Source organism: Centropristis striata, chromosome 4 (genome assembly GCF_030273125.1).
Source record: "Centropristis striata isolate RG_2023a ecotype Rhode Island chromosome 4, C.striata_1.0, whole genome shotgun sequence".
Taxonomy (NCBI): domain Eukaryota; kingdom Metazoa; phylum Chordata; class Actinopteri; order Perciformes; family Serranidae; genus Centropristis; species Centropristis striata.
The window spans coordinates 21,970,913-22,259,270 of NC_081520.1; the positions used below are offsets into that span (position 1 = coordinate 21,970,913).

Genomic DNA, 288,358 nt, shown 5'->3' on the forward strand with positions numbered 1-288,358 from the left:
TAAGCCTTGCTTCTAGAATACATTGCCTTGTGCTTTGATTTAGGATCATTTGTTTGTTGACACTTGTTATTTATACCTGTTGTTTGAGGTTGAAGTTGCACTTAACAAATAAACCCACATTTATAGTAAATAACTGTAAACATCTGAGCTGGTATGTGCTTAAACAGAACCTGAGTAATAAAGGTGTACATTGCTGCCCTTCATGTCCTACATTTCAATGTAAGGCTTTTTTCACTTAAAATCCAGCTATTTATTTCAGAGCAAAGTAAAGTTCTTATGATGCCTCCCAATGCTCTGGCCTCTGCAATCCATTTTGCACTGTAGCATGCTCTAAATACTCCTGAATGTCTGGATCACCGCATGGAGAAAGGGTCTGCCTTGACTCAGGAAAAAAACCTGTAGTTCAGTTTCTTCAATGGCAAATCCACAGTCCCTTGAACCAAAACAGATTGACATGTTTTTAATGAAACATCTTTATAGGGGAAATCTCATTAGAACAAATATAGGCTCCAGCCCGGAAGCGTTTAGCCAGATTAGTTTTCAAATGCAATGTGCATACAATTTATACAGCTGTACTTAACTAAATATATGAATGGTAAGTATAATGTAGGCCTAGAGCGAAAGGGTCACTAGAGACAGTTCAACAAGGTGAACAAGAACATGATGTGAACAGGGCTATAAATTAATCTATCAGTGTAATTTTGAGACATTACAGTCCACATACATTCAAAGTAATGTTGAAGACATATTCCAAGGAGTAGTAGCCTATGTAGGCTAATTGTGGAGTTGTATACTATAAATCAGTGGATTGATATGACAGGAAGTTCAACAATAAACAAACAATATCTATCTATCTATTATTATAATAATAATACAGAATATATTTTATATTATTTCATATTTATTTATTATTATTTCATAATTAAACTGTCACATGCATCAAGGAAGGAGGCAGTCCTCTGGTGTTGCTGCTTCTCACACTGCATCCTCTGACAGAGTCACATGGAGCTTCACAAGATGGACCAGATGATTTTCATCTACAAAATAAGATAGCATAAATGAAAAATCCAGTCATCACAAACCTTTTGGGCTGGCTAAATCACATTGAATCATTGTTGAATGAGGCCTGATCATTTCCGTATTATTGCTTCAATATGATCAGTATATTAACTGATAGACAGACTGCACAGGATTTAATACAGCCCCATTCAAAAACATAACATATTCACCATACAATTTATGATTCACCATATCAGATCTTTTTAACAATAGTTTTACTATACTTTTACCATACTTTAGGCTGTTTATTTTGTTATAGCCTAAAGTTCTCCTCACCTTTGTGTCTCACAGCAACCCTGTCTCCTACAAATTATGTTTGTATATTACTGTTTAATAATTAGCCTCAGTTGTGTGGTGATAAGGTAATCACTGCCTGGATTATGTTCAGAAACAACACTTTTTTGAGTGAATGAAACACTGCTTTTTCTCATTATGTTAATAAATGTAATTTATAGGAGACAGTAGACACCTGAGACACACACCTGACACACCCACACCTGGGCTATCGTTACACACACTGAAGTTATCACACAGCATGATTAGCTGCTTTCTTAGCCTGCTCGAGTGATTTTATTAGCCCTTACTAACAGAGAAAAAGAGGATCGTGTAGATAAAGTAAAAGCACTTACCATCAGTCATCTCTTTAACTAGGTCATGTCTTCTCAAGTCTCCTCCGGTAAACAGCAGCTAGCAGGCGCCGTTGTTGTGAAGTTTGCGGCTCCACTTGTACTCCCGAGCTATCTCAGTCTCTGTAGCATTGTCCTCGTTTAGATACCTACAGTCAGAGACATTGTATGCTACCATCGGCACATCCATCAGTGCAATATCTTCCTCGGAGGTCCCGCTGTCTCTCTCTCCTCTCGTCTCCTCACCTACCGGTGCGGTGAAATAGTCCATAATGAGCTCTGTCCAGTTATCAACACATGTAGCACCTCTGACCGGAATTAAATTGAAAAGTTTTGCAATGTACTCCTTACATTAATCCATCTATTTAAGCTAGCGATCTTTAAACCACTGTCTGAAAACCACGCCATCCAGCCTTTGTCTGTAAACAACGTCACGTTAAGAGCTCAAAAACTATACTTATCATATGTCATATATCTTATAATGTTGACATTGTATAAGACTTTATATATTCACAAACACATAAAACCCCAAAACAGCCCCAAATCTTTTTTTCAATGTTTGAACCTGTTTTTACAAGAACAGGGGCTGCGACTTCTGCAACCAATCAGGAGGAGGATCAGTGTCCAATATGTACCTACCCTTTCCGGTTTTGATGAATTGCTGGCGTATTGTGGCGAATTGCTGGCGTGTTGTGGCGAATTGCTGGCGTGTTGTGTGAATTGCTGGCGTGTTGTGGCGAATTGCTGGCGTGTTGTGTGAATTGCTGGCGTGTTGTGGCGAATTGCTGGCGTGTTGTGTGAATTGCTGGCGTGTTGTGTGAATTGCTGGCGTGTTGTGTGAATTGCTGGTGTGGTTTGCTACGGTGGCCTCGAAGTGCAAAACACTTTTACAAAGTGTGAAACACTTTTACAAAGCTTGAGACAAATTTACATTTGAAAAAACACTTTTACAAATGACAAAACACTTTTACAAACACTGAAAACAAATTTACAATGGCAAAACACTTTTACAATTGACAAAACAAATTTACAAGTAACAAAACACTTTTACAAATGACAAAACACTTTTACAAGTGACAAAACACTTTTACAAATGACAAAACACTTTTACAAGTGGTGAAACACTTTTACAAATGACAAAACAAATTTACAAACACTGAAAACAAATTTACAAGTGGCAAAACACTTTTACAATTGACAAAACAAATTTACAAGTAACAAAACACTTTTACAAATGACAAACCAAATTTACATTTCAAAAAACAAATTTACATTTCAAAAAACAAATTTACAAGTCCCGAAACACTTTTACAAATCAATTTTCAACCGGAAAAGGAATGTACCGGCTCCAGGGCTGAACCTGGACGGGCCAATCACCGGGAGCGACAACTCTTAGTCCCGCCCACCGGGGATGCATGGAGAGACGCAAGTGAGGGAAGCGAGGAGAGGGGAAACGATTTTGCTGCATCCCAAAGCCCTTAAGTTTCGCCTCCTCTATCCTCTATCCTCGCTTGAACCGGAAGTTCTTTCGCGGGCGCCATATTTAAGACCGTCCCAAAGCCCTTATTTGTGATCGGAGGATAGAGGATAGAGGATAGAGGAGGCATATCGGAGGAGGCACAAGCGAGGATACACGAGAGAATCCTATGCGGAAGTCTTTTAGCGGTGGCCCCGCCCCCTGACTCGTTGAATAGACGCAGCAGCTGATCGGACTGATGTTATACATCGCAACATCGCTGTAGTTTGATACCGGAGTGAAGACAGATCACAGATTAAACTAAAGTGTGTCACCACAAGTTTTATATTTTATTTATATGATTTACCATGTAATTAAAATCTGTTTTATTGTGACTCTGAACAACAAAAACACCACAAACATATTTCTACATTTATAATAAATTAAGAGAAACATCGCTCTAGAAGTTATTTTCCTTTTTCCTTTTTTTCCTTTTCGTGATCTGTTTTTTCCACCGTACAGATTTATTATGGATATTATTAAAGTAAAAAAAAACAAAAACAGTAGAGAGTCTGAGAGTCTGTCTGTCAGCAAGAAACACTTTTACATTGTTTGTCATTTTCATCAGTACCACGCGAGGCTGATCATTACTGAGTGACATAATTTACATTTTACCTTCATCATCTAACCTAATAAAATATTGGCCGGTGTTCAGCGGACACAATCATGTGCTGGGCCCTTCTCCCCTGGGTCAATATATATATATATATATGCATATATATATATTTTTTTAATACATGGCCCTAATACGCCGTCGTAGTAGACGATCCTGGTGATAAATTAATTATTTGATATCCCAGAACATGACTGTGTCCGCTGAACACGGCCAATATTTTATTAGGCGAGATGATTAAGGTAAAATGTAAATTATGTCACTCAGATCAAAACTACACCCAGCAAGGATCAGCCTCACGTCGGACTGATGGAAATGACAAACAATGTAAAAGTGTTTCTTGCTGACGGACAGACTCTCATACTCTTTACTGTTTTTTTTTTAATTTACTTTAATAATAATAAATCTGTTTGGTGGAAAAAACAGATCACAAAGAGGAAAAACGCTTCTAGAGCGATCTTTCTCTTAATTTATTATAAATGTAACCGAGTAAGGGCGCCTATACTGTATGGATAATAAAACAATAAACGGACACAAATAGCTGTCTTCAACAGGAGAGTCTCACTCTTTATTTCTCTTCACAGTTTACTCTTCCAACCACCGTCAATACTCCCTCGGACCAAACACACATCACTTCCGGTCTCCCTTTCACAATAAAACACTTCATCTGACAAAGCTTGACTAAGAGCTGCCATAACAAAACTAGGTTACATAAATGTAGACATATGTTTGTGGTGTTTTTGTTGTTCAGAGTCACAATAAAACAGATTTTAACTACATGGTGAATCATATAAATAAAATATAAAACTTGTGGTGACACACTTTAGTTTAATCTGTGATCTGTCTTCACTCCGGTATGAAACTATAGCGATGTTGCGATGTATAACATCAGTCCGATCAGCTGCAGCGTCTATTCAATAAGTCAGGGGGCGGGGCCACCGCTAAAAGACTTCCGCATAGGATTCTCTCGTGTATCCTCGCTTGTGCCTCCTCCGATATGCCCTTGAGTTGTCGCTCCCGGTGATTGGCCCGTCCAGGTTCAGCCCTGGAGCCGGTACATTCCTTTTCCGGGTGAAAATGGATTTGTAAAAGTGTTTCGGGACTTGTAAATTTGTTTTTTCAAATGTAAATTTGTTTTGTCATTTGTAAAAGTGTTTTGTCACTTGTAAAAGTGTTTTGTCACTTGTAAAAGTGTTTTGTCATTTGTAAAAGTGTTTTGTTACTTGTAAATTTGTTTTGTCAATTGTAAAAGTGTTTTGCCACTTGTAAATTTGTTTTCAGTGTTTGTAAATTTGTTTTGTCATTTGTAAAAGTGTTTCACCACTTGTAAAAGTGTTTTGTCATTTGTAAAAGTGTTTTGTCACTTGTAAAAGTGTTTTGTCATTTGTAAAAGTGTTTTGTTACTTGTAAATTTGTTTTGTCAATTGTAAAAGTGTTTTGCCACTTGTAAATTTGTTTTCAGTGTTTGTAAAAGTGTTTTGTCATTTGTAAAAGTGTTTTCTCAAATGTAAATTTGTCTCAAGCTTTGTAAAAGTGTTTCACACTTTGTAAAAGTGTTTTGCACTTCCAGTCCACCGTAGTTTGCACTTCAGGGCCACCGTAGTTTGAACATATCTAACACCTTTTATCACCAGAGTGATCCCCTTGTACTTCCACTGTAAGGTATTGTTTAGACCTTTCTGACTGAAATGAAGCATCCCGTCACATCTGTTTGCTGTCATGTCTCTCTCCAGGCCAGCAGGGGGCAGGAGCCAGGCAGGATGGAGTACATGGAGCTGGATTATCATAACCTGGGTGTTCCTGCTGCTGAAGGAGTGCTGGCTGAAGAGGAAAGAGCTCAGGGAGAAGCATAGCTCCTCCAAGCAGCTCATCTCACGCTCACATGGATTTATATTTGAAAGTTCCCTTTAACGATCAGGATTTGTTATATTTCATTATACAGGTGCATCTCAATACATTAGAATATGATGGAAAAGTCCATTTCCAGTAGTTCAAGTCAAATAGCCCCTACCAAGTATTGAGTCATATAGATGGACATACTTTTCAGAGGCCAACATTTACCTATTAAACATACTTTTTGAAATAGTTTTTTTGTAATATTCAAATTTTTTGAGACACTGAATTTTAGGTCTTCATTAAATGTAAGTAATAATCATTATAATTAGAAGAAATTAAATAAATTAAGACATTAAATATTTCATTCTGTGTGTAATGGATCTATATAATGTGTTATTTCCACTTTTTGAATTTAGTTACTGACATAAACTTTTCTATGATATTCTAATTTATTGAGATGCACCTTTGTACTATATTTTTCTTTCTCTTGGCATGAAAGGACCAAATCCACAACATGTTCCCTAAGCCCGTCGGTTCCGACTGGAGACCTAAAAACTCCTCACAGATGTAACAGGTGAAAGCAGGTCTACAGAGTCCAAGCAGCCAAACACACAGCGACCCAGGCTGATCAGGAACAGTTATATATATTAAATTTAAAAAAAAAATGTAAAACACTATCAAATAACATCTTGATTTTGTGTTGCAATATTTAATTGTGGACATCTAGAGTTGAGTACAAGTTGAGTCCTGAGCTTTATACAATCTATGGTCCTGAGGTAACAGGAGGAAGATGTTACAGAGCCCCCTACTGTTGGATCTGTGGATGTGCAGCACAGGGTTGGTGAGAATTTAATTATTTCCTGAGTAGATTTTTTGTGCTTCAGGAATTTAATGGGCAGTCAGTGGCCTAGAGGTTAAAGTGGACTGAAGTGCCCTTGAGCAAGGCAGGCACCTAACTCCCCCCTGTTATCGCACGCTGTGTTCACTGGTTATTAGTGTAGAAGGGATGGGTTAAAAAAAGAAAAAAGTAGAAAACTATAAAAAATAATAATAAATAATATTAAAATAATCTTGAAAGTGTACTGCTTCCGAATGTACCTGTGGTTCTGTAAAAAAGGAATTTCATTATGTCATGAAATGTGCTCGTTTATTTCACAAAATTTTGTTTTATCGTGAATGATTTTGTTTATTTTGTTTTAAAAGAATGTATAGATATTTTCTACTTTTCTACTTCTATATATTATATTATATTATATATATATATATATATATATATATACTGTATATGTATTCTTTAAGAATTTGACTTATTTTTGTTGATGAATGTTTTGGTGTGTCTTTAAATAGTTGTTTTTGTTTGTCATCAAGTTCATCAATGTTTTAATAAAGGTTGTTGTTAGGTTGGTAAAAATGCTTCCGAATGTATTTATTTTTTCGATTATTTGTAGCACACTGACCTCTTTGGGCCATCATCCTTATAGTTTAAATCCTGCATTCAGAACTACCATACTTACACTCTGCAGCATCTGCCAAACCCATCCACACAATTTGGTCTATTAACGCTGCCTTGTGTTCCAGAGTCTTTGTTGCTGCTCCCTGTACCACAGTATTGACGGCAGATTTATTCAGCCCCCACCACCATCCTGATATTCACCTGCAGGCAGTGGTGGAATGTATCTAAATACATTTACTCAAGGACTGTACTAAAGTACAATTTCAAGGTACTTGTACTTTACTTGAGTATTTCTATTTTATGTAGCTTTATACTTCTACTCCACTACATTTTGAGGCAAATATTGTACTTTTTATTCCACTACATTTAGCTGACAGCTTTAGTTACTTTTCAGTTCAAGATTTAACAGAATAACAAGATAAATTTAAAGTGATTAGACTTGTATATTTATTTAAGCACATAACAGTATATTAAGTAGTTAAAATGAGCACTGTCTTGAGAAATTGGAAACACTGCTTATACAAATGCATCAATAATAATTTATTAAGAATATATAAAACAGTCTGAGTGGGGCTGTTCTGCGTTATGAGTACTTTTACTTTTGATACTTAAAGTACATTTTGATGCTGATACTTTTGTACTTAGCAGTAGTTTTGAATGCAGGACTTTACTTTACTTGTAGTGGAGTAATTTCACAAGGTTTACTTCAGTAAGGGATCTGAATACTTATCCACCACTGCCTGCAGGCTACAACTTTAGTTCAGTGGAAAATGTCTACTCATTACTCCCAACTCTCTCTGTATCAAACACAAACAACTGCAATGCTGTTTCAGACTGTGAATGGTGAGTGTGTTAACATTTCACTTTAGGTTGGACTAAATCATTCATTTTACACTAAAAATGTCAAGCTTGCTACAGTGAAAAAGTATAAAATGACTTTCTGCACATGTTCTCACATGTGCCTAAAGCTCCTTCAACCCTCTAATTTGCCCCTTTGGTGAAATACTACACAACAGAGAAAGAGGGTGTAAGTGAGTGAGTAGAACAGTGGAAAGTAAAGGGTGACACATTTCCCAGCGGTAGGTGAATGACCCAACTCTTACTCTTCAGACTAATGAGAGAGAATGAAGGCAAAGCTACAGCGAAGCAGCTACAATGCCTCACATTCTGACACCTCCACTTGAAGCAGTCAAACCGCTGCAGGATCACAGGGGACGCTGGAGGGGCCGGCACACTCACACACATGTCCTGCACAGCCATGGCTCACTCTGACAGACTTGCAACTGTTTGATTTGATGTCATTGTTATAATGCTTATCATCATAAAATACATCAAGAGATCAAAGCCTAAAGCCAATGTGTATAAAAACATACTGATGATTCATATAGAGTCTTAACATGATGAGTTTGTCGTGAGGCTTGCACTGGAGGAAAGGTCATGAGGCTGTCAGATGGTTTCCAGAGTTAAAAGATGGTGTGGATGAACTGTATTACAACAAGATCTCCCATCTAAACAACAGAATAGACCTTTGGTCAGTTGATACCACTTAAGAACCATTAAATAAAATAAACTGTTTGCACTGACCACTCGCACTACCTAAAAGCATGTGTGACTCAAACTGAACCCATGGCACTAACTCTTGTGTTGTCTTGTGTTGTTGTCTTTGCTTGTGTTGTATTAACCCTCAAATGTACGTCGCTTTGGATAAAAGCATCTGCTAAATGACATTGTAAAATTGTAGAATTATACATACACATACATTTTGCGGTTGGAAAAAAGGCTGCAGTTTCTGTGAATTTAGGCTACAATAAGTTTAGGGCAAAAAGAAGTCCTGGTGTTATAAAAGACAGTTTAAATGTATGTAAATGTCGAAAGTGAAGTTGTTATGAGGGTGACGTGAGATACAGAAGTGTCATGTCCAGAAAATGTGTTAAGTTATTTCATTCAGTTCTGTCTCATGCCTATGTTGTCTTGTGATTTCTTGTTTTATTTTGGTTCCACTTCCTGTCTGTGTACATTGTTCCAAGTTTTACTTTTTCCCTTTGTCTGTTTTCCCCTATTTAGGATTTCCTGGCTCCGCCCTGATTGTTTCCACCTGTGCCTTTACCTTGTGTGTATAGTCTGTCTCCCTTTGTCCTCTGCCAGTTCGTCTTGTCTCATGTCAGAGAACCAGTGCATTGTTCGTGTCATTGTCAGGTCTTGTTGCTGATCTGATACTTTGTTCGCAAGAGAGATTTTCTGTTTGTTTATTTGTTTTTCTTAGTCAAGACTTAACATTGTAAGTTTTAGTTTCTGAGATTATTGAAGAGTTTTTTCCTCTGTAAAGAGTTAATTTTATTTTTTTTAATAAAACTTTATTTTGAAACTTTTTGGTCTGAAGAGCTGTGCATTTGGGTTCGGGTTCATAGTTCAGTCGTGACAGGAAGTTACGTTAAAAAGGAAGTTAACCGTTTGTTCAAGCCATCTACCATTTAAATTGCGATGGAAGAAAGTCTAAAATGTTAATGTGAGTTGTATTTTGCTGCCTGTACAAATGCCCTTTATTGTTGTTTTTGAGTCTATGAGGGGCCAATTCATTCTTCCCTCTCATATTCACAAAAAATGTGTGTATGTGAGATGTGAAATTGTGAATGTAAGAGGTATTTTCTGTTATGCGAGAGGGAAGAATGAATTACTCTTTATTACTTTGTACATGTTAGACTGGTAGACTGAGCTGTGCTGAGAGTGAAGAAGATAACTAGCAGCACAGCTCAGTCTACAGGTGCTAGCTGATCACGAATACAGGTGTAGACATTTACCTGTATACCTGTTGTCAAATTAATTTTGGCTACTAAAACAGTGAATTAATTGACATCTGTCACCATAGGAAATACTGTTCACCTGTTCAAAGGGCAGCATTTATGATCAATGATTAAATCCATATGTTATGGTTGTTGAGTTGTCTGGCAATAGGGACAAAAACATGAATGAAACATGAAAAGAGTTTGGCAGCATTAAAACACACTGAGCAGGAGGGAACTGGCTCTCCTCTGCTGTGAAGCACACTTTTTTTTTGTCAACTGAAAGAGGAGGGAAAAGATGAGTAGCTGTTTTTGCTGTTTCACATTTCACTATGGGCAGAATTCTTCTGTCACAGCTTCATAATAAATGCTGGATAACAGAAGATAAGCAATCAGACTTTATTCATCCCGCAGTGCGGAAACATAGTCAACACAGCAGCTCAAAAAACAGACACAGACATAAAGAACAAAATAAAGAATATAAAAAATAAGACATATACATATATTCTATACACATTCTATTACTTATATGGCTGCTCTGTGGCATTTATTATTAATATATTTTTTGTGTTTTGTACTTGCATTTTATAGATATTGCACATGGAGAAAATATATTTTAGTATGTTAAAGTTGTAGGTTAAGTTAAATAGGTTGTTGCATGAATATAAAATGAATATGCAGAGGATATACACAGTATAGTATAAGCTGTATAAGACTTATAATAATATGGAAATATGTAGAAGGCCTAATATACTTTTTGTGGTTGGACATAAACAGATAAGTGACCTGGTGGGACAAACAGCGCTGCATCATGTGGTGCTGCTGTTAAACAGTCTGATTTCAGCTGGTATGAACAACCTGTGGAAGTGTTCTTTCCTACACAGTGGCTGCAGCAGTCTGCTGCTGAAGGAGCTGCTCAGAGCTCCCACAGTGTCGTGTCTCTCACCCGTCTCCTCGATGGAGTCCAGGTTGGCTGTCCAGGACCGAGCCAGCTCCCCTCCAGTATGTTGAGCCTCTTTTTGTCCTTCCCTGTACCTGCACACCCCTAAACCCAGACCACTGACGCCATCAGTGTGCAGCACTGTTCATCCATCAGGTCACTAATCTGTTTTACATGCCATACTGATATTATTTGCCATATTTATAATGTTAATCTGTTCATACCATTATACTATTTATACTTTTTACATATTCCAGAATTGCCACTGTCTTTTCATTGTCTTTTTGCTTGAATATTTGTTTTTACATTTATATTTTATATCTTTTACTTATATCTTATATTTCTTGTTTATTGCTGTTTGCACTTAGCCTGGGTATACCCAGACTGCCTTGCGCGCTCGAATTTGATTTCGAACCTCCAGGCAGTCTGGCAACTAGGCGATTTTGCTAGCCCTGTTTTAGGGATCCAATCACAGAGCGGGGAGGGACGGTGAGACGATGACGCGTACTACCCGGCACTCGGAAGCTTTCCGGATCCAACATGGCTGCTGCAGACGCGAAACTCTCTTTAGCTGTAGATGGTGTTTTAAATAGTTTAGAGCGAAAGTTGAAGGCGAAAGGTCTCTCGGCAGCTCCGCTGTCCCCCGGCTGGTAGCCAGATCACCGGTAGCGGGGCTATTAGCGCCGCACGGGCTGTTTCTGCGGCTCGTTGCGCCGAGCCGGTGAGACCGCCGGTCACCGCCGGTGATCTCGCTCCGAATCGGGGGACAGCGGAGCCCCCAGAGACCCGCAGCAGCTTGTTTGTTGCCCATAAAATCAGTGGATGTGTGTGGCTGAATGACATGAGGGGGAATAAAGCGTGAAAATAAATAATCTTGCAGAAAGCAAGAACTGGAGAAGCAAAGCAGCAGCAACACTCTCTCACAGACACACACACAACAAACATCCATCTCTGTTGCTCTACTACGTCATCTGGTATAACTGATCTGATTGGCTAAGAGCTACCTACAGACGCTTTGATAGACATTCTAAGCGTCCAATAAACGGCTCCGGAGGATCGTAAACCACACCTCCTCTACGGAGAAATGCATTGAAGGTGTCCAGACCTAATCTCCAATGAGATTTGGTCTGGTGTTAGCCAGGCTAGTTTGCACTGGGGATAAGAGGGAAAGCAATTTCAATTCTCTGTATGTCCTGCACATATGGCAGTATTGATAAATAAAGTTGAGTTGACTTGAGTTGACTTGATAAAAAGTCCTGAGCAGAGTCCTGCACACTCCAAAGGACCTCAGATTCCTCAGCAGGCGGAGTCGACATCGGCCCTTCTTGTGCAGAGTTGTGCGACCAGTCCAGTTTATTGTCCAGGTGAACATTCAGGTATCTGTACAGAAATTAATTAATTCAGAATAAATCATGACACAAACACAATCATACTTACAAGTGTTATTATTTCATAACGTATATATTATAATATAATTATTTTCAATATTATATTCAATATGTCACACAACCAAGCATAGTTAAATCCATTGTTCAACGAAATGAAATGATGCACAGAAATATTACCATGAAATCTTTCTGTCAATAAGGGTGTACGTAAATACACACAAGCACAGACACACGCACACACACACACACACACACACACACATGCTCAATAAGTCTCATTCAGACTTTTTTTGGATTACAAAGAATTTGCAAAGATTTGGTGCTAAATTCAACCATTTTCATTTTTTTTAGGAATGTGATCAAATGACTACATCAGGACACCAAGAACTTGTGGAACACCACAGAAAAATCCAAATCCATGCTCTGATTTGGTATCAAAAACAGAATAAGGGGCGTAATTAACATTACAGCAACAAGCAGCTCTTTGAATGAACTGTGACAAGGTGTTGTTCTTTTCCCCCCTCCCTCTGTCTTCTGTCTTCCGGGAACACTAATAGGCTCCATGCAGGGTAATGTGACCAATTGAATCATCCTCGCCCCGGAGCTGGAAGCTGCAGATCGGAGGAGCGGAGAGGACAGTGCTCAGTCTGACTCCCGCACTGATACAGCCTCTCTGGGGTGACATTATCAGTTTCTGCTCGGGATTCCTCTCGGATTTTACATCCTGTCTTCCAAGGAACTAGTGACACTCTTTCCATCTGCCTCGGTCCCTTTGCCCACTTGCTAGACCTGAGACCAGCTGTGAGGTGAAAAGGTCAGAGGGCCCCTGTTTTGCCCTGACTGCAGATTTAGGTGAGTAGAAACTATAGTGTGTGATGCTGGGCAGAGCTGAGGCAAAGAACCAGGAGAACGGGTGAAGGATCAACTGAAATTTGACTAGTCTTGGTGTAGGAGAGTAAGCAATTTAACTTGTTGGACCCGTGGATTTTTAAAATCTGCTAAAACCAGATGGTTAACAGACACAAGAGCATCTAAAAGTCCAGACAGGAAACATTTTATTTCTTCAGAAACACATTTTTGTTATGTGATATGTGTTATGTGCCTTAACAGAGAATAGAAGTGAACAGCTGCAGACTGAATGTTACATAAACCCCTCTGCTCCCTTCTCAGTAAAGATACATTTTTCTCGTAACTTCTACGTTAGCACAGACAGCAAAGAGGAAGGAAAATGGCTGACCAGGCACTGTCACGCGTAGCCATCATTACGAAGAAATGACTACAGTAGGTCTAAGTATTCAAACAGCCTCAGGGACTTCACTGTCCTCGGAGCAGCTGCACAAAGTGTTGTTTGTTTGCATCATAATACAACTGAACAACTCAAAGGGAGGAAAAAGTGAATTACCGTCATAGAATAATGCGTTAAGTTTTAAAGTTTAAGTTATAGAATCTAAGTTTGACTAAGATAAAAGTAAGATTGACTTCACAGCAACTTAAACATATATATATAATGTTGATACTGACTATGTAAACAAATACAACGTAAAAGAAAATTCCCCTTTAGCATCCCATGATAAAAGCTTAGGATGAAGTACAGTGCATTTCTTTATTATCAACTTCAAAGTTCCAAACATGAGTTAAAAACAACTTCCTGACCTGAAGTGAGAAAGACATTATTCATTATACTGCATAATTCACACATTGTTTTTAGATGAACTCTGGATAGACTGTTGTTTGTATGATGCAGCTGTTTTTTTTTATGATTATTTAGTAATGGTGTCTGTTTTTAAATAGTGAATATCATAAACAATATCCTAAAGATTCAGTTTATATTCTGCTTATTTGCAATGCAAATGTGTTTTAAAGGGAACATTTGCGCTCCAAATTAAGGAAGCAAACTTTTTCAAGTCAATTTGGAAACCTTTTTTCAAAGTTGTAAATTATACTATATATGAAATAATCCAGAATCCAGTTTTTGCGGCCTAGATGTGCCCACACATAACACTAAACAAGAGCACCTTTCTCCAGTGCCAAAGTCCTGTACTTTACATTCCCACCTCCCAAACCGGAAGATAACCCTTCCTGTTCTGGAAAAAAATGTTGCCAGTGAACATAATCACAGAAGCAGTTATGTTGCATTCAGCAAATCCATTCAGCTGTGAATAATAGTTTTAGGAGACAATGTTGCACCTGCAGTCATTAGTTAGTGACATCAGAGCAAATGACAGCTGAAATGTTCATATGGAGTGGAAATGTACATGTATGGTTTAAATTACAATAGAACAATTAAGGAACATCAATACAATTTGAAGCCATAGAAATCTGGTGAACCATATAGTAAAAAGACACAAATACCACATACCACATGCCACATACCACCGTTATGTACAATATTTTGGTATGGGTGGCATCTGTATGAGGGGCGATTTGCCTCACATTTACAATTTTACCTCTCACATTCACAATTTTACCTCTCAAATACACAATTTTACCTCTCACATTCACAAAAAGTACCTCTCACATTCACAATTTTACCTCTCAAATACACAATTTTACCTCTCACATTCACAAAAAATACCTCTCACATTCACAATTTTACCTCTCACATTTACAATTTTACCTCTCACATTCACAAAAAATACCTCTCACATTCACAATTTTACCTCTCACATTCATAAAAAACACCTCACATTCACAATTTTACCTCTCACATTTACAATTTTACCTCTCAAATACACAATTTTACCTCTCACATTCACAAAAAATACCTCTCACATTCACAATTTTACCTCTCAAATACACAATTTTACCTCTCACATTCACAAAAAGTACCTCTCACATTCACAATTTTACCTCTCAAATACACAATTTTACCTCTCACATTCACAAAAATACCTCTCACATTCACAATTTTACCTCTCACATTCACAATTTTACCTCTCACATTCACAAAAAATACCTCACATTCACAATTTTACCTCTCACATTCACAATTTTACCTCTCACATTCACAAAAAATACCTCTCACATTCACAATTTTACCTCTCACATTTACAATTTTACCTCTCACATTCACAAAAATACCTCTCACATTCACAATTTTACCTCTCACATTCACAAAAAATACCTCTCACATTCACAATTTTACCTCTCACATTCACAAAAAATACCTCACATTCACAATTTTACCTCTCACATTCACAATTTTACCTCTCAAATACACAATTTTACCTCTCAGATTCACAATTTTACCTCTCACATTCACAATTTTACCTCTCACACACAATTTTTTGAAAATGTGAGAGGTAAAATTGTGAATGTGAGAGGTATTTTTTGTGTATGTGAGAGGGGAGAATGAATTATGGCCCATACGGCCCCTCGTACATCTGACTTGATACTTACTGGTATATGGTACTAGTCATGACAATATATAAATGGTAAATGCTATTATATAGTACTTTTCTAGGCTTCCCGACCACTCAAATCAGTTTTATGCAACAAGCCAGTATTCACATATTCACACACATATTTATACACCTGCACACAGAAACATTCACACACTCACACTCACTCACACACACACACACACACACACACACAAACTGATTTCAAAACAGTTGGGATGCTGAGTTAAATGTAAATAACAACAGAAGACATCGGATTCAGAATCCATAGTGTATTTACAATTATTTAAGTTTGATTTTAAGTTCATCAGTTTGAACTTAAAATATACTGTCTTTTAACATTTTAATTGAATATATGTTTAACAGATTATTGCATTGTTTTATTAACATTTTATTAATGACCCAACTTTTTACCCAACAATCCCACCCATAGTTATATAAGTAAGTATTTAATAAAACACCAGTGTGTTTATTCTACTGTATATCCTAACTTGTTTACATTATATTCCAAAACTTAATTTGATTTTCAGAGATCAGAGAGTTTAGAAAAACTGAATACCTTCCAAGACTTCAAGATTTTCACTGTTGAATTGCATTCCCCTGTAGAAAACTAAAGAGGAAATAATCATTCAGTGGTTTAGGTGGTGTCCAAACTGAATAAATACACCTAACAACATCAGCAAAACTCACTGATTTACAACACATGGTCTATAATTTTTTTGTTTGTTGTTTTGTCATGTGCCAGGTTTGTTACCATCATGCTTGGAGCTCAAAATGCTGTAAAGAAGTGCTGGGCGGATCGATTAAATAAAACAATCCCTTAAGGTTTTTTTATCATGTAACCCCATGTCCTGACTACAGCTCTGTTAATTAACACACAGACAGGGGACTCAAATCTCGCAAACACAGGAAGCATTTCATGACATAAAGAACCTGGTTTAGTGACATGTCTGACACACTGAGGTCCAGTACGAGCCTCAGCCAGCACATGGCTCTCATGTGACGACCTTGCTGACTGTTTCCCCCAGCCTCAGCACAAAGACAAACTTCTTACCAAATTCAGCTACACATTCACTCAACGCACTCCCTATTAGGATTTATTGATTTGTTCAAACTTTAATACTCTCACACTCCCTCTCAAACATAATGCAATGATTTACAAATCCCTTATGACCTACATTCAACTGAAAATGGTTTTAAAACATCTAATCAAACTGGAAAACCTTGTTATTTTGTAAATATATACACTTGTTATAAATTTGATAAGTTATGTGTTTATTTATGTTTTACAGAGCATGCCAACTTGTTTTGGAATCAGAGTATTTGAATGCAGAGTTCACAGCAAATGCATCAAAAAAAGTTGCAAGTACATAATAACTGCATGCAAAAAATGATAGTGAATGTATAGTGTAATTGGGGAACAGGCTGAGTGGAGAGTCATGCAGTGCAGTAAGTTTAAAGTTCCCTGCAGATGAAAGACACATTCCTACTCTGCATGTCGCTGTGTTCCTCAGACAGATTCCCAGCTGGGACCTGCTCTAATCTCCTGGCAACAATATTGACATAGAAATAGAAACTCTGACGAGTACTGGACTCTAGCTGTCTGCCTGTAAGTACTCCCTTCACATACATCTGGTGCTTGGAGTTCCTCTACACACTGTGTAGATTAGATACATGGGGATACTGCTGCTAAAGCTTAATCTTGACATTTAAAGTTAACAGTTCTACATTTTGGGAAATATTATGAGATGCTATTTTACCCAGACTTGAATGTTAATGGTTGTCCGTTTCATCAGGACATGTTTATCCTAGGTCCTGATAAACCTGATCCATCAAAAATGAAAAAAGTCTCAAAGTAGTGAGGCGCAAATTGTAAGGTTAATGGCACTACAGGAAAAGCCAAATTGTCACTTAAATTAAAGGATTTTATCCCTCTGGGATCAAAAATTCAGAGGTGGACTTAAATCACATTACATGAGCTCAGACTCATTAAGTGGTTACTTTTTGTTGCAATAATATAAAAAAAAAACTTTCAAGGACCACAAATGATTTATTGTTGAAACATGATTGGTGTGGAGGCTGGGAAGTTGCATCTTTTTTTTGCTTTGCGTCGTCTGTGTTGTGGGGAAGCTTTGGTAGGGAGTCCACAGTAGCACCCGGGCACAACAGATCTCCTTCAGATCCATGAAGAAGGGGACAGAGAGGAATAGACAGGAGGAGAAAGGCAGGAAGGCGGGAGGGAAGCAGAATGAAAGAACAAAAGAGGAGAAGAGGGCTAGGTGAGTATATGATGGAATGGTGGAAGTGACGCACTTGGGGTGTGGTTCTGCTCCATTATTTCTGCTATGTAGCTTCAATTCACTTTAAATGAATTAATGATGAAAAATGCAACTTTTTCGATTTGCATTAGCTTTGTTGTGGGGAATCTTTAGTAGGGAGTCAGCCATATCACCCAGCCACGACGGAACCCCCAAACCCCCACTTATTTAAGGAACGAAGAAGTGGTTCTGAGACCTTGAAGATTCAAGCAGATGTTTTGGTGATACACTTGGTAGGACCAACAGATTGTATTCAATGTTTGGGGACGCTGTTGAAGGAAGCTGAAGTGATACTTTACCATGGTGTTATCTAGTTTGCTTTGAAAAGAATATCATGGTGTTGTCTGAGAAATACGACACCGTTGGTCAAAGTGAAGAGTTGAAGGAGGGAATTTTGAGAAAGTGACAATTGCAAGAAAGAACGTAACCTCTTAGTGAAAGAGATGTGAGGACTGTTGTAACCAGAGCAGACAATGTGGAAGCTTATAGCAAATATACGATATAACGCATTAAAGAATATGAGCTGCCTCTTGGAATAGAAAACGTCAGAGATTTAAGAGAAGAAGCGAGTGCCACAATGGTAGACTTTGATTGTATGTATGTTTTTATAGCCATCTCGGAATTGGATTAGGCAACAAAATGGGTCATGGAGACATGACAAATGACAGTTAGACAGTCATGCTGTAATGTTTTGATAGCCATCTTGGAATCAGATTTAGTAACAGGTCTTGTGATGGAACCAAATGAAACAATGAGGCTATTATGTTGTGCTGTATGTTTTAATAGACATATAAGAATGGGAAAAAGGCAACAAAACAGGTCATGATGACGAGATCAAACAATGAAGCAGTTTTGTTGTATTAGTTGTTAAGGTAGTGAAACTCTTCCAAGCTGACCAGTACTACAACAAAGTTGAGGGGGAGTGACTATTGACAATGGAGCTCTGGAGTCAACAATCAGAGATGCTAGGGAAAGATATACAGGTTAAATGTCTGTCGAATTTGGAAGACCTGGTGTTAGGTTGGTGTTTGGGAGAGGGACAAAGCTCCTGAACTTAGCCTACATTTAGCTCTAGGTGCTATCCAACTGCAAATCATCTTCTATTATAGAAATCCCCCCCAAAAACAGCAGAATGAGCAACATCTGCGTGAGTCCATTGTCTGTCATAGAAGATGGCGATCGCCTTGTGGTTTGGTGATCAGGTGTGTCTAAGATGAACTTGACACCACTTGAACTGTCAAGAGAGAACGAATTGAAGAGTGATGGGACCGAAAAAGCGATTTGTAGATTGACGTGATACGAGGTGCAAGATTGTAATTACGCTAATCCTTTTGCATTGAAGAACGATTCCAGGTTTTGAAGTTTTGACCAACGTAATTATGTTGATAAGTTTGCATAGAAGAACTTCCCGATCCCGATGCCAGGAGGCTCAGTTAGAGGGAGCTGCTGCGATTGCTGGAAGTGGGCTGCAGCAGGGGGCGCTGGCATCCCAAACCAAGAACCCCAGTAGGGGTAAGTTACTGCAGTTGCAAAAAGTAGGCTGTGGGGGTCTCTGGGACTCAAGACTGATGGGAGGGACAAAGTGGTTGGAAGATTGACATAATAGGGAATGCAAGATCTGTATAGACTGTTAAGAAATGGATAGGAGATGAAAATATTAGTATGATGAATGGGTTGATTCGCTGTAGACAGGGTAAGGTTGCTGGCTGAGCTAGACTGGGTTGAAAGCCAAAGACTTGCTGTGGGTCAGCTGGGTGTTTGCATCTCACTGACAATGACTTCAAATGACAGCAATGGCTCTAGCTAACATAAACTGCAGGGACTGGTGAATTGGACACACACAAAAAACTGGCATCCACAAGCTATGGTGAGCTGTTACAGATACTAAGAGTCAGGAGCCAGGTTCTCCTGCTAAGGCTGGCTGATTTTTCTGCTGGAGGTGATTGCAGTTGACGTTTTTTGTCCGTGATGGGCTGCTGGTGCTTAGTGATGAGAAGACCGGTTCTTCTAAGTAACTCGGTTTATGTCCTTCACTCACAACTGACTAACCATTTCATGGAAGAGTACGTCTGAGTCATGCTGAACATGAGCCGTGTTGAACGAAGGCTGTGCTGAACCAGACTTTCATAGTGAATATGCTGATTGAGTGGAAAAAGAGCTGTTCGTGCTGAAATAGGGTCATTCGTGCTGAACTAGAATTGTTCGGGCTGAACTACAATCATGCTGATCTAGTCCGTGATACTGAACAAGAGTCATGCTAAACATGAGTCCTGCAGAGAGTTATGCTGAATTACAGTTATGCTGGATGAGAGTTGCACTGAACTGGAGTTGCACTGAATGACAGTCATGCTGAGGGACATGCTGAAGCAAGGCCCATTTGTGCTAGTTGAGAATTGTGCGTAACACGAATTGTGTTGAATAACGGCTAAACGAGAGCCATGTTGAATGGAATTTTTTCATGCTGAATGAGAGTCAGGCTTAATAAGACTGGGGCATGTTGAATAAGAGCTGTTAATTCTAAACTAAAGTCGTTCATGCTGAACTAGAGTCGAATTAATCTAGTTGTTGACTCTGAATGAGAGTCGTGCTGACTTAGTCATTTAAGGTGAACAAGAATCGTGCAAGAGTTACGTTGAATGAGAGTCGGGTTGAATGAGAGTTGCGGGGAACTGGAGTTCTAGTGAATGTCATACTGAGAGTTGTGCCGAATTAGTGCCATTTGTGCTGATTTAAAGTTATGGGGAACAAGAATTGTTTTGAATTAATTGTTCATGCTGAACAAGTGTTGGGCTAATCTAGTTGCACTCTGCACAATAAAAACATAAAACCAGATCAATATGGTTCCAGCAGGCAACATTAGAGCTATTTGTTAAGCAGTTGACCTGCAGTTACTTATATTATCTAAAAAGTCCTGTCCTCATTTCCAGGTTTGAGGTTTAAAGCTCCACAACTGTGAACAAACTAACTAACTAGATACAAAATGTCAATCAGACAGCTATGGAATTGTTTGAAATGTCACTTCAGGCATTGTTAGGCAAGTTTTTCCACAGAGAGATGAATGTGATATTGATATTGAATGATTGAGTATTATGAATAATCCCTGGGTGTCTTTTCATTTTAGGATCATTCTGACTCAACCTGCTTGAGATCCTGCTGCAACCATGACAACCAAATCAAACAGCAGCGTTCTGGCTGGCAAGGCTTCCTCCTCTCCTCTCTTGTCTTCTCCACCCCGCCAGCGGCTGGTGACCAAAGACGGACACTGTGCCCTTCGTCCACCTTTGTACTCCTCGGGCTCATGGCGCGGGTCCTTGGGCAGAGCCTGGTTGCTGGCCCTGCAGGACCTGTGGGGACTGTTGGTGGGTCTACGCTGGAGATGGGTCCTGCTGGCCTTCTGCGTCTCCTTCCTGGCCCACTGGCTGCTGTTTGCCTGCCTGTGGTACTTACTGGCTCACCTCAATGGAGACCTGGCTGTGCAGGACCATGACGCCCCCCCACAGGGGCATGTGGTTTGTGTGAAGCACATAACCAGCTTCACTGCTGCCTTTTCCTTCTCTCTGGAAACACAGCTGACCATTGGCTATGGCACCATGTTCCCAAGTGGGGACTGTCCAAGTGCCATAGCACTGCTGGCAGTGCAGATGCTGCTGGGGCTAATGCTGGAAGCATTCATCACAGGTACAACTCTGCTGCTCTTAAAGCCTTCTCCCCAAACTGAATTCTGAGGTCACATTTTTTCACTTTTATGTTTAATGCACACTTTGGGCACAACTTGAGCCAAAACTAAAGCTAATTACTGTACTGAACAAAAAAAAAGTGGAGGTTGTTTTATATTCAAAGAACATACATATATATATTCACAAAAGCGGGTGTTTAAGTGTTGTTTAACCTCAACCAAACCTTAGATTACCTCAATAATTAATCTCAACCAAACTTTCCTGATCTTTATCTCCTAAACACCTTGTCATGATGACCTAAAAGCTTTGGTAAACATTATAGGGGAAACACTTCTGGGAGAGGAAACCAGGAATCCATTTAGGATCATTCTTGTGTAATGGAGTTGGCCAATTCCATTAAGAGAGTGTGGGTTTTGTGTAACCCTAGAATTGTCAAATTTAGTTGGCAATGTATGAAGCACTGAACCACTTTGAAGCTGAAAATACTTTGTTTGAAAGCTTTTGATGCTGACAAAATATGACATCTGCTGGTCAACCCAGGGTATTGGATTTATCAGAAATAATTCAAGACCATCTCTTTGTTGGTATGTTTGACAGTACATACTGAATGACAATATTAAATATTTAATGGAAATTTCAGCAGTTTATGTTTGTATGGGTAGTCGCACAGCGTGTTTCACGCTGAACCCGACACTGGCATTACATGTTGAGAGTAATGACTTCCACTCCTCACTAATTGGTTTGGGATGGTGCTAATGGCGGACCCACCAGGCAAGTGTGTAGGGAGAAGGAGTAGGTGGTAGTCTAAGAAGTTTAAGCCTGACTTGTAGCCCAAATTGACCCCTTAAATGAATCACATTTTTAACCTAGTCACTTCCAAATGACAGCTCAACACCTACCCACCTGGACCTATCCATTCGGGTGGGGTCATGAAGCAAACAGTAAATAAAAATTAAAGATATATCTAAAAAATGTATAAAGAACAATATTATCAATTGCATTGCTTTCTTTCTATTCATTTCAAGCCTATAGAATGTGTTGTTGGAAAACCTGTGCTGCTATTGTCAGAGCCTTAATTATTTTTGCTGCACTGATTTTTTTTGCATGGCAGCATGAAACATCTTCTCATCATATTATATTGTCTTAACCTTCAGGTGCATTTGTAGCCAAGATTGCACGTCCCCAGAAGCGAGCAGGAGCCATTCAGTTGAGCCCCCAGGCGGTGGTTGGCCAACACCAGGGCCAGACGTGCCTCATGCTACGAGCCACCAACCTGCTGCAGCGACCTTTGGTGGATGTAAAAGTGAGTGCTGTGCTGTATGAAGAGCATGAAGGTCAGGCCCTGCACCAGACCTCTTTGGACTTCCACTTGGATCATCTCGGCCAACAGCCCTGTCCCTTCTTCATCTTCCCACTCACCTTTTATCACCCCTTGGACCGCCAAAGCCCCCTCTACCCCGCCCTGTGTGAGGGCACGTCCAACCATTTTGAGTTGGTGGTCTTCCTGTCTGCGTTGCAGGAGGGAACTGGGGACTCTTGCCAGAAGAGGACCTCCTACCTGCGCCAAGAAATCCAGTTTGACCGCTGCTTCGTCCCCGCTTTGGGGCTGGATGCTCGGGGTAGATACATGGTGAGCACGCAGCACTTTGACACGGCTCACTCAATGGTGCCTTTAAATAAGGACTGTGTGGTGCAGATCAATGGTGATGGCAATGACAGGATGGAGTAGGAATGTTGAGGGGGTCTCATAGGGACAGAGGGGCGTTTCTGAGGGATAATTGGGGAGGGTAACAAAGGGGTAGATATATTTGTCAGGAGGTTCTTGATTTAAAGGAACAGTATGTAGGATTTTGTGTCATCTATTAATGATGTTGCAGTTCTACCCCTCCGCTTCCTGTTCAAGCATGTCAGAGAACTGTGGTGGCCTTCAGGTAATGTGAAAATGCAAAAGGCCCTCTCTAGAACATATGTTTAGTTTGTCTGTTCTGGGCTACTGTAGAAACATAACAATGCAACAATGCAGCAGAGATCATATGTAGGTACAACCCAGATGCCAGAAAAGTTGAGATGCTGTGGAAAACAAATAAACAGAATGCATAAATTCTGAATTCAGAGGGTGTACTTACAACAACAAATGTTTATCAGTTTGTATATAAAATATATTGTCTCTGTACAGTTCTTTTTGTTTCTTGGATGTTGTCTAAAACATAGAGATTTATGTTTTAGACAACATCCCAACTTTTTTGGGATCATAAAGGGTTCATTCTAAGCTAACATACACATAATGATTCTTATTTTTAAGAGGTTGTACACGGCTGAAAACCTAATTAGGAATATTATATTCCATTTCTGCCAATAGATCCTCGTAAATCCTACACACTGGTCCTTTAACTTGGTAAATCTGAATGTATGTCTAAGCATTTGAAACTAAAATGTACATCAGACAGACATGGATGCTGCGTCGGACTGCCTCAGCCTCTCCCTCCAATTACTTGGAGTCCCTAGTGCAACAGCCCAATGGTTTCCCACCCATCAATATCCAGTTGTGTTGGTTGGAAAGTGTGGCCAGCAGGGAGCACCACTTCTGGTAAATTAATGTGAACAAATACTGTTAAGTACAAATACTGTTTAGTGCAAGTTGGGTTTTATTGTTGAAGTCTGACAATCAGACAGATTGCAGTTCCATGCAGTTTAGTATCTGAAAAAACCCTTGCTATTTGAACAGCAAACACTCATCTAAGTTTACAGACCTACTTCCTCTGACAGCGTTGAACTGATGCACAACGTACTTTCTGTAGTTGTTTACACAGTTTTTTCTGAACTATGAAAACGTATAGGCCACACCATGGGTGTTTGGCTGATCATCTGAATGCTCACTTTCTTTTGCAATGTCCATGCATTCTGAGGTCCGAACAGATACTATGAAGTGCAATGTTATCAGACCTGACACAACTGATTGCCAGAGCTACAAAAATAAAACCCACAACAGTATTCCTTTAAATGTAATGGCATTTTATTGTTTTTACTTTTCATGTAAGGTTTTGTATGATCAAGCTCTATTTTTGGTGGCACAATTGATTTCAAATTCAGTTCCCGTTTCTGTAATCATTGTTTTATTATTAACACTATGTGTAGTGTGAACGTTTTCCTTCATAGTGATGGACCTTATCACCAACTCTTTTTTAGTGAGTTTTTAGTGACTTTCAGCTCATTATCTGGGTTTAACAGCACATTTGGTGTTTGGTTCAATATCTCTGCTCTCATCAACATGGTTTCCAGCAGCAGCAAACAGCAGATGGACACGATTGGAGACAAGGTGGTGAATAATTGGAGCATTAAAGAGCCAGATATTTCCCTCATGAGTTGGTAGAGACCAAAAAACAGAGTCAATTTTCTCTTTATAGTTTTTGTTCCAAAGGGCTTCACCACCTGTACAGCCCCCCAAAACTCCCATTGACGGGGAGAAAACAAAAGAAACTTAAGGAAGAGCAACAGTGGAGCTGTCCTGGACAAACAGATAAGCGATAAATGTCAATATGTGTACAGTAACAAACATAAAAAGATAACAGTGTAGACAATCAAAATGACAAAATTATACATATAATGTGAACATATATGATTTTTAGCAGCTTCCAGGTGTTGCCAGCTATGTGCCTAAGCTACACAACCTCCTGTCCAACATGAAGCTGGAAAGAGGACAGGTTACATAAGAGAGAGAGGGGGGGAAAGAGAGAGAGAGAGAGAAAGAGAGAGAGAGAGAGAGAGAGAGAGGCACTAAGCTTTGCTTGTAGGATACAAACAACAAAATGAACATTGTTCTCATCTAGGACTAAGAGGACGATGGAAAGTTAAGGCAGAAAGATGAGTTTTGAGTTTGGATTTAAGCTAAAGGAGAGGGAATATTGGATCCATCCGTGATGTTTGTGTCCATCCATCAGGTGGACACAAACATCGCACCACATGAATGATGCTGTCAAGTCAAGTTGAATCAAAATCTTTTCGAGCACATTTAAAAGAACATCAGTTAACCAAAGCGCTTTACAAAACACAAGCAGAATAAAACAGGTTAATAAAACCATGCATATATCCAAGCAGAGATTATGATGAAAAAAACATGTCGTAATCCAAAAATCCAAAAACAAAACCTAAAAGGGCAATTAGTAAGGTGAATTAGATACACACCAATGTCAAAGAAAATAGGTGTGACTCAGTAGAAGGCGCTCCAATGTGGTGCTCTTGCTCTTATTTATTAATAAGATGATGAGTTTGGTTTTTGTACTTTGTTAAGAAATCTATTGATTTGTCAATGACAGAATTCATTTGATTTAAATGAGGCATGAATTGCATGCTCCGCTCAATCATCAATTCATCTGAATTTGTTTAAATTTAGTTTTGTTGATCACAGTTAACCATGTAGCGTGCTCAATTTCCAATTCTGTATTAACATCAAATGCACCAGATTAAAACCTGATATCTACCACAGCATGCCATAACACCATACAGGAATTAAAAAACAGATCAGCATTACGTTTTAACATGAAACGTTTCATATTGGAACAAGATATTTTCACGTTGTACTGTAGAAAAGCATGTCATAACATGAATTATTTCACGTTAAAATGGGATAACCTATTGTTAAAACATAAAACTATTCATGTTATAATGTGAGAAATTATTTTGTTATGTGGTGAAACTTTTTCATGTTATAACATGATAATTTGTATATTGTTATGCTTGCAGAGAACAGATAAATTGATAATTGTCTGAGGCATATTTGTTTTATTCCTAAGAAAACAATCATATGGCTTATTATGAAGGATGCTGTAATCAAATATCCTTCCACTGTTGCAGTTATGGAGTATTTCATGCAGTGGTAATATAACGACAGTAATGAGGCTTAAGAAAAAGCTTTCTGCTGTATCAAACCAATAATAGCTGTTATCACTACTGGAACCATGATAAAAATATAATAATTCAGATATAGCCTGTTGGAACAGCCTTTAGCCTGATCAGTTTCACTGGGAACATGATGGCATCTTGCATAATTAGCCATTTGCTTAGGTTTACTTTAGTGTGTGGAAATGAATTCAATAAAATGAATATGCCTCATAGTACATTTATTTATGGTGCTATTCAACACCATGCCCAATTACAGCAGAATCTCACCATGTTTCAACCCAGATTCAATTAATCAAATTGAGTATATGAGCAATATCCATCCATCCATCCATCCATCCATCCATCCATCCAACGGCTCCATAAAAGACAACACATTCTATGGCTATGGTTGTTTTGTTGTCTGCACAGTGATGCTTTGAGCTTAATGCTGACGTCAGCATGCTAATATGCCCACAATGACGATGGCTGGATCTACATGTCCACCATCTGGACTTACTGATAGAGCTCTCCCAGACTTCTGTCATACATTCTGTCATAAAGTCAAATCTGCATGTGCTAGAAGTTCGGATTGATATTGTAACAGAGACAGAAGAGAGTGGTGCCAGGATTAAAAAACAAAACAAAAAAGAACAGTCGAGCCTGCAATGTGAAACCTTTCCTATAATTGGTTTTTCTGATCAAGTCAATTTATATAATTTGAAGACAGTGCATTCGGAATTAGTCAATGCTAACATGCAGATTGTGTTTACCATTGTTACCATCGGACTGTTTAATTTCAAAATGTTTATTTGATCTCAAACCAAAGAATGGGGCAAAAAGAAATAATGTTCTCAGGATGGAGCTAGAAGAAAAGCAAGCAGGATTACTCCTCTAGGGAACATGAATGTCTGTACAAAATGTCATGGAAATCCACCCAATAGCTGGTGGGATATTTCATTGTGAACCAAATATGGGAATCCACAGACCAACAGACAAAATAAAACCCTTTTCTTTGGAAAATGCCCAGCAGAAATATAAAGTATATGTGACTTGACGTGAATGAGATAAACACTGTGCATTTCTTGGCATTTGATGATTGAATTGGTGTAGTTAAACAATGCATTTCACAGGTTGATTTCAATGTTTTGAACAGAAGAAAATATTTTTCATTTAAGAGAATACTTTTTTTTGCACAAAATGTATTTTTAAATTGACAAATATCAGTGCTAGGCTGGTTAAATTGAACATGTAATTAGTAGGTATGGCAGATATAATGAAAGTGTTGAAGAGCAAGTACCAATAAGCAGCACTCGAGTACCAGCAGTTCTACTTTTTACTTTGGCGTACTGTGACTATATTCTCCCCTCTGTATGAGGATCTCTGGGCGATTCATAAAGGCCCTAAATAAACTGCCATGTTTCACGTTTATAGCAGCATATCACTGTTGCTCCATAATTGTATTAAATGTCATGATATTGCAGGTTTATGACTCTCTGATCTCTCCACTTATGAACAGCTGAAAAATAGACATTAACGCCAGTACAGCATTTTCTCAGGCAGTTAGTGGATGCCAATCAACATAAAGTTACTTTCTTTTGTTAAGAGCATTGTCATATGGCGCTAAGATTGTGTTTTTCCTTAACATAGGCTGAATAATATCCTAATTAATGCAGAACAGGCAAAAACCTGTCATCACTGTAAAGGGGCATTCATATTGGTGATCAGGAGGAGGCGTCCTGATGGGGAACATCACTGCACAAATGATACAGAAATTCAAGGAACTGACACACTTGCATTTCACTGGAATTGTACACAGTACGATTAGATGTGACGAATAAATTGATTGAATTATTGATTGGTTGGTTGATTGATTAGTTGATTGATCAATTATTTCCTCTACTGGTGTTTGTAAAATAGCAACAGAAGGATCAATCTGTAGACTATCAACATGAGCTGACATTTACAACATAACATCAGATGGTTCACTGTTAAGCTCATCAGATGGTTTTGATTCCACTGTCAATGTTATGCTACGATGGTGGTTCATCAGACACCTTTTGGAACAAAGACATCCATGCCTTAACGTGAGCTATCCAACATTAGATTGACCTGCACGAAATTACATATGGCTAAGTAGTGACTGATAAAATGATACTAAATGCTGATTGATTTGTAGATTCATGCCTTAAAAAAAAAAAATCATTGCCTAAATCAGCATGCAAAGTGAAAATTTACATATTGTGTTTATTTTGTACAATAATAAATGTCTGATGTCTATGTACATTTAGCAAAGGAAGTTAGGATGGAAGGAAGCAGCCTCGGCTTTGTAGTAAATGTGTGTTTGTATTTGGAGTATTTTCCTTTAAAGGCTGTTGATATGAAGAGAATCACTATATATATATGGTTTAAAAAGAATCATGTAGCAACTTCAGACATAACAGAGGAAATGTTCCACAAAATATGATTGTGAAGGAGATTTCAATGCATCTCACAAACTTCAGTGCCTTTGTACAGTGTACATTCCATGAAATAAATATTTTCTAAACAAGCTTGGAAGTGACCATTATTTCATTAAGCTTCTGAACTCCGACATCAGACCAACCATGGCCACTTCAGATACTAAACTGCATGGAAGATACGTGCTTCTCCCTGCTGGTGTAAAGCTGGACTACACAATTTTTCTTTGACTGAATTATCTTTAACTTCATTCCAATGAACATAACTTTTCTATGATTTCTAGATCTTTGACCACTGCCATCTGACTCCCCCAAATGCACATTTCATTGTTTATCTTACTGTTAAACATTTAAACTGTTATTCACTCGATTATTTGATTCATTAGACACGATCATGTCTAACTAGAAAATTTCGAAAGAAATTTTGATTGTGTGCTTGCCTCTGGACCGTCATTCTCGTGGCTTAAATCAGCAGTTAAACAGGGACTCTGTCCTGAGTTTACAGACACCTCAAATAAGTATCTAGGACAAACGGTTCATTAGTTAATAAAATATTATAAATAAATAAATTTAATAAATATTAAATATTGTTATGTAGAACTAGTCAGTGATGAACCATCATCATGCATGACAAGTTTGAGGCAGATCGGACAATGTGTGGTCAAGTTATAAGTTCTCATGTTTTATGAAAAAACGGCATGTCTGTTGAGTTAGAGCAGTATGGCGTCATATTTGAGTCAAAAGTCACGCGAGCCATAACACATCTGCATGCGCATTTATTTCGTGTCACGCGCGCAGATTTCAACTGCCGCGCGCACTTGTTCGATCTTCGCCCACATATTCAGCAACTGAGTAAAGCAGATTCTCCCCCGTGCTTGCTCGCGGTGGAGCTCTGCTCGCGCGGATCTAGGACTTTTTACACATTGGGGGCGGGACCAAGGCTGACCCCAGGCCTCTTATGATTGGTCATTTTCCAGCCCTCCACGTGGGTGCCTTTTCAGTTTACTGCTGACAGCTGGTAGCGGTGGCATCATCTAAACAACAACAACGGTTGTTTCATGACGTTCACGACCACAACTCTACGCTTCATCACTGATAATAAAAAGGTTAAAAAATGCTGTTTCTTGTTTCTAAATGATCATACAGTAGTTAAAGTGTTAGATCCATGGGTTTGCCGTGACACCGAGCAGAGACCTGCAGTCCAACGGTGCAGGCTGTCTCTCTGAAGCAGAGGATGGCGGTCGTCTTAATTTATGTCAGTCTTCTCAGACAGCCCACAAACATTGGAAGACTTTCTGATCAGAGACTGGAGCGGTGGTCCGGAGAGAGGAGGATGTGGAGCCGGAGCTCGTCTGGGGGGCGGAGCGGGTCGGCAGCACCTGGTGTCGGTGTGTCCTGAGTCTATCTGCTGTCAGGAGGCTGACCTGGACCATACCATGCGTGGTGAAGAATGTGTAACAAATGTTCGCACATTTGGAGTACTGTGCAGGGAAGGGGACGTGCTGTCCCTTAAGGATGTCCGAGCTGAAGGATGTCCGAGCTGAAGGATGTCCGAGCGGAGACACCAGAGCGTCCTGTCAACAGCAGGTAACTAGGTCAAGCTAACTAACGTCAGTAATCGCTGGTGGTTTAACGTAAAATATAATAAATAAACGATATCATATATATTTACGGTAAATTCACTGAAACTGCTCCAAGCGAGCTGACATGGAGGATAAACACTTTAATGTCATTCTTTATCGCCTTTTTTCAGTATAAACTCTTACCAGCAGAGAGGAGATTAAGTATTAACGTTACATCAACACACCATGTGAAATAATCAAATTGCGTCGTGCCGAAAATGTATTTGTTGTATCCACGTGCGGTTCTTCAGTTTTCAGAATAAAGTGTTACACAACCAGGCCCTAATATCAGATAAATATGGAAATACGATTAATTGCATGATATTCACAGAACTGTTCACTTTATTTTGTAAAACGCCTTTATATATAGACTGTACAGTAAAATATTACATTATATTAAATTAATTAAAATTAAACTGTCTATTTTCAAATTCATAATAAAATGCACTTCAATATTTACTGTACATTTAAAATATTACATTAAGGGGACCGGAAGTGACCTGCGGACGCAATGGTCGGAGGGCACTAGAGCTCTTACTAATTATCCCTCAATTTTGATATTTAGTCAGGTTACGCATTTGATAATCCTGCTTATTGAATCGGCAAAGTTGTAGAAGATGTCGGGAGACAGAAAACCGGGCAGCTCGCCAGCCAAAACCCCTTCAGCAAAACGCAAACAATCTGAGGGTATCGGCGTGGATGCTAACATTGCTAGTAGCGTTAGCACGGCTATCGAGGTGGCGCTAGCCCGACAAAAAAGATCGCCTGGAAGCAGCGGTGACACGGGCTGTCCATGGAATGAAAAACTCCGTTGAAAGTTTGGAGAGGAAAGTGGAGGCCCACATGGAAACGGTGAAGGGGCTGGTTGTGAGAGTGGATCGTGTACAAGGCGAGACGAGAGTCATGAAAAGGGAAGTGAGTAATAACACCTCAGATCTGGAAAAGTTGCAGCTGAAGATTGCTTCGCTGGAGGATCAGGACCGGCGGAATAACGTCAGAATTACGGGGATTGCCACCGGCAGAGAGGGAGGGGACGCAATCGCTTTCCTACAAGAAATGCTGCCAAAGTGGATCCCCTTGCTCGGCGACGCCAAGATTCAAATGGAGCGCGCCCATAGGATCCGTAGTAACAAGAACAACGGTCAAGCTACCATGATATTCAAAGTGCTCAGGTACCAGGACCGCAACGCCATCCTGCAAGGGGCCCGTGAGGCGAGGAAGAAGGCTGAGGGTGATGAAGGAGCTGTACGAGAGAGGCGTCCCGGCTTTCCTAATCTACCCGGCCACCTTGAGGATGACGATCAATGGGGAACAATGCACTTTCACCTCAGCGCGAGAGGCTGCGCAATTCCTGAGGAAGGAGGCTGTTGAGTGACCGCCATCGCACCGCCAGCTTTTCAACATCGGCTTGGGGGATGTGTCACGACCGGGGGAGGACGACATGGAGCAGCCCGACATGGAGCAGCCCGACATTTCGGACCGGCACGGATAACATCGGGGTCGATCAGTCGTTGCATTTGAGCACGGATGTCTACCATGGTTCCCTGAGAAGGAAAGACTAGTTTTAGAGGACCTTACAGCCACAGTAAGGGGCGGCTGCACAAGGTGTGATGTGTTCGTTACAGCCTCGGGCCCGGTTACAAAGTTAAGGTGGGAAAACTATGTTTGCCAGAATGTTTGTAATATTTACTTTAATCACATATATATATATATATACTTTTGATTACTTATAAGACATGTCCCCATCTGACCACATTGTTTTCTTATGTTTAATTGTTTGCAGGCCCTAGTTGTGAAATTGGGAGGGTGGATATCTCGGTCATGACTCTTACAATAGACCTTTTAGTGTCACACCTGGAGCGATAGGTACTAATTTCGATAATGGTTAGGCTATCTATGTTAAGCTATAATGTCCGGGGTCTGAATGCAAGAGTTAAAAGAGTGAAATGCTTAGACTTACTCCGTCGTAAAAATGTGGATATAGCATTTATTCAAGAAACACACCTGAGGACAGAGGATGTATCACGCTTTCAAAATAAGCAATATAAAGTCGTAGCTTCAGACTGTGGGAGATCTAACTCTAGGGGAACTGTCATCTTGACTAAAAGGAGCTTGGCCTTAGAGGTGGAAAAGATCAGTGAGGGGACATCAGGTCGCATTGCATATTTCTGTACATCCATATATGGGAAAAAAGTAGCCTTTGTATCCATATATGCCCCAGCAGTTTTTGACCCTCTTTTTTTCCCTGAACTTACCAAGCAGTTACTGTCCTTATTAGATTATGAGCTGATTGTGGGATGGGATTTGAACGCAGTGTGCAACCTCAATTTAGACAGATCCACCCAGTCGGTTTCCCACACCCAGCGATCGGCATCAGCTGCTCTTAACGCAATGATAGAGAATATTAACCTAGTCGATATGTGGCGCGTTCAGAACCAGGGCATTAGAGACTATACATGCTTTTCGTATATATGGATGGCCACCAAGGGTTTTATTAGGGACTTTACATCTTCTTATGCATCTCACCTCAAAAAAAAGAGAGGAGCCGCAGGATCTGTGAGTTAGAAAGAAAGTGCCATGTACTGGAGAAGCAGTTAAAGGGTAAATACGCTAAATCAGTGGAAAATGAACTGAGGGGAGTCAGGGTGGAGCTTAATGACCTGTTGAGGAGGCGAGCGGAGTTCATCATGCACAGAGTCAGGCAGGGCTATTATTTTAATGGAAGCAAACCGAGTATGCTATTGGCGCTGAAGCTTAAGCAAAGTGAATCCAGAGCATCAATTGATACCATTAAGATGGCTAATAATAAATTTACATCTGACCCAAATTAAATAAATGTTGCGTTCCATTCTTTTTACAAGGAGTTGTATAAATCAACACTTACTTTTGACTCAGAGAAATGTAAACAATTTCTAAGCAGTCTAGATCTGCCCACATTAGGGGAGCAGGATGCAATAGATCTGGGGCGTCCCATATCCTTAAAGGAACTGGAGACTGCGCTTAGGATGACAAATAAAGGGAAATCGCCGGGACCAGACGGCATACCGCCAGAGCTCTTGCTACACTTCTGGGATATTTTGGGGCCAGTTCTGTTGGGGTCCATCCGATCAGCAGTTGACAAAGACTCCTTCCCTGCTCACACTAACGCCGCCTTAATTTCGCTAATCCCCAAAAAAGGGAAAGACAAGACTGATTGCTCCAATTACAGACCGATTTCGTTAATTGACTCAGACAAGAAGCTGTACTCTAAGGTGCTGGCGTTACGTTTGGAGAAATACATGGACAAACTAATTCATAAAGATCAGACTGGCTTCATGAAAGGGCGTCTAGCAGCAGATAATATCCGACGCTTAATACACGTAATTCATGAAACTCAACAATTAAAGGCTCCGTGCGCGATACTGTCACTTGACGCTGAAAAGGCTTTTGACAGGCTGGAGTGCCAGTATCTGTGGGCGGTCCTGGAAAGATTTGGCCTGGGGAGAGGTTTTGTCGACATGATTCGTGTTTTATATGCTGACCCCACTGCCATGGTGTCCACAAATGGCTTACATTCGAGCCCCTTTCCCATCTTTCGTGGGACTCTACAGGGATGCGGCCTCTCGCCAAGTTTATTTATTCTCTCGTTAGAACCGCTAGCTCAACATCTAAGGGAGAATCAGGTCATGGCCCCTATTCGGATTAAGACCTTGTTGTTTGCCATATTGGCCTTCGCTGATGACGTACTTATCTACTTATCAGATATCGAAAAGTCAATTCCCTCTCTGTCTCTGCCTCTGCCACTTTCGAAGAGTTCAGGATGTTGTCTGGTTATAAGATCAACTGGTCGAAGTCAGCTCTGATGCCCCTGAATGCACCTGCAAAAGCAGTAGTTTTGCCTTATGATATTCCCATTAAAACAGAGATCACGTACTTGGGCATCCAAATTCAGCCTTCTCTGCATAATATAGTAAAAACGAATTATGAAAACATCTTTAAAGAGGTGGAACGTGACATAGCTGTATGGACTAAATTGCCAGCCTCACTTCAACAAGGATTGCCTCTGTCAAAATGAATGTGTTTCCAGTCACTAATTCCACTGCAGGTTCATTCTACAGGACTTCAGGTATATTCTCACACATTTACAGGAATGTTCACTGTGGAAATTCGTAATAAAATGCATTTGAATATTTACTGTACAGTAAAATATTACATTGTATTTTTAAAATTCATCAAAATTAAATTATCTGTTTCCAGTCACTAATTTCACTGCAGGTTCATTCTACATGACCTCAGGTATATTCTCACAAATTTACAGGAATTTTCACAATGGAAATTCATAATAAAATGCATTTGAATATTTACTGTACAGTAATATATTACATTAAAAATTAATTTAAATTAAACTGTCTGTTTCCAGTCACTAATTCCACTGCAGGTTCATTCTACATGGCTTCAGGTACATCCTCACACATTTACAGCACTTTTCACTGTGGAAATCCATAATAAAATACACTTGAATATTTACTGTACAGTGAAATATTACATTAAAAATCAATTAAAATTAAACTGCCTGTTTCCAGTCACTAATTACACTGCAGGCTCATTCTACATGACCTCAGGCATATTCTCACAAACTTACAGGCATTTTGGAAACAGACAGTTTCCAGTCACTAATTTTTAATACAATGTAATATATTACTGTACAGTAAATATTCAAATGCATTTTATTATGAATTTCCACAGTGAAAATTCCTGCAAATGTGTGAGGATATACCAGACAGTCTATAATGCATTGTGAGTTGATAATCTAGGCCACAACAGTTTATGATTGCTGTGTTTTGTCTCGTGTCTATCTGGGAAGGTGTCATTATGCTAATAATAATATAATAGTGCTACAAAAATGCTAGCTTATGCTATTTTCCTTGATTAATGTTGTCTAAATGCCATTTTTAATGTAGGGTTTGTGTATGATGTTGGCCTGACTAATTTTTGTTGAACTGTGATATGTAGCTAATTGTATATGGATTTTGATTGTAGCTTCTTGATAATAGTCCTGTTTTTTGTGAGGATGTTCTTACGCAATAAGGTGTAATAATAATACCAATGTCATACTCCTCAATGGCTAAATTTGAACATTTGGTGTATTTGGATAATATTAAACTGAAACTCATGTCACTTGGTAATGAGAGGTTAAAAAGAAAAGATAATCATGGGGATATACATTTAACCATGGAGTCAGGGCTGTAAAAATTTACTTCACCATTTAAAATTTACATTGTGTCACTGTCAATGTTACTTACTTACTTACTACTGTTAGCAGACTATTACCCAAACTATTACCATTTCTTTTTTCCAATTTGTCATGTCAACTGGTACCTGAAGTATGTGTTCCTGTGACTAATAATAATGTACTCTGTGTGTGTGTGTGTGTGTGTGTGTGTGTGTGTGAGAGAGAGATTTATTGGAAGTTGAAAATGTAGGCTTAAACAGCTTTGGATTAATTCATGTGTGTGTGTGTGTGTGTGTGTGTGTGTGTGTGTGTGTGTGTGTGTGTGTGTGTGTAGCCTCAAGTGGTGCTGTGAAGCATTTTTGTTGTTGGCTTTAATCCTGTTTTCTTCTGATATTAATACTGCAGTACTATTTTGATAATATTATGTAATAAGGTGTATTTGTAATACCAGAGTCATAGCCATTAATGGCTTAAATTTAGTATAGGGTGCATTTGGGTACTATTACACTGAACGCTTTTGAAAGTATTCATATGGGGGAAAATAGTCTCATTAACATGTTGTATTTATTTATTTTGTAGGCTAAAACCTGAGAAGCCATCACCATGTTGTTGTTTCACATCAGAGTAAGTATTTCACATGATGCAGATTTTTCAGCATGTGGTCCTCAATATATAGTACAGAAGTCACTGTATTTTCTGACTTTTCCAGGTGTCCTGTGTCCAGCATCTTCAAGACAGACAAAGCAAACTTTTCATATTTTTTGCACATTTATATTTAGGTTAGGTTAGGAGTAGGTAAGATTTATAGTATTTAGTTTGTATAGTTTAGCTTTTTATGCTTTTCTAGGGACAGTTAAGTTAGCAAATCAATTTAGTTCAGATCACTTACAGTTGCATATTATTGTTACAATTATGTTATTTTGTGAGTTATTGTTGTACAGGCTATTGTATATTGCAGGACCAAGTGAGACGAGGAAGACCACTGCTTCCAAGATGCCGCGCTCAGAAAGTGCATTGGACAAGTCTCGACCTTGCAGATCCTACCCCACTTAGCCCAACCACTTCCGACCATGGGGTACCTCAAAGACCTCCGTCAACCAGCCGGCTGTGGATGATGGATAACGCATCCACAACTCCTTCTCCAGTCTACAAGGTATGGGTTTGTTTTTTTCCCCATCACAGTGGACACAGACATGGCCTGATAATACAATCTGCTGTCTTAACTACTTCCTTTGAATAATAAAATATTAAGTCACAATTGAGTATTTATAATGTGTGAATAAATTTGGTATTGTGTGTCATCAGGTTCTGAAAATACCGACACCCCCACAGTCCAAGAACAGCTGGATGACCTCTGGACCCACCTGCCCCCGTTCACCAGTTGAAAAGATAGGCTTTTAAAAAATTCTTCAATTGTTAATTCTGCACAAAGTGATACACAAAACATTGTATGTATTCCATTTCAACAAACACAAACATGAAATGTATATTTAAATACATGACTTAATGCAAATCAATCATACTAAACATCATCTTTTTCTTTTCTTTTTTTAACCAACCATTGCACACACTTCCATCCAAGGAGAGGTTACATCTTGATGGTAACTTTTTAGATTAACAAAACTTTTGTGAGATTTGTAATTGTTGTTTCTGGGGAGGGGGCGGAGAGGGTTAGTCTAAACATTGCATGCAAGAGACCAACACCGGTGTCACAGGGGAAAGCTATCTGTATACACAACTATCAATCTACTTGGTTGCTTCAAAATTTTACGATAGTTTTGCAAATCCTTACCCAGAGAGAAGCACATCAAACAAACAAAAAAAGCAATGGTAGATTTTCAAGGCCTTTCAATGACATTAACATTATTTTCAATAACATTCATTTTGCAATTAACAGTAGTTTTATCTTCTAAAACATAACTATAATGACATTCAAATGTAGATTACCACAAACACAATAATAAACTTCAAGTCTCATTGGATAAAATAAAAATGATTGACAGTCCTGAAATGATGGGTTAAACATCCTTAATAAGCCCACATTAATGATTTAATTAATCATTTCAGGTGAAATATATTTTTTTTTTTACTTTAAATTCTAATCTCATTTAAAGTAATTGATACTACATAGTATTTTTCATATGAAATTATGTAAAAACAAAGAGAAAAGTCTCAGTAGCAGTCGCAGGTTCGCATGGTCTCAGTGGCAGTCGCCGGTTCGCATGGTCTCTGTGGCAGTCGCCGGTTCGTATGGCAGAGTTACTGGTTCGCATGGTCTCAGAGGCAGAGTTACTGGTTCACATGGTCTCAGCGGCAGAGTTACTGGGTTCACATGGTCTCCGCGACAGAGTTACCGGTTCACATGGTCTCTCAGCGACAGAGTCGCCTGTTCGCATGGTCTCTGTGGCAGTCGCCGGTTCGTATGGCAGAGTTACTGGTTCGCATGGTCTCAGAGGCAGAGTTACTGGTTCACATGGTCTCAGCGGCAGAGTTACTGGGTTCACATGGTCTCCGCGACAGAGTCGCCTGTTCGCATGGTCTCGGTGGCAGTCGCCGGTTCGCATGGTCTCAGTGGCAGTCGCCGGTTCGCATGGTCTTAGCAGCAGAGTTACTGGTTCGCATGGTCTTAGCGGCAGAGTTACTGGTTCGCATGGTCTCAGAGGCAGAGTCGCCGGTTCGCATGGTCTCAGTGGCAGTCGCCAGTTCGCATGGTCTCAGCGGCAGAGTTACTGGTTCACATGGTCTCTGCGGCAGAGTTACTGGTTCACATGGTATCAGCGGCAGAGTTACTGGTTCACATGGTCTCAGCTCTGTGCTGCATTGATGCGCCGTGCTCCATTGTCCGTCAAAAATAGATGCTCTGCGCAAATTTTGCCATGGCTTATGGATGGCGGTGCGACGACGGACTCACTACGCAGCGGATCTGGAGTCGGTGGAACCTCACACAGTGATTATAATGAATGCGTATTGGCTCCGCCGACGGATCTGCAGCCATTATGCATGCAGTGGAATTTAGGGGTAACAGGATGTAGTCTGGTAGTCCCCATCAGGTTATAATTTTGTTGGTGAGTGACTTGGACACCCTCTCTTCTGTAAAGGTCAACCGAATGGGTGTAATAGTCCATAAATACAACAGAGTACACATTACCTCTGGAACTCTATGGGAAAGAGCCCATGAAATCCCAGTGTCTTTCTGAAGCTGCGATTTCCCTGCTTTTCTTAATTTGTATTATTAGCAGAGCTGAGCCCAATCAACACCTATATACCAAAGCACTGTTTTATAGGTCTTCGAAGATATCCTGATATTGAATTCTCATTAAACATTCCAGGAAGGAGTTCTCAGAGACATCCTGGTATGTAGACCTGCTAGATGGTTTCATCTGAAGGAGTTCCAAGATGGCACAGCGGATGGCAGCTTCAAAACATGGATCACCTCGTTCCACAACGCTGGACTGCACTATGAGAGGGCACGAATATCAAGCCTTTGTGGGATCACTATGGCAAAAAGCTGGGACAGATCTTTCCGGCAATATAGCGGGACATTTGCAGGACGGCACTATGAAAGAGGCTTCTTTGCCTTCTGTGATATCTGACTTCCAGCGCCGACAAAGTGACCGATATCTGTAAGTAAATACCCCAATCCTCGCGTCTTTGCACTGGCTCCCTGTTGATTTTTGTATTGATCTTAAGATTTTGTTGTTTGTTTTTAAAGCTTTGAATGGACTGACCCCATGGTACATGAATGACCTCATCCAAATCTATACTCCAGCGCTCAAATTGAGGTCCGAGGGCCAGCTCCAGCCCGTGGTGCCTAGAGCAAGACTTAAAACCAGGGGGGACAGGGCTTTCTCTGTGGCGGACCCCAGACTTTGGAATGCCCTCCCCCTCCATGTCCCAACAGCCCCCACGGTGGAGTGCTTTAAGTCTCGTCATTTTTATTCCCTGGCTTTTTAACTTTGCGTGAGTTTTGTTGTCCTCTGTGTCTTTTATTTCTTTTACTACTTCAAACTACGTCTTTTATTAATTTTACTATCTGTTTGATTTTATTGTTTTATTTATAGCATAATTTTAGAGTAATACACTTATTTATTTATTTATTTCTTATTTATTGCTGATTGTTATATGGAAATGTTTGTTTTATTGTTGATTCTATGTACATGTGACACCCACAAATGTATGGTCACAGTTGAGGTGTGATTGTTATATTATTGTGTATATTTTTTTTACGAAAGAGACCAGGTTTGGAGGTATTTACTGGTTATACTTTTGAGAGTGTGGTTGCGCACTTGCGCCACAAGGGGGAGTATCGTGTTGGTGAGCGCTGGTTGTGACAACGGGCTTCCGTCCCTCAGACAGAGGACAGCCTGCTGAACTACAACAACGATTGAATCCTGTCTCTCCTTTACATAACTTATACAGGTTAGTAATGTGTGATGTTACATCAAAATATGTGTACAATTACAATTCGGAACAGGGTCTGACAAAAATTGAAAAGAGAATTAGTGTTTTGTTTTCAATGTGGATTGAGTCGCAGGATGGCGGCCGTATTTCTTTTGTAGCTTCTTGACATTTGTATCATAATAGATAAGTCTGTATTTGTGTGATAATAAGGTATTGTTCATAAAGTTTAATAAGTGTGTGATGCAGGATACAATATAAGCAAATGAATATGCTTAACTAGGGCAGATAAATGCCATGAAAGACATGGAAATGACAATGTTGTTAATAGTACTGTGTGATTTAAGACAGATTAGTAATTCATATAGAATAATATAATTTCAGTGGTTAAAAATATAATTTTGTGTTGAAATGTGAAGGGCAAATTGAAGTAAATTAATTGAGTAGGAAATTGATGTGAAAAGTGAAAAGATGTTAAATTCTGTTAATAAAGACAGAGGACAGCCTGCTGAACTACAACAACGATTGAATCCTGTCTCTCCTTTTACATAACTTATACAGGTTACTCATGTCTGAGGCCTGTAACATACAGCACTTTGGAGACGTTTTTGTTGTTTAAATGTGCTATACAAATAAAGTGGATTGGATTGGATTGAAGTAAAATCATTTAAAGTGGTTGTCTTACTGCAGTAACCTCCTCAAAGACACTGTGTAGCTTAACGCCTGGATTCCACTGGATGCGTAACGCCTGGATTCCACTGGATGCGTAACGACTCCGACAGGGGTCTGTCCGCAACGGCTGCGTATCTACGCAGTCCGTCAACACCCACCGGATCCGTCTGTGTCGGAGCTGTTGCGGACAGCAGAGTCCCGAGGACGCACGAGATCTCGCGAATTCACGCCTAATCAATTGATATAACTGGAAGATAATCAACATATCCTCGTTAATGACTGGAGACAAATCCAGCGACTCCGTCTTAACGAGCGCTAACGAGGTCGGCCGGCTTGTTAACGAGCCGGCCGACCTCGTTAGCGAACCCGAGGTATTTTATTTTGAAAATATACCGGTGTTTTATTTTGTGTCTGTGCAAGACTTCCTGTCCCGAACGATCTGCTCTGTGCTGAATTTATGCGTAGTGCTCCGTCGTCCGACAAAAATAGAAGCTCTGCGCAAGTGTTGCGAGGGCTGTCGGATGGCCCTGCGTTGTCGGACTCATTACGCAGCGGATCTGCAGTCGGTGGAATCTCACACATTGATTACAATGGGTGCGTAACGGCTCCGACGACGGATCTGCAGCCGTTACGCATCCAGTGGAATCCAGGCGTAACGGCTGCAGATCCGTCGTTCGCTAACGAGGTTGGCCGACATCGTTAGCGCTCGTTAAGACGGAGTCGCTGGATTTGTCTCCAGTCATTAACGAGGAGATGTTGATTATCTTCCAGTTATATCAATTGATTAGGCGTGAATTTCGCGAGATCTCGTGCGTCCTCGGGACTCTGCTGTCCGCAACAGCTCTGACACAGACCGATCCGGTGGGTGTTGACGGACTGCGTAGATACGCAGCCGTTGCGGACAGACCCCTGTCGGAGTCGTTACGCATCCAGTGGAATCCCGGCGTAAGACTACAAGAAGTTATTTCTTCCTGCAGCCGGCGGATTATCTCAACCATGGGGGACAGAACCCAATGTATGTCTTTAAGAGTTTTGAGTGATGCTGTTGTAGCCATTTCTTAGTGTCTCTGAGCTGACCTCTAAGGTACTCTGTATTTTGGACCAAAAACTCCTTTGTATTCCGGTATCCATGTTCCTGACTGTCATTAATGTCATGTCTGATTTCCGTCAGAGGTTGATTTAACTATGGTATATGTTCCTTTTCAATTTTCATGTCCCACACCATTACTTCTAGTTTGTGAACTGAATGTCGCAATTCTTCCAAGGGACAGGAGGTTACAACTGAGAAGTTAGAGAGTCACCATCACATAAATAAATATCAATTAGAGCCATTGTGTTTGAGCGAACCTCTCATTCCCGGGGTCTGAAGAATTCAATATGTTCTTGTGGCTACCACCACGGGGAGCCTGTTGTCCAGGGCAGCTATTCTCAAACATGGGGTCCCGACCCCAATTGGGTTCGCGAGATGATTTCTAGGGGTCGTCAAATAATTTTGGAAGTCAGCTCTGTCTCCACTGTGTTAAAGTGTTCGTGTTTTAGTCTTTTTGGTCATTTTGTGTTTTTTTTTGTCATTTTGTGTCTTTTCTTTGGTCATTTTGTGTCTTTTTTTGGGGGTAATTTTGTGTCTTTTTTAGGTAATTTTGTGTCTTTTCTGGTCATTTTACGTCTTTTTGTGGTCATTTTTTGTCATTTTGTAGTCAATTTGAGTCCCTTTTTGCTTAATTTTATGTAATTTTTTGGTCATTTTGTCTTTTTTTTTTATGTCTTTTTTTTATCATTTCGTGAATTCGCGTCAATTTGATTATTTTTTTGGGTAATTTTGTGACAAATCCCAAAGTAGCAAGTTATTACTATCCAAGGAGTCTCTGGCTTGAAGCTGACTGTTGCACACTCAGGAGGTCAGAATGGACCTTTAAACTTATAGCAAAGGACTTAGATTAAAACTAACAATAAAATATAACAAAATATATAAATGCACAGACAGAGAGATGTTTTAGTTGTTCTCTGCTTCATTATTTGTCCAAAATTTGTCGCATCAACTGAGTTTGTATGATCTGAACTGTGAGATTCTGTTCAGTGAGTGGGGGTCACAGACAACATGCATGTTAAATTTGGGGTCGCGACTCAAAAAGGTTGAGAACTACTGGTCCAGGGTATGGTAAATTACATTATTAATTCTTTTTTTGCCGAGTATTTAAAGAAGAAAGTCAATGAATGCCAGATTCCGATTGGCTTAACAAGGGAGAGTTGACTGGGGTGTGGATTTTGAACATTAAAATATAGACTCAAATAAAGCAGACAATTTTTATGGCAGATTGCCACACAACATGGGCTACTGCAAGCAAAAGTGGCCCAAATCTGTTTGGGTTTTTTTGCTTATATGTTGCATCTGTTTTTGTTTTGTTTTGTACAGTATGCAGCACAGATCACATGGAATCTAATTTTTTTTTCAAATCAGAACTGGGTCTAAATCGGATATAGATCTCATGTTTTCCAATGCGACCTCAGGCTGAACAGTCATGTCGCATTTCACAGTGGTCACAATTTAGGACTGTAAGTTCACACGCAGTCTGATATGAACCACATAAAACAATGTGAACACGGCTGTGAACGGCTGGCAGCTCAATCTTAAACAGTACAAGTTAACACTGGCGTGAGACAACAGAAAGTCTAAAGGCCGGTGTTGTGTCCTTACTGGTTTCACACTTACTGGTTTACTGGTTACACTGACTGGTTGCCGTAGGCTATGATCTGCGCATTTTCTGTTACGCATGAGCTGTCCGTGGTACTGAAACCACTTGCTGTTAATGTGAGAATTCTGTCTGATGCAGGACTATGTTATGCTGTGCGTTGACACCTTATCTACCGTTTAATACTGTAAGAAATAAAGCACGAAAATCATAAAAATCTAAGTGCAATCAGCACTTGTAGGAAGGTGTGTGGCACTGCATTTCTGTGTCATGTGCTATAGTTGAGCCGCAAATATAACGACCACCCATGTCCGACTGGTCCCTCCTCCGCCCTACATCATCATAAACAACACAACGCAGAGTTTCAGGGTGTGGAGAGGCTCATCCCACATGGGCTGGGTTACAAATACAATTATACATTTATTTCCTTTCTTACATACATGTTTATATTTTTTTTTAGCAAAATATGTTTTTATCATACTTGGCTGGGTGGGCCAGTGAGTAAAATGGGCGGGCCCTTTGCTGGCTACGTGTCTGGACTACAGATCTCCAGAAAATTATCTCGTTATCTCTGCTAAGCCGTGGCACTAATAATAATAAACATGAGCAATAATAAGAGATGCCTCGCTACTAAGCCGTGGCACTAATAATAATAATAAACATGAGCAATAATAAACGAGCAATAATAAGAGGCACGAAGCACTCCACTGCTAGCAGTGAAGGTGAGTGCCTCGTTGCTAAGCCGTGGCACTAAATAAGCCCGGTGAATAGTAGTTAGTGTGCTTTTGCAAGCAAGCACACAAAATAAGAATAGACCCGGTGAATAGTAGTTAGTGTGCTTTTGCAAGCAAGCACACAAAATAAGAATAGACCCGGTGAATAGTAGTTAGTGTGCTTTTGCAAGCAAGCACACAAAATAAGCCCACGGAATAACAATTAGTGTGCTTTTGCAAGCAAGCACACAAAATTAATCTGAAACAGATAAAGAGTAAGAAAACCATAAAATAAATTGCTACATAAAATAGCAAAAAGACTAACATTCACCTCTCACCACTATATTTGAATGATAATTGGGGGAAAAATGTAAACAACAATGTGGGATTAACATTTCCTTATTCATTAATAGCTCTTTTTCTTTGACAATGTGTCTCGGGCTTTGCCCCAAACGGGATTCAACCCTGCATCCAGATAATCATTCTTAAATATTCAGGAGAAAAACAACAGCTGCAGCAGAGAGTGCTTCAGTACCATGGACAGTGCCAACAATGCTGCAATCTCATTGGTTGTCACAGAATTCCACCCATATGCAACTGGGAACCGTGAGAACCATATGATTAGTCATAACATGCTAACTCCATACAGAAGAGCCCAAGCCTAGTTCAAACCCAGACCCTTCTTTGTTCATCCATAACCTTAACCACTTATCTGAACTTAGTTTGTGGGTGGCTGGAGCTGACCCCAGCTGAAAATTGGTCGAGAGGCGGGGTGCACCCTGACTATCACAGGGCTGACACATAGAGACAGACAACCATCCACACTCTTTTTCACTCCTACAGGCAATTTAGAATCACCAATTAAACCTAAGCTGCATGTTTTTGGTCTTTGGGAGGAAGCTGGAGGACCTGGAGAGAACCCATGCTAAAATGAAAGGATGGCCCTCTCCCCAGGAACGTGCACATAATTATAGAGGGGCAGGGGCTCAAAGTCAGAAAAGGGAAGCATGTATCTTGCAAATCATGCCCCCAATTTTTTTTCCCCGTCCTTTACACAATATGGAAATTAATGTGGCATTGTGCTGCAGGCATAATCAACATGAATCAAGTTTAAATACAGATGGTAATATTTCAAACACAGATAACCTACAGTTTATATCCCCAGAATGCTGAAATTACTATATTATTATTATTATTATTATTATTGGCTCTTATTAGCTATTATTATCTTTATTATTTTGTTAGCCCACACAGTTGTAGCAAAGTCACAATAAACTTCATATTGTTAGAAAAATTGCATGAGGAAACCTTGAAAATTGATAATCTGTCACCAACAGAAAAAACCTAACCATTTTTCTGCGCAGTTCGTTGATGGGGAAATGAAGAGCTGGAGACGTCCAAGTTCTCAGTTTAACAAAAGTTTTATTACAATACGTCAAAAAATGTGCACTTTACAGAGATTCTCCGGGTTCAAAACTCATGTCCCTGAATACAAACAGACATGTTTCAGTTCGTGAAGTCTGAACCACGACTCTCTCCCTGGAACCCATTAAAATAACCTTACAATTGTTTACAAAACATGCTGGTCGATTTCCTCCAGGAAGTCCCGCCCTCTTGATCGCTGATTCGCCAGTTTTAATTAATACAACGGCACGTCAATGCCAGCTGGGCATACGATCTTGCTGCCCCGGACAAGGCCATCCTGACTTCTCCAGAACATTCAACAAAAAACCTACTGCCTTGTTTTGTCTCACAAAGATATTATGTCTACAGAGTCAAAGGTTTTTCACTGTGTCACATAGATTCTAAAAGTCTAAAAAATATGAAACAGACAATGAAATATATGTAGTCAAAGTTTCTAAACCAAAATTAACACACAAACATAATCATTGTATCAAAATCATATTGTCTGACTTAATATAAATGCACAGAGATATTTATTACACTCAAGGTTTTGACCTTTGATAGTGACCTGCGTCACTCACAGGGACAGACACAGGAAGTCAAACAACAGAGAAGCAGAAATCAAGCATAAAACCATTTACAAATATAGAAAATAATCAATTATTTTAACAATATCTAGACTAGAATAACAGGTTTCAGAACTGTGGCATGACAAACAGCCCACACAATAGGGGTTGTAAGAACCACAAAACCAAAAACACCTCATTTTAATCCAGAAGAGTAGTAGGAAAATAGTCTCGCCACCAGACCTTCCTCTACAGAAGAAAGTAGGAAACCTCAGACCTGTAGTGAGGGAAATATGATCCGCCGTAAACACGGTGCATTTTATTTTTAAAATGTATTGAGAAAAAAAAGAAATTTATTTTGTACAAGATTTCCTGCGCCGTGCTCCGACGTCCGGTATAAATAGTGTTGTGATACAGCAGAGCTGCAGCCGATGGAAGCTGACACATTGACTGAAATAGGGCGTTTTTCTGAAATATGACCCATATTTAAGCGAATAAGTGGACGGCGACTAGTTAGACCATAACTCACAGGTTCAAGTTGCTCCAGCTCAGTTATCCAGGGGGCAGCGGCTTCTCTCTCACTTACTCGCCCGCTCTCACTCTGTCTCTCTCTCTCTCTGGCGCAAGTGTTCAATGCAACAGACAGAGAAGCGGCAGACTCAACACACACAACAACCCTGTATTACAAGAAAATGGGTACCGTAAAATACTGTGGAGTTTTTGTTGCGCCATTTTTTTACATACCTATTTATTCATGTTATTTAAAAAACAAAAAACTAAAACACTCAGAGGGCACTTTTTAATACGAGGGAAAAAGAGCAGGGGCTCAAGCACCCCTAGGGCCATATGTGTGCACGTGCCTGGTCCAGACGATATGTGCCAAATTCATGGTGATATGTTCACTTTTTCATAAAAGCATGAAACTTGGTACACTTGTACAGTTTGTTGCCCTGAACATTTTCAGAAATGGAGCCATCGCTAAAACGACTCGTGGCCGCCGTGGCGGCCATTTGACTTTCCTCCATAAACAAATTATGTATTTTGCATCATATCTCCTGAACCAAACATGATAACACAGAAAAGGTGATGTCTACCCCCATGTTTTGATGGTCAAGGTTTACAGGGATACCATATACAACGTCTTAAACTGTCCAGGTGAATAGTTAATGGTGAATTCAGTGATGTTGTGAGAAGGAAATCACAGTATCTGGAAACTTTATAGATAACTAGACCTTATAATATCATGTCTGTTGCATGCATGTTGTGTAGAGTTTTAAAACGTATTCCTTTTGTTCATTAACGAGTGGAAGCATATTCAATATGACCTTATCAACTTAGCTTGAAAAGAGTGTCTTGAACAAAAAGATTTACTTCAAAAAATGTATTTCAGAAACACATTTCTTTGTTTGTTTTGTTGTTGTTTTGTGGAAGGGACAAAACTAAGGACATGTGGTAAAACACTTCAGGGGCAGGGCAAGGAACCTTTGAACAAGTTATAGTTAAATGAAGTGCCTTGCTTTAATCGGGCATGTGTTTTGAATGGCCACCTTCTCCAAACAGGCATGCCCCCTGACAACAGTGAAGCAGTAATACCAGGAGTCAAGCAACCAGCCCATGGGCACATGCTCTTCACGCCACATGGCCACTGCGCTAGTTTAAATAGATTATTTTGATTTCATTCACCTAACGAACAAACAAACAAACTCACTCATGTATGACAACAATGGCAACGTTCCACAGTAACAATTTCTGTGATGTAATCAATCAACTGTGACGGAACTCCCATTTCTAGAACTCCGATTTCACAGTATTGGCCACATCATCGGTGACATCACAAAATGATATCTCAAAAGTTTAAAATTAGAAACCAGTTCCTTCCCTCGGTCTGGCTGTTTAATTGTAAACAGCCGACCAACCTCAACGGTCAGACCCCGGCGGGTCAGACCGGCATGAATCGGTCCGACGTGGGAATTCATCCGACGCGGGACGTGGTGGGGACCTTCGCAAGGAAATTGGCATTCGCAAGGCATCTCCTTGTTATAGTTCAAGGAGATGCCTTGCTTGGCCCCTGAAGTTTTGGGAATTTATGTTTACAAATTCAGTTTTAATTAGTTTTTATTTCTTTGAAAATGCTTAGTTTTAGTTTAGTTTTGACTCACATAGTCGTGTAGACATCCCAGTCTCAATAAACATATTAACCAATGCTTCCTGTAAGAAAAAAGTTGACAAAGACAAAAACACAGCATTTTCACTTAGTGAAAACAGTTAGTTTTGCAACCACACAATACAATTTCAGTTAGTTATCGTTTAAAAATTTTAATTTTAATTTTTTTTTTATTTCAGTTAACAAAAATGTTTTTGTAATTCTAGTTTTGGTTATTTCGATAGTTAACTACAATTAGTTAACTACAATAACCTTGGTACTGTACTGGAGTGCAGTTTTGAGATACATGTACTTTACTGGAGTATTTCCACTTCACTACATTTTGAGACAAATATTATACTTTAACTCTTTCCAGAATGGGGCATGCATACCTGTTCAGGAAAGGGCTCAGATTGTTATTTTCTTAATGAGCCGCAGGTGCTGCCGACAGCCCCTCCCCTGTCCCAAAGCACTCACAGTTACAGTCGCGCAGAAAAAACAAACCTTAAATAAAAACCCTAAGTAACTCTGCCAGAGGGTCTCTTTTAAGTCACTTTGGCCGGTCCCAAGGCCAGATAACGGAGGAGGGTTGAAATTGTTGTTAAAAATAAACAAGAATCGACAGAAGAAAGTTATTTTGTAATTCTAAACACATTTAGAGTGTGTTTGACTAGTTAGTTAGTTAGTTAGTAAAGTGTTATGTAGTTCCATTGGTGGAAAAAGTATTCAGATCCCTTCCTTAAGTAAAAAGTACTATAGTCCAGGCTCTCCCTGTCCACTGCACTGCCTCCAAAATCCATGACAAGTGGTTTTTCAGTTGCATGTTGATTTAAAATCTCTCCTTTGAACTTATTTTTTCCGTCTGGGATCTGGTTCACTTTTCCAATCTAAAACATTAGTGATATAATAACATTAATATTTAATCCATAAATGTAGATAACATCACATACAATATATATTTTAATCTGATGTAAGACACCAAAAAAGTGGGATCTAGATCAAGGATCTGAAGAGCAGGCATATCTCTTGTTTTCTGTGTTGCTGGCCCTTCCTGCAGGATTCTGCCGTGGTCTTGTCAACATGCTTACAAATCTATCACTGTGGGGAGTTTGGTGATCATTTGTGGCTACCTCAGCTTGCTCCTCAACACTGTAATAGTCTTAAATAAAAAGATTATTTTTGTGAAATTAGGTCATATTGCAACATGAAAGTGATGTCCTTACAAATACGATACATTCACTCTGTTGAGCAATACCTCACATATACATTACTATTAGTATGTGACACATTTCTGAGGCGGTCCATCTGGCTCACTACTGCACCCTGGTTGACATGTCTGTGAGGGGATCATAATAAAATTACACAAAAAATTGGTGATGTTACTGCCATTCATAGTTTTCAAGAGCAGACAGAGAGGCATACAGGCTCCAGATTCAGGTTCCTTTGAAGTGGGCGGATGAAAATGGTGGCATGACCAATCTGGGTTTGTGGATCTTTCAGGTGTCTGACATAATAGCCCTCAATGGGACAGGGGATGAGGACCAGTTGGCAACTTTGGGTTGAGCCAGAAATTTTAAGCAGTTCAAATCCCCCTCCCTGTCTGAGTTTCTAATGGAAAAGGTACTTTGTGTTTTAAGATTAATTATTATGTACATCAAAAATTCATCTACACCAAAAAACAACAACAAAAAACATACTCTAAAATGCCTTAAAACAGAGACTACATCGTAATCATGATGCTTCACATACTTTGAAATCTTAGACGTTTGTCCCCTTGCCCTGCAGCAGAGAGCCCTTGTTTTGCAAATCGATTTGGAACTAGCTACACATTTTTATTCTCAAGACAGCAGAAATTAGGAGTGTAAGTATAGAGTTGTGCGGCCACTGAATGAGGCCTCCTCCCACCCTGTGTGTATGGGCCAAACAGCCCGGAAACCTCAGACCAAGTGAAAACAACAGGCAATAATCAATGTGAGAGCATTATTATAACAGCATGATGTTGCGGCTGTCCAGCTCATTTACATTGTTGGGTGTCAAAGAAATGAATGAAAAAATTCAACAAATAAATAAATAAATCAACATAGATGAAAATGTAAAATTAAATGTGGAAATAACTAACTAACTAAATAAATAAATGATGACGTAAAACTAAATAAATACAGAAATAGCAAAACAAATAGTGTATTACATGTAAAAATATGAATTTACGTGTATCTTTTGCATTTATTTATATATTTATTTCTACATTTATTCACTTTTTAATGTATTTATTCCGGGGCCGGGTCGCGGGGGCAGCAGGTTAAGCAGGGCATTCCAGACGTCCCTCTCCCCAGCCACAACGTCCAGCTCCTCCTGGGGGACCCCGAGGCGTTCCCAGGCCAGGAGAGAGATATAATCCCTCCACCGTGTTCTGGGTCTTCCCCGGGGCCTCCTACCAGTTGGACGTGCCCGGAACACCTCTAACGGGAGGCGCCCGGGAGGCATCCTTACCAGATGCCCAAACCACCTCAGCTGAAGTAAATTGAAGATACAAATGTGGGACATTTTTGGAAAATCTCTTAATTGATTCATAATACATTTAAATACTTCATAAGTTGTTCTAAAATATATCACTAATTTGTGAGAAAGTAAGGAGCAAAGCCTTATAATAAATAAAGTAATCTTAATTGATAAAGTGAAAATGGTTGATTTCGTGTCTACATGTTGGCAGAGAAATACACAGATACAATTGTACCATTGTACAAATGTAACATTGTTTGTTTGTGATTCTTCAGGAATTCAACAAAGAAAGACATTTCCCCACAATTCAATTGTATTTCCTTTCAAATGTGAAAGGAAATAGTGAAAGGGATACTGGTAACCTGTTTAATTTTTTGTGTGAATATAATTCAATTCATCCTATTTCCATGTTGTTTTACTGTAGGCTATCACCTTATTATGAAAACCGGATGCAGTCACGTATACCCTTACGCTAACTTTGTGAAGTCCACGTTAGCTCGACGTTTGAATGCAGTTTTCACGAATGACAGAATGTGGTGGCACCTTTATATACTGCTGCAATATTAGTTTCGGCGGATCATCCAACGGGTATGCGAGTGTCGGCTGACTTCACATCAGAAAGCATCCCCCAAGTACAATTGTTGGGATGACCGTCTTATTTTGAAAAAGTGCGACCGGAAGCACTGTTTTCTCCGTTGTCAACGGGTCACAGACGGTTTAATTTGACCGTTGTACTTGGGTATTTTTGAACGGCTAAAAAGGCCGTCATATTCTCCCTGATAGCCTCAGTTGGTACAGCGTGGTACTCTCAACATGGCATCCGAAGAGCTGGCGAGGAAGCTGCAGTCGCGCCTGGCCGCTACGCAGGAGGCTACGCAGGAGGCTGAGCCGGGGCCGGAGCCCGAACGGAGCCCGGTCCGAGCCACACAGAGCCCTGTCCGAGCCACACAGAGCCCGGTCCGACCCAAACAGAGCCCGGTCCGACCCACACAGCAAGAGGCCGAGGCAGCCTGCGGCGACTCGTCCGTCGAATTATCCGCCAAACTGAGCCGCAGACAGGACATCAACGAGGGCAACGCTGCTCCTCGACTGAGCCGCGTCTTCAACCCGTACACGGAGTTCAAGGAGTTCTCCCGCAAGCAGATTAAGGACATGGAGATGATGTTCAAACGGTAAGGGTGAAGCTGAAATGTTCTTTGTCTGTCCACGTAAAGGCGGTCCGACATGTTAATTTATACCCGTTAGTCGTGGGGATTTGGGCTGAATTGACATGTAGGACTGGGAGCTCATGATGAGATTAAGATGCTGACGTGAAGCCTCACGGTAACGTTGACTGTCACTCCACTTCTCGATACAAACCGAGTCGGTCACTGCTCACTACAGGCCCTCGTCACGACGAGCTGAGTTTTTGTGCTTCTCAGTTCATTTTATCCATGTAGCATTGTGTCGTGATTAGAGGAGAGACGTGGGAACTGCTGCAGTAAGTTAGATTGACTCGTCACTCATCACGCTCTCTCATCAACGCATCTCTAACAACACTGAGAGCTCCAGGAGTCTCATTGACAACCACAGCTGGCCAAATCGGGGCAGGGCAGTAAAAATATACTATTGAGTCGAGGGGCGCTGCCAGGGATTTTAGGCTCCGTGGAAAAAAAGAAAAGAAAAAACATCTCTTCACTATTGCAAACTACACAACCCCTAAAAATACAACACTGTGCAAACAAGGATGCAACTTTCTGCGAACAGTTTAATATACAATTTGATGCAATACTGATATCAAATGTGCTGAAGGCCATCTTTTACAGCTTGAAGGTAATTTGATGACATATGAACTAGGGCTGGGCGATATGGACCAAAAGTATATCCTGATATATTTAGGCTGAATATTGATATACAATATATATCCTGATATTTTTATTGCAAAGAGAAAGCAAATGTTCATTCAAAGTCAAAGCCAAATATGGCATATGTCACAAGTTTTATTCAAGTGAACATAAATACTGTATAACAATAGGAGTACCTTTAAAAAAAAATCAAGCTCCTTAAAGTGCACATTTTAATAATACAACATCTGGTAACGCTTTATAATAAGGTCCTTAATAACCATTAATTAACAAGTAATAAGGCATTGTTCTCGCTTTAGATCAGGTAGTTGCAAAAAGCATAGTTAACTTATAATAGATGAGCAATAAAGTATATTTTAATATCAATAAGCAAACAAAATAAGATTAATAAAGGCATGGCAAAGACATAATGGGTGGGTCACGGGTGTTTGTAATGCCATTATTAACACTTATATAAGCTTATAAACACACAATAATGTTAATAAGCATCTTGTAAGGACTTACAAGGGCCTTATTACTTGTTAATTAATGATTATTACAAGGACCTTAATATAAAGCGTTACCCAACATCTTTAATAAAACTAGTCTATGAAATAAAATCTTCAATCTTTTTTTGAAATAAATATATTTTGGTCAATGACGTGACGCCCAAATTTTTTGTCCGACTGTATTTTTTACAGTTAAAAAAAGGTTTAAACTCGTAAAAAGAAACCAAAGGTATGCAGTATATCTCTCACATATAAAACTTTAACCTTTCAAAAACAGTTAGTTGTTGGCAATTTTTGTGCTCTTTAAAGTGTCAAAATATCATGTGGTGCGACTGTCCGGCCTTAATTTTTGTTTCGAAAACGTCTATAAAATTACCCTAAATCTGTTCAAATATATTTTCTTTCCCATTTGGCATGATTTTCAAAGTGTTTTTTCGTCCTGTACAAATTTTCAAGGCATTTGTAGTTATAGTTCGTTTATAACATACAAGCAAACTTTGTCCGAGGATGTCCATTTTATGAAATATCATGTGGTGCGACCATCAAGAAATTACCACTTTGGGACGTTAACTTTGAAATCCAGACCAAGACAGGAAGTTGCATCATCCAACAGTTTGCCAAGAACCCTTGGAGACAGCAAGCAGGTTTGTTAATCTTTCTCAAATTTGATAAAACATATCGCTTTTAACGGTTGGTATGTAGTTGCCATATCTGGATGTCATGTGGTATGACCTCAAAAAAATTATGAATATTAAACTATTTCTACAAATATATATTTTGATTAGAAAGTGTAAACTTGCCTTTTGTGTGAAGCTAGATTGTTTTGTTAAGGATGCTAATTATTTGCCTGTAAATGTTGACTGAACATGTAAATATCATTTGGTGCGACCAGGTATCATGTGGTGCGACCATTGTAGAGTGTTTTTGATAATAGATATATGTCCTAGATAGGCAGTTATTGGGCTTTTATATTTATTTATTATTTATTTATTTTATTTATTAAGACTAACATACAAAAAATACTTTATGTTAACATTTTTTGGAATAGTTTTTTGTACAATTTGAGTATTGTTTTCTCAGTATTTCAGAAATGAAATTTAACATTTAGTTTTTTGTACAATATCATGAGAAAAATGTAAAAAAAGATGGAGCATGCAATTTCACTGTGGCAATTATGTATGCATTAGTAAATTGTCATTTATTTACTGTTTTAATCTATTTTACCAGATGCCACTGTCAAGCAAAACAAAAACTGACCCAGTGGCAAGAGAGGAGTACCTTGCTAGAAGAAAAGAAAGCTATCAGAGAAGAAAACAACAGGGAAAGATTCTATATGTCAAGTCAGATGATCTGCCACAGAGAGAGAAAACTAAACAAAGAGAGAAATGGAGGGCTGCATCTTGTGCTTACAGAGAAAGGAATGAATGCCTGGGGCTAAAAACTGCCTGCAGTTAACAATATATCCCCCACTTTCACATATGCATTAAAATACCCAGAAGTCATGTTATGATTTTCAAGTTTGATGAAATCATTATGCATCATCACAAACTGTTTTAATAGAAGCACACATTTGTGGCTTTGTGAATGATTACATGATTTACTATAATACAAGGTTCTGATGAAAATAGTATGATAAACATAATTGATTAATTATTTTGTCAAGTTACTGCAGTTACTGTATGTTTGATGGATTTATAAAATTTTTTAAATGGTTATGAAGTCTTTGTTTAAAACAAATCCAATTTTTGTGCACTTGTGTTTGAGATTGTTTTACTTTTAAAAATGTTATTAAAAAAACATTTCAGGACACCAAGGCAATGTGGTGCACATTCAGATCTTTATTGTAAAGTATGAAATGTTTGTTCAAAACAAAGTGCGTTTATGTTTGAGATTTTTCATGTTTCTGAAAATGTAATTAAATTGTTTTATTTGTATTGTTATTATTGTAATTTCATTATTATCGGATGTAATTCTGTTTTGTATTAAAAGTATTGTTTATTGACCTGTTTATTGACCTATATTTATTATATAATATCTTCATGTCATTTGGTGCGACCACTCATCATGTGGTGCGACCAATAAAAGCAGTAACTGTGTTGAATTCAAAATATAATATCTAGTTTCTGTAGCTGGAATATTAATCACTGATACAGTATACTTAGGTGACTGGTATATTTTATTTTTTTAAATCAGTATAATGAAATTTAGAAGAACTATAGTTGTGTCAGCACAATGAAGAACGGGACTGTAACATTATGGAACAAAAATATGAAATCATTATTGACAAAATATCAAAAGAAATTTAAATACTTTGTTTCTAAACACTTTAAATAACTGAGAACTTGTAAAAAAAAGTTAAGCACATTATCGAAAATAACTAATTTTAAGATAAATCACGGTCGCACCACATGACGTTTTTTAAGGCCATGGCCGATTCATATAGGTGAAAAAAACACTAAAAACGCTTCATTTCATTTTTTTATTTTAATTTCTGTGTGCACAACATTCAGAATGTTTGAACAATTGCAATAGATATGCTATTTTTTTGTGTTTAAAATTTGGCCTGTTGAAAATCCTTATACGTCATTATATGAGAAAAGAATAACGGACATTACAAAATAACTAAATATGACAAATCCTAGTAAGGGCAGCATTTATATATAAAGCAGCTTGCCTGGAGCAAGGATCACAGTGCAAATTTGAACTATATCAATATATGTGATATGGTCTAATTATATATCACATTTTAAAATAAATCAATATATTTTTTATATTGATATGTCGCCCAGCCCTAATATAAACTATGTCACATATAAAAGAACTGTAGGCTGTTTTTGTTTCATTTTAGGATCATTGTGTGGGAAAATAATTAGAGACCTTGAAATCTTGAAATATCTTGAAAATAATTGTATCGATTTTAATAATAATAAAAACAATTCCGAAAAGTAATTCATTTTATGATAATGGAAACAATTTTTTTTCAAAGGACCCCCTGTAATTAGGGGCTCGGGGCAATCGCACCGAGCACTGGTCCCATACAGCAATAGCTGTATGTGACCACTACTGTTATACTGTGGATTTCTTCTTATTCCTCTTCCGGACGCAATTTCGTCCCGCTACTAGTCCTACAACTTAAAGAGTTGCACGACAAAATATATATCAAAACGTGCGGTTTGATCGGGATCGGTGTGCTATTACTTTTTCTCTACAGAACACGAATTTTTCTCGACGTAAGTCGCGAAAAACTGCCCAAAATTTTGCATTGAAATGAATGGGACGGCCGACAAAAAATGAGCGAAAAAGAACAATAATTGGAGATTTTTAAACGTCTACTTCTCTGGCATAATTTCACCTAGAGACTCAATTTAAACTTTAAACAGTAGACACAAGTCTTGTGTATCAGTGTATTAATCCACATTTCGATAGGTCATATAGTTTTTTATCAATCCCTGTTCAATGACCATGATAATTTTGGGAGAAATTCTGAGATTATAATGGGTGTGTATTGCAGGGAATGTTGGTGTCAGAGTGTGTGATGTCATCGCTCAGAGTGTAGAGGGAGAGGTAAAACTGTCAAAAAATAAATTTGAAAACTGCGCTCCAGGCCGCAAATTCCACTCTACAGAAATAATTTATACATAGAAACGTAGGAAAATTTGTCTTCTCACTCACAATCCTCTGGTAAAGCTGTCAGAGTTATGTTTGGGCGTACGACGCAGAGATGATCCACCAACACCACCAACAGCGTCATTGGCTCCCATATTAAAAACGCAGGGAGATTTGGAAAAAAGGAAGATGGAACTGTTTTTTTAGATTGCTCTAACAAAGCTATTTTTTTCTTTTTCTTTAAAAAAATCATATGTAGACGTTCAGGAAGAACTCGGGATGCTCAAAGTGAAGTCGGATCAATGATAGGTATTATGGTTTTGCCAAAAATGCTTTCTGTTCGAGGCCAGAAATTCGAGTCTGTCCACCTCTGGCTGCTGTCACTCTTTCGGAACATTAACAGCTGCAGTTAATTCTGTTGATTGCTTTGATCTGATTGCCTTTGATCTTTGATGTGATTACAGTTACAGATACACACACACACACACATGCACTAAAGTGCGCACACTCCTCACACATGCATAAACATGCTTCATACACGCACACACAGGTAACTTTATGTGATTTTAATTACACCTACACACACACGCACACACACACACACATTTTGAAGTTAAAGGGCATAGTTTGAAATCTCTGAAGAATCTCATCATAGTGTACACACACCGGCAGTAGCCCCCGTGGCCCTTTCAAAATTTCCCCAGAGGAAATTTTCTAGTTGGACATATTATTTAAGACATTGCTGCTCACCTCTTTCTTCAGCTGTCAGTTGGACTGCTTCAGGGAGACAAGGCTGCTGGGCCTGGTACTGAATCTGTTGGGCCTGGCAACAGGCAGGTGCAGGGAAAAACTTTATACAATTAGATACTAACTTTTGTAGTTAGGGCCTCGGGGCAATCGCACCGAGCACTGGTCCCATACAGCAATAGCTGTAGGGACCAGTGCTCGGGGCGCTTTTCGTCCTGCTACTAGTCCTACAACTTGAAGAGTTGCAGGACAAATTATATACCAAAACGTGCGGTTTGATCGGGATCGGTGTGCTATTACTTTTCTTGACAAAATACGGATTTTTCGCGACGTAAGTTGCGAAAAACTGCCCAAAATTTTGCATTGAAATGAATGGGATGCACGACAAAAAATGAGCGAAAAAGAAACAATAATTGGAGATATTTAAACGTCTACTTCTCAGGCATAATTTCACCTAGGGACTCCATTTAAACTTTAAACAGTAGACACAAGTCTTGTGTATCTGTGTATTAATCCACGTTTCGATAGGTCATATAGTTTTTTATCAATCCCTGTTCAATGACCATGATCATTTTTGGAGAAATTCTGAGATTATAATGGGTGTGTATTGCACGGAATGTTCGCGTCACAGTGTGTGACATCATCGCCAGAGTGTAGAGGGAGAGAAACAATTGTCAAAAAATAAATTTGAAAACTGCACTCCAGGCCGCAAATTCCACTCTACAGAAAAAATGTATACATAGAAACGTAGGAAAATTTGTCTTCTCACTCACAATCCTCTGGTAAAGCTGTCAGAGTTATAGTTTGGGCGTAGGATGCACCAACACCCACCAACAGCCTCATTGGCTCCCATATTAAAAACACAGGAAGATTTCTGAGCTGTCTGACATTTAACAGTTTTTTTAGATCGCTCTAACAAAGCTATTTTTTCATTTTTCGTAAAAAAAACAAACATATGTAGACGTTCAGGAAGAACTCAGGACGCTCAAAGTGAAGTCGGATCAATGATAGGTATTATGGTTTTGCCAAAAATGCTTTCTGTTCGAGGCCAGAAATTTCACTCTGCCCACCTCTGGCTGCTTTCACTGTGCCAGAAGATTCCACAGCTGTTAATTCCGTTGATTGCTCTGCTCTGATTGGTCGACCCCAACGCCTTTGATGCTTTGATGTGATTACAGTTACAGATACACGCACGCACACACACACACACACACACACACACACACACACTGGTCATTTAATGTAATAACAGTTAAAGATACAAGCACGCACACACACACTGGTCATTTAATGTAATAACAGTTAAAGGTACACGCACACACACACACAATGGTCATTTAATGTAATATCAGTTAAAGATACATGCACACACACACACACACACACACTGGTCATTTAATGTAATAACAGTTAAAGATACACGCACGCACACACACACTGGTCATTTAATGTAATAACAGTTAAAGATACACGCACGCACACACACACTGGTCATTTAATGTAATAACAGTTAAAGATACACGCACGCACACACACAATGGTAATTTAATGTAATAACAGTTAAAGATACACGCACGCACACATACACCTGTCATTTAATGTAATAACAGTTAAAGATACACGCACGCACACACACACTGGTCATTTAATGTAATAACAGTTAAAGATACACGCACGCACACACACAATGGTCATTTAATGTAATAACAGTTAAAGATACACGCACGCACACACACAATGGTAATTTAATGTAATAACAGTTAAAGATACACGCACGCACACACACACCGGTCATTTAATGTAATAACAGTTAAAGTTACACGCACGCACACACAATGGTCATTTAATGTAATAACAGTTAAAGATACACGCACGCACACACACAATGGTCATTTAATGTAATAACAGTAAAAGATACACGCACGCGCACACACACACTGGTCATTTAGTGTAATAACAGTTAAAGATACACGCACGCACACACACACTGGTCATTTAATGTAATAACAGTTAAAGATACACGCACGCACACACACACACACACACACGCACACACACACTCCGCCAGATACAAATGTTTCACACACACACACATTTTGAGGTTAAAGGGCATAGGTTGCTGTATAAATAAATACTTGAAGAGGAATGTTTGTTGTAGGTGTGGTCCTTGTATATTATATAGTATCATAACATTACTAGTATTAATTGTTTGAAATCTCTGAAGAATCTCATCATTGTGTACACACACCGGCAGTAGCCCCCGTGGCCCTTTCAGAATTTCCCCAGAGGAAATTTTCTAGTTTAACATTATGAGCCCATGCTGCATGACTTGGAGCTCCCCTTGTGCTTTCACCAGATCTTTACTCCAGAGAATGCACGGCACAGGCACATTGTTGTTCGAACCTTAATGCTTGCCATTGCATTTGTCACTGCCTAGTGTAAATTATAGTGGCAAGAAAAGTATGTAAGCCCTTTGAAATAACCCTGTTTTCTGCAACGTTGTTTGCTACTGTTTGTTTTGTTAGTGTCAAAATGTGGGCAACAATCTAAATATCAGGTTCTCCTTATTTTATATAAATATAGACAAATGTAACCACAGGCAAGCTAGCGAACAGTCTGACTTTTTTATTTGGTTTGTACAAAATTGTACATAACCATGAAAGGTACACAGGATAACAACAACAACAAAGACAGAGGTTCATCAACCTGTAAAAGAACACAGGCCAAGGCCGTGCAGATGACTGTAGTCTTGTATGAACTTTGTGTGGTGATGAGAGTTCCTGTGGGCCAATGTCAGTAAGGCTTGCTGTGCTCATGGTCAGTCTACAGCAGGGAAACACCCTGCTGTAGACTGCCTTTTGCATTCCTGTGTCTACATAAAGATGAGCCAAATTAAACCATGGATGCCTTTGTGTTCCCAGGACTAGAGAAGGCCCTCCCTCTAGCTGTAATCACTCTTTATTGCAAATGAAGAAATGTTTGTAATCACTTTCAACTCAGTTAAAATGTATTACAATAGTTAAAATTATAACTTTATTTTACATTTGCTCCGACATTTTTTCAGGAGTAATTTTGTAGGCATTGTAGCATGCATCCAATCAGTTCCTGGTGCAGTTGTCTCGTTGTTGACACTAATTGGATGGACATTCTTTTGTGTTTGTGTTTGTGTGTGTCTATATGTGTGTGCGCTTGAAGATCGTCAACAAAGACTCCTTTCATAAGTCTCAGGGATGTGATGCTCCTGTGTGTTTCTGTTCTGTGTCTCTATTCTGTTCATTAGAATATGATGGAAAAGTCCATCTCCAGCAGTTCAAGTCAAATAGTCCCAACCAAGTATTGAGTGCATATAGATGGACATACTTTTCAGAGACCAACATTTCCGTATTAAACATACTTAAAAATTTGGTCTTTTGTAATATTCAATTTTTTTTTTATTTTTTTTTTTACACTGAATTTTAGGGTCTTCATTAAATGTAAGCCATAATCATTATAATGAGAAGAATTAAAGAAATTATGACATGAAATGTTTCATTCTTTATGTAATGATCTATATAATGTGATATTTCCACTGTTTGAATTAATTACTGACATTAATAAACTTTTCTATGATATTCTAATTTATTGAGATGCACCTGTACATCCACACATTTCTTTAACGTTTTGTAATATAGTTTAGAACCCAACAGATTTTAGCTGATGACATTGATAGTGATGTTGCTAGGTACGCATTTGTTGCATTTAAATCTGAAAAAGACCCATTAAAGTCACTATCCATACGTCCAAGGAAGTACTTTTACTTTTGTACATTTTGGAACTGGTGCTTTTGTATTTTTACTGAACTAAGTTTTGAATGCAGGTAATATCACAGTGTGGTATTAGTACTTATAGTAATATTAGTACTTATACTGAATACTTTTTCCACTTCCAATACTTTTTTCTAAAAACTTTTCAGATTTGGAATTTCATTTGTTTTGATTCCAGGTTTTGAACATACATGAATATATATGTTAATTATAACCATACCATACCAAAATCAAAGGAGTTAAACGCTACAATTTCTCAAGAAATACAACTTTTATTGGGGACCCACTGAATTTCTCAGGTACCCACTCATATCATACCTGTGGGTCTAGTGGACTCTCTATATTGAAAATGTATCAACATCACTGCATTGATGCACTTTTTTTGCAAGGATCCCTCAAATGTGGTTATCAAACACTCGTCATGAAGATGTAATGAGGCAGGATATGTTACAGTTTAACCAATAACTTTATTATCCAAAATGACATTTAAACAAAGACATTAAACTTTATAAAAAAAAATAAAGGAAAAAATCTAAATGTAGACAATGTTTAAACCAATATAATGAACTTAATGAACATAATGTGTGTGTGTGTGTGTGTGTGTGCGTGTATATATATATATATATATATTATGTATGTGTGTGTGTATATATATATGTATGTGTATATATATATATATATATATATATATATATATATATATATATATATGTATGTATGACTGCTGCAACTAATGACTATTTTGATTATTGATATTGAAAGGATTATTACGCTTCCAGCCTGACCTAACTTTGAGTTCTGTGGTTTGTAGGTATGACACTGGTAGAGACGGCTTCATCGACCTAATGGAGTTAAAGCTGATGATGGAGAAGCTCGGAGCTCCACAGACCCACCTGGGCCTGAAGAACATGATCAAAGAGGTGGACGAAGACTTTGATAGCAAGCTGAGCTTCAGAGAGGTGAGAGTGTGACCTCTTGTGTGTCCAGTAACTGTAGTTTGCTTGTCAATGCAGCTAAATATTAACTTTCATCGTCATCTCTATCAGTATTTGGATATATAAGGACAACCACTCACCTGATACCCCCTAATATGCTCCTTCTTAAGCCAGCATGTGGGAAACATTGACATTTACATTATAAAGATTGTGACTAAAGTGAGGTATTCATTATGTGAGGAAAATGAATACTGCTGAATTCTACAAGAAAAAGAGACACACAGCACTCAGTATCTAAAGACTGTGTGCACTTGACAAAACAGCAGAAATTAACTGGGGATAACACCTGTAGTATAGGTCTTATAATCTGTTCAACCTCAAAACTATCCAAGTTCCAGTCATACTGCAAACCATCTCTTTTACAACAGGAACAAGCCCCTTTCATAGTGCGGCCCCGTAAATGTCCCACTATATTGCCGGAAAGATCTGTGCCTGCTTTTTGCCTTAGGGCGTTCATAGTGATCCCGTGAAGAAGTGAAATGATATTTATGCCCTTTCATAGTGCAGTCCGGTGTTGCAGAACGAGTCAAGCAGACAATGGGAGGAGACGATAGTGACGTGCAGTAGCACAGTGCTAATAGGCTACACAGTTAGCTCTGTAGTAGTAAAAGTATGTGTGTGCTGCAGCAAGATGTGTCCTCAGTTAACCCTAACCATTTACAACAAGCATCGGACACTTTTGCGGACAGTTAGTGATGCTGGTTCGTTTACAATCAGCGGTGCCCAGTAACTGTAACTGTGCCCAGTTACGTGGCCACAGTGAACGATGACTGTCGGACCAAGGGGGAGGTGTGTGTTAGACATCACGCACAACGTCAAATATTCCGTCTTGCCGGGATGGCCCGTTCATAGTGGTCTCCCCCCCATCAGGCGCCCCGACTGACCAGAGGGAGGCTCTATAGCGACCAGGATCAATGCATGTTTTTTGTGAGAGGTCCCTGTAAGGGGATCCTCGGGGGACACGGGGAGAACATGCAAACTCCACACAGAAAGGCCCTTTTGCCGACACTGACTGGCGGGAATCAAACCCAGGACCTTCTAGCTGTGAGGCAAGAGCGCTACCAACTGCGCCACCGTGCCCCCTGCAGACATGTTCATAGTGGAGGCGAGACGTTACAGAGCCGTAAAGAGAGAGGGCGAGAGTTCTTGGAGGTGCACAGCAGCAGGTGAAGTGCCACCATTGGCCAGTTGTGCGGTTGGTGTAGAGTGGACTGCAGGAGAGGAGCATTCCCATCTGGGGCCGACCAAGACTGACGGCAGTGACACCAGCAGGATTGAGTGCCGAACAGCTGGACACCCTCTGAAAAGGAGAGCACAGAAAAGTGCGAGTACTCCGGGAGAATAAAAGCTTGTGACATGTAGTATTGGAACATCAATGTGTAGAGATGAAGAGAGAGAGGGCCCTGTGTATCAAGTCCCCCGACACATTGGGCCTATAGCGGCATAACTAGGAGCTGGTCAAAGGCCTCAGCCAGCCCTCTCTATAGTCCTCGCTTTATCAAAGAGGAAAGTTTTAAGTTTACTCCTGGATAAAGAGAGGGTGTCTGCCTCCCGTACTGAGACTGGGTGGTGATTCCACAGGAGAGGAGCTTGATAACTGAAGGCTCTGGCTTCCAATCTACTTTTAAGGACTAGGAACCACAGGTAACCTATGGAAGAATTATCCTATCTTTATTCAAGAGCGTAGATTTTCAGTTTGAGAGCATAATTTGTCTTTCTCGTGCTCAGATTTGTTCTCCTCATGCTCACATTTTGCGCTCGCACTCGGATTTCTGCTGCTTTCTTTCAAAATGTATGCGTGCACTTAAAAATCACATGCTTGTGCTCACATTTCTTCTGCTTGGACACAAACATTTCGCTCGCACTCAAAAATGTCCTGTGCTCGCTCAAATCTAAAGTCTACGCGCTCAGATCTCAACTCTGCGCGCTCAAAACTTTTGTGCTCGGACTCAGAACACGCACGTCCTCTCAGGTTGAGGTGTCTGCTCAGACTGAACGATGTCCCGCCCTGCGCTTAAACTAGTGTGTTTCACCAGCCAATAGGGAGACAGCTAGATTGTGACCCCGTCTTAGGTGCGTTGCCTCGCCTTTTTGAGCGCTCCGTCGGGGCGGGTATATGGTCTGTTTGTAAAACTGCTTCTCTCTTAAAATACACCAATTGACCATATTAGCCAGCTATTTGAATCGTCACCTATTTAAGACGCAGCATATTTATGTAGAATTAATCTTAAGTAGTCCTAAAAAGAGTTATTTTTTTTAAATTATTATTTATATATATATTTATATATTTATTGTTTTTTATTTTTCACCTGTTCAGTGGTGTCACGATAGTCCAGTGGTGAAGGACGTTACTATCTGTTGCATTTTAAACCATGGGACGCCGGTTCGCATCCCATCCGCTGCACTCTTGCTGCATGTCTTATTATGATTTACATTTTTAATTGATAAATTAATGTAACAGTAATACAATCCGTGTAACCAGCTGCTTCTCTTATTGAAACGTTTAACAAGAGATGATGGGTAAATAGACTTGGCTACGTAATTAAAAAGGTATAATGAAAAATACACTATGATGATGATAATGATTTGAGGATAACATTGGTGCGTGTAATGCAGTGTATCACCGTCCTATTTACGCGGTCAAAGCCAGGGAGCGCGTAATTAAGCTAATGTTGGTAATACTTTCACTTTCACAAGAAGGAGACTTTGAGCAGGATTCGGAGCGCGGCAGCGAATGAATGGGAGACAGATGGATGGCCAAAGACCTCAAGTAAGTTCATTGCTAAATGTTGCTACAACTCAAAACACATCGACCATATACAGTAGTTTCAATAACAGTACCGTAATCATTTTGACACTCGTACTTATCAACATATATAGCGGGCCTTCATTGTAACATGTACAACGAAAGTACAATAATTGGCAACGTATGATCGTACCAGCGGCAGGTCGGCACACATAATGATGCGCGAGCTGAAGGGAATCCCCGCTGACGTCACTTAATTCATAATGAGTTGCTGTCCCTAGTGCCGACAAAGGCCCGCTATATATGTTGATAAGTAAGAGTGTTTTGAGTTGTAGCAACATTTAGCAATGAACTTACTTGAGGTCTTTGGCCATCCATCTGTCTCCCATTCATTCGCTGCCGCGCTCCGAATCCTGCTCAAAGTCTCCTTCTTGTGAAAGTGAAAGTATTACCAACATTAGCTTAATTACGCGCTCCCTGGCTTTGACCGCGTAAATAGGACGGTGATACACTGCATTACACGCACCAATGTTATCCTCAAATCATTATCATCATCATAGTGTATTTTTCATTATACCTTTTTAATCACGTAGCCAAGTCTATTTACCCATCATCTCTTGTTAAACGTTTCAATAAGAGAAGCAGCTGGTTACACGGATTGTATTACTGTTACATTAATTTATCAATTAAAAATGTAAATCATAATAAGACATGCAGCAAGAGTGCAGCGGATGGGATGCGAACCGGCGTCCCATGGTTTAAAATGCAACAGATAGTAACGTCCTTCACCACTGGACTATCGTGACACCACTGAACAGGTGAAAAATAAAAAACAATAAATATATATATAAATAATAATTTAAAATATATATATATATATATAATCTAAACTACGATAACTCTTTTTAGGACAATTTAAGATTAATTCTACATAAATATGCTGCGTCTTAAATAGGTGACGATTCAAATAGCTGGCTAATATGGTCAATTGGTGTATTTTAAGAGAGAAGCAGTTTTACAAACAGACCATATACCCGCCCCGACGGAGCGCTCAAAAAGGCGAGGCAACGCACCTAAGACGGGGTCACAATCTAGCTGTCTCCCTATTGGCTGGTGAAACACACTAGTTTAAGCGCAGGGCGGGACATCGTTCAGTCTGAGCAGACACCTCAACCTGAGAGGACGTGCGTGTTCTGAGTCCGAGCACAAAAGTTTTGAGAGCGCAGAGTTGAGATCTGAGCGCGTAGACTTTAGATTTGAGCGAGCACAGGACATATTTGAGTGCGAGCGAAATGTTTGTGTCCAAGCAGAAGAAATGTGAGCACAAGCATGTGATTTTTAAGTGCACGCATACATTTTGAAAGAAAGCAGCAGAAATCTGAGTGCGAGCGCAAAATGTGAGCATGAGGAGAACAAATCTGAGCATGAGAAAGACACATTATGCTCTCAAACTGAAAATCTACGCTCTTGAATAAAGATAGGATAATTCTTCCATAGTAACCTAGCATTTTGGGAGCGTAGTGCTCTAGTAAGGTAATATGGCACTATGATTTCTTTAAAATGTGATGGTGCCTGACCATTAAGGGCTTTGTAAGTAAGAAGAATGATCATTTTTCTTGGTTCTTGTCAGTAAAAGGGCCGTAGCATTCTGAACCAACCGAAGAGTTTAAAGGGATTTATTGGAGCAGCCTGACAGTAAGGAGTTACTGTTATCTTTTTTTGTGATCAATCTTTTTATTGAAAAATGTACAATATATAAATATTCACATCATATACACTTTCCCCCCCCACATAGCAATGTAAACAAAAACAAAGTATCTTGTACATTCTCAGGAAGACAGGAGTTACTGTTATCTAACCTTGAAGTAACAAAAGCATGAATGAGTTTTTCTGCATCCTTTTGGTTCTGGGTCTGATTTTTGCAATATCACGTAGTTGAGAAATTGCAGTCCTTGAAGTTTGTCATATATCAGAGCTAAAGGACAGATCCTGATCAAAGAAAACTCCAAGATTCCTTATGGTGTTTCTGGAGGCCAGGAATGCCATCAATGGTTATTAATAAATATTTAGATGAATTTTGGAGGTGTTCGTGTCCCAGCACAATTACTTCAGTTTTATCTGAGTTTAACATTAGGTAATTGTGGACCATCGAGGTTCAAGCACAGAACTTTTTGGAACAACATGACTAACATCAGTTTGCACAGAGGATTCATTGTTGACATGAACAAACTGGGATCAGTCTAAGAAGTATGATTTTAAACCAGTTTAGTGCTGTTCCTCTAATGTCAATTACTCAATTACTATTCCAGTCTCTGTAGTAGGATGTGATGGTCAATGTATGGAATGCAGCACTAAGATCTAACAATACAAGTACACAGACAAGTCCTTTGTCCGAAGCAGTTTAAATGTAATTTTTACCAGAGGTTTAGTTAGAGCTACTTTAAAGGACTGTGCCACATAGCCTGTTGAACGACAGGTTGATTGCATCTAAGAAATAAGTGCCAGATAAGGGTCGAACTTCATTAAGCAGCCTTGCTGGGATGGGGTCTAAGAGACAGACGGTTTAGATGAAGAAATCATTGGTTAGTTGTTGGAAATCGATGGGAGAAAAGCAATCTAAATATATATCAGGGTTTGTAGCTGTTTCTAAGGCTCCTGGGTTTAAGGATGTATCAGTTTTCATGTTGTGTTGATAGGTGTTTGTATGGCATTGTATCAGAACCAAGAAAAGAAGATGCTGGCAGGCAGCTGTTGTAGATTAGGAGAAGTGGGAAATCATGTTTTGTAAGTTTGCTAGCAGGAAATGACAATGATGCCAGGAGAAAAGCACACTAAGGTGACTTACACAGTTTGTCACATGAACACAGACTTCTTTGCTGAATGTAATTGAACTTCCTGCAGTTCCTGCTGATCTTCCGGAGAGCAGCAGCTGGAGAGCTGCAGGAGGAGAGTGGTCTTATGGCTCTGGCCCGGCTGTCTGAGATCAACGTCTCTACTGAGGGAGTGATGGGGGCCAAAGACTTCTTTGAAGCCAAGGTACTCTTTGTTTGTGCTCTGTGTTGTCTGTGTCTTAACAAACCTGTATGAGTACCACTGAACCAGTCAGAAACCAAAAGCCATATCTTTCCATAGTACAGAGCCCACCTGGGTCACATAGCAGTAAAAAACTCAGATTCCCTCGGATTGACATCATAAGAGGGTGACCACTGGAGTTGTAGAGTTGAAGCTTGGAGAGATGTGGAAATAAACAGGAACTTTTTATTACAGTTGGACTCAAGATAGTTCCTTAATAACACAGCAATGGGTACTGGTAACTATCTAAATTGCCTAATATTAATGTGCTCGAATAGAAGTTTATTCCAAATTTTTGTGGTGAATTGTGTTGGTCTTCCTTGGAGCTAACATTAGTAGCCTGAAGATACAGAAACAGCCCTTCAGTGGAAATGACTTCACCTTAAAAGTCCCAACGAGAAAAATCTGAATTCGAGGGCACGGTTTACAAATCCGTTAGCATGGATTTACAGAGTTTTTATATTCTACCATGTGACTCAGATTGGTACGGAGCCCCCAAAATGACATGAGAAAAAAAACAAAAAAACTTGTTTTCTTGACTTTAAAACTTGAGATCTCGACTTTGAAACTAAGAGCCAGTTCCCAGCTCCGTGCGTAATTTTACGTGTGCGGACATAAAGCAGGGTACCAGTCAAAGGTGGTACACATTAGGTAGGTTAAGACTGCCTGCCTACACCATGACATCACCCATCCAACCTGCATATCAAGTAGCCATGTGGAACCATCATCAATTTTAAGTAGCCATGTGGAACACGCAATGTCTTCACAATATGATTCCATCAGACCTTATATCTATACTGTTTAACCCAAGTCGGCACCTATGCACAGTCCCATTATGTTTTGCAGACATTTGTAGTTAACTAATAACGTAAAGCATTTTGTTTATGCTGCATTTTGCTGAACTTTCACTTCCCTTTGTATCGTGCGTCAGGCACTTCCCTCTAAACAGCCTAATTAAGCTTAAGTTTAAGATTAAGTTTTTCCGACCAAAATTGAGATTTCAATTTTTTTTTTCTTCTCATTCTTCTCATGCCACTACGTACTGAAGACCTTAAGATAAAGCTGAGCTGAGGCATAGCTCTGGTAAAGAAGCTGAGTGGTGAAACAGTGGCCTCCCTCCATTTCAGGAGGTTCTGCAGCTCACAACAAGGGACCATATGCAGTGTCATATGGTGCCATATGGAGTTAAAGCTATTCACTCAAAATTTTGGATCAGTTAAATGGGCAAAGTGAGGTTGGTCCTATATCTTAAAAAGGCAAAAGAAAGCAGCCATGCAGAAGTACTTTTATTGTTTGTTTTAATGGGAATGAGCGCTGTCATTCTGTGTGTTAACAGATGCAGGCTCTGTCCGTTGGCAGCAAGTTTGAGGCTGAGATTCGAGAGGAAAAAGAAGAACGCAAGCGACAGGAAGAGGATAAAAAACAGAGACAAGCCGCCTTCAAGCAGCTGCAGTCCGCCTTCTGCTCATGACTCTCCACTGAAACAGATCCTGACCTGCACCACCAGTGTCACAGAGATTTTTAAGAATAGCATCTCATTCCACTTAATGTTTAATTAATGGCATTATTCAGAATTAGGGACGTAATAACAAAAATAAAACGATGCATTTAAGTAAGTACTAAAATACTTGAAAATACCTCATAACATGTCACAGGCACGGTTAATTTATTCCAGGCTTTCTGCAGCTCTTCCACAGGAAACAAGGCAAAAACACGACTTCAGATGCGTAAGGAATATTTAGAGAATCATAGATTTATTGTACATTTCTGTGGATTTTTTCTTTGTGTCCCTCTATACAAGAACAGGGAATTGTACTTGTTCAGGCAAAGTTAAGCTGTGTTCAGTATGTCCTGCAAATGTTGTATGTGAAACGTTTTTTTTAATGTCATGTTACAGTTTAGTCACGTGATCTTATGATCCTCACGTTGTTAACACTGTTACAATGGTTGTAATTAAATGGACACCTCCTCTACAACCTGCAATGTAATAGAAATGGTACAGTTAAAGACAATGTGAATAACTATCATAACAATTTAATAATAGCACATTTTAATACGGCGTAGCTTGGAAACATTTGCTGGCCTAAAATGAAGCCTTACGCACTTTTGGCCACTAAATATCTCTCTACCACTCTGGGCTCAGTTGACTGATCCAGCACTAAACAAGCTGTGCTCTCACAGCTTCCATTAAATAGTGGACAGTAAAGTTGTCAGAAAGGTAATGATACTTGGATACCTTTTTTTTATACCACGTGTTTTAAAGGATACATTCTCTGCTAATTAAACATTCAGTAGTATGGAAAGTACCTAAACTTAAAAATAACACATCTGCGGTCAGACTTTCAACTCAAGGCTGCAGGAATAAAACCAACTGGTGCTCAGCTTGTGGCTGTTCCAGCACTTTCTCCATCACCTAACCCAGCATGTGCCTGGAGACAGGTGCACAAGCAGACAGCATTACATGAGACAACTGGATCCTATTTTGGATGCCTGATAATTTTTTCTTTTTGCACTGGTATGAAAGGTATTCTACTAAAGCTTAAAATGCTGGTATCATGACGAGCAATTAAAATTATCTGGAGCAGATTTTGATAATGATTTGATGCACAAAAGGTACACTCCCTGATTCTGATATGGTGCCCAAAATCCCCAGATTACCACTAAAACTCAACTGTGAAAACTCAAAATCAGGGAGGTTACCTTTGAAGGAAAGGTTCAAATTATGAGGAAATTACCATTTTATTTGCTTCCTTTCTGAGATTGAGATGACAGAAGAAGACAGACAATGACAGACACGTCTCATTTCTGTGTGTTAAGTACTCAGCTGTGGTTAGCCTAGATAGCCCAAGACTGGGAGCAAGACATTTTCTTATTTGCACTTACATGCTATAAGTTTATGGTTTCATATCTATAGTTCCATAGCACCTCAAACCACAACTTTTTATTCCACATTTCTGTTTATGTATAGATGAAGTTAACGAGCCATAACATGTTAATCAGTGTGTTTCAGAGGGTTTTTTAGAGCCAGGCTAGCTGTTTTTCCCAATGCACACAGGCTTTATGCTAAACTAGTTCAGAAAGAAAGCAAATAAACATTTTCCCAAAAATGTTAAACAATTGATGTAAATGTGTATTTGATGTCTAAGTCCAACAACAGCAGACTGAATTTAAAATGTATTAGTAAAAGCACATGATGGAGGGACAGCTTCTGTTTAAGCATGCTTACCTGTTGTACCAGGGTTCTGGCTTGTGATTCTGTTTTTAGGATCTGATTTCTCATAACCCCACCATTTGCACAGTTGAGTTATGTGAGTTTGAGTACTATGGTGTAGTTTAATATTGTTTTTAAAGAGCATGCAATACATGCAGTGCAAGTGTTTTAAATGCACATGTAAGTGCACATGTTTAAAATCAATTTAGCTTGTTTTCTATGTAAATTGATATTAGAAATATCCTGCAGCTCTGTATGCATAAGAATGGACTGAAGCAAGATGTGAGCCTTAAGGTTGAGAGTCTTGGGGAGATAGCAGTCAGGCCATAGACAGGTTATCTTAACTGTAAGCATGATAATGATCCTTTGTCTCATTCAACACTAGATGCAATTGTTTTCTATGTGACATAGTTTTGATTGTCTTTGGAGCAAAGCCCTTTGGAATCTCTGTGGAACTACAAAAATAAATGAATGGTCAGCAAAAAAAGACAAGTCAAAACTTCCAAAACACTACATTCCCCATAATGCAATGGCTACAATCTGGACCACACGCTTTGTTTGTTGATTAATGTTGTTTATATGGTTTTACATAATTAAATGAAAAACTGGAAGAAAATGTTTTTAAACTTTATTTACAGAATGCAAATGTGCAAAAGCTTTTGCTTTCTACTGTTAACTTGTAGTCAACAAGCCCAATGACATCATTATGATGTCATCAGGGTCATTGTCTCTCCCCAGACCTTCAGAAGACATACAATTGTTTTCACAGGCAAAAAAATACTAATGTACTGCTGTGTAAAATCAGTGAGGTGCATTTAACATTTGAACATTTGGTCATTCATATGCATACTTTGCTTAATCTGTCCACTGTCCACTTCAGTTTTGTATCTGTGACTCAAACCTTTTTATACTTATGTGAACAGTATCCCATTCCATAGCCCATACACCAGAGTCTGTTAGGATTAACTGTATAGGCTTTCCCTCAGCCCTTCCCCTGAAAAGATGTTCAGCTGTGAGTTGCTATGGTGATGCTCATTCACAGCATGCCAAAATCTCCGACATGTAGCAATTCTCAGACGGTGTTTATAGACTTGGACTGGCCACCTAGAGCACAAGTGGCCCACCAGGAGTTTTCCTGGTGGGCCGCTTGACAAATGGGCCAATGCCATGCAAAATATACATATAAAAAATTGGAAATGACACCTCCAAGTCAGAAAAATAATTACTTCTTCATGATGTGGTCTCAGGAATTTCTAAAATCTATCTACAGCTTTGTACTATAATAAAGCGGGGTGGTGGATGTGTTACCGGCTGATCATTGAACCACCTTGTCACAAAACCTCAGAGCTCAGTTCACTGTATATCAAGTCAAACATGTAAATATGTGTGGTTAGTAACAGAGACACCAAGAGCTCAGAGTGTATAACAAGTGCTCCTTCACTTTGCTATGCAGCTTTGTGATTAGCGTTAGCTGACAAATGGGGTTTGTGATACTGAAAGGTCAAAAGCTCAATATTTTGAGAATGACGCTTATCAGCTTTCTTTCAGAGAGCGAGAGGAGGATATGGAAATGTTTGCATGTTAAGTACAGAGCTGGAGACATGATGTAGTTGGCTTAGTTCAGTTTAAAGACAGGGAAAAGGGGAAACTGCTCGTTCGGCTCTGTTCAAACTGGGAAAAAAAATACAACTACCAACACCTGTAAAGCTCACTGGAACTGGACTGGACTATTTGCATTCCAGACAAACATGCTTCACCGAATTGTTGGGCAGAAGAATCACAGTTCCACCATGCAAGTGCCCTGAAAACTACAAATCTACAAATTGTTGTTTTACAATTCATATTATATACAGATTAAGAAACAAGATATTGGCATGCAAATTAATGAGCTTTGGAGGTGCTGGGAGGTGTATTTTACACACACACACACACACACACACACACACACACACACACACACACACACACACAAACAGTCGTGGGAAAAATTATTAGACCACTTTTTTTCTTCAATTTCTTGTTCATTTTAATGCCTGGTACAACTAAAGGTACATTTGTTTGGACAAATATAATGATAACAACAAAAATAGCTCATAAGAGTTTAATATAAGAGCTGATATCTAGCCATTTTCCATGTTGTTTTGATAATGATTTTGGCTATTATCAAAAAGCATGAAAGATGGCTATATATCAGCTCATATATTAAACTCTTATGAGTTTTTTTTATGTTGTTATCATTATATTTGTCCAAACAAATGTACCTTTAGTTGTACAAGGCATTAAAATGAACAAGAAAGCAAGGAGTAAACAAGGGTGGTCTAATCATTTTTTCCATGACTGTACATTCACATATACGTTGTATGTATGTGTGTGTATATAGAGTCACAGGCCTGAAAACGCTGAAACACTGAACTAAGCAGTGCTTATTTTTGAGTGCCGTTCATGCATCTGGCCCTTTGCTTCCTCTGTGGTTATGTATTTAAGCTGAAGCATGTTCACGTTGTCATATAACAAAACTACTGTACATATCACGTACCTTCTTTGGTATTTGTTGTGAAAATTGACAATGTATTTTTTCATAAATAAAAATAGTATATATTGTATTTGTTTTGAGAGAATTATAAGTTGCCAAAAGGTCAGTAAAATATATTTTTTGGGCACTTGTAAAGATATTGTGTTATTATACTCCCTGTTAGAACGGAAGCTTGACTTGATTGCAATAAAGGATAAATAAAAATAACTGATACTAACAAACAATGACTCCACGTTACTCCATTACTCACGATAAAAGCTTGTTAGCATCATCATACATACTGTACATATCGATATAATCTTTACACAATCCCTGATATCCATTCTTTAAACTGCTTACCCGTATCAAGGTCACAGGGGGCTGAAGCCAATCAGCATGCATTAGCAAGAGTCAGAGTACTCCATGGGTTTAATTATATATAATTTAATTATAGTTGGCACCGAGAGAATGACACCAGCCACATATGACCAGCTGCAAAGGATTTTGAATGCACAATGAAATAGAAAAATGAGAAAAAAATACTAGAAATTGAACTTGCCAAACAGAGACCGACAATTATTTTTTTGCCAACAAATAGCGACAAAAAAATAAGCTCAATCTCAGGCAAAATGGACAATTTATTTAGCCAAGTAATATGCTGTGCCCTCCAACACATCTTGTACAGTCATGGAAAAAAATATTAGACCACCCATTTTTCTTCAATTTTTTGTTCATTTTTAATGCCTGGTACAACTAAAGGTACATTTAAAGGTACAAATATAATGATAACAACAAAAATAGCTCATAATAATTTAATTTAAGTGCTGATATCTAGACATTTTCAATAGTTTTCTTATTTTTGTTGTTATCATTATATTTGTCCAAACAATTGTACCTTTAGTTTTGTACCAGGCATTAAAATGAACAATTAATCATTTTTTCCATGACTGGATAGGACAAGTTAAAAAAATAAATCAACAAGACAAATGACTATCAACAAAAACTAGGATAAGTATCTTCGACAGTTTGCCAGCACAGCTGTCAGGGTTTCCAGCAACCCTTAGTTATATTCAGTTCATTCTGTTTACAACAGCAGCCCAGGATTAAGGTAAAATAAATTACATCTGGAACGTGTTTAAACAAAGTGGTATAAATCTTTTCATATTGCAGCAGCCATATGTTTTGTCCTTATGTCTGTCAGAGGCAGTTTTACCATATGGCATAGCAAGGCTACAGCCTGTGGCCTAATCTGCCAAAGGGCCTTGTGAATATTTAAATGTTGTCTTTAATCCATACATTTTTTTTATTTGTTGTCACTCCAAGCATATTAAAATGTGTAACTTGAAATTTGTATCATGAATATTGGCCCATTCAATTAAATATCCATTTTTGCAATACTGTCACCCACTTTTCACATTGAATGGAGTTTTCCATTGTGACCTTCCTGTAGCTTTGCATATTTGATTGATTGATTGATTGATTGATTTTATTTGACCATTCTTGATATAAAAAATATGAAACAGCAACCTGTATCATACGTAATATAAATAGATAAAAAATAGGGTTAGGGATGACACAATAAAGCCCTAAGGCTTATTTCCATTGTGGTCCCTGCATTTGTGTCTGTTATGTTTCAATTATTGTTAACTGTTACTGGTTTTAATTTTTCTCACAAAATATGATTAAAATAGGATGCAGTACTATCCATCATTATATGCGAATGGTGAAAGCTCCACTTTTAACTGACTTAATGTAAATTAGGTGGTATGAATAGTTTTACTATTAAAAATGTAACTGCACCATTTACAGACGGCTGAGCCGCACCAAAGTGCTTCATATAAAAGTGCATAAAGTGCAATTTAATACAGGATTGACAAAGGTGATATGAAATAAATAAAAAGTTTAAAGACATTGCCTGCAAGAGTTAAAATAAATCAAAAGAAGAAGGGAAAAATTTAAAGGAACTGAGGGATTACAAGGGGACACTATTTCCTAGCACCTGCAGGAGGAAAACGTTAATCGAAAGCAAGAGAAAAGAGGTGGGTCTTCAAGTGTGACTTTGTCTCTCTCTGTGTACTTCTGCAGACACCGTGAAAACTACAATATGTAAAGACAAAGAAGTTTCAAAAACACATGCAACTCCCTCCCACTGTTAAGTCTAAGCACAACAGAAATGGCTGGAATAAATGAACTTCAAAAGCGTTATACATAAACATGAAACATAAATTACTGTGTGTGCCACTTGGACCACATGTAGAATTGTGACTCTGGTGTTGCATGCTCTTCTCTACAGCCATGTTACTCTGACCCATAATGCAACTGAACCATAAAAAACTGACCCGGCCTTACATTAATACCTCACATTTCCAACAATGTCCTCAAATCAGACTGTGACCCTTTTATACTTCACAATAAAAGTCCCACATGAAAGCAATACATTTATTAACCAAACATTTTATCGTTTAGAAATGTTTGTAAACCTTCTTAACATCTTATAAATTGCATTTTAATCACCTTCTAATTCTTACAATCTATTCTTACAGTCTATTTATCACAGTTTTATTTGATTTAATTACAAAATGGGTACATTTTTGGTTTGTTTTATGTTTTGAATTACATGACTCAATTAGATGGAAATTTTACATGTAACTGAAATGAGTAATCCTGACAAAAAAGACCAAAACTTTCTCAGAGTGTAGAATATACAGTATGATTCATTTGAACAGTGTTTTTTGTTTTTGTTTTAACCCTTTCAGATTGTATTATGGCAATGTGGCACTGTAACTGCCATTTCTACCATCATAAAATTACTAATAAAAGTCTCTCAATCAAATACAACAAAACAGTATGTTCCAGTAGGAAGCGGATCCAAAATCAGGGAGAAATGGACACCATTTAATACTGCTATTTCTGTTGACGTGCTGTTTTTAATATCCTTTTGCTTTTAAAATTTTACAATGTAAAGATTGAAGTGTTTAATACGGCATAATCAAAACACCTTGTCCCAGAATAAAAAAAAGACACTTGGATGTTATTCTGTCCATGAGGAATATGATCCCCTTGGAATGTAACAATTATATCACATTTCAGATTTAAATCTTCAGTCTAAGCAGTTAAGGATAATGAATGGATTAAGCAGACGCTGAGACGAACATGCTAACTCCATACAGAAGAGCCCAAGCTTGGTTCAAACACAGACTGTGTTTGAACCAAGCTTGGGCTCTTCTGTATGGATTTGTCTCAGCGTCGGTTCTCCGGGTTCTCCGGGTTCTCCGGGTTCTCACGGTTCCCAGTTGCGTATAGGTGGAATTCTGTGACAACCAATGAGATTGCAGCATTGTTGGCACTGTCCATGGAACTGAAGCACTCTCTGCTGCAGCAGAGTTTTCTCCTGAATATTCAAGAATGATTATCTGGATGCAGGGTTGAATCCCTGTTGGGGCAAAGCCTGAGACGCACTGCCAAAGAAAAAGAGCTTTTAATGAATAAGGAAATGTAAATCCCACATTGTTGTTTATATTTTTTTTCAATTATCATTTAAATATAATGGCAGAGAGGTGAGTGTTAGTCTTTTTGCTATTTTAAGAAACCACTTCTTTTATGGTTTTCTTTCTCAGTCTTACATTTAAATTTAAATTTCAATTACTTTCAAATTATTTTCAATTATAGCCTCGTTACTGGTCACTAAACTACAATTCTTTGATTAAATAGACATGATCATGTCTAATAAATCAAATAATGAAGTGAAGAACAGTTTAAATGTTTAATAGTTTAAATGTTCAACACACAGAGTCCATATTGCAAGGTCACACATACACAACACAAAATAAAATGTAATATAATTACCAAAATATATATAAATGACAAAACACCCGGCAACCCCAGTTCCCTTCTCTGTCATCATCCAATCTTCTTTAACCCTCCTATTATGTTGCGGGTCAAATTGACCCATGTCAAAGTTCAAATTAAAAAAAAAAAAAAAAAGGAAGAAATTTCTTCTGGTTGGTTTCATAAGTGTAATCAACATATAAAATGAAAATGGTTCATTTCACATATTTCACCCCTGCCCATTTTATATTACTTAGGTGTGTCATGTTCATTTATCAATATCACTACATAGAAGAAAAACAAATTGTAAAATAAATTTTAAAAAATCAATGTCATGTAAAACCATTGTATTTTATATGTATTTCTTTCAAATTCGCATTAAAAAAAGTTTTTTAACACACATTTTTTTAAAATAAAAATCTAATTATCCTCATTGAACTATGATCTGTGAGAGGTGAAGAACACCATTGCAAAAATATTGATTGAAATGGTTAGTAATGGAGTTATTAATGAAATATAAAGGTTATTGGGATTTTTTAGTTTCTGACACTTTTGGATAATTAACATGCCCTGGGTCAAATTGACCCATGAACATTATTGCTGTTCCTGAGAAACGAACATAACAGGAGGGTCAAAACATGGTCATTTACACGGTCGCTCATAAAGTTAGAATAAAATATTTTTTACCTCTTTCCATGAGATGATTGTGACAATGTGATTGATTATTGACAGATAAAGTGTATAGCTTCTCAAAACTGTATTAATCAATATCTTCCAAACATGTCACAATGAAAATGAAAACACAATTAACAGAGGACTGTGTCGGAAAACAAAATTATTCCAACTTCATGGGCTTGTACTTCCCCCTTTCCTTTGTACAGGGACAATACTTTATCAGGCAGTTTGCCATGTTTCAGTTCCATTTTACAGGATCAAAACTGAATGTCAGTCCTTCCTCTTTTGCTGTCTTAGCTCAACTGTTTTTTTCCCCTGTTTTTTTTTGTGGTTGCCAGTTCCCATTGAACAAATTCAGACTCTTTAACCCTCCTGTTATGTTCGTTTCTCAGGGACAGTATGAAATTAAATTATCCAAAAGTGTCAGAAACCAAAAAATCCCAATAAACGTTGTTTATATTTCATAATTAACTCCATTACTAACCATTTCAATCAATATTTAGTGCAATGGTGTTCTTTGAGTTCACAGAGTGATGTTAATTAATTAACAAGTCACCTCAGTATCTATGTAATATATACAATATGTGAAATGAACCATTTTCATTTTATATGTTGATTACATTTATCAAGCCAAGGAGAAAAAGTTTAATCCTGAAAAAATACTTAACTATTTTTTTTTTTGATTTTGAAATGGGTCAATTTGACCCTTAACATAACAGAAGGGTTAAAGTCTTTAGAGGTTAAAGGGTGTTGTAGGCTTTAAAAAGTAGAGCAGTAGAAATATCTGACAGGGCCATAATTTCTGTGTCTTTTGTTTCGTCCACTGCTGGTCCTGCTGCTGCTTGCTGAGTAACATGGTGAGAGGTCAACAATGCTCTCTCCAGCTCTTCTTCTTCATCTTCATCACTGTGATGCAAACAGTAGTCAACCAGGAATGTCTTAAAAACATGTCTTCTCTTAGGCCTGCATGAATACAATCGCTAAAATGATGGAAGTTTCTTCCCTTTGGTGTACTAAAATTTCAGGAAGAAAACATTTTTGTCAATCGAATGGTTCCTACCCACATGGTGGTCTAACATCAGCTATCATCCTCTGCAGGTGCATTACTATATATTTTTGTCACCCTCTCACCACATACCCTTGCACATGCATGAGCTACAAACATATAATGGGGACTCACTTATCAAAAAATGCCCCATAGCGCTACTAGTGGTCAAAAGCTCCACAGGGTATCTTTAAGTTAAATTTTTGCACGCTGTCTTACTTTGTTTTCTATCTGTTTTTCACAGACATAAAGAGGCAGCAGAACGGAAGGATGATCTTATTGCACAGCTTTGGTGACACACTGTTATTGATGTCAGTCATGTGCAAACTGGCTTATGTTAAATGATGGATTCAAGATTTGAGATGCAGATGTTAAACAATTATCTTGTGTATCTTCCTGGAGCCAGAGCTCTTTTACAGAATGATAACATATTTGGTGGCAAGAATAAAATTGAATTTGAAAGATTGCAAGTTTAAGGGTTTAAGGGTTGCCACCTGGTTGTTATGAGTCCATAATTTATACAAAAGCATTGTTTTTATAACAGATGTTTATAGTATAGTGCATCTAAATGACACATTCTATAGATCCATTACACACAGAATTAAACATTTCATGTCTTCATTTATTTAATTTCTTCTAATTATAATGATCATGTCTTACATTTATAATGAAGATATTAAATCCAGTGTCTCAAAGAAATTTGAATATTACAAAAGACCAATTTTAAAAAGTATGTTTAATATGGAAATGTTGGCCTCTGAAAAGTATGTCCATTTATATGCACTCAATACTTGGTTGGGGCTATTTGACTTGAACTACTGGAAATGGGCTTATGTTATAAAATGGGCTAATGTTTTGAGATGCACCTGTATGTCAGTCTGAATCCAGAGCTGCATTACTTTACCTGTGACCTTTATAAAAACCCTGCATTAAAACCAGTCTTTTTTCTCTGGTGTGTTGAGAGACCTTAACAGTTTCCTTGGAAAAACTGGACTAATAAAGAGAGCATAACAGAATAGAATTGAATAGGCTATAGAATACAATAGAATAGAATATAGAATAGAATGTAGTTGACGGATAGAACCATAGGGAGGCAGTAATGCAACACCAAGGCTGCCAGCTGCTGTTAAACCCCAAAGAAGAAGAAGAAGAAGAAGAAGAAGATGGTTTCATGTTACAGTGGCGTTTGAGTCATCTGCAGAGAGCTGGCATGAATATTAATATTTACAGTAGATAAGTTAACGTCAACGCGAGGAAACGGTGCCCAATGGGAGACAAGGGCAGGGCGTGAGACAGTGGTATGTAACTCTGGTTTTGTTTTCTATGACATGTCATGCCGTTTTTAATTTTGCAAGAATATGAACTGTTAGCTGCTCTAACCTCTGAAAACAGAGACGGCGGGCAGACAGGAAAAGTGACGGAACGCAATGTAACAAGTAGCCTGACTTAACGGAAGAACCTATCAGTCGATAAATCGATCACAAAACAAACAAGCAATCACATTTCTGCAACATTGCGGTCTGTTTCAGTCAGTACTCCAAACAAATGTCGTGCAACTCTCAAATCAATGTGTCATGTTAAACGGAATTGTATGACTTTGGTCCAATGCGTCACCATTTCTAGTGAATAACACTGGGTGGGAATTTAAGATGCTTTAACTGTTACAAATCCTTATCACGTACACTTAATTTCCGACACGTGTTTGTATATACTTTTTCCAGCAAGAATCGTTGAAGCAAAGTAACCAGGAGTTATTAAGATAATGTCTCTTACTCCATTATTAATGTCAGTTGTATAAAAACAAAGGCGATCAATTAAGTAAACTTATTTAGAACTGATTGATTATCATTCGCTTTATTTTAACTTGAAAGAAATACAATAGCGCAGACAATAGATGATTAATTCATTCATTCATTCATTATCCCTAACCGCTTATCTGTGACCCTATCCCGGCTGACACTGGGCGAGAGGCGGGGTACACCCTGGACAGGTCTCCAGATATTTTAGGGCAGACACATAGGGACAGACAACCATGCACGCTGTCATACACTCCTATAGGCACTTCCTGACAGGGAGGGAGATTTAAGATTATATTGGCAGATACCAGATGATCTGGTTGATCCTAACAACAGCAGGAATAGGCCTAACAGGTGATACACACTGCTGTCAGAACTAGGGTGCACTGATTTGATATTATTGGATATTGGGCGGATACAGACTCAAAAATAGCCTCATTTTGGAGCATGTGTTTCAACCCCTTCCAAACAAAATATTATAACATAGTACGGATGTCTTAGATCTTGTTTCATATGATATCAGTTGTCTGTTTTAAGAAAATTAGTGGGCTGTCAGATCTTAAAAGAGTTGATTTTCTGGTTTGATAAATTTGAACAGGTAGATTCTAAGCCTTGACATGAGGCTGGTATTCCACATGAAAATAAATAAATAATTAAATAATAATAATAATAATAATAATAATAATAATAATAATAATAATAAATCTTGTGTTGGTTGTTAATTATATGTACATATTGAAATTGAAAGCAATGCCCTCCACATTTCTTTTTCTTTTTTTCTCTTTGTTTTCTTTATAACTTAGCCCTACTTTTTATGTTCTCAATGGGTGTGTGTGTGTAGGTGTGTATGTGTGTGCATGTGCGTGTCAGCGTGTCGGTGGGTGTGCGCGCGAGTGTGTGTGTGTGTGTGTGTATGTATAGATATATGAATGTATTTTCTGTTCTACTTAATATCTTTTTCTATTTTTTTATTATTGGTAATAGTATTTCTAATTTGTTATATGTATTGGATTATCCCTGTGTGTGTGTGTGGGGGGGGGGGGGGGGGGGGGTGGTATGGGGAAATAATCGAAAAGGACTTGTAAACTATACAAACAAAAGTCAAAGAAAATGTGTTTGAATGTCCTTTGAAATAAAAAAGATTTAACAAAAAAAAAAAAAAGAGTTGATTTTCATCTTGACCAAGGAGTTGAATGAGCAGACCGGCCTTTCAAAAGCTGACTCCTGTTCTCCATGGATAGCTACTCTAAAATATAGTTAAAACTAAATTACAAGTGCAATGATTTGTTCACAAACTACTTAGTTGTGTTTAGAGGAGATTAAAACGTGTACATTTAGATGATTTTTTTCTGAGAAATTACCTAATGAATGTGACTTTTTTATTTCAATTATTGAAGGCACCCTGTGGAGTTTCCTTGTAAAGTTTCTGTTCTGTTGACATACTTACCAAATGGTTCCTACCCACATGGTGGTCTAACATCAGCTGTCAGCCTCTGCAGGTGCATTACTATATATTTTTGTCACCCATCACCACATACCCTTGCACATGCATGAGATACAAACATAATGCGGACTCACTCATCAAAAAGTGCCCCATAGTGCTACAAGTCGTCAAAAACTCCACAGGGTACATTTTATTTAAATTTTCATGCTGTCTTACTTTGTATTCCATCTTTTTTTCACAGACATAAAGAGGCAGCAGAATAGAAGGATGAGCTTATTGCACAGGTTGGTGACACACTGTTATTGATGTCAGTTATCAGTCAGAGTTTGCATGGAGGTCCATGTATTTTCCAGCCAAGCTTGTTTTTTTTTATAAATCCCAAGGTTTGCTTAGAAAGTGCCATACGTGTGCCGTCTTCTTCTGTGCATTTACATAATGTATAAATGAAGCCCCTGCTCTTCCCTAATCGCATAGAGCTTATCTCTATCTTCAGTCACTGTCTCATTATCCCACCCAGTTACAAAGCACATCGCTTCAGGCATTCATTTGTACCCACTGCCTGACTGACAACAACAAACAGCAGAATGACACAAATATATGGACTAGCTGGTGAACACAGTGGAGCGTTTAGCAGCCACAGAGACGGATCGATACCTCAGCAGTTGGTAGTCCAAGAACAGAGATAAAACAAAGTGAATATTGGAGTTGTGGTGAACACAAATGCCAATCCAACCGAATGATTATATATATTATATCTGTGTCTGCTCGTGTGTATATACAACAATTCATTGCTTAGACATTCAACATAACTTTATTAAGGTGATGATTTGACTGTGTTTTGTTTTCAGCTTGCTGCACAGCCTAAAAGTGACCAAAAATAAATCAAAATGGAAAACGCTGCCTAGAGGTTTTCATAGTTTGTGTACATTTCAATACAATAAATTAAGTGAGCTTCACTTTGTTTTCTAAAGGATTATCTGGTGCCTTCTGGGACATTTATCATTTTGCTTCATATTCTGCCTTCCTTCTTGAGAATGCCAGAGAAAGAAATTCTCCTTACTTATACTTTACATAACATTTGGAGCTTCCTGTGTGTGGGGTTTCTCTGGGCAGCGTTGAACAAGTCTTAGTTGAGTTATGTGCAAGCTGTGCGTGCTATTATTAAATGTCAATGCCTTGGAGGTATGTCAGTAAACCTGCTACAACCTGCACACAGCCTGATGGCAGATTCAGGATCAGTTTTAAGTAAATCCTGTCGAAGCAGATTGTTGAGTGTGGGATTGAACTAACCTTTCTAGCTTTGCATAGTATACTGTGATTATGAATAATGCCAACTGAACCAACCTGTATGATGTTGTGTGTTCCAGAGAGCTGAGTCAGCTGCTCGGGGCATGGAGGTGGAAGAGGAGGGTGGAGACTCTGTGCCTGGCCACGGGCAGGACTTTCTGCTCCACCACTCCAGGACCAGGTGCACAACTCAGTTTGAAGCTTAATTTCTACTCGACAATCAAAATAACATACTGCTTTTTTACGTACAACTATGACAGTCACAGGGTGACTCCAAGCCATGCTCCAGATAAAAGTCCTGCGATTATAATGTTACTTAGGAAAAAAAAGCGTAGTACCAAAAGTAAAAGTACTCTTTATGCAGAAAGGTCCATATCTAAATAAAATATATTATAGTATTGGATTGAAAGGGTCGATGCATTAATGTATTCATCACTTTAGCATTTTAATTTATGTACTGCAGGTATGTTACATCTGGAATGTTGTATCATACTGCTCTTTAAAATAAAAATAATAATTGTATTAATAGTTAAGATCTGCTAAGTGTCATAAGTTATCGTAGTAGTAAAAGTATAAAAGTAGAACAAATAAAATAAAAATACTCAACGTAGAACAAGTACTTAAGGACATTACTGGTGTAACTGTACCACCTCTGATCTATGCTTTCTGATGTTCTTATGTGGAAATGACCCAGAATCTGGATTATTGCCAATCCATTCGCATACAAGGAAACAAATGGCTTACAATAGATAATCACTGTGGAAATGCTTATTCCTTATGTGCTTAATGTGATGCAGCGCCCAGTGCGTTACAGTGGGAATTTCATAAAACACCTTCTGAACAAAAACCATAGCAATGATCAGATAAGTATTGTATTGAGTTCTTGTGCCTGTGAGAAGGTTTCAGTCACTTTACATATTGGAGATAATGTTCAAAGCTGCTGTGAGGCCTGATGTTACATCCAGAGAGAAGGAAAGGCTGTCGGTTTAGAAGTCAGTTTAAAAAGTCAGTAAAATATCAAAACAATTACCATTTTCTAACTGCCCTCTAAGCTAAAAACAAACAAACTGTAATGTGCTAAAAAGGGAGGAAAGATTAACATGGATGTGAATACACAATTTAAATGACTGAAAGTCAGCTGCACATTTTTAGGATGAAATTTATTCAGCATGTTTTCACAATAATTCACACAGTGTGTTTTGGTGAGAACACTGTAGGACCTACAGTCCCTGACAAAAGTCTTGTCGCTTATCCATTTTTTAGAAACAACAGCTTATAACCTGACTTTTAATTAATCCATTGGTTTTAGAAATGGCTCATATGAAAGCTAAAACCCTCCCAAATTATGTTTAATATACTAAAATAAATTTGCTTCACTGAAGAAAGATTGATCATTTAATGAACACAGAAAGGTCAGATTTTGGCAAGACAAAAGTTTTGTCGCCTACAGAGAGTAATGTCAAAGTTGAACAAATAATTTACTTCAAATACAAAAATATGTTGCATAACATCAGTGAATTAAGTAGTGGTGCTGTGAGATCCATGTTTAATATCTTGTATGACTTCCATGAGCTTGAAGGACTGCATCCATGCGGTTCGACAATGATTCATACAATTTATTGATGAAGTCATCAGGAATTGCAAAGAAAGCAGTCTTACATGCCTCCCAGAGTTCATCAAGATTCTTGGGTTTTGTCTTCTATGCTTCCTCTTTCATTCTACCCCAGACATGCTCAATGATGTTCATGTCTGGTGACTGGGCTGACCAGTCCTGGAGCACCTTGATCTTTGAGGAACTTTGATGTAGAGATGGAAGTATGCGATGGAGCACCATCCTGCTGCAAAATTTGACCCCTTTTATGGTTGGGAATGTAAGAGGTAGCTAATACTTCTTGATATTTTAGGCTATTGATATTCAAATCTCTCGCACACCCCCATACTGGATGTAACCCCAGACCATGATTTTTCTGCCACCAAACTTAACTGTTTTCTGGGTGAATCTCGGATCCATGCTGGCTCCAGTAGGTCTCCTGCAATATTTGCTATGGCTGTGATGTAATTCAACCGAAGATTCATGAGACACATTCAAAGTGTCAGCCACCTCAGCAGTGGATCTGGTCTTCAGCCTCTTGATAATCAACGCCTTGGTCTCAGGGTGAATCTTAGGCATGTTGTCAGAGGTCAAGTTGCAGTTGATGTGAAGGTCTGGTGTGCTGGGGTTCTTTTTATACACACCCATTAATTGACTGATTAATTATTGATCACAGTTGAGGCTGTAATCTAGGTTTGGGTGCATCATATGGCTTTACCAAGCTGTGAATGTTAGAATGCTTTTCAGCAGTTTTGTTTGGCACCAAAATATTATTTCAAAAGCTGTTGGGATTAAAATTAGCCATTTCTCGTAAAAAAAAAAAAAATGATTAGAAATATATTTGAGGGGCACTTAAGGTCAACTTGTACCCAAGCGACAAGACTTTTGTCAGGGACTGTATTTTAAATGCATGAATGCAAAAACAACTGCAGGGTAGGTCATGGGTCCAAGGACTGTTTGGGCCTCTATTATGGTTCGTTCTGGGTACATTCTGTAGTTGAAGCTACATTAGCTGTAGTCTAGTCTAGTGATACTAATAGTATTAAAAACAGCAGCAGTAGTTATGGTCTTCGTTTTTATGCTCCACATATCTGGAACAAACTCCCAGAAAACTGCAGGTCTGCTGCAACTCTTTACTCTTTTAAATCAAGACTGAAGACTGTTCTGTCCACTGATTTATTGATTCCTCATTTAGAGATGCCGCTTTTTCCTAAAAGGGCGAATTTTAAAACTTTATATTTAAATGTACTTTTATATTTTTCCTAAGTATTTTATCTGCTTATTTTTAGTCTTAAATTGTTATGTTTGAATGTCATTTTATATATGTCTCTTAAATGCTTTTAATGTTTTATTTAAAGCACTTTGAATTGCCCTGTTGTTGAAAGGTGCTATACAAATAAACTCACCTTGCCTTGCCTTATCATCAGTGATTTTACTGTAGTAGTAGCTGCAGCAGGTGTATGGTCACTTAGAGTAGTGAGAAGCCAAGTCTGTTGTTAGAGTCTCAAGTGTTTCTAGTGATCTGCAGGGCCATCTCCATGTGGTCAGATGCTTTCTCATAGGGCACATACATTGTACTTAGCTGCAAGATTGTCTCTACTGTGTTTGACATTTTCAAAATTTCAACATTTTTCCCCCCAAAACTTTTTTGTCACAGTGATGCCAGGAACGGTTCATATATACAGTACGATCACAGTGTAAACACACCCTTTTTCTCTCTTGCAGAAGATCCCATAGAGATCCACAAGAGGAAGCTCTTCCTGTGGTTCAGCCACCTTCCACAGGAGGAGAAACAGTTCGGTGGTTACTTCAGCCCAGAGACCATGCACGTGGATCCACTGATCTTGGAAAGAAAGGCTGTGGAAAGGGCAGGACTGCTGAGCCCCCCTCTCCAACCCCAGACCACCTCCAGTTCCTCTGTGACTGTGCAGCAGCTGTTCGAGCCCACTGATGGCTGGAGTGAGGGCAGGGGGCTCAACGTGCTGCTGTACGGGGCTGTGGGGTCAGGAAAAAGTACGGTGGTCCGAAAGCTGGTGCTGGACTGGTGCGCTGGGAACACACTGGCCCATTTCAAGCTGCTGGTTCCTTTTACTTGTGAGGACCTTAGCCAACTGTCAAAGTAAGATAACTTTCCTCAACTCTGGAGTGAGTGAGTGAGTGAATTCACACCGTTAATGGATCTCTCTCTCTCTCTCTCTCTCTCTCTCTCTCTCTCTCTCTCTCTCTCTCTCGCTAGGTTTGAATGATATCGAATTGATATTTAATGATAGCAAGGGTGAAAGGGATAATTAGAATAATTTCAGCTACTTAAAAATAGTTATAGGTAATAGTAATAAGTGCAACGCTCACAGCCAGTTCCCAGCTTCGCACGGACATACAGTTCATTACGCACCAGCTGTAATATACAAATTGAATATTAAGTAGCCATGCGGACCTGTCCAATGAATGAGGACACTTCTTGAGTAATTTTATGCGCGTGGACATACAGTTCATTCAATTGGGTTAAACAGTGTAGATATAAGGTCAGATGGAATCATATTGTGAAGAGACTGCTGTCCACATGGCTACTGAATATTCATTGGATAGGTCTGCATGGCTACTTAATATTCAGTGATGACAGTGATTATGGCGTCTGCAGGCAGGTAAACCTACCTAATTACAGAGAGAGAGAGAGAGAGATTTCGTTATCAAGAAAATAAAAACGGGATGGAAAATAATAGAAATATCCAGACAGCTCTGTTTGGGCTTGGAGTTCATCTATAAGTTCTGCTTTCTTATAAACAATACCATATGAAGCTGAGACTCTGTGTAACAGCTGATCTGTTATAGGCGTACACGCGTTATAGGCATTAACGCGTGTGTGTTATTGTCCTAAAGCCAACGCTTCAGACGCCTTAACGTGTGCACGTGTAGACTTGAAATAGCTAAATTGTCTCATCGGTCTCTCATGGTGATACATGGATTCAATGGCGTAGCCAAAAAAATTGCCGTCAGATGATGCGTTGCGACACCTGGGCAGGTGTGCACCCATCAGGAGTGATTCTGATTTGCGCTCCTTGTGGATTATGATGCTTGACAGACAGTTGGTCGAACTAAACAACCGTTTTCAGAGTGACTCTTATGGAATAATGAAGGCTGCTGCCTCCCTGCTGTCTGCGCCTGACGCAACTTGCCAGCTGGACGCATTGCGCGCACCGTAATTATGGACTTCATTTGGAAGTCCATAATTGCCTCTGAACTCACTGGCCCTCATTTATCAAACGAGCGTACGTCAGAAAGTGAGCGTAAAGTGGGCATAAGATGATTTCTACGCAAGCCTCAGCATTTATCAATTTGGGCATGAGCGGAGGGTACAATCAGATCTCACGTCTGCTCTCAGCTCGTGTACGCAAATTTGAGTCAGCGTGAAGTCCACACGTCTGAGTTGGAGAATTGATCTTAGACTATTGTATCGATGACTGGAGCTGATAAAACTCTGTGGTGTTTTGATTCTGAATAGTAACAAAGCAAAACATGTTTAGACTACATAATTTATCATTAAAACATAATCCAAAAATAAATACATCCTGCAATCGTGAAATTCTTTAAACAGAATACCAGCTGAGGATATTTAATGTTGTTGTCTTCTGCTGTTTACTGTTATCCAGCTCCGACACTGGAGCGCGTCTCCTCCACCAGCGGTTCTGCCCGAATAGAAATATTTTCAATCATCGCTGCCACACACTCCTGACTAGGACATCATTATTAGTAAATGTTAAGAGGTGAATAATATATCTCCATCATAATAATAGCAATATTCGGATAGTATATAGATTATTAGGCTTTATATATCACGATGTAATTACTCAAACCTCGCCGGTGATCACTTTTGGAGAAATTCTGAGATTATAATGGGTGTGTATTGCACGGAATGTTCGTGTCACAGTGTGTGATGTCATCGCTCAGAGTGTAGAGGGAGAGAAAAAATTGTCAAAAAATAAATTTGAAAACTGCGCTCCAGGCTGCAAATTCCACTCTACAGAAATAATTTATACATAGAAACGTAGGAAAATTTCAATCCTCTGATAAAGCTGTCAGAGTTATAGTTTGGGCGTAGGACGCACAGATGCGCCAACAACACGCACCAACAGCCTCATTGGCTCCCATATTAAAAACGCAGGAAGATTTCTAAGGAAGGGAGATGTAACAGTTTTTTGAGATCGCTCTAACAAAGCTATTTTTTCATTTTTCTGAAAAAAAAAACATGTAGACGTTCAGGAAGAACGCTCAATGTGAAGCCGGATCGGCTTAGGTATTATGGTTTTGCCAAAAATGCTTTCTGCTTTCCGGCAGCAGCCCCCGTGGCCCTTTCAGAATTTCCCCAGATGAAATTTTCTAGTTATGTTTGATGTTTGTTTGTGACTAGTTTAGTTTAATGTTATATAATGTGTTAAAGTTCTTATTTATTATTCTTTTATTTATTTATTTACTTATTTAGGTTGGTTTTGTGATTTTATTGTTGTTGTTCTTTTTCTTTTACTGTGTTTGTCAATTGGTGATTTATGTTGTGTTTTGTTTAATTAATTTAAAAAAATTAGGTGTATTTTGCTTAAAATAGCAAAATTATCTGCCAATGGAACAAGAAAATTTGGCTTGTCAAGACTTTCCAAAACAAGTAAAAAATATCTAATATCCTTCTAATTTTTTTCTGAAACATTTCTAGATATTTCTAGATCTTTTCCTGGATTTTCTCAATTTTTTTCTAGGTCAGCTTCTAGATTTTGCTAGATCCTTTTAATTTCTCAAAAAAAAAATTGATATTCCTAGACTTTTTTCTCGATTTTTTTCCTAGTTCTTCTGAGAGCTTTTCTAGATCCTAGATTAATTATTTTTTTTAGATTTTTCTTGATCCTTCTCTAGATTTTTCTAAAGTATTTCTAGATTTTTTTAGATCATTTTTCTAGAATCTAGAAATGCTTTAGAAAAATCTAGAAAAGATCAAGAAAAATCTAGAAACATCTGGAAAAGATTTCGAATAATTAAAAGGATCTTGAAAAATCTAGAAAATGATCTAGAAATGCTCTTATAAAAACTAGGAAAAAATCCAGAAAAAGATAAAAAAAAATCTAGAATATGATCTAGAAAACAAATATCTAGAAAATCCAGAAAAAGATCTAGAAATATCTAGAAATGCTTTCTAGAGAAGGATTAACAAAAATCTAGAAAAGCTCTAGATCTCTAGGTTTTTTTTTCAATCTCACTTTTTAGAGTTTTCTAGATCCTTCTCTAAGTTTTTCTAAAGCTTTTCTAGATATTTCTAGACTTTTTTTCAATTGGTTTCCTAGTTTTTCCTAGAGCTTTTCTACATTTTTCTTGATTATTTTCTAGATTTTTCTTGATCCTTCTCTAGATCTTTGAAAGCATTTCCTGATATTTCTAGATCTTTTTCTGGATTTTCTAGATTTTTTTTCTAGAATCTAGAAATGCTTTAGAAAAATCTAGAGAAAGATCAAGAAAAATCTAGAAAATAATCTAGAAATATCTAGAAAGATTTCAAAAAATTAAAAGGGTCTAGAAAAATCTAGAAAATTATCTAGAAATATCTAGAAAGATTTCAAAAAATTAAAAGGGTCTAGAAAAATCTAGAAAATGATCTAGAAATGCTCTTGTAAAAACTAGGAAAAAATCCAGAAAAAGATTTTTTTTTAAATCTAGAATATGATCTAGAAAACAAATATCTAGAAAATCCATAAAAAGATCTAGAAATATCTAGAAATGCTTTCGAAAACTCTAGAGAAGATCAAGAAAAATCTAGAAACATCTGGAAAAGATTTCGAATAATTAAAAGGATCTTGAAAAATCTGGAAAATGATCTAGAAATGCTCTTGTAAAAACTAGGAAAAAATCCAGAAAAAGATAAAAAAAAATCTAGAATATGATCTAGAAAACAAATATCTAGAAAATCCAGAAAAAGATCTTTTTGGCCGTATTGCCTCCTTCGGTGTCGTAAACTCTGAAGGCGAGTCGACTGAATCGGGTATATATTAGGGCGTGACATTTAAATGATGCTCGTTTCGAGCCGCCACATTTATCAACAGCCGATCATTTTTACGCTGTGATTGGAGAGATACGATCTTTTGATAAATCCCACGTGAACCCTGTCGTAAGACGGAATATACACTCAGATCTGCGCTGGTTTCTACGCTCGCTTGATAAATGAGGGCCACTGTGTTTAGGCAACTCATCAGGCGTAAAGTTGACGGGGGACATCAGTTCTCGTCCCTTATTGAAGTCTTGGATTCATGTGACAAAGTTGTTTTCGGTTGTGAACAGGATTAAATCAACCAGCAGAGCTACAATGCTCACAGAGAGACTTAACAGCATTTTGTTGCTCATGTTTGAAAAACAGCTCACGGAGAGACTGGACTCCGATGAAATAATAAATGCGTTCAAGGCCAAGCCACGCCGTCTCGCCCTGTAAATTCAGAGCACAGGTGAGCGCAATATCGTTGTGTCCTTTACTCTGCTGCTAAGCCCAATGTGTTCAGATGATTAAATAGTGTTTTTGATCACATGTAATGTGGATACGTTATGGCTCCGTGCATGAGTATGTGTATGAATGTTATATTTCACTATGTTCATCTCATTGGGCACGCAATGTCTGTGTGTGTATTGTGTTTTTGCGGTGTGCTTTTTCTATTATTTTGTTGTGCTGGGCTTACACCAAACGATTTCCACAGTCCCAGACTAAAAACTGAAAGTCTTTAGTAAATCTAGGAGTTTTACTGGAGTCATGGCGCTCCCGTCATCTCCATTGTTAAATTTAAGGTAGTAATCTGCTCTGTTTCATATCAGTCTTTTCCTAGTCTTGGGTTTGGATCACAAGTCTCAGTGATGTAACACAATCAACAACCAATATATGAGCAGGGAAAGGTCCCCGGTTCCAGACGGGCCAGTAAAACCACTTCCACAGGAAAAAGGAACATCACAATAATGATATTAAGCTCAGTCCTAAATACAAATATAGTGATGTCATATATTTACGGCCACAAGCGGGATTTTTGGGGCGCTGTTTCTTCGTAAAGAGAACAGTAAGGAGACCCAGTAAAAATGTATAAATAAGGCCTATACATAAATAAGTAATAAATAATCGATAATTAATGTATGATTAACTAAATGAGAGTTGAAAGAGCTGATAAATATAAATATTCAATTAAACAGGGCATAAATGTATATCATGAAAAACAGAAACCATTTTTCAGCTTTGTGATGGGCATTTTGTGGCGTCTATTCTTCTTTTTTATTGTTTTTGTTTTTTTCAACACAAACCACTGCACACACTAGAGCAGCTGTAGCCAAAAGCTGCTTCTCCTCCATTTAGTCAATTTTTACTTAGAGCATGATGAGGAAAAAAAATGCATGGTAGGTAAAAAATGCTAAAAGAATCTAGTTGTAGTCTTGAAAATATTGACCCTGGTCCCTGATTGATTGACAGTCTTTGTAGAATCTCAGTGTGAGACTAGGCTGTGACTAAAAACTCTAAAGACTTGTCTTTATATGTGAGCAGGTGTGAGCTGATAGTCTTCCAGGAGTCTTTTCCAAATCTTTTCAAAGTCTTCTGGTGTATAGGTAGCATTATCGATTTATTTGAGAGCACGTCACAAGTGAATGTTTAGACCTGCTGTAAACTAACTGTTGACTATTACTGAAGAGAATGTGTGGATATGTTGTTATTGTGTTAATAATGTTGTATTCCAGAGACACATTCTTTTGAATGTTTGTGGAGGTGTAATACTCTGTTTAAAATAAATTTGGCACACCCAATGTCTTTTTTCTGGCTACGCCAGTGCATGGATTGCTTTAATTGTGAAACGAAGAGGCTGTTAAACTCAAAATGTGTCATCATAAAGTAAATCATTATTTGTACATTGAGACGAGCGTACACACAGGCGTCCGCTCTGTTCGCTGGTGGCACGAATGACCCATCGCTATTTGATTTCCACACACACGACACAGTGTGTCTGTATGCCCATGTAGAATTGTACTTAACAGTCACGCGGGTCTTCATGTCATGTATTTGAGGCGTAGTTCACCCGTCACACAGCCGTCACGTAGGCGTATGCGCAACAACGCGTGTACAGCATCTGCGTGACGCCTACGTGATGCTCGTCTGTCCATTGAAAGTGAATGGAATTTACACGCGCAAGTTAGACGTTTGATGTCACCGCATAGGCGCTGTACACACGTTTTAGTATAGTGTGCTGGCATAAAATACCCGTCATAGTGTGTGTGTGTTTGTGTGTGTGTGTGTGTGTGTGTGTGTGTGTGTGTGTGTGTGGCCTTTTGAATGTGTCCATGAACACAGAAGATTCATCGACATTAGATTCAGGCTGATCCTGTCGACGTGTCTGACTTTGGAGATTTAAATATTAAATGAAGGTCCGCTGTTGTGTCTAGTGGATAAATACGCTCACTCTTGTCTCATATGACACACACTTATGACAGTAATGAACTGCACACGCCCAAACCAAGTATGCATCCGAGTTATTCAGGCCAGGGCTTCACCCCTCACAACCCCCCGATGTTTTATACTGCCATGCGAAAAATTGCAATCATGTACAAAAAGATAGTGGTTGCAAAAGATGCACAAATAATGTTGCTATCAGCGGCTGCAATCTTTGTGAATTCACCACTCAGTGTACAACTTAAATTCAATGAACTGAACATGGATATGGTCAGTAATACAATGACGGCTGTCAGTACAGTAGGTAATACGGTGCTCAAAATGGTAAATCTCTCTTACAGGGTGTCTTCTTTAAGGGACCTGGTGAGCAGGAAGTACCTCCACCTTAAAAAACACCCTCTGCTGAGTGGGGAGGGAAACAGTGCCAAGGATGTGCTTTTTCTGTTCAATGGGATGGAGAAGATGAAAGTGGACTTCAGAATTGGAGCCACAGAGCTTTGCAGTGATCCTAATGAGGCTCTGTCTCCAGGGGTAGTAGTGGTCAACCTGCTGAGGAAATACCTGCTGCCTGAGGTAAGGGACAGTCCAATATTACTACAATGTTATTTTTCTTTCTTGTTCTGTTTTAATGAAATATGTCTGAACTGTCATCTGTCTATACATGTGTAAAATGGCGCCTTTATCATATAAAGGTGCATCTCAATACATTAGAATACGATGGAAAACTCAGTTTCCAGTAGTTCAAGTCAAATAGCCCCAACCAAGTATTGAGTGCATATAGATGGACATACTTTTCAGAGGCCAACATTTCCATATTAAACAAACTTTTTAAAATTGGTCTTTTGTAATATTCACATTTTTTTTGAGACACTGAACTTTAGGTCTTCATTAAATGTAAGCCATAATCATTATAATTATAAGAAATTAAATAAATTAAGACATGAAATGTTTAATTCTGTGTGTAATGCACCTGTATGGTAAATAGTAAACCGACTGCACTTATATAGCGCTTTTCTAGTCTTTGCGACCACTCAAAGTGATTTACAGCTACAGACGCTCATTCACCCATTCACACACATTCACACTGGTGGCCGAGGTGGCCGACACTGATGAACACATAATCGAGAACACTTAGGGGTTCAGTATCTTGACCAAGGATACTTGAACATGTAGGTTGCCATGGTCAGGGATCGAACCACCATCCGTGGGCGACCAACTGAGGCCTTATATTTTACAATACATTGTTGTGTTGTAAAATACTTAAGGCCTGTTACCTCTCCACCCTGTGGGTACTGATGGAATTAGGGCTGTGGCTGTGTTTGCATTTTGAAAAATTTACCACATGAGCCAAGTTAACCCTTGTGCCTTCCTCAGGCATTTTTGTACATTTTTCTCTTCTTTTTTTTTTCATTTGTTAACCATTTTGGCTGTGTTACAGCTTGATGCATGAATTTTTGCAGGAACTTTTCTATTTAGTGAAATGTTTTAAATCCATTGTCATTAACCCTTACATGTCTTTTGTGCTCCATTGGTGCATTTACTACCACCCTCGTGGCCAAAAACGTCCACGCACAGTAAAACTGCTATAAAATAAAAATACATCTATATTTTTTTTAGATTTTTTTTTCATAAATCTCTTCAGACTTGTTCAAAACTATCAAACATTAAATACTTTTCAAAAGTTTAACCCTTTATGTGCCAGTTTATAAATTCAAAGTTTTCGATAATTTCTTCCAAAAAAACACGAAAAATGAATTTTTTCCCATAAAATAAACAGTAGGAAGCTGGAATTTTGGTGGTGATTAGAGTCTTGGATATGTTTAGAGTTTTTCTACCCACACCAAGTGTAACAGGAGCATTCAGAGAGAGCACCAGGTCACATAATGCAAGACCTGCTGGACACACACACATCACACACACATCACACACACATCATACACCACATCACACAACACATCACACAGATCACACATTACATTACACCACACCCCCTAATAGTCCCAAACCTCCATTATATAACTGGCAAAAATAGATGAATTTCATTCATCGGCCTACAATGGGAAAATGGTGGAATTTGGTGGAATACAGTGAAAATGTCAAATATCACTAATATTCTTCAAAATGAAATGCTGACATTACAGAATGCATGGTTTTATACCTTAATGGCAGTGAGATTTAAAAATGTGGTTTGAATGGAAGTCTATGAGGCATTTTTGTCCACGAGGGACGGCAGAGGGAGTATTTGGCACTACATAAAAAATACTAATGCAATCAAATCAATTTTGTTGCTAATCTTTGACATATCCAAGACTCTAATCACCACCAAAATCCCAGCTTCCTACTATTTATTTTATGGGAAAAAATTCATTTTTCGTGTTTTTTTGGAAGAAATTATCGAAAACTTTGAATTTATAAACTGGCATATAAAGGGTTAAACTTTTGAAAATTATTTAATGTTTGATAGTTTTGAACAAGTCTGAAGTTGTTTAAGAGATTTATGAAAAAAAAATCTGAAAAAAATATTGATGTATTTTTATTTTATAGCAGTTTTACTGTGCGTGGACGTTTTTGTCCACGAGGGACGGCAGATGGAGTATTTGGCACTACATAAAAAATACTAATGCAATCAAATCAATTTTGTTGCTAATCTTTGACATATCCAAGACTCTAATCACCACCAAAATTCCAGCTTCCTACTATTTATTTTATGGGAAAAAAATCATTTTTCTTGTTTTTTTGGAAGAAATTATCGAAAACTTTGAATTTATAAACTGGCATATAAAGGGTTAAACTTTTGAAAATGATTTAATGTTTGATAGTTTTGAACAAGTCTGAAGTTGTTTAAGAGATTTATGGAAAAAAAAATTTAAAAAAATATTGATGTATTTTTATTTTATAGCAGTTTTACTGTGCGTGGACGTTTTTGTCCACGAGGGTGGTTAGAGGTAGAAAATTTGAGGGAGGCACAAGGGTTAAAAGATGTAATCCCCCCCGCCCCCTTAATATTCTTTACCAGACTTTGTTTTTCAGAGATTTTCTGTGTTCTGTGATATCTGTGATTGGTTATGGACGTTGGCTGCTGTATGTTTTGCAGGCCAGCATCTTGGTTGTCACAAGGATGTCAGCCCTGGACCGGATCCCTCAGAAGTATGTAACTCGCTATGCACAGATTTGTGGCTTCAATGACCCGGACCGCCAGCGGGCCTATTTCACCAGCCGCCTCCTGCAGCAGAGCAAGGGGACTCAACATAACCATGAGGCCCATGCTCTTATAGAGCTACTTTACCTCAACCTGCAGAGAGAAAGCCAGCTGGCAGCAGCCTGCTTTCTACCCTCCTATTGCTGGCTCACTTGTGCCACGTTACACTTCCTCCATTTCACCGACGCCAAGGCACCCATCCGCACGCTGACTGGAATATACACCAGCTTCCTCAGGCTCAACTTTGGAGGTGAGGTGCTGGGAGCAGGCCCAGGGTCAAATGTGCCCATTCAGGAACACCACACTTCTCTGATGTTGTATGTAGTCCGTACACTTGGGAAACTTGCGTTTGACGGTGTGACATACAAGCGCACGTCCTTCTCAGAAAAGGAGCTGGAGCAGTGGATAGGAGGGAAGACCAAGACGGATGAGGAGCTACGACAGCTGACCATGTTCAGGACCGATGTGCTGGACTTTTTCTTGGCTCCTTGTGTAGAAAATGGTAAACGTTTCTCAGAGGAACCCAGCGAGAACAGTGAGAGGCGCTATGTGTTTGCCGTCCCAGCCATGCAGGAGTACCTGGCGGCTCTGTACGTGGTTCTAGGAGAGAACAAATCTGCTCTTGAGAAGATGACCAGGCAGGTGTCTGTGGCCATCGGTCAGGCAAGTGAAGATGTCAACGCCCTCGTCAATATCCTCTCTAAGTTCATCCCCCTCCGGATATTTGCCGTGTTCAACCTCCTTAAGCTTTTTCCAAAGCTCTATGAGAAAATTAGCAGTCGCAACAAAGGCAGCATTGCCAGAACCATGGCGGCTGAGATGTTCCGCACCGAGGACAGCCACAACGAGGACGTCCTGGATCAGGTGGAGCAGAGCCTCCTGGGAGTCCATGGCCCGCAGCCAAAGCAGTGCAGTGAAGGCCAGCCATTTGAGCTCTACCCCATCTTCATGGGTGGACTCCTGCATTATGGGAATCGTGTCCTTCTCCAGCAGCTTGGCTGTAGCATTCAGAGCACCACTGTGGCCCAGATCACACAGGCCCTGAGGAAGTATCTAGTCAGAGGTAACATATCTGTTCTTTTCAGTCTTGCTCATAGAGTATGCTTTTTATTCATGTTTGAAGAAGTTGAACTTAACTAAACAACTGATTTTGTATTGAAATAATTTGATATTAGTCTGTTAACTTAAAACATCTTGAATACCCTATAAAGCCAAGTATTTTATACACAAGTTTTTAAGACCTCTAAATCAGTGTGATATTGTTATTCCTAAAAAAACCCTGATGGATACCATTATTCATAGGAAAACAGTGTTGAAAATGTACCAATTTCGATACAGCAAGTATTAACAATAATTTATTTGAAAATTTGTCAATTGTCCTTTTATATGCATTAAATAAAGCGACATACAGTTTTTTTCTCATTTAGGTAGACTAAGTAAAGGTTTAACTGATATAATTAGATATATTTAGTGTAAAATTGAGATATCTCAAAAAATTCAAAGAATCTTTTTTGTGTGTATGTATTTTTAGATGGCAAAAAATTGAGTATTGCAGATTTGTAGAAGATAAACAAACTGAGCAACAAATTGTACAAAAATACCAGATGTAGCAAAACATATTTGCTGGTTCCACTGGTGGATGTATCATTGTTGCATGAAAACTTCATATCAGTAGATGTATGAATGTTGTGTTATATGGAAAAAAATGTTTTTGTATGTTTGAGGAAAATGTTAAAAGGAAAGTCAAAGTTTTAATTGGTTTAAAATGTTTTTGTTAGTTCAAGAAAACAAACTGCTTCACAGACTTCCAGTCTATTTAGACAGAGCATGTCCTAAACAGTTAAATTGAATTTAGGAGTGCTGATAACATTTTTAGGTGACAGTGACAGGACCGATACTGGACATATTCAGATACAGCTTTGTGGTAGTTTAATCTATTTTTTTTTTCTTTCTATCCGTGGATAATGACAATCTTCATCTTAATTATTGCTAGAGCTCAGCAAGCCGCAGCCACCAGAGGAGCTGATGGATCTACTGGTCCTCCTGTATGAGTTTCAGAACCCCAGACTGACTGCAGAGGTTCTGGCCTCGATCAGAACCATCCGCCTCAAAGACATTCGTATGACGCCACTCAAATGCTTTGTACTGAGTTCTGTGCTCTCGTGCACTTCTGCAAGGTAAAGTATGGACTGTGCTCTAACTGCCACCTGATCAGTCTGTAAGGTTTACTTGGTTTGTTTTGCTTGTCAATGTATTTTAAGTGAAATTGTAAGCTTGGCCATATTTACTGCTGGAAAATCTCAAGCAGCCATGACTGAGCCCTGGTTGATAATAATAATACAAATAAATGTTCACTTATCCAATATAATCAGGTTTTACCGTATACCTATCACAACAACTAAATGTCATTTCTGAAATGTGTAATGACCATGGCATATTGCCAATTTATAGCATTGCAATATTTTGCATGACAATAATGGATAGATTCATGGGTACCTGGTATTGATATTTTATTATATAAATTATTAGTATTGCAAAAACAAATGAGGCTTTCAGGCTGTAGAACAATAGATTAAATGTTTTTTTAGATGGTGTACAACACTTCTATTTTATGGCATCTACTGCTGACTGCTATATCCTCCTAAAGATACCCTGTCCCCTAACTGAAACTATAGAGTAGAGTAGAGTAAACGAGGAAAGGAAACGAGGAAATAGGGAAATGAGGAAATAAGGAAAGGAAACGAGGAAATAAGGAAAGGAAACAAGGAAAGGAAACAAGGAAATGAGGAAATTAGGAAAGGAAAAGAGGAAAGGAAACAAGGAAACGAGGGAAGGAAACAAGGAAAGGAAACGAGGAAATAAAGAAAGGAAACAAGGGAATAAGGAAAGGAAACGAGGAAATAAGGAAAGGAAACAAGGAAATAAGGAAAGGAAACGAGGAGAGGAGAGTAAACAAGGAGAGGAGGAGGAGTAGTGCATAAAAATATCTTAAGTGTCTTTCCTACTGTCCTAGAGTAGAGTAGGGTAGAGGAGAGGAAACAAGGAGAGGAGAAGAAAAGAAGGAGAGGAGGAGAGAAAGTGCATAAAAAATGTGTTACGTGTCTTTCCTACTATCTTAGCTTTTGGAGATGTTGTACTCCATCTAATGTGGTTAGCACTGTGGCCTCACAGTAACAGGGACCCAGGTTTGAATCTGGCTTGGGGCCCTTCTGTGTGGACTTTGCATGTCCTCCCTGTGCCAGTGTGGGTTTTCTTCAGGAGATTAGGTTTATTGGTGACTCTAAATTGGCTGAGGTGTGAATGAAAATGTGACCAGGTGTCTGACTACAGTCAGTTATTGTATCTCAGTATGAAACTCAAATGATTAGCATAGGTAATCTTGTAATGGATTATTTAAAAATGTGTTATGTTGTCTTCCTGTAGTCATTACCTTGAAGAGCTGGACCTGTCCTCCTGTCTCCTGACTCACAACATGCTTCAGATACTGTTGCCTGCCTTCAGAAACACACATAAACTCAAGTGAGACAAAACTGGATTACAGTGAATGTAAAAATCTGGCTCTCTGAAAAGAATTTTTGCATGATGCTGAAAATGTACACATTATAGTACTAACAAGTTACCAGGTTTAATATGATTATATTTTATTTCTTACTTAAGCATTCTACATTGACCCAGAAAAGATTTGAAAATAATTTTGAGTTTGACTATGTTTGATGTGTGCACTTTTGGACTGTGGGGTTTTTGTTTGTGTGAAAGAATATTTTGGTCTACTCTAACATTTAGTTTCTGTTGTCCTTTGGGTTGAATATAGTCATATAAGCTGTGGGGTGTTTATTTTAATGAATGTGCATCCTTTGTTAGCATGCGTGTGCTGTGTGTGTTGTGATGGTTGTGTCTGCCTGTTTCTGTTGTCCTCAGTCTGCAGTTTAACAGCCTTGGTCCTGAGTCCTGCATCTTCCTGAGAGATCTGCTACTAGACCCCCAGAGCTCAATCAGAACTCTACAGTAAGACTAAACTTTTATGGATGTTTTAATGTTTTATTTAGCCTGTGTCCACAGAAATCCTCTCTTAACTGTGCTGCTGAATAGAACATTCCATTTTTAATTAACTAAACACTAATCATGTGTGAATCAGCGCAGCGGCCCCACGATACGCTTTAATCCCGATACTTCAGTCACGACACAATGTTTTTGAGATTTTAAGCATTTTGCAATATGGTGAGTATTTAATACAATATTTTGTGATTGTTTAACTGCATTTTGTGTCTACAAAATTAAATGCAAGAATTGTTTTGTCAAGTCAGAGAAAATTCTCAGTCTATTCATCTCACTTCAGTATTTTTATTTCTCCACAATGAGAGTCAAACCCACAGACTGACCAACAAAGTATTCAGTCAAACTGAACTGAACTGATGTCAAACATGTATGAAATACAACAACTGCAGAATTTTATCAAACATTCAAACACTTTGAGCTTTACTGCTCTGAATGTTTTTGAATGAAACATAAAAAAGGCTCAATTTGCAGCGTTATTTAGACATTTTCCCGACACGATATATAACTTCTTGACACACATGGTGCCTATAGATTCTTTAGATCTTCTAGTTTCATAGGATACCAGTATATTCCTAAAAGTGAGCCTGCTATGGCCTCCAGTAAAAAAACTTTGAAAATACAGACGGGCTGTCAGAAAGCTAAATATATATACGGCCATGAATCGATATACTTTTGCCACGCAAAATATCGCAATACTATGCTGTATCGATTTTTTCCCACCTCTACTATGCACATGACTTCCACAGTAGCTTGACTGCGGATATTTTAAAGGTCATAGGTCAATGTTACAGCAGTCACATGACTCTGCTTAATGACAGGCTGCAAATATTTTCTAGGCACAAATCTGCTACCAACTTTCTGCTGCGCTTCGCCAGCCAACTGCAGTTTTCCATCGACATTGCATGGCAGTTTTTCTTCAACATACTTTGCTGCTGTATGGTGAATTAGCTGTTTTCCAAGGGAAATACTCCATTCACATTTTGTAAACAGTGATGTTATTTTAAAAAACAGCTGTGTCTGAACAACCTGCCTTCAGCCTCCAAGCTATGGTTGGAAAGCTCAGAGAAGCATCCTCCTCAGCTCCAGAACTGTGTTGTAGCTTACTTCATGGCTAACCTCGTCTCTATTCTCTGAACCTAGTACACCTGTTCAAAGAGACTACATAATCCACTATTTCTTAAATCAATTTTCAGACTTTCCCTCAGGGAACACGAAATTATACAACTATTTCACATGCCTGGTGGCACTGACCATGACAAGTAAAAATAATATCATGAGCTTGATAGTGTAGGCCAAAGTCACGTTATTCTAGTGGCAATGTTGGAGACTACTAGTAACAGAATTGTACATTTGTCAATAACTGGAATTGGAAATATAATAATTTTTATGTCTGCATGGGAGAAATATGTTAATTTATAGATAAAATGTCACAATTGTGACCGAACATAAAACACACTTTTTCACAATTTTTTCCACAAAAATCATTAAAAAATAATGATTTGATTATTTCAAAGGGGTACTAATGACACATGATTTGGATATTTTCATGTCTGGGAAAAATCTGGGATTAAATGGGTTAATTGTCTTTAATCTTTATTGGTGTCAGTGTGGTGCAGTCTACTGTTATATTTCACTGTTTTATATTTTTATTTTTCCATATGTATGCATGTTTTGAGCTACAGAAACCATTCAAATGTCAAATGTTTAATACTCTTGTCCAGCATTCAAAGTTTTAAAATATTAAGCTTTTTTCAACAAATGTTTACAATGTGAAGTCAGTGAGTAGGATGGAACCAGTGATCACAAGTCCGATACCTGACCCCAACCCTTTTAACTATAACTCCCCAAATGTAGCAAAAGGAGACGACATTTCATAATAATTGTTTTCCGTCAGATCTTTTTCATGATCTTGACCTGTCAAACTGCACGTGACGGTAGCTTCATTCATTTCACAACAGTTAGACAAGAAAAAAAGACAAAGGGACTGAGCCTTGTTGCTGGAAACACACTTGTGAGGGTAAGTGTTTGTATTTTACACTCAAAGTCTTTTAAAACTTCTTATAGCAAAGCAACTATACCAATATGAATACAGAGAGGACAATACATAGAGCAAACAAAAAAAGCAATTATCGGCCTAACTCAACATTTTTACTTTTGGACATTTCCAACGTGATCTCCCTTAGAGTGGGAGGAGGAAACATCCATTGGGTCACAGCAGCTCCATGTGTTGGGAAATTCAAGTCTTTTTACCGACTCAGATCACTGACTCTCGGACAGTCTTTTAACTAATCTTATAACTAAGAAATATTTTTACGGTAACTATTGTGACTGGTGGGATTAAATGGGTTAAGTGTGATTGCTGCAACAACAAAAAAACACACAAAAATGGCCACAGGTAGGTGTTAGATGAAGACGACAGACTTTTACTGCAGTTTGTGTAAACAACAAACCTCCAACATGTCATCAAGGTAAACAGCACCTCTTACCATGCTAATTAAGTTGGATTGGTGAACCATTTGTGCTTAAATGGTTATGGTTGCTCGTGGTTCAACTCACTGTGAAACTTAGTTTTGACTTGTGCATTATAGAGTCCATTGGTCCTACTTTTTTCTCTGACCATTTGCTAGATGTCAAACAACACAGCTACTGTCTTTCTTTGTGTTATCTGGTTAGTGTCACCATTTACATGTACAATGTCTCATTATTCTAACCTCAGACTGTGTGACAACCCTCTGCTGGAGACTGGAGCACGCACCCTGCTGGAGGTTTTGCCGGTGAACCAGTCCCTCACACACCTGTCCCTGATGCACACTGGGCTGGGAGACCAGGGGGCCTTGGAGCTGGCTGAGAGGCTTCAGAGACACAGGGGGCTCCAGGAGCTCAACGTGGCTTATAACAATATCGGAGACAGCGCTGCTCTGACTCTAGTGGACGCCTGCAGGGAGCATCCCAGCATTCACACTGTGCAGTAAGCAGCTCTTCACTACATCCAAAACTCTATATATTTATGTAGTTTGATTCCCCTTAAAGCTGATGTTGCCACATTTTTAAGTCAAGTTGTCTTACAAGACTTATTGCAATCAATACTTATTACATTAGGTAGCGAGAATGCAAGCTCACATTATTAATACCAACATTATTATTATTATTATTATATTATTATTATTATTATTATTATTATTATTATTATTATTATTAATAGTAGTAGTAGTATTATTGTGTGATTCTATTTCTCAAGATATACAGTCATGGAAAAAAAATATTAGGGCCACCCTTGTTTTCTTCAATTTGTTGTTCATTTTAATGCCTGGTACACCTAAAGGTATATTTGTTTGGACAAATATAATTAATTTAATTTAAGAGCTGATATCTAGACATTTGCCATGGTTTTCTTGATAATGATTTTGGTTATTATCAAGAAAACCATGGAAAATGTCGAGATATCAGTGACCCCTGTACGGAAAAGGGAAGTTTCTGTGTTGATGAAGGGTCTCGTGTCTTTGGGCAGCTTGTATCTGAACCCTCTTAGTGACGTGGGAAAGCAGTCGCTGTATGTCAGAGGTGTTCCCAAGACCCACAGTGGCAGCGACCGACGGGTCAAAGTCTTGGCTTCAGTCACAGAGGGCTCAGACGTCTCGGAGGACTGGCACCCTATCCTTGATGTGATACGAGAGAATGCCTCATCCTGGGACCGCGATCGACTGAAGCAGCAGCTTCAGGTACATAAAACTATGCAGTGTTTTTACAGAAAAAATCAAGATGACAGAACGAGGAAAGCCCAGAATGCACTTAAAGTTGAACTAAGCTACATCTGCAACTCACATGGATTAAAAAAGTGATAAAGCATATCCATAGCAAACACTACATTAATTATTAATTATCAATAAAAAGGAGAAACGTTTCCCCCTCTGCAGGTTTTCCTCAGGGATCTGGAGTGGGGGCGTCAGCAGCAGCAGAGCCTATGGAAGAGGCTGCACTTCCGCAGAGTGGAGAAGGGTGTCCGGCAGACTCTCAAGATGCTGGAGAAAGATAATCTACCTCCCTCCACAGGATACAGCAGATAACCAATAGGATAGGGCCGTATCATGTCCACACAGAAGAAACAATTCTCAGATACCTAGAAATCTATTGCAACATGCATTAGTTTTGCAATAGTTTGGGGGTGTGTTTCATCTCATGTGATGCTTTGAAACAAAAAATTGCTGCCAGCAGTGCATCAGCGAAGATGAACAGCTTAGTGTTGTGGTATGTTGTGGTACAAACTGACTGTGCACCTAATGTTTACATGGACTGCCTATTGAGGGAGATATATCAAGGACATGTGTATATTTGGAGTATGTGTGGTGTTCCAGATATGGCAGTGCTGTGAATATTCAGCTGACAGTGTTTAAGTGTTTCTAATGTGGGTACAAAGGCATGTATGGTTGCATGTCCTTGCCATATATATATATATATTTGTTTTTTTTAACTGTTTAACTTAAAGTATTCAAGTCAAGTTAAAGTTTATTTGTAGAGCACATTTAAAAAAAAACCTCAGTTGACCAAAGTGCTATATAATTATTAGAATACAATAAAATCAAACACAAATGTAGTAGTAAATAAAAAAAATTAAAACAATAAAATAATACTAAAACAATAAAATAATAATACAAAACTCAATTGAAAAACAGAGTTAGAGTTAAAAAGGAAATAAAAGAGTATTACTTGGTCAAAAGTCTTTATGTTTGGTTCAATGTTAAACGGTTATTATCTTTCAGACTCTTCTATTCCACTCACTCTGTAACTTAATGCATCTGTAAATCTGTATCTGTAAAAGTTCAATTGGTGCTCCTCTCATGTCTTCCACAGTTTTGGCTGCCATTTTATTTGGAGCCCCATCTATGCAAAGCCATGGTCATTACTTTTGAACTAAATGTGTATTTTCTTTCCTCCAACTTTATCTGAGAAGATAATATTTATTTACAGTACTGTATTTGTTGTACTTTTCTGCGTCTCTCTCTGATATTTCCAGCTGCCTAAACTCAATGCCATTAGTGCTGTAGTGTGTTTGACCTTGATGTGTTTGTTGGTTGTAAAGAGTGTTCAAAAGCAATACTTCTTTTGATACCGACTGAGGTCATGATTAGTTATGATATGATGCATGTTCTGTGCTGCATATGAAAAGAACGGACTCTTCAGAGAGTCTCATCAGTGCTGTAATATTGGTAATAGATTGTAATTGGAAGCAGTTGCAATAAATACTATGCCGAAAAGTGTTTTCTTAGTTGTTATTTTTAAAAACATTTATTGATAACTTATAAGTTAGTTTAAGTGCTTTTGATTTACATTACTTTTCCAACTCTTTGGTCATAAACCAAAGTATTGGACACAATAAGTTCACTGAAAATGTCAATTGTCTGAATCAAATTTGGTGGCAATCCATCCATATCCACAGGCCTACACCTGGTCAGTAACCCAACTTGCTCTGGATTTCCACGCCTGACTCAACTCATCTGTAAGTCTATTTAGCTTTTAGCTAGCTATCTATCAGAGTTTTAAAGTGTTCTACAAGGTTCGATTTTCCAATAATATTCAAATAGTTTCCAGCGAATATCAATGTGTATGTGCTGGTTGATGTACGTACCTTATGAAAAGTAAGTGTTTTATGGAGTTGCAGATGTTGTAGTGTGGCATGTAATGTACGAATACATACTTCCTATAGGCACTGCACTAGTTATAGTAGATCCATTACACACAGAATGAAATGTTTCATGTCTTAAATTATTTAATTTCTTCTAATTATAATGATTATAGCTTACATTTAATAAATGCCTAAAATTCAATGTCTCAATAAAATTGAATATAACAAAAGACCAATTTTTAAAAGTATGTTTAAACCTTTGTCGGGCAAAGAACTATATTTCGTAATTTCAGGTAATATTGAGAAAAAAGTTGCAAATTTACTAGATTAAAGTGGCAAATCTACAGGAAAAAAAGTTGCAGATTTACGAGAAAAAAGTGGGGAAAAAGCAACTTTTTCCTCCCAGATTCACCACTTTAAATCTCATAAATCTGCACACTTTTATCTCGTAAACTTTTCTCAAAATTGTATTTTTGTATGTTGTTTTTTTTACACATTCTCGCAGTATGTAATATCGTCCAATATTCTCTTGGGTTGAAATTTGGAATTTGCAAGTATTTCAATGAGTGCCCTATTAAGGGTTAATATGAAAATGTTGGCCTCTGAAAAGTATGTGCATCTATATGCGCTCAACACTTGGTTGGGGCTATTTGACTTTTCCATCATATTCTACTGTATTGAGATGCACCTGTAACTGTATGGCATGCTTTGTAAACAGAATCTGTTGGGTAAAACTACATGAATGCCCTCTACTGATGACATGCTGTTATTTCACATATGGGTCGTGTGAATTAATGACAAGGCAGTAAAAGACTGTAACAGATCTGCATGTCTTTTTTTTCATTTATTGTATATGGTCCTCTTTGCAGTATCAGTGCTTCAGATTTGGTTTTAAAGTCATATTTAGGCATTTTGGGGGTAAACCTCACTGGCACTACACTTGCAGTATATCAATGTGAAATATGTTCAAATTACAGCACAATAAAGAAGCGGGTCCCCTTTAAAATTAACTTCCCCCTTATTTTGCTCATAATAACTCACATTATTAAAGGGGTCCATTTCTGGAGCATAGCATGTGTTCAGCTGCAACTCCAGTGTTAATAAAAAATAAATATGAAAACATAATTCAAGTCTATATATCCATATAAACAATCATTCACACAGACTTATTCTTGACCACTGTCCTTCATGTGTCTCATTACAGTAGAATATGATGTAAAAGTCCATTTCCAGTAGTTCAAGTCAAATAGCCCCAACCAAGTATTGAGTCATACAGATGGACATACTTTTCAGAGGCCAACATTTCCATATTAAACATACTTTTTAAAATTGGTCTTTTGTAATATTCAAATTTTTTGAGACAGTGAATTTTAGGTCTTCATTAAATGTAAGCCATAATCATTATAATTAGAATAAATTAAATACATTAAGACATGAAATGTTTCATTCTGTGTGTAATGGATCTATTTAATGAGATGTGATGCATTTATCTCACTGTAACTGTGTTTCTTTTGCCCTCAAGTATGTGTTTATTTTTTTTGTATTTGTCTAATATTAAAGTTAGTAAAATATACCACTCTGCTGCCAGTAGACTTGTCCATGTCTACCATGGCTATCTAAAGACCTTTATATACAATATTTATTTGTAGTACTGTACATTAATGACATTTTTAAAAAGGGAAGTGGCATCTTCAGATTTTTACTAGGGTGCCAGCTAAGAGGTTGTTAGACATATGGTCTGATTTGTTCTTGGATGACAGCTAAACAATTTACCAATTGTAGAAGCTACATTGTAAAAGTGTTGTCTCCTCCACCATAATATGTGACACTCCGCACGCAGCTTCTCTCTACCACTCAGTGAATGTTTAACCTAAATGGCTTTGGAGAAAGGAGTCACTGTTACACTTGCCGAAGGAGTCTTTTATTGCGTGTGTGTGTGTGTGTGTGTGTGTGTGTGTGTGTGTGTGTGTGTGTGTGTGTGTTTGTGTTTGTGTTTGTGTTTGTGTTGGTGTTTGTGTTTGTGTGTGTGTGTGTGTGTGTGTGTGTGTTTGTGTGTTTGTTTGTGTGTGTGTGTGTGTGTGTGTGTGTGTGTGTCCATGAACACAGAAGATTCATCAACATTAGATTCAGGCTGATCCTGTCGACGTGTCTGACTTTGGAGATTTAAGTATTAAATGAAGGTCCGCTGTTGTGTCTAGTGGATAAATACGCTCTCTCTTGTCTCTTATGACACACACTTATGACAGTAATGAACTGCACACGCCCAAACCAAGTATGCATCCGAGTTATTCAGGCCAGGGCTTCACCCCTCACAACCCCCCGATGTTTTATACTGCCATGTGAAAAATTGCAATCATGTACAAAAAGATAGTGGTTGCAAAAGATGCACAAATAATGTTGCTATCAGCGGCTGCAATCTTTGTGAATTCACCACTCAGTGTACAACTTAAATTCAATGAACTGAACATGGATATGGTCAGTAATACAATGACGGCTGTCAGTACAGTAGGTAATACGGTGCTCAAAATGGTAAATCTCTCTTACAGGGTGTCTTCTTTAAGGGACCTGGTGAGCAGGAAGTACCTCCACCTTAAAAAACACCCTCTGCTGAGTGGGGAGGGAAACAGTGCCAAGGATGTGCTTTTTCTGTTCAATGGGATGGAGAAGATGAAAGTGGACTTCAGAATTGGAGCCACAGAGCTTTGCAGTGATCCTAATGAGGCTCTGTCTCCAGGGGTAGTAGTGGTCAACCTGCTGAGGAAATACCTGCTGCCTGAGGTAAGGGACAGTCCAATATTACTACAATGTTATTTTTCTTTCTTGTTCTGTTTTAATGAAATATGTCTGAACTGTCATCTGTCTATACATGTGTAAAATGGCACCTTTATGTGCCGATTCAGGAACACCACACTTCTCTGATGTTGTATGTAGTCCGTACACTTGGGAAACTGAGTTTGACGGTGTGACATACAAGCGCACGTCCTTCTCAGAAAAGGAGCTGGAGCAGTGGATAGGAGGGAAGACCAAGACGGATGAGGAGCTACGACAGCTGACCATGTTCAGGACCGATGTGCTGGACTTTTTCTTGGCTCCTTGTGTAGAAAATGGTAAACGTTTCTCACAGGAACCCAGCGAGAACAGTGAGAGGCGCTATGTGTTTGCCGTCCCAGCCATGCAGGAGTACCTGGCGGCTCTGTACGTGGTTCTAGGAGAGAACAAATCTGCTCTTGAGAAGATGACCAGGCAGGTGTCTGTGGCCATCGGTCAGGCAAGTGAAGATGTCAACGCCCTCGTCAATATCCTCTCTAAGTTCATCCCCCTCCGGATATTTGCCGTGTTCAACCTCCTTAAGCTTTTTCCAAAACTCTATGAGAAAATTAGCAGTCGCAACAAAGGCAGCATTGCCAGAACCATGGCGGCTGAGATGTTCCGCACCGAGGACAGCCACAACGAGGACGTCCTGGATCAGGTGGAGCAGAGCCTCCTGGGAGTCCATGGCCCGCAGCCAAAGCAGTGCAGTGAAGGCCAGCCATTTGAGCTCTACCCCATCTTCATGGGTGGACTCCTGCATTATGGGAATCGTGTCCTTCTCCAGCAGCTTGGCTGTAGCATTCAGAGCACCACTGTGGCCCAGATCACACAGGCCCTGAGGAAGTATCTAGTCAGAGGTAACATATCTGTTCTTTTCAGTCTTGCTCATAGAGTATGCTTTTTATTCATGTTTGAAGAAGTTGAACTTAACTAAAATACTAATTTTGTATTGAAATAATTTGATATTAGTCTGTTAACTTAAAACATCTTGAATACCCTATAAAGCCAAGTATTTGATACACAAGTTTTTAAGACCTCTAAATCAGTGTGATATTGTTATTCCTAAAAAAACCCTGATGGATACCATTATTCATAGGAAAACAGTGTTCAAAATGTACCAATGTCGATACAGCAAGTATTAACAATAACTTATTTGAAAATTTGTCAATTGTCCTTTTATATGCATTAAATAAAGCGACATACAGTCTTTTTCTCATTTAGGTAGACTAAGTAAAGGTTTAACTGATATAATTAGATATATTTAGTGTAAAATTGAGATATCTCAAAAAATTCAAAGAATCTTTTTTGTGTGTATGTATTTTTAGATGGCAAAAAATTGAGTATTGCAGATTTGTAGAAGATAAACAAACTGAGCAACAAATTGTACAAAAATACCAGATGTAGCAAAACATATTTGCTGGTTCCACTGGTGGATGTATCATTGTTGCATGAAAACTTCATATCAGTAGATGTATGAATGTTGTGTTATATGGAAAAAAATGTTTTTGTATGTTTGAGGAAAATGTTAAAAGGAAAGTCAAAGTTTTAATTGGTTTAAAATGTTTTTGTTAGTTCAAGAAAACAAACTGCTTCACAGACTTCCAGTCTATTTAGACAGAGCATGTCCTAAACAGTTAAATTGAATTTAGGAGTGCTGATAACATTTTTAGGTGACAGTGACAGGACCGATACTGGACATATTCAGATACAGCTTTGTGGTAGTTTAATCTATTTTTTTTTTCTTTCTATCCGTGGATAATGACAATCTTCATCTTAATTATTGCTAGAGCTCAGCAAGCCGCAGCCACCAGAGGAGCTGATGGATCTACTGGTCCTCCTGTATGAGTTTCAGAACCCCAGACGGACTGCAGAGGTTCTGGCCTCGATCAGAACCATCCGCCTCAAAGACATTCGTATGACGCCACTCAAATGCTTTGTACTGAGTTCTGTGCTCTCGTGCACTTCTGCAAGGTAAAGTATGGACTGTGCTCTAACTGCCACCTGTTCAGTCTGTAAGGTTTACTTGGTTTGTTTTGCTTGTCAGTGTATTTTAAGTGAAATTGTAAGCTTGGCCATATTTACTGCTGGAAAATCTCAAGCAGCCATGACTGAGCCCTGGTTGATAATATTAATACAAATAAATGTTCACTTATCCAATATAATCAGGTTTTACCGTATACCTATCACAACAACTAAATGTCATTTCTGAAATGTGTAATGACCATGGCATATTGTCAATTTATAGCATTGCAATATTTTGCATGACAATATAAATAATGGATAGATTCATGGGTACCTAGTATTGATATTTTATTATATAAATTATTAATATTGCAAATACAAATGAGGCTTTCAGGCTGTAGAACAATAGATTAAATGTTTTTTTAGTCTTAGCTTTCAGATGGTGTACAACACTTCTATTTTATGGCATCTACTGCTGACTGCTATCTCCTCCTAAAAAGATACCCTGTCCCCTAACTGAAACTATATAGTAGAGTACAGTAAGAGTAGAGGAAACGAGGAAAGGAAACTAGGAAATAAAGAAAGGAAATGAGGAAAGGAAACGAGGAAACGAGGAAAGGAAACGAGGAAATAAGGAAAGGAAACGAGGAAAGGAAACGAGGAAATAAGGAAAGGAAATGAGGAAAGGAAATAAGGAAAGGAAACGAGGAAAGGAAATAAGGAAAGGAAACGAGGAAATAAGGAAAGGAAACGAGGAAAGGAAACGAGGAAATAAGGAAAGGAAACGAGGAAATAAGGAAAGGAAACGAGGAAAGGAAATAAGGAAAGGAAACGAGGAAAGGAAACGAGGAAATAAGGAAAGGAAACGAGGAAAGGAAACTAAGAGAGGAAACGAGGAAAGGAAACAGGGAGAGGAGAAGAAAAGAAGGAGAGGAGGAGAGAAAGTGCATAAAAAATGTGTTACGTGTCTTTCCTACTATCTTAGCTGTTGGAAATGTTGTACTCCATCGAATGTGGTTAGCACTGTGGCCTCACAGTAACAGGGACCCGGGTTTGAATCTGGCTTGGGGCCCTTCTGTGTGGACTTTGCATGTCCTCCCTGTGCCAGTGTGGGTTCTCTTCAGGAGATTAGGTTTATTGGTGACTCTAAATTGGCTGAGGTGTGAATGAAAATGTGACCAGGTGTCTGACTACAGTCAGTTATTGTATCTATATATGAAACTCAAATGATTAGCATAGGTAATCTTGTAATGGATTATTTAAAAATGTGTTATGTTGTCTTCCTGTAGTCATTACCTTGAAGAGCTGGACCTGTCCTCCTGTCTCCTGACTCACAACATGCTTCAGATACTGTTGCCTGCCTTCAGAAACACACATAAACTCAAGTGAGACAAAACTGGATTACAGTGAATGTAAAAATCTGGCTCTCTGAAAAGAATTTTTGCATTATGCTGAAAATGTACACATTATAGTACTAAGAAGTTACCAGGTTTAATATGATATTTTATTTCTTACTTAAGCATTCTACATTGACCCAGAAACGATTTGAAAATAATTTTGAGTTTGACTATGTTTGATGTGTGCACTTTTGGACTGTGGGGTTTTTGTTTGTGTGAAAGAATATTTTGGTCGACTCTAACATAGACCCCCAGAGTTCAATCAGAACTCTACAGTAAGACTAAACTTTTATGGATGTTTTAATGTTTTATTTAGCCTGTGTCCACAGAAATCCTCTCTTAACTGTGCTGCTGAATGGAACATTCCATTTTCAATTAGCTAAACACTAATCATGTGTGAATCAGCGCAGCGGCCCCACGATACGTTTTAATCCCGATACTTGAGTCACGACACAATGTTATTGAGATTTTAAGCATTTTGCGATATGGTGAGTATTGTAATCCAATATATTGTGATTGTTTAACTGCATTTTGCGTCTACAAAATTAAATGCAAGAATTGTTTTGTCAAGTCAGAGAAAATTCTCAGTCTATTCATCTCACTTCAGTATTTTTATTTCTCCACAATGAGAGTCAAACCCACAGACTGATCAACAAAGTATTCAGTCAAACTGAACTGAACTGATATCAAACATGTATGGACAACAACAACTGCAGAATTTCATCAAACATTCAAACACTTTAAGCTTTACTGTAACTGTACGGCATGCTTTGTAAACAGAATCTGTTGGGGAAAACTGTACATGAATGCCCTCTACTGATGACATGCTGTTATTTCACATATGGGTCATGTGAATTAATAACAAGGCAGTAAAAGACTAACAGATCTGCATGTCATTTTTTTCATTTATTGTATATGGTCCTCTTTGCAGTATCAGTGCTTCAGATTTGGTTTTAAAGTCATATTTAGGCCTTTTGGGGTTAAACCTCACTGGCACTACACTTGCAGTATATCAATGTGAAATATGTTCAAATACAGCTCAATAAAGAAGCGGGTCCCCTTTAAAATTAACTTTCCCCTTATTTTGCTCATAATAACTCACATTATTAAAGGGGTCCATTTCTGGAGCATAGCATGTGTTCAGCTGCAACTCCAGTGTTCATAAAAAATAAATATGAAAACATAATTCAAGTCTATATATCCATACAAACGATCATTCACACAGACTTATTCTTGACCACTGTCCTTCATGTGTCTCATTACAGTAGAATATGATGTAAAAGTCCATTTCCAGTAGTTCAAGTCAAATAGCCCCAACCAAGTATTGAGTCATACAGATGGACATACTTTTCAGAGGCCAACATTTCCATATTAAACATACTTTTTAAAATTGGTCTTTTTCCATGTCTATCATGGCTATTTAAAAACCTTTATATTCAATATTTCTTTGTAGTACTGTACATTAATGACATTTTTAAAAAGGGAAGTGGCATCTTCAGATTTTTACTAAGGTGCCAGCTAAGAGGTTGTTAGACATATGGTCTGATTTGTTCTTGGATGACAGCTAAACAATTTACCAATTTTAGAAGCTACATTGTAAAAGTGTTGTCTCCTCCACCATAATATGTGACACTCCGCACGCAGCTTCTCTCTACCACTCAGTAAATGTTTAACCTAAATGGCTTTGGAGAAAGGAGTCACTGTTACACTTGCCGAAGGAGTCTTTTATTGCGTGTGTGTGTGTGTGTGTGTGTGTGTGTGTGTGTGTGCTGTGAACCTTGTCCATCCGCAGTGTGTCAGCCTGAGCAGCAACACACTCTCCATGAGGTCCTCCACAGGTAGGCTCTTTCTTTTGACTCTCCATGATTTGTCTATTCAAATACAAATTATACACCTGAGTCTTGATGTAATTCAATAATTTTGTTGCTGTGGTGCTACATGTGTGCTGTACTTGAATAAAGTCTTTGTGCCTGCTTCTTCTTTTTATGTTTCAGGAAAAGATTTGGTCTTAAAGGTGATAGCTTTGGATTTAGCAGCACATAGTGACTCCAGTTGTTTTGTGTTCCTAGGTTAAAAATTGCCCATTCACAGTCCGTGTCTGGATATTTGTGTACAACACTGAAGCAGTTCATAAAGGGAAACTTTGCCAATTTTCAAAATGTATACATTATTCATTTGGTCTAAGACAGTCTTAAAATATTGATGAAGAAAGAACAACTCCCTTCCAAATCCTAAAACTAGTGCTAAAGCTTAAAATTGTGACAACACAACACTGAACATTGCACTGCTGGCTGTAGTCGTTGGCTGGTACAAATCAAAATGACATTTGCTGTTAGTTGATACGGGGGCTGTAAAGTGGGTTGGCAGATTCCCAGAGCTATACAGCCATATAATTATCTGTTGTTTTTTACCTCTGTATCTTTGCTCTATTAAAATGTTAATCATAAAGACAGTTTGAAAAAAGGACTCTGAGATGGACCTCTGGCTAATTAGGGAGTTAGTGCCACAGGCCTTACAGGTAATGTTATGTTTTCTATGGTTCATTGGTATTGAGTCTAAAATAGAAAACAAAAATTCTGTGGGTGGAGCAGCTTCATACTTCACATGCAGATTTGCTTCATTGGTTTGCTGGCTTATAGAGAGTAGGTCGTGTTGACAAATATAAATGAAAAATGGTCTATGGTCTATGGACTTTCCTAGACAATAGAAAAACCAAGCCCAGTCCCCAGCCCAAAATGTTGGCATTGTATGTTCAGCAAACCACGCAGACCTGCAACATTTTTGCCAGCAAAGAAAATTTTGGCATTTTACATACCTGGATATGTTCATAGGTAATGTTTTTTTTTTTGTTTTCAGTCATACGTATGTCGATTCTTGTCAAAAAAGGTCACATTTTAAAATGGCTAAAAATGCTTAAAATGGGTCAATTATAGTCTGTTGATACATGTGGTATAGTTTATCCAAAAATAACCAAAAAACACCGTATTAATGGATGTACAAAAATGACCACCTTGAAAAAAAAGAGTCATACTTTAGTATTTCATTTTTTGAAGAAAAAAAAGGGTCAAATTTCAAAATGCCTAAAAATGCTTAAAATGGGTCAATTATAGTCTGCTGGTACATATTAGAGAATAATATGGTTGGAAATGAGAGGAAAACATCATATCATAATATTATGTTTTCTGCTGCCAGTAGACTTGTCCATGTCTACCATGGCTATTTAAAAACCTTTATATTCAATATTTCTTTGTAGTACTGTACATTAATGACATTTTTAAAAAGGGAAGTGGCATCTTCAGATTTACTAGGAGGTTGTTAGACATATGGTCCAACAATGACCCCCTCAAAATTTGTCAAAAATTGTCAAATTTTAAAAATGCCTAACAATGCTTAAAACATGTCAATTAGTTACTGAATTGACTTAGTTCCTGGAACTATCTGGTCAAAGAGGCCAATTAGTGAGCTTTTCTTGTCCTTTTATTTTTAATGGCACATAATGTGATGCCCTACCTTTTGACTTTTTCTGTACTGCTGCTATTTGACTGAGCTGGCTTGTAACCACAGAGAGTTGTGGCCCAATGGGAAAGCCCACTGGAGGGCAAAACAAAGCTGCTTTCCACTGTCAGCCAATGAATGCTCATCTCTCACCACACTGTCAGCCAAACTGTCAAAGAGTTGTTGTTCAATTCGTTATACAAACTAAATAAAAACAAGCCTGGGTTGTCTATATTTTATGTTTAAAACATAAACCCAGAAAGGATTTTGTAGATTTTTTAGATTTGCTTCATCCCTGGGAAAAGGCTAACTGGCTATCAACAATGAAACAGAACCTGACCACCGGTTATCTAATAACAATAATGTGCTCGCATAACCCATAGCCAAATAGAAGAAGTGTTCTCCTTAACCTGTAGCCAAATAGAAGAAGTGAGCCTTGCTCAGTATTAGGGCAGGATGTTCCCCTTTGACCTGCAGTTCAATAGAGGCAGTGAGCCTTAAATGTACGTTGAACGCTCTTCTGCAAAGTTTTAACAGTTCAGTTACAGCTAAGCTAAGCTAAGCTAAGCTAAGCTAAACTAAGCTAAGCTAAACTAAGCTAAATATTCCTATACTTCACCTCCATGTTGGAACAGTCAGTGGTAGGTGTTGTTTTCACGGTTAAATTTGACATTGTCTCCACTTAGTGCTTGTGCTTATGATAAGCAAGTGGGAGACCTACAACTTTTTTTTTTTTATAGTCGCAGCCACCTACAGGCTGAAGCTCTCTGTGGCTGCAGTTACCTACTCATTGTTTCATTGTCACTCCACAGGCTGCCAGCATGCGATGGAATTTCCACGGTACGTAGAGTTTTAAACACACTATCTCAGCACTGTTAACTCTAAACAGTAATTTGCTACTTTTAAAGCATCATGTCTGGACTTATCTGTTCAAAGAGGCCAAATAGTGAGCTTCTCTTATGCTTTAATTTTTGATAACACATAAGATTATTAACCCATAATGCTTCCTGTCGTTGCCAGTTCGTCTTCGTTCCCTTGTGACAAGTCCAGTATTCCTTCTGTGACTAATCTCTGTATTTATCGACTCTGTTTTGTAGTTTTGAACTTTTCCTTTTTGCTTGTGCCCTGTGGATACCTTTGCCTTGCTGACTGCCTGACAGTGCACCAACTACAGATTAGTAAAGCTTATTTGAACTGATCTACCTACCTGCCTCTATCCATTTTTCATTAGTTTTACCTTCAATCCAAAGGAAGGGATCGATAATCCAGCTCTGGTCATCACTGATGACCCTGGTGAGGTTTCATAGGCATGCCTTTGCATACAAATGTTTCAAAACCCTGTTTCAAAACAATAATTTCCCAAAGTGCCCCTCATGTTGATGATTTATACCAACCATTTGTGCAGAGCCCAGTCAGAACCCTGTGCCCATACTGTGCCAGTTAAAGCGCCTGGAGGGCCAGAGCTTCGGCTTCTACCTGCGGACGGACCAGAGCAGGCAGGGCTTTGAGATCAGAGATGTGGAGCCGTGGAGTCCTGCAGATCACAGCGGCCTCAGAGAGGGAGATCGAGTGCTGGAGGTCAACGACGAATATGTGGACAACATGGACTTCTGCAGCGTTAGTGTCCAGAATTTGGAAGACAATCAATCTGCAAGCTAAAATATAGCAACATCTCTAGGACCTGCGTTTGGAGAGCTCACATGTTTACTGGCCAGTAGTGTTTGGTCCATTGTGGGCAAACTAATGTGATGACCTGCCATACATGGAACTTCTAGCTTTTCTATTTTCATGTAAATTAATTTAATAATATGGAGTAGAAGAATATCATGAATGCTGTCATGATGATCAAAGATATTCTGGTGTTTTAATAGTCTACCCTGCAATACAGCTGAATAGATTGGTCCAATAGTATTTTATTGAGTTCGGATCTAATAGGATGTACATATTTTTTTAAACTTCCTGTACACACAGTGAAGGTGGTTGGAAAAGGTCTGTCTTGACTGAAGGTTTTTGTCACTCTTTAACCTCTTAACGATCCGTAATAGGACAATTAATGATTATAATGATGTTTTTCTGTCATTTTTGGAAATACTCTGCTATAATATGTATCAACAGACTGTAATTGGGCCATTTTAAACATTTTTGGGCATTTTAAAATTTGACCATTTTTGAGAAAAAATCAACATCTATGCCGTTTTTGTTTTGTTTTTTACATGTATGTGTAAACTATACTACTATATCTATCAATATACTAGAATATTGCAGGGTTTTGTTTTTTGTTTTTTGTTGTTTTACATCTTTGACATAATTTCCAGACATATTATAACATGTCTTGGTTTTGTACATTCTATAGTATTACATGTATCAACATATACTTCTACTGTTATTGTGTCAGATCAGATAGCTGAGAGTGATAGAAAACTGACTAATAGTCCAGAGGTTGATGGTTCATATCTCAGAAGTGGCAGTGAATTTCAAATTCTAACATCCACAACTGAGAAGTCAAATGTACCCAAAATCATCAACCATATGTCAGAAGACATAGCTCAGGGAGAGAGAAGACTCACTAAAAAACACTGTTGGTTCAAACATCATGAGCGGAAGTGAATTTTGAGGCTAAACTTCCACAGTGAAGGAGTCAAATACACACATTGAAGTGTTCCAGCAACATACTATGAATTTTCATGACAACTTTAATAAAGTTTTCTTTTTTATTATTTCTACATACAGAGTATTTGTGCTGAGACAAAATATACACAAATGCAAAAAAAGTGAATTTATCTTCCAATGTAACTTTTTGGTGTTCAACTGTATAGATATAAACACAGACATAAACAGTGTAACAGTTGTAAGAATATGAAGATATAGATAATGTAAATTACGACAAACCATTGCCGTCGGTTGTAATTATGCATAGTATAAAGAGTAAAGGCACAGAGGTGATGATGGTCTGGGATAAAATGCAGGGTCGTCATGAAGTCTCCATCACAGCAGCAGATCCCATATGATTTTCTCAGCAGTCGTCACTGTGTTACAGGGTCTCACACTGTGCTATATTTATTTTAATGATACACTGTGCTTTGACTTTTTATCACTTTAAGACCATTTCTTTGGCATACTATACTAGGGTGTTAGGCTAAACCTGAGACAATTTTTGGACATACTATAATATGGATTTTTTTTTTAAAGAATCCTTTTTGGACATACTGTAGTATGTTATTTTTTTCCCAAAAAGGACATCCTATAATATGGTGTTTTATGTTGATTTTTTAAAATACATATTAAAGCAGAATTTTCCAAAAGTGAGAGAAAAAAATCTTATATGATGACCAAAATTTTATTAAGCTCAAACTATGTTTACCTTTGTCAAAAATGGTCAAATTTAAAAATGCCTAAAAATGTTTTAAATGGCCCAATTTCAGTGTGATGATGCATGTCATCGCTTTATATTTCCAAAAATGACATGTTATGGGATGTACAAAATTTGAAGAAAAAAAAGTCATACTATAGTGTGTTTTTTTCAAAAATGGTCAAATAATAAAATGCTTAAAATTTTTGAAAATTGCCAAATTACAGTCCATAGATGCCACGAATGCCAATAAGGTCCATACCTTACTGGCATTTGTGATTCAAATGAAATAGAGTTCATGTACTGAATCATTTGTGTCTCTCTCTTTCTCCCTGTGATTACCTGACAGATGGTGTGGAAGATCCAGTCATGCGGCCTACACTTGTTTCTTCTGGTGTTGAGAAGGGAAGAGTATGAAAAGGTACTGTTTTGTTATTACACATCCTTATAGTATTTTTAATCACTTCCTTCCATCCCATGCGGTAAGGACAACAGGCAGGATTCACAGCTGTTATGATTGCTTCTTATAGCCACAAATGATATATTGGTTTTACATGCTTCCTGCTGGTAAAAAGTGTCACATGGGTGTGAAATACAAGCAGCATATTGTTTTTATGAGACACACAGCAGAGGCATATGTCTGTAAGAATGGTCATACATCAGTAAGGAGGGATATGTGCCATGTTGCAGTCAACCAATAGCAAAATACCACAGAGAATTAACATACTGTATATTTCCAATATAACAGTGGCCTTCCATTTCAACCTCAGCATCACTCTGTTATACATTGCACCTGTACTTGACAAAGGTTTGAAAAACATCTATTTATAGTTCAATTTCAATGTAACAAGATAAAGTTAGCACATCCTACATTCAGCCAATGATGAGCGGTAACTACTCAAAGAAACTGGAAAAACACAGTGGGTGATGGCTGCACTTCTTTCACAGTTAATTGGCTGGGACACTTACACTATTGATTGATAAACACAGTCTGTGCAAGAAGTTGTCCAACATAAACGGCAGAAAAGGTTGCGTGTCAGTATCACAAATTACGGCACATATGAACATATCGCGGCGCGGCTCGTGGCACAACGGCACATCCTAAAAATATCACACACGTACGGTCTGCAGTTGTAAAAAAAGACTGCAGTTTCTGTGGATTTATGCTGTAAAACCACTGACTTTAGGTTTAGGGCAAAAAAACTTCTAGTAAGGCATTAAAAAAGACAGTTAAAACAGTAAATAAATGTATGTAAATGCCAGAAGTAAAGAAATAATAATTATCAAATTAATTATTTTGTGATCTCCATATAACAAAGATCGTTTTATCGTGATGACGATCTAGATAAACTTAAGTTTTGAGGCTTAATTAGGCTGTTTTCAAGGAAGTGCCTGACAAGATGCAGCATAATCATTATATTTGTTATTCATTCATTACCATTAACCACTTATCCGCAATCGGGTCGCGGGGGGCTGGAGCCTATCCCAGCTGTCATTGGGCGAGAGGCAGGGTACACCCTGGACAGGACGCCAGACTATCGCAGGGCTAACACATAGAGACGGACAATCACACTCTCATTCACACCTACGGGCAATTTAGAGTCCCCAATTAAACCTAAATACATGTTTTTGGACTGTGGGAGGAAGCCAGAGAACCTGGTGAGAACCCACACTGACATGGGGAGAACATGCAAACTCCACACAGAAGAGAGGCGAACCGGCGACCCTCTAGCTGTGAGGCGAGAGCGCTAACCACTTCACCACCATGTAGCCTTATTTGTTAGTTAACTACAATTGTCAGGATCATGGTCACCAAGTAGCAATGTGGAATATCCTCAATATTAAGTAGCCATGTGGAACATGCAGTCTCTTCACAATGTGATGAAGTAGTTAAAAGGGTCATGTGACCGCCGCGAGTTACAGAAAAAACGTAATGTAACTTAAGTTTAAAATGGTTTACTTTTGTTTGATGCAAACACCGCTCTCCTGGGTGAAAGTCAGCTGCTTGTTCGACCCAACCACTAACCTCCAACCAAACAAGGGAATCCACTAATTAAATTAAATTTCGCTAAACTAAGTCAGCAAGATGGCAGCAGACGCATTACAGCGGATGGTGAAATGTGTAAATCTAGCTTGAATTTTGCTGCCTGTACACACGACCTATACTGACGTTTTTGACGGGAGAACAGGCTGGCGTGTAATCCAAGCAATGAGTGGGGAGTGAAACAGTATGATGCTGTATGATGTGATTCTTCCATGAGTTGACTCCTGTTCATGTCTTTCTTCTCCAGGCGGTGTCTGTTGGTGTGGACCTGCAGACACTGGCCAAGGCCTCAAAAGGTGAACGCTGGTCGAGACCCAGACTGTGTCACATCAGCAGACACCCTGAGCATGGCCTTGGGATGACCATCGTCACAGTGGAAGGTGACCAAACACTGCTAACATTTGTTCAGTTTTAACAGCTTCTCTGGAGACAATACACACACACACATGCTCAGAGCTTTGACAATTTCACAAGAAAGTCCAACAGAAAAGATGTCAGAAAATGTTGATGAACCAGCTGACTATTAATGAGTCACCTATGCTGGAAAGTAACAAAGTACATTTACTCAAGTACTGTACTTAAATGCAATTTTGCAGGTACTTGTACTTTACTTGATTATTTCCATTTTATGTAACTTTATACTTCTACTCACACATGCAAATATTGTACTTTTTACTCCACTACATTTAGCTGACAGCTTCAGTTACTTTTCAGGTCAAGATTAACATGAAAACATGATAAATTTAAAATGAATAGACATGTTTTTTAATTAAACCAGTGTTAGTGTAAGTGGTTAAAATGAGCCCTATATTTATCAATAATAATGATAATCCGGTAATATATTTAGAATAAAACAATCTGTGTGGGTCCATTCTGCATAATGAGTACTTTTACTTTTGATACTTTAAGTACATTTAGATGCTAATACTTCTGTATTTTTACCTAAGTGAGTTTTGAATGCAGGACTTTTACTTGTAGTGGACTAATTTCTCTACTACTTAAGTAAAGGATCTGAATACTTTTCCACCACTGTGAGTCACTGACTTACACATCTTCATTTTCAGCCTAGCTTCAATTTCAACTTGAACTTTATTTATTCCCAGATGGCAATGGGTTTTTACAGCAAGGCATTTCAATGCATAAAAGAGAACAGACATACAGCACAATTACAGTAAGGGTGAGGAGAGGTGTCCTGAATGCAAGTGAATGTCAAGGCTCAGTGCTTTTTGTAGCTTTGGTGTGAACATCAGAAGGGATGGGACCAGTACATGATGGTTCGTTTTTCAGTTTCCAAGATGTTTTTACAAAAATCAAGAGTCAAAGATTAACTTATTAAACTCCTACGCTAGCTGGTTGTCGGATTGAGTGGAATCATCGGTACAGATCTTGGTGTGTTTTTGAGGACTTTGTCCCTCCTCAGAGCCATGCGATAAGCAGGCTGAACTGCACACAGCTGTAATTGGCTCCTCCCAGTGGGAGAAGGAGAATAGACTTGGACTCTCCTTTAACAGAACCATAAAACGTATCCAGAATTTTGTTGTCTTGTTTGGCAGATAACAATTACAATTAACAGGGTTACCTCTGCCACCAGTATGAATGTGTGTTTGAAATGGTGTTGAGCACCGTCTGTAAAGAGTTTTTTAAGTGGTCACAAAGACTAAAAAAAACTGCTATATAAGTGCAGTCCGTTTAGCGTCCATTAATTCCCATACCGCTATTGTTTCAAACATTACTTGAAGGATTCAATTGCGATGAACCTCAGTGCTGTTATTTACTGAAGCCGAGAATGGCCATGGATTTTTTAGATTTTTTTATGCACTGTTATCTTGTGATAACGACTTATTATCTCGCTATCTTGATATAACAAAGTTTGTTTTCTCGTGATAACGAATTAGATAAACTTAAGTTTTGAGGCTTAATTAGGCTGTTTTGAGAAAAGTGCCTGACAAAATGCAGCATAGACAAAATGTTTAACCTTATTAGTTAACTACAAATGTCTGTAAAACATAATGGGACTGTGCATAGGAGTTGACTATGGACACCATGATCATGGTCACTCATTAATACAGGCACAGGCAGTCTGTTCACAATATTATTCTACCAGACCTTATATCTACACTGTTTAACCCAAGTCGGCACCTATGCACAGTCCCATTATGTTTTACAGACATTTGTAGTTAACTAACTAATAAGGTAAAACATGTTGTTTATGCTGCATTGTCAGGCACTTCCCTCAACAGCCTAATTAAGCCTCAAAACATAAGTTTATCTAATTCGTTATCACAAGAAAATTATCTTTGTTAAATCGAGATAACAAAATAATTAATTCATTATCACGAGATAACAATATTTGTCATATTGAGATAACGAGATAATAATTTGTTTAAAAAAAATCCATGGCTGTTCTCGGCTTCCGTAGTTATTCATGGTTCCAACAATCACACTGGAAATAAGTTTATGAGCCTTGTGTTGAAACACTACACTTACCATTTGCACGGTGGGTCATAGGCCAGTTGTCATGGTAGCACAAGCACAAAACAGTCGGCCTCTACGAGGTTACTGTGTTGCAAAAAAGCCTGTAATCAATAAGCTGATGATGCTGGGTGGCAGGAAAAATGCACCATTACGGTTACTGAGTATTAGTTTGTGACTTTTGTGTGATTTACTATGATACTGGGATTTCAGTATCACCTGGTATTTTCCTGGAAGTTAGAGCACCTATAGAGGTCAAAGGTTATATGACTAAAGTTACAGATTTCTTTAGGTCTAACAATTGATGGAAACATTTGTGGTAAGTGTTAGTATTAACCCAAAGAAAACATAATATAGGTATAGTCATTTCTCAGCAGTTTATTGCACCTATGCAGTCTACGGACCGCACACAGAAACCACAACAAATTTTGTCAGGCTCTGCATGATAATGATGACTATGACAATAGTAACTATGTGTCAGCAGGTCAGAAGGGCCAGTATATTGTGAGTACGGAGACTGATGGTCCGGCAGAGAAAGCTGGTGTCTGCACTGGAGACAAACTGATCTGGATCAACGGAGTAATGGCGTCAACGCTCACACACTCCACTCTCAACAGAACTGTATGGATCCAGTTTCCTCAGTCAGATCTAACTTGTGTGATTTGTTAGACTGAACATGTGTGTGACTCCTGCAATGTGCTTTGTTCTCAGGTTAAAAAGAGTGCAGACTCAGTGACGGTGCTGGTCATTGACCATGAGAGTGAGTCTTGCAATGTCAGGAGGAAGATGCCCATCCTGCCCGTGGTGGCAGAATGCTCCAGCCTGCCCCATACTGCCAAAACCATGTATCTGGTAAAAGGACCTGATGGATTCGGCTTTCTGCTGAGACAAGAGAAGCTGGCAGGCACTCGACGAATAGGTGAAAGATACACTGATTGCAACATGAAATGCTTTTTTTCCCCCAAGTCCCAGAGAATATGACCTGAGTTGGAGTCCAACACAAATGTATTTTTAACACAAAAGGTAGATCTCTTCAGGGTCAACTTCATGGCCAACGCAACAAACGGAATATCTTTTAATTGGAGCTAACTTACCCAAATGCAAATACAAAGTATAAAATAAAATACAGGGATCTTACCTGCCTCCCTAACACAAAACAGGAGAAAAAAAGGTTATTCACCCCTACCTACCAGGCCTGCACTATAAACAAAATGTTTCTTTGTTCCAAACAATTAAACAAAGATTCAACACTTCATAACAACCAGTTTTAGCAAAACAATATGCATGATCTGGTCTGATCTGGCTGGTAGTCAGGACAATAGCAGAGAGGAAGAAATCTTTTTCTTCTTCTTTTGGGTTTTGTGGCAGTTGGCATCCTTTTGTTGCATTACTGACTCCTTCGGGATTTAAACAGTAATTTCTTTCTTTTCCTCTGGGTTATTTTGAGTCTTTCGATAAATCCAAACCGGAAGATCACCTTCCTCCCTTCAGCCTCACCTCCACATTCCAAAATGTCTTTAAAACTGAGTTCTATTTGGCTTTTCCTCTGAAGTTCATTCACCACCTGGCAAAACAATAAAAGGAGCAGCACCTCCCACTGGCAGGGAGGATTATCTACATTACACACTGAAAATACACATACAAAACCATATGACCCATGGTCATAACAATACATTCTTATTTGCTCTCTCCCTATGCGTCTCAAGAATTTTTTTTTTTTTTTTTCCAATAAGTAACAGCTCCTGAGTTAAAGTCGAGATCAGCTTCACTGGTGACTTTTGATTTAATGAATTAACTGTCTGTCAAGAAATCGGACAATAATTGCCTTAGCAACCATAGGACTTGTGTTGGTCTAACTTCATCAATCTATTATATAACCTTGTGGCCTTTGGCTCAGAAAGTAGAGCATTTTTCCCTAACTCTCTGGAGCCGCTGTGATCAAATATGACATGACTTCTTCATGATGTCACAATGTAAAAAACTAAGCAGTCCTGCTGTCAAGTTCCCTCTTAAGTTCTGGTTTGAAACTCCATGCCCGATTTTGTTGAGGATGATAAGCCAAGTAAAACCCATAGATAAGGTCAAATATATTCAGGGGAAAAAATTATAGAACTAGATGTTCTCATTTTACCTCTTACCATCATCTAAAATTCTTCATTGAGCATACTTGTGTTTTGATAGTAGATTTAAAAAATATTCGAAATCAGATTTTATGTTCGTTTTGTGTTCAAATTTTTTGATTCTTTAAATCAAAGTGAAAAATAATTATCAGGTCATATTGGTGAGGTTCTGCTGTAAAATGTATCAACATGGCATGGTTAGCATTTTTTAAAAGTGAAACATATAGGCAGAATGAAAAGGATTCAAAAATGGCTAAATAAATGGCTCTAAATCCCAAATTGCTCCATCTGCAATCTACAGCAGACCACTGCTCCTAATGAATCCTGAACATGGGTTAAATGCAGAGGTCAAATTTCACTATTTTATGCATGTGACAATAAAGTCACTTAAATAGTCAAGTTAATTCAAAACAATTTGAAGCCTTTCTCTCATAAATAATACATTGATCTCAAGTCTCTCTGAACTTCTGTAATTTCTTAGTTCACGTGCTGAGAGAGGTGGATGTGGGAAGTCCAGCTGAAGGAGCAGGGATGGAGGATGGAGATCTCCTGCTGGCTGTCAATGGGGAACCTGTGGAGACTATGGAGCATGAGGATATTGTCAAAATTATTAGAAAGAGTGGTGATATAGTCACCCTGACCTCTATTTCTATTCAAGGAAGAGACTTTTACAGAGAGGTTAGTACAATTATATCAACATATATATGCAATTTAAGATGGATTCATCATACAGATATTGTATCTGAACTTACTTTCAACTGCTCTCTGTTGTTTTCCTGCAGTTAGGAATTTCTCCCCTGTTCTTCCATGAGAAATTTACACTCCAAGATGACAGGCAGCTGACTGTCTCCCACTGCCCTAAGACCCAGAATGAAACCTCTCTGAGACGTCTCACATATCCTACCATGCATCTCCAGGACAGAGAGGAGTTTGGTTCTGGTTTCCCCTCAGATACTCCTCCAGATCAGCCAGGAACTTTAACCACACAGGTATAATCCATATCATTTATTACATTCTCTATACTGTGGCCCTCAGAATACTGCGTTCATTCATATACCTGTAGATTCACGACTATGTGTATGCACATGTACCTGTTATACATTGTATGATTATGAAATTATTAAGAAAACAATAGTAGGAATGCTACTTCAGCATGAAGCAGCCTCTAATTAGAGGAGAATGAGGTTATTTTGACGATATGACCATTTTCCTCTTGTTTTGTGTTTTTCAGCTGTCAGAGAAAACAGTTGAAGCTTTCTTGTGATGGAAATGAACAGAACCAGAATGACATCAGTAGACAGAGGAGGACGAGGAGCTCAGGTCTTAGAAGTTAATGTTTTGTTTTTTACAGCAGACTGAGATAAATTGCTTGGAGATGATATTGTGTTATTGCCCGTTTATTAAATTCAGATTTTTAGATGAGTTAGCATTATGTTTTCTGGGTGTTTTTGGTTCCAGAAACTGAACAACAGGCTCTTTAATGTAGAATCTTAGTTCGTATATGGGTCTTGTAGTTTAGTTTAAGGTGTAGACCATAGACTGTATAAATAATGGACGTAGTGACCATGACGTCACCCATTGGTTTGTGTCCTGTTTGAGGCATCGAGTTCAGCCTTTCACTCATCCTCATCTTGTTTCCGGCAACTGGGAGCAGACCATATTTGGACTGTGGAGGAGCGAGAAGGATCTGACGACACTGACTACAAGCCTCTCTACACCGCAACCTGACTGAGAGAAGCCGCTGCTAATTCATGTTAGCATTAACTGGAGCATTAACTGGGATGTTAGTTTTGTCTAGCAAAAAACAAAAACAAACTGTTACTTACCTCAGAAAAATGAACAGCGACTCCTTGGGGTGTCTGTTAGTCCAACCAAACACTGAACAAGACATTTTTACTGAAGAAAACTTTCAGATAAACTGTCATTAAGTAACAATAGAGTGAAAGGGTCAAAGTTATGAGGCCAAACCGGTAAACTGCCTTTATATATATATATAACTTTATTGACACGTTGCCGTGAATACGCATTGTTCTGCTTCTGTCCTGATGAAGGCTCGCCTTAATAAATCAAGTGAGAAGTCGACTCATTGAAATGTATTGAAATGAATGGACCCAAATGCTTCTGCAGCCGCCGTCAGCACACCTGCTGGAAGTTTCGGTAGAATGCAACTTAAGGCTCTTCCTGGTTTGTCTCACTGCTCAGACCCGGATGCCACTTGGCTCGAGCATGGTTCGCTGTATAGAATGCTCATTTCAGTTAACATCTCTGTGACACGACACATAGACTTTGTTGACATAATGTCAACTCTTCTCACTCATAATCAACTCAGTCATAATGAGAGAAAATATCTGATTTTTTAAAGAACCTGCTGGCATGTTGGATTCACAGAGTCAGTAACCTCTCTTTCTGGAACTGAAAATGCAGAGTTTCCTGTCACTTCAAAGTTAAAATAGTTTTCACTAAACCTACTTTCTGGAACAGCCCAGATGTTAGGACCTAGGACCAATTTTTTTTGTTAATCATAAACAATGTTCATTAATTTGTGTATGATGTGACCTGTAATATATATTTAAAAACTTGTTTGTTATGGTTTCTATTAGGGGTAGGCGTTTGGAAGAAAACCTGCCAACTCGATTATCTATAACACTAACGATCGATTAATCGCTGCATGCATACATGGGCAAAATTAAAGATCCTGGGTATATAAACAGTACTATGCAAAAGCCTGTTTTGATAACAGACGCTTTTATTTTGGAAGGACGGAAAGAGACTTTATCCTGTCTAAATCAATTGAGATTAAACTGTAAAGATAACGTCAAGGAGTTCAATGTTTTATGTTTTTGCCCCTGAAGAGGCATGGGTGAGTTTTCACAATAATCTTAAATTTCCAATGTGTTTTGTGTTTAAATAAGTTTTTGGATCAAATTAAACCTAGTAATTCATACTAGCAAGGTTTGACACAGTAAGCTAGTTTTTCTCAAATTAAAACTCTGTAACTTTATCCAACTAATTCTCAGCTCATTGGCTTATTGATGTACGGCCGCAGAAGTGAACGCTCGGCGTGTTTCCGTTCAGTGATACTGATAAGCGGTCATAGATAAAAATTAAAATTAAAAAAATACACAGATCTATCAAATTCATAATGACCATTCATGGATCATCGATTAATTATTCCCATCCTTTCAATGTAACCTGACATAGTGTAATGTCTATATTGTCTCTGGATGTGTTAATTCATTTTTTTTTTCATCAGCATCATATATTTGTTCTTATACTGTTCTAGGTGTAGGATAGGGCCAATAGCTTTCTGCTTTAGGCTTCCTAGAAAAACTACAGTGTGAAGTAGATGCAAAATTATAAATCAAACTTTTTCATTATGTGCTGTTATCTTTGTCTGTTGCATTGTAAGAGAAGTATGGACAACAAGGCTGGGCATTCTTTAAATGTCACATTTAATGTTTTCACCTTTATTTTTCAAACGGAACCTTTTGGGTTGACCTAACGCTTCCAAAGTGACAACTGATATCTAGTCATTAACTTCGATTTACAGTGCTTGAACGCAGGGTTTAATAGATACATCTATGTACTGTATATACTGCAAGTTTTATTCAAATTACAATGCATCTGATTAAAATATCAAATATACAAACATTGTATAGGACAACATATGATTTCAAATATTCCAGTATAGTTGCCAAGTTGTGGTAAGTCTCTCAAACAAGTTTGTCAGTTCATTCTCTAAAATTTTTCAAAATGAGCATCATTTGATTCAAGTACTTCATTCCAACAGAAAATAAAACATATAGAAAACTATTATATGTACACAAAGAGTTCACGCATAGACTGGGAGGGAGAGTGACTTCACCACTGCTAGCTGTGTTCATTCCTGAGAAAATCCTAATTCAGTTTCCAATAGAAACCCACAGCATGTCTCTTTCTATTATCTCCTTTTTTTCCAGAATAGCCCTTGTTGAATATGGGCTAATCCACTACAATAAATCATACTGTGCAGTTATTTTTCATAATAGGTTGGAGTGGATTATTCCAAAACTATGGTCATGAGCCTCAGAGAACTCAAGTTAATCCAGGTAATTTCATATTTTTGGGCAATATTAAATTAATTTTAAGTAATAAAAATTTCTTTGCAAGTGCAAAGAAATTAAGAAACTCATTCACCAATTTGACAAGGTGTAGGTGGCATTTAGAAACACTGCAAACACAAGAAAACAGTCAAAAACTTCTAGCACCTTGCGTTCTGCTCTGTGCAGGATTCTAGGAGGGAGTGGTCTAGTCTGTGCAGTTTATTGCAGAAAAGCACATTATAAATGAACACATACATACAAAGAGAGCTGATAAAGCAGCAACAAGTTAGAAACCAGTGTTATGTGTTCTGAATACTGGATGAAATGCAACCTGGTCTCACAGAAATCCGTGAAATAGCCACGGATTTCGCTTAACTCAAAATCCGTGGAATAGCCACGGAATCGCTCAATCTCAATTGGTTTGTTCCAAGTCACATGACTTTCAAGGTTCTGGCGGTCAGAACAAAAAACATGGCGGACAGTTCTCTCATTTTTAGTGAAAAAATTCATATTTTGACTTTGTTTCTGCATAAAAATGGATTTTGATCACATTTCTAGCGAGAAATATATGTTTTATTTTCTAAATATTCACTCAGTGAATGTACATAATCACTTTGTGGTGAAGATCTCGCCAGAAAAATATGACTGTCATTAACTTGCATTGTAGCGAAATCCGTGTCAGTTTCACGGAAATTTGAGCGATTCCGTGGCTATTCCACGGATTTTGAGTTAAGCGAAATCCGTGGCTATTTCACGGATTTCTGTGAGACCATGTTGATGAAATGACTCACTACATACTCTATACTCTGTTTTTGTAATAAACCTGCTGGTTGGATCTGAACATTTTCAGTTTGGTCTCAGTGTTATCATGATTTGGTGTTGTATAGTTACATTAACAAACACTCCATAGTTGAGTGGGAGGAAAAATGTCAATATGGTGTGATTATTTCCTATAAGATCACAATTAAAATACACCTTGTAACTCATATTTTGAACCCATTAAATGGTTTGAGTGTCAGCCACAATTTTCTGTTATGTTCCACATGCAGTTATCTCTATTTGCATGTTTCCTATACAACATATTTGCAGTGTTTTCTGTGCTGCAAGTGGTTTTAAATTGACCAAAGCGTTTCTTAGTTTTTATTGTGATTCCATTTTTTCCTAAATGCTGATATTTATGAAAATGGTAAAGGTGTTTTTTTTTCATTTCCTTGTGTTTTGTCTATTTTTGTGTAGTTTTTCTGAGCATGGAGTGTATTGAGGGCTCGAAGACACAAAAAATGCTCTTTAAATGAAAACATTTAGTGAGAAACATTACTCAAACAAGCAGAAGAAGCCAAAGTGTGGAGTTACCATAAAATGACGACACAACAGAAACGTACAGGTGCATCTCAATAAATTAGAATATGATGGAAAAGTCCATTTCCTGTAGTTTAAGTCAAATAGCCCCAACCAAGTATTGAGTGCATATACAAGGACATACTTTTCAGAGACAAAAAAATTCCATATTAAACATACTTTTTAAAAATAGTCTTTTGTAATATTCACATTTTTTGAGACACTGAATTTTATGTCTTCATTAAATGTAAGCCATAATCATTATAAGAAAAAAATAAATATATTAAGACTTGAAATGTTTCATTCTGTGTGTAATGGATCTATAAAATGTGTTATTTCCACTTTTTGAATTGAATTACTCACATAAATAAACTTTTCTATGATATTCTAATTTACTGAATCTACACTTGCTCATTCTGTTGTTAGCAAACCATTTTACATATCAATATTTAAAGCAGAAAAAGAAAATTTCAGCTCTAAATTGAATCTTTTAGTTGTTTATTACTTGAGTTACTCGCTGATGTTGAAAACCAAATCTACACTAAACTCAGAGTGAGATTTGGACTTAATTTGTGATTCAATAAAATTCTACTGAAGCCCAATCACGTGTAGTACAGCCTGCAGAGAACTAATGAAACACTGTCAGTAGCATGAAATAAGTCAAAAGGAGAAGTTATAGTTAATGATGTGGAACTTTAAGCATCATCTTTGAATGGATTCACTTCCTTCACGCTGAGCTTTGAACACAGCCATCATAGTGGAAGCAGTGACTCTCCCTGCCCATAAGGTCCTATCCTATCAAAGAGTGAAAATTGACTAACAGTCAGGGAACCCTTGGCTATTGGTAGTACTTTGTAATACAAACATGTGATGATTCAAAATTTGAATGAATGTTTTATACTTGGATCATGAAGGAAAGGTCTGCAGGAGGAGTGGCGGGGCAGGACGGGGGGGCTGTACACATTTATTTCAGTATAAAAGCTTAGATGGACATTCAAGTGTTTTCAATTCATCCCCAGATGAAATCAGAAAGGTGTGGAGGTAAACAAAGCCAAGTTATTGAGCTCAAGAGGTAGAGACCAACACGGTGAATCATTTATATACATATTCACACAGTGCTGTTGTGATGAAATAATTTTCAATAACAAAAAAGGCGTCTCCTTGGATATATATCTACAAGTCTGAGATACGGTTAACATGACTGTGTACTGTTTACTGAATCTTTAGGACCTGTTTGTTCTCCTCTACAGATCCCAGGTGCAGGGTTAAAATCAAGAAAATATATACATTTGTTTGCAAGTTTTAAAAATAAAATAAACTTCATAGCCTTCTAAATGTGCAGGCTAATACAATTTCTATACAGTGGTATTGATTTTTTTGATTTTTTTTTTACGTTGGTGTGGAGATTCGATCTCTATTTAACATATATACATAATTATACTTTGAGGTGTGAGAAGAATGCATGCCATAGAACACAACAATAGGAATAGAAAACAATTCTAAAAATATATTAAATAATTTACTTCAAAGCTTTTTTTTTCTTCTAGAGACAGTGAACATGTATGAGGAGAAGTCGGAGCACTTTAGCACTGGATTGCCATTTAGAAATATAGATGCCATATAGATGATACCATGCCATCATTTAAACACCATTCATATGCTACCTCTTTGCTTTTTGTGGCGAGCCGCTTGAATGCAATCCATGATGAAAAATTCTGTCACATGTGGTCATATATTCAAGTAGACAGAACAAAGCATTAACACCCTTGAAGAACAATATTGCTGGTTAAACTGCTTCTTTATCTGGGTATGGTTCCTGTTCATTTTCATATTTTGTTCATAACATGGTGACAGTGACCCATTTGTTCTGATAATCCAAATAAAAACAGGCAGGGCAGACCTCCAGGCAGGCTCCAAGGGAAGACTAGATCTTGCCTGTAGTAAGTTGCCACAGCCACACACTTTCTATGCTTCTGTAGTACATTTAAAGATTTCTTTACAAATCTGGGTGTGATTCTTAGTGTTGGCCATCACGTGACTGTGGCTGACATTAGCCATCTACCATGCCAAGCATTCAATATTATTAGATATGTTCAAAATGACAAATGAAATTCCTTTAAAACGTGTGAAAAACGAAACATCTTTGGCCATTTATTGCACTGTATGGAGTAGCCCAAGGAGGGCTATCTGGCTTCTGTTATTTCCTCATCAGAACAATTGTTTTCTTCTAATATTCGGTCACTGTGTAGAGATGACCATGTCCAATTTAAGGCATCCATTTTCAGAATCGATGCTACATGGTAAGGTTTTTTTTTAATTTAACTACTGGGGCGGCTGTGGCTCAGTTGGGAGAGTTGGTTGCCCCCCCAACCGAAGGGTTGGTGGTTCGATCCCTGACCATCGCACCCTACCGGTCGAAGTATCCTTGAGCAAGATACTGAACCCCAAATTGCTCCCGATGTGCTGTGTTCATCGGTATGTGAATGAATTCCCAATGGTGGCAGGTGGCACCATTCATACTCTCTGCCACCAGTATGAATGTGTGTGTGAAAGGGTGAATGAGCTCAGTCTGTAGTGTAAAGCGCTTTGAGTGGTCGCAAAGCGACTAGAAAAGCGATATATAAGTGCAGGTCCATTTACTACAGATGCAGATACACAGAACCATAATGCACTTAAATGTCGTCTTTCTTAATTCGTAATATTGAACGTATTTGTTTCCTAATGTCTGGCTTTGTTAGAGTGGGGGTGTAAAGAGGGAAATGATTGCTGCGGTTGTTCTATGGTCTGTTTGTTATGCATCAATGACAAAAAGACCTTTATGCAGACAGGTTTGATCCAGTTAACTAAATACTCATTGAAAAGTCAAACCCAAAGTGAACCAGCAGAACTGGATGTGAACAACTACAATAAGCATAGCAGAGAAAAGTAGAGAACAGATCAAGACATAATGGGAAACCTCATGGTAACGGACGGTAAACGTAGGGAAAGAGAGAGGAATAACATGCAACAAAGGTTCCCTGCCCAACTCAAAGCAGAAACATGGCATTTATATTGTGAATAAATTCGGCCACCACAATCAAACTGTTAGAGTTAAATGTTCTCATGAACAAGAATGATGGCCCATACTACACAAAAATGTTGATTTTTTTGTTAGCCAACAGCAGACTATAGAGGCTATCATAAAAAAATGTTATGTACAGAGAGCAGTTCGTGTGGAACAGGGGTCGGCAACTTTTACTAACTAAAGAGCCATTGTTGGCCAAAAAAAAATGGGGAAATTAACGTAATGGAGCCACAAACCTTATTTTTAAGCCTTACAATGAAGATGAAACAGCCTACTGAGTCTAAATTAACCTACCAACAATGCTAAAAGATCATATTGAGCATTTTTTTGTATGATTCTGTCAGAATGCAGCCAGGACCCAAGTGCAAATGAGAGGCTGGACACTGAAGAAATATCTCAGGGGATTTGGAAGCAAAGGGACAATCAAACCTAGACTTGAAGTTGGCAAAATGTAGAGGTAAAGATGCCGAGCTGGAGACTTTCTTTAGTTATGGTGCACATTTTAGTTGACTAAAATGTAAAAATAATATACAATGTAATGCTGTAAATAAGTAACAATGTTTTTTTATATCTGAAGAATACAAGTTGCTTTGGGCCTACACCAACAATCAATCAAAATGTAATGAAATAAAAAATAAATTTCATTTGGCATAATTTTTTGTGGCAATTTTTTAAGTGCAGTTTCAATTGGTGTGTGTTTTTCTTGAATCTGTCTCTCCATACTCTTTGGACTTAATTTTGCTCAGTTTGGTTGAGTGGGGAAATAGTTACTTTACTGTCTGAGCAGTGAAGTTAGGAGGCACAGGACAAGACAGTTCAGTGAAGTTAAAGTTAAAACCTTTTTAGCCATACATCAGCACTGAACTGAATCTTAGCAGTTAACGTACTGTGGCTAGTCAAAGGAGGAGGTAGGAGTAGCACTATGGTGTTCCCTTTTCTGCTCCTTTTCCCTTTGTCAGGACAGTAAGTGACATAGGCTTTCTGAAGGGCGTAGTAAGAGGATAGCTTTAAGACTGATCCAGTTTAAAATTAATTTCCTATTCACAGAAAGGGCCAAACACACAACCATCGCCTTCAAATATATTAAACAGAACAAAAGTCATCTAAAACCCCTGCAGGATTAATTTATATTCAGCACAACAGTGTGCTAATCAATGGACCACTGTTAATACTAAGTTTCATTATTCCAAAGAGAAATAAAGCTCTTGGGGATACCTGACCCTACCTGACTGAAGCTTTACATACTGGGACAGGTTCAACTGAATATTTCACAATATTTATAAACAAAAATAGAGGGGCCTCATGTATAAGCGGCTGCATACATTCATTACTGAAAACATGCGCATAATAGCATATACATGCATACATTTACTTGTTCCAATACATGTATATTATACATATATTTAAAACTTCACATACTGTATATCTAAACAATAATTACATTCTTGTACGCATGTCCTCTTCTTAAGACGCCTAACATTTGTGTATACTCTCATTTTCTTTTACAACAACCATGAATATTAAATATGTCCAAGGCTGCATTTTAGTTAATTCTACTAATTTAGCTCTAAAATACTTTGTTTTTGCACTTTAAAAAAAAAATCTGTTAACTTTACGCTAAAATAACGGCAACAGTGGTTGCCATAATTTCGCCGTAAAAATTTCAGTGAGTGGGTTTTCTATTATAAATCTAAATGTAAATATCAGCAAAATCTGTAATTTAGAAATGACCCTTTGTAGGGTAATTGTGTCCTTGTGACTATATGGTAATTCTTATTAAATTTTACGTGAAAACTTTATATTTTTGCAGTAAAATGGTTTTCTACAGTTTTTCAAAAGTTTAGTACTATTCCTTGATTAACGGTAATTAAAAGAGTTTACTAATCCATCCATCCATCCATTTTCTTCCGCTTATCCGGGGCCGGGTCGCGGGGGTGTTTACTAATGTGATATGTAATTTTCAATTTTACGCCCAATTTCTCATGCAATTTGACAGTGTTTTACTGTAATTTCTACAAACTTTTTTACAGTGTATAAATACACTAAAGTAACATGTGTTGGGTATATAAGTAAATGATAGAAGCTTTGCTGACTGTGAACTGATAAGTTGAAATGAAAATAGAAAGAATGCCAGTAAAGATCACAAGTAGGTATGTGCATCTTATATTTCAACTCGCTGACATGTACAGATACATAAGTCAAACTTGATTAAGCACATAATGCATGAAATTAATATACTGTTCATCATTAAATCACTGTTAGTTAGCCCCCTTTATAAAGAATTGGGGGTGGGAACCGGGGGATTTTTAAGGGGAGACAGCAGGTCAACAGTAGATGCCACATAAGAGTGGTATAAATCCTCTGAAGATGTGTTGTTAAAGTCATAAATCTGTAATAAAAATCCATTAATTAATTAAAAAGATTAAACTCCTTGAGGACGCCGGCATCCTCAGCTGGCTTTGCATCTATCAAAGGCTCAGATTTAATGCCACAGATATTGAGATATATATACACATCTATACATATCATGGTTGTTGATATTATATGAACCTAGATGACCTAAGGAATCCATTGGTACCAACCATGTCATGCTATCTTATTGGGAAGTGGGCGACACACTGCTCCAAACTCAGGCTTAATTTAAGCAAGGGAAAAACTGCCAGCTTGCCCATTGGTTTCTATGGGTACACACTTGTCTCCCCTTTACAGACATGCCCATTTTATTCTAATTCCATGCAGTTTTGGGCAAGAACAATGCAGTTTTTGCATGCAGTATAAATGTTTTTCCCAATTTATTTTTACAATTAAAAAAAAAACTAAACAGTCTTGGAATTGCATAAAGTGGGTATGACTGGAAAGCTGAGACTGTTGTAGATTCAATTAGCCCAATTTAATTCAAGTGTAATGATGTTAGTCCCCGTTAAAAACTTGACCTCAGTGTATAAAATGACCCGTTGTGACCTCCAGTATAATCAGAGCCTCACAAAACCTTACAACCACAAACTAGAGAGCTAGGACATGGAGGGGACGCATGGCTTTCCTAGGTGTATTGAAAAAGTGGGGCTATCAGCAGTTTACAGAACAGCAGTGCTCACCATCGAATTGCATTGTATCTGATCATGAAAAAAAGGGTTTGAAGAGAGAGCAGGGAGGCGGAGACTACGATGGCAGCTTGTTCAGTGTAGAAAATTTGTAAAGAACATTTTATAAATCCCAAACCTTTCAAAGTTGCAGACAATCTTAACATTTATGTTTCATTTATACATGAGGCTCCTGATCTTTGGCAAATTAATTGTTACATATTAAGTAAAAAACTATGGCCAAATGTGCAGGGGAGTACAGAAGATAATGCAGTTAATAGCTGATTTTTATTAAGCTAGCCTCATGTATGAATTTTTTCCTATTTTCTCTTTTTTTTGTTCTTACACAAAGCAGTAAGAGGAAAATAAGAACATTCTACATGAGATTCATGAAACGTGCAACAGGCAGCAGTCTGTTAGATCTGTTCAAAGGAAAGAACACCCAAAACAGATAGAAGATACTGTCATGGAAAAAATGATTAGACCACCCTTGTTTTCTTCAATTTCTTCTTCATTTTAATGGCTGGTACTCAAGGTACATTTTTTTGTACAAATATAAAGATAACAAAAAAATAAGATAAAAGTTTAATTTAAGAGCTGATACCTAGACATTTTCCATGGTTTTCTTGTTAATGATTTTGGTTATTATCAATAAAAACTTGGAAAATGGCTAGATATCAGCTATTATGAGCTCTTATGAGCTATTTTTTTTTGTTATCTTTATATTTGTCCAAAAAAATGTACCTTTAGTTGTACCAGCCATTAAAATGAACAAGAAATTGAAGAAAACAATGGTCTAATAATGTTTTCCATGACTGTATTTGAGACTCTTCAGCATATGTCATCCCCCTTTTCCCACAAATTACTGACACTCTCTAAGAAATAAATGAAGCATAAAATAAATAAAAAAACACTTCATCAAATATATGCCTTTAGATTTTTTTCTGCCTTGAGTTTAGGCGCAAGTCATTTCACAATCTAGAAAAAGCTGCATTCTGCTTTTATGTTACACAAGTGAAATAAATGGTCAGGTCCCATGAAACCATCACCAACCATGTGTTAAGGTGGTGACTCGTGGGGTGGGGACATACCATGCTGCATTGTAATTGTGTGCAGAATACAGCTAGCACACTTTTTCAGGTGACTATGAAAGCTTTCACAGGCTTTTCACCACTGAGGCAGTGTGCATCAGCTGTTGGATACAGGCTACCTTCTGCTGGTTCCAAGGGTTGCTGAGTTGTTATAAGCCACTGGAGAAGTGGATTTTTCCCTGATCACCTAAATTACAAGTTAATGTTGAAAGGTAATAATGCAGACTGGTGCAGTGTCTTGATTGAGTACATGACAGGTGTGGAGAGGTTGGTGTTTCGTTGCTCCCCAATTCCCCAATTGTTTGTGGATCACATATTATTCATCTGATTGGTTGTATACAGGTTTATCTCAATACATTAGAATATGTGAAAAAGTCAATTTCCAGTAGTTCAAGTCAAATAGCTCCAACCAAGTATTGAGTCATTTAGATGGACATACTTTTCAGAGGCAAACATTTCTATATTTATATATACTTTTTAAAATTGGTCTTTTGTAAATAGTCATATTTTTCAGACACTGACTTTTAGGTCTTCATTAAATGTAATCCAGAATCATTATAATTAGAAGAAAGGAAAGAAATTAAGACATTAAATATTTCATTGTGTGTAATGGATCTAAATAATGTGTTATTTCCACTTTTTTAAATTTAATTACTGACAGAAATAAACTTTTCTATGATATTCTAATTCATTGAGATGCACCTGTAGGTCTATACAGAGGCATTTTGGGGTGCACTCATTGAATACAACCGTCCGAAATCAAACATTAACTAGGAGGTTCCAGATTAATGCACACTTGTGAATTAGTCTGGCAGGCTACAATAATAATAATTCACAGGACAAATTGGTTTTTGTGTACATCGAGTTACGTGTGTACAGGTCACTCTTAAATTTTAAAACTATTTAAGAATGGACAGGAAGCAGGAAAGTATTGACAAATGCCATAAAAGCTCCTAAATTGCCCATACACACAATTAAGATCAAATCTGTGTGTATGAATGATTCATGCATGAGGCCCATTGAGTATGCCAACACAATTACAATCTATTGCCTGAATTAGAAGCAAAGTTGGATTTAATTTACCAGTGCAGAAGTGAAGGTAGGCAAAATAATGCAGATCGATTGTGATTACATAAATGTTAAAATAGACATCTTTTTAAAAATTTATATTAATATATATAGCAAAACAAATGTACAATAGCTGTTAAATCTTATCTTCTACCTGGAAGTAACCAGATGAGTTTGTTTAAAACATTCTGATTTGGTCTACAGAGCATTTGTCTCATTCATTTGCATGCCAGACCGCTGTGATGCACACCCATAAAGCAATTATCAGTGGATTTCTCTTCATTTGTTTCATATTCCAGCATACACACAGCAGACCCGCTAGGACAGCTATCCAGTGAAATGCTACGCAGACGTAGAGGACGTTGAGACACGTTCTTGATCCCAGTTTAGCAGCTTGTCAGTTAGGAAACATGGTGACACACAGCAGCAGCAGCTATTCCCACACCAGTGGAGACGGAGGCATTTCAGAGGGCTGAGCCACTGTGGAACTGTTCAAAAGGAGGCCAACAAGACATTTGTTACTTGATTAAATGTGTAGTGGTTAGTTATGTTGTGTTCCTCAAATGTTAAACAGTGGTTCCAGGGAGAACTTCAATATAAAAAATCATCTGGATTGAAAGAGCTTTACATTTTAAAATAACCTTGTGGTAAAAACATTAACCCTCCTGTTACAGTCATGGAAAAAAATATTAGACCACCATTGTTTTCTTCAATTTCTTGTTTATTTTAATGCCTGGTATAACTAAAGGTACATTTGTTTGGACAAATATAATGAAAACAAAAAAAGGAAAAGGACAAGGAAAAGGAAATTGAAGAAAACAAGGGTCTAATATTCTTTTCCACGACTGTATGTTGCAGGTCAAATTGACCCATTTCAAAGTTTAAAAATTAAAAAAAATATACATGTATAGTTTGCAGTATTTTTTCGGGATGAAACTTCTTCTGCTTGGCTTAATAAGTGTCATAAACATAAAAAATGAAAATGGTTCATTTCACATATTTGCATGTTTATATTACATAGATACTGTTCGGGTTCATGTGACCCTGAACAAAATAGGTGTTCATTTATAAACATCATTTCATAAAATAAAAAAATAAAAAATGTAAAATAAAATTTTCAAAAACTCAATGTCATGTAAAACCATTGAATTTTATATTTAGGTCTTTCCAGTGTACATAAAAAAAGTTTTAACATGCATTTTTTATGAAAAACGAGTGAATTATCATCATTGAACCACGATCAGTGCGAGGTAAAGGACACCATTACACTAAATAATGACTGAGATGGTTAGTAATGAGGTTAATCATGAAATATAAACAATGTTTATTGGAATTTTTTGGTTTTTGACACTTTTGGATAATTAATTATTATTGTTATTATTATTATTATTATTATTATTATTATTATTATTATTATTAATAAAGCCCAATGGTACAAACATTATTGCCGTTCCTGAGAAATGAACATAACAGGAGGGTTAATTAATAACATAAATTGCATGTTGGGAATTAAAAAAAAAAATCTAATTACTAACTGCAGCATCAAGAAACTTTCAAAGGAGCTCTCCAAAAATGTCCTCAAACACTGTTATAATGGTATGTTAAAAGACTTACATCTCCCTACAACTCCAAAACTCACACACTAACATGTGGTATGTTTTATTATTAACATATATAAAATCTTTGGTTCTCAGTTATACTGCTGTGTATTAAAAAGCCTCCTACCTGATAAAGCTTTTGAAAGCAGCTGATTGAGGGTTAATGCAGAGTGGCACTCGACTCCCCTTTTGCTGCTCCAAAATGAACTGATGGATGATCTCTGCAAAGGGAAAACACAGAGCAGCAGAGGAAGATCAGCAAACAAATTCTTACTTTGTTTTCTAACTAACTGAAACTAGGCCTCTCACAATAACGAAAAAATTACAATATTGTAAAAAAATTACTGCAAAAAAGATAAAATAAAACCACAAAACCAAAAGAATACGACTCGGCTCTGTTCACAAAATAATCAATTAAATAAATATTAAAGATGTGGCACAGGGATATAGAAAGTCATTTAATCAACAGGCGATACACATGCTACGAGGGATGGGAGTTGGAAGAAACCTGCCAACTTGATTATTTATAACGTTAACGATCAATTAATCGCTGCATGCATACATGGGCAAAATATAAGATATATATACAGTACTGTGCAAAAGCCTGTTTTTGATAAAGGATGCTTTTATTTTGAAAGGATGGAAAGAGACTTGATCCTGTCGATCATAAAACTAAATCAAGAGAGATTAAACTGTAAAGATAACGTCAAGGAGTTCAATGTTTTATGTTTTAGCCCCAAAGTTTTCACAGTAATCTAAAATTTCAAATGTGTTTTGTGTTTAAATACATTTTGGATAAAATTAAACTCAGTAATTCATGCTAGCAAGGTTTGATACAGTAAGCTAGTTTTTCTCAAATTGATACTTTTATATTTCTGTGTGTTTTATAATTGTTATTGCAACTTTCAGTTTGCAAACTGTAGTTTTATCCAACTTAATTCTCAAAGAGCCAATGAGCATTGGCTCTCTGACATACGGCCACATAACTGAACGCTCAGCGTGTTTCAGTTCAGTGATACTGATACACAGTCATAGATAAAATTAAAAAATACACAGATTGATAAAAAATTCCACATGATTGACCAAATTCTTTACGACCAATAATCGATCATCGATAACTTATTCCCATCCCCAATATGTGTGTGTGTGTGTGTGTGTGTGTGTGTGTATGTATGTATGTATGTATGTATGTATGTATGTATGTATGTATGTATGTATGTATGTATGTATGTATATATATATATATATATATATATATACATATATATATATATATATATATATATGTCACAAAGACTGATATATCATATATATATATATATCATGTTTTATAAACTCTCCCTGTTTTGTTGTATCAAAAGACAGGAAACATAAAGGCTGTTATCTCAGCAAATCAACTTACCTTTGACCTGTCTCACAGAGCTCAGATTCTTCTCAAAGCCATCATCAAACTTGGGATTAGTGACGGGCTCAAAGTCACTGGTGTAAACACGGCCAGACGATGTGGTGTAGCAGCATTTGCACATGCATGTGTGGTAGCGCAGTCGACCCTCGTCCAGGTAAGGGTGAGCCAGGGCATCCTTCGCTGAAATCCTCTTCAACTGCAGACAAAACAAGCAAGTTGAATGCGATTAATCAAAAATATTAATTATATTTGACATTCATCTCTCAAACTATGCTTAACAGAATGACTCACCGGATCAAACACCAGCATCCTACAGAGGAGGTGGACAGCTTCATGGGTCGCTTGGCTAGACAGTGTGTACAGAACAGGAAGGGATGGCTGCAGATAAAACAAACATCACGACATCAACCATCCTCCCCCTGTCTCTTTCAGCTTCTGAAGGCCAATTTAAACATGGATGCATAGTTTCTGAATCTTAAATCAACTTAACCTTAAGCTTAATCATCTTTGCAATTGTGACATGAGAAACAAAATATAAACGGACGCCCATAAAGTCGGAATAATGTTAATTGTGGTTTTATTTCCATTGTGATATGTTTGGAAAATATTGTTTAATAAAGTTTTGAGAAGAATAAATCACATTATCGCAATCATGTCATGAAAAGAGGTCTAACTTTATGGTCGGCCGCGTAATAGTAATTGAGTTTTGATGTGATACATTGAATATAAACATAAATACATAATTAATAATGAAAGTGCAACAACAAGAAACCTTGACAGGGACCTTTAAGGATAACACACAACTCACACTTTAAACAGACCACCACACCTGAAACATTAAAAACGTTTAGTTTGTAAAATCTTTTAAACATTTTTTGTTCAATCATACTTTTTTACATGCGTGTTTTAGATATTATCATTGGTAACAGTGGGACCAAAACCGATTGGCTAAAATCACTGAAAGGCCATCCAAAAAGAGGCTTTGTTCACAGATGGGTGACACCACCCACCCGTGCACCAGGCATGGTGTCAGCATGACTTGATGCTATGACAGGGACATGCTTGCAAGAGTCAGCAGTGTCTCATGTAGCAGGGGGGAGGAGCCGATTTCTCTAAATTGGCGTGATCTTCATATTCGGCATATAAAAGGGGTCGATTATGTTATTGCCGACGCATTGTCATGTGTTCCTTTGCCATGAATTCTGGACTGAGCCAAGAGAGGGGAGCTGTGAATGTGACATGTTCTTGTTGTGTCTGTTCTCTTAATTTGCTTCCCAGGTACCGGGGTTGCTGAGGTCAGGTGGGAAAGGAACAGGACACGGGCAGGGTGAAGGTTGTGTTTTTTTTTCTTTTTTAGGTTAATTCATTTTTGGGTCATTTGTTTATTTTTTGGTCAGTGGCTTACCTTTGAATTGTTAGTATTTTCGGAGGGTTTCAGGTTGTTTTTCTTCCTAGTGTTTGTGTTTTTTAGTACTGTCTGGAGTTTGTTTTGTTTCAGTGTTTGTTATTTAGTTTTCTGGGGGGATAACTTCAGGCGAATTTGTGTATTGTGATAATTTAGTTAGTTAGTTAGTGTGTGTGTGTGTGTGTGTGTGTGTGTCTATATGGGGGTGGTGTGACGGCCCCCTTTTTTTAATCTGGTGACACAAGTGTTTGTCTTTTTCCGAGGGAATCAGCTAATGCCATCAACCTGATCTGATAAAAGGGCAGCTGGCTGTCAGCGGGCTCTCTCTCGCTTCCCTCGCCAGCGTCCGCACCTTTTTTGGTTCCTTCGGCGTTTCATTCATTTGCACTTCACAACACCCCACCCTACATGATCAATACACCCACATTTACATGACTGAAACCACTGATTACTTTAGGTTGTGTTACTTTATCTAAATAAATCTATTTTTCTATCGGCTATGTACTGCATTTCTTCAGTTTTTGTCATCTCCTTCGAGCCAGGTCATGACAAATGTAATTGGAGTCATTACTTAATGTTGCCATAACAGGCCTGTTTGGAGGAGTCAGAAAGATGCATGATGCTACTGCAGGCGGCAGGGTGTCATGACACAAGAGTAATAAAATACATGTACTGCCACTTGAGGTGGGGCGTTATTGGGACAGCGTGCAATGTGTCATACTCTAAAAACCACATCTGAGCTAACAAAGCTAAGAGAATGCCTGTAGGTAGCTAGAATAATTATATATGTTAGCTATGTGTAGGATAGCTAAGCCATTTGCAAACAAAATATTGCATAGCTTTTTGATTCAACATTCAACCAAAATAAGTTGCATGCAGGTCCCATTTTCAAATATGACTTCATCTTGGAGAACTTTCCAGCCAAAACCATATTTGAGTGGTTAATAAATTGTGCTTCTGAAGACATGCAGGACTGCAGAGTCTGTACTGCAGTATCAGCTGCTGTACGACAAACACGATGAATATGTTGAAATAACAAACCGATCAAATTCTATTTCTAAAATTGAAAACCCAAGTATCAGTTCATCTTCTCAAAAAGACAAGTGGGAAAGCTCTTTGTAAAAATAGATTCCTTACCTGCTTGTGAGGTCCTCTGAGAATGTGTGCACGAGCACCTTCACATGCGGTCCTCATTGCTTCCATAGAGGGAGTCCCCAACAGGTCAGTGATTAAATCCAGCTACAAGGAACAAGGTGAAAAAGACAACAGAACAAGTTTGTTTCTGCCTGTTAAGACACACAAGATGTCAGTCTTGAGTATTTAATCTGTGCTCAATAAGCCAATGAGCTGAGTATCAATTTGAGCAAAACAAGCTTACTGTATCAAACCTTGCTAGCATGAATTACTGAGTTTAAATTGATCCCAAACGTATTTAAACACAAAACACATTTAAATATGAAGATTACTGTGAAAACTAACCCCATGCCTCTTCAGGGGCTAAAACATAAAACAGTTAACTCGTTGTGATTTTTTTCCTAAAATTTAATCTCACTTGATTTAGTTTTACGATTGACAGGATCAAGTCTCTTTTTCGTCCTTTCAAAATAAAAGCGTCCATTATAAAAACAGGCTTTTGCATAGTTATGTATATATATCTTAATTTTTCCCCATGTATGCATGCAGCGATTAATTGATTAATTGAACGTTAATGGTATAGATAATCAATCGAGTTGGCAGGTTTCTTTAAAATGCCCATCCCTAATATCATATACACTTTATACAGTATTTATGCAATTCAGTACAGAAATCATGAGGATGAATAAAGCTCTCTCTTGTCTTAACTCAGAGAGCACTGAGCTACCTGCTGAATGGGACTTTGGGCTTGGAAGAGGATGCGTCGCCCCAGCAGCTCAGCGAAGATGCAGCCCACGGACCAGATATCGATGGAGTTGGTGTAATGGCGGCTTCCCATGAGGATCTCAGGAGCTCGGTAGTACTGCGTCACCACTTCTTGAGTCATGTGCCGTGACTCATCTGACTCCTCCACTCGGGCCAGGCCAAAATCACAGATCTGGAACACATCATTCAGAGGTTACTGTTGACACCTTATGTTTCCCCTGTTTTTTCCTCACCGTTTTACTCAATTGTGAGGTTGTAGCTCAGTAAGTGGGAACAACCACTGTTTGTGTTGCACCATGTAGCAGTTTGACATTGTTTGAACATACTTGGGCTATCCAACTATGCACTTTTACAGCTGCCTGCATTTGTTTAGTGCAATTTAATTTATTAACTTAAACAGCAAATGTTCATGAAGGTAGTTTGAGTTTTTGCTCCATATCCCCAAATGTGTCTTGAAGAACATCATGTACAATGCATATAAAAATGTAAAATCTATATTTTTAAAAGTCTTGAAAAAGACATTTTGAAAATAAGACGGAGTATTAGGGCCACATTTAGAAGGAAAAAAAATTACAAGATTAAAGTCTTAAATATTGAATTAATTACGATAATAAAGTCGTACAGAATTGGTAGGCTGTTCTACTTAAAACGGAAGTTATACTGCAGTCGACCACTTCCAGCCATTTCCCCTTCCACAAAAGCAGCGGTTTCCTCCAAGTCCATCTGGTTCTTTTTGCAGAAAACATGCAATTTCTTGCATATTCTTTATAAAGTCCTTATAGTTATGATAATGTGATGCTGATGTTGTTTGTGAAACCTATATTAAAGTACATTTCTACGAAATGCTCCACAGCCCTCATTTTAACAACTCATTATTATTATAATTTATTAAATATTTGAGTTTATTCTCATAATTAGTTAAATATTTACAACTTTAATCTCATTTTTTTTTCTCTAAATGTGGCCCTTATACTACATCATATAAAAAACTCTATAGTTATTTAAAAGGTACATAGTTTAAGCCTCTATGTAGGATTTGAACATTTCAAACTTTGGAGACTCCTACCAGGTATAAAGTTATGCTTTCATGGACCCCAAAAAGAAAAACATTGACAGTGATGTGTAATTTTTGTATAAACCTAAATATAACCTATCCAACTGTTTTAATTAAACGTTAATCTAAGCCTAAAACCTAAAAGATACACAACTGATGTTGCAGTGTCACATGTCTGTCCCTGCCATTTGGTTGCTACTTCTCGTCTAATTTTCAGAGGGATTGTATGAGTTTATTCCATTGACCTTACAATAAAATGGATTCCAGTGCAAACACTATCAGATACAGCCTGTAAAATCATCATAGAGCTGAATTTAATTATTTCAACAAAAACTGAACATTTTAAGACTTCAAAGATAACATGTATTGCAGATTACAGAATGTACAGGTTTTCCATAATTGTAATTGCGATATCCCGGAGTTAGATGTAGTATTTGATTTGGTCCAAATCTCATGAAGAAAGACATAACGTGCTCCACGCACCTTAAGCACACAGTTGCTGTTGACCAGGAGGTTGCCTGGCTTGATGTCTCGGTGCAGGATGCCAGCAGAATGAAGGTATTTAAGTCCTGGTGATTGGGATTGTGTCGGAGAAAGAGACAACAGAAAAGAATATTTTATCAAATATTAGATATTACAATCTTAAGTCTCTTTTAAACCAGATATTGCAATGGTTGACTTAGTTGTTCAAACTGGTGTCTGCTCATATGTAATATATGACTGTTCATTTATTATTAATGTGTACTTTCTTAGTGTACAGAACATCATGTTTTCTTGTAAAAAAAACATCACCACTACAGTCAGGTAATTCTGCCACATGTGTAAGCCAGATGTCTATCAACTGGGGGGAAAATCCTGGAAAAGTCATTTCCAAGCCGGGACAGAAGGACTATGAAATATGAAAGACATTAAGCTCTGTTAATACCTGCCTGCATGTCTAATTGTTATCATAATTATTCTATATGCTGAAGCTGTTTTAACATGCATTCCTGATGCATGAGACAAATTAAAAATGCCACTTACACTATAAATTATTACATAAAGCCAGAATTTAAATAATGGCTTAGTCTTAAACAGGGGAAGGCAACCTGCGGCTCCAGAGCCACATGTGGCTCTTCAGGCCATCTGCAGCAGCTCCTTGTGACTTTGACCAAAAATTATACGTTATAATAATAGTTATTTCTTTATGTTTTAATTGTAATTTGTCATTGGTGTAGGCCAAAATAAATTTGTATTCTTTTGTTGTTCAATTGTAAAAATGTGTGGTTTATAAATGGCAGCAAAACATTTTTTAGTCAACTAAAATGTGCATCATAGCTTATAAAAGTCTACGGCCTGGCACCTTTACCTATACATTTTGCCAACTTCAAAACTCCAGCTCTTATTTGCACTTGGGTCCTCACTGCATTCTGACAAAACCATTTTAATAACAGCTCACTGTGACCTATTAGTAATGTTGGTAGGCTTCAATTAAGGCTGTTGTATCTTCATTGTAAGGCTCAACAAGGCTCTTGGGCGCAGTCCTTAGGTTAGAGGTTAGGAAGTGGACTGACATGTCAAGGACTGAAGTGACCCTTGAGCAAGGCACATAACACCCCACTGAATTTTGCTTCTGATTTGGGAGTGTGCTCTACTAGTTACATTGTATGTAGCTGTATTTGCTATGTTTTACAGACTTACTTATCTCCTCTGGACTGAAAAAAAAAATCCTCTCGAGACATGCTTATTTGGACAAACTTCTCCTTGACGATGCAGATCCACCTCAGTTTTAATCAGTATAATATGAAGACAATCAATGTGCTAAATTTAGCACATTGATTGTCCATCAAAGCTTTTAAGCGTAAAATTATGTAAAAGACAAACTTGCAGGTTCATTCTAAATTACTAGATTTAAGGGAAAAGCAGCCATTTGAGCAATGCTTGTAAAAACACTGTCTCTGACCGTCACTGACTCTGCTTCAGTGCAGTAGTAGGTGGTTCTTATGTTTGCTGGTAGCTAACTTTGTAATGTTGTGATTTCAGCTGCCCATAGCGCACTTTTTTTCACACAGCAACTCCATTTCTTAGACACACAGGTATGAGGATCGGTAGGCTGCGTAAGAATATACATTTTCAACCTCTAAAGTGTCAAAATTAGCATTGTGATCCATATAGACATTAATGTTAAATCCTAAATCACTTCTGGTTTCTCTTGTTTGATGTGGAAATGAAAATGTCTTGTTGTGCATATTTATGTTTTAGTTTTTTTTAAATCTAGTGCCCACCAAATTTTTCCTACACATTTATTCACTGCGGTCAGGAAGATGCAAGTTGCACTTTAATGTAGCAATGCAAACATTCTAATCACCATGAGTGAGTTTTCATCCAGCAGAGGGCAGCGCTGCCTTACTGAAGGATGTTTCTTCCACTTCTCTGCTGTTGTCAGGTGGATTTACACTATGCAATGGTACCTGAATATTTGTGAATAAAATGGCTTGCATTTTCATGAGCACTTCATACATGTCACAAAAGCAACATTAAAACAGCCCCAACATTAAGGTTAGGGCCTTTCATTCAAGCTTGATAAATCCTTCAAATCTGTACATATTTGTTGCCAACCTTGCAGGCTCTACAACCAATCACTGCACATTTATTTTATTCTATTTCAACTAGGCATGGGCGTTTGGAAGAAACCTGCCAACTCAATTATCTATAATGTTAACGATCAATTAATTGATTAATCGCTGCATACATATATTGGCCAAAATAAAAGATATATACATAACTATGCAAAAGCCTGTTTTTGAAAACTGATGCTTTTATTTTGAAAGGACGAAAAGAGACGTGATCCTGTCGATGGTAAAGCTAAATCAACTAGTTTAAACTGTAAAGATAATGTCAGGAGTTCACGGTTTTATGTTTTAGCCCCGAAGAGGCATAAGGTTAGTTTTCACAGTAATCTTCATATTTAAATGTGTTAAAATAAGTTTAATCAGTAATTCATGCCAACAGGGTCTGATACAGTAAAATAGTTTTGCTCAAATTAATCTTGTTTTCTCTGTGTTTTATAATTGTTATTGCAACTTTCAGTTTGCAAACTGTAGCTTTATTTTTAGCTCATTGGCTTATTGACGTACGGCCGCAGAACTAAAGGCTCGGTGTGTTTCAGTTAGATAGATTAAAAATTCCATGTGACCGACCAAATTCTTAACGACCATTAATCGATCATCGATTAATTATTCCCATCCCCAATTTCAACTATTGCTCAGAGGTATCGTTGTCTCCATCAACCCTTTCAATTTTCTGTCTGGTCGAGCCATCATATGAAACATGCAAACAAACCATTCATACAAAATTAATTAAACATTACATTTCTTGCAGGAAATGTTGTCTAACTTAATTGCTTTTAAAGTGAAAACATCTAATAGAAATCTGATAAATGAACTAAGCATTACAATACCAAGAAGATGACCTGAAAGAGAATTAAAAGACGACCTACCTCGTAGAATCTGATAAAGAAAAACTTTGGCATGGTCTGAGCTCAGAGGTTGTGGTGAGACAATGATCTTATGGAGGTCACTTTGCATCAGTTCAGTTACCACATAGCTGAGATGTCGGACATTAAGGGAAAAACAGAATACCATTGAGTGTGCTGTATTATCAAGACAAGCCTTCCTTTAACATGGAAAAGAAAAAAAAGAAACCCCAGGAAGAGAAACAAAGGACGGATCCCTCTCCCAGGACAAACACACATGCAATAGATGTCGTTTGTTCAGAACAGATCAACAAAGTAAAATTACAACTGACAGAATGTGAGAGGGGAGAGGGACAATGACAACCACTATAGTGCTAACACTATAAAGATGTCTATGACTAATGATATTAGTAATGTTGATGGTGGGGAAAATAATAGAATCACATAAACGCAGTACTAACAGAAATAGTGGCAGTAATAATAGAAGGAATAAGACTAATGGCCATGGTAGCAGTAAACATAATGGATTGAAAATTAAAGAAAAAGTATCCATAGTAATGTTAGTGATACTAATAAAAAAGACTAATAATAATGATAGTACTAGCAGCTCTCTGTAACAAGTGTAGCATGAATGGAATGACATGGTGGTAAGGCTGGGCGATATTGACCAAAACTCATATCCTGTCATATGCCATAGTCTCATGTGCTGCGCTAATGTCACATTGCAGCCCTCCCAACTTCTCTGCTTCTAATCAATTTCAGCATGATTGAGAAACGTGCCTACCTCCCTGTATCAGTCCCGTCCCCAGATCATCTCTCTGTGTGCGTCTGAGTGTGCGCGAGCCGGACTAATTACTAGTAACCTGTGCGGGCCGGTCAGAGGTCCAAACACACTGTTGCATTATGCCGACATTGTCTCAAATACATATCTCTTTCTAAAATATGCCAGTATAACTCTTAATACTGGCATACCTCTGAGCCCTACATGTTGGAATTAGCAAGCTAATTCTTGGGGGGGGGGGCACGGTGGCGCAGTTGGTAGCGCTCTCGCCTCACAGGTAGAAGGTCCTGGGTTCGATTCCCGCCAGGACGCTGTGGGCGTTGGAGGCGTGTCCCCAGCTCCATGTCTCCGGTGTCCGCAGAGCTGGTCAGTGTCGGCAAAAGGGCCTTTCTGTGTGGAGTTTGCATGTTCTCCCCGTGTCCCCCGAGGATCCCCTTACAGGGACCTCTCAAAAAAACATGCATTGATCCTGGTCGCTAAAGAGCCTCCCTCTGGTCGGTCGGGGCGCCTGATGGGGGGGGGGGAGGAACCGGTGGGAATAACGTGATCCTCCCACGCGCTACGTCCCACCGGGGAATCTCCCCCTGTCAGGTGTCAAGAAGCGGCCTGCTAACTCCACATGTATCGGAAGAAGCATGTGGCAGTTCAGGGCTCTCCCCAGGCCGACAGGGACAAGGTAGCGCCCCCCAGGATCATGTCGTAGGACAAATTGGGTGATAAAATGGGTTACAAAATCGCGGGATAAAAATATTAGAATTTTTTTTTTTTTTTAAATGGCCATTTTGAACGGCGGGAAGAGAGGGATAAACTTATCAATTTGTTTCAGGTACGCAAGCCTAAAATTTATTCAAATAACATAATTAAAGCCCAACCCACAAATCATATTCTCACAAAAAAAATGCCTGAAACGCTGTCAGTTAGAGTAGAAGTACAGAAAGTTGTTGCTGAAGAGATGATACGTATGTCTAGTCGCACTGGTGTAAAGTGGAGGGTTTCAGGTGTGTGCGTGCGCAACCCCTCCAACTCTCAGAATGCCATCTTCATTCCTGGATTCAGCTATCTAAAGCCTAATTTCCACCGGGCGCGTTACGGCCTTGGCCGCCGCTGCTGATCGCTGCCAATGAGACCATTTCCACCGAGCGCGCTGTGGAACGTCTCAGCAGCGTCCCAGCTGCGGCTCTCCGCTCTGCAGCGCGAGCATTCCGTAGCATTTTGTATTTTCTCTGCGAGCCGCTGCTAAACCTCGTAAATCTAAAAAGAGTAGATCGCACCAGACAGGAAGTCCGACTCACAATCAACGTAATACACTTCCGCCCCGATCTCGAGGTCTCCCGTATGTTCAGGATTAGCGCTTGTTCTCGTTATCTCGCGTGTATACGGCTGGACCCCATGGAAATCCCCAGTAGTAATCACAAAACCCCTTTCTTTGACAGACATAAATCTCCATCTCAGCCTTTCTGATCTCCTCATTTGAAAGGGAACCACTGACAGCCTGAGCCTCGATACTCTGCAAATCTTCTACCATCTCCCTCCAGTTAGTCCTGGACTAAATATGTGTCATGCTCCCTCTTCCAACAAAAACACAGCAGCAGGCTCTTAAATTCAAGGGTCCAACCAACCATCTTCTTCAGATGGATCCAAAAAAAGAAGTTTTTGGTCAAGTGACTAACTGCCTCCATCTCCTCTTCTATGGAGTAAGATTTGTGCCAAAATGTTCCAACAACACCTTTTCAAATTCAAACAAAAAATAATTTATCAAAATATCAAATACAAAATAGAAACAAAAAAATAAAGTCAAAGACGAAATTCAAAACTCCCAAACAAATTATGTGTGTAATTGCAAAAGAAATCTGTCTTTAACTCTTTGAATAACTGTAGTTTTTTTTTCTCCGCAGTCCGCACTAAACGAGCAGAGAGCATTTTATTTTTTAAACTTACAGGTCAGTTGCAGCTCAGCTCAAAATGCATTACAAAGACAGAATCGTTATTCAAAGAGTTAAAGGGGGATTTCTTTTGCAATTACACAAAAAATGTGTTTGCAAGTTTTGAATTTTGTCTTTGACTTTATTATTTTTGTTTCAATTTTGAATTTTATATTTTGATTAATATTTGCTGGTTTGAATGTGAACAAGTGGTGTTTGAACATTTTGGCACAAATCTAACTCCATAATCTTCAGCCTGCACAGCATTAACTATCAAACTCAAACTGACCTCAGGGCCATCTATATTTTGTTCTTTTCACAGATTTAATCTAAAAAATTGATAAGGCACTACAGCGCTGTTCCATTACCTGACAATAATCTATACTGTCTGGCCACAAGGTTTAAAACAACTGCTCAACATAGCAATGCAGGAATCCCTGGACCCTGTTTTGAATCAATCAATGGTAAAGGATACATTTCTTCAAAGTAGTCGATGTGTGGAGGTTGTAGTATGTCCAGAGCAGAGAGCACCTGAGGAGAGTTAAAGTCAGATTATGTTGATAACAGGTGGCAGAAGGAGACAGCTGAAGACATCTCTATTCTATTTTTCAGTGGCCTTACTAACTAGGCTAACATTACTATACAATTGTCAGAGACATGACCCTGTCTTGCTTGCCATAGTAATCCCAAGAGAATGAACAGAAGTATGTTTCATGTACTGAGGAAGGGCTTTTCTGTAGCAGTCTTTCACAATTAGCTCAGGATCCAGACCTCACCACATAGAAAGTGGGTCTACAAGTGTGTTTATAGATGACACATCTTAGCATTGCTGTGTACTTACATTTTCATGTTTGAAGAAGCATAGCATCTTCAGCTCCCGGAATACCCTCTTGCAAGAAACAAGGTTTTGGAAGACATTGGGCATTTTTTTGAGGGCAACTCGCTTTCCATCTCTTGGGTCCGTCACTGACCTGTTAAGAGGACAAACAAGATTAAATGGTTCTAATTAGGATTTGGCACCTGTTTATTGTAGATGTTAGGTTGATACAGTAAAAAATAACAATCACTCAATCTCTGTGACTACAGGCAAGATCCATGATATTTGGTACGGATCAAGTGGCAACCTCCAGGTCTGAGCAGAAAAATTCCAGCAGGGGGCGCTGACAGCAGCTGCAGAAGCATTTCAGTCCATTAATTTCAATACAAAATGAGAAAACTTCTCACTTGATTTATTACAAGAGAATTTTTTTTAGGACAACACTATGATCTCAATCGCTAGTAAAAAATCTTCAAGACAATTTGATGTTAATAGTGTAAATAATGGCCCCATTTAGAAGAAAATAGAAGATAAAGAATCGTATGATTTGGGGCGTGGCTACCTTTGATTGACAGGTCACTAACAAGGCGAGCCCTCATCAGGAAAAAAGAAAAGAAATGCGTATCCACTGCACTGTGTCAATAAAGTTAAAAAAATGTGTTTTAAAAGGATGTTTACCGATTTGGTCTCCAAACTTTGACCCTTTCACTGTATTTTCACTTAATGACAGTTTATTTGAATGTTTTGTTCATTAAAAATGTCTTGTTCAGTGTTTGATTGGACTAACAGACACTCCAAGGAGTCGCCTTTCAGATTTCAGGTAAGTAACGTACATATTGTTTTTTGTTTTTTGCTAGCCAAAATTAACATCCCAGTTAATGCTAACTTGAATTAGCAGCAGCTTCTGTCAGTCAGGTTGAGGTGTAGAGAGGCTGTAGTCAGTGATCAGATCCCTCTCCTCCTCCACAGTCCAGATATGGTCTGCTCCCAGTTTCCGAAAACAAGATGGCAACGAGTGCAACGCTGAACTCGATGCCTCAAACGGACCACAAACCAATATGTGACGTCACAGTGACAAGCTCCATTACTTACACAGTCTATGGTATGGACACTTAGGTTCTCCAGAGGCTGGTTTACAACAAGATATGCCAGAAACTAATGGTTGAAACTCCATGAAATATGCTGTGGATATTCATTGTCCCAAAAGGATGATATGTAATGTTTTTGGTGATCCTTCTGATCATGGTAAATACATAATCAAATACATGAGGCGTACATCAAGGAGCATATAGTGTTTGTTGGTTGAGCACCTTTCTTAGTGATTAGTCAGATAATCTTTTAACTGCAAAAATGCAGAGATCAAAGCCTCATGAGGAACACAGCAGGTGTAAGTAGAGCATTCCAACTCTACACACTGTAGCACAACCTCCAATGATCCTTTTAAAATAGGATCAGTCGAGGCAAACAGATGGCAGTGGACTAAGATCCCAGGTTTCACCAAGACTGTGCTCCAAACACGTTTTTAAACCAGAGGAACTTTTAATGGGTACACAACAGCCACAGTGCTATGGAGTGGTGATGGGTATGGCTTAAGGCATTTATTTTGCTTGAAATTACTGGAAATGCTCAGTCTATTATTATCATTGTTATCATTTGCATTTTACTTTTCCCCAACCGGCTCTAAAATCAGAAACAGGGTTTTATTTCTCATCTTCTCCATTTCAAAAGTGCCTGATATGCTCTTTTTTTTATTTGCAAAAAGTCAAGAAGTTAGAGAAGTCCCCTTCTCCATTTACTTGTTGTAAAAGATGAGGACCTCAATCTGTATTTAAACTGAATATGGTTGAGAGATAGAGCAGCGGCCTCATTTACAAACGCTGCTTCGGCACAAAAAGATTGTTTTTGCCATTGTCATGCAATGAGATGTGACAATATGTGGCAGCACCGCAAACCCTTGTCTAGCAGTAACAACTGTCTTTTATACTCTACGTGAAATGTTTATATCATCATATTGCAAGTGAAGTAACTTTTTCCATCCTCCATCACATGTCCTAAATATGAGGATGTTAAATGATTTTTTTTAAAAGTATTTTGAAGTATGGAGCACAGTGTAAACCTATTATAGTAAAAATGTATTTTGCACAGATCCCATGCCTTGCTCACTGTGCCAAAACCATGATCGCTGACAGTTTTCCCGATTCATGTGGCATGGCAATATTAACACAGAGCAGAGGAGCGAGGCGCACAAATCCATCTCTCACTGGGAAGGAAAAGTGTGGTGGGTGGGCAAATATCAGGTGTGATGCACAATTGATCCTGTGGGTGATGATATTTTAGAAAATTTTTACGTTTTAGTAATCAATACTTTTTTAGTATTGATACTTTTGACAACCTACAAGGTTACAAAGTAACCTACAAGGTTACTTTGACCCCTACAAGGTGTGTGTTAAGAAATGCATCACTGAGCGCAGTGATGCATTTCTTAACACACACCTTGTAGGGGTCAAAGTAGGGCTGGGTGATTTGGACCAAAAGTCATATCCCAATATATTAAGGCTGAATATCAATGTACGATATATATACTCCGTATTTTTAAATCGTAAAGTGAGAGCAAATGTTCAGTCAAAGTCAAAGTCAAATATGACATGTTACAGGTAATTTTATTGAAACAGTTTATGTGAACATAAATACTGTATAACAACAGGGGGAACTTTAAACAAAAAAAAAAATCAAAGCTCCATAAAGTGCACATTTAAATAAAATATATATATATATGATATAAATATCATATGAAATTAAATAGGCCAATCTTTTTCTGAAATAAATATATTTATATGAGAAAAGAATAATGAACATTACAAACAAACTAAATATAACAAACCCTAGTAAGGGCAGTATTTATATAGAAAGAAAAAAATGAACTATATCGATATATGGTCTAATTCCATATCACATTTGAAAACAGATATATTTTTTATATCGATATATATCACCCAGCCCGAGGTCAAAGCCTGAAAAGTTGTCCAGAAGGAAATGTGTATTAGGTCTTTAATTCTGCATTATGTCAATATTATATCACAGCCAATAGCTGTGCCTCTGTCTGTTTTTGCTTGCTGCTGATCCCAGAGCTGGGCTTGTGGCCCACTGTCGGACAAAATTGAGGTTTGGACATTCATGCCTTGCTCCATAAGGTGCAGCACTGTGAAGGAAGAGATGGCTTATCTGGGTCAGACCTTATCCCATCAGCACTCACAACATGTCCCATAAAGCTTACTGACCTCTGCAGGAAATTACATTTATTTAAGGCAAGCTTGAGGTTATGAGCTTTAAACGGTTGAAATACCATATCAAGCTGTTCCAACGACAAATCTTCAAACATCATCCAGATAGCACAGCAGACTTAGAAAGTTTTGGACACCAAAGATGCCTAACATTATCCTCAGGTTATGAGAAAGTCAGAGGCATCAGATTCCGCCTTCCCGACCTCCTCATGTACCTCCAGGTTATAGTACCCAGAAGTGAGGTCCATCATGGAGTAGGTGGTTTCTTTAAACAACCGGAATCTGATGATTGTAGCAGGCTGTGGCCTTGCTACAATCCAACTTTCCCTTAGAGAAGATGGACTTAAAGTCAGCTAATCACCATAGACGAGTTTAACACTTTTTGCAGGCAGGTGATACTCGGTGATATTTCACAAGAGTCTATGTCTAAATCACATTCACACTCCAATGTCTTGCAACACTGAATGGAGTGGATCAAACTTCTGTGGTAAGGTGTTGCTCCACATGACCACAGATGGGCTGGCTGTTGACAGTTGCACATTTTGCTGGATGCTGGACTGGGTGTCACTGGCTACTCTGGGATCACTGAAGCTTCCCATCGCCATGCATAGATACACATCAGCTAGCCAGCTTAGCATTCTGTCTTCAAGAGGGATTTATCTTTTTTCAGAGGTAGCAACCCATCATCTCAGCACTGCCACAGTCCTTCCAACAATGACTGACCTTGGCCTTGTTATGCACCTGTAGGCTGCAGCATGACTGTACTGCCAGCCAACACACTACTCACTTGTTCCTGACTAAGTGCTCTTTTATACACTCAGGAAGAAACTGACATGGCCATTTTCAAAGCCCTCTGACCTCAAGTTATCTGAATGAAAATGGACTTTATGGGTGCCCAAAAGTCTGCTCTTCAAAAACATTTTAAAACTGTAAGTTTTTTGGCACCTTGAGCACCACGGGTGTTGTGCCTTATAGTTCCATTTTGGGCTGTCAAAATGCTTTAGTAATGCATTGATTCGCAATGTTTTTTTACGGCACTAATTATTATGACACATAATCGCAGGTTGCACTGCCAGATTGGTCTGTAACCAAGACCCAAGTTATTTGCAATTACTGTCGATGTGGACTGAGTTAACAACCGAGTACACCTCATCCTAATATCATTTGCCAAGTACAGCTAATGCCGGCAAACAGAGATGAAACATTTAGCTTGTGGCAGGCCAGTTAACAGTTAAAAACGAGGGTCACACTACACTTCTAAATTACCTTCGAGAGCCCCCCCATCAAAAGATACCAACTTCTTCAAACAGAATGCTCAGCTAGCTGGAGTGGTTAGGACAGACAACAACATGTTGCACTCACCGGAGCCTTTACTGAGCACCCCAGGGTGACATCTCAATATTTTGACTTGCAGTGGCAAATAGAAAATTCATGGACGTAACTCCAGTTCTGTGAATATATGCATAGCCCTCTAACTACTGTGTACAGTTTGTAACTCACAACAAAACAATCAAGACTGAAATATAGCACTATAGGACTACCGGTAAGGGGAAAATGTGCATTTTGGATTTTGGGGTTAAATGTCCCTTTAAAAGATATAATATGTAGGAAATATTGAGGGAGGGAGAAAGAGGAAGAGCAGCATTAGTTGAGGGTTGAGTGAGCAACACTGAATGAAAAGAGGGAGCGCGTTAGTGGTAAACAAAGCAATGAATCAGAGGAATAAAAAATTATTTTCTAATTGCGTTCTAAAGCACAAAATGACACATTTGCACCTCTGCACATCCTCTGCTGATAACATGGCAGCACTCTGCACATAGCCAAGGAGAGACACCAGGAAGGGAAAACATTAAAGCATACAGTAACTCTCTAATCATTTATGACATATATTTAATGTTTTACCTTATTAACTACATGGATACTTACTTATACTTAATATTTACTTATCTCATCAAAAGAATGGGAAAGTTAATAAACCCTCAAAAAACTCCTGCTTGGAAAGTTCCACAGGTAAACTGGCTAATTGGTAACAAGTTATAGTATCACAGTTGGTTATTAAACGTCATCCTTAAAAGGACATTGTTTACAACTAACCATTTTTTCAAAAAACTGTTTGGGAAAATAAATAATAAACACTTTATTAATAATGTTTCTCAATGTGTAATTGCAAGAATGTCACCATCTACAATTCATAGCACCAATGAAAGAACTCAGAGACCATTAATGTTGAAAGGTGTATAGAACATATGCTGCCATCCAGACAACGTCATCTCCAGGAATGTCTCTTCTTATTTCAAGGAGCAGCTATTATAGTCCATAAATGAAGAAATGCCCTTATCGTCTTTGGTTTCGGTTTTAAGCATTTACTGAACATTTTTACAGCATTACAGGTGATCTCAATATGCACACTAGTTGACAAAGTACTGACTATATATTCCCCAGAAATTGAGTTACCTGAATAAATCCTGCTAGTTTAAAACATTGAAGATCTACAGGTGCATCTCAATAAATTAGAATATCATAAAAAAGTTTATTTATATCACTAATTCAATTCAAAAAGTGGGAATAACACATTATATAGATCCAGTAAACACAAAATGAAAATGTTTATATCTTAATTTCTTCTGATTATGGCTTACATTTAATGAAGATATAAAATTCAGTGTCTCAAAAAAAATGTGAATATTACAAAAGACCAATTTTAAAAAGTATTTTTAATATGGAAATGTTTGCCTCTGAAAAGTATGCCCATCTATATGACTCAATACTTGGTTGGGGCTGTTTGACTTGAACTACTGGTAATGGACTTTTCCATCATATTCTAATGTATTGAGGTGTACCTGTAATTCTAAGCAGGGCTTTCCGCTAGGACATGGAGTAGTCAACCAGTGGGGAAAAGTAGCCGGCTAGAGGTCATGGGGCATGTCCTACCGGAGAAATGTTTTGCTGTAAAAGCCCAAATTTAGTGCCTCTCGCACATTCTAATGCCACTATTCCATTGTATTTATTGCATATTTTAATGAGTTTGCCTACCTGATTGTAAACATTTAGGGAATTATTGACAGTCTTCTTGTAAATTCTGTGGTGGATTCTTTTAACACTTCCATGTGCTCTTATTTTGAAAGCAACATGTTTAGCAATTAGGAAGGCATTCACACGAATGCTTGCTGTTTACAGTGATGTTCACAAACTTATCTATTGCACTGGTCAGAAAAGACAATATCTGTTGCAACATGACAAATTCAACATTAATTTAATCCATAAAGATTTTGTCACTGAACTCGATCCCAGCCTCTCTGTCTGATGTGCAATTTCGGTGGCAGCAGACTGTGGGAACGAGAGGCGATCTGTTTTAAAAAAGTGAGATTTCTCACTAAAATACATGTTGGTTAACACTGTTATTCACCGTCTATCGTGTGACAGAGTTTTTTCTCCAGTTAACAACCTGTTCTACTGCTTCCTGTTGAGGCTGCAGATGCACAGACGGTGAAAAAGAAAAAAAAGAAAACCCAAGTTAACAAACTAAACACATATTAATAACAGCGTACCCCACTTTATGATTTTATCCCGATACTTGAGTCACAATACAATATTATTGCAATTTTAAGCATTTTGCGATATGGTGAGTATTGCGATTCAATATATTGCGATTAAACTGTTTAACTGCATTTGGTGTCCACAAAATTAAATTCAATCAAGAATTGTTAAGTCAGATAAGAGAAAATTCTGATTCTATTCATCTCACTTCAGTCTTTTTATTTCTCCACAATGAGAGTCAAACTGAACTGAACTGATATCAAACATGTATGGACGACAACAACTGCAGCATTTTATCAAACTTTCAAAAACTTTAAGCTTCACTGCTCTGATTTTTAAAAAATTAAACATAAAAAAAGCCCAACTTTGCAGCGTTATTTCTATAACTTCCCGACACGATATCCTGACACATGGTGCCTATAGATTCCTTAGATCTTCTAGTTACATATGATACCAGCATCTGCAGTATATTCCTAAAAATGAGCTCACTGCAGCCACCGCTAAATATCGATACCTGGCGGACATTAATCGATATAATATTGCAACGCATAATATCGCGATTCTATGCTGTATCGATATATCCCCCCACCTCTAAGTAATAATAATATTGTACAGAGTTTGTGAATCGCAACATGTTAATCAAAACAATTTTATTTGAATCGGAAAAAATTGACTTTTACTTCGTTACATTTGTAAATGGTAACAAATGATTTAAAAAAAAAAAGACTGTCCAGACCAGGACAAAAGGAAATGGTCCTGGTGTTTTGGCCCAGCCCAGAAATGTTTACATATAGAAAAGGAGCTCATGTACCTTGCACTGGTATAAAAGTATTGTCAGCTCACTAACAACATCACGCTCCCTGTCTAACAGAGAAACTAGTTAATTACTTAATCACCTCTAAATCTATCAGTAACTCATTACTATTGCACAGATAACAGCATATCGGCTTCTCAACACTAACAGGACTGACCAACATGTTAACATGTTAAACTGGTAAATTAACTGAAAAATAACAACAACAACCCTATCAATTACTGCCAATCAATTACATGTCAGTTTCCAGCTAAATGATGTACAAAACCTACTCTGAGTTGTCAAAACACACATAGTGGAGTGTCACATGCCAATGGAAAAGATAAAATAGTCAAAATTTTAAGGCAATAGAAAGTTCTCTCTCTCGCTTTCTTTGCTCCTGCCATAATTAGGCCGGAGCCTGATCAGTAGCTTACAAACCTGTCAGTGGTGTTTGTAGGACGTGAGTACGGTGGTGGATCCTCCCCCGTAAAGTTTTTTCTGTATGAACAAGGTATTTTTTATGCTATTTTTAATGCATTCTGGCACCTGTTTTATGTTCAAAATACATGTCTTAATGATTTAAAACTTTAAAATGTAATTTTAAAAATTTTAAAACTGTTACTTTACTGATTAATTATGATTTGTGATGTTAAGAAAATATTAGTATTTGTTACCAATTCGTTTTAGTATTGAGTAAAAGAACAGAATACTTTATAACTGCCATCATTAAACATGTATAGACCTGGGAAACAGCATTTATTTTTGCATTGGTGCCATATAATTAAGTGCATTTTCTGATCTTTTGTACTACTATCTATAAAATCAAGAAGCATCTGTGTGTGTGTGTGTGTGTGTGTGTGTGTGTGTGTGTGTGTGTGTGTGTGTGTGTGTGTCTGTGTGTATGTCCGGGGGGCTGGGGATGTGTGTCTAGGGCATATCTATTATAAGATTTTGTATGTGGCTTGCGCATAGGATGTGTTGCTGCATTCCACTGTTTCCGATCAGACGCCTTTTAGGGGAGCTTCGCCCCATTGTGTGATAGGCCTACACCTGGTACGAAATTAAACTCATAACAGTTTAATTTAAGAGCTGATATCTAGACTTTTTCCATGGTTTTCTTGATGATGATTTTGGTTATTATAAAAAAAAAAACATGGAATATGTCTAGATATCAGCCCTTAAATTAAACTCTTATGAGCTATTTTTGTTGTTATCATTTCATTTGCCCAAACAAATGTACCTTTAGTTGTACCAGGCATGAAATGAACAAGAAAGCAAGGATAAAACAAGGTGGTCTTATCACTTTTTCCATGACTGTAGAGTACCATGTAAAAGCCTGTTTTGATAACGGACGCTTTTATTTTGAAAGGACAAAAAGGGACTGGATCATTTCAATTTGCTCAGATTAAAACTTTTGAATTTCTGTGTGTTTTATAATTCTTAATGCAACTTTCAGCTTGCAAACTGTATTCATCTTAACTTATCCAACTCTCAGCTCATTGGCTTATTGGCGTACGGCTGCAGAACTGAACACTCGGCCGTGTTTCAGTTCAGTGATACTGATACGCAGTCAGAGATAAAATAAAAAAATACACAGATCAATTAAAAATTCCATGTGATCGACCAAATTTTTAACAACCATTAATCAATCATCGATTAATTAATCCCATCCCTACTTGTAGTAAAGGCTCCTCTTCTTTACCAGCCTGAGCTTGTAGATGGGCAGCAGCAGTGACACTCTACAACAACAGGAGGTAACTCCACCTCCTCTAGCCTCACCTGCACTTAATCCTTTTTCTGTTTGAAAAAGCTTCTTATATCCTGAGCCTCAAGTCTTTCTTTAGTGAATTGGCTAGCAAGCTTCCACCAGATGCCAACAATGACAAGCCCTGTGGTGAGCACACTCTCTCACACTCTCTCTCACTCTGTCTTGCACGCATGTACACACAAAATGCATGTTTGTTTTGAGATTCGAGGCTATTCATAAAACATTCAGGGCTATAGCCTCGGACGCCAAGGTCCAACAATGCCACTGGTGCCTGTGCAAGCCCGACCTGCACATCAGTCTCACCTACTGTGACCCTTTTCAAACACAAAAGTCATGGCCAGCATACCCCTGAGCCATCTTCAAAAAAAATGTGTTGCAGGCATCAGTTCTGAAGGAGTCTAGATTTCCTATAAAATTGCAATGTTAGCATTAAATACATACATCAATTCCAAAAAAGGTTGGGATGCTGTTTAAAAAAAACAACTTCAAAAACAATCTGTTTTACCCTCAGAGCTAGTTCAGATTTTATGCACACTTGTACTGCTCAGCGCATAAAATGCGCTCTTTACAAGCAAGATATAAAAAAAGAATGATATATTATGATATTCTACTTTCATGGTACTGATATTACATCTGACCTAATTTTTGATAAACAATAATTGATTTTTGAATATTTTATTCCTTTATATGCCAGGTTTCTGTCATGATGCCACAACTGGCTGCAATCACATCTGTGTAAATAAATCTTTTTTTTGTTATGAGTTTGTCATGTCTCTCTAGATGGCTGCAACTTTGATGCGATTCAAGATGACACATTTTTTTATGTATTTGAAGCAGTACATGCTTGTGTGTATGGATTGTGTGTATAAATTGCAGGTTTTTTCTCTATGTGCTGAATATGGTCAAAATGACGCAATCTGGTGGAAAGTAGTAAAAGGCCAAAGCCCAGATTGACACCAAGATTGAGTAAAATGCCTGTATTATGTTTATAATGTAAGTGAGATCAAAACTTGCATTTTGAATAGGTTTAAATGGCGCATTTTACGTGCTCAACCTTCAGAGTGTAACTATTGTTTGTACACAGTGTATTTTAGCCTGATTGCAGGAGCCGAGCTGGAAATAATAATAAGAGCAAATAAAAATACACAATCTTGCCAAAATTCACAGAACACAGCCAAATCTATTAATAAATGAAGAATAAAAAGCACATAAAATGCGATCAACCTGCCCTGAGGGTTAAGACAAAAAATATTTATTATTTTTGTTTTAATTCTGTAGTGAAGTCAATTACTCAAAAACAGTAGTTAAAGTGCTTTGAATTAATAACCTGGCTCTGATAATGCAGCTCTAGAATCTTATTCGTTTGTATCTATTATGTATTTTGAAAAATGCAACTGTTTATTATTATATAACTGTTTCATTATGCTGTCAAATACATTTCAGTAAAGTAATTTGTGTGTTATGAAGAACAATTCCACGGCCCCATTGCTCCAATAGATGAATGAAAGCCACCTTACTTTGGTGTTCTGGACACCGGAATAACACAGGCACTGGATCCTACATGTCCCATTATGCAATTTGGTAGTACCTATAATTAGAACCTGTTTGCCTGGTGAGCGCCCACATCTTTGAAACTACATGTTCAAGATACATAAACTGTGTGTACATGCAGTTTTTTAGTTCTGACTGTTTTTGTCACGAAGACCAAAATAAATTGATTCACATGCACAAGCGTCATTTCACCTCCCACAGTTGGCCATAAATGGATGAATGTCCCTTAAAAATCCATTTATATATGGACCTCTGTGCCCACTCCACCTTTCATTAGACCTGTTAATGAGAACACCACCAAAGTGCAATTTCACCAATCGTGTTGAATCGGCACGGTTCTCCAGTAGCACCACAACAGCCATCCTTAAGCATGGCGGAGGCTATTTATAGCACAAGTACGACTAATTATTACATGTACCTGTGAACCATCATGGCGGTATCACACAAAATCTAAATCATCATTAATACATTTTGGAAAGATGATATATTATCAATTTTTTGCACCCATAATACAGACTTAAAGTGCTGCACAAAGAGCTCACATTTAAAGACTCAAATATAGGCTCAAAGAATGATCACATCCACTTTAAAACAAACATTGTAGATACAAAATATAAGACGAGAGATGTAACATTAGAGAAAAATTTCATTATTTCAACTGCAATTATTTGTTTTTAATAGAAAATACTAGAGGTGTGAATAAGCAGGGGCCCAACAATACGATTTTATCCTGATACTTGAGTCACGATACGATATTATTGCAATTTTAAGCATTTTGCAATATGGTGAGTAATTGACATACAATATATTGCGATTTAACTGTTTAACTGCATTTTGTGTCCACAAAATTAAATTCAATAAAGAATTGTTTTGACAAATAAGAGAAAATCCTCGGTCTATTCATCTCGCTTCAGTCTTTTTATTTCTCCACAATGAGAGTCAAACCCACAGACTGACCAACAAAGTATTCACTCAAACTGAACTGAACTAATATCAAACATGTATGGACGACAACAACTGCAGCATTTTATCAAACTTTCCTCAAATTTAAGCTTCACTGCTCTGTATAGCTTCGATACGGCTGTGTCCGTGAAATAACGTTGCGATGGAGTCACATACCTGGGTTCTAGTGTCTTCAGCATGCAACTAAAATCATCGTAACTTTGCAACGTTATTTTGACAACTTCCCAACACGACATCCTGATGCACACGGTGCCCATAGATTCTTTAGATCTTCTAGTTTTCATATGATACCAGTATCTCCTGTATATTCCTAAAAGTGAGGTGGTACAGGAACGCTAAATATCAATACTTGGCGGCCATGAGTCGACATAATATTGCCACACAAAATATCACTATATTATGTGTATTTTTGTGTGTATGCATCTGGTCCCAGCAGCACAGTGTTTTTGCATGATCATTTTGTAGTTTTTTTAAGCCAAAATTAGATTATTTAAGGAATTACTTGCACTATCTGGCATCCACCTGTTCTAATAGCCTACTTTTGCATGCCTGGGGCCACTTCCTGCACAATGTATACATCACAGCTGTCACCAGTAAGCTGTTGTATGTTTTATTGTGTTTTGTGTATCATTACGTTTTATCCATCTTTCAGACATTCATTCATTTCCATTCATGTCACTACAGAAGGAAAACCACCTTAAGTGTTACTTTTCAAACTTGCTGTTCTAGTGGGCAGCTGTGGCTCAGATGGCACCACCATTGGTGTGTGTGTGTGTGTGTGTGTGTGTGTGTTAAACTAACTGATGAACTGGTGGCACCTTGCATGGTGTACAAATATGTGTGTGAATGGATTAATGCAGACTTCTGGTTCAAAAGCACTTTGAGTGTATAAAGCACTATACTAATGCAGTCCATTTATGGAACACTGTTGTATTTTTCATTCCATCACACATCAAGAACGACCTATGATTTTCAAAGCTAAAAATGTGCAAACCAGTCTGATTATAAGCAAACATCGGACTGTGTCACTTGACTTAACAGCCAACAAACAGAAGGCTAAGAAGAAGGAGAAGACAGAGGCTGACCTTTTTTGTCCAAAATATTCTCTTTCTGATACATTTTTAGTTTTTCTTTCCGACTCGAACCCATGTCTCCAAACCCCAAAAAACACAGTAACTTTAAAGTAAACAAACAACATGCTCAATGTGCATCTTTCCCCCTTCCCTCTACTGATGTCCTTCATGTCGGCCACTGCTCTGCAGTAAAATGCACATGATCTCTTTATGAACAAACATAATATTATGTCAATCACGTTGTCACCACAGCCTCTTGGGTACCAATGGTATAGCACAAGCCAATCGCAGATGCCATGGATTAAAAAAGTAAAAACCAAAATGTTAAAATCATCAGTCACTAATGGTTGGGAAAAATGGGGCCAGCCAAAACACTTTCCCATAAAGTAGTGTACTGTATAAAACACAAGTCAGTTAATAAAAAGCAACATCCTACAATGCTGCATTACTCATATAACTTATATTAATATAGAACTTGCAGGAATGTCGGCAAAAGCTGCCCACATATACATAGAGATGCATCTCAATATATTGGAAATCGTAGAAAAGTTTATTTTTGTCAGTAATTCAATTCAAAAAGTGGAAATAACACATTATATAGATCCATTACACACAGAATGAAACATTTCATGTCTTAAATCTTTGTATTTTTATTTATTCTAATTATAAAGATTATGGCTTACATTTAATGAAGACCTGAGATTCAATGTCTCAAAAAATTGTAATATTACAAAAGACCAATTTTAGTATTAAAAATATACTGTTATACTTAAACATACTACACTAATTTAGTATGTTTAATATGGAAATGTTGGCCTCTGAAAAGTATGTCCATCTATATGACTCAATACTTGGTTGGGGCTATTGACTGGAACTACTGGAAATTGACTTTTCCATTATTTTCTACTTTAATGAGATGCACCTGTACATGTACTTCAGTAGGCTAGAACATGTATGACTGGTACGGTCTGTTAAAAATGTAAGGCCTCTGCAGTGCACTTACCAGACAACCCCAAACGCCCCATAGCCGATGGGCCTGTCAGGCTCAATATCCAGCTGCTGCTGTATGTGGTGCGTGTGCTGCTGCTGATGGTGGTGGTGAGCTTTGACAGCAGCAGCGGCTTGGACCTGGGCGGGAGCCGCGTCGGCCGCCGGCCCGGGAGCCTGTCCGGGCGCAGGAGAGGGGAAGTATGGCTGCTGCTGGCCGGGGTTGAGCATCACAGCCGCGGCTGCAGCCGTGGAGCTGTGTTGCTGGACTGTGTGCACGGCGGCGGCGGAGCCCGGGTGCTGCAAGTGATGCTGGCCCGCGTGATGGTGGTGGTGCATGTGGGGGGTCGGAAGGTGCTGGAGTTGGTGGTGGTGATGCGGGTGATGGGCAGCCACTGTCGAGGAGCCACCGTTATAAGCAGACATCATTTTTGTAACATTTGTAGCCGTGGTGCCGCAAAGAGCCATTCAGTGATTAAAAAAGTGATGATAATGGCTGCCGGGCGACTGATTCATAGACAGCAGACTGGCGGTTTAAATGATCCAACACCTGCTACTTTGTTTTGTTATCATAATCCCAACAAGATCTGACCCACTTCCTCTAAATTAATTTTCTTGCCTGCACACCGTTAGACTATGTCAGCCGGGGGTTAATAACGGAAAGCATATCATGAGCATGTACAGCAATGACCACCCAAGTCTAAAAATGTGTGCAACCCTAACAGCGCCACTCCTAACAATGATAAATAAAAATGAATTGAAAATAACCCGCACCCCCCTCAATCAATAAAAAAAGTCGCTGGCCCTAGATGTCCCTCATGGTAGAGGTGGCGCCCCCCTTCTCCTCATGAAATTCAGCTTCCCCAGTCTTGAAAGAACAGTATGATCTAAAGCATGTCACATGGGAAGCAGCGAATTCATCTTTTAAAAGTGTCTAAGTTTGCCACACGCTCTGGTCCACAGTCGTTGCTCTTCCCACCACAGGGGCTCCACACGGCTTGGAAAACGCATTTATTATGTCAGACTGAATCCTCCTTCTGATGTGTGCGCAATGTGTGCGCAGGCCAGACAGCGGTAATCTCCGAGCCTTAATTAACGCTGCTGATCCGGTGCACAGGAACTGTATCCAAGCCCAGGCCACAATAGAGCAGCGCACGCAGGCAGGCAGGCCCAGGCCTTGCTCATCCACTCCACTCACATATTATTATTACAACAATCCAACGAGCGCGCCTGGAAAGAAATTCCCATCAGTCTGACAGAGTGACGAAGCTTCGACCATGACTCCAAAAAAGAGAAGAGCAATCCTCACAGGCGGCTGGCAGGCAACTTAACTCCCCCATCGACAGCCTTGTTGTTTTAGTATGTTTCACTTTCGTCTTGCGGCTCATCAGCGCACAGCCAGAGAGACGAAATAACAATGCAGGGAGAAACGTTAAATCCTTTTAATACATAATAAATCATCCAGCTGCCAGGAGCTAGAAAGAAGACAGTAGTATTCAACCTGACAGCTTGCAGCGAGCTAATCGGTGTGCCTGTCCCTCACTCACTCACGCAAGTAGTCCTTCCGATCAGGGAGGTGAGCCCTGCTGTCCGCCGGGGGAGAGGAAGAAACACGCATGGAGATCTACAGTTTGGGCCCAAGCCGCTCCGCTGCCACTGGCATGATAAAACTATTGGTCACAATGCCACTGAGATGTGCAGTTGATCCAACATGGTGAACAAAACCTTCGGTACTCGGCGGTGAGATTATGCAGGTCTGCCAACCAATCGTCAACCGGACCGCAATGACGTAAGGGTAATCTCCCTGATTGACACTCCGCACAGCCAATGGCGTGTGCGGGCTGCAGTGACAGCGGGTTGACTGCGGTCGAGGCCCAATGATATCCACACTGAGACGTTGAGGAAAAAACGAACAGTTCAATTCAATTTCATAACATATCTTGACACAAGTTCTAACCAGACAAAAACAAACAAGTAGAGTGAAATATATGCTTTTTGTAAAAGATGGAAACGGGCTGGAGCAGTTGAGATTAAGAACCATCAATTGTGGCTGACCAGCTGTGTGTAATAGCAGAACTGGGCATGTTTATTATGAGGTTGCAAACAGCGATGAGTTGAGGAAATATTACAAGCAGGGAATTTAAGTTTGAAAGTTCCCACGCAGTCACAAAAGAATTATTGCTACTGTAACAGTTTTGTACAAAATATTTTTTTTTTCTGTATGCACCAGTAAACTATATTTTTATTGTAAATATCTTTATTTCTTATACACAAAACAATTACAGAGAACAGTGGGTGGCAATGGCATTCTTGTTCTCAGACTTCGTTCAACAATGCTACAACGAAATATTCCAGGAAATCAATCTAAATCATAAAATGTCACGATTAGGTGCTTTATAAGTGCAATTGGCTTGATTTTACTTATACGGTTTTACATGATATATTACTATACTGTGTATCATAACATGACATACATGTTTACAGGCAACATGAAATATAATTACTAAACCAGAGTATATATTATTCTGGTGGGTGCCTCATATATATATAAATATGCAAGATTACTGTGAAAACTAACCTCATGATATATATATATATATATATATATATATATATATATATATATATCATGAGGTTAGTTTTCACAATAATCTTGCATATTTAAATGTGTTTTGTGTTTAAATAAGTTTTGGATAAAATTAAACCCAGTCATTATTTCATCATTAAAAAATACACAGATGATCGGGCAGGGGGCGGCAATTGAGTAGGCGGTCCCGAATGTGGACAAGAGTCACATACCCGTTCTCACTGCTATCTGAATGTGGACACATGCGGCCTGAACCACCTCAGAATGTGGTTTTTGATATCCGATCTCAATGCGTCCTGACAGTGTTTTCACCTGTATTTAGAGCTGTTCACTTGTGTTTGGATCACTCAAACCACATGTTACTGCTAAATGGAAACAGGGTCTGTGTGACACACTGGAAACATTAATGTCAGATATGACATCACTGATGAACTGACTTGAACAGGTGATCTCCAGAAGGTAGAAAGTGAAATATGGCTTTACACATTCCCTCACAAAAGATCCAGACTGAACACAGTCAATTGTTATCACCCATACAGGTCTGCGTGACTCCTCTCTCCAGTCAGTAGAAACAGCAGAGCCCCAGTCCAGCTCCCCGCAGACTGTACCTGCTTCCTTCAGGGTCCAGCTCACTGGTCTTCATTCTCCCTGTTCCATCTCCACCTGAGAGGTTCTGAATAAGAGAGTCATCAGTAAAAGACAAAGTCAAAGCTGCAGCTCCTCTTCAACCTGAGCAGGTGAGTCCAACAGCTCTGACAGGTGAGCAGGTGTTTCTATCTGAGCCTGAGCTTTTACAGTCCTCCACACTGGAACTCTTTGGTCCACATTGGAGCCTCCACTTCTCCATAGAGTGCCCCCTGGAGGACTGAAGGAGCCCCACAGCCAAGCTCCCTGCAGACCACCTCTGCATTCTACTGGTCAAAGTCCTCTTCACACACTGAGGACCAGCTCTGGTTAGACTGGCCATTCTCTCTCTCTCTCTCTCTCTCTCTCTCTCTCTCTCTCTCACACACACACACACACACACACACACTCTTTCTCATGTTTTCTAACACCTTTGACTAATTAGGGACCGAGCACTAACGGTGCGAGGACCTTATTGTAATTGATTCGTCTATTAATATTATTTTTCTTCAGAAAAAGTAATCACCTTTTTGGGGGCTTTATCATATTCAAAAACTCCTCATTTTTGGAATATACATACATCTCCGCTGAAATTTACATATTCTAATGGTCCCAGGAATGGGCGTGGCAAAATGACTCAACAGCGCCCCCTTGAGAGTCAAGAAAATTAAGCCCCTCGCACAGGAGTGTCTCCGTGCCTGAGCATGGAGGCCAATCAGGAAGTGCATTAAGCATGCAATTCACCGAAAATTCCAGTAGGGGGTGCTAAGTTTGGCTGCAAAAAAAATCTGCCCATTCATTTCAGTGCAAAATGTGAAAACTTCTCACTTGATTTATTACCCCAGAAAAAATTTTCAGGACAACAATATAGTCTCAATCGCTAGTAAAAAATCATCTTCAAGACAATTTGATGTCAGTAGTTCTAATAATGGACCCATTTAGAAGAAAATAGAATATAAAGAATCATATGATTTGGGGCGTGGCTACAGGTCACTGACAAGGCGAGCCGTCACCAGGAGAGAAGCAGAGCAATGCGTATCCACGGCAACGTGTCAATAAAGTTATATATAATGTTAATATATATAATAATAGATAGAAAAGAGGACGTTTACCGATTTGGTCTCATAACTTTGACCCTTTCACACTGTATTTCCACTTTATGACAGTTTATTTGAACGTTTTGTTCAGTAAAAATGTCTTGTTCAGTGTTTGGTTGGACTAACAGACACTCCAAGGAGTCACTGCTCAGTTTTCTGAGGTAAGAAAGATACATTTTGTTTTTGTTTTTTTGCTAGCCAAAACTAACATCCCAGTTAATGCTCCAATTAATGCTAACATGAATTAGCAGCGGCTTCTCTCCCTCGCGCTCCACCACAGTTCAATTATGGTCTGCTCCGCGTATTGGAAACAAGACGGCGACGCCAGATGGCGATGAGTATAACGCTGAACTCGAGGCTTCCAACGGGCAGTCCACAAACCAATGGGTGACGTCACGGTGACTACGTCCATTATTTATATACAGTCTATGGTCTCGCCATAAAACAGATCCTTATAACTTTCCCATTCTTTGTCCCATCTGCTCCAAACGTCTCATGCTTCATCAGAGTGCAGCTCTTAACACTTCTAAATAACAATATTTCATAAAGCCCCGCCCCTTATGCTTTATCCACGCCCCCTTTTACAAAATGACCACGTTGCATACTTTAACAAACTCCTCCTACAGATTTATTCCCATTAACTTCAAACTTGCTCAGTGCAATCCCAAGGCCTTCAGGAACAAAACTTATCAAGACCTTTACTCACCGCCACACTATGTGGGCGTGACATGGCGGCAAAAGATGGCGTCTCGCCATGAAACACGGGACTGTACAACTTCACCATACATTGTCTCATCTGGCCCAAAATTCTTACACGTGATGTCATAGCGCCACCCGCTGGCTACAGGAAGTCATATGTTTTATACTTAGCCCTAGCAGTAGGCTTCACGTAGAAACACGAAATTTGGTACACACATGAATCATGTGGAGATGCACCAAAAAGCCTCTTGGACCCATACCTCAAACCCAACAGGAAGTCTGCCATCTGAGTTATGGTGCATTACTTTTTGAAGTCATAAGTACGATGAAAAGACAAGACAAAAAAACAAAAAAATAGACAAATTAACCCATAAGAACCCATGGTGACCCGTGTAACAAAGACTGTAAATCTTTTAGAATCTCCAATATTCAGCTTTATGCTTCACCTTAACTCATTAAATCCCTAAGAGACGTAAACTCAACATCCTGGTGTGGTGGTCAAGTGACTGTGACAAGAAGTGACTTCTCCAAAATGTGGCTGTTACTGGAAACAGAAATTTGAAAAAGTGGCTAATTTCAAAAAGCTTATTTTTTGTGACGAGAGTAAGTTTAAACCCATTTAACAATTCTAATCTGTTAATAGGGAACTGAACTTATTAAAGTCACAATTTTGATATATGTTATGGAGATGCAAACAAAAAGGCAAATTGTTTGTTTTTATTAGTTTTTTATTCATTCCTATTTTGTTACTTAAAAACAAATCTGTAAAATAATTTCTTGTTAAACAGCACTATTAATGTCGCAATTTTTATATACAGAAAATTTGTCTAGTTTTTTTAAATTTAAAATAAGAAATATCCTAAACATAAATACAATAAACGCCCAATGTAACGTGTACATCACATCACAGATCTTTGACATTTAGTGGTAGAATTTTTTTTTTTAAACATCATAAATGTGTTCTATGTGGTCCACTTGTTTTGTGGTATGTCCCCCATCATTTTCCTTTAAGGATAACTGGGTCTGGGTTCTTATGGGTTAAGTTTTGAATTAGCGTAGGACCATGGGAGTTGTTGTCTTCCCCACCGCTGGCGTCACTGTAGTCATTATATCTGAATTGTCAGCAGAGGTGTCCTTCTCTCTTAAACAAATGAACCAGGTGAATAAAACGGGTAAAAAATCTGAATAAAGCAATTTCGCGCTAAAATTCAGTGTTTCTCGTACATTGTTCGGCGGATACAGGACATCCTGGAGAGATGAAAAACACTGACCAAAATCGTAAAAATGTGGCTTAAAACTGGATAGAAATAGAATTATAATTAAAATTTTTTATCTTTTTTTTTTAATATAATTTTTTGTTTCCCTACATGTATTCTGCCGCTGCTGGATTTTCAGTGCCGCCACAAAAATAAGTTATTTGTAATATCGTGGTGAATTGAAGACTTTCACTTGCACACAGTTAAAACACAACATCATAAGTTTACAGAGTGTTGCGCCAGCGACACTTTTACCACAATAACTAAACGGTTTGCGCTATCGGGAAAATTCAAATGTTTTCTGAAAGCTGAGAAGTTGCTCTTTACAGCCAACATGGTGTCATTACGGTAATTTCACTCGCACTTCTCCTGGAAGCCCCAAAAAAAAACACGAACACACACTCTCAGCAGTGGAGAAATAGAAACACTGGATTATTTATGAAAAAAGTTGACAAAGACAAAAACGAAGGACATTTTCACTATAATTAAGGCAACGACCTGCGAGGTCCCTATTGTATTTCTTTTTTTAATTTATATTGGTGAAATGACGTAACAAACAAGGTGACATGAGAGACAAATACACTACAACATGTGGACCACAAGTAGAGACAGCAGACATACAGCGCAAACAACAACAAAGAAAAACATAAATGATAAACGATTTGCACAGAGGCATCACAGGTGTATGTGCGTGTGTGTGTGCGTGTGTGTATGTGGATGAGGGGAAGATGCTACGACATGAATATAAATATATATAACATGGCTCACTTATATGTATAACACAATGAAAATAATCAAACAAACAATGTGGGCGTGGCATGGCGGCAAAATATGGCGTCTCGCCATAAAACACGAGATCGTTATAACTTTTCCATTCTTTGTCTGATCTGATCCAAACTTGTCATGCTTCATCAGAGTCCAGCCCTTAACACTTGTAGATAACAATATTTCATAAAGCCCCGCCCCTTATGCTTTATCCATGCCTCCTTTCATCAAATGACCACGTTGCATACTTTACATAACTCCTCCAAGAGATTTAATCCCATTGCCTTCAAACTTGGTCAGTACCATCAACGGGCCTTGGGGAACACAATTTATCAACACCAATACTGACCTTCACAATATGTGGGCGTGGCATGGCGGCAAAATATGGAGTTTGCCATCTAACACCAGACTGGATAACTTGACCATACATTGTCCAATCTGTCCCAAATTTCACACAAGTGATTAGGGTCCAGTCCAGAACACACCTACGTGTCAATAGTGACACACAGTCATAGCACCCCCTGCTGGCAACAGGAAATAACATGTTTTACACCTACCCCGAGCAGAGTAGTAGGAGACATGCAATTTGGCACGCAAAGGGACTGAGCACACAGCGTCGCGCCCGACGTGGCCTCCCCCGACGGCTCCACTCTGCTCGGTCCCCTTCAGTCCTGCTTGCACGCCTAGTTGACATTGCTTTACATGGCTGTCACAGAAAAAATCCAGATGATGATCCAACCAACAAGCCTAACAATCCCTGCTGACATCTTTGCATTGATGTCTTAGCTCATATGCATACTGTACAAGTTACAAACCCCATTCTACAACAGTTTGGACCTTGTCTAAAACATAAACACAATGTCAAACACAACGTTAAACATTTTTTGGAGTCGGGGTTGTAAGTCCTGTGATGTTTGCACATATATATACATATATCTTTCTTACATTATACATGTATATACCTGTTGAGTTTAGTTTTTAATGTTGTGTATGGCAAGAACATCTTCCTATACAAGTGCATTTACTGCATGATGGCAATAAAATTCATTTGATAATAAAGTTTGGAAAAAACCTGATATTGCTGTCTGTGATTGGTTAGTAATATTCCAACGGAAAGTTTTTTGGGGAAAATGCTTAATTTTAGCCATTGTGATTTTAAGGTTAAGAATATAATCTGGTGTTTCATCTACAAAATGACTCATGAAAACCAAACATTTTTAATATTTGAAATGAAACAATCCCACCACCATACTTATTTGTTGACTCCTTGAGCTTTACTTAATCATGATTCAAGCATACAATCAAAGATAATATAAACATCTGGTAAAATAAGATGAATTCTGTAAACTTTATTCTTCACAACTGCATTTAATGACAATTTAATTGAAGGCTGAGAGAGTCTGGAAAATTCTGTTCATTCAGTGGTTTAATTTGACTCTTAAAACGCTGTAAGAACTCTACTGAATTCTTTACTCTGTAAAACATAATTGTGACTTAATGTACGCAGTTCTCAGCTGATCAGATGTTCTCACTTGACATCAGGAAGGAACTCAATCTCTTCGCCCAGATGCTTTTTCAGCCACGGCATTATCTTGAACAGGTCGATGTGAAAGTCTCGAGCATCAGCAGGTGGTGTGACTCTGCTGCCCCCTTGGTCACATACGTGAGTAGTGCCCCAGCTCACCACTCCCACCTGGAGGTGAAAGCAGGAGAAATGTCCACATGGTGTCGATTGCAGTGTGTATCTAGCAATGGTGGATTGTAACCAAGTACATTTACTCAAGAACTGTACTTAAGTACAATTTTAAGGTACTTGTACTTTCCATTTATGCAACTTTATACTTCTACTCCACTACATTTTGAGGCAATATTGAACTTTTTACTCAACTACACTTAGCTGACAGCTTTACTTACATTTTCAGGAAAAACATGATCAGTTTAAATTAATATATTTATACATTTTTATCATGTAAACCACATAAAAGTAGTGTGGCCATTCACACTTTTACTTACATTAGGGTTTAAATGCAGGACTTACTTGTAGTGGAGTAATTTCACAGTGTGGTATTAGTACTTTTACTTAAGAAAAGGATCTGGATAATTCTTCCACCACTAGTATTAAGGCTTTTTAAAGTGGGAAACTTGCTGACCTGAAAGTAGCGCTGTCTTTTCTGCAGAAACAGGGATCCACCTGAGTCACCTATACAAAAAGAGACAACATGTAATTCATGTGAGTCCCATGTTGCTCAAACGGGGCCTCTATGATGCAGCTAGTGCAGAGTACAGACCTTTACAGGCGATAGTGTGCTGGTATCCTGTGGATCCTCCGGAACAGAGGAATCTGTCTGGTACATACTCATCCAAAGTCACATTGGTGGGCTCTTTAAGTGTTTGCAACGCCTTCTCCACACAGCTGCACCTCTGCAGACAGCAAAGTAGTTACAGTGCAGCACTGAGATAGACATATGTTTTCCACAATATGTACAGTATAGGCTTCAACCCTCTGAAACCAAAGCTGGTCAGGGCTTTTTTGCTCTTTTCCCATTTTACTCACCGTGGCCTTGCATTTTAACAGGAACATTATTTTTATTTCTATTATTTCAATTGGAATCAAATTTAATTTATATATACAACACTTTTCCATGTGCACACAAGTGTAAATAATGTTTGGGGGGGGGTTTCACCTGCTATACATATTTGCATTTTTACAACCTTTCCTGTCCTCTCCTCTCAGCTCTGTGTAAATTGATTTTCATTGAATATTTGTCACGTGACGTCTCTGCAGAATCACTCATAGCTTCACAGTGTCGCTGAGGAGAGCAGAATTTAATGTTTTTAACAGGTTATTGCAATTTTTTTGGCAATGTTTCAAATGAGACATGTAGAATAAAGTGATTATGACAGAAATATCACAATTTCAAGCTTTATTTTTGTTCCTTTTCTAACAGAAGTTTAAATTCAGATGAAAAGGCCTGTTTCACAGTTTCTTTCTATGATGAATGGTGTATTTTTGGTGATTACTTAAAGTAAATGCAGCCCTCAGTCTAAAATCCCGTCAACTGTCACTCACCTGACTCTCTGTCTGAATATAAGTTGCTTCTCTGGAGTCCTTCTGGATAAAAAAGGCAGGAGTCACCGCGAGTGGTAGGAGCTCCTTTCCTATGTACAGATGTATTTTATTTAAAATATATGGACAATATTCAGAATATTTAAAGTCTGAATTCCTTGCTGTAATATATTTGTTAACAGGGAAAATAGGGAAGTTATTGCATGGGTTTGTGGAGTGTAAAAGTTAGAGGTCATACTGTGCTGCTGACAGGTGGAGTTAACTTTCTTCATGGCTCGGCTGGCTGGTACGGTACACGGCAAGCAGATCGGTCTGTTGTATGAAATAATGCAAACCCACAGTCAGCACTAACAGTTGCATAAATGTTATCCCCTTTCCTAAGCTACACAAAATAAGAATATAAGTTAAAAGATATTAAATATAAGACCAGACCAACCCATTTCATGACAAAACTAATGTTAGGTTGTATAGGCTCCATATTGAAGCTCGAGAGAAAAGTGATGTTTCAATGTGAAAACATGTAAAAAGACTTAAAACTATACAGTATATGACTGAATTTGGAGTTAGGCCATGAAACAGTTTTTCTCTATTTCTGTGTTCAGGTTTGGTTTATTTGCCGTGAACTTTTTGAGAGAGACAGTGTGACAGGAGCAGAAAGTGAGAAGTTGAATGTCAGATATCAGGTTTCAGTGCCTTCGGTGGACAGTGTTTCAGAGCAGATAATACTTGTAATTTTTAGCTGGGTTTTTAATAACACATTTTTCTGTGGTGTGGAAAACTCAGATCACATACACTAGCGCTCTAAAGTTTGGGGTAACCCAGAAATGTCTGTGATGTTTGTTGGATAGTAAAGACATTGACAAGGGTAGAAATAATCATTTTAACCTGTACAAATTTCCAACTTTACCTCTAGATACTCAACCAGCCTTAGGCCTTGCTTCTCAAATCAGCACAAAACAGTTTTCAGCTGTGCTTACATAATGCTCAGGTGTTATTGTATATATTTCAAAAGTATATATTTCAAAAGAAAATCAGCTGTTTCTAGCTTACCACATTAAAAATGTCTACACTCGTAGACACAAGTCAGTGCCTTTTGAGTTGAGCTCCTGGGTTAGATGCAACCCTGGTTCATAACGTTTTATTTATGTGGGCTGTCTTACCTGACTTCACTGGAGAGAGGGATAGTTTTCACCTGTACCAGAGCTACATCGTAGTCATAGAACTCTGATACGTTTCTATGATTGAGCGCCCTGGTGTTGTACTTTGGGTGCATGATCACGTTTTTGAGAACAACCTCGACCTCACCTGGGAACCACAGAAGCTGCTTGTTATTTTCACATAAAATGAAGAAGACATGGAACCAGCGATGGAGACAATTAACTTATCATGAGAATGTTACTGAGGAAATAAATCATGTGAGATGTAGGCTCATTTTCTGATTGATTTTCATACATCTCTCTATGCAATTATGGATTAATCATGCAATATGCTTTTGATACAATAATTTTGATCATGTGATCATGTGTCTATCATCACAAAAAGATATATTATATGTGGACATTGCAAAATCTGTGTCCAATTATATCTCTGTAAGTCATAACAAGGCAGGAGGTTTGATAACAGGTCAGGACACGGACATGGTGTACTGGGCAGAGAAGATTACTGCCTGGTGACATGACGTGTCCCTATATTGATTAAACTGACGAATCAATGGATCGAGAGGGACGCACCTTCTGGAGAGATTCTATCGACATTATCAGTAAACATTGCTAGGCTATAAAACTGGGTTTCAGGGACAGAAGGGGGTCCAACCTCCATGAACTGACCAGCCTAATGTGATGTCAGGGATGTGTAGATTGAACCCAGAGACTCTGTAACTGCACATTCCTTGACATATTATAATAAAATGCAACAACTAAGGACTTGGACGTCTCCTGCTCATCATTCCCCATCAAACAATCTGCGCAGAGAATTGGTAAGAGAATTTGCTGTTGGAGTCAGATAATCTAATTTTAAAGGTTTCCTCAATGCATTTCTCTAACCACACACACACACACACACACACACACGCACGCACGCACGCACACACACACACACACACACACACACACACATTCACACAAACAGAGAGAATGCAGGATTAAGGTACTTTCATATTGGCTTCTCCTATTCTCGTTATTTTTCTCACATTAACCTCAATCTTGCTTGTCCTGACACTAACCGTGACGTAAGCGCCTCTCCTGACGTTTTTCTGTGCTCGCTTTGGCAAAGCAGTGAGCAGCTGTCAGAACCCAGTTCGGGCTCACAATGGATCCAACACACGGCGATGTCTATAAGGGAGGAAAGTGTTGTGTGAAAATCCTCTCTGAAATATCAAACGAGAAAAAAATCTCCATTCTGATATTCTGATTTTGAGTGACTGGCCTGTCTGCCAACTGTGGCTGATTCCAGAATGATGTGCCAGGGTCTGGTGAAGGCTTTCTTACCCGATGTCACCAATTCCTGAGCTACCCCACACACTGTCACACTCTTGTCACCTGTAATATGATATATTTTAATGTTTCAGTAACTAAAATGCTGTTATCAGCAGTGGGAAAAGTATTCTGATATCTTACTTCAGTAAAAGTACTAATACCACACTGTGAAATGACTCCACTACAATTAAAAGTCCTGCTTTCAAAACTTACTGAAGTAAAAGTATAAAAGTATCAGCATCAAAATGTACTTACTAAAAGTAAAATTACTCTTAATGCAGAATAGACCCACTTACAGTGTTATATTCTACATATTCCAAATATATTATTGGATTATTATTGATGCATTTAAATTTTCTCAAGGTAGGGCTCATTTTGATTACTTAATATACTGTTATGAGGTTTCAATTAAAAAAAAAAAAAAAAGTCTAATAACTTTAGATTTATGATGTTTTTATGTTAAATCTCAACCTGAAAAGTAACTAAAGCTGTCAGCTAAATGTGGTGGAGTAGAAGTATAAAGTTACATGAAATGGAAATACTTTAGAAAAGTACAAGAACCTCAAAATTGTATTGAAGTACAGTACTTGAGTAGATGTAGTTAGTTACATTCCACCACTTTATGCTTGAATTATAAATCTAGGGCAGACTGTTTTTGTACTATGAGGTCAAATCCTTGTTATTCTCATAATGTAGTTTCATGCTGACAAAATGTTTTGCCTTAGTGTTGAAACAATTTACTTACTAATGATGCTGTTGAACACCTCCCCCAGTTTTCTGAAGTCTTCCAGAAAGAAGATGTGATCCTCGCCTCGTTTGTGTGAGGCCAAGGAATTCAGCTGATCTTTGTTATTTCGATCGCCAATACCAAACACATAGACATCTGAAATCACACACGTGAAATTACTGTATACATACATAGGCAACCGTGTCATCACACTTCAAATTACTTTGCATGCCAGATTTATGATAACAGTCAGTAAAAGTAATGCTAAAGTGACGATAGAGAAGCTAATATGTAAATATGTGCTGCACATGGTGGATTAAAACATTTCATTGAATTTACATATACTGTATTTTTGTATTTATCCTGATACCCAGCATTGTTTCAGCTGTATGATCACTGGTTCTTGTGTGGTAGCCCAGCAGGTTCCGGATCTGGGCCAGGGCGATCTCAGGGTTCTTGCCTGTATTGGAGTAACCTGCAGGCAGAAATACAGAAAGAGGGGATGAATGCTAACAGTATAGCCAAAAGATAATGTGCCCTTTTCCAATACAAAAAGTAGAGAAGCCCTGAGAGGCAACTAAGAAAATCTTTTCTGATGATCCCTTTTCTGAGACTGATCCAAACAGTTTTCTCTATTGTGTATGCAGTGATGGAATGTAACTAAATTCATTTACTCAAGTGCTGTACTAAATTTTGAGGTACTTGTACTGTACTTGAGAATTTCCCTTTAATGTAACTTTATACTTCTACTTCATTTATTTATAGTACAAATATTGTACCTTTTACTCCACTAAATTTTGCTGCCAGCTTCAGTTACTTTTCAGGTCAAAATTTAACATAAAAAACATGATAAATTTAAAGTGATTAGACTTTTTTCATTTATTTAAACCTCATAACTGTGTATTAAGTAGTTTAAATGAGCCCTACCTTGAGAAAATTCCAACACTGCTTATATAAATGCATCACAATTAATATACTTAGAATATGTATTACTATCTGAGTGGGTCAATTCTGCAGTACGAGTACTTTAACTTTTGATACTTTAATTACATTTTGATGCGTTTGAATGCAGGACTTTTACTTGAGGTGGAGTAATTTTACAGTGTGGTATTAGTACGTTTACTTAAGTAAGGGATCTGAATACTTCTTCCACCACTGGTAGGAACAAATTACATATGTGGACTCATAGGTTGCAGGGCCTGTTTAAAAAATGTCTAGCGACAAGAGACTACACCATGTTCTTAATAGGACTAACACACAATGTAATATGTACTTCTGTTTAGAGTGCAAAGAGAACGTGAAACTCACCTGGACATGAATGTGTTTAGTCCTATTTAGAACATTGGGCTGTGGTGCACTACAGCCTCTTGTGGCCAAAATGAATATTACAACAACAAACATTTTTTTGTTCTTAAGTCATCAACAGGAAAGAAAACAATTTAGATCAGACTTAGAATGTGTCACTTTTTTCCCCACACTTGCCTTTCAGGGCTTCTCATCCACAATCTCAACAGATTTTTTTTCAGTATAGGTTTATGAGACCCTGCCTGTGCCTTTACCATCTGTTTCTATGATGATGATGTTCTGAGTCTCATTAAAATGGTTTTTGGCACTGTTTATCTTAAACATGCTGATCCTCTCACTAACTCGTAACAGGGCAGCATGCAGGTTGGTGCCTGTCTGTCTCCCATGGCCTGCAAATGAAGAGATATAAAAGATGAAACGATTAAAAAATGCATTGAGTGATAATTGTATTAAACAAATTGGTGTATCATGGTTGAGACATACTGTACTGATTAGGGGCCTACTTGAGAATATCGCCCCGCATGTGATCATCACATGAATGAATTTTGCAAGTAAAAGTAACAAGCTCAGTCTTACTGCGGTAGTTAAAGTGCTCCAGATCCCATATGACGTCGTCGGCATTACTGCTAATATCTGAGTCTCTGATATCTACAATGTCTATAGCCTGACTGGCAAATGACAACACATGGAACTTCAGCTGAACCTCGTAGCTGTCCAACTAAAAGGAAAATGAAGAACAAGTGTAAGTTTTCAGACATACAAACAGACACCTGTATTATGAAACATTTTAATAGTGGTACTTCAGTAACTAAAATTTTCTTATCAGTGGTGGGGAAGTATTCAGATCTCTTACTTCAGTAAAAGTACAAATACCACACTGTGAAATTACTCAACTACAAATAAAAGTCCTGCTTTCAAAACTTTCAAATTTTCTCAAAGCAGGCCTCATTTTAACTACTTGATATACTGTTATGAAGTTTTAAGTTTAATATCACTTTACATTTTTGATGTTTGTCATGTTAAATCTTGACATGAATAGTAACTAAAGCTGTCAGCTAAATGTAGTGGAGTAAAAAGTTCAATATTTGCCCCTAAATGTCGTGGAGCAGAAGTATAAAGTTACATAAAATGTAAATACTCAAGTAAAGTAAAAAAAAAAATTATAACTCAAAATTGTACTTAAGTACAGAACTTGAGTAAATGTACTTAGTTACATTCCACCACTAGAGTCTTTGTCACATACCTTTCTAATCAGAGCAATAGTGGCATCCCTGGATAAGTTAAAGTTCTTCTCCGTGATGCTTCCTGATGTGTCCAGTAAGATGTAGACATTCATACGACTGCCTTCAGACACACGGAAGGTTCGGCCAAAGGATGTGTCTGATTCTGACACATCACAAGGAACGGTTTTATTAAAACTACAGTTTTGAACATGCTCTTAAAATTTCATTTTTTTTAGTTGAAGATACAAGTTTTACCCACCTTTCTTTTTATATTCTGGTGAGAGGACATCCATGACTCCTGCGAGTGAGCCCGCCATGGCTGCTGCCACAACGCTGGGGGAGTCAAAGGTATTTGGGGCTGCAGCAGAGCACAAAGATTTCATGCATTTTTTTCCCTATGAACTCTGCTTTGATCTAAGTCCCTTTTTTGGTCATAAAAATTGCAATTTGGTACATAATAAACAGAATCAAACACAACCAAACAACCTTTGTTTCAACAATGTTTTTTACCAAATTTCAGACATCTCAAAAGCTTACTACATGTATCAACAGACTTGAGAGTTTCAGGGCTTTTTAAAATTTACGATTTTTTCATGAAAAATTTCGACATGCTATACTATGACTTTTTAAAAATATGTTTTTTTTTGTTGTTATTTCTGGAAAAGCCACACTACTACATGCATCAACAGAGTATAATAAGAAAAAAAAATGAAGAAAAAATGAAGAAAATGCTTAAATCTAATCCTAAACCAATTTAAAGCTGCCGTTTTGCACCTTGGCACCGTGGTGTTGAACCGCTCCACTCCCTGTCCTCCAGGCAAATTCTTTCAGCTGACCCCAGTAGATCCAGACCCGACTGACAACGATAGACCACCTTCTCCCCTGTGTTAAACGACCCTCCTGATCTCTGGGCCCCTGGTGGGGTCCCTGGGTCCCTGCAGTCGTCAGCTGCACAGGGGCAACAGTAGACAAAATATACAATGATGATTACATGTTGAGGTTATAACCAGTCTTAAAATGATAAACAATTCCAGAATATAACCTTTGTGTAGGTGAATATGTAGTAATTTGAAATTGTGCACAAAAGCCTTTTCAGACAAAATGTTTTAGCTGATTAATAGGCCAAAATAGTACAAATAGATAGTAAAAGGTTCTAACTAAATGCTTCAAATTATTTACTAAAAAGAAAGGCTAAAGGTTGAAATAGGCAAAATTAACATGGTTGAGGTGCTAAAAGTACTGACTAAATAAAAAAAGAAATTGCTAAAAGTATTTGTTAAATTGTAAATACTATGCTAAATGGTTGAATAGAATAGAATAGAATAGAAAAGATAGAATAGAATATCTTTATTGACATTGTGGCATGTACTACGGAATTAAGTGCATTGTTGTCAGTGCAAGATTATAAACAAATAAATAAAAGTGTAAATAGTAAGCTATAAGTAACATTCATACAAAAAAATTAAATAGTTAAAAGTTACGTTTATTGATAAACAGCAAAAATAGTTGAAAAAATTGAAATACTTTTCTAAAAGTAACGTTAAGCCTAATAATGAACAGTTAAAATAGTTAGCATTACCTTAAAGTAGCAGTGTTAATAAACGGTTGAAAAGTTCTACTAAAAGTAGTGTTATTGAAAAATTGTTAAATGATGAATGGCCAAAATAATTAGCTAGTAAGTAATTTTAATGGATAAACAGTTTAAACAGTTTAGCTTAAAGTAATATTAGGCCTAACGAGAAACAAATTAAATAGTTAGCATTAGCTGTTCATTGATGAATAGTTGAAATAGTTAGCTAAAAGTAATTTGTAGTGGTTGGAACATTCACATAGTTGCTGACCAAACCAGCCTAAATATTGACAGTTCAATTTAAAATAAATAAATAAATAAATATGCACTTTTATGCTATGAATAGTGTTCATCGTCGTGAGGATCACTTATGTGTATTCATCAAAAGCTGCTTTACAATGTAAACCTCAGTAAGTATGAGCTTAGTCAGTGCATGCTCACTGTACCATAGGCTCTAATACACCTGATGAACTGGGCTCAGGGCCTCGTGTAAGTGGATGTTCATGGATATACTTGATGTTTGTTGTGCATGATTTAAGCTTTATCATGACCAAGGTTTGTGATATTGTGCATCCTCACCATGGTTGTCACAGATGGGAGTGGTTCCTGTCCACCACCCAGAGGGAGTGCAGTTCCTTTGGGCTGACCCCGACAGAGTGAACCCTTCCTGGCAGGAGAAGCTCTGCGTCATCCCAACACGGGACCACTGGTCCGTGGGCCAAAAGTCCCCATTATCCAGCTGGAGCTGAGCCGGACACAACACGTCTAGGAGCGGGTTAGAGGTGGACAGACAGAGGAGAAGAGGATGCATGCGAGACAAAAGAGTCCTTTAAGACAAAATGAGATTATGAGCACAAGACTCCTTTTGTGTACTTGTGAGACTGAATGCATCAATATCCAAACCATTACCTTTGCAATGGGCCCGTGATATTGGCCTGCCATTGGTTAATCTCATTGTCGACCACTCCCCATCAGCACTGCAGAGCCTGGAGCTGACTGGGAAAGGGTATCTGCCGGGGCCGCAGTGATAAGTCAGCACGCTGCCCTCCAGCCCTCCCTGTAGAAGAAAAACATATGGTCTGTTTTGGTGCTAAGTAAAATCATTTGAAGCATTAGGTGCTCGATTTGTTTCACTTTCCAGATCTTCTAATTCCCTTTTCTCATGATTCTAAAATTACCCTCCAAATTCAGAGTAATGCCTAACTTTTGCTTGGCTGACAAACACTAAAATAAATGTATTTTTTATACATCATCATTCTGTTCATGTTTATGACATATTTGTATTAATTATTATAATATAACATTAAAGCATAGCTAAGAATATGTTCTCGATCATTAAGTTATTGTGTTAATTTTAGGTCCTATATTGCAAAAAGTGAGATTTCCATTTATTTTTTAATAGGTAGGTGCTATATTTATACTGCGAAAGTGTCGAAATGTTTAATGAATGGGAAAATGCAAGTTACAGACCAATAATCAGCTGAAAAATAACAATCCGGTAAACATAAACAACCATTGTTTCCAGAAGAGTGATGTCATTTATTTAATTGATTTAATCAAGCACAGTAATTTAAACAGAGAAAAAAACAAACTACACTACTAATGACATATAAAGGCTCCTATGTGGCATGTGTGACGCCCATTTTGAGAGCATCAGGGCATTTAAAAATGTATTCGTTTTTCATGAAAAATTTCGACATGCAATAGGATGACATTTTTTCAAATTTCAAATTTTGGACATCTCAAAATATGGTGTTGTCCTTTATTTCTGGAAAAGCCAACCTACTTCATGTATCAACAGACTATGATATGCTAATTTTGAGAGTAACGTGGCATTTAAAAATTTTATGATTTTTACATGAAAAACTTCGACATGCTATAGTATGACTTTTTTGCCAAAATTTTGAGGACATATTCTAAATTGTTGTTTTTATAATATTTTTGGACGTATTATACTATTACTATGATTAATAAAACTATTTTAAATCGTTTTTAGTCATTTTTGGACCAACAACAGAATGACCACATTTTACGACATACTATAATATGACATTTTGGTGTTTTTTGGACATACAAAAATATCGTTTGCTTTTTATATATTTTTGGACATTTTATGCTGTTACTATGACCAACAAAGTGATGATGACGTGTGTCACCTCAGATAGCTCAGTGTTATAGCAGAAATGACTTGAAGACAGAAGGTTATTGGCTCAAACCTCATGACAGAAAGTGAATTTTTAAAGTCTATCACCACAATGAAGAAGACAAATATGACCATGTGTCAGAGGAGATAGCTCAGGGAGACAGAAGACTGACTATAAGACAAAAGGTTGTAGGTTCGATATAATTGATAATTGTGAGAGAAAAATATTGTGTTCTTTGAACATTAAAGCATGTAAACATGATCTAATAGGCGCCCAAAGTACAAGTATACACCTAAATATGTGCATAGCAAGTCTCCTTTAAACAGATTGAAAGTTTCCCATTGAAAATTTATAGAGTTCATAGAGGTGGCAAATGTTTGTTTGGTCCGACGAGTGATCCAAAAGCCAACCAAACCACATTCATTAAAAAAAATTTTTTTTTAAAAGACAGCAAAACCTCAAATACTCCGTTTTGAGAACTGGAACAAGATAATGCTTTTTATAGATATTTAATCTGTAATAAAAATTGTCTGCGATCAGCTCATAATTTCATCTCACTTTATCATTTGTTACCTGTGAGTAGGTGACATTTCCTCCTTTGATCCTCTCTGTGGTCGAGCAGTTCAAAGGCTGTGGATCCTCATATGTTTCATACTCCTCATACTGCAGGAAGACTGGAGCACAAACAGTAAAACTATTGGTGATGAAAGGCATCTCTATGTGCAAAATGTTGACAGACAAATGCTTCAACACCAAGCCAAATAGTTTAGACCCATAAACATTTCATACTCGAACGTACAGCAAGTGCAACACAACATTGAAATGCTCACCTTCCTGGACAGAGATGATGAGTAGGACCCATAGTATGGATTTGACATACATGACCAGACCAGAGTTATTGTGTCTTCGAGTGACAGAATCTACAGCAAGAGTGTCTGTATCGACCTGCAGTCAGCTGCTTTATTTGATGACTGATTACCCATTAACACAGCAGTACAAACAGGGAGGAAGGGATTGAGCAATTGAGGACAGAACACAGATTTAAACTCTTGCTTTCAGCAAAGTCTTGTCGTTACATTTTCACATTACTTATCAATTTAACCCTCTATGGTACGCATAATGGTGCCAGTTAGGAAAAAATGTTCATAGTGGGGTTTTTTTTGTCTTAAAAAGACAATTTACATAGATTTTTTTTTTCTTGGAAGTTTTTGGGGTTTGTTGCCATAACGGTGCACAAGTGAAAAAAGAGGGGGGTTTTTCAATTTGAACATCATTTATTTAATAAAGATGTGTAAAAGATTCAGTAGCTTCAACAGGGTACAATACAAAACATTTTAAATTTAAAAACATCATCAAGGAACTTTTTTAACTGGTTTCTTGTCTGAATGTTGTGGCAACATTGTACCAATGACCCATTGAAATTAGTGTCTTGAACAGTCTAAGTGTAAATCTTCAAACTTGAAACAAACTACTTATCAAAACAAAGATTGCAAAACAGCCCTGTGCCTTTCCTGACATCCATTATTGGTATCCACTGCTGCTCTAAGTGCTTATAGAGCTCCATAGTCCTGCCACATCCAGAAGTACTCAGACGACACTGCTATTGTGGCGTGTATCAGGAATGGACAGGAATCTGAATATAGGGATCTGATAAAAGCCTTCAGAGACTGGAGTCACAAGAATCTATCTCCTACCGAACACCTCAAAGACTAAAGAAATGATCATAGATTTACACAGGCTCAAGCCCCCTCTTCTGCAGATGTTTTATCAGTCTGTGGTGGTAGTGTTTTGTTTTTTTGCTGCAGTCTGCTGGGGAGGCAGCATCACACACAGAGATGCAAGGCGGTTGGACAGACTGGTCCGAGGAGCTGGTTCTGTGGTTGGAGCCAGGTTGGACACACTGGAGGAGGTGGTGGAGAGATGCACTGTCAAGATGTTCCAGGCCATCCTGAAATACCCGGATCATCCGCTACACAAAACCTTTATGGACCAAAATAACAGCAGTGGAAGGCTCCTCTCTCTCCGTTGCAGGACGGAGATTCAAAAGATCCTTCGCTCCTACAGCCATCAGGCTGTCTCATTCTTCAAGAGATTCTACCAGACTAACTGAATTTTCCCTCAGGGATAAATAAAGTAATTTTGATTTGATTTGATTTGATTTGATGAAGCATTTCTTTTCAGGGGTGAAACATAGGTATTTTATCATAGTAACATTTTGTGCACTGGACTTTCACAATGCCCTTGCATCCAGGGTATTTTCTGCTGCCCTTTTTCTCCACAAAAATAAGCTGGTCAGTGTTGTCCTGACAGGCAAAGTTCACTATAATAGATGACACTCAGAGTATAGCAATAGCCTCAACTTTACTGCATGAATTTACTGATGAATGGTATGCTTTTGAACATTCTATAAATATATAAACACACATAACCAATATATTATGCTGCCATACTGATTACATAATGGTTCACTACTGCCTCAAGACAACATGGCATTTTTCCATGTTGTTGCCTAGGGGCAACAGTTGCATTTAACAAGTTTCCATTATTTGTCAACTATCAGAAATGAAGGTTTACTCACCTATTAGTAAGACTATTATTTTTATAGATGGAAAAGGGCCAGGAAGTGACGTTTTGAGTGTTTTTTTGTGGCACAAAATGGCAAAGCAGTTTCCTTTGGAAAAGTCTGCTAAAAAGTGTTTCAATATGACCTCCTGGAGGTAATGTGACAAATTAAAGCATTGCTATTGGTTCTCTATGATCTCTCCTCTTTTTAAAAGTATTGCATCACTCAAAAAGATGCAACACTGTACCATAGGGGATTAAAGCCAATAGTTGCCGCATAAAAGTAGCTCCTAAGATTTTGAATTAAAATCTATTAGAACACTCAACTGCAATACCATAAGCCAGTTTTGGGCAATTATTGCATTTTCAAATCTCTCAATCTCTTGAGCACTTTTTCACTATTATTCAACATTCCCAAACAAATTTCAATCCAAAATTTTTGTTGTGTCGAAGCCTAATTACACAGAATTATTACTAAATGACTCAGACTGTCGCTCTGCCAATGTTTAGTGCTCATGTGTATTTGTGTGTTGTGCGTTGCTCAGGTTTGGGCATGCAAGCGTGCGCGAGTAAAACATTTAAGGAGCTTAAAAGATCATTATGGGGATTATAGAGGTTTAACAGGGACCCCTAAATCCACCCTCGCCCCTTTCTCCCCTTCTCTGTCCTCCCTCCTTCTCCAAGGAGCTCAGTCCTCTCAGCTGACTCGGCTTTGTCCAGCACTGTGAAGGACTTTCTAAAACTCTTTTGTAACCACTCACACATCATCGAGAAAACAGATACACGGAACAGACAAAAAGAAGAAGAATAGCAGCAAACATGGATATTTTTAAAAGTGGAGTTTGAAAATGTGAATATATTTTTTACATTTTTATCTGGATTAAGTTGATGGATATCCAAGAAATAGCTCTGCAACACCGGAGGATTGAAGATTTCCGTAACCTTACTACAACTCAGTGGAAGTTTACTGTTGGAGCAAAGCGTGAACAATGTTAAGAAAACCCAGGAAAACATCTTTAACATTCCTCCATGTATAAACCGCTCATTTCTCGATGTCACCACTGATGAATCTATCACAACATTGGGCTCTTTAAGGAGAGGAGTGCTGAAAGAGTGACCGTGACCAAAGATGTCTGATCTCAGCCAAGTTGCAGTATACTCAGACTCTTCAGATATTTACAAGGTGAGTAAGGATGACGAGCTAGATAATGGTGGATAAAGAAGGTGTTGTATAGTAGGGAAGGTCACAGAGTTTTGGAGACATTTAGCAGGAGAATGGTCCAATATATAGTACATTGTCATAATTTATTCAGAAACTGACATTTTTTATTATGAGACTTTTTTTTGTAATATTTTGAAAAAACTATACTACTACATGTATCAACAGAGTACAATAAGACCATTTTGAGAGTATCAGGGCTTTTTTAAAATTATTATTAAAATATGATCCATTGTCATCATCTGAGAAACTGAGTTTTTCTTTTTTTTAGAAGAGGTTGCATCATATCTGACTGGGCAGTGTCTTATTTCCTCTACAGTGTTCATACATTATTTCAAGCCACAAGGACCTGGAAGTCTGGTGTGTTAATTCTATCTGTGTACGATTCACAGTAAAAAAAAAAAAAAAAAAAAATCAACCCTGCTATTTAGCTGAGCGATTTGCACCAGTTCTTGTTTTTAAGCTGAAAGCCTTCATTCATTGTCTCTCATTTATAGTATTTAAATCAAGACTCTGTATCTTTTGTCAAACAGCGACCACTGTAGCTACAACAGCAATTACAATTACATGAAGAGAGCACATTGTATTTCTCAAGATTCTCTTATAGTTGCTCCCCTAATTGAGAACTGGGGGTTGTGGGCAGTGTTTTTTCTCATCAAGATAGAATGTTAAAAAGGTTTTACGAACTGTTTGGTGACATTTTATATGGTTTGCTTCCACTCGAAAAGTATTGGCCTTTCAACAACACACGTTTGAGCTCTGAAGGTAAATAATCCAGGATGGGATTCCAGATCATAAGAAATGAATCCTCATTTGCCCTGAGAAACACAAAAAATCCTGAAGATTAATTTGGGATGCAGCTCAGCACTGTGTGTCAAGTTGTTGTGGTCATAAATCTCAAATACAAATGTCACAGTTAATAAATAAAGTAAACCTATTTATGTGTATAATGGTTCAGAACATTAATGTTTCTGAAGTCCATTTCCAGCTCAACTATGTCCCACAAGTTGTTGCAGCATTTTTTGTGTTGATACCATTTGTTGATGTATCGTTGTGATGCTGAATTAGACAATTTATAGGTAAAAAAAAATCTCAAATACTGTTATTTACTGTACTTTTACATATTGAAATTATCTGTAAAATAAATAATGTTTAAATAGTGTTTGGCAACATTTGCTGCCAGAATTTGTACTTTTTTTTCTTTTTTACAATTTAGCTAAAGTCTGCTTTGACTGCTTATGAATTCAACTGTATTTAAAAAAGTGAGAATATAATAGAGTCTCGTTTTTTAAATAAGCCCTTATACAAATATTTCTTATTGCTAGTTTTGTTTACACTTGCTTCTGTTTCCACAGAATGTGTTCTGCAACCCTGCCTTTGAGCTGGAGGGTGAGCGAGAGGAGAGGGTGGAAGGATTCAGGACGTCCTCGTCCACCCCTGAACCAATCAAACCACCAGCAGCTAGTGAGTCGGCCAATCAGCTCTCTGCTTTCTGTCACTTAACCTGTATTAGCCTGCATGAAAAGTGTGGGTGAAACATGGAGTTAATATGGTTAAGTGTTATCTATGAAAGGCACTACCAGGTTGCATTATGGGAAAACTGTATCTTTACATGTTGTCCTCTTAAAGAAACTGGCGAGAAAAAGTCTGTTGAGTTATCTAGTGTTCAATCGATACAAGAACTAAAAGTATCTCAGCTTCTACTGGTTGGTTTCAGGTCATAATTTTTTCAGTATGTTTCGCACAAGTTCAACAACTTTAAGGAAGAGCAATAAAAAATAACTGAATCTCAGAAAAAACCTTTTAGCAGACTACACAGTGGCCGCATTTTGTCTGGTTGCAAATCCAGGCAACTCCAGTTATTTATTTATTTATTTTGAAGCTTTCATTTTGATCCATTGTTACTTGTGAGACAGGACCACTGCTAACATGCTGACTTTTCTTTGTACATAGCCAACAGTCTTCTTTAAAATTCTAATACAAATGAGGAGTAAAACAAAAGGGGGAAAGAAGAATACTATGCAAATAATAAATAAAAGGAGCTGAAACCATGAACTTTACACTCAAGACCTCCTTTTCCTCCTTCTGTCACACACCCTCATGTTTCTGTGTGTGCGTGTGTGTGTGTGTGTGTGTGTGTGCTGTGTTCTGTTCAGGTCCAGGCTGGGGTCTGTTCAGGGTGTGTGTGATGCGTCTGCGAGGCCCTGGCTGTGGCTGGGGGGTGGTGGTGGTCTCTGCTGCTACCCTGCTGCTGTTGGCAGCACTCGGACTGGCGCTGGCTCTCATCCTCACACGTGAGTCTCAGATCAGATCAGCCATCACAAGGAAAAAGAAAATGATTTATACATTCAGTCTGTTTTTTTATTTGCTTTCATGCTAACTAAAAAATAAAAATGTAGTTTGATAATTTTAGCAATAATGCCACTTTACTGATTTTACTGCATAGGTACTTGGTGAAAAAATATGGGAAGGAATACTTGACTTCTTAAATTTATACTCCTGTAGAGTTTATTGTTCACTTTAAAAAAAGAAAAAAAAAAGAAAAGAAAAAAGTAAAAACAGTAAACAACATTAAGTTATTTTACAGATAATTTCTTTAAAAATATGGATAAAATATACTGTAAGAACACTTTAACAATAATTCTCAGAACCTCAATATACTATTTTATTTTTGACATTAAGTTACATTTAAGTTTTAAAAATTCAAGTTTTACTGTTGGAAAAGTAAGAAAGTCCAAATCTGCATACATTTTTGATACAGCAATATGTGTAGCCTATTATTATTATTATTATTATTATTATTATTATTATTATTATTATTATTATTATTATTTTACATATAAATCAATGTAATTTAACATTCAAGATCATTAAGCAATTAAATTATAGTATAAGAAAGTTGAATGTCGCATTATATTTATCATAAAAAATAATTTAGCTTTTTCCATGGTATGTGCACTTAATTAAAAAAAAAATAAAAAAATAAAAAAACCCTGTAAAATAATCCACATTTCTGAAAAATAAATTACACTGTACTTCCCTTGTATTGTACTAGTTAATCTAAACATTTCAAGATTGGATTAAATCCTCAGAAATGAACCTATTTGTTTTATTTATTCATTTTTGTCTTGAGCATCTTCTCTGCTTGTCTCCCTGCCACGTGTCATGTGTCTATGCTGTCTTTGTTGTCTTTGTTTTTCTGTCCATGATACAGAGATAAAAGACCAGGCAGTGGAGGATCAGCTGCTCTCCACCAGCACTTCAGACCTGCCACATGCAGGAGATGGAGCGTCCCAAACTTTACCCACAGTCTCTGCTAACAGAAGTCACCAAGGCAGCACAACAGCCCCACAGCCCGCTAGGATCCCACCTACTGAAACACGTAAGAGATGAAACCCAGATGGCCTTTTGTATTGTAATTTGATACACATAACATGCAATTTAATGTCAATCATGAAAAAAGAAAGGAAGATTTAAAAAAAATTATAATTAAAAAAATAAATAAAAATAAATATATATATATAATTTATTTTATTATAATTTATATATATTAATTATTATTTTACAGTAAGTTTATGTTACATACCATAAAACAAATAAATTACTTTTATTACAAATATAAACCTTAGAATGGAAATCTGTAAATTAATATAATGGGACCTTCTAAAAAAAACTACACAACTACACTATAATTCAATTGCTTAATAGTCTTGAATGTTAAAGTACATTGAATTATATACAATAATAATAATAATAATAATACACATCATATTACTGAATGCAAAATTTAGGCTTTTTTTTTTGTTTTCTTTCAGTAAAACTTTGAATGTAATGTAAAAAAACAAAAAAAACAACAACAAAAAAGCAGGAAAAAGACTGGCAGCAAAAGTTGCCAAACTCTTCCCGTTATTTTTACTGTGTAGGTCATTGTCCCAAACAAATCTCTGACCCAGGAGACCGATGTTTGTGACATTTTAAGTCATGTTCTATAACTTCGTCCAGCATTTAAGAACGGATGAAGTTTTTTTAACCTGTGGTTGTGTGAAGATAGTAACCCTCAATCTGAGAACTCTCCTGAGGTCTAGTCTCAACTCGTTCGTTTTTGTTAACCTTAGGAAAGTACTTTTGCTGCCTTACTGTAACCATTTCTTGTGAACACAGAACTTTATTTTGAAAAAGCCACTATGCATGTGACAAGCTGAAACTGACAAGTGAACCGCTGCACCCAGTGGTGGAAAGTAACTAAGTACATTTACTGAAGTACTGTACTTAAGTACAATTTTGAGGTACTTGTACTTTACTTGAGTATTTCCATATGTAACTTTATACTTATACGTCACTACATTTTGAGGCAAATATTGAACTTTTTACTCCACTACATTTAGCTGACAGCTTTAGTTACTTTTCAGGTCGAGATTTAACATAAAAACATGATACATTTAAAGTCATTAGACTTTTTTTTATTTTATTAAATCTTATAACAATATATTAAGTAGTTAACATGAGCCCTGTCTTTACAAAATTAAAACACTGCTTACAAAAAGCATCAATACAAATAATGTAATAATATATTTAGAATATATAAAACAATCTGAGTGGGTTCATTCGGCAAAACAAGTACTTTTACTTTTGATGCTTAAAGTACATTTTGATGCTGATACTTTTGTATTTTTAGTGAAGTAAGACTTTACCTGACTTTTACTTTCCACAACTGGCTGTACCTAAAAAGTCAATATCTGAAACCTAAACGATGACCATACATTAGTATTTGACAAGTTCTTAGTGACAATGTGTTGAATAAAAATGTTTTTTCTTTATCTGAATTTAATCAAGTATTCCTTTGTGTCTCTCAGGTTGTGGAGGGGTGTTAACTGATGCAGAAGGCAGCTTCAGTTCTCCAAACCACCCAGGCTCCTACGCCCCAAACTTGTTGTGTGTGTGGGTGATCCGTGTCCCAACCCCCTCCGTGGTCCAGATCCATGTGTCCTCTCTGACTGTAGAGGGGCCGTCTCCCTGTCTGTTCGACTGGCTCGAGGTGCAGCAGCAGATAGAACAGAGCTCTGTGGTCACCAGGTTGGTCACACATTGACATTTTATAGTCGATTTCACTACACTGACCAGAAGTGTGGACCTAAAACACCAATCAGACTAGACCTACCAAATTGGATTACTGACTCGACTTGAAAAAATATAGACTCAACTTAACTTTAAGACCAATGATCTTGAATTTAACCCTTTGACTTATTTATACTTGATACCTTCCCCCAAGCCATGCTATATTTATGGCACTTGTTTTGGCAAATAAATACATGATAAAAAAGGTTATGATTGTTGCACATGTATTATATACAGTCATGGAAAAAAATATTAGGCCCTTTTCTTCAATTTGTTTGTTCATTTTAATGCCTGGTACAACTAAAGGTACATTTGTTTGGACAAATAATAGTAATTACAACAAAAATAGCTCATAAGAGCTGATATCTAGCCATTTTCTATGGTTTTCTTGAACATTATCAAGATAAACATGGAAATGTCTAGATATCAGCTCTTAAATTAATCTCTTATGAGTTATTTTTGTTGTTATCATTATATTTGTCCAAACAAATGTATCTTTAGTTGTACCAGGCATTAAAATGAACAGGAAATTGATGGTGAGTGCATTATGAGTTGTTTGAGACCTAAAACTCCAGTTTGGGAATCGAGCCTTAGCTGCCACTTTGGAAAATTAGTGCCACCTCTGACAATAATGCCTTTCGAAAGCTAATGTTTCTGTTGTAAGAAGACCTTTGCACGAATTTTGCACTCCACGCAGGTTGCTTGTATATTTGTCTGTTGGCAGGCAGCCCTGAGATTTAAACCCCAAATTAAGCCAAATGGATGTCTCAATATGCAAAACTAACTTGTCAAACATTCAGAAGGTCAGGGTTGATGTCATTACTTTAAATTGTTGGTAGATGGCGCTGCAAGCCCGTGCATCACAGGAGGGTTCTTCTGTGTACATAAGCCTTCCCGGAAAGATTTCAATACATGTGGAAACTTTGACCTTTTTTCTGCTTACTTGCATTCTTGGAAAGTGTTGTAACACTATTCATGAAATTGCAAATAAATGTTACATAAGTGGCTCACAAATCCTTTTAAGAATTTACAGTGCAAAGTTCAGAATCGAGTGACAGAAGGAAGATTATTTAAAGGTTAAGATGAGAAAAGAAAAAACTCCATTCTTCTCCTCTCCTGCAGGTTTTGTGGTAATGTAGCACCTCCGACGGTCAACACAAACAGCAGCACAGTGTGGGTCACTTTCCGCTCTGATGGCAGCATCGCAGGCAGCGGCTTCACTGCACAATACAGAGCCATACTGCCTGGACAGAGTCAGTAGTGTGTGTGTGTGCATCTCGGTGCAACTGCAGATACATGTGATTTCTAACTCACAAGGCCATTTGGATTCATGTGCATGTGTTATCTTCTCAGAGAGCTGCTCTAGAGAAGAGTTTATGTGTGATGGTGGTCGCTGTCTGCTGCCTGTGTCTGTGTGTGACGGTCATCCAAACTGCCACGACCAAACAGATGAAGCAAACTGCAGCCATAAACACAAAGGTAACAGCATGCAACTTTCTGTTTTTGAAACAGAAACACAACCAGTGGTGGAAAGTAACTAAGTACATTTATTCAAGTACTGTACTTAAGTACAATTTGGAGGTACTTGGAGTATTTCCATTTTATGTAACTTTATACTTCCACTCCACTACATTTTGAGGGAAATATTGAACTTTTTACTCCACTACATTTAGCTGCCAGCTGCAGCTTTAATTGCTTTTCAGGTCGAGATTTAACATGAAAAACCCAATAAATTTAAAGTGATTGGACTTTTTTTTTTTTTTTTTTTTTTTAATTAAACCACTAAAAATATATAATATAATATAAGTATATTAAATATTTTAAATAAGCCCCATCTTTTCAAAATGAAAACTTTGCTTACATAAATGCATCAATGATACAAATAATCTAAAAAATATATTAAGAATATATAAGGAGATCCATTCATATGAGTACTTTTACTTTTGATACTTTAAGTACATTTTGATGCTGATACTTTTGCTCTTTTACTTCAGTAAGTTTTGAATGCAGGACTTTTACTTGTAGTGGAACTGTGTGGTATTAGTACTTTTACTAAATTAAAGGATCTGAATACTTTTCCCACCACTGAACACAACATACTTTAAAAAAGGAGACAAGAGTGAACTTATGGACATTGTTTTCACAGACTGCGGTGGGCAGAAAACAGGGCCCTATGGATATATGTCGAGTCCAAACCACCCCAGGCCTTACCCTCACCAGCAGGTACACTCTTAACCACATTATGCCTGTTACAGAACGGTCCATTTTCAGTAATCTGGTGTTCTTCTCATGAGACAACAGGGCCCTGGGCACACGTCTCACCACCTCTCTTACATAGTAGCCAGACCTTATAGTTTTTTAGCGTCTTTTTGTTGTTGTTTCAAGTCTCTTCTCCCTGGGTTTTGTGTTTCTTTGTGATCACTTTCTAGTTTATATGTGTCACTTTCAAACTGTTTTGATAATATTTGTTTATTTGTTCCTTTTTGTGGTGGTTTAACTCCTTTCATCGTCGTGATTCTCTTTGTGTCTTTTGCGACTGTTTTTGCATCTCTTTGTGAGGGTTTTAGTCTCTTTGTAGTTGATTTGTTTTGTTTTTTTGCTGTTCTGCCTCTTTTCGTAGACGTAAGTCTCCTCATAGATCTTTTGTGTCCATTTGTAGCAGTTTTGCACTCTTTGTAGCCTTCTTTTTTTTTACTCTCTGTAGACGTTTCATGTTTCTTTGTGGTTCTTTGGCATCTTTTCACAGTCGTGGTGATTCTCCTTGTGTCTCTTTGCAGCTGTTTGTTATTTCTTTGTAGTTGTTTAGGTCTCTTTGTATTCTTTAGGAAGCTCATTATAGTTGTTTTTGGTCTCTTTGTAGCCTTTTTGTGATTATTTGTGGTTGTTGTAAGTCTCTTTGCAGCTGTTTTGCCCCTCTGTAGTTTTTTGGTCTCTTTGTAGTCACTTCATGTTTCCTTGTGGTCATCCAGTTGACCTGTACAGTAATCTATCCACGGTTCTTTTGTTTTCCCATCAGTTGTGCATGTGGTATATATCTGTTGAGGAGGGTCACGTTATCACGCTGAGCTTCAGGAACTTTAGCCTGGAGACTCAGGATGTGTGTGAGTTTGACTACGTTGAGGTGCACGACAGCATCAACACTGGAGCTGGAAGAGTCCTGGGGAGGTGAGACCCACGACATTGATCCTACCCTGCTCTGATATTTTTAGCCACCTATCCTGCACAGTTACTGTAGCTTCACTTATCATTTCCATGTTGCTAATGTGAGCTATATAACCAGAGAAGCTGCTTTTGTTTCCTCTACCTTTGTCTCAGGTTTTGTGGTACCACCTTCCCTCCAGACCTGACCTCCTCCGGCCCCCACATGACCGTGGTGTTTGTGGCTGATGAGGGAGTGGCTGACAGCGGCTTCAACGCCACATACCAGGCTGTGTCTGTCCTGGACAGTGAGTTATTTCACAGTAATGCTAGCGGTGCCTTTTTACACTTCCTTTGACCCTGATCCTTCTGTTCCTGTGTTAAACTTCCTCCTTTGTTACTCTCCTTCTTCACTGCTTTAAACAAAGTCTGAGTCATGCTCTCTGACCCCATGGGAGCTACTGGTTACAACACACGTACAGTGTAACTGGAGCTGTTATGTGAGAGGGTTACAGCAGGCGGCGCTAGAAATAAAGGCATGGTGCCTCCTCAGGGGCTCTGTGTTAACATCCCTGAGCTCACAAAAACAGTTGATGTTGCAAAACAGCAGCAGTTACATACAGCTTCCTCTTAGATTACATTTTGTATAAAATATGTTCTGACCCAATAGTCCATGGGCCAGACAAGATTTTGGTATCACTCAAGGTGGCAAAACTTAGTAATCACTTTTGAAAATGTACAGTCACATATTTTTTTTTTTTAGACCACCCTTGTTTTCTTCATTTTCTTGTTCATTTTAATGCCTGGTACAACTAAAGGTACATTTGTTTGGACAAATATAATGATAACAAAAATATCTCATACGAATTTAATTTAAGAGCTGATATCTAGACATTTCCCATGGTTTTCTTAATAATAACCAAAATCATTATCAAGATAACCATGGAAAATGTCAAGATATCAGCTCTTACATTAAACTCTTATGAGCTATTTTTGTTTGTATCATTATATTATATATATAGTCCAAACAAATGTACCTTTAGTTTCACCAGGCATTAAAATGAACAAGTTATTGAAGAAAAGGGTGGTCTAATCATTTCTTTTCATGACTGTATTTGTCTGTAGATGATATTTTGGTATGATAGACATTCCTGAGTCGCAGCTGAATCGCAGTAACCAGCTCATGAAGTCAACCACCCACTAAACTAAATCGCAATATAGATGCTGGTGCAAATGGTGGTTTAGGCTCATGGTCAGGACATTTTTCAGTGTTTTATTGTAATGTGTTGGTATCATTTTAAAGGGGGGATTCTTGACTTTCATTCAATCCCTATTGTGAATCTCTCTGACAAATATTTAGGTAACTAATAGCTCAGTCAATGACATACATTTTTCAACATTTTATTCTAGCCCTGTGGCATCTAGGGACATCAGGGACACAAAACTCAGAAACTGGACTCGCATAACTCTAAGGACTCAGAAAATGCATTATATACCCATACGATTTCATTGTGAGACAATTTTTTTAGCCACAAATTAGAAGGACATTGGATGAAAGCCAAATATGGATCCCACAGTGGGAAAATGATCTTTTCCTTTCTTCTTCCTTTCCTTTCTATATGATCTACATTTGTTCTTCAGGAATTTGCGGTTTGTTGAATTTCTTTAAAGGCCAAAATGCTTTTGCTTTTCACATTCTCACTTTTTCCTTCCTACAACCCTCTCCTGCGTGTCAGGGGAGTGTCTTCAGCAGCAGTGGCTGTGCGATGGCTGGAACGACTGCCCTGACGGAGCAGACGAGCTGGGCTGTGGTAACTCCACCTACCCGCCCTTCAGTGAGTCCCTGTTATCTCTGACCCTGATCAGAGTCAGCGATACTGTAGTTTTTGTTGTCAGGGTTGAACTTAACGCTTTTATAATAAAGGTTTGCAAGACAGTCTTTATTTTTCACTCGTAAACTGTATTGACCATCGATTATATGCCAAATATTTGACTACATGAATGCAAAATTAAAGGAATACTTTTTGCCCTCAGCTTCGTCGTGTGAGTTGATAGAGGTTGAGATGTGTCAAGGCCTCAGCTACAACCTCACCTCATTCCCAAACATCTGGCTGTCGATTGCTGATCAGAGAGAAGCCGCCACTCTCCTGCGACAGTACCGGGTAAAAGTTACCTTTAGAATTTCTTTACATTACCCGTTTGTGGTTGCAGAGCAGTTTCAAGCTCACACCCCTCTTTTTTCTCTCATCATCCAGGTGCTGATGGAGCTGGCGTGCTTCGAGCCCTTGCGGAGGTTGTTGTGTGGGATGTTTCTGCCCCAGTGCAGCCCTCAGGGTGGTGTCCTCCAGCCCTGCCGCTCAGTCTGCTCCTCTGCTGAGAAGCAATGCAGCCAAGCCCTGGATCTCTTCTCCTTCAGCTGGCCCTTCAACTGCCACCTCCTGCCAGACTCACAGGACCCCGTGGAGTGCTCGCTGCCTTGATGCTTCCAGAGCTAGAAGAGTAGATCACCTCCAAAGCCCGTACACTTCAGACATTTCACAGATTTGCAGCGGTATGAGGACTGAAACACCTGCATTTTACAGAACTTGAGACATTTTCTGGACTCAAACAAGCAGCTCCAAGAGCAGTGTTGTAGAAAGCAGTTCGACTTGTAGCATGACTCCACCTTGTTACTCACTGCGGCCTTTAAAGTACAGCACAGTAGCGATTTTAAAAGACAAGCTTTAAAGTGCGTTAATGACAAAGTTTTTTAAGGTTCTCGGGTCAAAATGACAAAATATTTTATCAGATGTGCCTTTCATTTAGACAGCGATGGCATTTTTGGGGCTTAAAAACGCAAAAAAATGAAACCACCTTCCAGAGTGGAAATCTTAAAAACGCCCCACCATTGTAACATGTAAAATCCATGTGCAGTCCAGGCAAACGACAACAAACATGTCGGACTGTTACCATCAGTCAGACATTAAAGTTGCCCTAGCAGCTCTGATAACTATCCAGTAGTTATTTTTGCAGTTAAGCAGAATTATCACAGATAATATATCAGAACAAAGACGGCGCATTAATTACCAAGGGCAATTTTTTGATGCACCAATTCGGTGGAGGCGAAACGAACAGGTTTGGACAAGACCCAGGAGCGCTACTAGGAAGAGAAGTAGGAGAGAAGTGTCTACGCTGTGTGAGCTCTTGGTGGTGTTGTGTGGCAGTGCTTCACAGTACTGTGGCGTGCCTACTTAATTGAATTTCACAGACTTTTGCTGCACTGTATGCACGCAGATTCCCCCCTAAAGACACTTGTCTAAACGCGGGCCTAAGTTTTTGTTTTTGATTCAGATACCAACTAGAATGTTGTCAACCTCCCTTTCAATAGAAACTGATGTAAATTGTCTTTTTGCACTATTTATTGATTTGCTGTCAATCATGTGAAACCAGATCTCACCTATAAAGAACGACTGGATTCAGAGAGAATACACTTAAAACAACCTTTACTGCATTGTCGCCACGTGTGTCTGTGTCCGGATTTGATCTAGTGTGAGATAAAAATGAACCCACGATCTGTTATAGCTGTGCTTCTCTGAGCAAACATGATGAATCGTATGACACGGAAACCTCAGGAGAAACTCACATGGCAAAAGTCATCTTGGTGACTCATTTATTTAACTTGGTAAATCTATTTAATTGGTAAATGTTGGTACAGAAGATTTCAAGAATTTGGATTTGTGAGCATTTGAAAATTAACGCAATCCATCATATAATAATACTTAAAGTGTTCAGGTGAGAATCAATCAGGTGAAAATAAAATATTGGCTCCGCTTTTTGATGTTCGCTTCATATCTACAAATTATTGATAAACACTGATCCATTCTTATACTCCCGAGGCTCAGAAACTGCACAAAAAAAAAAAAGATTCCCTTAGCTGAAAAGGAAATGACCTTCATAAATGAATATATTTTAAATTCACACTGATTCCTGACAAGATTTTGCTACACAAAGCTTGATTGCACAATTTTCATAACCAAATCTTTGAGTCACATTGATACAAGTGTGCTTTAGTACTGCCAGTGTACTGTAAACTGTAAAGACAGTGCGACCAGGCTGCTACGGAGGGACGATGAGTCTCAGGGTATGGTCCAGGGCGACGGCTGTGAGGCCCCACACTCGATGCTTCCCGTTACGGAACACTGGGAGGGTATATCCGTACTTGCTGCCAGTGCGGAAGTGTGTGTAGCCTCGGTTCTGAGGGTTGCACAAGTGGGACAAAGACATGGTGAAGATCTCCTCAACCTGGGACAGAAACAGGTAAAAGAAGCACAGGTTATCACTCAAGCTTAATAAAAAGCAATAAGAATAGAGGTATGTTTTTAAGCCATTTTTTTGCTTGTTTATTCATCTGTATTTTTTTTAGTTTTTTTGGCTCTTTGTACATTTTACTCTCTGTGGCCTTTTATTTCACTTCATAATAAAATAAGTCCTGTAGCTCTATGGATCAGATTAGAAGTGTGAACAACCCAAACATTTTTTTGCACTAAAAGACAATTATAATGTCCTAAATCATAAAAAAACAAAAACAATTTGAATTTCTATTATGAATACATTTTTAAAAATTGGAAGTGTCCATAAGTGTCATGAATATTATAAATAATTGTAAATAATTATAAAAAATAATTGGGTCTCCACATGCTATACATATTGAACTATTTACATTTTTCCAACCTCTCCTGTCCTGTCCTCTCTGCTCTGTGTTAACAGCCTGCAGTTCTGTCTGATTTTCAGTGAATGACAAATATTCACTGAAAATCAGACAGAACTGCAGGCTGTTTACACAGTGAGTCTGAGGAGAGCTGGATTTAATGTTTTTAACGATTTTTTAATGATTTATGTATGTAATGTTTTAAATTAGATATGTAGAATGAAGTGATTTTGACAGAAATATCAAAATTTTAAGCTTAATTTTTGGTTACTTTTTCTTTGGTATTGTTGAAGGACTGTCCGAAAGTTCCAATTCTGACGAAAAACAATGTATTTTTGGCAATTTTTCACAGGAACCATACGGTTCAGAGGGTTAATCAGAGTTGAGGAGAAATGTGCAGGTGATAAAAGCTGTTGGCTGGATGCCTGTACCTCTCCAGGGTTTGGTTTGAAGGACAACTCCTCTAGGGGCCCAAGGTTAGCCAGCACTGGAGCGATCATCATGCCTGACTGGATAAAGGCAACAAAAAACAAAGTCAGAATCGGACAAATTCAAGATTCAAATTGATAACATTTTGACATAATGATTAGTGTCGGTGAAAGTCATAGTGAATTGGCAGAAAATGAATTTAGATAATCAAATAAGAGTGGAAATGATTTATCTCTCATTGTTTTTAATACTATAGATGAATACTTCATAACCCCTCTTCAAAGCTAATAAAAATAAAATAATAAATTACAATCAAAGCAAAGTGACATGTGACAATGTCAGGTTTTCATTCCTGATTATCTAGGATATTATCATGATATTTACAGATAATCATGCTTTCTGTCAAATTGATTTTCAGCTTTGTTTATTGTGTATTTCACCTCTTTGGCCAAATCATTTATACTAAAAATATCATGGTTATCATCAATACCAGTATATACAATAAAAAAAAAAAACATTAAGGTAAAAGGTGTGGCAGCAAAAGTTGCCAAACACTTAATAAAACGACAGTAAACAACCCGAAGTTATTTTCTAGATAATTTCTTATAAAAAAAAAAAAAAAAAATATTTAGAAACATTTATTTTTATTAACTTAATATGATGGTAAATGTTTGCAACATTTGCACCATTTTTTTTTTACCTTAAATTGAAAGTTTCACTGTAAGAAAACAGAAAGTTGCCTTAATTTTAAATATTTGTATTTTTACATAGAAATCACTGTCATTTAACATTCAGGAACATAAAGCAATTGAATACTGTAAAAAACAACAACCTAGAATGTCCCATTATACTAATTTATAGATTTAAATTTCCAGTTCATGGTTAATATTTGTAATAAAAGTAATTTACTTTTTTATGGCATTTACACTTAATGCAGAAAAAAAACAAAAAATCCTTAAAATAAAAAATATATATACAGTGTATCACATCAGACTGTACTTATAAAAATAAATAATTCCATCTTGACATTTTAAATGAATTAATTTAGTATAAAACAGTTATTTTCAAGATTTTTTAAAAATAAAATATTAATATAAAGATACAGATAATGTACAGTAAATGTCTGTATTTCAAAAAATATACTAAATCTGTGTAATAATAAAAACTTTTTTTTTTACCTTAAATTGAAAGTTTTACTGTAAGAAAACAGAAAGTTGCCTTTAGTTTTACATGTGTAGTTTTTATATAGAAATCACTGTCATTTAACATTCAAGATCATTAAGCAATTGAATACTGTAAAAAAAAAAATCTAAATGTCCCATTATATTAAATTACAGATTTAAATTTCTACCGTGTATCACGCCATATTTATATAAAATGAATAATTCCATCTTGACATTTTAAATCAATACATAAAGTTCTGCCAATTAGTGTAATTTCACTGTTAAAGACATGACAGCAGTGCTTGAACTCACCATGTCCCTGAGAGGCTTCAAGATGCCCCAGACACTCTCTGTCGCTACGGAAACACCCAGCTCCTCCCTGGCTTCCCTCAGCGCTGTTGCCACCACGTCTCTATCTGATGGATCGCTCTTTCCTCCTGCGAAGCTACAAATAAACAATGAACTGAGTACAGATGCAGCACTCTGCTGGAGAGTGAAAACAATGCTGGTTCCAGCCTGCCACTTACCTGACATCTCCCTTGTGTCTGCCCTTCAGTGTGCTGGAGCGAAGAGTGAAGAGAAACGCCGGCTCCCCTTTGACGGAGCACAGAGAGACCAGGATTGACGCACATCTGCCCTGGTTCTTTCCTTGGTTCTGACTTGCCCCCTTGTCCACCTCGTATTGCTTCAAATTGGGCCCCAGAATCTGTCGGCACCTGGTTTCATTCTTTAGGGTTAAACAGTCTCTCCAGAGGTCTGCCACATGAGGGGCTGCTTGATGAAGTGCTCTTGTTTTATTAAAAGAGGGCTGTTGTGTACTGTGGAAGTGGTTTGAAATCAATTGCATATGTGTCAACGAGCTAAAATGTCTAGCAAAGTGCTGTCTGCAGTATAAATGGCTTTGAGGAAAGTTAAACTGAGTCTTATAACTGAAACTGAGTGAAGGTTGGCAAATGTCCCAAGACCTTCTCTGGGGTTGAAGGCAAGTTGTGTTGATTAAACAGTTCTTGTAAGGGCTCACAGCTTTAAAGTTTTTACCTAAACCTTTCACATCAGTGCATTTCCAAGAGTCAGACGCTTCTTGGTTGGCTTTTGCAGAGACAGAAACCTGAGGGAGGTGATGACGACTGCACAGAATAGCTTTGGATGGGAGGTTTTGAAATGAAGCCTTTCTGGCCTTTTGATTATCACAGTCCAAGTTAAATAAAGACAGCTGTGTTGAATGGGAAACCGTCTCAGTAGACAACAACGATGACCTCTCCTTACTTCCAGAGATCCCCTCATATCTCCTTTTCTTTACATCTCTTGCACCCTGCCATCCAGCAGCAGTGAGCTCAGAGAAAGCAGAGACGTGGGATTCTCTCAACAGCAGCAACGGCCTTATAGGACACGACCAAATCAGGACCTGGGGGCCCCTAAACATCCTGTAAAAAGAAACAGAAACATACAAAAAACCTTCTGAACCACAATCTATTTCAGGCTATTTTTACTCTTTTTTTATTTTTACATTTTACTCACTGTGACCTTGTATGTCACAGCAATATATACGTCCTGCAGCTCTATGGAATCAGCACAATCATGGCTAGAAAAGGAAACCACTAAAAAATGCTCTTCTTCTGTAGCATATAGCACTCCTGTAGCGATTACAGTTGGCACAGTTTACAGTAAAGTTATGTACTTATTAGTTACTGTGATCTAAGGCAAGTACCATCAGGTTGAATGCACTTATTGTAAGTCGGTTTTGGACAAAAGCATCAGCCAAATGACATGTAATGTAAAAAAAAAGTGTATTTCGTACAGAATAACACAGTTATGACATAAATCATAAAAAAGCAAAAACAAAGTTGAATTTCTCAACCTCTTCTGTCCTCTCCCCTCAGCTCTGTGTAAACAGCATGCAGTTCTGTCTGATTTTCAGTAAATATTTGTCACGTGGCAGTTCGTCTCAGCAGAATCGATCATGGCTTCAGTGTGACAGAATTTAATATTTTTCACAGCATCTAATTATTCCAAATGGTTTATTTTTAATGCCACATGGCTCCTCCTGCAGAGGAGGAGTGATAACGTCTATTGAGGTCAAAACAAGCTGATCCGAAGCAGAAGTTTGCCCAAACTTAACACGACTGTAATACTTAAACGCAACCCTCTTCTCAGAGCTGTTACGGATCTGGAAAACGTATTTAATCTAAACTTAAATGTACCAAATCCACAAAGTTGAGCTGTTTGCTGTAGTTGTTGACTACTTCTGTCCCTGTCAAACTTTGGCTTACTAGCAACAGTCGCTAGTTAGCTTGTTTAGCTGAGTTTTGTTAGCATACATTACGCCATATGTTTTATTTAATCACACTGGGTTGAGGTGTCACGGTTGTTGGCTCCTCAAACTTAAATGTTCAAAATCTAGTTTAGTGGCCATCGAGGTCTTTTTGCTCTAAAACCAGATGTCGAAGTGTTGCTACGCAGGCTAACAAGCATGCTAAAACGTTAGCATTAACTGGAAAAACAAAACAAGATTAAAGCCAAACTTAAAACGGGAAGGGTCTCTCACGTCCTGCGCGAAGCCACAAAACACGCCAGTAAGCAGTTGTCAAAGTTAAGGTGTAATCTGAAAGCGGAAAACACTCACCTTGAAAGTTGAATCAACATCAGCTGGCTGCTCGCCCAGCTAGCCGGCTGCCACTATTCAATATGGCGCCTGGCAGCTTCATGCGCGTCACTGTTGCCCTCACTGCGCCGTGGTGACGTGACGCCAAACTCCTTTCACAACTTCACAAACAACTCTTTGGCGTGTGTTTACTGCTTACAGATACAGGGTGGAGGTGAGAGAGAATATTCACATTATTTACTCTTTAAATCACAAGGGAAACCCATCATTGTTTGCAAATTTGCATCAATACTCAGCTTTTCAGAAGGGGAAAAACCAGTCTGTCCTCATTGGAGTCCACATCAACCAGGCAGAGACTAAGACTCTTTTTCAATAGATTTGTTTTCAAATAGGAGTCCTAATATCAATGTTTGTCTCAAATTCTTAACATCAATGATTTTTCATAGTTAAGATAAAGTTTCACAGTAACATAAAGTAGCCATTAGTTCATGAGGCCTATCATTTTTAACTTGTCAAACTGGGAAGCACCTGTGACATAAGCATGGGAAAATCCTCACCTCACCTGCTTTACCAGCCCCACCCTGAGTGCATGTTGCCTTAGTTTTTAAGCAGCATGAGTTTCATCTGAACTGGCATTTGAGCCTTCCCACCTTTCTGTGTTTTTGCTTTAACTTAAAAGGCCTGCCAGTAGTATTTCTAGCTCTGTAAACTATTCAAACAGCGAAGCAAGCGTGTGGTTTTCCATTCATCCCCCAAGAAATCATCCTTCTCCATTCCACCCAGTACCACATGGCCTCAGCCTGGTCCGAAGAGGAGACCTTCATCTGCTCAGTATGCCTGGACACCCTAAAGGACCCGGCCACTCTACCCTGTGGACATTCATACTGCTTGGCGTGTATCCAGAGCCACTGGGACAAGAAAAACAGTGCTGGTCATTACAACTGCCCCCAATGTAGGCAAGTCTTCAACCCTCGACCCTCGCTGGCGAAGAGCACAGTGCTAGTGGAAGCTATGGAAAAACTGCGAACCAACAGCCTCAAGCAAAACTCCTCCACATCTGTGTCCTCTGCCCTGCCGTCGATGCCTGTCTACCTGGAGGTCCTGCCAGATATTGGGCCGCGAAAAGGCAGCGTGTACCCTCAGCTCCCCACAGTGGAGCCCAGGCCCTGCCCTCGACACAACCGACCCCTGGACCTGTTTTGCCAGGAAGACAGAGAGTGTGTGTGTGAGTTGTGTTGCCAGCATGAACACAAGGGACATCGTGTGCTCAAACCTGAGGAAGAGAGGATGGACAGACAGGTATGCAACGATCACTGGGGTGATATTATCAGTTCAGCTCTTTTATATTTTCTTTTTCTCTCATGTTGGTTTTGGTGTTTAAGAGGAGGCACATGTGCATCTACTGCGTTGACACCCTTCCAACATGTAGCTGAACTTGAAATACTTGTAAAATTGTTTTTACTAGACATTCCTGTGTGGAAGGGTTCTTCCTTATCGCAAACGACTCATCAAAAAGTACAATATTACATTGTAGTATAGTGTAGTATTCTTTTGCTATCGTGTGTGTGTGTGTGTGTGTGTGTGTGTGTGTGTGTGTGTGTGTGGTGTGTAAAAGGCCCAACATCTTACCTAAACAGCAGCAAAATACACTTTATTATCAATCTCTGTGTGATTGCTTTTTGTCTCTTTGTGACTGTTTGCCTCTCTTTGTAGTTGTTGGGTCTATAAGTAGTCTTCATGGTGTTTTATGTTTCTTTATGGTCATTTTGATTTTCTTCTTGTCTTTTTTGGGGGGTCCCTGAGACACTTTGACCCCCTGGACATGGGCCCAGTCGACAGTGTTGTCAGATTGCACAATTGGGCTGGTTTGACTTGTATTGTGCAGGCAGAATCTGGGCCGGTTACCAAGAGTTGGGTGGGTCTTTAATTATAATAAAAATTTAAAAATAAATTTAAAACATTTAAAAATGTTATATATATATATATATATATATATATACACCATTTTTATTGTTTACTTTCTAACCGTAACCGCAGTAGGCCTGTTCAGCCGTTGTTGCAAGTCCCATTGTAGGTTTTTGATATCTCACAGCAGCTGTTTTGTATTTCATTGTCGTTGTTCTGTGTCTGTCTGGAATTGTTTTGTGTCTCCTTGTCCCTTTTCATAGTCGTAATGTGTTTCTTTGTGTCTCTTTGCAGCTGTTGTCATCTCTTTGTGGTGTATTATTACTTTTTTAAGTCTCTCCTGGTTGACACGCATTGGCACTGTTTGGTAATCCATCCATATGTCTGTCTAGAAAGAGCTTGTCCAGATGCAGATGGACACACAGAAGAGAACCCAGGAGACTGAAAAGAGGCTGATGGAGATCCCACATGTTGCCCGCCAACACAAGGTATGTACAATATGATTGTTTGGTGTAGAAATCTAAGTCTTCATTTCTTTCCTGATTTTTTTTTTCTTCTCCTCTTCTCTGCACACTCCCAGGCCTTGGTGCAGGCTCTGCAGCAGGAGAGCACAGATTTATTCTCTGAGCTGATGAAGAGTGTGAATCTAACAGGCATCCAGGTCGGCGAGGTCCTCAGCACTCATGAGACATCCTTAGGCAGTCAGGTGGAGGGGCAGATCCACAGGCTGGAGCAGGAGGTCGCATCACTGCGCTGGAAGACTGAGGAGCTGAGCAGGCTGGCTGACATGCAGGACGACATCTGCTTCTTAAAGGTAATTGGCGTGAGGCAGGGTGTTGATGGAAAGGTTCATCAATAAAATTGGAACAGGTGATTTTAATTGTAATACTTTGTGTCATTTATTCGGAAGAATTTCCTCATCATGGAGCCGCTGGGTCTGACAGCTGCCGAAGGAGAGTACACACTGGGTCGGCAAGAAGAGGTGGTAGCATCTGTTCGCTCAACCATGAAAGAACTACAACAGTCAATACAGGATCAATGCAAAGCCAGCCTGGCCAAGATCAACACATTACGTCAGTATTCCTCTTCCTCTCTTCTCTCCTCTCCTCTTCGCCTCACTTCTCTTTTCTTCTTCAGACACTCAAAATTTTGCCTTTCTTTGTAGTGAATCCTGATCCTGTGGCTTCAGCACCCAGTGGTGCAGCAGCGCCATGCTCTGCAGAAGCTGATATCAGTGGTCAGGCCTCACGAAACACAGGTACGGTACCTTAAAATCACCAAGTGGCAGGACATTGGGGGCGAGAACATAACACATTTAAGCTGAGAACACGTTTGTTGTAACAAGTTTTCACAACTCTTCCATTCTTTCCTGTAGTCTATGAGATGACGACAGATCCTCCACCTTTGCCCCCTCCACGACCCCAAGGTAAGTTACTTTACAAACTTAGCATTAGAAAAAAGGTGTGAATGTGACTCTTTGAAAGTCCCAGAGTTTAGATTTTTTGCTTCATCTATTCATTTCTTTGCCCTCCAGGGCACAAGGATTCATCCAAACGTCCTGTGTTTCCTCAAGGTGAGAATAAGAAAGTCTGCTACAGCACATGAAAAACAAGTCAGTGATGTTTGAAGTCATCAGGGGTGGGAAAAGTATTTAGATCCTTTACTTAAGCAAAAGTACTAATCCCACACTGTGAAATTACACCTCTACAACAAAAAAGTCTTGCATTCAAAACTTACTCAAGTAAAAGCACAAAATTATCAGCACCAGTACCAAAAGTAAAAGTAGAATGGACCCACTCAGATTGTTTTATATATTCTAAATATATTATTGAATTGTTTTTATTATGGATGCATGTAAGCAATGTTTTACTGTTACTGGCTCATTTAACAATGTAATGTACTTTCATGTGGTTTAATTTATAAACATGCTTAATCATTTTATATTGATCATATTTATCATGTTAAATCTTGACCTGGAAAGTAACTAAAGCTGTCAGCTAAATGTAGTGGAGTAAAATGTACAATGTTTGCCTCTAAAATGTAGTGATGTAGAAGTATAAAGTTACAAATCTTGAAATACTCAAGTAAAGCACAAGTTTCTCAAAATTGTACTTAAGTACAGTACTTGAGTATGTGTACTTAGTTACATTCCACTAGTGGATCATGGAGTTGAGATTTCATTTGGTTCATCTGTTTTTTTTGTTTGCTCTCCCCTCATCTCTCTGGACATAAAGCTTCAGCACCACCTCCACCTTTCCCTCCTTCTCAACCTCCAGGTAACTACAAAAGCATCAGAAGTCACCTGTAAATAACGAAATACATCCCCATGGAGACGTAGAAATGGTTGACTTTTGATCCCTGATTTGATGTATTAAAATTGTATTTTTCCCCCTCTTAGCAGCAGCTCCTGTAACAACAGTGGGACTTGTAAAAGCAGAACCAAAGACAAGAGAAGAATTACTAAAATGTGGGTCCATCATGCTCCACAATATGAAACTGGGCTTAAAACATATGCATCGTTACTGAAATGCATCCATTTCTCTTCAGTTCACTTTGAACCCACCATGGATACCAACACGGTGTATCGCCACGTGCTGCTGTCCGACGGAGGTCGTAAGGCCACGATGCGAGCTGAGAACCTGAACCTGCCGGACCACCCTGAGCGCTTTCAGTTCTGGAGACAGGTTCTGTGCAGAGAGCCCCTGGCAGGGAGCCCGTACTACTGGGAGGTGGAGTGGACCGGCCAGAAGGTGGATACTTCAGCATCAGAGGGGAAATGGGTTGTTTCAGACAGGCGCATGCTGCATACAATATATATATTCCTGAAGATCATTGTGGAATTTGGCTTTTATTTAAACGTAAAGCACTAAACTGGACCACAAATGAGACCTGTGGATACATGGTCTGTGGATTTTAGAGTCCCTTTTGCCCAAATTACAGTTTAGTGAATGCATATCCAGCCACAGAATGTGACAGAAATTTACCATATTACGTTACAAGGTTTTAAAAAGTTAATTATTTATTATTATAATAATAATAATAATAACAACAATAATATATAATTATTTATCATTTTATTTAAAATATTATCCATGAAATGGAACTTTGAAATTAAATATATTTATTATATTATTTATTAATTTAATGGGACATTATAGATTTTTTTTTTAAAAGTTTTATTCAATTGCTTAATGGTCTTGAATGTTAAATTACAGTTAATGTAAAAATCAAATCAAATCATATTGCTGAATGTAAAATGAAGACAACTTTCAGTTCTTTTAAAGTAAAACTTTACATTTATTGTTAACAAAAAATTAAATAAAAAAACACCATGAAATAACAGTAGCAACAGTACAGACAATTTAAATTAATTTAAAAATACAGATTTGCCTTTTTATGGCCTTTTTATGGCATTAGCACTTAATGTAGAAAAACAAGAGAAACTCTCAGTGAGTCAGTCCATGACTGGATTATCAGAACAGCAACTGGATGTATTACCATCAAATTTGGTTCACAAAATCCTGCTTCTTTTCCTAATCAAGTTTTTTTCCTGTCCCATAATGCAGATCACCATCGGTGTGGCCTATAAGGAGATGGAGCGTAAGGGTTCTGATGACAGCAGCCGTTTGGGCCACAACCCTCAGTCCTGGAGCTTGTACTGGTCTGGGACCGGTTTCTCCTTCTGGCACGACGGCCAGGAGAAACAGCTGGGCTCGTCTAAGGCCCGGCATATTGGCGTCTATCTGGACCAGCATGCAGGAATTCTGGCCTTTTACCGCATCAACCACAACAAGGCCGATCTCATCCACCAGCACCAGAGCCAGTTCACCGGCCCTCTGTACCCAGGGTTCAGGTTCTGGGCTGGGGTCGGGGCCACAGTGATTCTTTGCCAGTTGGACTGAGGTGAATACAAATGATGGTGTGTTTTGACATAACCTGCTCGTCTGGTTAGAAGCATATTGAAAATGTATTAACCCATTGGTATCACGATGGACATTTTCGACCAAATTTGTAATTTTTCAGTTATGTTTTGGCAATAACTTTGGCTGTGATACTGCATATGGCATGAGTTCAAATTTCATTTTTTATAATGGGTGTATAATACACTGTGTACACATTTACTACCTTTTAAGGCCATTAAAGCCAAAAATGTCCACTTCCAAAAAAAAAAATGCTTAAACTTAACATATTATTATTATTTTTTTAACATTTTTTTCTGCATAAACCTCAAACAACTTCTGCTCTGCTCAAAACTACCAAGCCTTCAAAGATTTTGAGGATTTTAACCCTTTAAATGCCCGTTTGATTACATGATGTCACTGTTTTTCAAAGAAAAAAGTCCATTCTGTTGCAGGATTCTTTGTGGGGTTTTAATAAAAAAACACCAGTGACATTGTGTCATCAAACTGGCATTTAAAGGGTTAAGATGCTTTTTAAAGCATTTTTTTTGGTAGTGGACATTCTTGGCTTTAATGGCCTCAAAGGGTAGTGAATTAATGTGATCCCAGACGGTTAAGGAAGTCCAAAACTCTTCCTGGTCCAGAGATCCTGCAAGAGAAAAAAAAACCCACAAACGTTCAGTCATGTCTGGTTCTCTTATTAGTCTGTTTACTCCAGCCTATATTGATATGATGTACATTTTCCAGAAGGCTTTTGTATGTTAATAAAATAGCAACAAACACACACATTTCATACACCTTCTTCACATATTGTATTTTGGCCTTAATCTTAACATCTCTTAAAGCATAACTAAGCTGTAAATTATGGCTGTTGATGGATTGAATAGCCTTCAGTAACACTGCAGTCACAATATCACAATTGTTAACATTAATACAGTAGTATTATTACAAGACATATATACTCATTCAATACCGCAGCAACAAGAGAAAAAAGGTCTTTATCACACAAAATAGGATTATTACCAACCTGCACATAGTACTGTTACAGAAAAAGTTGCTGAATACATAAGATAAGATAAGAAAAGATAAGATAGAACTTTATTAATCCTGAAGGAAATTCTGGTTCCAGATTGCCCCTAAAGTTACAAAGTCAATTACAAAAACAATCACAATATAGGAAAAACAATGAACAAAATAGGTAATATAAATATAAATATTAAAATAAAGTGGTTAAGGAGTAATACAGAATAGCAATTAAAATGATTTTAACTAAAATGAAACGTTTTCTCTACCCTGTAGGCCTACATGTTCTTTATTTCATAATTATTGTTTTTTGTATTATTTCTTCTCCAATGTTGTTTCACATGTAAACAGCACAGTGGTTCTCTCTGTATAAATAAAGCATAAATAAATTGATTGTATACTGACTGTAGATCTGTTGTTTGTATTAATACTTTACTTTAGCCACCCTTACTCAGTAATACTGTGAATGTCATCGAGGCTAACACAGATTATGTAAGCATACTTCTCTGACTGCAGCGCCTGGAACACTGCTGATCTTATCTTTGACTGTCACACTTTGGTGACCTGGATGCTCTCAAAGTCCCTTTCCATTCACAAGTTATCCGTGGTAACTTTAGTATTCCCACATGGATTTGCAAAAAAACTGTTTAACCTTCATTGGTCTTTTGTCCACACAGTCCTTTCTCCTGACACGGCTAGGATTGTTATTTAGTAATCTTAACGTGGTCTTGTATTTCACTGCAATAAAGTTTTAAAAACCGCAAGTTGAATTTCTCCGATACATTAAAAACAAATTTTGGAATAAAATGGAATGTGTATATATACAACCTCTCCTGTCTTCTCCTCTCTGCAAACTGATTTTCAGTTAATATTTGTCACACCGTTCGTCTCAGCAGAATCAATCATGACTTCACAGTGTCACAGAGGAGCAGAATTTAATGTTTTTAACAGGATCTAGTTATTCCAAATAGTTTCTTTTTGGTGATGTTTTAAATGAGACATGTAGAATATTGTCTCAACTCCTCCATCATTGGATGAAACATTTTTGTCTTTTCCCTTGATCCAAACACCCAGAAGCATAGCCTTGCTTTGTGCTGGTAAACTCAAGTAATCTAACACTATTCACAGGAGGAAAATGAATCCCTCATTTAACAAGTGATGGCAACAGCTTGTTGTGTCCTGCCCTGATTGAGAAGTTGGCCAAAATACACAGATATAATCACCACTGAAAACATGGCTTCTGTAATACAAAATATATATCTTTGATTGGCAATTAAAACACATCTGGTATACAGTTACAGTAATGCAATGTTAGTGGTCAACATGTAGTTCACTGTAATTGCCACTTAAGTAAACAATGAAAGTTATTTTACAGAAAATTTATTTTAAAATGCAATAAAATGCAATATATATATATATATATATATATATATATATATATATATGTGTGTGTGTGTGTAGAATAACTAAAGGTTTTCTTGACTTTAATATTCTTTTTTATTCTTTTTTTCATTAAATTTAAAGTTTTGCTGTAAAAAACCAAAGTTGCCTTAATTTTACATTCAGCAATATAATGTGTCTCGTTAATATTTTGTTTTTTGTTTTTAATTAAAGTGTAATTTAACATTAAACGCCATTAAGCAATTGAATAATACTGTAAAAAAAAACATATCTCATTATATTATTTTACAGGTTTCAACTTATATTGTATAGTTAATATTTTAAATATATAGTAATAAGTATATAATAATATTATTAATAATAATAATAATAATAATAATAATAATAATAATAATATATTATTATTTGCACTTTATGTAAAAATAATAATAATTGGGTACAGTTCTGCAAAATTACTTTTTTTCTTTTACAGGGCAGAGTGACATATCAATCAATCTGAGTTTAACTCTACTCTCTTGCTATATGAACAGGAGATCACTTTGAACCAATCGGCACAATATTTTCAGCTGTAGACTGACAAGTCAGACTATCTTTGATGCACAATATAGCATCACACACACACACACACACACACAAACACACACACACACAGAGGGGAAAAACATCTTTGTGTGCTGATGGGAACACTTGACACAAATACATGGACAGTTTGCCTCAGAGGACAGATGATACCTGACCTACATCGACAACACAAAGCCTTGCAGGGTGTGTGTGTGTGTGTGTGTGTGTGTGTGTGTGTGTGTGTGTGTGAAGCCCCCAGTCAAACTGTCAAACAAATTGAGTTGAGGTGTTCAGATGTATACATTTACAGGAATGAAGGTGGACTATAGGGGAAACAGGGAGGAGCTACAGAACAGTATAGACGGGACACATACATATATAAATAGGTGTCACTCTTGACCTTCAGTCTATCATCTTCTGTCCTCTTGAAACCATCATCAGTTGCCAGCATCACCATGCGAGGTGAGATATAATTAAACCTAACATTTAAAAAGTTTATATTCTCAGTGTTATCATTGTTTCTGGTTTACATGTCTTCTTCTTCTTCTTCTTTTTCCACAGCTATTATTGTGTTGTGTCTTTTGGAGGCAGCCCTTATCCAGGCTCAGTATTCCTGGTTGGGAACCGGCCAAAAGACTGATGACACTGGTCCTGAAGATCGTGAGAATTTGTTTATTATAAGTAAAATCATAAGACTTGTGTGCACATTCTGTCATCTGCAACCTGTTGTGCTTCTGTGTGTTCAGCGTGTCTCACAGACCGGGCGTCGTGTGGCTGCTGTCTGATGCAGCAACAGGTACACAGGATGAAGAAGTTCTTCAACATGAGCCTCAATGAGATGGAGCAGGAACTGACGAAGACAAAGAATATCCTCAACAACATCCGAGGTGAGACAAGTGCATGAGTTACACACACTAGGAAAGAGTGAAGGTCGCCACCGCAACAACAATAATTTATTGGTGGATTTAGATAAACATAAATCATTAGAAACTAAAAACAAACATGGATTTAAAGACTGTTTTTTTGTATTTTTCTCTGTTTATTCCAATGGACGGAGAATCTGAGCATGTGAAACCACCAATAGTGAAAATGACAATACATTTTTTTCAACAGGAATATGAGTTTATTGAGACTGATTTACTTATGTGAATGTAAAAGCAATGCTTTAAAACACATTTCATATATATTTTTGCATTATTTTAACAACATTTTAAATCAATATATTATTATCTCCAGAAAAAAGCATGTTCAAAGTTTTCTGAGTTGTATGGATGTGTTTTGAAGTGACCCTTTTATTAGAAAATTAATTCAAAATAGTCATAAATAAATCAAAACTGGACTTCCATATATTATTTCTGCATTTCCCTTCCAGTAACATTCAGATCCCTCATCCATTCTAAGGGATGGATTTTACTTTTTTAAAAATCGTTAAGCTTTAAAAAACTATAAATCTTTCATATACTATTTTTACATATTACACATAACAATATGACATCTCATGTTTCTTTTAAAAACAGTTTACATCCTCTCTAAACCCCACACCCTAAAAAGTTTTTTTTGAAAGGTTGCCAAAAGACACACTGTTTCTTGTGGAAAGAATTTGAACTTTCCAACAGTCATTGAACAGATAGTAGGTTACAAAGGTTTCAGTTAGAAAAAGTAACCAAGCAAAGCTTAAAGTTGTGAAATTTCTGTGAAAATCACTTTATTCTACATGTCTCATTAAAAATGTCAGCAAAAATAAACCGTTTGGAATAACTAGATCCTGTTAAAAACTTTAAATACTGCTCTCCCTAGAGACACACTGAAGTCATGATTGATTCTGCCAAGATGAAGGATCATGTGACAAATATTCACTGAAAATCAGACACAACTGCAGGCTGTTTACACAGAGCAGAGAGGAGAGGAAAGGAGAGGTTGCAGGTAGAGGTTGGAAAAATGCAAATAGTTCAATATGTATAGCATGTGGAGGACACTTGTGGCACTTGAAAAAAGCGTTATATAAATTTCATTTTATTCCATTTTCAAAAAAGTTTTTATCAGAGAAATTCAATATATATATATATATATATATATATATATATATATATATATATAGACACACACACACACACACACACACACATATGTAAAGAGAGAAAGAAAGAAAACACCTTGAACTGAAACACCTTGAGGTTCAGAAGATTAAATAATTGTGTAGATTTGGGTAGACTAAGATGAGATAAATCATAGATCTAAACACCCTTGTAAAGTTATGTTCATAGGAATGAATGAGGGGTCTGAATGGGTTATTGAATGAAAGAGCTCTCACACTCTGTCATGTCATCCAATCTACTGGCTGTAACTTTGTTTCTCTCTTCCACTCTGCGTCTCCAGCCAGCCGCAGCGCCTTCTCCGTCTCTATGACCAGTCAAAGCAAACTGAACTGCTACGGCCCCTTCCGCGACGACAGGCTCATCGTCTACAAACACATCTTCATCAACCTGGGCGGCAGCTACAGCGACAAGACCGGCATCTTCACTGTCCCGCGCTCCGGCGTCTACAGCTTCGCCCTCACCGTCTACAGTGACGCCGGCTCTCCTGGTAACACCTTGGCTGCCTGCGCAGGTCTGCTGGTGAATGGCCAGGTGGTGGCAGGACCCAGAGAAAAGAATATGCAAGACCAAGAGGACAGTGCCACCATTGTTGTGGCCCTCCACCTGAAGGCTGGGGACAAGGTGGCTGTCAACCTGCCCATTGGATGTTTCCTCTGCGACGACAGCAGCCACTATAACACTTTCACGGGTTTCCTGCTGTATGCTACTGACTAATTAAGGGGAATGTAGCTGCTCTGTGATTTGTACCAACTCTTATCTTATTGATGAGGTTTGAGTCCCACACATTGAGTCTGTCTGTGGTGACAGTTCTCGTCTGTAGCCCTTTAATCTATCTGCCCTTTTTTACTCTCATCCACCTTGACAATTCTTTGTTTCTGTTGTTCGTCATGTTCCACTGACAAAACAAGGTTTAATTCAGTCTTTTCAAACATAAATAACTTCAAAATGTTACATATCTGTGTTACTTTTCTGATATAATTGTGAAGGAGATATGTGATGCACCTGTAAAGTTACAACAAAATAAATCAAGCTTTTAAACAAAAGAGAAGCATCATGAGGTATTTTGTTTGTTTGTCTGTTTCCACAATGGCACACTGGAGAGTTACAGAACAAGAGTTCTCTGTTGATTTAGCATTTGATACAGATATAAACATTTTTTATTCAACACATTTGCCTTTCTTGTGAGAAAACCTGGCTCCTACAATACCCACAATACCACTCAACCATAACAGATCGTTTGGAGATTCAGGGGCCTTTGTTAAAATTCAAAGTCAAAGTCAAAGTTAGCTTTATTGTCAATTCTTTACATGTGCCAGACATACAAAGGACTCTAAATTACGCTTCTAACTATCCCACGTTGAAGACAAGACATTTCTAACACTAAAGTAAAAAGTTTACGGCCACAAAAAATAGAGTCAAACCTATCCTAACACTAAAGTAGAAAATAAATAAAGTGCACAGTAGATAAAGACATTTACTGATATTGAAATAAACAATAAGAGAATAAGAGTTCACTGTGTAAATGTAATAAGTAGCAGCAAAGTTATGTATAAGTTAGAAATTGTAATAGTGCAATTGAATTAGCAGCAGAAGTTTCTGTTTGACATATGTAAGTATGCAAATGCCATAGTGTGTAGTGGCTAATCTAAATTCTAAATGTGTGGTGAGATCAATTTCTCCAAACTCCACACCCCATATTTATTTATTTTCATGTTCAAACTTGTAGTATTCAGACTCATATAAGATAATTTATGGATATTAATCTGATTTCCTGCAGCACCTTCTGCATCCACTGGGTGCATTAAATGTTTGCACAGATAGAAAACAACAACTAAGAAGATATAAGAAAAGGACATGGAGACTAATCAAGACACGAAGTCAACAGGTGGTTCAGAATGGTCCAGATTATCCACATTTTCCTACTGCTGTATTTGCTTTCTCATCATGAAGTGGAAGACTATACACTGCATGCATGGTGAAGAACACAACTCAGTCAGTCTGAAACCAGCATTGAGAGATGAGCTAAACTACATTCTACTTTGTGTCAGAAGTAAGATAGGGCCCTTATTGCTTTATAGTGTATTTCTTGACATCATATCTGGCAGTCAGAGCACTCATTACTGTGGGCCTTCATTCATTATGCCCCATGCAGACCCAACTGAACCGTATAGGCTTTAAGTGGAATCCAAACAGAATGGTATAGGAGCCAGTATGTTATAAGCTACGGGAGGTCTGGACCTGAAAGCAAGACTCAAAAGGCTGGTATTAGTGCAAACACAGTCCTTTATTGCTGTTTAGCTGGAGTAATGTTGGGGGTGGGGTGGGGTGGAGGGTCTTCCCAGGAGTCAACGGTAGCAGGTGAGGTGACGAGAGCTCAGGAACAGGGAACAAAGTCTTTTGTTTGGCGGCCACAATGTGGTAATGGCAACGCCGCTTCAGCACGTGGAGAGATTAACTCACACGACTGAAGGAGCACATGGTAGCAAGCGACAGGCAGGCAGGCAATGGAGCATGAGACACAATGATGTTAAGAAATGCAAAACATAGAAATAATTAGCACACAAGTTAATGAACACTAGGGGACGGCAAACACACTAAAGAGGCCAAGGTACGCGGCTCTACCACGCTGGGAACGAAAAAATTTGGCAACGAGTGAAGAGAAGACCGGGGTTTTATACTGTGAGGGTTGATTGCTGGATCAGATTCACCTGGGGCTGCCTGTGAAACAAAGCCACGCCCACACACTCAGAAAACAGACAGGGGAGGAGACACAGGAGGATCAGACAAACAGGGAAAAACAACAACAAACAGAAGGGGAAGAAGGAGCTGCCAGGCACAGATCCTGACACAGTTTCTACTGGGCATAGGCGAAGTGCATCATGAGCCGTGTGGCCACTGGGAAAGTCTCAGGCCACACCCTCTCAAAAGTCCGCTTACTCTGTGTGTTTCGACTACAAGTTAGCCCCCAGAGGAATTAACGAGACTCCGGAGGTGACGAATGGTTTTCACCGTAGCTAACTGTGCACAACGTCAGCAGCTGAGAGCAGCATGGCTAATTATGCACAGAAACATAGTGATTGTGAATTAACAACATGGCTAACTGTGCAGTGAGTGTCCAGTGCTTGTTGTAACGAGCCGGCCTCGTTAAGAAGAGTAAGAAAGAGTCGCTGGATTTGTCTGCAGTCGCTTTCTTGAAAAATAGTCGCGAAGGGGGTCTGAAAAGTCACTAAGTTGGGAACACTGCTTTGCCGACTTTTACAAATGGTGTGTGTTGTTGTCGTGTAGAGTACTACCTCACATCCCGCTTAGCGATCTATCCAATTAGTAACCAGGCTGTTCAGGGGAGAAAAAAGATTCTGCTCTTCAACAGGGACAAAGAAAGTCCTGACAAAAGCTCGCTCCTGCCTGCTCGTATTCAAATTAGGGGCGTTTCGGCGAGTGAGACCCGCCTCATTCCGGTTATTGTCGATGTATTGCCCGGTAGTGGAAACAGCCCTATGGTTAAGTCAAGGAAAAGCCATGGGCTGAAAGAAAGGGTTTTTTTAATTTAGAGTTATTTGCATTACAATAACCCAAGTGGTCTGTCAAACTGTCCAGTTGGTTCTATTATTAAATAGCAGGAAAATGCTGCACCATTGACTGTAGACCAGGCTTTTACTAGTCAATGGTGAAATCAATCAAATCAATCAATCAAAATTCTGATATTTCTGTCAAAATCACTTTATTCTTCATCATTTAAAATATTGTTAATAATAAGCCGTTTGGAATAACTTGATCCTGTCGAAAACATTAAGTTCTGCTCCTCAGTAACACTGTGAAGCCATGATTGATTCTGCTGAGATGAACCATGACAAATATTCACTGAAAATCTGTTTACACAGAGCAGAGAGGAGAGGACAGGAGAGGTTGAAGAAATGTAAATAGTTCAAGATGTACAGAATGAGACACACTTTCTTTTCTCCAATATTCATGACAATTGTCGGCACTTAAAAAAAGTGTTGCACATATATATATATCTTTTGTATTCCAATCTTTTATAAAATAGTTTATCAGAGAAATTCAACTTGCATTTTTTCTTTTTTCGTGATTTATATCATTAAAACAGACATTTTTTTGTTGTTTCCACTTCTAGCTATGATTGTGCTGATTCCATAAAGCTGCAGGACTTATTATATATTTCAAGGCCACAGTGAGTAAAAAGAGCAAAAAATGGCCTGAAATGGCTCGGGGTTAACAGGGTTAAAGGCTAAAAATAATAAGATAATGTACACAAATGATAAAAAAATATTTGTATCTATGCAGCTCTACAAACCATTATGCTCAGATGCTGATGAGAAACTAAATTCCACATACAGAGCACCTCGTATCAGGTGATACCTGGGTGACATCAGCAACAAAGCGCTGGAGGGTGTGTGTCTGCTTGTCTGTGATATTTAGAAATTGAGAGCCCCTAGTGAAGAAGAAATACATCTCTAGTTATAGGGTTATAAAAGCAAATGGGGTGTGGAATAAAAAAAAGAAAAAATGAGAAGAAGAGCAATGCCAAAAGAGGAGGAATAAAAAAAAGAGGTAACAAGGGAGGGGCTCTCCTAAAATATATATCCAGAACTTTTGCGATCAGTCTACACACCTTCTATCCTTCAGAAGCGTCATCATTTACCAGCATCGACATGAGAGGTGAGAATAGATGCAACTACTGCATACAATTCAGGAGTGAGATGGTTTTAAAGCTGTATGTCAAAGTTTAAATGACTGAAAAAATTTTTAATTGAAAATACACCGTTTGTTGAAACTGCAAAATCAGGCATTACTTTCAGAATTTGAACTTCCGGACAGTCCTTGAACAGACATTGGTTACGAAAGTTTCCATGAGAAATCATAACTAAAATTAAGTTTAAAAGTGTGATATTTCTGTCAAAATCACTTTATTCTACTTGTCTCATTTAAAATGTAGCCAAAAATAAACCTGTTGGGATAACTGGATCCTGTTAAAAACATTAAAATCAAGTAAAGGTTGTAAAAATGCAAATAGTTTATCATGTGGAGACTATTTTTTTTCCAACATTCAGGACACTTGGGAACTTGGAAAAGTGTAGTATATATACATTGCAGGCTGTTTACACAGATCTGAGAGGAGTGGACAGGAGAGGTTGTAGAAATGCAAATAGAATTTTTTTCTCCAATATTTATGACATTTGTGGGCACTTAGAAAAGTGTTGGATATATAAATTCTAATTTATTCTCATTACAAAATAATTTATCAGAGATATTTAACATTTTTTTTCTTATGTCATTATCACGGTGTTATTTTGCGCAAAAGACATGTTTGAGTTATTCCCACTTCTAGCCACGATTGATGCTGATTCCATAGAGCTGCAGGACTTTTTCTATATTGCAGTGTAATACAAGGCCACAGTAAGTCAAATGTATAAAGAGAAATGTTCTTTTGCTCTTTTCCTTGCAGTTGTTGTATTGCTGTGTCTGCTGCATGCAGCTTTTGCTTCTGGTGAAAGCTGGGGGAGTGACTCAGCTTTGGACGATTCCAGTTGTAAGACATTGTTAAATAAATATCCCTTCTGTCAATGCAGCGTCAATTCGTCTGCACATACTCTCACCTGTGACCTGATGTAATAATCTCTGTACCTCTGTGTGCAGTGTGTCTTGCGGATAAGGCCTCATGTGGCTGTTGTCTGATGAATACGCAGATGGAAAGGATGGAGAATTTCTTCAACTTAAGCGTGTCCTATATGAGGACATGTATTGGCAAAGCAAATCTGATCGTCAGCCAATTGACAGGTGAGACGAGTTAAACTTGGGGACAGTTCAGAACATTGTGGAAATACGGTAACCCTCCTGTTATGTTTGTTTCTCGGGAACAGCAATAATGTTTAATTATCCAAAAGTGTCAAAAACCAAAAATTCCCAATAAACATTGTTTGTATTTCATTAATTACTCCATTACTAACATCTCAATTAATATTTTGTGCAATGGTGTTCTTTACCTCTCACAGGTCATGGTTCAATAAGGATAATTCACTTGTTTAAAAAAATTGCATATTAAAACTTTTTTTATGTACATTAGAAAGACCTATATAAAATACAATAGTTTTACATCACATTGATTTTTTATTTTTTTATTTGACATTTTTTCTTACAAAATAACAAATACCAAAACAAAAGTCATGACACCTGCATTCTCGCACTTTACAGATGAGCATTTTCATTTTATATGTTGATTAGACAAATTAAACCAAGCAGAAGAAATTTCATCCTGGAAAATATACTTGTAACATTTATTTTATTTATTTCTTTACTTTGAAATGGCTCAATTTAACTCTCTTGTTATGTTGCGAGTCAAATTGACCCATTTCAAAGTTTAAAAAATCTAAAAAGAATAGTTAAATGTAAAATAAAAAAATAAGAAAATCAATGAAATGTAAAACTTTGGTAAAAACCATTGTATTTCATATGTATGTCTTTCCAATGTAGATAAAAAAGTTTTAACATGCATTTAAAAAAAAGAAAGAAAAACAAGTGAATTATCCTCATTGAACCATGATCTGTGAGAGGTAAAGAACACCATTGCACTAAATATTAATTGAAATGGTTAGTAATGGAGTTAATGATGAAATATAAACAATGTTTATTGGGATTTTTTGGTTTCTGACACTTTTGGATAATTTAACATGCCCCGGGTCAAATTGACCTACATGATTACTGTTCCTAAGAAACGAACATTGCAGGAGAGTTTAAGAACAATTGATTGACAATGATTCATAATGATAATTTTATGTTAATTGTAGTTATTTTGAGCCTCTTCCCAGTTGCTACACGTTTTTATGAGTGTCATTTTTGTAAATTATAAGGCCAGGGGTCCACTGGATGCATGCATGCTTTTTACTTATTACTAAATTCATACTATACCACATTTGTTGTATATACTGAAGCTACATTTTTACACACTTTTAACACATTTAAACTCGTAAGGCACTGAGGTTACCCTCATTTACAGTGACGACGAGTACATTTACAAACAGTACAGAAATACAAATTCATAATATAGATAACAGACAAGACAAATAAACAAGTAAAAATTCTATTTAAATGACCCAAGCTAAAAAAATAAAAAATAAAATAAAACAGTTGCAGACAGTTGTAGGAAAGTCTGCAATCAGATGAACATAACAGGAGGGTTTAAGAACAATTGATTGATAATGATTTCTTCTTCTTCTATGCGTTCACAGAAAATCGCAGTGCCTTCTCCGTCTCTCTGAGCAATGATAGTAGTGTGGACTACTTTGAAAACACCACGGTCATCTACAATCATGTCTTTCTCAACCTGGGTGATAACTACAACACATCTAGCGGTGTCTTCACTGCTCCGCGTGCTGGCGTCTACAGCTTTGCGGTCACCATCTACAGCGGTAGGGTTAACCACTCCTGCGCTGAGCTGCAGGTTAACGGCATAGTGGTGGTTAAAATCACCGAACGAAAAGCCAACGATGCTGAAGACAGCGCCACTGTTGTTATTACTCAGTCCCTGATGGCTGGGGACTGTGTTTTGGTCTTCGTGCCTACAGGATGTTACATTAGTTATGACAACAACCACCGTACCACGTTCACTGGCTTCCTGTTGTTTTCCTTGGATATGGATCACAAATACTGACAGTTTATGAGCCTGTTAGATGAAATCTGACCTTAAGCCCTTACTCTCCATCTGATTTATCTTTACTGTTAGCAATGCTGCCATCCCTATTTTGTTTTTTTATTCAATTATTGTTTCATTACACTGTAAAAAAAATAAACAAGTCATGGAAAAAATGATTAGATCACTCTTGTTTGATTCAATGTATTGATCATTTTAATGCCTGGTACAACTGAAGGTATATAATAAGGCAAATATAATGATAACAACAAAAATAGCAACAAAAAAAATAAGAGCTGATATGAAGCCATTTGCTTTATAATAACCAAAATCATTATCAAGAAAACCATGGAAAATGGCTAGATATCGGCTTTTAAATTAAACCGTTATGAGCTATTTTTGTTGTTATCATTATATTTATCCAAACAAATGTACCTTTAGTTGTACCAAGCATTAAAATGAACAAGACATTGAAGAAAACAAGGGTGGTCTAATCATTTTTCCATGACTGTATAAATAGAATTTACTGTTTATTTAACAGTCAAGGAAAAACAGCAAGCCTGCACACAAACTCACAAGCATGAGTTTATTGCCAACCACCTTTTTTTCACCTTCATGAATCTTTGTCAGGCCAAAATGCTTAAAAAATGAGGAATACACGACCCAAATTTATAAAGGTGGTGGTGGCAGGTGTGGGACATCATCTAATAAAAAAACATTCAAGACCATTCAGCAATTGAATAAGAAGAAGAAAACAAATCTATAATGTCCCATTATAATAACTTCCATGGCATATGCAATTAATGTAGAAAATAGAAAAAATAGAAAAACTCTAAAGTAGTCTTCCTGAGATCACATCATGTCTACAGACTTTTTAAAGGGCCTGTTTTCAATATTATCTGTGGAGAGAAGCTGGGTTTTTAATCAACCTTTTAATGTAATTTTATTATTGTGACAGCTGTTTGGATTAGAATTTAGAAGAAATTAAAATCAACGTACCTGTAACTTACCAGAGAAATAAACAAGACTTTTAAACAAACAAGTTCTGAGTCACTTTGTTTCAATTTCCATGAAAGAAAACTCTGATCAGAGATGTTGTTCAATATTCTGGTAATGGAATTGTAATGTTTATGATGTTTGAAGGACTGAAATAATTTGACATTATGAAAAATGTTATTGAAACACACACACACACACACACACACACACACACGAGAGGATGAAATGAGATGTGCTCATATCAACATGGTCTCACAGGAATCCGTGAAATAGCCACGGATTTGCTTAACTCAAAATCCGTGGAATAGCCACGGAATAACTCAAATTTCCATGAAACTGACACGGATTCCGCTACAATGCAAGTTAATGACAGTCATATCCCATGGCTATTCCAACATACAAAGTGATTATGTACATTCACTGAGTGAATATTTAGAAAATAAAACATATATTTCTCGCTAGAAATGTGATCCAAATCCATTTTTATGTAGAAACTAAGTCAAAAATTGATTTTTTTACTAAAAATGAGAGAACTGTCCGCCATGTTTTTTGTTCTGACCGCCGGGACCTTAAAAGTCACGTGACTTGGAACAAACCAATAGCCAAGGCATATGACTGTCATTAACTTGCATTGTAGCAAAATCCGTGTCAGTTTCATGGAAATTTGAGTGATTCCATGGCTATTCCACAGATTGTGGACAGAGTTAAGCAAATTTGTGGCTATTTCACAGATTCCTATGAGACCAGGTTCGCTCATTTCTATAACACATGCATAGATTTCTACCTCTTATAGAGCCATTTTGAAAACACCCTTTTCATTATTCAACACATACCCCCTGGAGGCTGGTTAGAAATTCATTAGATAAAATAAATAAAAATAAAGTAAGGTAAGATAAAAAAAATTTAAAACAATAAATGAATTATTACATAATAGAGCACGTCTATATATATATATATATATATATATATATATATATATAGACTAATAAATAGCACCAAATAAATAAATAAATAAAACAGTTGCAGACAGTTGTAGGAAAGTCTGCAATCAGATGAACATAACAGGAGGGTTTAAGAACAATTGATTGATAATGATTTCTTCTTCTTCTATGCGTTCACAGAAAATCGCAGTGCCTTCTCCGTCTCTCTGAGCAATGATAGTAGTGTGGACTACTTTGAAAACACCACGGTCATCTACAATCATGTCTTTCTCAACCTGGGTGATAACTACAACACATCTAGCGGTGTCTTCACTGCTCCGCGTGCTGGCGTCTACAGCTTTGCGGTCACCATCTACAGCGGTAGGGTTAACCACTCCTGCGCTGAGCTGCAGGTTAACGGCATAGTGGTGGTTAAAATCACCGAACGAAAAGCCAACGATGCTGAAGACAGCGCCACTGTTGTTATTACTCAGTCCCTGATGGCTGGGGACTGTGTTTTGGTCTTCGTGCCTACAGGATGTTACATTAGTTATGACAACAACCACCGTACCACGTTCACTGGCTTCCTGTTGTTTTCCTTGGATATGGATCACAAATACTGACAGTTTATGAGCCTGTTAGATGAAATCTGACCTTAAGCCCTTACTCTCCATCTGATTTATCTTTACTGTTAGCAATGCTGCCATCCCTATTTTGTTTTTTTATTCAATTATTGTTTCATTACACTGTAAAAAAAATAAACAAGTCATGGAAAAAATGATTAGATCACTCTTGTTTGATTCAATGTATTGATCATTTTAATGCCTGGTACAACTGAAGGTATATAATAAGGCAAATATAATGATAACAACAAAAATAGCAACAAAAAAAATAAGAGCTGATATGAAGCCATTTGCTTTATAATAACCAAAATCATTATCAAGAAAACCATGGAAAATGGCTAGATATCGGCTTTTAAATTAAACCGTTATGAGCTATTTTTGTTGTTATCATTATATTTATCCAAACAAATGTACCTTTAGTTGTACCAAGCATTAAAATGAACAAGACATTGAAGAAAACAAGGGTGGTCTAATCATTTTTCCATGACTGTATAAATAGAATTTACTGTTTATTTAACAGTCAAGGAAAAACAGCAAGCCTGCACACAAACTCACAAGCATGAGTTTATTGCCAACCACCTTTTTTTCACCTTCATGAATCTTTGTCAGGCCAAAATGCTTAAAAAATGAGGAATACACGACCCAAATTTATAAAGGTGGTGGTGGCAGGTGTGGGACATCATCTAATAAAAAAACATTCAAGACCATTCAGCAATTGAATAAGAAGAAGAAAACAAATCTATAATGTCCCATTATAATAACTTCCATGGCATATGCAATTAATGTAGAAAATAGAAAAAATAGAAAAACTCTAAAGTAGTCTTCCTGAGATCACATCATGTCTACAGACTTTTTAAAGGGCCTGTTTTCAATATTATCTGTGGAGAGAAGCTGGGTTTTTAATCAACCTTTTAATGTAATTTTATTATTGTGACAGCTGTTTGGATTAGAATTTAGAAGAAATTAAAATCAACGTACCTGTAACTTACCAGAGAAATAAACAAGACTTTTAAACAAACAAGTTCTGAGTCACTTTGTTTCAATTTCCATGAAAGAAAACTCTGATCAGAGATGTTGTTCAATATTCTGGTAATGGAATTGTAATGTTTATGATGTTTGAAGGACTGAAATAATTTGACATTATGAAAAATGTTATTGAAACACACACACACACACACACACACACACACGAGAGGATGAAATGAGATGTGCTCATATCAACATGGTCTCACAGGAATCCGTGAAATAGCCACGGATTTGCTTAACTCAAAATCCGTGGAATAGCCACGGAATAACTCAAATTTCCATGAAACTGACACGGATTCCGCTACAATGCAAGTTAATGACAGTCATATCCCATGGCTATTCCAACATACAAAGTGATTATGTACATTCACTGAGTGAATATTTAGAAAATAAAACATATATTTCTCGCTAGAAATGTGATCCAAATCCATTTTTATGTAGAAACTAAGTCAAAAATTGATTTTTTTACTAAAAATGAGAGAACTGTCCGCCATGTTTTTTGTTCTGACCGCCGGGACCTTAAAAGTCACGTGACTTGGAACAAACCAATAGCCAAGGCATATGACTGTCATTAACTTGCATTGTAGCAAAATCCGTGTCAGTTTCATGGAAATTTGAGTGATTCCATGGCTATTCCACAGATTGTGGACAGAGTTAAGCAAATTTGTGGCTATTTCACAGATTCCTATGAGACCAGGTTCGCTCATTTCTATAACACATGCATAGATTTCTACCTCTTATAGAGCCATTTTGAAAACACCCTTTTCATTATTCAACACATACCCCCTGGAGGCTGGTTAGAAATTCATTAGATAAAATAAATAAAAATAAAGTAAGGTAAGATAAAAAAAATTTAAAACAATAAATGAATTATTACATAATAGAGCACGTCTATATATATATATATATATATATATATATATATATAGACTAATAAATAGCACCAAATAAATAAATAAATAAAACAGAAGATGTTGCAACACTAAGATGCATGAGCAGAAAAATATTTTAAAATGATTCGTAAGTAAAAGCCAAATTAAAAAGATAAGTCTTAAGTCTTAAATACTGTATACCGCATTTGTAGTATATACTGAAGCTATTTTAACACTTTAATTAAACTCGAGGGGCACTGAGGTTTCCCTCATTTACAGTGACGACAATTTAATTTACAAACAGTACAGAAATACAAATTCAAAATCCAAATCATAACAGACAAGATAAATAAATAAGTAAAAATGCTATTTAACATGCCCCAAGCTAAAAACAGTAGCAGGAAAGTCTGCAATCAAGCTGAGAAATTGACATCATGTTCTGGGTGTATTGATTCTCAGTGTAAGTTGAAGATCATTCCAGGTTGCTGGGCATTAAAACAAAAGGCTGACTTCCCAGGTTCAGTCTGCACATGGGGAACTGTGAGAGTAAACTAATTATTTGCTCGTGTCAAATAGTGTCCATGATTCCAATCAAAAAGTTGTGATAACCCCTTGAAGACTAAGGCTATTTCTTGATTTTTTGCATACTTTCATAAATTCCCCTTTTAAGGCTTGCATATAACATAATACCCAAGTGTTTGATATAAAAATGTGCAAACTCAGCTTTCTGTATAGTGAGCCAAATTTGTCCTAGAGCAATGTGTATAGAGATTATTTGGCCCAAAGGCTGAAAAATTAAATTCCGCTTTTTGAAATTCTTCAAATCTCTTACGAAATCATACCTTTACTCATGTGGACAAATTGTTTGGGAACTTGCAATGAGTTTACCAAAGTCTTAAGTTCACAAAAGTAGTGTACTATATGAATAAAATAGTAAACAAAGGTAAAACAATTGTCTAAAATTACATTTTGTCAATACCGTTTTTAGAGAAAAACTGTTGTGTCTGTCACTCTACTTTGACCATAAAGGGACTGAGATAAAATAGGACTCAATAATGACTTCATACTACATATCAAGCTTCATTGATTACAGTAATTTGAGGGTTATTTCATAAAACCCTCAGCATATAAAATTAATGAAACTACAATGCAGCTGTCAAAGTGTTTCCTACTGAGACACCTCTTTCCAGACGACAGCTGATACCTGACCTGTAACAAAAGCCTGAAAGGGTGTGTGCAGGTGTGTGATTTTAGAAAGTGAGAGCACCTGGGGATGACGATTAAACATCCCCAGTTATACAGTTACTGTATCAAGGAAAATAGGGTGGTGGATTAAAAAAATATATATAAAAAATGAAACCGAGGAGGAGCGAGAAAAGAAGAGGAGGAATAAAACTTAGAGGTAACAAGGGAGGGGCCCTGAGAAAAATATATAAACGCATGACACTTCATCTAGTGATCAGTCGATCATATCCTCCGTCCTCCTGCAGCCGTCAACATGAAAGGTGAGACTAAATATATATTTACAGAGGTAATATCAGGAACAATACAGTAACTGGCGATAATATAAAGCTCCTTCCTTTGCTTATTTCACCCCAGTTATTATCCTGATGTGTCTGCTGCATGCAGCCCTTGCACATGGGTCATTCATGTTCGTTACCGATGGATCCACAAGCAATGGTGAGAAACCATGGGTGCATAATCAATGTGTCTGCATGTATTCATTTCTGTAAGTGCATTTATGTGTGTGCATTTTTGCATTCAGCTTGTCAATCAGGAATGGGCTCGTGTCGCTGCTGTCTGATGGCACAAGAAGTGAAAAGGCTGCAGACGTACTTTAGCACGACTTTGGATGAAATAGAGGAGGAAAACAACAAAACAATAGCAGTTATTGACAAAGTTAAAGGTAAGTGACATCTTTTTTTTTTTTTTTTGCATCTTGCTTTTTTGTTATTGATGTCACTCCAATCTACTTTTTTAACCTCTAAACTGCCATCTCATCCGTTGCATCTCCAGACAGCCGCACTGCCTTCTCTGTGGCTCTACGGGATACTTTCGGGTGTTACGGGGCGTTCGACAAGGAACGCGTCATCGTCTACAAACACGTCTTCATCAATCTTGGCGGTAGCTACAGCGACGAGACCGGCATCTTCACCGTTCCACACTCTGGTGTCTACAGCCTCGCCCTCACCGTCTACAGTGACGCCGGCTCTCCTGGTAGCCTCTTGTCTGCCTGCGCCAATCTGGAGGTTAACGGCCAGGTGGTGGCAGGACCCAGAGAAAACAATGAGCAAGACCAGGAGGACAGTGCCACCATTAATCTGGCCCTCCACCTGAAGGCTGGGGACAAGGTGACTGTCAACCTGCCCCCTGGATGTTTCCTCTGCGACGACAGCAGCCACTATAACACTTTCAGTGGTTTTCTGCTTTACCTTGAAGAAGTTTACAATGCATAGTGCACTGTGTCTTTGTACCAACTCTTTCCCTTTTAATGAGGTTAGACGCTGCAAAATGAATCTTTCTGTGGAGGTTTATAGCCCTCATCTCAATCTGATCTTGTTAAGAGTATCTTTGTTCTGCAACGGCTTAGCTTTTTCTCGCTGAAATGATGTCTTGAATTTCACATATCTTTAAAAATGCATGTGTAAAATGACCAGAAAATCATTTATGATTTTAGACAAAGCAGCTGGCTTTATAAATCATTATCTATCAATAAATTGCTACATTGAGGAAATTGTTGACAGAATTAAAGTATTGAAATATTACTCTTACTTTGCTGTCCATTCTTGAGATTGTTTTGCCTTTTATTTTAAATATGACTTTTAGTTGGTGACACATATATAACATTCAAATAAAGCACTTTATGCACATTGATTTCTGTCTGTGTGAACCTTGATTACAAAACATCATGAGGTCAAATTGAAATTAAACCCATATCACCAGGTTGGTGATGCACCATCTGTAATAAAGTGTTTTACTTATGTATATGTTAACATTTAGTTAAAACATTTAAAAAAATGTTATGCCACGGGCTCATGTCATTAAAAATACTGTAAAACACATAGAACTGATGAGACAAGATTTTGGTCACACTTCTTTTCGGGATACTAAAGTTTTAGTGTTGAATGATACAGCAGCAGCATTGTTTTATCCAACCCAAAAATTACATGTGAAAAATCATGTTTAAAGCCTTTTGTTGCTCCAGAGGGACATGCAAAGAATCTGAAAAAATCACTTTGAGTGATGTCACTCGACACCTATTTAGAAAATAATGGGTGTAGCACAAGCAGTATGACTTTTTCCAGGGGATTTAGTGAGTAGGGGCCCCAGGCAAATATTATTAATCATAAAATGATTAACCCTCTGGAGTCCATCTATTTATTGAAAATACACATGTTTTATTTGCAGCAATAACTTAATTTATATATCATATGTAGGCAGGCTGAGAAAGCTTGTTAAAAGAGCAATCAAAAGAGCTTTCACAGTGTGCCATTTTGTGTTTCAAGACCATTTTTAAATTGTGAATTTTCTTTCTACAATGAAAACTATTACTATTTTTACTGTTTTGTAGTTTTATTTTTTATTTTTTTTCTGCTGTTTGTGTGTGTATAAATGGTAAAAAAATAAAAATAAAATACATGGTACATTTCCATAGACACCTGTGTCTATTGTTTGTATTTTGTATATTTTGACTCTTGTGGATTTTTAATTAAAATAAAATGAAAAATCTGCCTGATAGCCAAGTTTGTGTCGAGAAAAAGGAACCATACATGTGATGTAAGGACAGACTGAAAGATGCTAAACAGAGACAGAAACAAATGCATAGGAAGTTTACAAATTTGAACCAAAATCTCTTGGACTTCAGAGGTTTAATAACACAGTACAAATCAGAAATTCAAATCTTTACCAAGCCGTTTCACAACGCTTTTTGCTCTTTTTTTTATTCACTGTGGTCTTTGGTCAACTCAAAAAGGTCTTGTGCAGAATAACACAGACATATAACACATATAATTTATCTGATAAATATATTTTTGTTTAATGGAATAAAATGGAAATGATATATACAACACTTTGTGCCCACAAGTGTTAATATTGGGAGAATACATTGCGTCTCCACATGCTAAACATATTGAAGTATATTTGCATTATTGCAACCTCTCCTCCCCTGGCCTCTCCTCTCTGTTCTGTGTAAAAAGCCTGCAGTTCTGTCTGACTCTCAGTGAATATTTGTCACATAAATGATACATGTAGAATAAAGTCACAATATTAAACTTAATTTTGGTTAATTTTTCTAACAGAAATGTTCATAATCTATTATCTGTTCAAGGACTGTAGAACCTGATAATGTAATAAATTCCTGTTAATGTAATAACCCCGTTAATGTAATAAAAATCTGCACTTGAGTGCATTGAAAATATAATAAAACCTGATAATGTAATAACTTCCCGATAATGTAATAAAGTGCATTTCCCAATAATGTAATACACTTTTTACCAATAATGTAATAAAGCATTACATTAACGGGAATTTATTACATTATCAGGTTCTACAAGGACTTTCAGACTTGTGTTGTCTTAACTTTTTGTATTCACCACTTGTCCTAAAGGTAAAATATGACGAACCTTCACGAAACCCCTTAGACGAAGCAGCTTGATTGAATTTTAAAACCAAAATCTATTTTGCATGAAGAAACATGTGTACCATTCATCACAAACTTTGTGAATATCTAGGTTTGCCTCTTACAGTGCAGAACAACTGGATTTAATCAGTGGAATCCACTTGTATTTATTACAACACACCTGTCATAATTGGATTACTGTAGGAGTTTATTTCTGTTATTTTTATTGCTAAAGGTACTGTATAGATATAAACATTTTTGCAAGGCATGTATGCATGCATGCATGGTCTTTGTGGTATGAAACTGATTTAATAGCTGCCAGGTCAAAAATGACCCATAAGACAAGATTTGTATCCTGTTGGTGTACAGCTTTGATAGAAATATGAACAAAGGCAATGTTTTACTTTTTCTCATGTTGGGGTCATTCTAGGAAAAGTCATCGAATTTCAAGTTGAGAAAAGATCCCTGAGGAGGTTTCCTCTGCTGTTAAACATAGTGATGGGTCATTTTCGACAACACAAGGGTTAAAGAAAATGAAAGTTTCAGGGGTTCAGAGGGGTCCCACATTCTTCCAGCCGGCTAGGGTCACAAGTGATGATCAGCTACTTCAGTTACATAGAAAAGGCATCAGCCAAAAATTTGCTGCATGTTAATTGCATGAGGCTTGCCAGTGTAAACAATGCTGCCATAAACTTTATTTTCTGCCATCAACCATGGCCAAAATGACCATTATTTCTGCTTTTTTGTTATGGATTTTATTGTCATGCCTGGATCAATTATATCATTGGGAGGTGCATGCAGCTCAGTAATTTTCACTACTTTTCCTAGAAGCTGGTGCAGCTTTAAACATGGGGTGCACTTATGGTAAATGGGGTGCACTTATATAGCGCTTTTATCCAAAGCGCTTTACATTACACACTACGCTCATTCACCCATTCACACATTCATACTGGTGGCCGAGGCTACCAGGGCACACTGGTGCCACCTGCCACCATTGGAAATTCATTCACACATTGATGAACGCAGCATCGGGAGCAATTTGGGGTTCAGTATCTTGCTCAAGGATACTTCGACATGTAGGCTGCCATGGTCAGGGATTGAACCACCAACCCTCCGATCACTGGACAAACGAAAGGAATCAAAATAATGCAAAGCTTTCCTTATTTGGTGTAATTACAATGCTTTTCTCTTTTTTGTCAGCTTCATCAAATGTGCAAGCCCGTTTAACTGCAAAGGAAGGGTTACCACAGTGATAGGCTACCTTTCTACATATTCAGTTTTCTGAAACTCAGAGATCAGATTTCTCTCTCTTTCAGAGGCTGTAGCGGGCTCAGTTTTGAGGCTGTAAAGGCTGAGAGCATACTGACATTGTATGAACCTATAAGATCTGAGCAATCCATTGGTATCAACCCCCTTTATGTTGGCTATTTTAGAGAGGACATGATTTCAAAGCAGGCCTTTGACCTCTGACCTGATATTTGAATGAAAATGAGCTCTATGTGTAGCCACAGGTCTTCTTTTTACACACACGCCTGCTTTGTGATGATAACATGCAGTTTAAGGCTAAAACAAAAAGCTGAGACTCTTGTGGATTCAATGAGCCCAGATTTTGGATGATGTTAGTCATCAGTAGCCAGTTCATTGCAGTGAGGGCATTTCTTGAGTCTTGACCTCACTGTATAAAATGAGCTGCTGTGACCTCTAGGAAAATCACAGCCTCATGAAACTTTACAAGCACAAACTAGAGAACTAGAGCATTGAGAGGGCGTGCAGCTTTCCTAGGTATATTGACAAGGTATATAAGGGGGTTTCTCAGCAGTTTAGAGAACAGAAGGGCTCGTCATCCAATCGCTGAAAATACAGATCTCCAAAATATCTAAAGTTTTTTCAACCAAATTACAACATGGATTTTCTCTCTTGTTCCAAAGGTCTTGGCATATTGGTGTGCTATTCTGGAGGGTTTTGGGCCATTTTTTATCCATTCTCTAATTAAAAACAGTTTAGTATAAAAATGGACTTCAGAAAGCCAAACATTAATGTTCTGAACCCTTAGGCCGCGTTCAGACTGCCAGCCAAAATCCGATTTTTAGCCCATCCAGATTGGAACTGGATGGCTCTTTTGAAGTCTGAACAGTCACAAATCACATGTCCGTGACATCACTCACAGGCAGCGCGGGCAGCGCGGAGACGAGGTGTCCACCAGCAGCCGCGCCCGACTCATACGGGCCCGACGGGGGCGTCCATCCGCCTGGTTTCTCCCCTGGTGCGTCTGAGATGTTCTGCACCTGTACTGGACAGAGATAAGGCCAATATACTGAGGTGACCTGCCTCCATCATGTTTGTTGTTTTAGTTCTTGTCGCCGTCGCAATTATATGACGTCTGACGCTCTGACGCTGTTACTATAGCAACCTGTCAGATCAGTCGATAATGTGGCCCAGTCTGAACAGAGCCATATCCGATTTGGACACTTGCTAAAAACAGTGTGGACAGTCAGGCCTAAAAATCGGATTTGAGTAGGAATCTGATTTGAATCAGATTCGCCTGCAGTCTGAACGCAGCCTTATACAGGTTTAATTAATTGATTATTTGATTAGTTAAGTCATTTTTATTTGAGATTTATGACCAGAACAACTGCATCTCAAATTAACTGCCCACAACCCCCGATTCTCAATTAAAAAGGGGTTTTAATAAAGTTAGTAAAAATAAAATTATAGTATATTGTGCAAATTTTATTGTTATTTTTACACATACATCAGTGTGATCTGTAGGACCAAATGAAGACGTTACATTCCTTGTAGGAAAAGCTTAAACCTAAGAGATAAATCTGTAGAGAAATCTCCTGAGAAAGACACAGCCGCTTGGTGATGACTGGCTTTCTCACAGTTTCTCCTCGATATCAAACAATCTCAGAGTTTTTCACCATTGTGTTGTAATTCAACGCTCTGGTTTGAAATTACATGAGGTCAGGGCCCATCACTTTTATCCCATGCTGTTATGTGAATCATCTCGAAGACCACAGGTCTGTTTTGAAGAGGTGTGTGCTAACACCTGATACACCCTGGCCTCCATCTAGCAGATAAGCCCATGTGAAGAACCAGGTCAGTCAACTTGGGACTCAACACACGCAGGTGGCTATCCAAAAAGGCTGAAACAATGAACTGTCCCTGGAGAACAAGACTTTAGAGGTAGCTGCAAACACAGGAAACACCCTGTTATCTAATAGGACCACAGGAACAACCTGGATAATAACACATGACAGGGCAACTTCAGGTTACAAACAAGCAGCAAGGATGAATGACAGCATGCACAGAGGTACACACAGTAAATATAAAGACCTACAGAGACTCACTATAGTGGGTTTCATCACATAACATTACATATGTCGTGTTTCCTGCACGCCAAAAGATCAATTGTAATGTTTTGGACAAAGACAAAAAACATTGGATATATGCATACATATAAACATTTTTATACAAAAATAGTTTTTTTTTATTTAACAAGCCCTTGAATATACCTATGTATAACTATAGCTTTATGTCTGAGAAGTTATTTTGTTATTTTGTGCCTTAGTGTGTGTTTTTGAGTGAGTTATTTGTTTGTTTTGTTGTTAATGTACGTCTGCACTAGTCACTGTCCAATTTTCGATCCAATCCATAGAAATCCATTTTTTTCTGGTGGTACAAAACTGTGGTCGAATGTAACTAAGTACATTTACTCAAGTACTGCACTTAAGTACAATTTTGAGGCACTTTACTTGAGTATTTCAATTTTATTTAACTTTATACTTCTACTTCACTACATTTTGAGGCAATTATTGTACTTTTCACCCCACTACATTTAGCGATAGCTTTAGTTACTTCACAGGTAAAGAGTTAACATAAAAAAATGATCAATTTAAAGTGATTAGATGTTTTTTTTATAAATGAAACCTCATAGCAGTATATTAGGTAGTTCAAATGAGCCTTATCTTGAGAGAATTAACATAAATGCATCAATAATAATAATATAATAATATATTTAGAATACTTTTACTTCAGCAATTTTTGAATGCAGGACTTTAACTTGTAGTGGAGTAATTCTGCAGTGTGGTATTAGTTCTTTTACTTAAATAAGGGATCGGAATACTTTTTCCACCACTGGCTGTGCTTCACTTGCTTCCATAATGGAGAAAAAGTTAAAAGTGCCTCGATTGCTAAATGTGTCCGGTACAGGTGGCTCCCAGCTTCTTTGTTTGTCTGCACAACAACATTTTGCACAAACAACTTAGAAGTTTTTCAGAAATTCTTTGGATCCGTCAAAAACAGCTGAAAGAGGGCAACACCTAGCGGTTCCTGTTCATGGCTTTGTGACTTATTATTGAATAAATAATAAGTCCCACAGCACGGGATTAATTCATTCACATGAATATGGAGTCCACTTTAGCCAAGTCAGATATCTATCATGTCTCAGCGCACAACAAACCACAATCAATACATCTAGCTCCCCAACAATATCCACAAGGAAAGTGGTTATTGGAACACACAGTATCACAGCTCTCTTCCTTCTAACCCAGCATGAGAACCAGGTGACTGGGTATTGTTCTCAGATCTAGGCCTTTATCGATGGACTGATAACACTTTCCTATCAGCTTCTGTTGTCTTCTCGTCTGCAGGAAATCATATCCTCAGAGTACTTCTATATCAGCTGAGCCCCGCTGTCCTAATAAAGGGTATTATGGTCTGGACAATAGGGATGTGAATGGTGCAACAAGATCCAGTGGTTTACCTTTGGTGTACTGGATTGCTACGGACGTATGAGGCCCTCATTGTTAACGGAATTGGGTAGTGTTTGGCTGTGTGTGTGTGTGTGTGTGTGTGTGTGTGCGCGCGTTTGTGTGTGTGTGTGTGTGTGTGTGTGTGTGTGTGTGTCTATATGCAAGGGGGCGTCAAGGGGAGGATCACCTGAAGTGCAAATTAAAACCATCCTCCAGCTTAAAACCCTCTTTAAACCCAGTTTTTGTGACAGTCTTTCACACCAACAACAGGGAGGAACAGAAAAGAGTAAGTTTATGTTTCCATTATGAACAATTATATCATAAAAATAAAAATTTTAAAATAATTCTCTGGCTGTCAACCACCAATCATTATAGGTCATGATCAGCTAAAATAATTGCACTAATTATTGAATGATTTGTTTTTTTCTAACACAAAAACAAGAGAGATTGGCAGGTATTACAACACATTTGGAGATTGATGGTCATTTTTGAGTTAATGTTAGATTAAATATCTCAAAGTAAATGCATGGATTAAGCACCTGGGCTGTTTAAAGTCAAATGTGTCACTTTTGGATGCAGGAGATCATATAGTTGTGCATTTGTGTAATGTAGCTAATCCCTCATACTCCTGGACCCTCATATTTTTTGGTGCAATTTCTGAAAAACTTATATTATTTGTCAGTTGGCTAGGCTAAAAACAAGCCTTACCTAGACCATTACAGGCCACATTTTGGCCTTTGTCATGGCTAAAAAAACTGAGTTTTTTTTGTTTGTTGTTTTTTTAAAGTAATTCCATATCTGATATGTTATTCTCAGCTGAAGTCAGGTAAAACACAAGATGACTAAATCCTTACTTCTGTATGTTAAATTTGTGCCATTTTAATAGTATAAAGTATTTTATAGTATAAATTAATATATAAATTATTCTGTGAGTTGTGTTCCGGGCCCGTTGATGCTTTAGCCCAAGAACATATCTGTGTTTTTAGCTGCTGGATGTTTGAAATGTGTAATAGCCAACTTGATGCTTTGCTTTTCAAAGGGGACAAATTATTATTGTATGCTTTGACATGCAAAAAAAAAGCTCATTTTTCTCATTCTGTCCGTGTGGATATACCAGATTTTATCCTTTGTCTGAAGATGGGCCAAATCTGATTGAATCCCACGTTTTCAGATTGAATCAGCCCACAAAAAAACTAACTGGATTGTTAGTGAAATATGGAACCTGCATTCAACTTCTACTTGCATTGTTGTTTAGCAGAATTGGATAATTATTATGCATAATTGACAATTAATATAAGAAGAAACATTTAACCGTACAGTGTTAACCGGATAAAGTGTGAGTGGAGTTCTGAGCTAATATGAAATCAACCTTTCACCTTAAACAGAAACACAAATATCAAAAGCATTGCTTGATGACTATTAAAACTTTTTGGCATACAGCATGACTTAAAATGTCCGACAAGACATGAACTGTACTGTTTTGAATTCAGTAACTGTAAGAGACTGCAAGTGTTTAAATATACCTAACTTTTTCTCCAGATGATTGTATTATCAGTTTTGTTCCTGTTGGGGGCGCTGTTTCACTGTGGTCCTGGTGTCGAGGCCGAGAGCGACACTATTGAGGTGCTGAAACAACATGCACGTAAGCCACATTTTACCCCTTTTATCTACATCCTCACAGTGTCATATTCGCAGCCATTATCATCTGTCAGCTGTGTGTCGTTTATACTTTGCATCTCAAATATGTGCTGTTTTTTACTTAAAAACTCAGATCCTGCATAAAACTGGTTCTCCTTCTCCCATTCTCTCCAATCCTCCCTCCTGTTCCAGTCATGGTGAGCAAACCTCTGACCTGCAACAAGTGGGACTGCAACTGTACCTTTAATCGCCAGCGAGACTGCTGCTGTGCAGCCAATGACATGTTCAAATTAGAAGAGGATACCTTCACAAGGATGGCACACCTTTGGACGGATCTCATCTCACTAAAATACAAAGTGAAAGGGCTCGCAGGTACACAAACATAAAAGAAGTGTGTTTTAAAACAATGTTTTGTGAACACTTTGTTGTACAGTTCAATCAATCACTATTTTTCTTTCAGCTGGCACCAAGATTGCCTTCAATGCCTTCATGAATACTACTACTTCTGCAACCTCTGGTTCTTCTATAAAGTGCTTCGGTCCCTTCAATACTGATGTGCCAATCCCTTACACTGACGTCACTCTGAACCTGGGCTATGGCTATAACCCTTCCCTGGGTAGAAAACACACAGACAAAACACACAAGCTTCACCCACCACTTACAACCACTTTTACAACCTCTCCTGTCCTCTCCTCTCTGCTCTGTGTAAACAGCCTGTTAAAAATTTTTAAATGGTGCATTTTTGGTGATCTTTCAAAGAAAAATTTACATTTCAGAGGGCTTCAGAGCGTTGAATTAAGGCCTCATGTAAAACATATATCGCTGCAATCATACACACACACACACACACACACACACACACACACACACACACACACACACAAACACACATACACACACACACACACACACACTCATTAAGGCCTCATGTCAAGCATGTATCGCTGCATTTCCACTAACTCCTCCCCTCCGTCTGCAGGTATCTTCACTGCACCGTGTGCTGGCGTGTATGTCTTCTCCTTCACAGTCTACTCATATGTGGGGGACGGTGGGCGCCTATACCATAAAGTAAACCGGATTCATAGACTTAAAAACATCTGATTTCATAACACTTTCTGCAGTTTGTCATCAGCTGATTGTTTTTTAATTTAATATTGTTGTATCTGTAGGTCCAGCTGAAGAAGAATAATGTCGTGATAGTCAGTGTGTGGGAGAACAATCGTGAAGATTATGAAGATAGTGGCAATCAGGTAAAAGAAATCTGTGAAATGTGAAATTGTAAATAGTGGTTAGTGATTTTGATAAAAGGTGCATGAAGCCTGACACTGTTTACTGTTTGTTCTTTCAGGTGGTAGTGTTGGAGCTGTACAAAGGAGATCAGGTCTACACTGAGCTGGCATCTGGGAGGATGCTCTGTGAACACATGGAGCACAATACCTTCACTGGTTACATGCTGTACCCTGACACCTACGACTACTATGACTAATAACACATTTTCAGACTTACCAGGACCTTATATAAATTAATTCATCCTGGCTCAAATGAGATTGTGATTCATGAAAACACACTAGTGTTCTTTATCACATGTTGATCCACCAGAAGTAGTGTTGTAATTCATAGTTTAACCCGTGCTGTAGAGAAGAATGAGTCTTACACACACACACAGGTCATATCTGTGCACAGTTAGAAAACAGGAATTCAGGTGTTTGGAAATATAAATATATGGGCATGCATGTGGATGAACTACCACCACTACAGTGACAGCCTGTGTACAGAGGAAGTGTGAAGTTGTTTTGATTTTGAAAAAATAATAAAATCTTATTTGACAAGTGACGACATTTCTATATTTATTTAAATGTGGTATGTATTATAGCTTGCAACACGCACACACACACACACACACACACACACACACACACACACTCACACACTCACACACACACACACACACACACACACACACACACACACAAACACACACATACACACACACACACACATTTTCATCCCTTTAGAGGACATTACATTAATTTCATGGAGACTATGCTAACCCTAACCTTAACCTTAACCTAAAGCCAATCTTACCCTAACCTCAAACTAAGTCTTGGAAGGCGAATCCCTGCAATGTGACTGTGTTAACACGTTGATGTTCCATCAACATGAATGATATACACACAGACATACACATAGACCATGAATGGAGATGCAGTAAGTAGCAGTCAGAGCCACTGATATCATTTGGGAATGATAACAGCAGGTCATAACGCTGCCGCTGCTAGCAGTTGGCCTATGACAGTATTGTATAACACTGTAAACAAGAGCCTTTCATGGAAGCTCATTACAAACGGATATAAACTACAGCCAAACTCAGTAAATCCCTTTACTTGAATAAACACATGTAGGAGCAGCTTACACACATGCTGCACACACACACAATGACAGTTTAGACATACCAGTCATTCCTGTAAGAATCTTCTGTGAGGGAGCAGGGAATACACTCTTGTCGGCCCTCCCTTAAAGGAACAGTTTGATAATTTGGCAAATTTGCTTATTAAGTTTCTAGTTTAGCTGGTAGGTCAATTTTGTTCCCTTTAGACAGAGTGAGGCTAACTTCTCCACCCTTTTCCCAGTCTTTTTGTAAACCCTCTGAAACCAATAAACATGTTTTCTTTAAACGATTGCCAAAAATACACTGTTTATGGTAGAAAACAACTATAAAAACAGACATTATCAAAATTCAAACTTCATACAGTCCTTGTATGTATATTTTTTGAAAGTTTCCATGAGAAAAAGTTACCAAAACAAAGTGTAACACCTGTCCCATTTAGCTAAGGAATTGGCTAAGTGTAGAAGTATGGTGGGCAGTGCCCTGGTTACGGTTTCTAAAATTCAATGGTGCTCTTATGTGTTTAGGGACATTTCAAAACTTTTAAATTACTAGTGGTGCTTTCAAACAAATTTGAAGTGTGAGAGTAAAGCAAAAGCTATTCGGTATTTTTTAAGATTTAACCTGCAATTTCAGTAACACAGCCTCTTAAAAAAAATGTAAACCTGAATTTTATACCTTGGAAATATGACACAAACAAATTGACTTTAGATTAAATTTAAACAAGTTTAGTCAATGTAATTTCACATACACAATAATCATTTCAGATCAAATATCAAATGATCAAAATACAAAGATAGATACAGATTACAAAACTGTAATGGCAGTTTCACTTTTTCAACAAGCAATAAAATAAAAGGCAATTGCTAGTTTATCAGTACCACTGGCGTAGCCAGAAAAAAGACATTGGTGTGCACCAGCAATACTGGGTGTGCCAAATTTATTTTCAACAGAGTATTACACCTCCACAAACATTCAAAAGAATGTGTCTCTGGAATACAACATTATTAACACAACAACAACATATCCACACATTCTCTTCAGTAATATTCAACAGTTAGTTTACAGCAGGTCTAAACATTCACTTGTGACGTGCTCTCAAATAAATCGATAATGCTACCTATACACCAGAAGACTTTGAAAAGATTTGGAAAAGACTCCTGGAAGACTATCAGCTCACACCTGCTCACGTCTAAAGAAGAAGTGTTTAGAGTTTTTAGTCACAGCCTAGTCTCACACTGAGATTCTACAAAGACTGTCAATCTTTCAGGGTCACTATTTTCAAGACTACAACTAGATTCTTTTTGCATTTTTTACCTACCATGCATTTTTTTTCCTCATCATGCTCTAAGTAAAAATTGACTAAATGGAGGAGAAGCAGCTTTTGGCTCCAGCTGCTCTAGTGTGTGCAGTGGTTTGTGTTGAAAAAAACAAAAACAATAAAAAGAAGAATAGACGCCACAAAATGCCCCTCACAAAGCTGAAAAAGGGTTTCTGTTTTTCATGATATACATTTATGCCCTATTTAATTATGTGTTTGATTGAATATTTATATTTATCAGCTCTTTCAACTCTCATTTAGTTAATCATACATTAATTATCGATTATTTATTACTTATTTATGTATAGGCCTTATTTATACATTTTTACTGTGTCTCCTTACTGTTCTCTTTACTAAGAAACAGCGCCCCCAAAATCCCGCTTTTGGCCGTAAGTATATGACATCACTATATTTAGGGACCGAGCACTATTATTATTATTTCGACAAATGAATCGCCTTTTTTATGCCTTTATCATATTCAAAACTCACCAAACTCGCACCAAAATTCAATCGTGTCCAAAATGTACGTATTTTATATGTTTCAGAAATGGACGTGGCAAAATGACCTACTAGCACCCCCTAGAATGCAGCCCCTCACACAAGTTTGTCATAGTGACACGAAATTTGGGACACACATGCATCATGGGAAGACGCACCAAAAAGTCTCAAGAAGCCATACCCAAAACTGTACAGGAAGTCGGCCATCTTGGATTGAATATGGAGTTTTCGCCATTTCCACGCCGCATACTTTAACAAACTCCTCCTACAGATTTCACCCAATTGCCTTCAAACTTGGTCAGTAGCATCACAAGGCCTTTGAGAAATATGGCGTCTCGCCATGAAACACGAGCGCGTTATAACGTATAACTTTTCCATACTTTGTCCAAAATTTTACCAAATTTGTACCAAATGGCGTGTCTCATACCACTGTGCTCAGGGTAGGTGTAAAACATGTTACTTGCTGTTACCAGCAGGGGGCGCTATGACTGTGTGTCAATATTGACATGTGGGTGTGTTCCGGGCTGGACCCTAATCACGTGTGTGAAATTTGGGACAGATTGAACAATGTATGGTCAAGTTAGCCAGTCTGGTGTTAGATGGCGAGACGCCATATCTTGCCGCCATGCCACGCCCACATAGTGTGACCGTCGGTAAAGATTTAGGATTTTTTTTTTTAGGATTTAGGACAGTCCCAAATCCTAAATCTTTACCGACGGTCACACTATGTGGGCGTGGCATGGCGGCAAGATATGGCGACAATGTATGTTCAAGTTATACAGTCTTGTGTTGTATGGCTAGGCGCAATATTTAGTCGCCATGTAACGGCCACATTACATTACATTACATTACATTACATGTCATTTAGCAGACGCTTTTGTCCAAAGCGACTTACAATAAGTGCATTCAACCTGATGGTACTAGACATAGACCACAGGAATCAAGTAAGTACATAACTTTAAGAGCTAACTGTCATCGCTACAGGAGTGCTGTATGTTAAAGAAGAAAAGAATAGAGAAGAAGAAGAAAAAGAGCAATTTTTTTTTTTTTTTTAATTTAAATATATTTATGTGTTAGGTGACCATGGCTTAACCGAGGTATTGTTGGAAGAGATAGGTCTTCAGCCTGCGGCGGAAGATGTACAGGCTGTCTGAGGTCCTGATGTCAGTAGGGAGCTCGTTCCACCATTTGGGAGCCAAGATAGAGAAAAGTCTGGAAGAGGTTTTGAGGTGAGTTGACCCACGGAGGGTGGGAGTCGCCAGCTGTTTGGCTGATGCAGAGCGGAGAGGACGGGCAGGGGTGTAGACCCCACATATTGTGAAGGTCAGTAAACGTGTTGATAAGTTGTGTTCCCCAAAGCCTTGTGATGGTACTGACAAAGTTTGAAGTCAATGGGATTAACTCTGTTGGAGAAGTTATGTAAAGTATGCAACGTGGTCATTTTATGAAAGGGGGCGTGGATAAAGCATAAGGGTTGGGGCTTTATGAAAAAATTGTGATGTAGAAGTGTTAAGGGCTGTACGCTGATGAACCATGAGAAATTTGGAGCAGATGGGACAAAGAATGGAAAAGTTATAACGATCTTGTGTTTTATGGCGAGACGCCATATTTTGGCGCCATGCCACGCTCACATAGTGTGACTGTCTGTAAAGATTTGAATATCTTTTGATCCCAAAGGCCTTGTGATGGTACTGACCAACTTTGAAGTCAATCAGATTAAATCTGTAGGAGGAGTTCATTAAAATATGAAATGTGGTCATTTAATGAACGTGGGCGTGGTTATAGCATAAGGGGCGGGGCTTTATGAATTATTATGATTTAGACGTGTTAAGGGCTGGACTTTGATTAAGCATGAGAAGATTGGAGCAGATCGGACAAAGAATGGAGAAGTTATAACGGTCTCGTGTTTTATGGCGAGACGCCATATTTTGGCGCCATGCCACGCCCACATATTGTGAAGGTCAGTAAACGTGTTGATAAGTTGTTTTCCCCAAAGCCTTGTGATGGTACTGACCAAGTTTGAAGTCAATGGGATTAAATCTGTTGGAGAAGTTATGTAAAGTATGCAACGTGGTCATTTTATGAAAGGGGGCGTGGATAAAGCATAAGGGGCGGGGCTTTATGAAAAAATTGTGATGTAGAAGTGTTGTGGGCTGTACTCTGATGAAGCATGAGAAGTTTGGAGCAGATGGGACAAAGAATGGAAAAGATATAACGATCTCGTGTTTTATGGCGAGACGCCATATTTTGGCGCCATGCCATGCCCACATAGTGTGACTGTCGGTAAAGATTTGAATAACTTTGGATCCCAAAGGCCTTGTGATGGTACTGACTAAGTTTGAAGTCAATCAGGTTAAATCTGTAGGAGGAGTTCATTAAAATATGAAATGTGGTCATTTAATGAAAGTGGGCGTGGATATAGCATAAGGGGCGGGGCTTTATGAATTATTATGATTTAGAAGTGTTAAGGGCTGGACTCTGATGAAGCATGAGAAGTTTTGAGCAGATGGGACAAAGAATGGAGAAGTTATAACGATCTCGTGTTTTATGGCGAGACACCATACTTTGGCGCCGTGCCACGCCCACATATTGTGAAGGTCAGTAAACGTGTTGATAAGTTGTGTTCCCCAAAGCCTTGTGATGGTTAGGGTTAGGGTTAGCCACAACCCTAACCCTAACCCTAATTAGGGTTAGGGTTAGGGTTAGGGTAGCCACAACCCTAACCCTAACCCTAACCCTAACCCTTATCCTAATTAGGGTTAGGGTTAGGGTTGTGGCTACCCTAACCCTAACCCTAACCCTAATTAGGGTTAGGGTTAGGGTTGTGGCTGGATTTAATCCCATTGACTTCAAACTTGGTCAGTACCATCACAAGGCTTTGGGGAACACAACTTATCAACACGTTTACTGACCTTCACAATATGTGGGCGTGGCATGGCGCCAAAATATTGCGTCTCGCCATAAAACACGAGATCGTTATAACTTCTCCATTCTTTGTCCGATCTGCTCCAAACTTCTCATGCTTCATCAGAGTCCAGCCCTTAACACTTCTACATAACAATATTTCATAAAGCCCCGCCCCTTTGCTATATCCACGCCCCCTTTCATCACATTACCACGTTGCATCCTTTAACAAACTCCTTCTACAAATTTCACCTTATTGCCTTCAAACTTGGTCAGTACCAACACAAGGCCTTTGGCATCAAAAGTTATTGAAAGCTTTATCGGCGGTCACACTATGTGGGCGTGGCATGGCGGCAAAATAGGGCGTCTCGCCATGAAACACGGGACTGTATAACTTCACCATGCATTGTCTCATCTGGCCCAAAATTCTTACACGTGATGAGGGTCCACCTCTGAACACACCCACATGTCAATATTGACACACAGTCATAGCGCCCCCCGCTGGCTACAGGAAGTCACATGTTTTATACTTAGCCCTAGCAGTAGGCTCCACGTAGAGACACAAAATTTTGGTACACACATGAATCATGTGGAGACGCACCAAAAATCCTCTTGGACCCATACCTCAAACCCAACAGGAAGTCCGCCATCTTGGTTTGAATATCGCACAATTCATTGTTTTTTCCCATTTCCACCTTGCATACTTTAACGAACTCCTCCGACAGATTTCACCCCATGGACTTCAAACTTGGTCAGTACCATCACAAGGCCTTTGGGATCAACAGTTATTGAAAGCTTTACGGACGGTCACACTATGTGGGCGTGGCATGGCGTCTCGCCATAACACACAAGACTGTATAACTTGACCATACATTGTCCAATCTGTCCCAATTTCACACACGTGATTAGAGTGAAGCCCGGAACACACCCATGTGTCAATATTGACACACAGTCATAGCGCCCCCTGCTGGCTACAGGAAGTAACATGTTTTACACCTACCACAAGCACAGTGGTAGGAGACACGCAATTTGGTACGCATAGGGACTGAGCCCACAGCGCCGCGTCCGACGTGCCCTCCCCCGATGGCTCCACTCTGCTCGGTCCCGTTCAGTTCTGTTTACAGGCCTAGTTGTATTTAGGACTGAGCTTACTATCATTATTGTGATGTTCCTTTTTCCTGTGGAAGTGGTTTTACTGGCCGGTCTGGAACCGGTGACCTTTTCCCCGCTCATATATTGGTTGTTGATTGTGTTACATCACTGAGACTGCAATCATATCAAACACGTTTGATATGATCCAAACCCAAGACTAGGAAAAGACTGATATGAAACAGAGCAGATTACTACCTTAAACTTAACAATGGAGATGACGGGAGCGCCGTGACTCCAGTAAAACTCCTAGATTTACTAAAGACTTTCAGTTTTTAGTCTGGGACTGTGGAAATTGTTTGGTGTAAGCCCAGCATAACAAAATAATAGAAAAAGCACACCGCAAAAACACAACACACACACACAGACATTGCGTGCCCAATGAGATGAACATAGTGAAATATAACATTCATGCATGGAGCCATAACGTATCCACATTACGTGTGATCAAAAACACTATTTAATCATCTGAACACATTGGGCTTAGCAGCAGAGTAAAGGACACAATGATATTGCGCTCACCTGTGCTCTGAATTTACAGGGCGAGACGGCGTGGCGTGGCGTGGCTTGGCCTTGAAGGCATTTATTATTTCATCAGAGTCCAGTCTCTCCGCAAGCTCTTTTTCAAACATGAGCAACGAAATGCTGTTAAGTCTCTCTGTGAGCATTGTAGCTCTGCTGGTTGATTTAATCCTGTTCACAACCGAAAACAGGCGCTCCACAGAGCAACTTGTGACAGGCAGTGACAACAGAATACACAGTAAACCGTTCATGTTGGGAAAAACAACTTTGTCACATGAATCCAAGACTTCAATAAGGGACAAGAACTGATGTCCCCCGTCAACTTTACGCCTGATGAGTTGCCCAAACACAGTGGCCCTCATTTATCAAGCGAGCGTAGAAACCAGCGCAGATGAGTGTATATTTCGTCTTACGACAGGGTTCACGTGGGATTTATCAAAAGATCGTCTTTCTCCAATCACAGCGTAAAAATGATCGGCTGTTGATAAATGTGGTGGCTCGAAACGAGCGTCATTTAAATGTCACGCCCTAATATATACCCGATTCAGAAGACTCGCCTTCAGAGTTTACGACACCGAAGGACGCAATAAGGCCAAAAAGAGGATCCCCCCCCCCCTCCAATCTTCCTGCGTTTTTAATATGGGAGCCAATGAGGCTGTTGGTGTGTGTCGGTGTATTGGCGGCGTGTGTTCTATAACTCTGACAGCTTTACCAGAGGATTGTGAGTGAGAAGACAAATTTTCCTACGTTTCTATGTATAAATTATTTCTGTAGAGTGGAATTTGCACCCTTGAGCACAGTTTTCAAATTTATTTTTTGACAATTTTGTCTCTCCCTCTACACTCTTGCGATGATGTCACACACTGTGACACAAACATACTAGGAAAAACTAGGAAACAAATTGAGAAAAAAGTCTAGAAATATCTAAAAAAGCTTTAGAAAAATTTAGAGAAGGATCTAGAACCTAGATGATATTACTTTCTAGATTTTTCTTAATCTTTCTCTAGATTTTTCGAAAGCATTTCTAGATATTTCTAGATATTTTTCTGGATTTGTTTTCTAGATCATATTCTAGATTTTTTTTAAATCTTTTTCTGGATGTTTTTTCTAATTTTTACAAGAGCATTTCTATATCATTTCCTAGATTTTTCTAGATCCTTTTAATTTTTCGAACTCTTTTCTAGATTTTTCTTAATCCTTCTCTAGAGTTTTCGAAAGCATTTCTAGATATTTCTAGATCTTTTCATGGATTTTCTAGATATTTGTGTTCTAGATCATATTCTAGATTTAAAAAAAAAAAATTTCTGGATTTTTTTGTAGTTTTTACAAGACTAGATTTCTAGATAATTTTCTAGAATTTTCTACATCCTTTTCATTTTTCAAAATCTTTCTTGATATTTCTAGATTATTTTCTTGATCTTTCTCTAGGGAAAACTAGGAAACAAATTGAGAAAAAAGTCTAGAAATATCTAGAAAAGCTTTAGAAAAATTTAGAGAAGGATCTAGAACAACCTAGGTGATATTGAAAAAAAATCTAGAGATCTAGAGCTTTTCTAGATTTTTCTTGATTATTTTCTAGATTTTTCTTAATCTTTCTCTAGATTTTGCGAAAGCATTTATAGATATTTATAGATTTTTTTCTGGATGTTTTTTCTAGTTTTTACAAGTGCATTTCTAGATCATTTTCTAGATTTTTCTAGATCCTTTTAATTTTTCGAAATCTTTTCTAGATTTTTCTTAATCCTTCTCTAGAGTTCTAGAAATATCTAGAAATGCTTTCAAAAAATCTAGAGAAGGATCAAGAAAAATCTAGAAAATAATCAAGAAAAATCTAGAAAAGCTCTAGGAAAAACTAGGAAACAAATTGAAACCTGTGTGTGTGTGTGTGCGCGCGCATGTGTGCGTGCGTGTGTTTGAAGCATGCGTAAGCGCGCACACTCCTCACATATGCATATATGTGAGGAGTGTGCGCGCTTACGCGCATGTGTGTGTGTGTGTGTGTGTGTATCTGTAACTGTAATCACATCAAAGATCAAAGGCAATCAGATCAAAGCAATCAACAGAATTAACTGACACCTGCCAATGTCCCGGAAGAGTGACAGCAGCCAGAGGTGGACAGACTTTCTGGCCTCGAACAGAAAGCACTTTTGGCAAAACCTTAATACCTATCATTGATCCGACTTCACTTTGAGGGTCCTGAGTTCTTCCTGAACGTCTACATTTTTTTTTTTTTTTTTCAGAAAAATGAAAAAATAGCTTTGTTAGAGCGATCTAAAAAAACTGTTACATCTCCCTTCTTCAGAAATCTTCCTGCGTTTTTAATATGGGAGCCAATGAGACTGTTGGTGCGTGTTGGTGGCGCATCTGTGCGTCCTACGACCAAGCTATAACTCTGACAGCTTTATCAGAGGATTGTGAGTGAGAAGACAAATTTTGGACCTAAATGTCACGCCCTAATATATACCCGATTCAGAAGACTCGCCTTCAGAGTTTACGACACCGAAGGACGCAATAAGGCCAAAAAGAGGACCCCCCCCCCCTCCAATCTTCCTGCGTTTTTAATATGGGAGCCAATGAGGCTGTTGGTGTGTGTTGGTGTATTGGTGGCGTGTGTTCTATAACTCTGACTGCTTTACCAGAGGATTGTGAGTGAGAAGACACATTTTCCTACGTTTCTATGTATAAATTATTTCTATAGAGTGGAATTTGCACCCTGGAGCGCAGTTTTCAAATGTATTTTTTGACAATTTTTACTCTCCCTCTGCACTCTGAGCGATGACATCACACACTGTGACACAAACATTCCGTGCAATACACACCCATTATAATCTCAGAATTTCTCCAAAAATGATCACAGTCATTGAACAGGGATTGATAAAAAACTATATGACCTATCGAAACGTGGATTAATACACCGATACACAAGACTTGTGTCTACTGTTTAAAGTTTAAATGGAGTCTCTGGGAAATTATGCCGGAGAAGTAGAAGTTTAAAAATCTCCAATTATTGTTCTTTTTCGCTCATTTTTTTTCGGCCATCCCATTCATTTCAATGCAAAATTGCACACCGATCCCGATCAAACCGCACATTTTGATATATAATTTGTTCTGCAACTCTTCAAGTTGTAGGACTAGTAGCGGGACGAAATTGCGTCCGGAAGAGGAAGAAGAAAAAATCCACAGTATAACAATAGTGCTCAGGGCTATTGCTGTATGGGACCAGTGCTCGGTGCGATTGCCCCATGGCCCTAATTACAGAAATACGCAGCGACAGAGGTTTGTGAAATAAAAGTACTTATAGTTATAAACTCAAACAAGTTCAGTGAATATTTTACATTTGGAGCACGGACTTAGAAGTTTTCACAGCTTTTTGGTTGAAGGAGGTAAACAGTGTTTTAAAGTAAGCTTTAATTCCAAAAGAAGAGTCAGAGTTTCTCAGAGTCAGAAAGTGAAACGCTGACGTCCAACAGCTGCAACACAACAAATTGGTTTTGTTTGGCAGCAAAAAAAGTGAAAAAGAAGGAAATCAGTGCTGCTGTCAGCAAAGTAGCGGACCATTAAACTCCCGGCGAGGTTTGAGTAATTACATCGTGATATATAAAGCCTAATAATCTATATACTATCCGAATATTGCTATTATTATGATGGAGATATATTATTCACCTCTTTACATTTACTAATAATGATGTCCTAGTCAGAGGAGTGTGTGGCAGCGATGATTGGAAATGTTTCTATTCGGGCAGAACCGCTGGTGGAGGAGACGCTGACGCTCTGGTGTTGGAGCTGGATAACAGTAAACAGCAGAAGACAACAACATTAAATATCCTCGGCTGGTATTCTGTTTACCAGCCAACTGTCTGTCAAGGATCATAATCCACAAGGAGCGCAAATCAGAATCACTCCTGATGGGTGCACACCTGCCCAGGTGTCGCAACGCATCATCTGACGGCAATTTTTTTGGGTGTGCCAGCTGCCTCTGTGGGTGGCACTGGCACACCCTGGCACACCTGTGGCTACGCCATTGATCAGTACTCACGAATCCAGGTGTATTCAGCAGGGCAAACCACAGGAGCAGAAGAAACAGCAGGAACCATCGACCAAAGCAAACCAGCGGGAAGGATTCAGTTCTTCATGTGTTCCAAAAGGGCTTATTAGTCCTCTCTTAAAAATGAATTGCTGTGGAAACGGATGTACTTATTATATTCCAATATCGTTATAAAACTAAAACGCCAGTGATACAACGATACTATCATTTATCAGGATAGTTTCTGGGAAAATATATCATCCTAAAAAAATGTGTTATTGTGACAGGCCTACTAACAAGAGCTGCAGAGCTAACAGAACAGCTTGCAAACTCTTGTAGTTTACCAAAAAGTCCAAACCATTATGATAACTGGTTGTCAATCACAAAGTTGGACATCTCATAAACTCATCACTGACCGTTGATGGCTCGCTTCAGCCCACAGACTGTATATTTCTGCCTAGTTCCACTGTCAACTGCGTCTTGCAACTAAGCCCCACCCCTCTACCTGAGAGTAGAACCTGATTGGCTGAAGAGCTAACTAGACAGTCCAATTAAAACACTGAAAAACAAACATTGACATATCATGCTAGTTGAACTGTGGGGCTGATGATGCTGCGTTCGATTGCACTCGGAACTCGGAAAGATTTGACCTCCGAGTTGGAAAAGTGCAACAGAATTGCCCTTGAACTCGGGATTCCGACTCGGGAATTCGGGTAGGATCCAAGCAGCCCGAGTAGGTCGGAAATACGTGGAAAACCTCAAAGCAAAATGGCGCCACACAGCTTGAGAGGTAAACGTTGTCTAAAATGTGTTTAATTTAGCATTTGTGTTACTAAAAGTGTACGATTACTTTGGAGTGGTACTTGCACTTCCACTCTGTTAATTAAAGAGTTAGAATTAAGCACAGTAAAAGTGTAAAAAATATTATATTTTTTCCCATATTTAAACTACATTAGTCTATAAGGTGTAATACTGCACTTCTTTTTATTATATCCAGGAAATTGATGAGATTTAATTATATTTTTGTCTCTTAAGTATTTGCAGACCACAATTCCACCCTATATTTGGACCCAGAGAGGACACAACCATTTAACTGTATGTTGTACCAGGCAGCTTCTGACCCGTCAACTTTCTACCCTGAGGAACACCTCACGATCAAAATAGAAATCATTACACTTCGTGAGTGAAATTTTGAAAAAAATGTTTCACTGTAGATGTGATTCATATTCAGTGTTTTGTCCTAAAGGACCAGAGAAACGAGAAATATTCACATTTAATAAGCTTTCTCTTTCTCTGTCTCTCTTAGGTAGTTGATGTACTTCCTCAGAATAATTTTTAAATGCTCGAAAGACATCCAAACAAACATCAATTTGCTGTGGCCAGCCATGTTTTCCGAGGTTGAGCAATGAAACGCATTTACCTTGGAAGTCGGAATTTCCAACTTGGATCTTTCCGAGTTCCAAGTGCAATCAACACGTGATGGCTCATTACATGTACACATAAAACAAACTATTCTCTTTGTCATGAACTCCAACCTTTTACCTTTGAACTGTCAAAATAATGTCATGTTTATTTTATGCATTTTAACCCTTTCAATTATTTTTTAAAACATATTAATATTTTTTAAACATCTGTTATATGACTTTTAATCAAACCATATTTATGTATTTTTTTTAACTTTAAAGAAAACTATGTATTGAGTTTTATAATGTTTATATGACTTTTAGCCAGGCTACAGAAACTTTTGTGATATTTCTGTCAAAATCGATTTATTTTACCTCTCTCATTTAAAAACGTCTTCGAAAATAAACTGTTAGGAACAACTAGATCCTTAAAACATTAAATTCTGCGCTCCTCAGTAACACTGTGAAGCCATGATTTATTCAGCTGAGACAAACTGTCACGTGACAGATATTCACTGAAAATCTGTTTACACAGAGCAGAGAGGAGAGGCTGTGAGTAGAGGTTGTAAAATGCAAAAAAATGCAAATACTTCAATATGTATAGCATGTGGAGACACATTTTTTTTCCAATATTCTTGAAACTTTTTAATTTATCAGAGAAATTCAACTTGCATTTTCCCTTTTTTATGATTTATGTAATTATATCCGTGTTATTCTGCACAAAAGACATATTTGAGTTGTTCCCACTTTTAGCCATGATTTTGCTGATTCCCAGAGCTGCAGGACTTAAATATTTTATGTATTACAGTGAAAAGACTAGGCCACAGTGAGTAAAATGTAAAAAGAGCAAATGTTCATAATTCACTTTGTGCACAAGTGAACACAGCTTTATACATTTTCTAAAAGGACAGCGATACAGACTTGTTAGGGACCGAGCACCGATGGTGCGAGGACCCTATTGTAATTGAAGGAATTATTATTATTAGGGACCGAGCACCGATGGTGCGAGGACCCTATTGTAATTGAAGGAATTATTAGGGACCGAGCACCGAAGGTGCAAGGACCCTATTGTAATTGGTCCGTTTATTAGGGACCGAGCACTAACGGTGCGAGGACCCTATTGAAATTGGTCCGTTTATTATTATTCTTGTGAATTTTGAATCGCCTTTTTGGGGCCTTTCTCATATTCAAAAACTCACCATTTTTGGAATATACGTTAATCTCATGTGAAATTTACATATTCTGGTATTCGCGGGAATGGGCGTGGCAAAATGACTCACTAGCGCCCCCTAAATTTCACTACCTCACACAGGTTTGTCGTAGACACACGAAATTTGGTACATACGTGCATCATGGCAAGACGCACCAAAAAGTCAGTGGAAGCCATATCCTAAAACGTACAGGAAGTCGGCCATCTTGGATCGAATATGGAATTTTCCCCATTTCCATGCCACATACTTTAACGAACTCCTCCTTCAGATTTAACCCCATTGACTTCAAACTTGGTCAGAAGCATCACAAGGCCTTTGGGATCAAAAGTTGTATAAATCTTTACCGTCGGTCACAATATGTGGGCGTGGCATGGCGGCAAAATATGGCGTCTCGCCATAAAACACGAGATTGTCATAACTTCTCCATTCTTTGTCCCATCTGGTCCAAACTTCTCATGCTTAATCAGAGTCCAGCCCTTAACACTTCTACATAGCAATATTTCATAAAGCCCCGGCCCTTATGCTTTATCCACGCCCCCTTTCATAAAATGACCACGTTGCATACTTTAACGAACTCCTCTGACAGATTTCATCCGATTTACTCCAAACTTGGTCAGTACCATCACAAGGGCTTTGGGATCAAAAGTTGTATAAATCTTTACCGCCTGTCACACAATGTGGGCGTGGCATGGCGGCAAAATATGGCGTCTCGCCATAACACACCAGACAGTATAGCTTGCCCGTACATTGTCCAATCTGTCCCAATTTTCTCACAGGTGATGAGGGTCCAGCCCTGAACACACCCACATGTAAATATTGACACATAGTCAATAGCTCCCCCTGCTGGCAACAGGAAGTAACAACTTTAACGCCTAGCCCCAGCAGGAGGTTTCACGTAGAGATACGAAATTTGGTACACATGTGCTTCATGTGGAGACGCACCAAAAAGCCTCTTGGACCAATACCTCAAACACAACAGGAAGTCCGCCATCTTGGTTTGAAAATCACAGCATTCATTGTTTTTGGCTATTTCCATGACGCATACTTTAACGAACTCCTCCTACAGATTTCAGACTTCAAACTTGGTCAGTACCATCACAAGGCCTTTGGGATCAAAAGTTGTATAAATCTTTACCGACGGTCACACTATGTGGGCGTGGCATGGCGGCAAAATATGGCGTCTCGCCATGAAACACAGGACTGTATAACTTGACCATACATTGTCCAATCTGTCCCAAATTTCACACACATGATTAGGGTCCAGCCCAGAACACACCCACATGTCATTATTGACACACAGTCATAGCGCCCCCTGCTGGCTACAGGAAGTAACATGTTTTACACCTACCACAAGCACAGTGGTAGGAGACACGCAATTTGGTACGCATAGGGACTGAGCCAAAAGCGCCGCGTCCTACGTGCCCTCCCCTGACGGCGCCTCCCCCGACGGCTCCACTCGGCTCGGTCCCGTTCAGTACTGCGCGCAGTCCTAGTTATTATTTTTTTCCGAAATGAATTGTCTTTTTGGGGCCTTTCTCATTTTCAAAAACTCACCATTTTTGGGAGATACATCAATCTCCCGTGAAATTTATGTATTCTGGTAGTCGCATGAATGGACCTTGCGAAATGACTCAGTAGCGCCCCCTTGAAATTTTCCAAAGAGCCTCACAATATAGGCTTTTTTCACCTAGAGACACAAAATTTAGTACATACATGTATCATGGGAAGACGCACCAAAAACTCTCAAGAACCCATACCCGAAGACGAACAGGAAGTCGGCCATCTTGGATTGAATATTGCACTTCTCATCGTTTTTCCCCATTTCCACCCCGCATACTTTAACGAACTCCTACTACAGATTTGACCCAATTGACTTCAAATTGGGTCTGTACCATCACAAGGCCTTTGGGATCAAAAGTTATTCAAATCTTTACCGCCGCTCACACTATGTGGCCGTGGCATGGCGGCAAAATATGGCGTCTCGCCACAAAACAACAGATCTTTGTAACTTTTACATACTTTGTCCCATCTGCTCCCAACTTCTCATGCTTCATCAGAGTCCAGCCCTTAACACTTATAAATAACCATCTTTCATCACGCCCCGCCCCTTATGCTTTATCCACGCCCCCTTTCATAAAATGACCACCTTGCATACTTTACATAACTCCTCCAACAGATTTAATCCCATTGACTTCAAACTTGGTCAGTACCATCACAAGGCCTTGGGGAACACAACTCATCAACACCTTTACTGACCTTCACAATATGTGGCCGTGACATGGCGGCAAAATATGGCGTCTCGCGAATCTAACACCAGACTGGATAACTTGACCATACATTCTCCAATCTGTCCTAAATTTCTCACACGTGATGAGGCGCCAGCCCTGACCACACCCACATGTCAATATTGAAACACAGTCATAGCGCCCCCCGCTGGCTACAGAAACTAACATGTTTTACACCTAGCCCGAGCAGTAGGTTTCACGTAGAGACACGATATTTGGTACACATATGAATCATGTCGAGACGCACCAAAAAGCCTCTTGGACCCATACCTCAAACCCAACAGGAACTCCGCCATCTTGGTTTGAATATCGCAATATTCAGCATTTTGGGCCATTTCCAGGTCGCATACTTTAACGAACTCCTCCTACAGATTTTACCCAATCAACTTCAAACTTGGTCAGTACCATCACAAGGCCTTTGGGATCAAAAGTTATTCAAATCTTTCCCGACGGTCACACTATGTGGCCGTGGCATGGTGACAAATATGGCGTCTCGCCATTTAACACCAGACTGGATAACTTGACTATACATTGTCCAATCTGTCCCAAATTTCACACACGTGATGAGGGTCCAGTCCTGAACACACCCACATGTCAATATTGACCCACACTCATAGCGCCCCCTGCTGGCAACAGCAAATAACATGTTTTACCCCTACCCCGAGCACAGTAGTATGAGACACACCATTTGCTACGCATAGGGACTGAGCCTACAGCGCCGCGCCCGACGTGACCTCCGCTGACATGGCCTCCCCCGACGGCTCCACTCGGCTCGGTCCCGTTCAGTCCTGTTTACAGGCCTAGTTTTGGTTTAGTTTTTGCGGTAAAGAGAAAATCAAGTATGCACCAGTTACTAAAAGTTGTTCTCAAGACTGAAATCTGATTTCCATGCTGCTTTATCTATTTGAAGCCCACATATGTGTTTAAGTTAAAGTGGTTACATATCAGTTTCTCATCCTGAGTGTGATCGTTCAGCTTCCAACTTTCCACTGAGAGTGAAGCCAACGGCAGTTATGAGCATACGTTCAACACCTCTTATATTCAAAAGGGAGTGCTGCCAAAAACTGACTGTAATGGAATCGAAGTGATGGAAATGTCATATGTGGTGGTGGTGTGGTACACACACACACACACACACACACACACACACACATACACACACACACACACACACACAGACTGGACAGGACTCAGGACTTACATGGAGTTCTCTGCCTGAATTATGATGACTCTATTACTCTTCCTCACCCCCATCTCTCCTCTTCTCTCTCCCCCTGCTTCCTCTTCTCTTTTCCCTCTCTTTTTATTCTTCACATCCTCTACTTTCTTGTCCTCTGTCTTCCTCTCTTTCTTCTCCTTTTCCTCTCCTCTTGTTCTTCTTCATCATTACTTTCATCTCCTCTTTCTCTCTCTTCCCTTCTTCTTCATCTCATCTTTCTTTATCTCTGTCTCACCTCCTCTCGTTCTTTGTTACTCTCCTCTTTCTTACTTTTCTCTCCTCTCCTATACCTCTCCTCTCATTCTTTACCTCCTCTACATTCTACTCTCTTTCTTCCTCTCCCTCTACTCTTCTATTTTCCTCTCCCCTCTTTCTTCCTTTCCTCCTTCTTTCTCTCTCTGTCCCTCTCTCATCCTCCTTGTATCTCCTCTCTGTATTCTTCTCCTCTCCTCTCTTCTACTTTCATCTCCTCTTTCTCCCTCTCCTCCCGTCCCCTCTCCTTTCGTTCTTCCTCTCCTCCATGTCCTCTTATTTCCTTCCTTGATGTGCTAAAATGTGAAAACAATAACTCATTTTTGACACAACTCCTTCCCTACATTGGGAAATAATTATCTTTTCCACATCCAGTTGCCTCTTTCTCTAAGAGTCCAAACTCTTTTCTCTCTCCATCTCCACTCCTCCCTCTCCCACTCCCTCAGCATCTCAGTGCCACTTTGAACGAGGAGGGATGTGGTGAAAGTATTTGGAGAATTCGTGCTGACCAAACCGATGCTGCCTGGCTGCTGTCTGTGCTCTACATGGAACAGCTCTACCCAAATAAGGCAGGGCTTTTTAACTAGATGTGAGGGGAAGAGACGCACAGACAGGGAGAGAGAGCTGCTGAAAGGCCATGCCCTTTTAAGGATGAAGTTTCCTTTTTTCCTTCCCCTCTCTCCCTCCTATTTCTCCCTCCTTCCTCCCTCCCTTCCTCCCTATCTCTTGGTTAGAGTAGTGAAGTCATCTTTCCTCATCTGCTCCTTTTAAGCCGGCATTTCTGAGAGGGAGGTCCCTGCGAAAGCATATACAAACACTCACTCAAGCATCCACACTCGAGCCCACACGCTGCACTAGTAGCCAGCAGAGAACTGACCTATTCCTTCACACCGTGAGTATACTTTTCTTTCATTATTCCAGATAGAATAATTGTCTTGAACTCGGATTTTGGAACACTTTGATAGTGTTAGGTGGCAAAAGGGCACTTTATAGACAAGTCAGTCTGTACTTTTGAGGCCTTCCTAGCTTCTTATAAAAAAAATATGCATATGTGTTCCTGTGTGTTTGAATATAAGGTGACAATACCTGTCATTTCAAAATAAGAGCAATATAATCATAAAAAAAGTTCCCAGGTGAGGTCTGTATGAGGTGCATCTACACTTTAATAGCAATTAATATCAATTTCTTAAATAGCATCTATTCCATATGTATACCATATTTAAGGTTGTTTATCATAAAGTTGGTTGTATAATAAGGATCTGTTAAAAACTGCTGTTGTGATATTGGAATCTGGTTGAACACATGGTGACTGCTCTTACTGGGGTTTCACAATAGCCCTAAATGCAACAGGACTGTCTTATTGCAGATGCAATGCAAGTTGAATTTCTGTGATAATTCATTTTTTAATAAAACTGAATGTAGTCAGCACTTTTCCAACGAATATTGGGGGGGATTCACATGCCATACACATTAAACTATTTTCTTTTTTACAACTTCATACTTGCAACCTCTCTTGTCCTCTCCTCTCAGCTCTGTGTAAACAGCCTGCAGTTCTGTCTGATTGTCAGTGAATATTTGACAGCAGGATCAATCATGGCTTCATAGTGTCTCTGAGGAGAACAGAATTTAATGTTTTTAACAGGATCTAGTTATTCCAAACTGTTTGTTTTGGCGACGTTTAAAATGAGACGTATTTAAATGTAGAATAAAGTGATTTTGACAGAAATATCTCAATTTTAAGCTTTGTTTTGGTTACAAACGGAAACTTTCGTAACCTATAATCTATCAGAAAGTTCTCATTTTGATGATAATGCCTTTTTTACAGTTTGTTTCTACAACAAAGGGTCTGTTTTTGGTGATCTTTTCAGGAAAACCCAGGAGTCCAAATGGTTAATATGATTCACATGTCATTTGAGGGTTAATGAATATTTCATGTGAAATGAAAGGTGGAGAAGCAGAGAGGTGAGCCAGACGGCGTTCCATATCTCTGTCAGTGCACATACTTCTATTTGCTCAAGCAAATAAGCTGCTGCCATACATGGGCTTTGGTAGGCTGTGAACTCACAAGGCACAAGCACAGAGATGCAGATAGACAGAAAAGCAGATACACACTGAAATATGTTCTTTCCACACAAAAACTCAAATGCAGCAGACCCAGTGATTCCAGTTAAAGCAGGCCAGCAGAAAAAAACACAAGGGAAGTACCAGTGGGCAGCTTAGCTACTAAACGGCAGCAACAGGAGCAGATAACACTATCTTCACTGCCAATCCTGTGGCAGCACATAAACACAGCAGAGCCACAGTGGGTTAGAAGACCTGGAACCACATCTGTCTTACAGTGGAGGGGTTTCTGGCACCGAGCTCAATCCAACAGCGCTATCTTCACTTCAGTGCCGGCCCAATGTAGAAATGCATGGGTTCAGATGCACAGCAGCTATAAAGTTTGTCAGAATAATCAGAACCATGAAGGGTCTTGGCAGAAGTTTCAGAAACTGCTTTCAGCGCTCATAAAAGTCTGGCACGTCTGAGCAAAGCGGCAGATTCTGTGCAGCTGGCATAAACCAGAGCCATGTAACAGGAGAGGTCTGAGTCTGCGGATGGAGTCAGACTGTTCAACCCATTCACTGGTCGCACTTATACCTATGAGAAGTAAGGCAAACAAACACATAATCATGAGCTGTGAGCGGAAGTCAGCTGATCTAGTATAAAGAGCAACAAAGTCCGTATATCATTTTTACAAATCACTCTGCATTTCTTGGGTCAGGTGAGATACTAGCTGCTTTAATTAACCCTGACCTCTAGGACAAATGATTACAGTTACTGTTAAACTAATCAAGTCTCAGACCAAATCCTTATATGGTGGTTATCGAAATAACTGTAGAGGCGACGAGGCCACATGACGATATGTCCTCTAAGGCTGCCACAGTTTGCCACAGCTCTCACACTGGTTTCCTGTTCTGGCATGAGGCAGATTTAACCATGGTAATAGAGAAACAGAGCAGGGAAAACACAACTGAGAGAGATGGATGGAGGTGGTGAAGTCATGTTTGTGGGAAACAGCACTTTGGGACTTTCTTTTGGGACTTTCTCTACATAGTTCCCTTTTAACATTGTAATCTTTTCTCTTTATTTATTATCCATTTTCCAGGCATTACTTTTATTTTATTACTCTCTTACTGTTTTATTGTATCTCACTGAAACAGTTTTTGCAAGAAACTCTGGTTTTGCATAGTATTATAATTACTGTTAGTAAAAGTAATGAATTAAAGCTACAAGTGGAAGTAGCAGTTGTTAGATCCCTTGTACAGGAGGTAATGGACCACCTTTAAATTTTGAGGGACACACCTGGCTTCTAACTGCCTTCCTCCAGACATTTTACCCTGCTTGTTATAGACTGCCATAGCCTTAAGGTCGAATCAAGCCACACCCGTTAATGCCAGCTCTCCTCTCAACAATCTGTGCACTTGGTATGGTGCTGGGCAGTGGTGGAATGTAACTTAATACATTTACTCAAGTACTGTGCTTAAGTTCAATTTTAAGGTACTTGTACTTTACTTGAGTATTTCCATTTAATGTAACTTTATACATCTCCACTACTTTGAGGCAAATATTGTACTTTTTGCTCCACGACAGTTATTTTTCAGGTTGCGATTTAACATAAGATATATGATCAATTTGTGGTTAGAAAAAAAAGTGGTTAGACTTTTTTTGAATTTAATCTTAGAACAGTATATTAAGTGGTTAAATGAGCCCTGTCTTTACAAAATTAGGACACTGCTTACATAAAAGCATCAATACAAATAATCTTATAATATATTTAGAACATAAAACAGTCTGAGTGGGTCCATTCTGCATTATGAGTACTTTTATTTTTAATACTTTAAGTATATTTTGATGCTGATACTTTTGTACTTTTACCTAAGTAAGTTTTGAATGCAGGGCTTTTACTTGTAGTGGAGTTTCACATTATGTTATTAGTCCTTTTACTAAAGTAAGGGATCTGAATACTTTTTCCACCACTGCTCAAAACTGATTTAATAATTGATTAATCAAGAATGACTAGCACAAATTTACAGTGATTAATAATATAAGGAGCTGGATACTGAAGCCAAGGCTGAACAAACCAACTTATCATTTAAGTTTGAAAAGGGAGAGACAAGTCCTTTTTTCCCTTCCGACTGGAAAGATCTACGGCAGACTTCATGCATGGATTATTATATTTTGGTAGTACCTTTGTTGATGCACCAGTATTTTTGTATAGTAGTAACAGTAGCAGAGGTTGTTTTTGTAACACCAGTAGTAATTGTACCAGCTGCAGCTACTAGAAACAGTTGGAGTTCAATTTAGTATCCCCTGTTTGATACTACAGCAGATAGCTTGTAATGTATCTTGTGTCTAATGAAAAGTGTTTTTATGTTATATGTTTAGTGAATAGTGCCTTGAATATTAAGGAGAAGCAGCCAGACAGCACAGAAGCTTGTTTAGCAGATAATGTTGATTTATTGGACCTGGGCCGGGCCCCAAGGATAACAACAGGTCCCCAGATACACATAAATACCAGAAATAGAGACCCAGGCCCTAACAGACTTGTTTGACCTCTTGAAATATTATGTGATGTTTGTATGGTTGTCATGCAGAGCACACACAGAGACTGATACAGGACTTATGGGAGAAATAATGCTTCTCTTCTCTTCTCTTCTCTTCTCTTCTCTTCTCTTCTCTTCTCTTCTCTTCTCTTCTCTTCTCTTCTCTTCTCTTCTCTTCTCTTCTCTTCTCTTCTCTTCTCTTCTCTACTCTTCTCTTCTCTTCTCTTCACACAACAAGGCGTTGAGCGCACACTGTGGTGAACATAACTTCTATTTCTTTCCCTACAAAAAGTGTAGTGCGTGTGTGTGTGTGTGTGTGTGTGATATGCCACTGTGGTCCAGAGAGTAGTTTACAAGGCTAAGAATAAGAGGCCAATAGACAAAAAGAGAGACAAGTTAACAGGATACCAGACAAACGTTGCTCTGTAATAATGATTACATAATGACACATATCAGTGGGAATAACCAGGGGTATAAGTGTGTGTGTGTGTGTGTGTGTGTGTGTGTGTGTGTGTGTGTGTGTGTGTTTGTGTGTGATGTGCCACTGTGGTCCAGAGAGTAGTTTACAAGGCTAAGAATAAGAGGCCAATAGACAAAAAGAGAGACAAGTTAACAGGACACCAGACAAACGTTGCTCTGTAATAATGATTACATAATGACACATATCAGTGGGAATAACCAGGGGTATAAGTGCATGTGTGTTTGTGTGTGTGTGTGTGTGTGTGTGTGTGTGTATAGTATCTGAACTTGAACATGTAAGTGAGCGTGTTGCCCGGCATGTGTGTTTAGTTTCTTGCGGCCTGGAGAAGCACCACAGGGAATGCAAAGAATATTAAACCAGGTTGGTGGTAAGAGTCTGTGGACTCTCCGGGCAGGGATCCAGTAATGCCGTTGGCATGTATTTGCAGTGGTGGAATGCTTTATTTAGCATTATTACAAGGGAGGGGGGGAGAGTCCACTATAAACCAAGATTTTAAAAAAGTTGGTGTGTTTTCTCTAGCAGTCCGTGGCCTAGAGGTTAGGAATTGGGCTTGTAACCATTTGAATCCCAGGACTGAAAGGTCAAGGACTGAAGTTCCCTTGGGCAAGACACCTAACCCCCACACTTATTGAGAGTACAACAGGTCAGTTTAGCGTCTTTCAGGTCCTTGTGTTACAGCCCTAACTCTGTACCACTGTGGTTCATTCTGAACCCCCCCCCCCCCCCCCCCCCTTCTTTAGGTCATTTCCAGCAGCCACATCAATTCAACAGCTCTGATAAACTTACTGAACACAGGACTATTAGAGTTACATTCACCAGGAAGACGCAAACACAAATACGATAATGTGCTCCCTGTCTGTTGGATGCATAAATAGGCAACTTCATACTAATGTGTTTGCCAGGCGCCGTGCTCATTGGTCTGATGGCCCATTATTCTGAAATCCCAGTAATTCAAAAAAACTTTCCAGTGGAGTTAAAAGCCCATAGTCCGACAGCCTGTTATCCAGAAAACAAAAGCCACTTTATTTATTTTACTTAGTTTGCAGAAGTTAACCATCTGAACCTCTGAAGCAGTTTCAGTGTGTTTTCTGCTCTTTTTACATTTTACTCACTGTGGCCTTGTATTTCACTGCAATATATAATAATTTCTGCAGCTCTATGGAATCAGCACAATCATGGCTAGAAGTGGGAACAACTCAAAAATGTCTTATGTGCAGAATAACACAGTTAGAGTGACATAAATCTTTTTTTTTAAAAGAAGAAAAAATGCAAGTTGAAATGTGAGCAACTCAAAAATGTATTTTTGTTACAACCCCTTCTTCTCCCTTCCTCTCCTGTCCACTCCTCTCTGCTCTGTGTACAGATTTTCAGTGAATATTTGTCTCTTGAACAGTGACTTTCGTTACATTGGATGCATTCAAGGACTGTCGGAAAGTTGAAATTCATTCTATAATGGCTGTTTTTGGGGTTTTTTTTACACTTCTTTCTTTTATTCTATTGGCTTCAGAGGGTGACCACATTTCAGCATCGTGTTTAGCAGCCATATTGCAGGTCTGACGAAACCTTTGTACAATTGGAGCAATAGAGGAGAGAAAAAAGGACAAGGGAAAAGAAGAAAGAGAAGAAATCCATTAGATACAGTACTAGCTACTTTCCATCTCTGACTGTGTCTCTCGTTGTTTGTAGCTTGTATGTTGGCAAGGTGATGAAACAGATTAACTTGAAACATAAAAAGACTTGTGTCAGTCCAATCTTGGCTTATTTTGACATTCTTGACTTTCTTGCAATGAACATCACTGCCAACTGGAAAAATCCTGTGACTAATGGAAGAAAAGACGAAATGCAGTCAAACAAAAGGGTAGCATATTGTTCATAAAGTTGACGTTTATTATCGCCCTTGGTTACAACATTCCCCCGTGCTATGCCAGAGATGCTCCTCCTCCTCCAGCCAATTCGTGGGTTTAACCTTTAACATTTGAACTTTGAACCTTTCCCAGGAACAGGAAGTTGAAGTGACCTGACATCAAGATGGCAACAAAGGTTGGGTGGTGCAGACAGCACTTTGATATGGGTTTTTGCACTTGGCTGTTGGCCCAAAGGCAGTACAGAAGCATAAAGTGCTGGCAATGATATATGTGTTGACAGAGACCAAGGAACTGTGTGTGTGTCTGTGTGTGTGTGTGTGTCTGTGTGTGTGTGTGTGGGGGGGGTTAAAGAAGTGAAATATGCAAAAAATCTGCTGGCTCATATAGAGCTCCCATTGTACACCACTTTGCCTAGGACACAGGTCCTGATAGGGCTGAATGGTGTGCAATAGGAGACACGACACTGTTAATGCCACTGTTCTGGGAAAAGTGTTCAAACATTGATGCTTATATACACGCTTCTGACTTGCATGTCCTCAGTTGGATTGGTTTACATCATATATAGTACATTTTACACATGGAAGGAGTTTCTGTGTGTCTTAATTTAGATTATTTGTGCTCCTGTGCATGTTTGTGCATACAGGCTACATGCAAATTTTACTGCAATGTCATGTGAGTGTTAACTGTTGTTTGAATGACCTAAAACAACCAATTGGGGCTGAAAGGTAGGAAAATAAATCTGTATGTTATGATTTAACACTGCTATAAATCATCAAGATGGAAGATGGAAGGATGATACCGGTGGAACTGATCATCACAATTACTTAGATTTTACACTTTCTCTAGAGTTAATTATTTCTTTTTTGACTTTCTCCTTTCCCGCATCTCTCTATCTCATTCCGCACTATATTATCTACCTTCTCTATCCACCTCTGCTCTGCTCTCTCAGGGAGTCGGCATGGCTAACAAAGGTCCATCCTTCGGCATGAGCCGGCAGGTTCAGGATAAGATCGACAGCAAGTACGACCCCGAGCTGGAGCTGATCCTGGTGGAGTGGATCTCTCGCCAATGTGGTTCCGGTGTGGGAAAGCCAGAGGCGGGCAAAATGGGCTTCCAGGCCTGGCTGAAAGACGGATGTGTGAGTGCAAGATGGCTGTTTTATTTCTTGTTTTTTTTGGTTGGTTTGTCTGTACATGGGCTTTGTCAGCAGAATTACAAAAAAAAAAACGACTGCCCAAGTTAATGATTTTGTGCTTCTCCTTCTTTCTGGTTCCCCCAGGTTCTGAGTGAACTGATTAACAGTCTGTTCCCTGGAGACAAACCAGTGAAGAAGATCCAGAGCTCATCAATGGCCTTCAAACAGATGGAGCAGATCTCCCAGTTCCTCAACGCTTCTGAGCAGTACGGCGTCACCAAGACCGACATGTTCCAGACCGTGGACCTTTGGGAGGGTGAGAGGAGTTTCATGGCCTCCATTCCTTGGTTACTGCAAACATTTAATGTTAGAAGGCAATGGTGGACTCAGGAGAAACAAATAAAAAGGGCATCAACTGCTTTTAGGGCAACCTATATGGCACTGCATCACATTTTCTCTACTGGAAGGGCTTTTTATAGGGCAATTTATCATGTTTTATTGACCATGGGGGCATCTGATACCCCTTTTCCACCAAACCAAGCCTAGTTTTTTTGCTGGGCTGGTGCTGGTGCTGTTTCGCAAGTGGTTCAACATGAGAACCTTCTCGGAACCTCTTTTCCACAGGCTACAGAGCCACGTCATTAAGTCACCATATACGTCTGGGAATGTCTCCGCTCTCCACAAGTATAATAACAACAACGGCAGACTACACTCTTGCCACTCTTCTCTTTACAAATGTTGCTCCTGGCTTTGCAAGCCTAAATTGTCATCCAAACACCTACATGAACATCACATTTGTGCTGCTCTTCTTGATCGGTATGGACGTTCTTATTAACACTGAACGTAAGATGTTGATTACATTCCAATTAAACAACTTTAAAAAAATGAATGATACACATTTTAGTTGGTGTTGTTGGTCACGATAATCCCGTCCCCAGTCCCTGACGTAAGTGGTTCATGGTTCGACATCAGCAAAGAATTTGTGCTGGTCTGGAACCAGTTTTCTGGCTGAAATCTGGTTCTTTGGCAGTCGAAACGGAAATGAGATTAGGCACTGGTTTTTTACGAGCCGGTCCTGGAACTGCCTTGGTTGAAAAGGGGTATGAGAGGGCACTTTTGCAGTGTTTGTTTGTTTTTTGTGTTTTTCAAAAGTGGTGGCACCAAAGGAGCAGAGGGGTGAACTGTTCCCCTTTGATCTCATTTTTGGAGGGAAAAAAACCTGCAAAAGGGTCTTCTCAGATGCCCCCATGGTCCCACAGTGCTAGAAAGCAAGACTTGGCTTGGGTTTGAGCACTTTGGTGTGCAGAAGGGGAAAATATATCTGGATTTGAAAATGCACATATGGAAACATTGTGTTGTGACTAATGCTACAGTAAATAATCCAAGCTGTATGTGTGTGTGTGTGGGGACAGGTAAGGACCTGGCGGCGGTGCAGAGGACCCTGTCAGCTCTGGGCAGCTTGGCCGTCACTAAAGATGAAGGCACATACAATGGAGACCCCAACTGGTTCTTCAAGTGAGTCCAACACATGAAAACTGCAATAAGTTATTTTTAAGAAATGTATTTATTTATTATTATAATTTATTTATTCATTTAGTATTATTTTACAGGATTGTTCTTTTTTTTTTTTTTATTTAAGTGCAAATGCCACAAGACAAATACTTTATATAAATATTACCCATACAATGGAATTTGGAATTTGAAATCTGTAAATTAAAATAATGTGATTTTATAGATTTTTTTAACAGTAAAACTCAATAAATGGCTTAATTGTCTTGACTGTTAAATTACAGTATTCTTTTGTTTTATTACAGTAAAACTTCAAATTTTATGTAAAAAAAAAATGTTTTAAAAAATCGTTAAAAAAAAACCTTTGAAAAGTCTGTCAGCAAACGTTGCCAAACACACAAAAAAACTTTAGTTATCCTACAGATATAAATATTTTTAAAGAATTCATACACAGATATTTCCTGTATATTATCCATAATTTTAAAGAAATAACTGCAAAATAACTTTGGTTGTTTACTGCTGCCAGACTTTTTTTCACAGTGTAACCAACTCCAATTAGAATAAGTATTCACAGGAGACTGCTGTTAAATTTTATTAATTTTTTCCATGATGTATTGCAGGAAAGCCCAGGAGAACAAACGAGACTTCAGCGACGACCAGCTGAAGGCGGGCAAGAACGTGATTGGCCTACAGATGGGCTCCAATCGGGGAGCCAGTCAAGAGGGCATGAGCTATGGAAGACCCCGACAGATTCTGTAAAGTCACTGAGCCACAGATACCCAAAAAGCCCTTCAGCCCCTATACACCTTCTTAGAGCCTGTAAACATCCCAACCAGTTCACTGCAACTCCCCAAACATTTTCTGCTTTAGATCTTAGTTACTTTCTTGCTTGCACTGGTGATCATCACAGAGCTCACCATGCTTAGTCCCCCCACAGCAGCTAGGACTAGTGCAACTGAATGTTTGTAGTCTTAAACAATAGTAAAAATGACCAATGCATTGCCTCGGAGGTAGAATAACAAGACGACAATGTGCCAAACGTTGGGCTGTTCCTTCCTGATATTACTAACTGACCACTGTCTCATCTCTGATTAAAAATGTGTGAATTATGGAATTTGTTTCCTAGATTTTTAGAAATCTTGGTTTTGCATTCTGATACAAATACTGATTTGTGTTTACATACAGGCTTACTTACAGACAGGATTGTCTCTTTAAATTTAGTGGTGACACAACCAGTGGCATACCAGCACACCACTATTATTCATTGTCCTACCTGTCACTTCCCACAATGCTATGCCTGCTGTATCAGCGCCAATATTTTTGTACATTGTCTTATTAAATAATGACTTTAAAATACATTTGTGAATTCTGAATTGACTTTGTGATTCTGTGTGTTTCAGTTTGAATATTGTGGGAAATCTTTCTTTTATTAAATATTTTAAATATAGGCTCATTTTTCCAGGAGTATCTGTAACAGACTGGAATAACCACAGCAACCAATAACTCTTGATATACAATGCCTATTCACCCCCCTTGGCTGTTTAATCCCTTTTGTTGCTTTTACACATGAAATCATGGTCAATATAATTTGGCTTTTTGGACAAGAATTTGCAACAAAAAAACCCTTATTAAGATAAAGTGAAAACAGATTTTTACAAAATAATGTCAAATAATTTAAAATATATAAAGTAAATGATTGCATAAATATCCAACCCCAAAGTAACTGAACTAATTCAACAGAGGTCCAGCTAGTTGATGCCAGCAGTGTCACAGTTATGTGTGCAGTTGATGTGTCAAATCAAGTGATTTTAGTTTAAAAACACCTGTGTCTGGGAGCTCCAGTCTCTGGTTCATCTGTATTACTGCTACAATTGCAACATGAAGACAAAAGAACACTCCCCATCAACTCAGAGAAAAGATCAATAGAAAGTATAAGTCAGGAGATGGCTACAATAAAATTCCAACTCACTGGACATCGCACAGAGTTCAGTTAAACCATCATTAAGAAATGAAAGAGATGAAAGAAATGTTAATTGTGTGCTTGCCTCTGGCCCTTGATTCTCGTTGATTAAATCAGCAGTGAAACAGGGACACCTGTTTCTAGTTTCTAGGACAAACGGTTCATTAGTTAGTCAAATGGGGCGTGGCTAATGAAAAGGGGCGGGGTAATCAACCACCAATTAAACAGGAACTCTATGCCGAGTAATCTGACACCTTATACAAGTTTCTAGGACAGTTGATTAGTTATGAAAGGGGGCGTGGCTAATCAAAAAGAGCGGGCATTTATTAAATATTGTTATGTAGAACTGGTCAGTGATGAACCACCATCATGCATGACAAGTTTGAGGCAGATTGGACAATGTATGGTCAAGTTATAAGGTCTCATGCTTTTTGAAAAAACATCATGTCCGTTAAGTTAGAATGTCTGTCTTGGAGGAGCAACCAGGTGGCCAGGTGGAGTTGACCAATCAGAGCAGAGCAATCAAGCCGACGACCGCCATCCTCTGCTTCAGAGAGACAGCGGCTGTGTCCCAAAGTCAAGGAAGGATGCTCAAACGGCTGGATTTGAAGGACACTACGTCATCGACATCCGCCGAAGGACTGTCCCAATGTCGAGGATGCTCCGGAGGACAGAGTCCTTCTTTTGCCCAAATTCCGAGGATGTATGTGTGTATCCTCCGTGCGCTCCGACTACCCATAAAGCATTGCGCACACCGGTCTACCAGGAGATTTAAAAATGGGAGCGTAGAAACAGCGACGCCGGCGGCGCAATATGCATTTAAATATGTAGATATTTTCAGTTTACACTGAATGTTATCACATAACTTACAAAACGTGTGTTCAAAGTCAAGCAAAAACATAAACATAAACAAATGCCAGAATATTAAGCTTAAAGATAATAAACGTCATCTTGATACATTGCCGGTTAAGTTAATTAATGCCGTCTCAGTCGCTAAAGTTATTGTTAATTAATTTATATGCGTCCGATGATGATGTACTATGTGCAACTGTGCCATTCAGAAAGTTATACATTTCTTTATTATGTTTACAGGGACCGAAAGTCCGCCATTATCCGTTATTGTTATTTATAAATAACTGTTATTGTACTGTACTGTAAAATAAAAAATAAAAAATCACAGAACATATTTCCATGATGAATTATGCGCCGCTGCATTCATGGCACTAAGTAGCGGCTGAATTCAGCCAGGATCACTTAAATATTCAGGTTTAATCCACTTTATGGTTTTTACTTGATAAATCGTGGAGATTCAACCTTAAAGCATCTTCTTCCATTTTCACAAATATGTGTCAGAGTGCTGATGCCGGAGACACATTCATGTCTTGAACTGATTTTGAAATTGCGGCGCTGAATTTATTTATTTATTTTTTATTAAACTGATAAGAACAGATACTACACTCGATCTTAGCCAAAGGGCCGAGAGCGGCGCTGAATTTATTTATTTATTTTTTATTAAACTGATGAGAACAGATACTACACTTGATCTTAGCCAAAGGGCCGAGAGCGGCGCTGAAGTTAAGCAGGACGTCCAATTACGCAATGACGCACAGCTGCACACTCCGAAGGCTGTCCCATTTGTGCATTACACCAGTCAAAGGAAGGACTCTTGCCTTGCCTTCGGAGGACCCGACTCTGAAGGAAGGATCCTACCAAGGAAGGATCCTTGACATTGGGACACAGCCAGCATGCATGCTGGACTGCAAGGTCTCTGCCCACTTGTTTGATCTACGCACATATTCAGCAACTGAGTGACCCTATTTTATACAGTGTATGTGAGTGACTGACATTTGACACATTGGGGTGACCCCGGGCCTCTTATGATTGGTCATTTTCCAGCCCTCCACGTGGGTGCGTTTTCAGTTTACTGCTGACAGCTGGGAGCGGCGGCATCATCTAAAGAACAACAAAGGTTGTTTCATGACGTTCACGACTACAACTCTACGCTTCATCACTGGTAATAAAAAGGTTAAAAAATGCTGTTACTTTATGGCGTCATATTTGAGTCAAAAGTCGTGCGAGCGATAACACATCTGCATGCGCATTTATTTCGTGTCACGCGCGCAGATTTCAACTGCCGCGCGCACTTGTTCGATCTTCGCGCACGTATTCAGCAACTGAGTGAAGCAGATTCTCCCCCGTGCTCGCTCGCGGTGGAGCTCTGCTCGCGCGGAGCGAGGACTTTTGACACATTGGGGGCGGGGCCAAGGCTGATCCCAGGCCTCTTATGATTGGTCATTTTCCAGCCCTCCACGTGGGTGCCTTTTCAGTTTACTGCTGACAGCTGGTAGCGGCGGCATCATCTAAAGAACAACAACGGTTGTTTGATGAACATTGGAAGACTTTATGATCAGAGACTGGAGCGGTGGTCCGGAGAGAGGAGGATGTGGAGCCGGAGCTCGTCTGGGGGGCGGAGCGGGTCGGCAGCACCTGGTGTCGGTGTGTCCTGAGTCTATCTGCTGTCTGACCTGGACCATGCCATGCGTGGTGAAACATGTTTAACAAATGTGCGCACACTTGTGTGCCGCGGAACAGCGGCTGGGAATCACTGGATTGGAGCACAGTTATGGGGCGAATCTGTTTTGGCTTGATGTAAATCCTGTCTGCTGGCGGGACTCGGCCTCTCTGGCTTTTCGTCTGAGGTAAGAAGACATGTTTTTATTTGCTGTATATTTCGCTAGCATACTACCGTTACAATTGTGCCTTATAATGTTAGCATTTTCATATTTGAACTTTTAAACTACTGTCGAAAATTTTGTGAAATGTAGTTGCAAGTTATTTGAGGTTTTTTTGGACGATGTTTGTCGCGGCTACTGGTCTTAGGTCTGAGCTAGCGCTCTCTAGCGAGCTAGCTTTAGCATCATGTCAAGCAATTTAGAAATGGTCCATCGAGGCAGAATATCTTCACAGTTACTCCATGTTACAGTTACCATGATGCTAACAGTTGTTATAACAGTAGATGTGTCTGGTGTTAGCAAACACTATTGATTCTAAATGTGCATTGCATGGTTTGACTGATTTGATGCTACTGACAGACAGCCTATAATGCATTTTGGGTTGATAATCTAGGCCACAAAAGTTTATGATTGCTGTGTTTTGTCTTGTGTATATCTGGGAAGGGGTCATTATGCTAATAATAATATAATAATGCTAAAAAAATGCTAGCTTATGCTATATTCCTTGATTAATGTTGTCCAAATGCCATTTTTAATGTAGGGTTTGTGTACAATGTTGGCCTGACTAATTTTTGTTTAACTGTGATATGTAGCTAATTGTATGTGGATTTTGATGGTAGCTTCTTGATAATGTAGTCCTGTTTTTTGTGAGGATGTTTTGGCATTCTTATGTAATAAGCTGTGATAGTAATACCAATGTCATACTCATCAATGGCTAAATTTGAACATTCGGTGTATTTGGATAATATTAAACTGAAACTCATGTCACTTGGTAATGAGAGGTGAAAAAGAAAAGATAATCACGGGTATATACATTTAACCATGGAGTCAGGGCTGTAAAAATGTACTGTAATGATGAACTTTTACTTCACCATTTAAAATTTACATTGTGTCAATGTCAATGTTACTCACTACTGTTAGCAGACTATTACCAAAATTATTACCATTTCTTTTTTCCAATTTGTCATGTCAACTGGTACCCGAAGTATGTGTTCCTATGACTAATATTAATGTACTCTGTGTGTGTGTGTGTGTGTGTGTGTGTGTGTGTGTGTGTGTGTGTGTGTGTGAGAGAGAGAGAGAGAGAGAGAGAGAGAGAGAGAGAGAGAGAGAGAGAGAGAGAGAGAGAGAGAGAGAGATTTATTGGAAGTTGAAAATGTAGGCTTAAACAGCTTCGGATTAATTCATGTATGTGTGTGTGTGTGTGTGTGTGTGTGTGTGTGTGGCCTCAAGTGGTGCTGTGAAGCATTTTCGTTGTAGGCTTTCATCCTGTTTTCTTCTGATATTAATACTGCAGTACTATTTTGATAATAGAGGTTATTATGTAATAAGGTGTATTTGTAATACCAGAGACATAGCCATTAATGGCTTAAATTTAGTATAGGGTGCATTTGGGTACTATTACACTGAAAGCTTTTGAAAGTATTCGCCACTATTATCAGATTATTACCTAACTATTACCATGGTGTTACCGAGCTGTGGTGTCAATAGAATTATCAACCTATCCATTCATATTCATCTTCTTAGCAAGCTTTAATGCTGTTTTTCACCTCACAGATTTACAGCTTGACCATTTATTTACTGGTGAGTGTTTGTCAAAGACTGTTATTAACATAAACTACTTTCATAAATTATGCATTTTTTTTTTTTTTTAACCCTTGTGTGGTCCTCCCGTCGACTATATACCCATGGTCCTCAGGGGTCAAAAAGGATCCCATGACACAAGACTGTTTTTAGGACATGTAGAAAAAAAATATTACCACCTTTTTTTTTTCTTTTTTTTTAATCATTTTATCATTTAAGGCAACTCATGCCCCAGAAATTGATTGATTTGATATATAATTTTCATAATTTTTTCTTTATTATTGGTCAATTTTAGTCAAATATTCAAAATTAGGCCTCATTTCAAGAGAGAAAAAAGTAAAAAAAAAACCTGGATACTTTTTTCAATAGTAATAGTGGAAAAAATAATTCTTGATTGGAATGCACAGAGTAGGTCATGTCAACTTTTAGTGAAACTTATGTTTTGATATTTGTATATTTGAATAAAATTGACCAATAATAATGAAAAAAAATGAAAATGAAATATAATTTTTTTTGGTCATGAGTTACCTTAAAAGGTGAAAAAAAAAAGTTGGTAATATTTTTTTCTACATTTCCTAAAACCAGTCTAATGTCCTGAGGTCCTTTTTGACCCCTGAGGACCATGGGTGCTATAAAACATGTATAAAACATGTAAAAAATGTATGAAGAAAGTTAAAATGTATATTATCTATAAAGGATGCAGAGGGGCACATATGCTGAAAATTTTGCTATGTTTCTAGAGGTGCTATATGTGTATTTAATCCAAATTATTATATTCAGCTTCATACTGATTTTTATGAATAAGTGATACATTAATTCAGTTATTTAAAACATTAATAACACATTATTGTTACATTGCTGCAATGCTCACGGTTGTCATCCTGTTCTAGATAAACACTACTTCACCTAAGAGACTTGAGTATCCAGTTCTTCATTGACCTTCAGCATTCAGTTGTTTGTCTTCACCTTTTCAGTTAACCAATTTTTAAAAAAATGCTTCTGTAATGTTGAGAAACACTGAAATTATTATTTATAAAGAACTTTCAACCACTGTTCTGTGATGTCATGTATAGTGATATACAAATATATTTGAAGGAACGGTGTATTTGGGATAATCAATATTATTAGTATTATTCGTGTATTTATTTATTTTTAAATCAGAGAATGGGGGGGAAAATAGATTCTTAGTACAAAAACTAGTAACTAGTAAAAAAAAATTGGTAACAATAATGTTCATTCATTAATTGACGCTTGGTCAAACTCTCATCTAATTAAGTATTGCTCTCTCATTAACATGTTGTATTTATTTATTTTGTAGGCTAAAACCAGCAAGCCATCACCATGTTGTTGTTTGTTGTCATTATGCAGATTTTTCAGCATGTGGTCCTCAATATATAGTATAGAAGTCACTGCATTTTCTGACTTTTCCAGGTTTCCTGTGTCCAGCATCTTCAAGACAGACTAAGCTAACTTTTCATATTTTTTGCACATTTATATTTAGGTTAGGTTAGGAATAGGTTAGGTTTAGAGTAGAGTATTTAGTTTGTATAGTTTAGCTTTTTATGCTGGTCTAGGGACAGTTAAGTTAGCAAATTAATTTAGTTCAGATCACTTGCAATTGCATATTATTGTTACAGTTGTGTTATTTTGTGAGTTATTGTTGTACAGGCTATTGTATATTGCAGGACCAAGTGAGACGAGGAAGATCACTACTTCCAAGATGCCGCTCAGAAAGTGCGTTGGACAAGTCTCGACCTTGCAGATCCTACCCCACTTAGCCCAACCACTTCCGACCATGGGGTACCTCAAAGACCTCCGTCAACCAGCCGGCTGTGGATGATGGATAACGGACCCACAACTCCTTCTCCAGTCTACAAGGTATGGGTTTGTTTTTTTCCCCATCACAGTGGACACAGACATGGCCTGATAATACAATCTGCTGTCTTAACTACTTCCTTTGAATAATAAGATATTAATTCACAATTGAGTATTTATAATGTATGAATACATTTGGTATTGTGTGTCATCAGGTTCTGAAAATACAGACACCCCCACAGTCCAAGAACAGGTGGATGACCTCTGGACCCACTTGCCCCCGTTCACCAGTTGAAAAGATAAGCTTTTTAAAAAATTCTTCAATTGTTAATTCTGCACAAAGTGATACACAAAACATTGTCTGTATTCCATTTCAACAAACACAAACATGAAATGTATATTTAAATACATGACTTAATGCAAGTCAATCATACTAAACATCTTTTTTTTTTTTAAACCAACCATTGCACACACTTCCATCCAAGGAGAGGTTACATCTTGATGGTAACTTTTTAGATTAACAAAACTTTTGTGATATTTGTAATTGTTGTTGCTGGGGAGGGGGCGGAAAGGATAAGTCTAAACATTGCATGCAAGAGACCAACACCGGCGTCTCAGGGGAAAGCTATCTGTATACATAACTATCAATCTACTTGGTTGCTTCAAAATTTTACGATAGTTTTGCAAATCCTGACCCAGACAGAAGCACATCAAACAAACAAAAAAGGCAATGGTAGATTTTCAAGGCCTTTCAAACATTATTTTCAATGACATTCATTTTGCAATTAACATTAGTTTTATCTTCTAAAACATAACTATAATGACATTCAAATGTAGATTACCACAAACACAATAATAAACTTCAAGTCTCATTGGATGAAATGAAAAATTATTGACAGTCCTGAAATGATGGGTTAAACATCCTTAATAAGCCTGCATTGATAATATATTAATTTCAGGTGAAATATTATTTTTTTTACTTTAAATTCTAAATTGATACTATATAGTATTTTTCATATGAAATTATGTAAACACAAAGAGAAAAGAAAAGTCTAAATCTAAAAAGTGATCTTCCTCGTCTCACATGGTCTCGGTGGCAGTCGCCGGTTCACATGGTCTCAGTAGCAGTCGCAGGTTCGCATGGTCTCGGTGGCAGTCGCCGGTTCCCATGGTCTCAGTAGCAGTCGCAGGTTCGCATGGTCTCAGTGGCAGTCGCCGGTTTGCATGGTCTTAGCGGCAGAGTTACTGGTTTGCATGGTCTCAGAGGCAGAGTTACTGGTTCACATGGTCTCAGCGACAAAGTTACTGCTTCACATGGTCTCAGCGGCAGAGTTTCTGGTTCACATGGTCTCACAGCGACAGAGTCACCGGTTCACATGGTCTCACAGCGATAGAGTCGCCGGTTCGCATGGTCTCGGTGGCAGTCGCCGGTTCACATGGTCTCAGTAGCAGTCGCAGGTTCGCATGGTCTCAGTGGCAGTCGCCGGTTCGCATGGTCTCAGTGACAGTCGTCGGTTTGCATGGTCTTAGCGGGAGAGTTACTGGTTTACATGGTCTCAGCGGGAGAGTTACTGGTTCACATGGTCTCAGCGACGGAGTCACCGGTTCACATGGTCTCTCAGCGACACAGTCACCGGTTCGCATGGTCTCGGTGGCAGTCGCCGGATCGCATGGTCTCAGTAGCAGTCGCAGGTTCGCATGGTCTTAGCGGGAGAGTTACTGGTTTGCATGGTCTCAGAGGTAGAGTTACTGGTTCACATGGTCTCAGCGACAAAGTTACTGCTTCACATGGTCTCAGCGGCAGAGTTACTGGTTCACATGGTCTCAGCGACAGAGTCACCGGTTCACATGGTCTCTCAGCGACACAGTCGCTGGTTCGCATGGTCTCGGTGGCAGTCGCCGGTTCGCATGGTCTCAGTAGCAGTCTCCGGTTCACATGGTCTCAGTAGCAGTCGCCGGTTTGCATGGTCTCAATGGCAGTCGCCGGTTCGCATGGTCTTAGCGGGAGAGTTATTGGTTTGCATGGTCTCAGCGACAAAGTTACTGCGTCACATGGTCTCAGCGGCAGAGTTACTGGTTCACATGGTCTCAGCGACAGACTCACCGGTTCACATGGTCTCTCAGCGACAGAGTCACCGGTTCACATGGTCTCTAAGCGACACAGTCGCCGGTTCACATGGTCTCTGTGGCAATCTCCGGTTCACATGGTCTCAGTAGCAGTCGCCGGTTCGCATGGTCTCAGTGGCAGTCGCCGGTTCGCATGGTCTTAGCGGGAGAGTTACTGGTTTGCATGGTCTCAGAGGCAGAGTTACTGGTTCACATGGTCTCAGCGACAGAGTCACCGGTTCACATGGTCTCTCAGCGACACAGTCGCCGGTTCGCATGGTCTCGGTGGCAGTCGCCGGTTCGCATGGTCTCAGTAGCAGTCTCCGGTTCACATGGTCTCGGTAGCAGTCGCCGGTTTGCATGGTCTCAATGGCAGTCGCCGGTTCGCATGGTCTTAGCGGGAGAGTTATTGGTTTGCATGGTCTCAGCGACAAAGTTACTGCGTCACATGGTCTCAGCGGCAGAGTTACTGGTTCACATGGTCTCAGCGACAGACTCACCGGTTCACATGGTCTCTCAGCGACAGAGTCACCGGTTCACATGGTCTCTAAGCGACACAGTCGCCGGTTCACATGGTCTCTGTGGCAATCTCCGGTTCACATGGTCTCAGTAGCAGTCGCCGGTTCGCATGGTCTCAGTGGCAGTCGCCGGTTCGCATGGTCTTAGCGGGAGAGTTACTGGTTTGCATGGTCTCAGAGGCAGAGTTACTGGTTCACATGGTCTCAGCGACAGAGTCACCGGTTCACATGGTCTCTCAGCGACACAGTCGCCGGTTCGCATGGTCTCGGTGGCAGTCGCCGGTTCGCATGGTCTCAGTAGCAGTCTCCGGTTCACATGGTCTCGGTAGCAGTCGCCGGTTTGCATGGTCTCAATGGCAGTCGCCGGTTCGCATGGTCTTAGCGGGAGAGTTACTGGTTTGCATGGTCTCAGCGACAAAGTTACTGCGTCACATGGTCTCAGCGGCAGAGTTACTGGTTCACATGGTCTCAGCGACAGACTCACCGGTTCACATGGTCTCTCAGCGACAGAGTCACCGGTTCACATGGTCTCTAAGCGACACAGTCGCCGGTTCGCATGGTCTCTGTGGCAATCTCCGGTTCACATGGTCTCAGTAGCAGTCGCCGGTTCGCATGGTCTCAGTGGCAGTCGCCGGTTCGCATGGTCTTAGCGGGAGAGTTACTGGTTTGCATGGTCTCAGAGGCAGAGTTACTGGTTCACATGGTCTCAGCGACAGAGTCACCGGTTCACATGGTCTCTCAGCGACACAGTCGCCGGTTCGCATGGTCTCGGTGGCAGTCGCCGGTTCGCATGGTCTCAGTAGCAGTCGCCGGTTTGCATGGTCTCAGTGGCAGTCGCCGGTTTGCATGGTCTCAGAGGCAGTCACCGGTTCGCATGGTCTTCGCGGGAGAGTTACTGGTTAGCATGGTCTCAGAGGCAGAGTTACTGGTTCACATGGCCTCAGCGACAAAGTTACTGCTTCACATGGTCTCAGCGGCAGAGTTACTGGTTCACATGGTCTCAGCGACAGAGTCACCGGTTCACATGGTCTCTCAGCGACACAGTCGCCGGTTCGCATGGTCTCGGTGGCAGTCGCCGGTTCGCATGGTCTCAGTAGCAGTCTACGGTTCACATGGTCTCAGTAGCAGTCGCCGGTTTGCATGGTCTCAATGGCAGTCGCCGGTTCGCATGGTCTTAGCGGGAGAGTTACTGGTTTGCATGGTCTCAGCGACAAAGTTACTGCGTCACATGGTCTCAGCGGCAGAGTTACTGGTTCACATGGTCTCAGCGACAGAGTCACCGGTTCACATGGTCTCTCAGCGACAGAGTCGCCGGTTCGCATGGTCTCAGTGGCAGTCGCCGGTTCGCATGGTCTTAGCGGGAGAGTTACCTGTTTGCATGGTCTCAGAGGCAGAGTTACTGGTTCACATGGTCTCAGCGGCAGAGTTACTGGTTCACATGGTCTCAGCGACAGAGTTACTGGTTCACATGGTCTCAGCGACAGAGTCACCGGTTCACATGGTCTCTAAGCGACACAGTCGCCGGTTCGCATGGTCTCTGTGGCAATCTCCGGTTCACATGGTCTCAGTAGCAGTCGCCGGTTCGCATGGTCTCAGTGGCAGTCGCCGGTTCGCATGGTCTTAGCGGGAGAGTTACCTGTTTGCATGGTCTCAGAGGCAGAGTTACTGGTTCACATGGTCTCAGCGACACAGTCGCCGGTTCGCATGGTCTCGGTGCCAGTCGCTGGATCGCATGGTCTCAGTGGCAGTCGCCGGTTCGCATGGTCTCAGTGACAGTCGTCGGTTTGCATGGTCTTAGCGGGAGAGTTACTGGTTTGCATGGTCTCAGAGTCAGAGTTACTGGTTCACATGGTCTCAGCGACAAAGTTACTGGTTCACATGGTCTCAGCGGCAGAGTTACTGGTTCACATGGTCTCAGCGACAGAGTCACCGGTTCACATGGTCTCTCAGTGACACAGTCACCGGTTCGCATGGTCTCGGTGACAGTCGCCGGTTCGCATGGTCTCAGTAGCAGTCACCGGTTCACATGGTCTCAGTAGCAGTCACCGGTTTGCATGGTCTCAATGGCAGTCGCCGGTTCGCATGGTCTTAGCGGGAGAGTTACTGGTTTGCATGGTCTCAGCGACAAAGTTACTGCGTCACATGGTCTCAGCGACAGAGTCACCGGTTCACATGGTCTCTCAGCGACAGAGTCGCCGGTTCGCATGGTCTCGGTGGCAGTCGCCAGTTCACATGGTCTCAGTGACAGTCTTCGGTTTGCATGGTCTTAGCGGGAGAGTTACTGGTTTGCATGGTCTCAGAGTCAGAGTTACTGGTTCACATGGTCTCAGCGACAAAGTTACTGCTTCACATGGTCTCAGCGGCAGAGTTACTGGTTCACATGGTCTCATCGACACAGCCGCCGGTTCGCATGGTCTCGGTGGCAGTCACCGGTTCGCATGGTCTCAGTAGCAGTCGCCGGTTCACATGGTCTCAGTAGCAGTCGCCGGTTCGCATGGTCTCAATGGCAGTCGCCGGTTCGCATGGTCTTAGCGGGAGAGTTACTGGTTTGCATGGTCTCAGCGACAAAGTTACTGCGTCACATGGTCTCAGCGGCAGAGTTACTGGTTCACATGGTCTCAGCGACAGAGTCACCGGTTCACATGGTCTCTCAGCGACACAGTCGCCGGTTCGCATGGTCTCGGTGGCAGTCGCCGGTTCGCATGGTCTCAGTAGCAGTCACTGGTTGCATGGTCTCAGTGGCAGTCGCCCGTTTGCATGGTCTCAGTGGCAGTCGCCGGTTCGCATGGTCTTAGCGGGAGAGTTACTGGTTTGCATGGTCTCAGAGGCAGAGTTACTGGTTCACATGGCCTCAGCGACAAAGTTACTGCTTCACATGGTCTCAGCGGCAGAGTTACTGGTTCACATGGTCTCAGCGACAGAGTCACCGGTTCACATGGTCTCTCAGCGACACAGTCGCCGGTTCGCATGGTCTCGGTGGCAGTCACCGGTTCGCATGGTCTCAGTAGCAGTCGCCGGTTCGCATGGTCTCAGTGGCAGAGTTACTGGTTCGCATGGTCTAAGAGGCAGAGTTACTGGTTCACATGGTCTCAGCGACAAAGTTACTGTTTCACATGTTCTCAGCGACGGAGTCACCGGTTCACATGGTGTCTCCGCGGCACAGTCGCCGGTTCGCATGGTCTCGGTGGCAGTCGCCAGTTCACATGGTCTCAGTGACAGTCTTCGGTTTGCATGGTCTTAGCGGGAGAGTTACTGGTTTGCATGGTCTCAGAGTCAGAGTTACTGGTTCACATGGTCTCAGCGACAAAGTTACTGGTTCACATGGTCTCTCAGCGACACAGTCACCGGTTCGCATGGTCTCGGTGGCAGTCGCCGGTTCGCATGGTCTCAGTAGCAGTCACCGGTTTGCATGGTCTCAGCGACAGAGTCACCGGTTCACAAGGTCTCTCAGCGACACAGTCGCCGGTTCGCATGGTCTCGGTGGCAGTCGCCGGTTCGCATGGTCTCAGTGGCAGAGTTACTGGTTCGCATGGTCTAAGAGGCAGAGTTACTGGTTCACATGGTCTCAGCGACAAAGTTACTGGTTCACATGGTCTCAGCGACAAAGTTACTGGTTCACATGTTCTCAGCAGCAGAGTTACTGGTTCACATGGTCTCAGCGACAGAGTCACCGGTTCACATGGTCTCTCAGCGACAGAGTCGCCGGTTCGCATGGTCTCGGTGGCAGTCGCCGGTTTGCATGTTCTCGGTGGCAGTCGCCGGTTCGCATGGAGTTACTGGTTCACATGCTATCAGCGGCAGAGCTACTGGTTCACATGGTCTCAGCTCTGTGCTGAATAGATGCGCCGTGCTCCATCGTCCGTCAAAAATAGAAGCTCTGCGCAAGTTTTGCCAGGGTTGATGGATGGCGGTGCGACGATGGACTCACTACGCAGCGGATCTGGAGTCGGTGGAACTTCACACAGTGATTATAATTAAGCATTATGCATGCAGTGGAATTTAGGGGTAACAGGATACATAATTTTGTTGGTGAGTGACTTGGACACCCTCTCTTCTGTAAAGTTCAACCGAATGGGTGTAATACTCCATAAATACAACAGAGTACACATTACCTCTGGAAGTCTATGGGAAAGAGCCCATGAAATCCAGGGTCTTTCTGAAGCTGCAATTTCCCTGCTTTTCTTAATTTGTATTATTAGCAGAGCTGAGCCCAGTCAACACCTATATACCAAAGCACTGTTTTATAGGTCTTGTATTTTTCGAAGATATCCTGATATTGAATTCTCATTAAACATTCCAGGAAGGAGTTCTCAGAGACATCCTGGTATGTAGACTTGCTAGAATGTTTCATCTGAAGGAGTTCCAAGATGGCACAGTGGATGGCAGCTTCAAAACATGGATCACCTCGTTCCACGACGCTGGACTGCACTATGAGAGGGCACGAATATCAAGCCTTTGTGGGATCACTATGAACGCCCTAAGGCGAAAAGCTGGGACAGATCTTTCCGGCAATATAGCGGGACATTTGCAGGACGGCACTATGAAAGAGGCTTCTTTGCCATCTGTGATATCTGACTTCCAGCGCCGACAAAGTAACCGATGTCTGTAAGTAAATACCCCAATCCTCATGTCTTTGCACTGGCTCCCTGTTAATTTTTGTATTGATCTTAAGATTTTGTTGTTTGTTTTTAAAGCTTTGAATGGACTGACCCCATAGTACATCAAGGACCTCATCCAAATCTATACTCCATCGCTCAAATTGAGGTCCGAGGGCCAGCTCCAGCCCGTGGTGCCTAGAGTGAGATTTAAAACCAGGGGGGACAGGGCTTTCTCCGTGGTGGGCCCCAGACTTTGGAATGCCCTCCCCCTCCATGTCCCAACAGCCCCCACGGTGGAGTGTTTTAAGTCTCATCTTAAGACCCATTTTTATTCCCTGGCTTTTTAACTTTGCGTGAGTTTTGTGGTCCTCTGTGTCTTTTATTTCTTTGACGACTTCAAACTATGTCTTTTATTTATTTTACTATCTGTTTGATTTAATTGTTTTATTTATAGCATAATTTTAGAGTAATACACTTATTATTTATTGCTGATTGTTATATGGAAATGTTTGTTTTATTGTTGATTCTATGTACAGCGCTTTGGAGATGTTTTTGTTGTTTAAATGTGCTATACAAATAAAGTGGATTGGATTGAAGTAAAATCATGTAGAGTGGTTGTCTTACTGCAGTAACCTCCTCATAGACACTGTGTAGCTTAAGGCTACAAGAAGTTATTTCTTCCTGCAGCCGGCGGATTATCTCAACCATGGGGGACAGAACCCAATGTATATCTTTAAGAGTTTTGAGTGATGCTGTTGTAGACATTTCATAGTGTCTCTGAGCTGATCTCTAAGGTACTCTGTATTTTGGACCAAAAGGTTGATTTAACTATGGTGTATGTTCCTTTTCAATTTTCATATCCCACACCATTACTTCTACTTTGTGAACTGAATGTTGCAATTCTTCCAAGGGACAGGAGGTTACAACTGAGAAGTTAGAGAGTCACCATCACACAAATAAATATCAATTAGAGCCATTGTGTTTGAGCGAACCTTTCATTCCCGGGGTCTGAAGAATTCAATATGTTCTTGTGGCTACCACCACAGGGAGCCTGTTGTCCAGGGCAGATATTCTCAAACTTGGGGTCCCGACCCGAATTGGTGTCGCAAGATAATTTCTGGGGGTCGCCAAATCATTTTGGAAGTCAGCTCTGTCTCCACTGTGTTAAAGTGTTCATGTGTTTTAGTCTTTTTGGTAATTTTGTGTTTTTTTAGTCATTTGTGTCTTTTTTTTGGGTAATTTTGTGTCTTTTTTTGGGGTAATTTTGTGTATTTTTTAGGTAATTTTGTGTCTTTTCTGGTCATTTTGTGTCTATTTGTGGTCAATTTGA

The 288,358-nt window shown here is 38.6% G+C and overlaps 16 protein-coding genes, 1 non-coding gene and 1 pseudogene across 20 annotated transcripts; 13 read left to right on the top strand and 5 right to left on the bottom strand.

The window, feature by feature from the left end:
* Window positions 1–12,919: 12,919 nt before the first annotated feature.
* Window positions 12,920–23,336, top strand: kcnj13 (potassium inwardly rectifying channel subfamily J member 13). The gene is made up of 3 exons (XM_059331855.1): window positions 12,920–13,063; window positions 21,052–21,608; window positions 22,762–23,336. The coding sequence occupies exons 2-3, from the start codon at window positions 21,092–21,094 to the stop codon at window positions 23,334–23,336; spliced, it is 1,092 nt and encodes a 363-aa protein (XP_059187838.1). The 5' UTR covers window positions 12,920–13,063; window positions 21,052–21,091.
* A 27,849-nt stretch (window positions 23,337–51,185) lies between these two features.
* Window positions 51,186–73,260, top strand: efhd1 (EF-hand domain family, member D1). The gene is made up of 4 exons (XM_059331032.1): window positions 51,186–52,032; window positions 62,160–62,307; window positions 67,991–68,125; window positions 69,498–73,260. The coding sequence occupies exons 1-4, from the start codon at window positions 51,674–51,676 to the stop codon at window positions 69,630–69,632; spliced, it is 777 nt and encodes a 258-aa protein (XP_059187015.1). The 5' UTR covers window positions 51,186–51,673; the 3' UTR covers window positions 69,633–73,260.
* Window positions 73,261–80,600: 7,340 nt separating this feature from the next.
* nlrx1 (NLR family member X1) lies at window positions 80,601–106,549 on the top strand. The gene is made up of 12 exons (XM_059331241.1): window positions 80,601–80,730; window positions 82,914–82,956; window positions 84,040–84,140; window positions 87,276–87,669; window positions 94,335–94,566; window positions 97,088–98,255; window positions 99,186–99,369; window positions 100,616–100,711; window positions 101,111–101,197; window positions 103,965–104,216; window positions 104,757–104,967; window positions 105,163–106,549. Exons 2-12 carry the CDS (start codon window positions 82,940–82,942, stop codon window positions 105,310–105,312), a joined length of 2,892 nt encoding a protein of 963 aa, XP_059187224.1. The 5' UTR covers window positions 80,601–80,730; window positions 82,914–82,939; the 3' UTR covers window positions 105,313–106,549.
* A 2,439-nt stretch (window positions 106,550–108,988) lies between these two features.
* On the top strand, window positions 108,989–113,285 carry LOC131970413 (NLR family member X1-like). Its single transcript, XM_059331799.1, has 4 exons — window positions 108,989–109,646; window positions 109,769–110,536; window positions 111,467–111,650; window positions 112,931–113,285. The coding sequence occupies exons 2-4, from the start codon at window positions 109,924–109,926 to the stop codon at window positions 113,028–113,030; spliced, it is 897 nt and encodes a 298-aa protein (XP_059187782.1). The 5' UTR covers window positions 108,989–109,646; window positions 109,769–109,923; the 3' UTR covers window positions 113,031–113,285.
* A 3,985-nt stretch (window positions 113,286–117,270) lies between these two features.
* LOC131970660 (Na(+)/H(+) exchange regulatory cofactor NHE-RF3-like) lies at window positions 117,271–127,782 on the top strand. The gene is made up of 10 exons (XM_059332093.1): window positions 117,271–117,373; window positions 117,765–117,826; window positions 117,939–118,150; window positions 120,232–120,303; window positions 122,174–122,306; window positions 124,883–125,019; window positions 125,110–125,317; window positions 127,000–127,196; window positions 127,301–127,507; window positions 127,750–127,782. The coding sequence occupies exons 1-10, from the start codon at window positions 117,360–117,362 to the stop codon at window positions 127,780–127,782; spliced, it is 1,275 nt and encodes a 424-aa protein (XP_059188076.1). The 5' UTR covers window positions 117,271–117,359.
* Window positions 127,783–134,563: 6,781 nt separating this feature from the next.
* On the bottom strand, window positions 134,564–170,249 carry nlk2 (nemo-like kinase, type 2). The gene is made up of 11 exons (XM_059330704.1): window positions 168,549–170,249; window positions 154,601–154,730; window positions 154,235–154,290; window positions 151,081–151,187; window positions 148,086–148,171; window positions 146,511–146,720; window positions 145,787–145,888; window positions 143,536–143,622; window positions 143,242–143,440; window positions 141,967–142,060; window positions 134,564–140,729 (listed from the first exon to the last, which is right to left on the bottom strand). The coding sequence occupies exons 1-11, from the start codon at window positions 168,998–169,000 to the stop codon at window positions 140,675–140,677; spliced, it is 1,578 nt and encodes a 525-aa protein (XP_059186687.1). The 5' UTR covers window positions 169,001–170,249; the 3' UTR covers window positions 134,564–140,674.
* A 6,553-nt stretch (window positions 170,250–176,802) lies between these two features.
* Window positions 176,803–189,045, bottom strand: si:ch1073-280e3.1 (complement C2). The gene is made up of 19 exons (XM_059331948.1): window positions 188,901–189,045; window positions 188,644–188,744; window positions 186,836–186,983; window positions 186,506–186,691; window positions 185,131–185,304; window positions 184,616–184,714; window positions 184,377–184,519; window positions 183,710–183,851; window positions 183,388–183,522; window positions 182,199–182,303; window positions 181,847–181,984; window positions 181,052–181,164; window positions 180,849–180,957; window positions 179,788–179,932; window positions 178,866–178,939; window positions 178,631–178,719; window positions 177,849–177,981; window positions 177,711–177,760; window positions 176,803–177,253 (listed from the first exon to the last, which is right to left on the bottom strand). The coding sequence occupies exons 1-19, from the start codon at window positions 188,950–188,952 to the stop codon at window positions 177,089–177,091; spliced, it is 2,301 nt and encodes a 766-aa protein (XP_059187931.1). The 5' UTR covers window positions 188,953–189,045; the 3' UTR covers window positions 176,803–177,088.
* Window positions 189,046–191,282: 2,237 nt separating this feature from the next.
* On the top strand, window positions 191,283–202,823 carry mfrp (membrane frizzled-related protein). Its single transcript, XM_059331301.1, has 13 exons — window positions 191,283–191,815; window positions 193,207–193,315; window positions 194,008–194,145; window positions 195,066–195,233; window positions 196,705–196,924; window positions 198,089–198,219; window positions 198,320–198,445; window positions 199,113–199,189; window positions 199,983–200,131; window positions 200,282–200,412; window positions 201,841–201,939; window positions 202,139–202,266; window positions 202,360–202,823. Exons 1-13 carry the CDS (start codon window positions 191,762–191,764, stop codon window positions 202,582–202,584), a joined length of 1,755 nt encoding a protein of 584 aa, XP_059187284.1. The 5' UTR covers window positions 191,283–191,761; the 3' UTR covers window positions 202,585–202,823.
* A 916-nt stretch (window positions 202,824–203,739) lies between these two features.
* nudt8 (nudix (nucleoside diphosphate linked moiety X)-type motif 8) lies at window positions 203,740–209,133 on the bottom strand. 3 transcript variants are annotated; one of them, XR_009394156.1, is made up of 6 exons: window positions 209,007–209,132; window positions 206,911–207,807; window positions 206,696–206,828; window positions 206,399–206,416; window positions 205,223–205,300; window positions 204,355–204,385 (listed from the first exon to the last, which is right to left on the bottom strand). XR_009394156.1 is itself a non-coding variant. In XM_059331302.1 (5 exons), exons 1-5 carry the CDS (start codon window positions 209,024–209,026, stop codon window positions 204,200–204,202), a joined length of 1,314 nt encoding a protein of 437 aa, XP_059187285.1. In that variant the 5' UTR covers window positions 209,027–209,133; the 3' UTR covers window positions 203,740–204,199. The 3 variants fall into 3 exon arrangements, 2 of the variants coding, with proteins under 2 accessions (XP_059187285.1, XP_059187286.1); XM_059331302.1 differs by lacking the exon at window positions 206,399–206,416 and having other exon boundaries at window positions 203,740–204,385; window positions 209,007–209,133; XM_059331303.1 differs by lacking the exons at window positions 204,355–204,385; window positions 205,223–205,300 and adding an exon at window positions 205,929–205,938.
* Window positions 209,134–209,228: 95 nt separating this feature from the next.
* Window positions 209,229–216,580, top strand: ftr86 (finTRIM family, member 86). Its single transcript, XM_059331300.1, has 11 exons — window positions 209,229–210,284; window positions 211,283–211,378; window positions 211,471–211,704; window positions 211,801–211,963; window positions 212,056–212,148; window positions 212,266–212,316; window positions 212,425–212,463; window positions 213,125–213,166; window positions 213,289–213,357; window positions 213,438–213,640; window positions 214,457–216,580. Exons 1-11 carry the CDS (start codon window positions 209,775–209,777, stop codon window positions 214,790–214,792), a joined length of 1,836 nt encoding a protein of 611 aa, XP_059187283.1. The 5' UTR covers window positions 209,229–209,774; the 3' UTR covers window positions 214,793–216,580.
* Window positions 216,581–218,340: 1,760 nt separating this feature from the next.
* On the top strand, window positions 218,341–220,832 carry LOC131970513 (complement C1q-like protein 4; the record flags this gene model as incomplete). Its single annotated transcript, XM_059331926.1, has 3 exons — window positions 218,341–218,434; window positions 218,521–218,661; window positions 220,151–220,832. Coding segments are annotated over 3 exons (669 nt in total), but the record flags the coding sequence as incomplete, so codon positions are not given.
* A 3,708-nt stretch (window positions 220,833–224,540) lies between these two features.
* On the top strand, window positions 224,541–227,665 carry LOC131970661 (cerebellin-1-like). The gene is made up of 4 exons (XM_059332094.1): window positions 224,541–224,547; window positions 225,335–225,418; window positions 225,526–225,666; window positions 227,115–227,665. The coding sequence occupies exons 1-4, from the start codon at window positions 224,541–224,543 to the stop codon at window positions 227,534–227,536; spliced, it is 654 nt and encodes a 217-aa protein (XP_059188077.1). The 3' UTR covers window positions 227,537–227,665.
* Window positions 227,666–228,162: 497 nt separating this feature from the next.
* Window positions 228,163–230,057, top strand: LOC131970662 (complement C1q-like protein 4). The gene is made up of 2 exons (XM_059332095.1): window positions 228,163–228,205; window positions 229,636–230,057. The coding sequence occupies exons 1-2, from the start codon at window positions 228,163–228,165 to the stop codon at window positions 230,055–230,057; spliced, it is 465 nt and encodes a 154-aa protein (XP_059188078.1).
* Window positions 230,058–233,453: 3,396 nt separating this feature from the next.
* Window positions 233,454–234,808, top strand: LOC131970664 (complement C1q-like protein 4). The gene is made up of 3 exons (XM_059332096.1): window positions 233,454–233,460; window positions 233,721–233,861; window positions 233,972–234,808. Exons 1-3 carry the CDS (start codon window positions 233,454–233,456, stop codon window positions 234,409–234,411), a joined length of 588 nt encoding a protein of 195 aa, XP_059188079.1. The 3' UTR covers window positions 234,412–234,808.
* A 7,233-nt stretch (window positions 234,809–242,041) lies between these two features.
* Window positions 242,042–244,767, top strand: cbln18 (cerebellin 18). The gene is made up of 7 exons (XM_059331974.1): window positions 242,042–242,153; window positions 242,867–242,969; window positions 243,158–243,337; window positions 243,426–243,581; window positions 243,945–244,033; window positions 244,135–244,215; window positions 244,314–244,767. Exons 2-7 carry the CDS (start codon window positions 242,867–242,869, stop codon window positions 244,449–244,451), a joined length of 747 nt encoding a protein of 248 aa, XP_059187957.1. The 5' UTR covers window positions 242,042–242,153; the 3' UTR covers window positions 244,452–244,767.
* An 18,150-nt stretch (window positions 244,768–262,917) lies between these two features.
* Window positions 262,918–273,239, top strand: tagln (transgelin). Of its 2 annotated transcripts, none has more exons than XM_059332053.1 (5): window positions 262,918–263,031; window positions 270,021–270,209; window positions 270,351–270,522; window positions 271,619–271,721; window positions 272,336–273,239. In XM_059332053.1, exons 2-5 carry the CDS (start codon window positions 270,030–270,032, stop codon window positions 272,472–272,474), a joined length of 594 nt encoding a protein of 197 aa, XP_059188036.1. In that variant the 5' UTR covers window positions 262,918–263,031; window positions 270,021–270,029; the 3' UTR covers window positions 272,475–273,239. The 2 variants fall into 2 exon arrangements, with proteins under 2 accessions (XP_059188036.1, XP_059188035.1); XM_059332052.1 differs by lacking the exon at window positions 262,918–263,031 and adding an exon at window positions 269,210–269,246.
* Window positions 273,240–274,978: 1,739 nt separating this feature from the next.
* Window positions 274,979–275,160, bottom strand: LOC131970800 (U2 spliceosomal RNA). Its single transcript, XR_009394219.1, has one exon. It is a non-coding gene; the product is annotated as a U2 spliceosomal RNA (small nuclear RNA).
* Window positions 275,161–275,164: 4 nt separating this feature from the next.
* On the bottom strand, window positions 275,165–275,246 carry LOC131970812 (U2 spliceosomal RNA; annotated as a pseudogene).
* Between the last annotated feature and the right edge of the window lie 13,112 nt (window positions 275,247–288,358).

Coding starts and splice junctions, on each gene's coding strand:
- kcnj13 (XM_059331855.1), top strand. CDS start 21,092: ATGACAACCAAATCAAACAGCAGCGTTCTGGCTGGCAAGGCTTCCTCC. Junction 21,609..22,761: donor GCTGGAAGCATTCATCACAG/GTACAACTCTGC, acceptor CTTAACCTTCAG/GTGCATTTGTAGCCAAGATT.
- efhd1 (XM_059331032.1), top strand. CDS start 51,674: ATGGCATCCGAAGAGCTGGCGAGGAAGCTGCAGTCGCGCCTGGCCGCT. Junction 52,033..62,159: donor ATGGAGATGATGTTCAAACG/GTAAGGGTGAAG, acceptor TGTGGTTTGTAG/GTATGACACTGGTAGAGACG. Junction 62,308..67,990: donor GCAAGCTGAGCTTCAGAGAG/GTGAGAGTGTGA, acceptor AACTTCCTGCAG/TTCCTGCTGATCTTCCGGAG.
- nlrx1 (XM_059331241.1), top strand. Junction 99,370..100,615: donor CTCTCGTGCACTTCTGCAAG/GTAAAGTATGGA, acceptor GTCTTCCTGTAG/TCATTACCTTGAAGAGCTGG. Junction 104,968..105,162: donor GACTGAAGCAGCAGCTTCAG/GTACATAAAACT, acceptor CCCCCTCTGCAG/GTTTTCCTCAGGGATCTGGA.
- LOC131970413 (XM_059331799.1), top strand. CDS start 109,924: ATGTTCAGGACCGATGTGCTGGACTTTTTCTTGGCTCCTTGTGTAGAA. Junction 110,537..111,466: donor GAGGAAGTATCTAGTCAGAG/GTAACATATCTG, acceptor AATTATTGCTAG/AGCTCAGCAAGCCGCAGCCA. Junction 111,651..112,930: donor CTCTCGTGCACTTCTGCAAG/GTAAAGTATGGA, acceptor GTCTTCCTGTAG/TCATTACCTTGAAGAGCTGG.
- LOC131970660 (XM_059332093.1), top strand. Junction 120,304..122,173: donor GAAGGGAAGAGTATGAAAAG/GTACTGTTTTGT, acceptor TTTCTTCTCCAG/GCGGTGTCTGTTGGTGTGGA. Junction 125,020..125,109: donor ACTCCACTCTCAACAGAACT/GTATGGATCCAG, acceptor CTTTGTTCTCAG/GTTAAAAAGAGTGCAGACTC.
- nlk2 (XM_059330704.1), bottom strand. CDS start 169,000: ATGGCTCTTTGCGGCACCACGGCTACAAATGTTACAAAAATGATGTCT. Junction 148,172..151,080: donor TCTTTATCAGATTCTACGAG/GTAGGTCGTCTT, acceptor CCCAATCACCAG/GACTTAAATACCTTCATTCT. Junction 145,889..146,510: donor CCCAAAGTCCCATTCAGCAG/GTAGCTCAGTGC, acceptor TGTTCCTTGTAG/CTGGATTTAATCACTGACCT.
- si:ch1073-280e3.1 (XM_059331948.1), bottom strand. CDS start 188,952: ATGTATGTCAAATCCATACTATGGGTCCTACTCATCATCTCTGTCCAG. Junction 184,715..185,130: donor TTCAACACCACGGTGCCAAG/GTGCAAAACGGC, acceptor GCTCTGCTGCAG/CCCCAAATACCTTTGACTCC. Junction 178,940..179,787: donor CCTCTCTCCAGTGAAGTCAG/GTAAGACAGCCC, acceptor TTCATACAACAG/ACCGATCTGCTTGCCGTGTA.
- mfrp (XM_059331301.1), top strand. CDS start 191,762: ATGTCTGATCTCAGCCAAGTTGCAGTATACTCAGACTCTTCAGATATT. Junction 193,316..194,007: donor AATCAAACCACCAGCAGCTA/GTGAGTCGGCCA, acceptor TGTTCTGTTCAG/GTCCAGGCTGGGGTCTGTTC. Junction 200,132..200,281: donor GCTGGAAGAGTCCTGGGGAG/GTGAGACCCACG, acceptor CCTTTGTCTCAG/GTTTTGTGGTACCACCTTCC.
- nudt8 (XM_059331302.1), bottom strand. CDS start 209,026: ATGTTGATTCAACTTTCAAG. Junction 207,808..209,006: donor ATGTTGATTCAACTTTCAAG/GTGAGTGTTTTC, acceptor TTCTTTTTACAG/GATGTTTAGGGGCCCCCAGG. Junction 205,301..206,695: donor TGAAGCCTCTCAGGGACATG/GTGAGTTCAAGC, acceptor GCCTTTATCCAG/TCAGGCATGATGATCGCTCC.
- ftr86 (XM_059331300.1), top strand. CDS start 209,775: ATGGCCTCAGCCTGGTCCGAAGAGGAGACCTTCATCTGCTCAGTATGC. Junction 211,379..211,470: donor ATGTTGCCCGCCAACACAAG/GTATGTACAATA, acceptor GCACACTCCCAG/GCCTTGGTGCAGGCTCTGCA. Junction 211,964..212,055: donor GGCCAAGATCAACACATTAC/GTCAGTATTCCT, acceptor CTTTCTTTGTAG/TGAATCCTGATCCTGTGGCT.
- LOC131970661 (XM_059332094.1), top strand. Junction 225,419..225,525: donor AGCTTTGGACGATTCCAGTT/GTAAGACATTGT, acceptor CTCTGTGTGCAG/TGTGTCTTGCGGATAAGGCC. Junction 225,667..227,114: donor GATCGTCAGCCAATTGACAG/GTGAGACGAGTT, acceptor ATGCGTTCACAG/AAAATCGCAGTGCCTTCTCC.
- LOC131970662 (XM_059332095.1), top strand. CDS start 228,163: ATGAGGAATACACGACCCAAATTTATAAAGGTGGTGGTGGCAG. Junction 228,206..229,635: donor TATAAAGGTGGTGGTGGCAG/GTGTGGGACATC, acceptor ATGCGTTCACAG/AAAATCGCAGTGCCTTCTCC.
- LOC131970664 (XM_059332096.1), top strand. Junction 233,862..233,971: donor AGTTATTGACAAAGTTAAAG/GTAAGTGACATC, acceptor TTGCATCTCCAG/ACAGCCGCACTGCCTTCTCT.
- cbln18 (XM_059331974.1), top strand. CDS start 242,867: ATGATTGTATTATCAGTTTTGTTCCTGTTGGGGGCGCTGTTTCACTGT. Junction 243,338..243,425: donor CAAAGTGAAAGGGCTCGCAG/GTACACAAACAT, acceptor TTTTTCTTTCAG/CTGGCACCAAGATTGCCTTC. Junction 244,034..244,134: donor GTGGGCGCCTATACCATAAA/GTAAACCGGATT, acceptor TTGTATCTGTAG/GTCCAGCTGAAGAAGAATAA.
- tagln (XM_059332052.1), top strand. Junction 270,210..270,350: donor CCTGGCTGAAAGACGGATGT/GTGAGTGCAAGA, acceptor TGGTTCCCCCAG/GTTCTGAGTGAACTGATTAA. Junction 271,722..272,335: donor GACCCCAACTGGTTCTTCAA/GTGAGTCCAACA, acceptor GATGTATTGCAG/GAAAGCCCAGGAGAACAAAC.